Below are 288358 nucleotides of genomic sequence, written 5' to 3' on the forward strand. Positions count from 1 at the left end.
CTGGAGACGGGAGTCAGCAGCATTTCATCGACATGGTCAATTTTTATCTAGAGCAGGGCTCTGCCTGCATTAATCTGTCACTAGGGAATGTAAATATGAACCTGCTGAGCATGATGGATTTTGACATGAGCAATGATGGGTTATTCAGAACAATTTATACACAAAGCTCATGAGAAAGTCTGTATTTCTAACCACCAATAACTCCTTCCTAACTGGGTAACCAAAGAGCTGATGGCTGTCACATCCAGACCTGCTCCCCAGTTTGGGGATGTGATCCCTTCTTAGCCTTCCTGAAAGCTTCGATGTCAACCTGTCACAGTGGCTTCTGGGGAAATGCCATCTAAGCCGGGCCCCGCTTGCTCTTCCTGCCCAGGCAGAAGGGACAGCCTGAGTGAAGACCCTGGGGCAGGGAGAGCACGGCACTGCTAGTGATCGACTGGCAGAGGCCCAGGTGACCGCCACAGTGAGTTGTGGGAAAAGTGGCACAAGGCTGGGGAGTTGACAAGGACCAGTCTGTGCAAAACTTAGGAGCCAGTGAGAGGTTTGCCCTTTTTTCCAGTGTCTAGAAGAGAAGAATTTGCAAATTTCTTCCATTGGTTTAGGCAAAGCTTTCTGCCCAGATTCAAGTCCTAGTGCTAGGCAGTATTTGCTGAGCCTGCCACCCCTGAGCTGCATACCTGGGGTAGAAGGGAACCATCTGGAGGATTCACCAGTGACATAAGCCACATCGCAATGGTGTTTGAGTCACAGCAGGAGAGACGAATGCACCTGTCCCTGCTTGGAGCCGAGGGGACAGCTGAAGGCCCTGGGGGCCCTCGTGCTCCCTTGGGCAGCTTTCTTCTTGCTCCTCCATTTCAAGGCGGCAGAGGCACCCTGACCTGCCCCACCCCTCATCGCCAGCCCAGCCACCCTCCACGGTAAGCAGCCCCACCCTCCCCTGGAACACAGAGTTCTCTGCCCTTGGACTCCGGGTGGCCCCAGCCCACGTGCAGGATGTGCGGTGGCAGGTGGGGTGTGGAGAGAAGGAAACAGAAGGAAGGTCAAAGATGGAAAGAAGTGGGGAGGAGAAAGGGAGACACTCTCGAGTTTCCCCCTCACCCATTCGGGCCCTTACCGCTTGAAAAAGCAAAGAAGAGCAAGTTTTAAAAGTGAAGTGTGGGATTGGCCAGCCCTTGCAAACCTGCCTGAGTCCCACGTGGTCCCTCTCCATCAGGACCCCCCCCCCCCCTTGCAGCAGCAAGGACCCAAAACGTGCCTGCTGGGTGCCAGGCGGGCACTCTGCAAGGACTGGGAATTAAGGTGGCCATTCTATTTGCTGGGAACAGGGATTCCCAGCAAACCAGGAACTCTCAGTGCTCAAACCAGGACAGTCCTGGCTGAACGGAAACAGTTGGTCACCTTAGTAGGAGCTGACCACCCAATAGAGTCAATGGTCAAGATGAATCTCAGCATAGTGTGGCTTGTGGGTAGCGTCTGGCATGAATGAAGTGTTACCTAACAACTGGAAACACCCTTCTTGGCACTTAGTTCCCTTCTTGAAAGGCCCTGGTGCCTGTTTCCATGATGCTACCCTCCTCTATCCAAGCCTCCTTAGGATGGGCAGAGAGGGTGTGGAGACTGCACCATGCCTGTTGTTTGCTAAGGTTGCTTTCATATATCAAGCCGCGGGAGCCTGTCCTTGGGCTCTGCAGGCCAAGGTCAGCTAAGGACAGGCTGATTAGCTTGCCCCTTCGGGCCTTTCTCTTCATGACACCACCTCGGGCTCAGAACAAAGGCTCCTCATTTTGCTTAGGCACTGAGTGTTGAACGCGAGAGTGCTGCCACCTGCTGGCCACAGGGGCTGTTTTTAGGAAGTGAGTCTTGGCCATCAGCCTACAGCACAGCCTCCCAGATGATCTCTAGGGAAAAGCGTCTGGGGACACCCTCAAAGATACACCTGACAGAACAGTGGAAGCTCTCCAGTGCCCGTACATGCTCTGTCCAGCCGCAGGCTCCCAGGATTCCCAGCTGGCATGGGCATTCTTTTAGCTACAACCCTCTGGGCCCCAGGGGTGGGTTGGAACTGGCAGTATCAGAATTATTAAACATTCAGGAATTTTGCAACTTGAAATCGGCCATAGTGGGAGCATTTACACTAATGACATGGGCACATGCTACAATTAGAGCTCTCTCTCTCTACTCACCGCCCTCCAGTGGATTTGTCTGCAGGCCACTGCAAAGCCCCTATCAAACATCAAATACCATCACCTGGGAGAGGGCAAGAGCCTGTTTGCCAGGGTTTTCTCAGATAACCACCAAGCGTGGAAGCAACATCATAAAGATGAGATGCATTCTTCTAAGAGGGAGTTGGTGGGGAAGAAAAACATGTTTTAACTCCCAAAGAACAGCTAACGTAATAATAGTTAAGGGCCCTGGCATCAGAAACATCTGACTCCAGTGACAGCTCTTCTCCTTGCCAACCACGACATGGGCAAGTGGCTTCACCTCTCTAGCTCCCTGTTGCCTTCTCTGCAACTGGGGGAGTTGTAGTAGCTACTTCGATGGTGGTCATATGTTTAAATGCTTAGAACAATGCCGGGCACAAAGTAAGTAGTCAGTCAATGCATGTTCAATATTATCAGTTATTGATTAGAACTGCAATTTCAGCAGGCATCTTGCCATTTCCTCACTAAAACCAGTTTCCCCTCTAGGTGTCCTTCACAGGGTTGGGAGGCGAGGATTGGTTCCCCCCCTCTTCTTAGCAGCTAACCTTTGACCTCAGCTTTACTTTAGGCTATTTATTTGTCCTTTTCCCTGTCCCCAGAACCAAGTAGCTCCTAGAATATAGAAAGAAGGGGATAAGATAGCATCCTGAGTATAAAAGCATTAAGGATGTAAGCAGTGGACACCTGCAGCAGTAACCCCAAAGATGTTCCATAAGTGGGGTCCTGGCTAGTTAAGATGTCAGTTCTGAAGGACAGGGCTCAAATCTGATTGTAACAGTAAGACCTGAATCCTCTTAAATCATATTGCCTTCTAACCAGCAGGAAAACTGTATTTTCCAAAAGTCTGAAATTTCTGATTACAAATAGACTGGCCATATGTAGCCATGTCACCATGCCTAGAAGCAAGAAATGTAGAAAGTGTCTTTATTCAGAGTAGGAGGAGGAGGCATGTGTTTAGATACAAATCAGGAGTTCTATTTTTAAGGAAGGAAGAGCAGATAGTGAGGAGACAACCCACAGCCTCTGCCACAGTGGCCAGTTTCCTGAAGCTGTCTCACATCTTGACTTCAAGTCACTCTGGACGACCCCCAACCCCGGCCCCCAGGATGCGCGGCTCTGTGGGTCCAGGCTAGGCAGGGGGCTGCATTTCCTCTGCAACATTCTCTCCAGCCTCAGTGGGACTTCAACCCACACCTCCCATCAAGCTCGGAGCCCCCTCCCTGGCACCTACAGCAACTTTCCAAAGAGTCCTTCCTTTTCAGGCCTGGTCACCCCACTGAAGTCCAGCCCTCCCTGACCACCAATCCGGGACACTGTAATAATTCTCACATTGCTTTTTCTGCCTCCATCTTCTCTTCTTCCAGCTCTCCTGCTGACGATGGCTCTTCCTGAGCTACAAGCTCCACCACGACACATCCCTGCTCAAGGATGGCCATGGTCTTCCAGTTCCTCCCCCAAAGGCCAAGTGCCTTCGAGGTCGGAAGACTTTCTAGGAACAGGATTTGGCCTGGGCCTCTAAGCTCCTCTCCCCCATAACCTGAAGCTCCAGGCGGGAAGGGCATTTGCCACTCCTGACATATGACTGGTGCCTCAGCCTCTGTGTGGGCTCTTGTTCTCCCCTCTGTTGGTATGCTGTTCCCGTGTCAGCCTAAATCCTACCTACCTCTCAGGCCAAAGGCTACCTGATCCATGAAGCCCTACCCCAGCCAGGACTACTCTCACCCTCTCAAATGTTGTCACAGGACTTTGTGCTCCTATTGGGCTCAGACTACCAGCATTTCTGTATTCCCTGCAAGACTGTGAGCTTCTGCCATCAGAAGGCTGGGGCCATCTTGCTGGCTCATCTTTGCTCCCCTTAGACCAGTGGCTTTCAACTTTTTTTACACTTGGGGACTAGTGAAAATATGAGAATTATTTCGAGGACTGCTAAGGCAGAAATTACCCTGAGCATAAGTAAATTTGACTAAGATCATTGGGTCTATAATCGTCATACATCAGGATTGTTAAGTCTTACGTGGACCACACACAATTTCTGGCAGACCAGCACCAATCTATGGACCACGGTCAAAAAACACTGCCTTCGAGCACCTAGTATTAGTGCTGCCAAATCAGTGACACAAGAAGTGTTTGTAGAAGTGGCGTGCAGAGTTGAGCTAGGGCTCCAGGAAGAGGAGCACTTAGGAACTGGTGTGAATTTGAACCGCTCATGGAATGACCTATGAGTCTGCAGTCCGAAAGCTGACCACCCTGCAAGTGAACACAGAGCTGTGGGTCCAGAGCTTCCACACCAGAGGAGCCCCTTCTGGGTTTGGGTTTAGGGTCACACGGGGTGATAGAGTGGCGCTGGCAGGGATCACTGTCATCTCTCCTCCCTCCTTTTTTTTTTTAAGGCTCAAAGTGTGAGTAGCCATGAAAGTCAATGCTTTGGGGAGAGGGATGGTCATTGAGAGGAAACTTTAAATTATCTAGACAGAACATTCACTTTTCAGTTAAGGAACCTCAGTCCCAGAGAAGCAAGATGGCTTTCCCACGGTCACATGGCCAGAGAGTACAGTGGCACTCACACTGTCCCAATTCCCAGGCTCCCGTTTTCTCTGCTCCACCATGTTCACTGCCCAAATTAGACACCCTCGATGCCCAAGGTCACATCAAGTTTTTGAGAACTACAAGGCCATGAAAGTTACACTTAGATTTGTGTGTTTGTTTTGGTTATTTTACACTTATACAATTAAGAAGAAGGGCATGCAGCCAATTTTTGAAGTTTAAATTCCATATGTCTTCCCATCAGTTTAAAACAGATTTCCCCTTCTCTGTTCATTGTCACCCTTTTTCCTTAGAGAAATGTCAATAAAGCTTTTCTGATTTCCTGTTAAGTCTAAGGAGTATCACTGATCGCCCGTTCTCCCTCCAGTGTGTGACTGGCTAGCTTTGATTTAATCAATAAGATGGGGCCACCACCTACTGATTGGCTCTTTTTTTTTGCAGATTATAAGGTGGGGAGGGGGGAAAGGGGAAGGGGGTCACTCAGTTTGTCTCATTCATTATGCTAACCCACTCTCTTGAGCTGTGAGATTACAGCCTGGGGTAAAATGTTGATGGAAGGGAACATTAAGTACAAGGTGTACTGTTTGTGTTCATTCCAATCCACGTTCACCTCCCTTCACTGGCGAAGGTTATGACTACAGCCCAATTCTCTAGTGACTCACTCCAGGAAAAGGACATGTGACAAGAACCTGGCTCTCATGGGACTGCTTGCCAGTGGGGCCAACACAGAGATGGCATTGTTCAGGGATGATTCAGGAAGTCAAATATCCGGAGACAGCGGTGCATGCTCGGCTCACCCCACAGGCTGGAAGGGAACCGAGTTCCCTCCCCTGACCAACCTGTCTATTTGCATCCCCAAGGACACTCAGAGGACTTCTGCAGTATTCACATCTTCCAAGTCTCACCTGCAGCATCCCTCAATGGGCCAGGAAGGGAAGGGGCCATTTTCCTGGAGGCCTGCCAAATGCTGGGTGTTCTACTTGTTGTCATATTCAATCCCATCCCCCCAGCAGCCCTTTGAGACAAACATTATTACCATCCCCATCTTACCGATGAGGAAACTGAGGCACAGGGAAGTTAAGGAGTTTGGCCAGGCCCAGACAGCTACAAAATGTCAGGCCTGGGTCTCGGCAGACACTGAGGTGTATTTCCAATGTCAGAAAGGTCCTGCTTTCCCTGCTAGTACCAGCGTTCCTTTGAGACAGGTGCTCGTGCCTGCTGACTGGATGTTTCTGGAAGCTTTTTCTCACTGTCTCCAGAACCATCTTTGTCCTGATATCTTTATCTCTATTTACCTTTCAATCCCCTTGCAAATTCCACTTTTCCAGGAGGACTTCCAGAGCAGGCGGTCCCCAGAGATTAGCTCTCTCCTGCCCTGAAGCCTCTGCTTCGCGCTGGCCTGTCCCCACGCAGAACAGCGCTCAGCTCACATACTTGCACTTGCGCACGGAAATTCCCAGCTGTCCTCCAAAGTTCTCAAGGGCATGGACGAGGCTTTCACCTCTGCTGAGCCCTGAGAATGTTTAGCTTAACAACGCCGAGTACTTGATGGTGAACGTGTCCTAAATGATGAACTGGTTAATTTTTCAGAGAGGCTATGGGAGTCTGATTCTTTTAAGTAGGGAAGCATGGATAGCTCAGAGACAGGTGTTAGCTATCTGTCTCCCTGGCCGAGCTTCACCTGGCACATGTCTCTAACCCTCTCCCCATTTCTCTGGTCTGGGGGGTTCAGAGGGGACTGTCATTGCCCAGTTGTCTCCCGGTCCTGGGGCTGGGCGGTGGGGAGCACCTGCCTGCTGTGTTCAGGGGGCTCGGCTGAGCAGTGCAGGCTTTCCAGCAACCTCGCCCATCCCCTTAGTCTTCTCCCAGGTCTGGGTGCTCACTCCCAGCTGCGCCCCAGTGACCATGACAATGGCCTACTCGGCCATCCACAACACCTCCAATGTCCTCCGCTGACACACGTGCCCACACAACCCCAGATCTTGTCTCCTTCCCTCCTGGGACTCGGCCTGTTTTCTCTTCCCTTAACATACAGCCCTTTCTCCCTGAATGGCCTATTTATCTCCAGCTCGTGCAGAAAGAAGAACAATGATGTCAACACCCTGGGCTGTCATGGCATGTCTGCCCCCACCTTCCCTGCCATGAGATCCTGGGTCATTTGGAAGCCTCCTCAGCATCACCCTTCCACAGGGCCTCCAGCCTTTCCTTCCAGCTGCATCCACGACAGGGAGAGAGCTCTGCAGCCGCAACCACTCGCCTTCCCCCGGGCCCTAGTGTGCCCAGTCCATGCTTGCGCCGTGGAGCTGAGCATGAGCGTGAGCCTGCCCACATCCCCTGCACAGCTGTGAGGGCCCCAAAAGCTCCACCATGTCTTACCTTGATTCTGATTCCTGGCCCTGTGATGATCACGTGCTAGGAGGTCAGGCAACATTAACTGAAGACAGATATGAATGACAAATGAGTAGGTCTCTGTTGTACACTACGAACACCCTCCCAGAATCGCATCAGTTTCACAGTCGGAGTGGTCACACACAGGGCTCTGCCCCAGACAGAACAGGGACCAGCGCAGGCATGGCCCCTGGTGGTGATCAGCTAGACTGCCTTATATATGAGATGAGTTCCAAGACACGTAAGTGACTTGGCCAGGGTCACACAGTGTGAGTGGCAGATGCAGACTGGGCCGGACGTGGATTCTCTGACAAAGTCACTACCTCAGTCAGGCCTGGGGAGTAATAACGCGTGCTTTCCTCTGAACACACCTTGTCATTCAGGCTTTTCTCCCCGTTATTTCCAGTTAGTGAGGGTGGTCCTGGGCCGCCAGCCTCTCTAGTGCAGACGTGCCCCCTCCCACAGTGAGCGTGCATGCGCAAGCAACACACCAGGGTCCTGGGAGGACCTGCTGGGTTCACGACCCCCAAGGTGCCGCTGTCCCAGAAAAAACATTAGGGCTGCGTGTGCTAGCAAGGTGGCACAGTTAAGGCCCGCCCTTTCTGCCTCTCAAACCTGGCACTGTGCACTCCGGCCCTGCCTTTGTCCTCAGTTTGCAGACTGGCTGGCCGTCAACCTTCTCGTTGAGCCTATGAGGTTGTTCTTGTTTTCAGCAAATGCTGAGGCCTTGTGGAAAATTCAGAACCTGCTCTTCTCTACCACTTATCTTCCAGTTTGTCCATTTTCTCTCTTCTGTTAGCAGGGCCCTTCCTGGGAAACTGGATCTCTTGTCACTTTGAGGCTTCATTGTGTTCCTTCTCTGGTAACCCACCTGGAGTCAGAATCCTGTCTCTGAGATGGAACAATTGGTTGCTATGGAAATAGCTGTACCACCCCAGGCAGCAGGAATGCTGCTCTAGGGGGTGGGGGAGGGAAGGGCAGGGACAGTACTGTAGAATCCTGCATGTGACCTTTTAGACTAGTGCAGGGGTTGGGAAGCTTTTTGGCTGAGAGAGCCATGAACGCCACATATTTTAAAATGTAATTCCATGAGAGCCATACAGTGACCTGTGTATCTTACGCATTATCCAATAAAAATTTGGTGTTGTCCCAGAGGACAGCTGTGATTGGCTCCAGCCACCTGCAACCATGAACATGAGCGGTAGGAAATGAATGGATTGTAATACATAAGAATGTTTTATATTTTTTTTTATTTTTATTTTTTTTATTTATTCATTTTTAGAGAGGAGAGAGAGACACAGAGGGAGAGAGAGGAGAGAGAGACAGAGAGAGAGAAGGGGGGAGGAGCTGGAAGCATCAACTCCCATATGTGCCTTGACCAGGCAAGCCCAGGGTTCCGAACCAGTGACCTCAGCATTTCCAGGTCGACGCTTTATCCACTGCGCCACTACAGGTCAGGCTAAGAATGTTTTATATTTTTAACATTATTTTTTTAATTAAAGATTTGTCTGTGAGCCAGATGCAGCCATCAAAAGAGCCACATCTGGCTCGTGAGCCATAGGTTCCGACCCCTGGACTAGTGACTTGATTTCTCTAGGCCGGTTTGGTCCCTCTGCTCTTCTTCCTCCCAGAGCTCTGTGTGTTGTGAGACTTCGCTGTTCAGCACCTCTACACCCCCACACTCCACCACCACTAGCCACCCCACCCAAACATGGAAACCTTCCCCTACATCCAAATCCTGTGTAGAGCTCACCTCCTCGATTATGGTTAACCACACCTGCTAACACTTTCACCAACCGAAACCCACCCAATCCCAGTGCAGTCATACTTACAGTGCTTGAGTGGAATCACTTACTTGCTCTGTTTCTCATCGTGCGTGGGCCAGTTAGCTGTCTCCTCCCACAGAGCCAAGCCGGCTCTGCTGACCACAGGCCCTTGGTAAATGCTGCTCCCCTGACTCTCAGACGATGGACTCAGCTCCCCAGCCTGTCCAGTTAAACCTACTCAAGACTTACTTCCTGAGGACCAATAAGCCTGACGGGCAGATTGGACAGCTCTGCATAGCGTTTAGAATGTCTGACAACCTAATGAGAAACTCAAAAGATTCAGTAGCCTAAAATAAACTCAGATAAGGGAAGAAAGACAAGACAGTGTTCTGTTATTTGGAAGTGTGTCATTGTTGTGGGCATTAACTCATTCTTATGGTTCAAGTTTTCTTTAACCTCATTTGCATGTGACCTGATGAAAACAACAACAGGAAGCTGTTCACCCACTATAATGCCGGTGGCCGAGGCCCAGCGGGTCCACACTGGATTCAGGCAGATGGTAGAGAAACTAACTGCAGAGCTGGAAAGCAGTGGGCCATTCCCATTTAACAGAGTCTCCCCCAGCGGATGAGCAAATCGGCAGGGAAAACCGCTTCTCATGTCAGCTGGAGAATGAGCAGCAAAACAGCCCCTCATGGCGGCAGGCGGGCAATCCGCAATCTACCGCCCCAAAGGAAAGCACCAGAAGCCTTACACAGTCTACACACACGTGGCTCTGCCACGGGCTCACACACTAATCATGCAAAGTGCAAGTGAGCAAGCCTAACACAGCTGTTTTTCCAACACCCCAGAGCTCTGGCCCCCTTACTTAACATGGCCAGAGACCACTTCTGCATTGTCATGTGACTGCCCAACCTAATGGCAGCTACTCAAGGCTGGGAGAACCTGAATCTATCTCTTCCAGAGTGTTCTTTAGAACACGGTGAAGCTTACAACCCTTGAGGTGTGCATTTGGGGCCTTCCTCTTCCCGGAGCCTGGGAGGGCTGTGTTGTAGGCAAACAGCTGTGCTGGGTGGCTCGGAAGCTGGATGGCTCAGAGGAGGCAGCTTTGGTTCCAGAGCAGTCCCCTTGCGGGGGGTGGGCACTGATAGAGATATTGGGGCAGAAGCTGGGTGTCTCCAGGTGGGAATCAGCCTGGGAGCTAGACAGGCTGGAGGAGATCACCCCTGAGGGGGCGGCACTGCGACCATGGAGAGCATCCCAACGCTCAGCCCAGGGCTCTGTCCATGCGTGGAAAGGGGTGCTGTGGCTGGGGAGCAGCACAAGGCCGAGAAACAGCTCTGTGTGGGGCGTGTGTACCTGCCCGGCTGAGAGTGGCCACCTGGCCATGGGGAGGACTTGATTTTCCCACTGTCAGGGCTGTCTCACTGAAGCACATCCCTGAGGCCTGAGGACATGCTACTAGGGTGTCCTCACAGGCAAAAGCCCCAAACAAACACCAAACCTGGAGCCCCCAGGCAGGCGGGTCATGGAAAAGCTGGCTTAGGGGTCTTTGGTGGCTGGGAGAAGGGCACCCAGCAGGGACAGAGCTTGAAGAAGCTGCCACCATCTCTCTGCTCCAGCCTTCCCTGTTGGGAAGACAATCTTGGTTTTCTTCACCCTGCCCAGAGTGGGTGGGGAAGCAGAGAGAAGCCCTCACATGGGGTCTTACCCTTCTGCTTCTGCCTGAAGTCTGCAGCTCCAGCTTGGGGCGACACCTCCTGTTCCCCTGAAATAAGGGCTTGGATTGTGAACATGAAGCTTTCTACTAGCTCTGCCCTGACTGTAGTAGAGAAGTGCCCAGAGGCCTCTCCTGGGGGACAGAAGACCTCCCTCCAGCCCTCACTGCTGACAGTGTCCAGAATGATGATTTCAAAACAGGAGGCCAGTCAGGCACTCTTCTGTCCAAGAGCCTCTTGGATTTTCATTTCACTTGCTAACAGCCAAGGTCGTCACCAGGGCTCCCAAGTGCCTTCATAGTGGCTGCCCCTGCCCCATCTCCTTGGCCACTATCTAAAACTGACTCACTGGCCAGAGGAGAGGCCAGCGTGCCCACCCAGGCTGTGTGTCCAGCCCCAACAAGGGCACTTCTGAGTTGGCCATTTTGGAGACAGACCCGCAGGCTGGCTTTGCAGCCCACCAGCTGTCACCACTCAAGGGCATTATGAGAACCCAGGACAGCAGCCTGGCAGCTCCCAAACATTCCTCCAGCATCTGGGTGAGATGCTTTATCTTTTCCAAAGAAACCATTTCAGTAAGTTCTTCCCAGGAGAGAGGGAAAACAAAGCTCAAATACCAGAGCCACAGAAATAGCCTGAGGCTGATTAGCTGTGACAGGCCGGTAGCTGTGGCCTCCCACTGACTACTCCTCTGAAATAATAGAGGAGCTTTGCAGGCTCTGTCGAGCCCAGACCCCACATCCAGATAGCTCCTTCACAGCACATTAAGAAAGAAAAGGGGGGAAGGCCCTGGCTGGTTGGCTCAGCGGTAGAGCGTCGGCCTGGCATGCGGGGGACCCGGGTTCAATTCCCGGCCAGGGCACAGAGGAGAAGCGCCCATCTGCTTCTCCACCCCCCCCTCCTTCCTCTCTGTCTCTCTCTTCCCCTCCCATAGCCAAGGCTCCATTGGAGCAAAGATGGCCCAGGCGCTGGGGATGGCTCCTTGGCCTCTGCCCCAGGTGCTAGAGTGGCTCTGGTCGCACAGAGCGACGCCCCGGAGGGGCAGAGCATCGCCCCCTGGTGGGCAGAGCTTCGCCCCTGGTGGGCGTGCCGGGTGGATCCCGGTCGGGCGCATGCGGGAGTCTGTCTGACTGTCTCTCCCTGTTTCCAGCTTCAGAAAAATAAAAAAAAAAAAAAAAAAAAAAAAAAAAAAAACCAAACACACAAACACACAACAGGGGGGGGGAAAGAAAGAAAGAAAAGGGGGCAGGTTTCAGAGGGGTGGGGAGAGGGACCTGCAGCCCAAGAGAGGGAAATGACAGGCCTCCAGGAGCTCCTGGATCCCATCCGTCCAGCTGCCTTATGGGAAAGATCGAGAGGTTAATAAGAAACTGGCCAATACAGAAAGAGAACAATTAGGAAGGTCAGGGGCTCACTAGATTAATGGCTGCTGGAGGATAAACTTCACAGCTTCCAGGAAGGATGCATGACTCTGAGAAATCTTTTCATTTGATGGCTTTTGGTCTGGTTTTGTTGACATGTTTTTCTTCCTGGTATTGAGAGAAAATTACCATCCATTCTCCCCTCCCCTCTCTTCTCTTTCTGCTTGGAAACGTCTGCTTTTCTTCTGTTTCTGGAATGAAACCTGTTCCACCTGTTCCACATACCTGACCCCATACTTGTTTCCATCTGTGGGTGTGCGGTAGGGGATCTCCCTCAGGGAGATCTGGGGTGCTCTTGAAAAATATTTGCATCCATGTGGCTTGTATTCTGAGGTTATTTCAGGCCACGAACTGGTTTCACAGATCAATAGCTCAGCGCACGACAGATATTCTGAGAATACGGAGCTAACCCAAGTGCAATTAGGTGGCTGAGGAGACTGGGCAGGGGGTTCCCAAGGTTCCCCAACCTAGCAGCTCATCAGTTTCCCCCAGAATATTCTGAGGCCCAACCCCGGGCAGACTGAATTAGAATCTCTGAAGAAGCCACCTGGGAGTAAAGGTCCCCCAGTGACCTCATAACCAGCCCGGTTTGGGAACCACAGGGCCCTGGGCCACATGTGAGAAGGGCAAAGCGAGGGGCCACAGCTCTCTTACGTGGTGCACACAGTCATTGGTGTGACTTCTTTCCCCATCCCAGCTGGTGAGTTTCCCGGGACACTCAGTTTTGCTCATCTTTACAATCCCTATACAGGGTTAGCCACATTCTCAACATGAATGTTGAATTAGTTCTTAAAATCGCTCCCCTTCCTAGACCCTGAAACCTGTCCAGCTTTCAGATTGACATTTTCGTCACCCTGGGAGCAGGGGCAGAATCTGCCTTGTGAAGGGGAAAGTCGTCCTTATCGCCAGAGGCAGGGACTGGGGAGCAGAGAAGTCTGTATGAATGAACTGGTCACCTCGTTACCACCTATGGCCCTAGCTCAAAGCCCTTTGTCTTGCCTGGCCTTCACAACTTGGTGTTACTTTATCTAAAAGGCACAAAGGCTGCCTGCTCTGCTCATTTATCTGGGTCTTCATTCTCTTGTGAAGGGTGCCATGTTCTTCATGTATGTAAAAATTTAATAAAATTTGTAAAATGGACGGACATGGTGCCATGAGCAGCACGTCCGACAGATCTCCCCAAAATTTCAACAAATTTATCAACTAGAAACAGAAAAATCTATCCTTGGAGCATCAGGGAGTTCCACACACACTGAAGGCAAAAGGGCTGCTTTCACTTGGAACTGAGAGTCAGGAGGGAGCTGAGGGTGTGGAGGAAGCTAACTGCAGCACGGACGTTTGTTCAAGCCGAGGAGGGAGTGTGCCTGTGGTGAGTCAGCCCTCGCGAGCAACTGCCCACCCACACTCGGGTAGCAACAGCCTGCACGCTGCGAGCAGCCACCTGCTTACTGTGAGAAACCGCGTGCCCCATGCCGCGGTCCAGCGCGCTGCAAGCGGCCCCAGCGCCCGTGCACCGAGAGCGTCTCCAGCAGCCTATGCACCGCCAGCGTAGCCGCCGGCATGCCCAGAGCACCCCACTCACCCCCTGCCCACAGCACCCCATTCTCCCGCAGGCCCAGTGCACCCCAACCGCCAGCGGCAAGCAGGGAGCGCGCCAAAGAGAAATTCCCTACACCTGAGCTTCTCTCCGTGGGCAGGGCACCTCACCCAGCCATTCAAGCTAACAATCAAGCCTCGGGGGAGGGGCGCGTGGACAGCTTGCAGTCCGTCCTGGAGCACAACTGCAGATCCAATCACTGAAATTAGCTTAACCCACAGGCTGCTCACCTCCCAACCTACCTACGGGGCTCTAATTGACAAGATCTCTCTCAGTTCAGCAATCCAAGACACGAGGCATGATATTTTTTAGTGCCTCTTGCTAAAGGGGCGGGGGCAACTTCTGATTGACAGAGCTTTCATACTCAGGGATATACACTAACAAGAGGGACCTGGCAGATGTTAAGACCTGTACTGCAAGCAGCGACTAGTGCATCTTCTTCTCAGCCAAAACAGGCTACAAATTGCAGAAAGCCTGGGGAGAGCGGTCCCACAGAGTGCTGGGCATGCTGAACAGGCCTAGAGGCTCATTGAAAGTCACCTTGAGAGCAATTGGCTCCCAGCCCCACCTGATTACGCTGGCAGCTCTGACTGCCAGAGCCTTACCCAGAGCCCTGTGTTGAGTGGGGTTAGAGTGGGGATTTGCCAGCTCTTTGAGCCTCTTACTCCCCAGGCAGAGGCAGCAGCAGCCTCATAGCTGGATCACCAGGCTGCTAATTCAGGAAGGGGAGACTAGGAGAGAGGCTCCGGGAAAACAGACTCTTTCATTGTCAGAGCCTGCAAACACTAACAAGCCTTGACTATCAACGAGACTGAAGCCAAATATATGACATTGCTGTAGAATCTCATCAACTGCAAATCCCTACCTAAGCATGACACAGGGCAGAGCCTGGGGTACAGAGTCACCGACCAGGAAGAGGGAGAGGAAAGAAAAAGGAAGAAATTAACCTCTCAAAATCAAGAAAAATCCACAGACTTTATAACTTGTTCCACTATTTCTTTTTGTTTCTTTTATCTTCTTGCCTTTATTATTATTATTTCTATTTCCTCCACCTGGTCCTTTTATTCTCTGCCCATCTTATTCTTCCCTTTTCTTGAACTACACTACCCATAAGTGTTACATTTTATTTCTTTTCTTCTTCCTTACTCTCCATGAGTGTTACACTCCAAAACCCTTAACTCTCATTCTCCTTTTGTTATTTTTCTTTTCCTTTTTTTCTTCCTTTCTTTTTCCCCTTTTTCTTATTTCTCCCTTTCTATTCATTTCTTCTTTTCATCTTTTACTTTTCCTCCCATTCAATCCTCAATCACAAACAAATTATTTAATTTGGGACTCAAGTTTTTTTGTGTGTGGCATTTTGGGTGCTTTTTACTTTGCTTTTTAACTCATTAGCATTCCTCCCAACCCAGGATCTCCATTCTATTTAGTCTTTGCTCCACTTAATACAATAGATTTTTTTTCCTCCTTTTTTCTGTTTCCCTCTTATCCCTCATTATATCTCTTAGTCGACCATCACTTACAAGAAAATCATTTTATACTTGACCAAGATTTTTTCCTTTATTGCATTTTGTAGGTCCCTACTTCCTTTTTTGTCCCTTGAACACTTCCCCCCAACTCAGGCCCTCCGTTATAGGCAGTTTTTGTTCCATTTAGCATAATATAATTCACAGGATATCATGATATTTCCCTAAGAAGGAGGGGAGAGGAGGGGAAGAGAAGAAAGAAAAGGGGGGGAATAATAAATTATTACTGGTTTTTTTGTGGGTTTTTTTCCTTTTTTTCCCCAAAAAATTTTTTTCTTTTTTTACTTTTTTTTTACTTTTTATTCTTTATTAATTCTCATTAGTGCTATCAACAAGACCACCCTCAGATGCCATTAAGAAAAAGAAAATCAAATATCATGGATACAAAAGATAGAGAAGTAACACAGATAGATGTGGGAAAATCTATGGAGAAAAAATTTAATATATTGGAAAACTTGGAGCTAAATGACAGAGAATTTAAAATAGAAATCCTAAAAATAATCAGAGATATACAAGAAAACACAAAAAGGAAATTTAGGGAGCTCAGAAAACAACTCAACAATCACAAAGAATATATTAGCAAGGAAATGGAAACTATAAAAACAAATCAAACAGAAATGAAAACCTCAATTCACGACCTGAAAAACAAGGTAACAAGCTTAGCTAATAGAACAGGCCAGAGAGAAGGTAGGATTAGTGAAATAGAAGACAAGCAACTTGAGGCACAACAGAGAGAAGAAGAAAGAGACTCAAAAATTTAACAAAATGAGAAAGCCCTACAGGAATTGTCTGACTCCATCAAAAAGAATAACATAAGAATAATACATATATCAGAGGGAGAAAAGAGAGAAAATGGAATGGAGAATATACTAAAAAAAAATAATAGATGAGAACTTCCCAAGCCTGTGGGAAGAACTAAAGCCTCAAATTCAAGAAGCAAACAGAACACCAAGTTTTCTTAACCACAACAAACCTACTCCAAGGCACATCATAATGAAGATGGCACAAACCAACGACAAAGAAAAAATTCTCAAGGCAGCCAGGGAAAAGAAGAATACAACATATAAAGGAAGGCCTATTAGATTATTATCAGATTTCTCAGCAGAAACTCTACAAGCTAGAAGAGAGTGGACCCCAATATTTAAAGCCCTGAAAGAGAGGAACTTTCAGCCAAGAATACTAACCCATCAAAGCTATCCTTCAAGTACAAAGGAGATATAAAAACATTCACAAATACAGAAAAGATGAGGGAATTTATCATCAGAAAGCCCCCACTCCAGGAAATACTAAAGGAGGTTTTCCAACCAGATTCAAAGAACAAAACAAAACAAAACCACAAGTAACAGCTCCACCAAGAACACAATAAAACCAAATTTATACTGTGACAACAAAAAAAAAAAAAAGGGGGAGAGGATGGAGATAGACAGTAGCAAAGGACGATGAAGCACAGAAACACTCATAAGATAGGGTACTACAATGAATATGGTAGTACCCTTTTCATTACTTAATGGTAACCACCATTGAAAAAACCACCACAGAAACACATGACTTAAAAAAGGTAGCAACAGAGGAAAGAAGTATAGAATACAAACAAATGATAGAAAAACAAAAGAGAAGAATCAAATAAGATACAAGACTAACAGAAAGCAATTTATAAAATGGCAATAGGGAACCCACAAATGTCAATAATTACACTAAATGTAAGTGGATTAAACTCACCAATAAAAAGACAAAGAGTAGCAGGATGGATTAAAAAAGAAAATCCAACTATATGCTGCCTACAAGAAACACATCTAAGCAACAAGGATAAAAACAAATTCAAACTGAAAGGCTGGAAAACAATACTCTAAGCAAATAACATCCAAAAAAAGCAGGTGTAGCAATACTCATATCTAATAATGCTGACTACAAGACAGAAAAAGTACTCAGAGACAAAAATGGTCATTTCATAATGATTAAGGGGACACTGAATCAAGAAGACATAACAATCCTTAATATATATGCACTAAACCAAGGAGCACCAAAATATATAAGACAGCTACTTATTGACCTAAAAACAAAAACTGACAAAAATACAATCATACTTGGAGACCTCAATACACCGCTGACGGCTCTAGATTGGTCATCCAAACAGAGAATCAATAAAGATATATTGGCCTTAAACGAAACACTAGAGCACCTGGATATGATAGACATCTACAGGACACTTCATCCTAAAGCGACAGAGTATACATTTTTCTCTAGTGTACATGGAACATTCTCAAGAATTGACCATATGTTGGGCCACAAAGACAACATCTGCAAAATCAGAAAAATTGAAATTGTACCAAGCATATTTTCTGATCATAAAGCCTTGAAACTAGAATTCAACTGCAAAAAAGAGGAAAAAAACCCCACAAAAATGTGGAAACTAAACAACATACTTTTAAAAAATGAATGGGTCAAAGAAGAAATAAGCGCAGAGATCAAAAGATATATACAGGCAAATGAAAATGATAATACGAATATCAGAATCTCTGGGATGCAGCAAAAGCAGTAATAAGAGGAAAGTTCATATCACTTCAGGCCTATATGAACAAACAAGAGAGAGCCCAAGTGAACCACTTAACTTCACACCTTAAGGAACTAGAAAAAGAAGAACAAAGACAACCCAAAACCAGCTGAAGAAAGGAGATAATAAAAATCAGAGCAGAAATAAATGAAATAGAGAACAGAAAAACTATAGAAAAAATTAATAAAACAAGGAACTGGTTCTTTGAAAAGATCAACAAAATTGACAAACCCTTGGCAGGGCTCACCAAGGAAAAAAGAGAAAGAACTCATATAAATAAAATCCAAAATAAAAGAGGAGAAATCACCACAGACATCATAGATATACAAAGGATTATTGTAGAATAGTATGAAAAACTATATGCCACCAAATTCAACAATCTAGAAGAAATGGATAAATTCCTAGAACAATACAACCTTCCTAGACTGAGTCATGAAGAAGCAGAAAGCCTAAACAGACCAATTAGCAGGGAAGAAATAGAAAAAACTATTAAAAACCTCCCCAAAAATAAAAGTCCAGGCCCAGACGGTTATACTAGTGAATTTTATCAAACATTCAAAGAAGATTTGGTTCCTATTCTACTCAAAGTCTTCCAAAAAATTGAAGAAGAAGCAATACTTCCGAACACATTTTATGAGGCCAACATAACCCTCATACCGAAACCTGGCAAGAACGGCACAAAGAAAGAAAAGTACAGACCAATATCTCTAATGAATACAGATGCTAAAATACTAAATAAAATACTGGCAAATCAAATACAACAACATATTAAAAAAATAATACATCATGATCACGTGGGATTCATCCCAGAATCTCAAGGATGGTTCAATATACATAAAACAGTTAACGTAATACACCATATCAACAAAAAAAGAACAAAAACCACATGATCTTATCAATAGATGCAGAAAAGGCTTTTGATAAAATACAACACAACTTTACATTTAAGACACTCAACAAAATGGGTATAGAAGGAAAATATCTCAACATGATAAAGGCCATATATGATAAACCATCAGCCAACATCATATTAAATGGCATAAAACTGAGGACTTTCCACCTTAAATCAGGAACAAGACAGGGTTGTCCACTCTCTCCACTCTTATTTAACGTGGTGCTAGAAGTTCTGGCCAGAGCAATCTGACAAGAGAAAGAAACAAAAGGCATCCATATCGGAAAAGAAGAAGTAAAGGTATCACTTTTTGCAGATGATATGATCCTATACATCGAAAACCCAAAGGACTCCACAAAAAGATTACTAGAAAAAATAAACCAATACAGTAAGGTCACAGAATACAAAATTAACATACAAAAGTCCATATCCAACAAAAGTCTATATGCCAACAATGAAATATTAGAAAACGAACTCAAAAAAATAATCCCCTTCACTATTGCAACAAAAAAAATAAAATACCTAGGAATAAACATAACAAAGAATGTAAAGGATCTATATAACAAAAACTACAAAGCATTGTTAAGAGAAATCGAAAAAGACACAATGAGATGGAAAAATATTCCTTGTTCTTGGATAGGAAGAATAAATATAATCAAAATGGCCATATTACCCAAAGCAATTTATAAATTTAATGCAATTCCCATCAAAATTTCTATGACATTTTTTTAAAGAAATGAAACAAAAAATCATCAGATTTATATGGAACTATAAAAAAACCCAAATAGCCAAAGCAATCCTAAGGAAAAAGAATGAAGCTGGGGGCATTACAATACCTGACTTCAAACTATATTATAGGGCTACGACAATCAAAACAGCATGGTATTGGCAGAAAAATAGACACTCAGACCAATGGAACAGAATAGAAAGCCCAGAAATAAAACCACATATATATAGCCAAATAATTTTTGATAAAGGGGCCAACAACACACAATGGAGAAAAGAAAGCCTCTTCAACAAATGGTGCTGGGAAAACTGGGAAGCCACATGCAAAAGAATGAAACTCGACTACAGCTTGTCCCCGTGTACTAAAATTAATTCAAAATGGATCAAAGACCTAAATATAAGACCTGAAACAATAAAGTACATAGAAGAAGATATAGGTACTAAACTCATGGACCTGGGTTTTAAAGAGCATTTTATGAATTTGACTCCAAAGGCAAGAGAAGTGAAGGCAAAGATAAATGAATGGGACTACATCAGACTAAAAAGTTTTTGCTCAGCAAGAGAAACTGACATCAAAATAAACAGACAGCCAACTAAATGGAAAATGATATTTTCAAACAACAGCTCAGATAAGGGCCTAATATCCAAAATTTACAAAGAACTCATAAAACTCAACAACAAACAAACAAACAATCCAATAAAAAATGGGAAGAGGACATGAACAGACACTTCTCCCAGGAAGAAATACAACAGATATATGAAAAGATGCTCATCTTCATTAGTTATTAGAGAAATGCAAATCAAAACTACAATGAGATACCATCTCACACCTGTTAGATTAGCTATTATCAACAAGACAGGTAATAGCAAGTGTTGGAGAGGCTGTGGAGAAAAAGGAACTCTCATTCACTGTTGGTGGGACCGTAAAGTAATACAACCATTATGGAAGAAAGTATGGTGATTCCTCAAAAAACTGAAAATAGAACTACCATATGACCCAGCAATCCCTCTACTGAGTGTATACCCCAAAACCTCAGAAACATTGATATGTAAAGACACATGTAGCCCCATGTTCATTGTAGCACTGTTCACAGTGGCCAAGACATGGAAACAACCAAAAAGCCCTTCAATAGAAGACTGGATAAAGAAGATGTGGCACATATACACTATGGAGTACTACTCGGCCATAAGAAATGATGACATCGGATCATTTACAACAAAATGGTGGGATCTTGATAATATTATACAGAGTGAAATAAGTAAATCAGAAAAAAACAAGAACTGCATGATTCCATACATTAGTGGGACATAAAAACGAGACTAAGAGACATGGACAAGAGTGTGGTAGTTACCAGGGGTGGGGGGAGGGAGGATGCAGGAGGGAAGGAGGAAGTGGGGAAGGGGGAGGGCGAGGGGCACAAAGAAAACTAGATAGAGGGTGAAGGAGGACAATCTGATTCTGGGTGATGGGTATGCAACATAATTGAATGACAAGAGAACCAGGACATGTTTTCTTTGAATATATGTACCCTGATTTATTAATGTCACCCCATTAACATTAATAAAAATTTATTTTAAAAAAATTTGTAAAATTTTCCCCCGTTGATCTGTTTTTGTCACCTTAATTTTCAGACCCAGCCAGGGACCCTAAGAGGTCAAGGACGACTTCCTTCCCAACACTATTTCAATCCCTAACTAGTTTCCCGGGTTTCACCCTTGCAAATGCCCGCCCCAGCCCCTGCTTCCCATTCAGTGTCCAGAATAATGATTTCTTTATTTTTCTTCTTTTCCAATTGAAAGGAGAGGAGTTAGAGAGACAGACTCCACATGCGCCCTGACTGGGATCCACCTGGCAACCCCCATCTGGGGCTGATGCTCTGCCCATCTAGGGCCATGCACGCAACTGAGCTATTTTTAGCACCTGAGATGGAGGCTCCATGGAGCCATCCTTAGTGCTTGGGGCTGATGCACTCGATCCAATCAAGCCATGGCTGCAGAAGGGGGAGAGAGAGAGAGAGAGAGAGAGAAAGAGAAAGAGAGAAAATGGGAGGGGGAGAGGTAGGGAAAGCAGCTGGTTGCTTCTCCTGTGTGCCCTGACTGGGAATCAAACCCAGGACATCCATATGCCGGCTGACACTCTACCACTGAGCTCACCGGCCAGGGCCAGAATGATGATTTCAAAACAGAAGCCCAATCAGATTACTCTTCTGTTTGAGAGCCTACTGGATTTCCATTTCACTTGCTAACCGTCCAAGGTCCTCAACAGGGCCCATAAGTCCCCACAGGTCCTTGCCAGGTTGCCCCCTGCCTCATCTCCTTCCATACTGCTCCCTGCTCATCTGCTCTAGCTCCCTGGCCTTTGTCACATCCCTGAACACACCCAGCAGGCTGCCACACTTCCGTTCCTTCTGCCTGGAACACTTGTCCTAAATAAATAGCCACCCAGCTTGCTTCCTCTTCTCCACCTATCAGAAACAGTGCCCTGTTTCATCAGCCTCTAGTCCCTTCTTCCACCCAAGTGACTATATCCTCTACTAGAATACACTCTTCATGAGGGCAGTATCCCCAGCACCAAGAACAGGACACAGTTGGTGCTCAATTAAATCATTGTTTCCTGAATTAATTAGATTGGTTTTCAGTCTAATTATGTGGTACATTTTCTTCTTTACACATGTCAATATTTTTCACACTTTCTGCAGTACACACATAATACTTTTAGTCAAAAAAAGCAATAAAGATCATGGTCTTTTCTCCAGGACTATTCTTTGGGAGACCCAGAGCTACTAAGGATGTCTTAAGAAGGGAAGGGAAGCCTGGCCCAAGCCCTCCTGGCTCTGAGGAGCACCCGGTTCATGCTGAGCTCCTTGGACTGGGATGGCCCCTGATGGTGGACAGGGGAACTTAGTGGGGCCAAGTAGCCCGCTTACCTAATGGCTTCTTGTCTTGGGGTCTGAGGGAGAAGAGCTGGAGGGGAGAGAAGGAGTGAAAACAGAACTATAACACCCACATATCCCTCTCCCCTGCCCAGCACACATGCAAACACAGGCCCTTCCAAGGACGGGGCTCTGCACCTCCCACACAGAAGGGCTGTTGCCTTGGCCGCAATTTCACTGGCACAACTACTTTCTTCGGTCAGGCTTTCTCTCTTTAGTCTGGGGAGCCCGGGACCTGCTGCCTCTGCTCATTGGTATGACTGAATCTAGAACAAAGAAGCCCCTTGGCTTGGGCATGGGCAGGTCCCTGGCCTGCAGAGCCTACTGACTCCTCAAGAGGGCGCAAGTCCTAGGCTATCCCATGACTAGGCGCTGGAGTTGAAAGTATAGCCTCACACTAGAAACAATTCAGGAAACGAGCCCCTTTTACTTGATTGTGGGTTCATTTTTCAGGGGGAAGCCTTCTTCGACCCTCTCCCTTAAGGCCCATCCACGGCAGACATCTGAAAATGACTCAGAGGCCCATTTTCCTCCTCCTTCAGCCCCGGGGCTCCTTGTGCGATTGACTGGATACAGGGGTCACCTGGCTCCTTCCTGTTTTATTGTGACTTGCCAGCCAGGCCCCACCTCACTCAGGGACAGAGCTGCTGTCGCCCAGGCTAAGATGTGGTCAAGGTGCTCAAGGGCAGGGGTCAGCCAGCTTCTCTAAGAACCAGACGGTGAGTACTTCAGTCTGGTCTCTGTCATCCTGATTTGTTTCTTACAACCCCTTCAAAATGTAAAAATCATGCTTGGCTCACAGGCCTTCCGAAAACAGGCTTAAGGGTGGGCCAGCCCAGCCCACTCGCTGTGGGTTTGGTAAAATGGAGCTTGTGTGTGTAGGTCTGGCTGCTTCCATGCTGCCATAGTAGGACTGGGTAGTGGCAACCCAGGCGGTCGGGGCCTGAAATATTTACTGCCTGGCCCTTTACAGAAAATGTTTGCGAAGCCCTGCTCCAAAGCACTCATCTAAGTGACTCACAGGTACTCCCGCTTATAAAGGGTTTCCACACATTCCTATTTCATGCTTGAAACAATTTTGAGATTAGTATGTGTCTGATTCTGCCAATGAGGAAACTGAGGACCAAGAAGGTTAAGGCTTGTCCAAGGCCACACAGCTAGTAAGCAGCAGGATCAGAACCCGAGCCTAGATCTTGACCCCTAAGCTGAGGTTGTTTGACCAAATAAATCGCTCGGGAATAGGCAGCGCATGTAGCCTGGGATATTCTTCCTGTTTGGCCCATCGGTGTCTGAGCTGACCTCTACAGACACTCTTAACATTCTCATGAAATCCTAATGTGCAGAGAACATCTCGAAGGACTTTCTGTGTGCAAAAAGCCTACAGGCCCACGGGCTGGCAGGAGGAGCTGTCCCTTAAAATCCAAATTTGGTTTCTATAAACATTGAACAGGTAGTTACTGTGAAGAGCACCTGAGCTGCAGCAAGCCTCCCAAGCAGGCCTGGACTAGCCTTGCATCATCCTACCGGGTCCCAGACCGAGCATTTCCTGCAGAATCCGGGACTGCAGTGCCATAATTTGTATGAGAGTGACCTCCCGTGGGCATTGGTGGTTTTGCCGTCCCTAAGATAAGAAGAGTTCTAGAACCACCTTCAGAACCAGGCCTCACTTCCTGGGCTGGGAGTGTACGAGCTGGTGTTGTCCCAGTACAGGAAGAAGAATAAGTGTTGTCCTCAAAATCCTTCCTAAGGGAGGCTAGTGTATGCATGTTCTAACAATGCTGCCATTTCATAGAACATGTTAGGCGTGTTCCCTTTGGACCTGCCTTTATGGCTAGTGCTTTAAGAGTCCTATCTGGGGGGCAACTCGGACCTCTGAGAACAGTCACCTTGGTTGAAGCTCTCTTTCAGCTTCCTGCAGTCCAGTTTTGCTCCAGCTCTTGTTTTGTGTGTCCTACAATGTTGTTAGTTTTGCTCATTGTTATTATTTGTGGGTTTTTATTTGAATTGAATCCCAAAACTACAAATTAGGATTCCCCGCATTTCTGAGAAAGTCAGACAACACTTGTTCTGAGTTCTCACCCACCAGCATTGGCTGAACAGAGGAGTTGCTGCCCATTTTGGACCAGCAAGGATTTTACAGTTTGCCACAATCCCCACCACCCCCTGTTGTCTCCTATTACCCAACCTGCTATTAATTATATTGTCTTCCAGGTCCCTATAGAAGTTTTATAGTTATATCACAAATACAGAAGAATTACCATCATAATAGTTGCTGTCACAGGAGTAGACCCTATACTAAGCATGGAACATATATTTTCTCATTTAATCCAGTGACATAGGTATCATTGCTCCCAGCTCACAGATGGGGTTCACCAATCCTAAGTAATTTGCCTGGGATCAAACAGCAAGTGCCTATGCCATGCAGGTTGCAGCTGTGGTCAGACAGGCAGGCAGGCAGACCTGGATTTAATTCCACAAGATGGTGGAAAGCCAGGTTACATTGACATAAAATATCCATATGAGCCACAAGTTGAAATGAAGTTCAGTTACAGACACGTGCATTTTACTTTGTCAGGAAATGGGCTTCTCTCGTTGCTTTAGGGGATGTGAGTGGCTCAGTCAAGTCTCCAAACAATCACAAAGTTGTCCTCTTTTTCTACCCATAACGTATTCAAGAATGGCTAGCCCTGACCCTGATAATGAAGTAGGTTAGGTATCTTTGGTGCTAAAGACACTAAAATAGTCTCTCTTTTTTCCTTGGGACACCTGTCTTGACCTCCTTCTGATGCCATGCACCCAGTGCCCTGAGCTCCCCAAAGGGGCCCCGGGATCCCACTGTGACAGTGTCTAGGCCTGTGACATCACCTCACCTTCCAGATCTCCCCATCCCCTGTCTGTCAAAACAGCCTCCATCAGAACATCCTTTGCCATGTCTCAAATTGTTCAGCTCTTGCTAAATAACTCACAATCTGATAAACCAATGTGGAGAGAAGATGCTAATAGACTCATTTATTCTTTAAATGACTACTTACTGAGTCTACCCTCCCTGTAAAACCAGCTAGGGCTTCCCATTGCCCTTAGGGGACTGAATGCAAGGTCTACATGGCCCTGCTTCTTCTGTCCCTCCAGAAGAGGGACACCACCCACCCCACTCGCCACCCAGCATTCAAATCACTGGCTTCTTTCAGTTCCTCCAACCCTCCTTGTCCTCTATACCTCCGGGTTTTCCTATTGACCCTGTCCTCTGCCTCCTTGTCCTTCAGGTCTGTCCAGTCATGGTGGCATCAAAGAGCACTGCCCGCCCTCCATGACTAGATCAAATCCAACCAGAGACTCCTAGGGGGCGTAATTTTAGATTTTTAATTCAACATAAACCTGTGCCTCCTCAGACGATGAGCTCAACGATGTCATCAAAAAGGGACTTAGCCTGTTTCTATTCACTTCTGTGCCCCTTGTGCCCCTTAATTTATATTTGTTGACGGAAAGTGGTGGTGGGGGAGGCGGAAGAGGAGGAATTCCGAACACTTCGCTATGGTTGAAACAGAGAGAACCTGAACAATGTGCCAGGGACACAGAGCTGGGTAGTGACACAGCAGGACGTTGGAGCCAGGTCTCTGAGGGGCACTTCTTTCCCACAGTATCACCCATCCTTTGGGGCCACCAAAGAATTACACCGTGAACATCACTATGGGGCAGTGTGGCCTGTCTGGCTCCACACAGAGGTGGTGCAGTAGAATTAAGCCAATGCAGGGTCACTGCCGCACACAGGGTAGAGAGTGCTGGTACCAGGGCAGACCTCTGGGGCACATCAGCCAGCTGCTGGGCACTGTGGCTGCACTTGGCAGGGGCGTAAGACCTGGCATAACAATACTCTAGGAGAAGAAAGGGACTATCTTTTGAGCCCTTATTTCATGCAGAACCCTCTAGGAGACACCAGTTGGTTGAATCTGACATGAGATCTGCCAAAGACATATTATTCTCCCCATTTACAGATGAGGGAGCAGGTGCCAAGAATGAGCTTCCCAAAGTCACACAATTGTTGGGGAAGAATTGGTTTGGAACTCAGTGTGTCAGACTTCTGAGCACATTCTTACTTCATGGTGCAGCCCAGCCTCCAAAACAATCAGAATGCTCAACACAATTAAATGCTCCTGATTAAAGTGCCAAACAGGAGCCATCCACAGGAAGGGGCGGGGGGGGGGGGGCAGGGGAGAGCAAGGGGGAATGCTCCTGGTGGACGGGGTTGGCGGTCGGGAGCAGGAGGACCCAGGACCCAAGAAAGAAGAGCTGGTTGGTGGTGGGAGGTGCAGAATTCAGGACCACCAGCCTGATGGCAGAGCTCTGACTTAGGAGAGTGGGGGAGGAACAGGGACCTGGGCAGAGAACCTCGAACATGCACATGGACCTCCAGGCATTCTCCTGTTTCTCCAGGCTCCCCACTCTTTCTAACAAAAGGAGTTTTTATTTTTAATTTCCATTTTCTATGGAAACATTCATTTCCTAGCAATCAGATGTGGATCTGGCAGAAGATGTCCAGCCGTCCAGCGCAAAGGAAAACGCAGCAACACAACCAGTCCTCAGTGCTGTGTCTCCCACACCTGGTCCTGAGAATGGGCACAGGGAGGGAGCAGGGGAGGGCAGCACCTCTCAGGGTGTTGGTGAGCTCTGGCCTCTAACTGGGGGACTTCAGGCTCCCCATGTTCTGGAATTGAGTCTCCTGCCCTCTAGAGGCTGGAGGGGATGATACTCTGGTTTAGGCTCCCACCTAGGTCTAGGAGTGCAGGCAGATGAGAAAAAGGACAGTGGTGATCGAGTTATCCAAGAGATGATTTGACAGGGAGTAAAGGCACAATATAAGATTGTGGTTGACACCTCATCGAGGTATTTTTACCTTAAGGTTTTCTCACATTGTCTTTGAATTTGAATAGATTGTGGATGTTGTATTATATAAGGGCATAGCTTTGGGTGTCAGGCCCAGGTTCTAAAGCTAGGACATTGGGTAGGCAGCTGGCCCTCCCTGAGCTACATGGGCCTCATTGGAAAGAAAAGATAACAGTGTCACCTACAGGGGCAGCTGGCAGGTTCAGACACCTGGTAGAATCTCTAAAAGTCCTCTGTCACTCTCCCAGTTGCCATCCCTCTTCTCCCACACTGGGGAGAGGAACAACCCAAGCAGAGAATGGCCTTCAGCTGTGAATTCAGATTCATCAAGTATGTCTCCAGCACAAATGTGCTGTGCCTGCACCTTCATCTATAACACAGCAGCCATGGGGAATGGCGCCCGCCACTCTCCTGCACAGGAGAGGAGACAAGGTCAGGGTTGGCTTCAGCTCACGCATAGAAGAACCGAGATGTGAACCACTGGCTGGTGAACAGTCTTCTCACCGCCTCCCAGAGACAACTTGAGGGCAGACGGTCAGGTGGAGGACTCCAGGGTGTGGAGTAGGGAGGATTAAGACGAGCCTGCTCCTGGTGTTAGATTTAGGGAGTGCTGCAAAGAGTGTAACTATTGAAGGAACAGGGAGTGCTGCAAAGAGTGTAACTATTGAAGGAACAGTAAGTGTTGATATGGCTCCTGTGAGGCTGGGAACAAAGAAGGTCAGAGACCCTTATCAGAAGTTTAGGTTTGAAATTTGCCACTAAGCTAAAACCGGCCCCTGTTGCTATGCTGCGTGTGACCTCCCTAGCCAATAGCTAAACTGCCACATCTGCTTCTGTACTATGCTTGCTCACTTAGGATATATAAGGGCCTGGCTGTAAGCTCCAGGTGCGGCTTCCGTTTGCAGCTCCTTGTGGGCACGGTGTCTCCGGACATCTTGGGAGTTCACCCCTGCGCAGGTTAAACTGGCCAATAAAGTAACATCTTAACTCCTGAAAGTCTCCGACATTTGTTCTCATACCCGGTGGATGCTACACTGGTGCCTGCACCAGGCAGCCCGGGTGTTTTACAGGTTTGTATTGTATTTAACAGCCGGTGGTCCCAGATGGGGGTGCCTTGAGCAAGGGCCTCCTAGCCCTTGATTATGGCTGGAACGCAGCCCCCTCACCATCCTCCTGGGACAGGGGATCTCTCAACCGCTTCCTTTGGGGAGCCCAGGCTCTCCTATCCCCTGGCTAATGGTCCTCCACCATTATGTACTATGTAAATAGTGCCTCCACGTCTCACGGTTTCACTCACCCTCTGTGAGGCTCAGGGAGCCTCATGACTTCCATGACTTTTTATTGGATGCCACAGTGAGGGCCATGTGCGCAGCTCTTCAAAACTGCTTACCTCCACAACCCAGTCTTTTGTCCTAAGGGGGTCTTATCACCCAGAGGCCCAGGTGAAGGCCTAGTGTCAGAACACTGTGAACTCAGCAGAAACAAAATCCTTTGTTCTCTCCAGGGACTGAGTCAACAATAGTTCCCTCATGCTTGAGTGATGTCATTACCAGCCCAGGGTGTGGTTAGTCACTTCTGCCTCTGGGTGCTTAAATCTGGGTGGGTGGGATGTGTTGTGCCCACAAAGCTCCAGGCCCCAGCTCAGGGCTCCCAACAGTCATACAGGGCTGTAAACTCTACCCACAGGCCACTTTGACCATACTAGTTCCTCAGAAATCCCCCAACTCAGGCTCTTTTGGCTTTTCCACACTTGCTTTGTAAGCATTTCCCAGGTCCAGCTGGGAACCCCGGTCTTGGCCTGGGCCCTTGATGACAGCTTTGTCTATACCACTTGCACCTGGGTGGTCCTCAGGCCCAGTCTCCTACCAGCTAAGAGATTGGGGTCAGGCAGACCCGGGCCACATACATACTAGAAATACAATCTTAAACACGTTACTACTCCTCTATGAACCTATGTTTTCCCATCTGTATAACTGGAATAATATAATGGGAGTAATAGTGTATCCATTGCAAATTTATTATGCATTAGAAAATTTAACTTAAAAACCAACAGCATAGTAAAAAGATGTCATTTCCATTCATAGCATAACAGTTTTCAAAAAGTATTTTCTTTTAAATGTATTCAGTCAGTACATAAACCTTTATAAAAGTTGTATATATACAGTTATGATCCCCTGGGCAACTCCTTGCTGATCTGACTCTGCATTCTGAGAGATGAGGGCACTGACTACCAGAAATGTGACGCTGGACACAGCAGTCACGGCCCCTGCTGCCCACATCATCCAGGCTGAGATCCGAAACCATTCCAGGTTAACGGGAACTGGAAACCCTCGCCAAGGAGAGCAGTATTATTCCCCAATGATCTCATCGAGATGGTAAGCAAGACCGATTGAGCCACAACAGATAGAATTCCTACCATAGCTATGAATGCTGCAATTAAAAAAAAAAGATTTATTTTTTTAGAGAGAGGAGAGAGAAAGACAGAGGGAGAGAGAGAGAAGGTGGGGAAGAGCAGGAAGCATCAACTCATAGTTGCTGCTTCCTGTTTGTGCCTTGACCAGGCAAGCCCAGGGTTTCAAACCAACAACATCAGCAGTCCAGGTCAACATCTTACCCACTGCGCCACCACAGGTCAGGCCAATGCTGCAATTTTAACAGATCCAAAAACTATGACCTGCCTGAGACAAAGAAAAAGACTTGACTATTGTCCAGCTGCAGGGAGGTAAGAAACATGGTGATGCAAATTAGTAAGACTGCACAATCTTTGTCAGCTTTCTTCAGTGACACAAAAGAGTCTGCTTGTTTCCAAGAAATATGAACTCCCCAGAAAGTGGTCTCATTTTCTCTGGGAAAGATCTGGAACAGCCAGTAAAACAAAGCAGATGTCCAGAAGAGCCACCTCCATGGCCATGGCCACCAGCACAGTGAGGATGTCTCCATAGCTGGCTGAAAGGTGTGCTCCAATGGCTGTGCTGCTGAGCAGCTGGCAGCACAGGTGGCTGAGATGCATCCAGAGTAGTACTTAGCTCGTGTTCCTGAGTGACATCACCTACACGGGCAAATATCACAGAGAACGTGAGCAAGAGGACTCCAGACACAGTAATCACTGCAAAATACCACCGTGGGCTGATCCTCATCAGTGGAATTGGGAGGCAGGTAAAGAAGACAGTGCGAGGAGAAGGGCGTCCTCCCCCCACATCAGACGGAGTGCCTAGGAGCAAAGAGAGCAGGCCCTTTGCACCTTCAATGGTCTTGCTTCTACCAGAATGCTTAAATTTTTTAAATTAAAAAAAAATTTAATTGATAATACTTCTTGCTTCTGGGAATGCAGAAAATAGTTAGGTTTGGTTTTTTTTGGGGGGGGGGGTATATTTTTCTGAAGTGAGAAGTGGCAGGTGCAGGAGGGGGGCAGGAGGCAGAGAGACAGACTCCTGCATGTGCCCAACCAGGATCCACCCGGCATGCCCACAGGGGGCAATGCTCCCCCTCTGGGGCGTTGCTCTGCTGCAATTGGAGCCATTCTAGCGCCTGAGTTGGAGGCCATGGAGCCATCCTCAGTGCCCAGGCCAACTTTGCTCCAATGGAGCCTTGGCTGCGGGAGGGGAAGAGCATGATAGAGAAAAAGGAAAGGGGGAAGGGTGGAGAAGCAGATGGGCACTTCTCCTGTGTGCCCTGACTGGGAAGCAAACCTGGAACTTCCACACACCGGGCTAATGCTCTACCGCTGAGCCAACCGGCCAGGGCTAGGAAATAGTTAATCATTGCTTTTCGATGGCACAGCCTTTTAGAAAGCAATCTGGCAACATCTACTAAATTAAAAATTAAAAATACACGTACCTTTCGACCCAGCAGTTCCACTCCTAGGAATCTACACCATAGATATAAAAATAGCAGGAAAATACCAGAATGCACAAGGGTATGAAATGAATTCTTGCTTATGGTGGAAAAACAAAGCCTAGAAACAAAAAAAATGTCCTTCCAAAGGGGAGTGGCTGAATATATTATGATATGTCAGGGAGTGAAAAGTCCATTGAAAAATAAATTGCAGCCTGACCTGTGGTGGCACAGTGGATAAAGCATCGACCTGGAACACTGAGGTTGCTGGTTCAAAACCCCGGGCTTGCCCGGTCAAGGCACAACACAAGAAATCAATGAGCAACAAAAGCAAAAACAACTATCAGTTGATACTTCTCATCCCCCCTCCTATCTCTGTAAAATCGATAAATAAAATCTTTAAAATAAAAAAATAAATTGGAGCTACAGCAATTTATTATTACTATGAGTAATTGGTGAAAAAATTGAAAAAAATTGGGTGAAAAATGATTCCATTTTTTTGCCTGACCAGGCGATGGAGCAGTGGATAGAGTGTCGAACTGGGACACAGAGGACCCAGTTTCAAAACTCTGAGGTTGCCAGCTTGAGCGTGGGCTCATCTGGTTTGAGCAAAGCTCACCAGCTTGAGCCCAAGGTCGCTGGCTTCAGCAAGGGGTCACTCAGTCTGCTGTAGCCTCCGGTCAAGGCACATATGAGAAATCAATCAATGAACAGCTAAGGTGTCACAATGAAGAATTGATGCTTCTCATCTCTCTCCCTTCCTGCCTGTCTGTCCCTACCTGTCTCTATCTCTGTAACAAAAATAAATTTAAAAAGATCCCATTTTTATTTTTTGAGAGAGTGAGAGAGACAAAGGGAGAGAGAAGCATCAACTCCTTGTTCCACCTGTGCAGTTGATTGCTTCTCAGATGTGCCCTGACTGGGGCTTTAAGCTCAGGGTCTACCCAGTATCCTCAGAATCAAGCTGGCAACCTCACAGTTGGTAACCCCACGATTGAGCCAGTGACCTCAGTGCTTCAGGGTGACTCTCTATCCATTGAGTTACTGAGAGGCACAATTATCCCATTTTTAAAAAGAAGTAATACCACCCACCCTTCCCCGCTCCACCTCCAATTGTGTGTGTGCACACCAACACATGAGTATGGAGGAAAATATAGCAGGATCCAGACCCAGTTGTCATCACGTTTTTGGGGGGAGAGTTATGTGGTAGGGGGTAGAATAGGAGAAAGTAAGGGAGGATCCAATCAGAAGGGGGGAAACCACATTGAAATTAAAACAATATATATAGAGAGAGACAAGATGGCGCTGGAGTAGGCAGACATACCAGCATCTACCTCCCAGAACCAATGTGGATTACAAACTAATTTTATGAACTATCAGCTGGAAAAACCAACTTTGGACTAAACTAAAAGGACTCTTCAACCCAGGAACGCTGAAGAAGCCAAACAGAGACTGGTAGGAAAAGCGGAAACGCGGAAACGCGGAGAGGGCTGCCCAGCTTCTCGGAGCGAACGGCAGCAGGGAGAGACTCGCATGGCGGGAAGTGAGTTTAGCAGAGGGGAAAGGGTCCTGAGCCCCAGGAACAAAGCCCCAGCCTGCAGCCCCAGAGCCCAGAAGAAGCATAAGGACAGTATTTAGCTGGAAACAAGTCAGGATACTGTTTGTGAGAGAGTCTGATTTCTCAGACCCAGGATCCTTCTTAAAGGGACCACGCAGAACATCTCTCTCACAAACACTCACCCGGGGCTCCTGGGGACAGAGGGAGAGGGGAGAGAACCACAGTAACAGGAAGAGAGTGCAATCTAGGAGGCATAGGGAGAAACATTTTGGGAGACAGCCACCCTAACCCCTGGGACGAGTCACTCCCCAAAGCTGAAGTGAATAGTTCCCCCGGAAACAGCAATACCAGCAAAGGGAAGCAGGAGAGCAGCCAAACAAGCTCCCCCGCAGCATTCAGAGCAGAGTTGCATAGAATGAGGGAGCTTTCGGGTCTACAGTAGTGAGTCTTAGGGTCCAAGCTGCAACGCCCCCACCCACGCGGCTGAGGGTGCACCGGAGGGCGGGCGGCAGCGGAAGACAAAAGCGAGGTTCTACTGGCAGGGTTGGAAGCCGGCTGGCCACCACTGGGCTCAGGTGTGAGCTCAATCTTGCCCGGCTAGGGAGAAGGGGGCGTGCAAAAGCGGCCAAGCTCAGCTGCCGGCAGCCTGTAATCCAGCCTCCAGGAGAAGGGTGGGAAACCCAGAAAGGGTAGAAACCAGCCCCGGAGCAAGGGCAGAGGAGCACATCCCTGCCCCGCCCGTGCAACCCAGGCTTGCGGTCTGACTTGGTAGCCGGCTCCTCCCGCGAGGGTGGAGCCAAAAGCCCAGAAGAGGCGGAGTTCCACTACGAAGCTGAGCGTGGGCACGCAGCCCTGCCTGGCGGTAGAGCCAAGGCTAACAGCTGTTCCTTGAGTGGGATCATCCTGCAAAGGCAGGGCGAAAGCTCGGAAACAGGAGGAGACCCGCAGCTGAACAAAGGTGCTCGCCAGTGCCCTCAGGCCCGAGCATAACGTCACACACGGGGGCGGGGCAAAGGCCAAGGCCACCAACCCTTGTGCACCTGAGCACGTGATCACAGCCACTCTCGTGAAGAGAAAATGCGGAGGCAGAGAAACACAACACAAATAAACCAAGAGAAATCCCCAGAAAAGGACCTAAGTGAATCAGATATAACCAAATTACCAGATGCAGAGTTTAAAATAACGATTGTTAGGATGCTCAAAGATATTAGAACCACCATAGATGGCCATTACGAAAATGTAAATAAAGAGATAACAAATATAAAAAAGGACATTGAAATAATAAAAAAGAATCAGACAGAAATGACAAATACAATATCTGAAATAAAGAATACAATGGAAGGAATTAAAAGCAGGATGGATGAAGCAGAGAATCGAATCAGTGAGTTAGAGGACACAATAAATAAAGGCAAGGAAGCAGAGCAGAAAAAAGAAAAGAGACTCAAAAAGTCTGAGGAAACTCTAAGAGAGCTCTGTGACAACATGAAGAGAAATAACATCCACATCATAGGGGTTCCTGAAGAAGAAGAGAAAGAACAAAGGATAGAGACTTTGTTCAAACATATTATAGCGGAAAACTTCCCCCAATTAAGGCAGGAAAACATTTCACATGTTCAGGAAGCACAGAGAACTCCATTAAGGAGAAACCCAAAGAAACCAACACCAAGACACATCGTAATTAAATTACCAAAGCTAAATGATAAAGAGAAAATATTAAAAGCTGCTAGAGAAAAAAAGACTATCACCTACAAAGGAGCCTCCATAAGGATGACTTCTGACTTCTCAACAGAAACACTTGAGGCCAGAAGGGAATGGCAAGAAATAGTCAAAGTAATGCAGAACAAGAACCTACAACCAAGACTACTTTATCCAGCAAGGCTATCATTTAAAATTGAAGGAGAAATAAAAAGCTTTACAGACAAAAAAAAAACTCAAGGATTTCACTGCAACCAAACCAAGGCTGCAAGAAATGCTAAGGGACCTGTTGTAAACAGATCAAAGGAAAAAAAGAATATAGCAAAAGAGAAAAACAGTTTTAAAGAAAAAAAATGGCAATAAACAATTACATATCAGTAATAACCTTAAATGTTAATGGATTAAATGATCCGATCAAGAGACATAGGGTAGCTGCGTGGATAAGAAAACAGGACCCATACATATGCTGTCTACAAGAGACACACCTTAAATCAAAAGATACACACAGACTGAAGATAAAAGGATGGAAAAAAATATTTCACGCAAATGGAAATGAAAAAAAAGCTGGGGTAGCAATACTTATATCAGACAAAATGGACTTTAGAACAAAGACCATAGTTAGAGATAAAGAAGGTCACTACATAATGATAAAGGGAGCAATCCAAAAGGAAGATATAACCATTATAAATATCTATGCACCTAATATAGGAGCACCTAAATATATAAAGCAGACTTTGATGGACTTAAAGGGCGAGATCAACAGCAATACTATAATAGTAGGAGATTTCAATACCCCATTAACATCATTAGATAGATCCTCAAGAAAGAAAATTAACAAAGAAACAGCAGACTTAAAGGACATATTAGATGAACTCGATTTAATAGATATCTTCAGAACCTTTCACCCTAAAACAGCAGAATATACATTCTTTTCAAGTGCTCATGGTACATTCTCTAGAATAGACCACATGTTAGGGCACAAAAGCAGGCTCAACAAATTTAAGAAGATTGAAATCATATCAAGCACTTTCTCTGATCACAATGGCATTAAACTAGAAATCAACCACAATAGAAAAATTGAAAAACATTCAAACACTTGGAAACTAAATAGCACGTTATTAAACAATGAATGGGTTAACATTGAGATCAAAGAAGAAATTAAAAAATTCCTAGAAACAAATGATAATGAGCATACATCAACTCAAAATTTATGGGACACAGCAAAAGCAGTCCTGAGAGGGAAGTTTATAGCATTACAGGCATACCTCAAGAAGCTAGAAAAAGCTCAAATAAACAACTTAACCCTGCATCTAAAAGAACTAGAAAAAGAACAGCAATTAAAGCCCAGAGCTAGTAGAAGGAAGGAAATAATAAAGATCAGAGCAGAAATAAATGACATAGAGGCTAAAGAAACAATACAGAGGATCAATGAAACCAGGAGCTGGTTCTTTGAAAAGGTAAACAAGATCGATGAACCTTTAACAAGACTCACCAAGAAAAAAAGAGAGAGGACTCAAATAAATAAAGTTAGAAACGAGAGTGGAGAAATAACAACTGACACAACAGAAATACAAAATATTGTAAGAAAATACTATGAAGAACTGTACGCCAAAAAACTAGACAACCTAGATGAAATGGACAAATTCCTTGAATCATATAATCTTCCAAAAATCAATCTGGAAGAATCAAAAAACCTAAACAGACCAATTACCACAAATGAGATTGAAACAGCTATCAAAAAACTCCCAAAAAAGAAAAGTCCTGGGCCTGATGGCTTCACAAGTGAATTCTACCAAATATTCAAGGAAGAACTAACTCCTATCCTTCTCAAGCTATTTCAAAAAATTCAAGAGGAAGGAAGACTTCCAAACTCCTTTTATGAGGCGAGCATAATTCTGATTCCAAAACCAGGCAAAGACAACACAAAAAAAGAAAATTATAGGCCAATATCCCTGATGAACTTAGATGCAAAAATCCTCAATAAAATATTAGCAAACCGGATCCAGCAATATATGGAAAAAATCATACACCATGATCAAGTAGGATTTATGCTTGGGAGGCAAGGCTGGTACAATATTCGCAAATCAATCAATGTGATTCATCACGTAAACAAAAGAAAGGAGAAAAACCACATGATAATTTCAATAGATGCAGAAAAAGCATTTGATAAAGTCCAGCACCCATTCATGATCAAAACTCTCAGCAAAGTGGGAATACAGGGAACATACCTCAACATGATAAAGGCCATCTATGACAAACCCACAGCCAACATCATACTCAATGGGCAAAAATTAAAAGCAATCCCCTTAAGATCAGGAACAAGGCAGGGGTGCCTCCTTTCACCACTCTTATTCAACATAGTTCTGGAAGTCCTCACCACAGCAATCAGACAAGAAAAAGAAATAAAAGGCATCCAAATTGGAAAAGAAGAAGTAAAACTATCATTATTTGCAGATGACATGATATTGTATATAGAAAACCCTAAAGTCTCAGTCAAAAAACTACTAGACCTGATAAAAGAATTTGGCAAGGTGGCAGGATATAAAATCAATACTCAGAAATCAGAGGCATTTTTATACTCTAATAATGAACTGTCAGAAAGAGAAATCAGAGAATCAATCCTCTTTACCACTGCAACCAAAAAAATAAAGTACCTAGGAAAAAATCTAACCAAGGAGATTAAAGACTTGTACTCGGAAAATTATAAAACATTGATAAAAGAAATTAGGGAAGATACAAATAAGTGGAGGCATATACCGTGCTCATGGTTAGGAAGAATAAACATCATTAAAATGTCTATATTACCCAAAGCAATTTATAAATTCAATGCAATGCCAATGAAAATACCAATGACTTACTTCAAAGACATAGAACACATATTCCAAAAATTTATATGGAACCAAAAAAGAACACGAATAGCCTCAGCAATCCTGAAAAGGAAGAAAAAAGCGGGAGGTATCACAGTTCCAGATATCAAGTTATATTATAAGGCCATTGTACTCAAAACAGCATGGTACTGGCATAAGAACAGGCACATAGATCAATGGAACAGAACAGAGAACTCAGAAATAAACCCACAGCTCTATGGACAACTGATATTTGACAAAGGAGGTAAGACAATACAATGGAGTAAAGACAGCCTCTTCAACAAATGGTGTTGGGAAAACTGGACAGCTCCCTGCAAAAAAATGAAACTAGACCACCAACTTACACCACTCACAAAAATAAACTCAAAATGGATAAAAGACTTGAATGTAAGCCGTGAAACCATAAGCATCTTAGAAGAAAACATAGGCAGTAAGCTCTCTGACATCTCTCGCAGCAATATATTTGCTGATTTGTCTCCACAGGCAAGTGAAATAAAAGACAGGATAAACAAATGGGACTTTATCAAACTAAAAAGCTTCTGCACAGCTAAAGACAATAAGAACAGAATAAAAAGACAAACTACACAATGGGAGAATATATTTGACATAGCATCTGATAAGGGGTTAATAACCAAAATTTATAAAGAACTTGTAAAACTTAATACCAGGAAGACAAACAATCCAATCCAAAAATGGGCAAAAGAAATGAATAGACACTTCTCAAAAGAGGACACACAGATGGCCAATAGGCATATGAAAAAATGTTCAACATCACTAATGATTAGAGAAATGCAAATTAAAACCACAAGGAGATATCACCTCACACCAGTCAGAATGGCGCTCATCAATAAAACAACACAGAATAAGTGCTGGCGAGGATGTGAAGAAAAGGGAACCCTCCTGCACTGCTGGTGGGAATGCAGACTGGTGCAGCCACTGTGGAAAACAGTATGGAGATTCCTCAAGAAATTAAAAATCAAACTGCCTTTTGACCCAGCTATACCACTGTTAGGAATATACCCCAAGAACACCATAGCACTGTTTCAAAAGAAGAAATGCACCCCCATGTTTATGGCAGCACTGTTCACAATAGCAAAGATTTGGAAACAGCCCAAGTGTCCATCAGAGGACGAGTGGATTAAAAAGCTTTGGTATATATATACTATGGAATACTACTCAGCCATAAGAAATGATGACATAGGATCTTTTACAACAACATGGATGGGCCTTGATAACATTATACTGAGTGAAAGAAGTAAATCAGAAAAAACTAAGAACTTTATGTTTCCATACATAGGTGGGACATAAAGATGAGACTCAGAGACATGAACAACAGTGTAGGGGTTACAGGGTGGGGGGAGGAGAGGGAGGGGGTTGGGGGAGGGGAGGGGCACAAAGATCATGGCTTTTCAGCATTTGCCATATTCCCCCCTTAATCTATAGACAGACAGCAAATATTTACGTATGGTGTTCCCACTATAAAGACTGCTGTCTTAGGGACAAATGCTGATAAACTATTTCAGCAGTTCCTCCTTCTTCAAAGACTTATATGTAAACATAGAGCTCCATGTTTCATAAGACATACTCAAGTTCACTCCATGCTCCCTGGAGCTTTAGCACAAGGGAATGCCCCCCCCCCCTTTTTTTTTTAGTATTTTTTCTTTTAATTATTTATTTTTTGTATTTTGTATATTTCTGAGGATGGGGATGGGGAGGCAGTCAGACAGACTCCTGCATGCGCCTGACTGGGATCCACCTGGCATGCCTACCGGGGGGAATGCTCTGCCCATCTGGGATGTTGCTCTGTTACAACTGGAGCCATTCTAGCGACTGGGGAGGAGGCCATGGGGCCATCCTTAGTGCCCAGGGTGGATTTGCTCCGGTGGAGCCTTGGCTGCGGGCGGGAGGAGAGAGACGAAGAGGAAGGAGAGGAGGAGGGGTGGAGAGGTAGATGGGTGCTTCTCCTGTGTGCTCTGGCCGGGAATCGAACCCGGGAATCCTGCACACCAGGCCAATGACTCCGACGGGTCTACCATATCATGCTTTTTACTTAAAAAAAAAAAAAATTTACATTTCTTTTGAATGCTGATGAACAGGAGACACCAAACCTTTTTCGCCTGCAAACTACTACCTTCTTTATTAGATCTAGCTAATAACACTGTTCTGTCTTTTTTCCAAATAGCTCCAGATATATGGAAAAGATTTATATAGGCGGATGGGGATCCTCAAACCCCTCAGCGAGATCTTCTGAGAATGGCTTTTAAGATACCTAGAGGCAGAAGAAGCCCAATAGAGATCAGGGGGAACTACCAGCTTTTAGGATACACCCTTAAGGCTCCAACACCCCAAAGGGGTCTCATAGGATGCCATCTGGGTCCTGCTTCAATAGTGGAAAGGAAGGTCATTGAGCTAAAGCCTGCCAGGCTTACACACCTCTGCTGTGAGGAAACAGGGACACTGGAAGGTGGGCTTCCCCCTCGCTCCTCTAAGGGAGGGTTCAGTCTCTTCCAGCCCTGCTCCAGCCACCTATGACCTAACCTTGCCCAGAAAGCTGGGGTTTGCCACTGAAGGCTGAAGGTGCCCAGGGCCGTCGGCCCCATCTACGACACTGTGGATGAGCCTAGGCTATTTCTCCCAAGAAGCCGGTAAACTGATCTCATTCGCACAAGGGCCACTTAACCATGTTTTGCCTGAATAGTCAGGTTTTTTATTCTTCCCTCAAAGATCTCTGTTGTGGGTGTTGATAGTCCTATTTTCTGCTGCTTTGCTTAATATATAGTGTTTCCTTTATCCCTCCTACCTCAATGCCCCACTCATATTTCAGGCTGGGACCTACTCTTAATTTAGAGCTCTCTTTCCTCCTTTTGCCAACTTGTATTATGAATTTACCTTTGCCACCCAGCTTAGTGTATCCCAAGGTTCTCTTTACCAGGCCACAGTCACAGAGCTCCAGGGAAAAGCAACCTGGTCTCAACTCTCCAGGCAGAGGAGAACAGAAGCTCCATATCCACGCATGCTGCAAATGGCTTTTTCCAGTCTACCTGAATCATTACCAGAAGCAGCGGTCATTGGGACTTGGACATGAGCTTCAAAGTATAGAATGGTGACAATTCCAGTGCCATGCGGACTTTTCCTGTGGGGAACTTTCCTGGACTCCTGCTCCCTGTGACAGCTCCTAAGAGACTGAACTGTGGTTGGGTTGCATTTTTCAGGGATTTGGCATGGTGATGGGGCCAACTTGGACTTGGGGAACATGTTAAGGACACTACTCATTTATGGATTCTTGCTGTATTGGCCAAGAGTTTCCTTAAAAACTTTTAATCACTGTAAAAAAAACAGAGGACTGGATGAAGATGGGGCACATATACACCATGGTATATTATTCAGCTAGGAGAAATGGTGACATCGGATCACTTATAGTGGAATGGTGGAGTCTTGGTAGCATTGTGTGGGGTGAAATAAGCGAATCAGAAAAAAACAGGAACTGCAGGATTCCATACATTGGTGGGACATAAAAGCGAGACTAAGAGGCATGAACAGGAGTGTGGTGGCTATGGGGGGTGGGGGGAGGGAAGGAGGGAGAGGGGAGGGGGAGGGGTACAGAGAGAACTGGATGGAGGGTGGTGGAGGACGATCTCTCTTCGGGTGATGGGTATGCAACATAACTAAATGACAAGATAACCTGGAAATGTTTTCTTTGAATGTATGTACCCTGATTTATTGATGTCACCCCATTAAAATAAAAATTTATTTATAAAAAAAAATAAAAATAAAACAATATATATAACATAATCACATTTATGCGTTAATGTAAAAGTATGTGTCAGTAGATGTAAGCAGAAAATTCTAATTCTATCTATATCTTCTGTTGTTGTGAGTCGAGGGTGCAGAGAGAGATCAGCAGATGAAATCATCAAGGACTAGCAAAGGACCACTGCTTGCTCAGGCAAATGACCTCGAGTTCATGCTGTGTCCTATTTTTATTCACAAGACTTCAAAAAGCTTGTTTACTGAGAAATTGACATAACACCAAGTGTAACTTTTACTTAAAGATACATGGAGTACACCAGCATGATAGCTTAATAACAACATAATATCAAAAGGCATTCATTGCTATTGCTTCTATGGTTCCCACAAAATTCCTCTCTTTATCTCAAGGGATAACCTTGGAAGGTACAGAAATCTTATGAGAATGTTTTACTGAGAAAAAGCCCAGCAACTGCCTTCAGTCACATAGACCTGTTTCAGTGACCCGCCTTCAAGTCAAAAAACAATTTTCTTGGCAAAACATTCTTTTCTTCTTGGCTGTGTTCCCATCCAAGGCCATGCAATGGGTTATTCCACTATAATCTTCAACATTTTTGTTCACCTAAAACATACTAGTTAGTGTTCATTCCTTCACCAGTAGTTTGACTAAGAGCTGAGGTCCTCCCTTTGGGAGGAAGACTGTTTTGGTGATGGAGGAAGAGGGTCAGGGGCATGAGTGACCGTGATGAAGACTTGACTTGGGGTGGTGAACACACAGATGATGTATTATCGAACTGTGCACCTGAAACCTGTACAATTTGATTAACCAATGTCACCCCAATAAATTCTTCAAGACTATTTTGAGGAGTTTGGCCCACTCCGCCTTTTGTACACCCTTCACATATTGTCAACAATTTCTAATTTCAGGTTCTGGAGAGTGCAGTGAACTTCCATGTGCAAGTTTTTGTGTGGAAATATATTTTTATATCTCTCAGATAGATACCAAGGCATGGTACTGCTGGTCACATGGTTCTACTTCTTTAGTTCTTTGTGTAACTTCCGTTAGGCCTTGGGGCTCTCACCATCATTGCTTACAGTACGCTCATCTTGTCACACTAAGAGGTCCTTCGTCTCGTGCATCCGTGGAGCCTACACTACAAAGCACTGATAGATACACGGGAGACATTCCACTGTGTCCCACGCTGCTGACAAGCAGAGTAAGACAAGCCTGAGAACTGCCCACCAGACACTAGGGTGCAGGGACTGCAGGTTATCTTGACAAGCAGTGGGGGTGATAACCTGATTGAAGTGGGTTCAAGGGAGAATGGGAGGAGAACAGTCGGACAAAAGAAGAACCAGTCACTCTTCTGAGAAATTTTTCCGTAAAAGATGGCAGAGAAACAAGAGAAGTGCTGGATAGGTAAGTGGAATTGAGCATTTTGGGTTTCTGGAGGTATGAGCAGCAGGCTTGCAGGATGTGGAAACAAGGTAAGAGCTGATGGTGGGGGAGCGAGGCAGACAACAGGGAGTGGTACCCGTCAGGCGGTGAGGGGGTGGACCCTATGCATAAGTAGTTCCTTGGGTGGATGCTCTGTCCCCTAAAATTCATACGCTGGAACCCTAAGTTCCAAATGTGACTGCATTTAGAGAGCCGGAGAAGAGGTGGAAAGGCTAACTGAGGTCATGAGGGTGGGGACCTGTGGTAGACTGCAAGTGGCAAAAAGCCTTTGTAAATTCCAGGCTTAGCAAAAGGTTAAGTTCTCCCCCCTCCACCTCCATATTGGCTATGAAGCTGAGTATTTGCACCCACTTCACTTGCTTAAGTTGCTGGAAGCAATTTACATGCCCTTCCTCTCACCCTTTGTTCAGCTGTTGGTTGGTTTCACTTATGCATGGTGAGGGGATTCCTGTTTATGCCTTGGGAGAGTTCCTGTTTTAGCCTCAGATGTATAACTTTGTAACAAGGACTTCCTTGATTTGCATATGGCTATATAATAAAGGAAACTGGGGCTATGGGGCACTCTGATATTGCCATCAGCATTGAAGAGTCCTCCTGATCCCATCCTTTTTTCCTCAATGAGTCTGTTTTCTTAATTCTGCACCGTTCTCACTCAAAACCCAGAATTAGGAGCCACGCTGGTCTGGGCAGGGACCTAATCCAGTACAGCAGGCATCCTTATCAGGAGAGAAAGAGACACTAGACCTCTCTCCCTGGCAAGAAGAGGGCCCTCACCAGAAACAAACTGGCTAGGACCTTGATCTTAGACTTCCAGCTTCCAGAACTGTGCAAAAAAAAAAAGGGGGGGGGGAATTAAGACAGTCTGTTTTGTTATGGCAGCTCAAGCAGACTAAAACAAGTGGAGAGAGGGTTTTAGGAGAATTCATCCACACTAAGGGTGTGTGTGGGGGTGAGTGCATGGGGCCAAGGCAGCTGGGTACAAAGAGGGCCCATGGTCTCTACTGAATGTTTTTATTTTTTGCAGTAACATGGAAAGCAAGGTGAACAGTTGAGAGTGAGGACAGGGTTGCAGGTCTAAGAAGAGCGACGAGGGGACAGTGAACAGCTCAGGGTAGTATTGTGCACATACCGTAGAAACGCCACGAACATACGTGAGAACTGCATCATTGAAATGAAATCATCAGGTGCACTCTTCTCCAGGGGTGTTCACCAGCTTGAGAGGGAACTCAGCGAGGAAACTATAACCACGGTTGGAATTTGGCCGAATGAGAATGCCAAGTGGCGGGTAAAAGAGCGAAGACAAAGGAGCAATGACGACGATGAACAATGGGGAAGAAGTAGGAGAATGCGGTGAGAGTGCTGGGCTCAGAGGCTGGCAGGTCCTGGGGCACCGCACTGCTGGAGAGGGGGTCCCAGAGGAAGCGATGTGGAAGAGAGCAGCGGGGATGTTTGCAACTGGGACTGAGGGGGCTGTGGGCATTGGGAATGGAAAGGCAGGGCAGGACCAGGACAGTGGCCCTTGAGAAAGGGGAAGCGAGATCATGGGGGAGACCATGCCAGAATATTGCAGTTGGTTTTGAAACACGCAGATTCTGAAAGGTGAGGTGTTAAGAGAGAGTGATTTTGACCAAGTGCTAAAATCAGCATGGGATGAGGAATAAGAGATAACTAGACAGGTGGTGTCGGGTGGCAGTGACTGCTGGAATGAGCATCAGAGCTGAGCGATAGGTCTGGAAACAGAGAGAAACTGGGGACAGGGAAGGGGGCTTCCCTCCCTCTAGGCTCAGCGTCCAGGGTGCAGAGTAAAACAGCTACCCTCGGTATCAGTGAGAAGAGAAATGTGTAGGTAACATTCATAGCAGAGGATGCTAGTTTTGTTCTTGACGGATAGAGTCAGAGCGGGCCCTACAAAAGCACATGGGGACAAATGTCTGGATGATGAAGGATCTTCTGGGAGTTCCGGGCTCCCTTACAGGGCCTGGAATGAAGACTTTGACAAGACTAGTGAGAGACCTGCTTTGGTAGGCAGCCCCGCCACCTGGAGGCAGGGGCTATGGAAAAGTGGGTCTTCCCAGGACTCACTCTGGCTGGTGGCTGTGGGAACCCAGATGGGGCCCCTCTGCACACACCTGCCCTGAAATGGAAAAGCATTCTTTCCTCTTCCAGGCTGAATACTCACGTGACAAGGGGGAGCGTGGGCTCTGGAGGTAAGAAGACCTTCGTCTGTGGACTCTGGGCTCTTTGGTTTATGTGATGGCTGCCCGGGGGAGACAGCCAGGGCTATCCACTTTCTTCTGTGTTTGCATGTGACCTTATGGTTTCTGAAAGTGTTCTGTCAGTGTGACAACTAGCACAATACACTAAACGCATAAGAGAAGTTAATGACACGAATCTCCCTGCCTGGCCAGGTTTACACTTGCATTTGGATGGTGGGGATTTGTTCTTTGCAAGAGAAACAGAGCCCCCCCCCCCACCTTGAGCAGAAGGGGTGTGCCTATCTCCTCCTTCACTCCACTACCCATTCTGCGTTGAATTATTTTTCCTCTAAAACAAAAGGGAACTGGCATATAGATTTCAGTAAAAACCCTCCTGAGGCATGGGACAATTTTAGTTTTGTAAGTTAACAGGAAAAAACAGCCAAAATACCCTGTACATACAAATATATACACAAACATTTGTTTATAAAAGCCAGCTTTTTGGAATATACACTGCTCATAAAAATTAGAGGATATTTCAAAATGAATATGAAGTGATAAAATATTCCTTAATTTTTGTGAGCAGTATATATTGTATTACAGGCAATAAGATGGCCAAGAAATCATGTAAAATATTAGTGACAGGTAAAAACTATTGCTTGCTTGTCACTGATATCTCTTCATTAAAGACAAATTCCATGTGATCTCACTTATATATGCACTCCAATGGACAAAGTGAAGTGATGTACAAGCTAGAAACAGAGGCACTGACACAGAGAAGCAGCCTGACAGCTGTCAGAGGGGAGGGGCTTAGGGGAGTAGATGAGCCCCAAACCATATATACATAACCCGTATACACAGACAGGAGTCCGGTGACAGCCAGGGTAAGGGAAGTGGGGGAGGTGGAGGTGAGCAAGGGGGGAGATGGGAATGGAAAGAGGCTTTGCTTGAAACGATGAATGCATCACACTGTAGACAGCTGATGTTTTCTTTTTTTTTTTTTTTTTTGTATTTTTCTGAAGCTGGAAACGGGGAGGCAGTCAGACAGACTCCCGCATGCACCCGACCGGGATCCACCCGGCACGCCCACCAGGGGGCGATGCTCTGCCCATCCAGGGCGTCACTCTGTTGCGATCAGAGCCATTCTAGCACCTGAGGCAGAGGCCATGGAGCCATCCCCAGCGCCCGGGCCATCTTTTGCTCCAATGGAGCCTCGGCTGCAGGAGGGGAAGAGAGAGACAGAGAGGAAGGAGAGGGGGAGGGGTGGAGAAGCAGACGGGCGCCTCTCCTGTGTGCCCTGGCAGGGAATCGAACCCGGGACTTTCGCACGCCAGGCCGATGCTCTACCACTGAGCCAACCGGCCAGGGCCTGATGTTTTCTTGATGTGCACACTTCATGGTTTTTCAATCCTATATCACTCCTATAAAGTCCATTTAAAAAAATATTCTTCAAAAAATTGAAAAATAAAAAATAAATTAAAAAAACCTTTTTGATGAAGTTTATTTAGCTTCAGGTCAGACTTCTATTAGCAATCAACTGCCCCTATAAGAAAAAAATGTCTTACATTAGCTGGTAAAATGCAGTCCATCTGTATTGCATACCAAGAGTTGTAATTACCCTCCTATTAGAATGTGAGTTGCCCTTTTGTAATAGATCCATCAACAGCAAGGGCACTAGGAAACAGAGATGGAGGGAGACTGGTCTTGAGGTAGTATGGTGGCTGGAGTTCTACCAGAAGAGCCATCTTCAGTGCACAGCACTAATTAACAATCATCCTGTTTCCTCAAACCGACTCAGTCATGGAATGTAACTGAAATTTCTGACTAACAGAGTTGAGATGCTGACCCATATATAAACTGTCACACCTTCCAACATGTTTTGCCTCTTTTGCCCCGTGACTCTCCTGGGGATGGCTTCCTTCCCACCTCCACTTCCCTTTAGTCATCCTGTGGCAATGACACACCCATCTTGGGTCAGCTCTGGGGAAGTTGGCTAAAACAGCTCTGCAGCCGTCCTGAACAAGCCCCTACACAGATTCCAGTTCTTGGCTTAGTGTCCCCTCCATCGTCTGGATTTCCATAGACCACAGCAGATCAGACCAGAGCAGACCAACCCATACCAGACTGGACTTCCCAAAATATCTGTACTCTATAACAAGCCTTCATAAAAGAAAGACCGCTGTGCTCACAGGGATCAGATAAAGGAAAATGAGCTGGAGCTTTCCTCCTCAAGAACCTCACAGAACATGAAAGTGGGTCTGTGAATTTGTGAGGGTGATGGAATAAGCCGCCCTTCTCAAACCAGTTCTGGCCAGCATAGGGCTCCTGAGAGCAGCACTGCTGCGGGCTTTGCACCTGCTCTGCCCCACCTCCCCACCCCCACCCTGTCCCCCAGGGTTTCCCATCACCCCACAGCCAAAGGGTCAGGCTGGCACCTCCAGCTCGCCTGCAGGCTGGAACTCCACCTGCTAATCCGTCCTTCCAGAGAAATGGTGGACTCTGCTGCTTTTTAAATTTGGTTGACTTTGTGATGTTTTCCAGACATTTACCAGAAATGAAGACTACCAGAAACTGCCTAGCAGGGACTGTCCAGGTGAGACATGCACTATAATGTCCATTTTCCCTCAGATATCTGATCTCTACTTGGCTGTCCTCAGGTATTTCTTTTTTTTTTTTTCTTTTACAGAGACAGAGAGAGGAATAGACAGGAATGGAGAGAGATGAGAAGCATCAATCATCAGTTTTTCGTTGCAACACCTTAGTTGTTCATTGATTGCTTTCTCATATGTGCCTTGATCGCGGGCCTTCAGCAGACCAAGTAACCCCTTGCTCGAGCCAGCGACCTTGGGTCCAAGCTGGTGAGCTTTTTGCTCAAACCAGTTGAGCCCGTGCTCAGGCTGGCGACCTCGGGGTCTCGAACCTGGGTCCTCCGCATCCCGGTCCAACGCTCTATCCACTGCGCCACCGTCTGGTCAGGCTGTCCTCAGGTATTTCTAATTGGGTTTAGATCTTCCTGACATTTCCCCAAGGAGATGTGAAAAAGTTTGCATTAATTCCTGATTATACTTGCCCCTCCCCAACTCTTCCCCTAATTCCTGCCTCTGCATCATACATATAACTCTAATAAACTGAGTTTAGGGAACTCCCCCTGAGGTCATGGTAGGCTCTAAATTTAAAAATTATTATCAAATAGGCAAGAAGCAGATAAAGTGCAAAATTTGAATAGTAGCCTGACCAGTGGTAGTACAGTGGATAGAGTGTCGACCTGGGACACTGAAGTCCTCGGTTTGAAACCCTGAGGTCCACAGCTTGAGTGCAGGCTCCCCTGCTTGAGTGCGGGATCACCAGCTCGAGCCCAGAGGTTGCTAGCTTGAAGCCCAAGGTCACTGGATTGAGCAAGGGGTCACTGTCTCTGCTTGAGCCCCTCCCCCTTCAACCCCAGTCAAGGCATGTATGAGAAGCAGTCAATGAAAAACTAAAGTGAAGCAACTACCAGTTGATGCTTCTTATCTCTCTCCTCCCTTCCTCTCCCATCCTTTCTCTCAAAAAAAGAAAAAAAAAAATTGAATAGTAAATGAAACAAAAATAGACTAAAAAAAGTAAGGCCCTCTCCCACACCCAGCCTCAGCTACTCAGGTCTCTCCCCAGGATGTCACCCTAGGGTGTCAGTTTTACCTTCATGGACTCACAATCCCAAAGCAGTGTTTCTCACGTAAAACTTTTCTGCTCAAGAAGTTACAGTGGCTCCCTGTTCCCATAAGAGTCCATTTCAGTGCCCCTGACTTCCAAGGATTTCCCTGCACACATTCTGACCCTGCTGCTTCTCCAACTTGGTGCTGGGCACTCACTGTCTCCATCAATCACCAGTTCGGTTCTCCTCCCCCACCTGCCGCGCCCTGCCCCACCCCGCCCTGTCCGCTGCTCCTCCGGCTGGCCCACCCATCCACCCGGTTCTTGCTTTGAAGAGCTAGCTCACATCCTGCTCCCAGCAGTCTTCAAGATCATTCTGGCGCCCTCACCTCTCCTTGCTGGTCACCCAGCCCATCCAAGTCACACACCCTAGCCCCTCACTATCTACTTGTGGCCTAAGTTCTTGTTTCTTGGGCACTCATCCATTCTCCTTAGCGTGACCAGAAGCTTCCTGAGGCTATGAGTCCTCATATGTGCTTTCTCAGAGTCCCACAAAGTCTAGTCTCCCTGGGTGCACTGACCGCAAGCCATCAGCTAATGCAGTGCCTGCTGTTGGGCAATCTCCATAAATGTTTGTGGAATAAAGAAAGGAGCACATAAAGGAATAAGTTCTGGAATACTCCATTGCCTTTCCCAGTGGCCCTGGACGTCAGCCGCCCCATGAATGAACGATCTTCACTGCCATTGCTCATGTTGGCCACACTCAGCAGAGGCCCATCTGAGCTCCCACCTTCACCGGGCACTCACCTGAGATGCCCCGCCTCAGAATATAATCCCTTTTCTCCACCTGTCCCCACCTCCCTGCTGGCACACCTGCTCTTCCTGCAACGTACTCTGGGTACCAGACACCTCCAGCCCTCCCCACGTGCCCTCCTGGCCCATTGGCCCCTCTTGGCCTTACGACCCCGTCCAGCCTGTGACTGGCTAGCTGAGCTGTCTGCTGGAATCCCTGCCCCCCGCCTCTGCCACAGCTGACTTCCGGGGCACCTGGTCACCATTCCACCCCACAGCTGGACAGAAGGGAAATCCTAGTCCACCCACTGGTACCACCTCACCCAGACCCTCCCTGCTGCAGTGACCTTTCTTCATACCCACTCCAACCACCTACACCAGGGGTAGTCAACCTTTTTATACCTACCGCCCACTTTTGTATCTCTGTTAGTAGTAAAAATTTTAACCGCCCACCAGTTCCACAGCAATGGTGATTTATAAAATAGGGAAGTAACTTTACTTTATAAAATTTATAAAGCAGAGTTACAGCTAGTTAAAGTAAGTACTAATAATTGCTTACCAAGTACTTTATGTCGGATTTTTGCTGTTTGGCAGAATAAATCTTTAGAAAACTTACTATAGTTAAATCTATCTTTTTATTTATACTTGGGTTGCTCCGCTACTGCCCACCATGAAAGCTGGAACGCCCACTAGTGGGCGGTAGGGACCAGGTTGACTACCACTGACCTACACAAAGGCTTTCCTGACAGCCAGCAGCTCACCCAACAAAGGGCTTGACCAGCTGCCTGCCATCTCTGCCTCTCCGCTGCTCCACACGGGCCCTCACTGGGGAGCTAACAGGGAACCGCCTGGCTCTCCTGGACGGCTCCCCTCTGGCTCCTACACCTCTCCCCACTACCCAGGATGTCCCACTGCTTTTTCCTGGTGGTCTCAGGTGCTCAGTGCATCACTTACTGTCCCCAACTTGCAACCCCAGCCCCAGCCCCCGGCCCTGCCCCCGCCCCCGGCCCTGCCCCTTTCACTGTCCCCTGCCCCAGCCTCTGGCCCTGCCCCAGCCCCTGCCCCTTCCCCTGGCCCTGGCCCTGCCCCTGCCCCCGCCCCCACCCCCGCCCCTGCCCCTGTCACTGTCCCCTACCCCAGCCTCTGGCCCTGCCCCAGCCCCTGCCCCTGCCCCTGGCCCTGGCCCTGCCCCTGGCCCTGGCCCAGGCCCTGCCCCTGCCCCTGTCCCTGTCCCTGCCCCTGCCCCTGTCCCAGCCCCTGGCCCTACCCCAGCCTCTGTCCCTGGCCCTGTCCCTGGCCCTGTCCCTGGCCCAGGCCCTGCCCCTGTCCCTGTCCCTGCCCCTGGCCCTGCCCCAGGCCCTGCCCCTGTCCCTGTCCCTGTCCCTGCCCCAGCCCCTGCCCCTGCCCCAGCCCCTGGCCCTACCCCAGCCTCTGTCCCTGTCCCTGTCCCTGTCCCTGTCCCAGCCCCTGCCCCTGCCCCAGCCCCTGGCCCTAGAGCCACTTTTCCAATTATGTGCCAAACATCACTACTCAAGTAATGTGCCCGCCCTACAACTCAACCTCAAAGCACAAACTCATCATTTTTCCTCCCAAAGAAGAGCCCTATCTGACTCCTCTGCTATGACTGGTAGTGCCACTATCTTCTGGACACCAACAGTCAGAATTCCTGTCACTTTTGGCTTCTTTCTTGAAAAACACTAATAATCATAATGACTAACATTTATTGAGCAAAATTATGAGCTAGTCGTTTTCTAAGCATTTTGTTAACTTGTCTCTACATGTTATTTCTATGCAAGCATTACATACACTGTCATTGTGATTTCTGCACAGCCACTATGCCCATTTTGCACAGAAAACAACTGAGGCACACAGTGTAAGTGACTAGTCCAAGGTCTGGGAGAGAACCCGCAAACCTCGCCTTCCATACCCGTTTCTGTCATGGCCCAATTAAGGCCCTCTCTGCTTGGCCACATTATCCCACTTATCCACTCACCAGCGTCTCCGTTTCCAGACACCTGTCTGTTAATTCACCCTATGTTTTGCTAGCAGAACAATCTTTCTACAGCAAAGCTCTGCTCAAACACCCTCAGCGGTACCTTTGAAGAAAATACCCAGACCTCCTGGTAACTCTCAGGGTCTTGGTCTGGCCCAACCTGCCAGTCCAGCCCCATCTTTCTGCAGCCCCCTGACATTTGCCACCCCAAAGAGAATGACTTGCCTCTTCCTATCCTGTCCTCTACAGCCGTGGGCCCTGCCTCCTCCCACCAGTGGGACTTGTCATGAGGAGCCTCTGGAGCCTCCGCATGGAAATTCACTAATGACACTGCCTTGCTATTCATGCCTATGTCCTATCCTTTGCTCGTGACACAGGCCCAGCTCTGACACTGGCTCCTGAAGTGAACCCAATCCCAGGCCCAGCTTTCCTGGACAGGAGAAGGAGGGCCACCCTCTGAGTCGGAAGACCGAGACCCACCTCTCAGCTCCCCACTTGTCAACAACGGGACTGGACTCCATGGACTCTCCCACTCAGTCTCTCTAGCAAGTGGTGCTGATACCCCTGAGCGAGGCTCACTGACAGGGCTCGATGAGATGAGGTAGGGAGAGTGGCTAGCACAGGGCTAGGCACGGGGTTGGTGCTTAATGAGATGTGCTAAATTTATCTGCTGATGTCACTGATCACTGGTCACGGCACTGGCAGATACAGATAATCTGGCTTCCCAGGTGATAGGCGCTCGACATGAGGGCTATTCTGGTTCTAGTAACAAGGCAGTTACCCACCGCACAGCCTACAAGGTATTCACTTGGCTCCTCCTCTGTTTGAGTTTTCTCACACCTACAAATGAAGAAATGTTTCATTTTAATTAAAGAACTGAAAATAAACGCTGAGATCTGGAGTTGCTCATGGTCCTTTAGACTCCTGAATGTGGAAACTCTAAACCAGTGGTCCCCAACCCGTAGGCCACGGACCGCTACCGGTCTGTGGGCCATTTGGTACCGGTCCACAGAGAAAGAATAAATAACTTACATTATTTCCATTTTATTTATATTTAAGTCTGAACGATGTTTTATTTTTTAAAAATGACCAGATTCCCTCTGTTATATCCGTCTAAGACTCAGTCTTGATGCTTGTCTCGGTCATGTGATACATTTATCCATCCCACCCTAAAGGCCGGTCCATGAAAATATTTTCTGACATTAAACCAGTCCGTGGCCCAAAAAAGGTTGGGGACCACTGCTCTAAGCCAGAGCCCAGTTCATGCTAACACCCCTCATTCTCCTAAATGCTTTCACGAACTGGCTACAGACTTGGCCCAAAGAGTTGTTCAAAAATTAGTCATCTCTTGCTGTATTGGCCAAGAGTTTGTTTAAAGGCTTTTAATCACTGTAAAAAAAAAAAAAAATAGAAGACTGGATAAAGATGGGGCACATATACACCATGGTATACTATTCAACTAGAAGAAATGATTACATCGGATCACTTACAGCAGAATGGTGGAATCTTGATAACATTATGCAGAGTGAAATAACTGAATCAGAAAAAAACAAGAACTGCAGGATTCCACACATTGGTGGGACATAAAAGCGAGACTAAGAGACATGGACAAGAGTGTGGTGGTTACGGGGGGTGGGGAGAGGGAAGGAGGGAGAGGAGGAGGGGGAGGGGTACAAAGAAAACTGGATAGAGAGTGATGGAGGACGATCTCTCTTTGGGTGATGGGTATGCAACAGAACTAAATGACAAGATAACCTGGAAATGTTTTCTTTGAATATATATACCCTGATTTATTGATGTCACCCCACTAAAATAAAAATTTATTTATAAAAAAAAAATTAGTCATCAGATGACAGAAAAACAAAAACTGTTGACAAAATGATAACTTCTACAGCAGCTTGGGCATAAGGCAAAACTAGAATGGTCTAGACCAGGGGTCTCAAACTCGCGGCCCGCGGGCTGCATGCGGCCCGCCGAACAATTTTGTGCGGCCCGCAGACTAATCCACAAAGTTCAAAATATTTTGGATAAAATTAAGTAAGCCTAGGGGCCTACTTGTATTTTTCATTTCTCTAGCATCCTAGCTAGATATTAGCTTAGTTAACAGCAGTTGTGATGCGAACTACAGTTTCTGGTCGTTTTGTGACACTGAGTAAACTGCATGTACGATTGTGCTTGTTGTACTGATTTTTTTTTGTTTTCAACTGCAGTGAGAAAAGTGTTGCGTAACAGTTGCCTTTTGTAGACCTAGTGCAGCCTGCCGAATGGCTGTGATCTTGCTCTGCGGCCAACATGCTGAGTTGAGTTTGAGACCCCTGGTCTAGACTAATGCTGGCCAATAAAGTATAATGTGAGTCACACAAGCATTTAAAAAAATTTACTAGGTACATAGCAGAGTAAAAGAAAAACTGGTGAAATAAATTTTCATGATATATTTTATTTATTAACCTACCTAACATATACTTTTATTTCAACATGTAAACAGCATAATTATTAACGACATATTTCACAATCCCTTTTTAAAAAATACTAAGCCGTATTAATCCAATGTGTATTGTATATATTCACAGCACATCTTAACTTGGATGTGTACATTTCAAGGGCTCAACAGCCGCATGGGACGCGTGGCTACTGTTTCAGACAGCGCAGGCTTGGACAAGGTGGGACCACTCCCACACATGTCCTGTGGATGTATCAGTTTCCTCCCACAAAGCATCAGCCTTAGCCTTGAGCCATCCTATGGTCAAGCAGCCTCTCCTACAAGCTCAACTGAACATATAAATGTGTGTGTCAGTAACAACTAGCAGTGGAGTTCTTTGCATTCGACTCTCCCCCCTTCCGAAAGCTCTGTGCCAAACACCTCACCATTTTCCAATTGATGGCTTTAGAGTTAAGATGCTTGATGAAGTAATTTTTTTTTCTGAAGTGAGAAGCAAGGAGGCAGAGAGACAGACTCCCGCAGGCACCTGACTGGGATCCACCTGGCATGTCCACTAGGGGGTGATGCTCTGCTTATCTGGGCTGTTGCTCTGTTGCAACAGGAGTCATTTTAGCACCTGAGGCGGAGGCCATGGAGCCATCCTCAGTGCCTGGGCCAACTTTGCTCCAATGAAGCCTTGGCTGCCGGAGGGGAAGAGAGAGAAATAAAGAGAAAGGAGAGGGGGAGGGGTGGAGAAGCAGAGGGGCGCTTCTCCTGTGTGCCCTGGCTGGGAATTGAAACTGGGACTTCCACATGCAGGGCAGATGCTCTACTGCTGAGCCAACTGGCCAGGGCCTGAAGTAATTATTTTATTAGAACTATTTTTTTCCAGGTTATATGGGGCTACCAGTGCTGACCACTAAAGTAATTTCCTCTCCACTGAATGAACTTTTTTTTAAGTTAAATCAACCAGTTGCCATGGAGTTTGGGTATTCAGTGGCACCTTCCTTTGGTTCAGGTATTCTGGTGAAACAGCCATAACAGCACTGAGTGGAAAATGATTTTAGTTTCTGGGGACCAATCTGTTAAGGAGATGATTAATGCCATTATTTGGGAATTAAAAATAACTTTAAAAAAAGAACAGTTGTGATCCAAATTTTGTTCATTGGTAATGATGCCTCAAAACTTTCTTCAGCTAATTTTTATCACTTGTTTAGAGGCAAGTCAACTGACTGATAATCTATTACTTACGGGTCTTCACAGTATTTGCAATCTAAATATGGAAATCGTGTCCTCCGGAAATCATATCCTAGTGGCAAAATCTCAAAACAGTCTAGGTCAGCACTGACCAATAGAACTTCCCGCAATGATGGGATTGTTCTCTACCTAGGCCAGTAGTCAGCAAACTGCGGCTTGCGAACCACTTGCAGCTCTTTGGCCCCTTGAGTGTGGCTCTTCCACAAAATACCATGTGTGGGTGCTACCTTGATGAGGAATGTACCTACCTATATAGTTTAAGTTTAAAAATTTTGGCTCTCAAAAGAAATTTCAATCGTTGTACTGTTGATATTTGGCTCTGCTGATGAATGAGTTTGCCGACCACTGACCTAGGCTATCGAAAACGGCACCAATTCTATGTGGCTACTGAGAACCTGAAATGTGGCTAGTGCAACCGAAGAACTGAATTTTAAATTTTATTTATTTTTAATGAATTAAATTTTATATGTAAATCACTACCTGTGGCTAATACCTACTTACTGAACAGTGCGGTTCCAGGGAAATGGAAATGCAGTTTGCAAACTTGGTTTAAGACGTAAGTGTGGCGCTGGCCTGTTTGCTCAGTGGCAGAGTGTTGGCTCCGTGTGTACGTGGATGTCCTGGTTCGATTCCCAGTTAGGGCACACAGGAGAAGTGACCATCTGCTTCTCCACCTCTCCCCCTCTCGCTTCTCTCTCTCTCTCCCTCTCTTCCCCACCCCTCCTGCAGCCTTGGCTCAACTGGAGTAAGTTGGCCCTGGGCACTGAGGATGGCTCCATGGCTTCTCCCTCAGGTACTAAGAGAGCCCAGTTTCTGAGTAACACCCCAGATGGGCAGAGCACCACCTCCTAGTGGCCTTGCCAGGTGGATCCCAGTTGGGCACATGCGGGAGTGTCTCTCTGCCTACCCTCCTCTCACTGAATAAAAAAAAAAAAAAGATATATGAAATGACATGGACTCTAACTGCCATTGCCCTGCAGAAATCTTACTCTTTAGCATTCCCTGGGGGAGTGACAAATTAGTCTTGCAAATATCCTTTCTGTGAAGGCTAATATGGAAACTAATAGGGTTTCAAGAACATCTGTTCACATCTGGTCAATATCCTTTGGGACTTTGCTTGTCAGGTCACCAGTTCTCCAGGGCATATGGTTTGCTTTCTAGGTTGCCCCAAGCTCTCTGGGGGACTAGGGAAGACTCAGGAAGGTAACACAAGCAATATCAGCTAATTGCTACCTGCTCTAAGTCACTCAATTCAACAAAAGCTTTTTCCTACCTAAGACGTCCTCCTAGGCTATAAGACATGGGCATTATAGCCGTAGCAGCCAAGAGTAAGGGGTCTTTTGCAAAATCTGGCTTGGAGACCAGAAGTATAACTATCTGTTGAAGTGCACCACAGACAGAAGGAAGCTGTAGATTAGCTCCCAGGAATATCAGGCTGTGCCCCTGCTTATAAAGCTGGCCATGGCCCGAGGACTCATCCCACCTTAAAATAATACTGAATCTTTGGAGGAATCTGCCACACTCAGCAACCCAGACAACTAAAACTCAAAAGTTTCTGTTTCTTTCAAAATGCCTAAAATTTCAAATATTGTTGTCACCTTCAAAGTATTCACTTTCTAACCTTTAAAAACTCAATACAGCCTGACCAGGCGGTGGTGCAATGGATAGAGCATCAGACTGGAATGTGGAGGACCCAGGTTTGAGACCCCAAGGTCACCAGCTTGAGCGCGGGCTCATCTGGTTTGAGCAAAGCTCACCAGCTTGGACGCAAGGTTGCTGGCTTGAGCAAAGGGGTTATTTGGTCTGCTGTAGCCCCCCAGTCAAGGCACATATGAGAAAGTAATCAATGAACAACTAAGGTGTCGCAACAAAAAACTGATGATTGATGCTTCTCCTATCTCTTCGTTCCTGTCTGTCTGTCCCTATCTATCCCTCTCTCTGTCTCTCTCTCTCTGTCTCTGTAAAAAACAAACAAAAAAACAAATTAAAAAAAACTCAATATAAGTTTGAAAATTTTTTATATTTTTTAAGAAAAGCATACATACCTAAATACAGCAGCACACAGAATATTAAAACTACTGGGATAGCAACAAGTCCATATCTATCCCTTGATTCATCTGTAAAAAAAAAAAATAATACAATTAGCCATTGACCAAAATAGAAATACCATCACTCCTCCTCATTTGCAGCTTTTCTGTTTGCAAGTTATCTACCTGTTAGACTTTATTTGTATTCCCCAGAGCAATGTTCGGAGCACTTGCACAGTCTTCACGGACATGTGCAGCAGAATGGTGAGAAATTTGAGTTGCCTGATGCACATGTCCCAGTGGAGTCTGAGCAAGGCAACACTCTGCCCCATGTCAGCTCTCACACTAAAAGGAAGTGTTCTATTAATGGTTTCTTTAGTGCCACGTTTTCCACATTTTTTGATGTCTTTCTGTTGGTGATCTCACTGTTTAAAATGGCCCCCAAGCATAGTACTGGAATGCTGTCCAGTATCCCTAAGCACAAGAAGGCTGTGATGTGCCTTACAAAGAAAATACGTATGCTACATAAGCTTCACTTAGGATATAAGTGATAGTGCTGTTGGCGGGTTAGTTCGATGTTAACGAATCAACAATATGGATTAAATACAATGTCTTTAAAATAAAACAAGGTTGGGCCCTAGCTGAGCGGCCCCGTGGAGAAAGCACTGACCTCTGGTCAGGGCACATATGAGAAGCAATAAATGAGACTATAACTAAAGGGAACAACTAGGTGAAACGAGTTGACACTTCTCTCTCTCCCCCCATTCTTTCAAATCAATAAAATAAAAATAAAAAATCAATAAAACAAGGCTATGTATCAATATTTTGCCAAAAACATTGTGACCAGAGGCCAGCAGGAACCTAACCAAGTATTTCTCCTGGGAGCAATGGTTCAGTATTAACTAATTCTGTGTACAAAGTGACTTTATAGAACATTACCATGAATAGAGAGAACTGACTGTATTTCCTTTGCGAAGGAAACTATCAACAAAACAAATGGAGGAAGATAATCGCCAACAATAAATTTGTATTATTCAACACACACACATAAACAAACAAAACAAACAAATTTTAAAAATCAAATTAAAAATCTATCGATTGCTTTGGGTAGTATAGAGATTTTAATGATGTTAATTCTTCCTATCTATGAACACACCACATGCTTTCATTTATAATTTCTTTCTTCAGCTATGATTTTCTTGTAAAAGTACAGGTCTTTTACCTCCTTGGTTAAATTTATTTCTAGGTATTTTTTTTAATGCAATTGCAAATGGGATATTTTCTTAGTTTCTCGCTCTGATACTTCATTATTGGTGTATAAAAATGCAACCACGTCTGACTGGTGGTGGCACAGTGGATAAGAGTGTCAACTCAGAACACTGAGGTTCCAAGGTCGCCAGCTTGAGCATGGGTTCGTGGGCCTGAGCATGGGATTGCCAGCCTGAGCAAGGGGTCACTGGCTCAGCTTGGGCCACCCCACTCCCATCAAGGCATGTATGAGAAGCAATCAGTGAACAACTAAAGTGAAGCAACTATGAGTTGATACTTCTCACCAATTTCCCTCTCAAAAGTTAATTTAAAAAAATCAAAACTACCAAAATATTTTTTAATGCAACTAATTTCTGAATATCAATTTTGTACCCTACTATTTTACTGAATTCATTTATCAGTTTTAGCAGGTTTTTTTTTTTGTTTTTAGTTTGTTTTATTTTGTTTTTTTGTGGAATCTTTAGGGTTCTCTACATACAGTATCATGTCATCTGAAAATAATGAGTTTTACTTCTTCTTTTCCAATTTGGAAATTTCTTCCTACCTGATTGCTGTGGGTAGGACTTTCAGTACTATGTTGAATATGGGTGGTGAAAGCAGACATCCCTGTCATGTTCCTGATCTTGAGGGAAATGCTTTTAGTTATTCCCTGTTTAGTACAGGTATAATGTTGGTTGTGGGTTTGCCAAATATGGCCTTTATTATGTTAAGGTATATTTCCTCAATTCTCACTTTGCTGAGTTTTTATCATAAATGGGTACTGGATTTTATCAAATGCTTTTCCTGCATCTGTAGATATATATCATCATATATATGATTTTTCTCCTTTTGTTTATGTGATGTATCACTTTAGCTTATTTGCAGATATTGTACTAACCTTGCATCCCAGGGATAAATCTCACTTGATCATGGTGTATGATCTTTTTAATGTATTGCTGGATTTGGTTTGCTAATATTCTGTTGAAAATTTTTGCACTTACATTTATAAGGGATATTGGCCTATAATTTTCTCTTTGTAGTGTCTTTATCTGGTTTTTGAATCAGAATAATGCTGGCCTCATAAAATGAGCTTGGAAGTCTTCCCTTCTTTTAAGTGTTGTGAATAGTTTGAGAAGGACAGATGTTAGTTCTTCTTTGAATGTTTGGTAAAATTTACCTGTGGAGCCATCTGGTCCAGGGTTTTTTTTGCTGGGAGCTTTTTGATTGCTGCTTCAAGTTTATTAGTTAAACCAGTCTGTTTAGATTTTCTGATTCTTTTTGATTCAGTTTTGAAAGATTGTATGTTTCTAGAAATTTATGCATTTCTTCCAGATTGTCCAATTTGTTGGCATATAGTTGTTCATAATATTTTCTTATGACCCTTTGTATTTCTGTGATATCAACTGTTACTGCTTTCATTTCTGATTTTATTTCAGTCCTCTCTTTTTCTTAATGAGCCTAGTTAAAGGTTTATCAATCTTCTTTACCTTTTCAAAGAACCATCTCTTGCTTTCATTGAGATTTTTGTATTGTTCTTAAGCTTCTATTTCATTTATCTCCTCTCTGATCTTAATCATTTCCTTCTTACTTACTTTGGGCTTTGTTCTTTTTCTAGTCCATTTAGGTGTAAGATTAGATTGTTTATGTGAGATTTTTGTTTCCTGAGGTAGGCCTGTAATGCTATAAATTTCTCTCTAGAACTGCTTTTGCTGTGTCCCATGTATTTTGAATTGATGTTCTCACTTCCATCTGTTTCAAAGTATCTTTTGATTTCTTTCTTGGTCTCATTGTTAACCCAATCATTGTATAGTAAGTGCTTTTCAGGAGTGAGTTAGTTTCCCCTCCCCTCCCCTCCCTTCCTCTCCCCTTCCCTCCCTTCCTCTCCCCTCCCCTTCCTTCCTCCCCTCCCTTCCATCCTTCCTTCCTTTCTTTCCCACTTTTCTTTCCTTTCTCTCTCTCTTTCTCCCTCTTTCTCTCTCTCTCTTTTTTTTTTGTCATTGATTTCTAGTTTCATAACACTGTGGTCAGAGAAGATGCTTGGTAAGATCTCAATCTTCTTTCATTTACTGTGACTTGTTTGTGTCCTAACATGTCATCTACCCTAGAAAATGTTTCATGTGTACTTGGAAAGAATGTATATTCTGCTGCTTTGGGATGAAATGCTCTGAAAATACCAATTAAATCCATCTTATCTAGTGTGTCATTAAAGGCTATTGTTTCCTTATTGATTTTTTGTCTAGAAAATCTATCCATTGATGTTAATGGAATGTTAAAATCCCATATAACTATGACCGTGTTACTGTTGATCTTTCCTTTTATATTCATCAAGATTTGCTTTATATATTTAGGTGCTTCTAAGTTGGGTAAATAAAAGTTTACAAGGGTTATATCCTCTTGTTGGATTGTTCCCTTCATCATTATGTAATATTCTTGTCTCTTAATATAGCCTTTGTCTTAAAGTCTATTTTGTCTGATATAAGTATTGCTACCTAGCTGTTCTTCATTTCTATTTGTATGAAATACCTTTTTCCATTCCTTTATTTTCATTCTGTGCATAGCTTTCATTCTGAGGTGGGTCTCTTGTAGACAGCATATATATGTCTTGTTTTCTTATCCATTCAGCTACACTATGTCTTTTGATTAGAACATTTAAGCCATTTATATTTAAAGTTATTGATAGATATGTATGTATTGTCATTTTATTCTTTATTGCCTCTTTTTTTTCCCATTCTTCTTCTTAAAGAAGGCTCTGTAACATTTGTTATAATACTGGTTTGGTGGTAACGAACTCCTTTAGCTTTTTCTTCTCTGGGAAGCTCTTTACTCCTTCAATTTTAAATGATAATCTTGCAAGTTAGAGTAGTCTTGGTTGTGGGTCCTTACTTTTCATCACTTTGACTATTTCATGCCAATCCCTTCTAGCCTGAAATGTTTCTATTGAGAAATGAGCTGACAGTATTATGGGAGCTCCTTTGTAGATAACTGTCTTTTCTCTTGCAGCCTTTAAGATTTTCTCTTTGTCTTTAACCTGTGCCATTTTAATTATGATGTGTCTTGGTGTGGGCCTCTTTGGGTCTCTGCATTTCCTGGACATGTGTCTTTCCTTCACCAGGTTAGCGAAGTCTTCAGCCATTATTTCTTCAAAGGGTTCTGGATCCCTTGCTTTCTCTCTCCTCCTTCTGGTATGGTGCCCCTATGATACAGATGTTGTTACATTACATGCGCTGTCCCAGAGGTCCCTTAGACTAGTGTTTTTCAACCATTGGTCCACTAGAAATTTCATGCCAGTCTACAAAGAGTTAACTACCCTGATGTTGTATGAAGATAATAGACCCAATGAATTTAGCCAAATTTGCTTATGCTCAGGGTGATTTCTGCCTTAGCAGTCCCCAAAATAATTCTCCTATATTCATTGCTCCCCAAGTGTAAAAAGGTTGCAAACCACTGGAGACTATCCTCATTTTTTTTTGAGAGAGAGAGAGAGAGACAGACAGACAGAGAGAGAGTCAGAGAGAGGGCCAGAGAGGGACAGGAAGGGATAGAGATGAGAAGCATTAATTCTTCATTGTGGTATCTCAGTTGTTTATTGATTGCTTTCTCATATGTGCCTTGACAGGGGTGGGGCTACAGAAGAGTGAGTGATCCCTTGTGCAAGCCAGTGACCCCGTGTTCAAACCAGATGAGCCCGCTCTCAAGCTGGCCACCTAGGGGTTTCAAACCTGGATCCTCTGCATGCATCCCAGTCCGATGCTCTATCTACTGTGCCACTGCCTGGCAGGCTAGACTATTATCATTTTTAAAATTCTTTATTCTTTCACTGCTCTGATTGGGTGTTTTCTGCTACCTTCTCTTCCAAATCACTGATTCAATCCTCTGCTTTATCAAGCCTGCTGTTGATTCCTTCTAGTGTATTCTTCATTTTAGATATTATATTCATCAGTTTTTACTTCCTCTTTATGTGGTCTCTAAGTCCTTTTTATGTTTACTATCTCTCACTGAGATATTGAGTTCTCACTGAATTCATCTGCTCTTCCCCTCAGTTCCTTGAATATCCTTATAACCATTGTTTTGAACTCTATATCTGGTAGCTTGTTGTCTACATTTCATTTAGTTGTTTTTCTGAGGAGTTTTCATGTTCTTTCATTTGGGGCATGTTTGTCTCCCCACCTTGGCTGCATTTGTTTCTGTGCATTAAGTAGATCTTCTAGACCTCCCAGTTTTGGTATGGTGCTTTATGCAGCAGGTGTCTTTTGGGGCTCAGTGGCATCAGCTAGGTGTTCCAGAAATGTTCCTTGTGTGGGATCTATGAACCTTCCTGTTGCTGTAGTGTCTCATCACTGTTCCAATTTGTCCATGGTGAGGTTGCCCCTCTAACTGACTGTGAGGATCAACCCCAACTGCAGTGTATGAGCTGCTGTGCAGGGGCTGACTCCATGAAGCAGAATTCAACTCAACAGTATCTGGTCCCTGCCTAGATCTCCCTTTGCATGTGCCACTTGTGGAATTAATTGGATCCTACTCTGATGTTATCTAAAGCTCACCACCAAGTGTGTTGGTTCTGGAGCCACTTGGTGGGTCAATGTCAGGCACTGCCTGTGACTGGCCCTGGGCTACCTGTTTGGAGCTACAAAGAGATCCACCGTTTGTAGCTGCCTCTGCAGGGCCCAAGTTTGCAGGGAGGGGCCAAGCTGCACACTACGCCCAGTTTCCATCAACACTGACCTAAGGCTCTCCGAGACCCTGCTCCACCTGCTAGCTGCCTGTTAGGCTCAGTCGTTGAAAGAGCCTCTGGTGGTGAGTTGCGTGAGGCAGGTTGTCAGTGAGTCACCAGGTAGGGGTAAGTAGTGTTCACCAGACTGATACAGATTCAAACTCAGCACCAGTGCTGTATTTGAGGTCACTAAGCAACAGTCTCAGGGTACCTCAAGGTTACCTGCCACCCACCAGGGTCTAAGGGAGTTTTCAGTGTGAGGTCAGCAGAGTTCACCAGGCCAAACAGACCAAAGCTGGGCTTTGTGAAAAGAGGGTTCTGCACAGGAATGGTGGGCCTGTCAGGTACGTGAGGGAAACATGGCCCTCGAGCTAAAGAACTCAGTTTCCGACTTCTTTTGAGTTTCCCTTCAAAATCCCTTCAATGAAGTCTACACTACAAGCTCAGGCAGCAGACTCCTCCACATGGTGTGAGCTTGGCAGGGTGGGGCAAAAGGGAGTTGGGAGCGTGGGGCTATGGGATTCCTCCAGGTTGATGCCGTATGGAGGGGGGGTGCTTGACGCTGTAAAGATGGTGTCTGCAGGCAGGCGTGCAGGAGAGGGACTCAGCACAGAGACCCTGGTGGCTGTCACTTCAGCACTCTCCCAGGAACCAAACAACCCAGCCTGTCCTAGCATGTCTCGGGTCTGCACTGATTCTCCCTCCCCGTCGGAGTCCAGGGTGAGTGATTATGAATGAGACTTTGTGCACTGACTCTTTAAGAGGGTCATACCAAAAAAATCTGTTTCTAGCAGATTTCCATCTCTTCCTGGCAGACAGGCTCCCCACTGATTCACATGGCCAGATGTTATATGGGTGCCTCTACCAGGCTTTAGTGCCCTATGCTGGAGAGCCCTCAACTTCTCAGCTGCTGCACAGGGTGCAGTGCCAGTTCTTCCCATGCTTCTGCCCTTCCTACCAGTCCCAGCATGGCTCCTTCTGTAACGCCTTGGTTATAAGACTTCTTCTGTTAAGCTAGTCTTCAGGTGGTTATTCAGGCTGATTGTTCTATGATTTATATATAATACCAGTTGGCACCAGGGAGGAGGTGAGTGTAACTTCTATCCACTCTGCTGCCATCTTCTTCCCCCATACCCTTTCCTCTTGTTAGAACACAAGTAGGTTGGAACAAATAGGCAGTCACCACTAGTTTGACTGGAGAGGCCCCTGGCCCGACGTTGCTAGTTGCCTCCCATAGCCATTCTTCTCTCTTTTCTAAAGAACTAATATTTTCAGCTGGGCAGAGTGACACTCAACTCCCAGCCTTTCTTCCAGCTACGCTTGACCATGTGACTAAGTTTGGGCAACAAGATGCAGGAAAGGTTGGGTGGTACTTCCCATCTCTCTAAAAGAGATAAATAAATAAGGTGTGCCACTTCTCCTTCTAAACCCTGCTGAGAGAGCCAGGGAGGCGGCTGGAGCTGGGCTCTTGGGACTCTTACAACTTCATAAAGCAAAAGTACTCCCAGAGCTGCCTACCTCCAGTTTTTTTTACCTTAAAAGAAGAATCTCCATTTTTAAGCCATGGATACATTTTTATTTTAAACAGATAAAGCTAATGCTAACTGATACTGTCCCTTTCAAAAACCTCTCTCCCTGCCTGACCAGGCGGTGTTGCAGTGGATAGAGCGTCGGACTGGGGTGCAGAAGACCCAGGTTCAAGACCCCGAGGTTGCCAGCTTGAGTGCGGGCTCATCTGGTTTGAGCAAAAAGCCCACCAGCTTGAACCCAAGGTCGCTGGCTCCAGCAAGGGGTTACTCGGTCTGCTGAAGGCCCACGGTCAAGGCACGTATGAGAAAGAATCAATGAACAACTAAGGTGTTGCAACACGCAATGAAAAACTAATGATTGATGCTTCTCATCTCTCTCCATTCCTGTCTGTCTGTCCCTGTCTATCCCTCTCTGACTCACTCTCTGTCTCTGTAAAAAATAAATAAATAAAATTAAAAAAAAAAAAAGCCTCTCTCCCTGGGGAGATGCCAGGTGCTGTCACCACTTTGGAGCAGTAGAGATTCACTAGTGCAATTTCTTCATCCCCTTGGCCTGCCCATTGCACTGATTGTTGATCACTCCCAGTTCACTTGGCTTCTGACACCACATTCTTGGACTTTCATCCCTATCTCTCTCACAGTCCTTTTCAGCCTCCTTTGCTAGATCCTCTTTCTTCTAACAGCCGTAAATGCCAGAGCACTCTGCTCTCTGACACCTACTCTAAGTGGTCTCATGGAGCCCATGGCTTCAAATGCCCACTCTACCTTGTGCCCACATTTGTATCTCCAGCACTCCCTATCTATTCACTAGAGACCTAGACTCACATATTCAAGTGCCTTACTTGCCGTCTCCATTTGAAATCTAACAGATACCTCAACATCGTGTCCCTAATGGAACTTTTTATTTCCTCCACAAGCCTGCTGCTCCCCTTGCTCTCCAGTCTCAATAAATGGTAACACAATTCATTTGGTTGCTTGGGCCAAAATCCTAGCAGGCATTTAATCACTGCCCTCCCTGCTCAACCCACAGGAAGTTCACTTGGCTCTGTTTTCAAAATGTACCCTATGTAAATCATTTCCCCACTATTATGCTAGTCCAAGTCACCACAGTCTCTGCTCAGACCAAGAGCTCCCAACAAGGTGCACACACCCAAGGGAGTACCTAAGATGGCCTATCAGGTGCAAAAAAAAAAAAAAAGATTCTATTTTTATGTACTGTTTTTTTTGGTTTTTGTTTTTTAATTTTTCTTTTTATTAATTTTTAGAGAGGAGACAGAGTGAGAAAGAGAGAGGGAGAGAGAGAGAGAGAGAGAGAGAGAAGGGGGAGGAAGGAGCAGGAAGCATCAACTCCCATATGTGCCTTGACCAGGCAAGCCCAGGGTTCTGAACCGGCAACCTCAGCATTCCAGGTCGACGCTTTATCCACTGCGCCACCACAGGTCAGGCTTTATGTACTGTTTATACCATTCTTTAAATATTTTTTGATTTTGTGTATGTTATATAAAATAGTACCCGTTACATTCATTTGGTAGCACACTATGGCAGAAGCATGTATTATTTCCCACTACCCACTCTCTCCTTTCTCTTCAGCAAGGGAACTCCTGCGTTTTACCTGGGCACATGGCCAGCAGCTAAAAATAGCATTTCCCAGCTTCCCTCGGCTAGGCATGGCCACCAACTCAGGGTGGCCAAGGGGGTGTGAATAGAAGTGATAACACACTGGGTTGATCTTTAAAGGGAACGTGCACTATCCTTTTTTTTTCTCCCCTCCCACTTGCTATGAAGCAAGCAAAGATGGAAATCCTTCTTTGCTTGACTCCAGAGAGCACGATTTTGTAGTCATAAATATTTCGGTCTGTACTTCCAAAAGACAGAGATTATTTGTAAAACATAACCATGCCATTATCATACCTAAAAAACAAATTAACATATTCAAATATTCGGTCAGTGTTTAAATTTCTCCTATTTTTTTTCCTGTTTGAATCAAGATAAAATAAGATGTATATATAGCAATGAATATGTTTTTTTTTTTATTTAATTCAGTGAGAGGAGGGGAGGCAGAGAGACAGACTCCCGCATATGCCCCAACCGGGACTCACCTGGCAAGCACACTAGGGGACGATGCTCTGCCAATCTGGGGCCCTTGCTCTGTTGCAACCACAGAATTTTTTTTACACCTGAGGCAAAGGCCATGGAGCCATCCTCAGCACCTGGGGCCAACTTGCTCTAATCGAGCCATGGCTGCAGGAGGGGAGGGGAGTAGAAGAGAGAGAATGAGAGAGCGCAAAAGAGAGAGAGAGAGAGAGAGAGAGAGAGAGAAGCAAGAGGGAGAGGGGTGGAGAAGCAGATGGGCACTTCTGTGAGCCCTGAACAGGAATCGAACCTGGGACATCCACATGCTGGGCCGATGCTCTATCACTGAGCCAACCAGCCAGGGCCTAATATGTTTCTTAAATCTCTTACATTTCTCTAAGCTTCCCTATCACCTCTCTTTTACTTATAATTTATTAATCCCCTTATAATTTATTGATCAAAGAAACTTGATCCCTGGTCCCATAGAACTCCCCACAATCTGTACTATCATTTAACATGGTATGGTTTTCACTAGCTGATTTCTGTGAATCAGTCCACATTTTTCACTTGATTTATTTTGAGACATAATCAGAATTGTATCATGGAAAAAAATTTCAGAATTTTAGGACCTACACTTTAACTGTCTCCAGTACTTAAGTGACCTTGGCGAAGTCACCCCACTTTTTGAAGTGGTCTCCTCATTCTTAAAAAAAGTAAATAAGAACTCCTGTCCTGCCAGTCTAGAACAGATAGTAGAGAGGAATAAATGAAACAATATTTGGAAAGGTTTGCTAAAGAGTAGCAGGCAAGTCAATCTGAGCTACTTGTGCTTCAATGATAAAGCACTGGAAAGTCTGCATAAAAAATTTACGTTTGAACAAGCAAGATCCAGTATTTAAATATTACACCTTCTTGGATTTACCTCTGTTATGATGCCTGCAACTCCATAGAGAAGTATTTAAAATCATCATGGGGAAAAAAAGAGAGAGACCTTGGTCTTTTATTGTTGAAAAGAACCATTTAGATCATTAAGTTCAGGCACAGATTTGCAGAGAAGAAAACATTTGGTTACTGGAGACGAAAAACAGGACCCCAAGACACACGTATCTCATGTCGCACTACTCTGGACTTAAAGACACACATATCTCATGTCACACTACTCTGGGCTTAAAGACACACGTATCTCATTTGCCACACTACTCTGTATTTAAAGGACCTAGGAACTATTTAACAATGTCTCTCAAACTTTCAAATTCTACAGTGTAATGTGAATAATCATTTTGGAGGAAAAGTTTTTAAAAGATGAATTACAATTATTTAATAACAAATAGGGTTTGTTTGCAAATTCATAACTTTTATTTTACATCAGTGAGAGGGAGGTTATGGTGACGCTCTTTTCTTCAAGGTATCTACAGGGAAGAGCATGTTACATGAGCCTTCAATTCTAATGGCAAAGATTAAATGAAAACCATGCAAGGATAGGATGCCTGTAAATCTCTTAAACCTGTCTAGGAGGTGGCACAGTAGATAGAGCATTGACCTGGGACACTGAGGACCCAGGTTCAAAATCCCGAGGTCACTGGCTTGAGCACCAGCTCATCCGGCTTGTGTGCGGGGTCATTGGCTTGAGCGTGGGATCATAGACATGACCCCATGGTTGCTGGCTTGAGCCCAAGGTCGCTGGCTTAAGCAAGGTGAGTGACACCTCTGTGGGTTTGGTCTTTTCTCTGTCTTTAAGGAACAAATCCATCAGTTACAAACTGGCAGGCACTTTGTACTTTTTCTTCCAATATTCGTTTTACCCCAGAAGTCAATACTGCTCTGTCTAAAAATAAAACCATAACTTTAAATGTCATTATCTAAATTTTCAAATAGTATGATATACTGGAAATGTAAAGAGAATGGTTCACTCATCAAATTAAATTCAAGTTTTTTATATTCATTATATTTCACTAATTGTCCTTTTCTGTTTCAGTTATTTGTTCAGAAAAAAAAATCACTCACAGAATCATCCCATCCCAGCCTCAAAAAACTCATATTCTCCATTTGCCATGGAAATCCTGTTTACTTATACAATTATGATATTATTCTAAATTATAATACTATAGTTCACCTTTTCTTTTGTTTTAATGAACCACTTTAAAAATCACTAATCCTTATGAAACATCAGCAAATGAACTCAAAAAAATAATCCCTTTTACAGTTAAAAATAAAATACCTAGGAATAAACATAACAAAGAATATAAAGGACCTATATAATGAAAATTACAAAGCATTGTTAAGGGAAATTGAAAAAGATACAATAAAATGGAAAAATATTCCTTGTTCTTGGATAGGAAGAATAAATATAGTCAAAATGACCGTATTACCCAAAGCAATATACAAATTTAATGCAATTTCATCAAAATTCCAATGTCATTTTTTAAAGAAATGGAACAAAAAATCATCAGGTTTATATGGAACTATAAAAAACCCCAAATAGCCAAGTAATCCTAAGGGAAAAGAATGAAGCTGGGGGCATTACAATACCTGACTTCAAATTATACTGTATTATAGAACCACAATAATCAAAACAGCATGGTATTGGCAGAAAAATAGACACTCAGACCAATGGAACAGAATAGAAAGCCCAGAAATAAAACCACATAGATATGGTCAAATAATCTTTGATAAAGGGGCCAACAACACACAATGGAGAAAAGAAAGCCTCTTCAACAAATGGTGCTGGGAAAACTGGAAAGCCACATGCAAAAGAATGAAACTGGACTACAGTTTGTCCCTTTGTACCAAAATTAATTCAAAATGGATCAAAGACATAAATATAAGACCTAAAACAATGAATTACATAGAAGAAAACATAGGTACTAAACTCATGGACCTTGGCCATAAAGAACATTTTATGAATTTGACTCCAAAGGCAAGGGAAGTGAAGGCAAAGATAAATGAATGGGACTACATCAGACTAAGAAGTTTTTGCTCAGCAAGAGAAACTGACAACAAAACAGACAGCCAACTAAATGGGAAATGATATTTTCAAAGAACAGCTCAGATAAGGGCCTAATATCCAAAATATACAAAGAACTCACAAAATTCAACAATAAACAAGCAAATAATCCAATAAAAAAAATGGGAAGAGTATATGAACAGACACTTCTCCCAGGAAGAAATACAAATGGCCAACAGATATATGAAAAGATGCTCATCTTCACTAGCTATTAGAGAAATGCAAATCTAAACTACAATGAGATACCACCTCACACCTGTTAGATTAGCTATTATCAACAAGACAGGTAACAACAAGTGTTGGCGAGGCTGTGAAGAAAAAGGAACCCTCATTCACTGTTGGTGGGAATGTAAAGTAGTACAACCATTATGGAAGAAAGTATGGTGGTTCCTCAAAAAATTAAGAATAGAACTACCATATGACCCAGCAATCCCTCTACTGGGTATATACCCCCCCCAAACTCGAAAACATTGATACGTAAAGACACATGCAGCCCCATGTTCATCTCAGCATTGTTCACGGTGGCCAAGACATGGAAACAACCAAAAAGCCCTTTTGTAGAAGACTGGATAAAGAAAATGTGGCACATATATACTATGGAATACTACTCAGCCATAAGAAATGATGACATCGGATCATTTACGACAACATGGATACACCTTGATAACATTATACTGAGTGAAATAAGTATTATAAATCAGAAAAAGTAAAAACTGTATGATTCCATACATAGGTGGGACACAAAATTGAGACTCAGCGACATGGATAGGAGTGCAGTGGTTACCAGGGGGAGGGTAAAGAAGGAGAGGGAGAGAGTGGGGGGAGGGGAAGGGCATAAAGAAAACCAAATAAAAGGTGACGGAGGACAATTTGACTTTGGGTGATAGGTATACAACATAATCAAATGTCAAAATGATCTGGAGATGTTTTCTCTGAATCTATGTACTGTAATTGATCAATATCATCCCGTTAAAATTAATTGTCTAAATAAAATTTAAAAAATATCACTGATCCTTTTGCTTGTAATCTGAAGATATAATGTAAAAAAATATTTGCCAATTACAAATGTACTTAAGACTTAAAAAATATAAAAAGACCAAAGGTAATTTGATCCGAGGGTCTCCAGCTTGATCCTGAGGGCACTTGGTTCAAGCCCCAGTCAGGGCACATATGAGAAGCAATCATGGATGCACAACTAAGTGGAACAACAAGTTGGAGCTTCTCTCTCTCTGATTCTCCTTTCCCACCCACCCCCTCAAATCAATGGGGAAAAAAAAGACCATAGGTGAGACAGCTTATCATGAAATTAAGTGGGTGTTAGCCTAGACCAGTGGTCAGCAAACCGTGGCTCGCAAGTCACATGCAGCTCTTTGGCCAGCTTAGGAGTACCTTAATTAATAACAATGTACCTACCTATATAGTTTAAGTTTAAAAAACTTGGCTCTCAAAAGAAATTTCAATCGTTGTATTGTTGACATTTGGCTCTGCTGACTAATGAGTTTTCCGACCACTGGCCTAGACCAGTGACTTTTCAACCTTTTTCATTTCCCAGCACACATAAATTACTAAAACCCTGCGGCACACCAAAAATTATATTACATGTCTTTTGCTGATCTAACAACAACAAAAAATAGGTATAATTTTGATTCATCCACATTGAATGGCTGTTGTTAGCTGCTGTCATTTTTTTATTTGACAATCAAAGAAAAGAGGTCAGGCCCCTGACTAATTAGTCATATATCACATGTTTTAAAAATTCTGTGGCACACCTGGACAAATGTATCAAATACTTAGTCTTGTAGACCATGTGAGACCATAATGGTTATTAAGAATATATGGCCTGAACAGTTGTGGTGCCGCGGATAAAGGCTGGGGTTGCTGGTTCGAAGCCCCAAGGTTGCGGGCTCTCAGAACTGCTCAATAGTCACTGGCTTGAGTGAAGGTTATCATCCACATGATCCCAAAGTTTGCCAGCTTGAGATCAAAGGTCACTGGCTTAAACAAGAGGACACTGACTCAGCCCTAGTCAAGGCACATACAAGAAGCAATGAATGCACAACTAAAGTGAAAGCAATTATGAGTTGATGCTTCTCAACCTCTCTCTCCCTGCCTGTCTCTCTCTCACACCACATTGTAAATAGTTAAGAGCAGGGGCTCTAGAGACAGATGGCCTGATTCCATTTTTTATTTTTCTTATTTTTTCCCAACTAAGAGGAGGGGAGGTTGACAGACTCCTATATATGCCCCAACCAGGATCCACCCAGCAACCCCCATCTGGGGCTGATGCCCTGCCCCTCTGGGGTCATGCTCTTCCACTCACTAGCTGTTGACCTTGGGAAGGCAACTTAAAGTCCCTATGTCTTGGTTCCTCCCCATAAAATATTTACTAGTACCCAATTCATTGGGTTGTATGAGGACTGAATTAATGAACACATGTATTAGAATGGTGTTTGACACAGAAAGTGCTAAAAATGTTAGCGTTGTACCTCTAATAGGGTGTCTATGAAAATTATAACTCATTCCATATTTCAAATTTGTAAAATGTATGTTAGTCACTTCATCTGCAGTTTAAAACCCACAAACCAGCACTGGTCCATGAACTTCATTAATGCCATAGAACACTGAGCTATTTACTCACCATGTGGGACACAGGTTGACATATATATTGATGATGTCATGTTGGATATTGAATTTACAGCAAAGCACCGTACTTCCTGTGAGAGGTCAGCATCCTTATCACAAAACAATACATTCTCTTTGACGGTAGCAGAGACTCCAGGGTCTGAGATTTTTCTACACTGTGATGTAGGGTAATGCCATGAGTAACTTAACTTATCTCGATGTCTGCTGTAACTTTCCGAGACCTCACAAGTGACTAGGATGCTTTCATTAGTCAATGTACAACGTACTTCTGGAGATGGAAGAGGGTCTGGGGAAAAAAAACATAATATTTAGTACAAAAAGAGTAATACTTACTTATCATCTATAAATTCATGAAGCGCTCCCAACTTTCTTATGAGTTTGAAGAGATGAGCAGGCCACTGAGTCTGATCTACCTGCTCAAACTCAGAATACACACATGTCCCAAATCCCTTATCCTTAACTCTGAAAGCCCAAAGATCTTAAGACAAGACAGTAGAAAGCATTTAGCTTCAAACCTTCACCTGAATTGACATAAGGATTTATAGTTTTTATTTTTCTCACTTACTTCAAATATTCATCACGTTTTACTAAAAACTAAGTCTTCTGCTTGAGTACAGGGTACTCCCCATAACTAAGTGGGGTGTTCTTATTCAGAGAGGAAACAGAGACAGAGAGAGAGTGGCAGAGACAGAGAGAGGGACAGATAGGGACAGACAGATAGAAAGGGAGAGAGATGAGAAGCATCAATTCTTTGTTGCGGCACCTTAGTTGTTCATTGATTGCTCTCTCATATGTGCCTTGACTGGGGGGCTACAGCAGACCGAGTGACCCCTTGCTCGAGCCAGCAACCTTGGACTCAAGCTGGTGAGCCTTGCTCAAACCAGATGAGCCTGTGCTCAAGCTGTTGGCCTCAGGGTTTAGATCCTGAGTCCTCCACATCCCAGTCCGATGCTCTATTCACCGCAACACCAGCTGGTCAGACCCTATTATGTTTCTAAAATATAAAAAATGTGTAATTCCAAAAGCCATCTGACTCAAAGGGTTCTGCAAAAGGTACAGGGGGCAGGCCCCACTGATAGGCAGAGTAGGGTGTATACCCGACAGAGACCTCACGCCCAGATTTCCTGTAGGAGCGCCTCCTGCTGGACCTGCATGCCACAGGCTCGGATACTCACATGTCACATTGCACCATCATTGCTCTCTAAAATCACAATGCTAACTTGTCCCACTAGCTGTGTATTTAATTCATACACCTTCTTGCATCTCTACTTTCTTCCCAAAACTAATCACAAGAGATTTCAGAAGACATGTAAATATAAGGTCTACCGGAAAGTTCTGTCCATTTCTATCACAACAAGTTTCGACACGTAAGCACATGTTTATTTGGCACATGTGTGCCTCTCTATTTTTATCACTTAATGTATACATACTGACGTAGCAAATTAACTAAAACAAAGTTGATTCACGTTAGTCTTATGTGTGAAGCGATAGTGTACCCATGACTACTGATAAAGTTCACTTACGCCACTGTAATTTTTACGAATTTCAACAAGGAAGAAATGCTACAGAAGCATGTTTGTTGCATCCACCATATTCCCCGGACTTAGCACCCTCCGACTATCACTTGTTTTTGTCCTTACAAAAATTTTTGAAGGGCAAAAAATTCAAAAATGAAGAAGATATCAAACAAGCACTGGTTCCATTTTTCGCATCAAAAGATAAAACATTTTTCAAAAATGGGATATACAAATTGCCCTCATGCTGGTAAGAAATCATTAATAATAATGGCAATTTTATTATTTAATAAAGTTTATTGATGGTAAGAAAAACTTGTATTTTGTTTTATTCCAAAAATGGACAGAACTTTCCGGTAGACCTTATATATATGGAATATGCAAAAAAAAAAAAAAAAAAGTCGTGGTAGCATTTGGATAATAAGATTCCAATACATTATAAACACCTCCTAAAAAGTGAATTAAACAGTAAAGCTCATCAAGATGATGGGATAATATGCTGTCACTTAAAATCATATTTTCTAAGACAAAGAAACACTTAAGCTCCAAATAGTAATCTAAACATAGAAGTGTTCAACTCACCTTTCCCCTCATCTCCTCCTGGCCTCTGTCTCTCTCAGACACCCAGCCTGTTCGCTCTGTTAGAGACCCAAGTCATTTGTGACCTCCCTTCCTGCTTAGGACTTCCTCAGTTTTCAGGTTTAATCTAGCTCACATAACTTGCTATATGTTGCCATAGTTTTTCTTTAGTTAAAGGACATTTTGATCTTTTTTTCAGTACTAGAAATGTTTCTCCAGATTTAATCTGAGGCAGCAGACTACCATCCTTCCAAAGGATAAAGAGAAGCTCTGGTTGACTCAAAAGCAGTAAGCCAGAGCCCTCATCCCTCTGCCTCCTCAGGCCATCCTGCCCACCACACCCCACAGCAGCTCCCGGGGCCCTTGAGAGGAGCCCCAGAGGCCCCCAGAACAGCTCAGGGGTGGAAACGACTGTTCTAGGTACCGCGTGTACTGACGCCCGCCTCTGCTACAGGCTGGGCACTTTGCAGGGGCAGGAAGCCGAGCTTCCTACTTCCTTAGGAACATTCTATAGAAGTGTTTCTCCAACATCAATGGGCATCAGAATCACCTGGGGAAGGGGCTGTTGAAAACACAAATTCCTGGGCCCCACCATCCCAGGTGATTCTGTGGTGAGCACTCCGTGTGTTCTGTTACAAACCCTGGTTTCCTGATCTGGTTCAGTCACGTCCACTCTATCATCACTTTTCAACCTGAACAGAGGTACGTCATGAGCCCCCTCAGACTATGAATCTTGGGAAAGCAAAGACTGGGTATTAGTCACCTCTTAACCACAGCACTTGACATAATACAAACTTCTAAATAAGGAGGGCAGATTTTGGACAGCTGGAGGGGTGGATGGGTACATGGATGAATTCAGAGATAGTGCTCAAATTATTCTCTCCACTCTATACAAAAGCAATTCTTGAAAAGCTCACCTGCAAAATGCAATGGTACCTTGGGTTTTGTGGCTACGAACACGGACTACCTCGGGTTCATATCCCACTCTACGACAGAGAGCCTCTTGACCTTGGGCAAGTTGCTGAATCCTCTGTGCCCAGGTTTGCTATCCTGTATATTAAGGAAGCTAATAGTATCCATACTACATGACTGTAATGAAGTTGAAACCAGTTGATACTGATTCAGACATGAATTGCATTGTAATTATTATTACAGTGCCTGACACAGTGTAAGCACTTGACAAAGGCTGCCTGTAGTGGAGCTCAAGGCCAGCAAGGTAAAGCCCTTCAGGAGGGTGTGTGAGCCAGTAAGAGTCGCTGACCAGGAGTTGGGAGCTTTGAGTGTTAGCCCTGGCTTGCTGTGTGACCTTGAACCATAGCTCTCGTAGAGGCTGCAAGGCTTTAAAGAAATCATCCAGCCCTGGCACCTGTTCTACAAATGGAGAAACCCATTGCTAAGTCTGTCTCACTTCATCTGTGAAAGGGAACAGCATGCTTTCTAAGGTCATTGTAAAGGTCAAGTGGAACACGAAAATGCAGTAAGGGGAGACATGGGGAAGTGCTAGTATTACCTTCCACATTGTGGGAGTCCACTCAGCTGGACTGACGCCCTTCTTGGAGGTTGCATGGTACTGCCATTGTCACATACCAAACCTGGAAGAGCCAAGCCTAGCTGCTTGCCAAAAAGTATGCAAAACCTTTCTGCAGCCCCCAGCTCAGACCTTCTGCACCGCAGATCTGTCCACCTCTGACATTTCATATGTTCTGGCTGCAACGGGACTAACCACAGCTATGACTAGCAAAGATCAGTACAACTCTCCCTCTCAAGCAGCATTACACAGGCAAGAAATGTGCCTACTTCATCCCCTAAGGTAACTTAGTCACTTTATAAATTAATTAATTCAGTTCACCACCCTGTAAGAAACGGGAACTTCTTATACGTATCAGATGGTATTTTTGTATTTCCACTAACTTTAATAAAAAGTTATACACCAGTCTGGACCATTTAAGGATAGAACAAACAGTTAATTCTGCCTACATGAACATTACCAAAGCAATAAAGGTTGTAAGGGGATGCGAAAGAACTAATAAACATTATTAGTGGAAATTTTAAGGGGACTTTGAGGGAAAAGGGAAAGCCAGATAGCGACTTACACACTGAAGGAAACGGGGCCAGGAAACCCCCTTCTAAAATACCCTCTCTCTGAAAGTTTTCCGTTAGTACTGGTGTCTCCGGAAGAATACGAACTCATTTAAGTATAACTAAACACACCCTCAAAAAAGTATAACTTCCTCATTTCTAAAAGAAAAAGTATGACCAATCGTTTTGTCAATCAAATCTGAAACCTTGAGTCATTTTACATCTTTTTATAATGAAATCTAAGTATCGTTGACTCTTTCTTAGCATATGAGTCTTTCCTTTCCAAATGTCCACTACCCACACCTCTGTCTACCTGAATGATGACAGTAGCTTCTCACCTGGTGTCTCTTCTCCCTAATCCACCATAAATACCTACCCATCTGATTAATCTTCCAAAAATATATTTCATCAAGTCACAGTATTGGATACAGTGGCTCCTCACTGCCATAGGCTAAAATCCAGATTCTCCAACCAGGACTTGAAGGCCCACATTTAACATGGCCAGTATCACTGCCTCCTGGTGGAACTCACCCCCCTGTACTCCGATCCTCAACAGGCCTTTGCTAAGCTTCCTACAGGCTATCAGAGCACAGCAAAGGGAGTAAGCCTCAAACAGATGAGGAGAGACAGCTGACACTGAGGTGACAGAGGGTTCGTATGTCAAGGAACCCTTGACATAGCAATGACAAGGTCTAGGTTATATCCATGGGGCGCCGTAACTAGAGGCAGGAATGGATCATTACAAAAGACAGCAAGGGACATAAAGAAGAACTTTTACTTGAATATTACTATCACCAAGATTTATGACAGCAGGAACATCAGAAACAGTGAAAATGAAAATGATCAAGCAAAATTGGGGTGATGTTCACTGCAGCATTATGTACAATAGCCAAGACATGGGAGCAACCTAAGTGTCCAATGATGGAAGAATGAATAAAAAAGTTGTGGTGCATACAATATAATAGAATATTACTCAGCCATGAAAAATAAGGAAGTCTTGGGTACATGAAATACTGGGGGATCAGTTGGTAAAGTACATGATTGTCTATCCACTATGCTATGCACCTGAAACTAACACAAAATAATATTGAATATAAACTGTAATTGAAAAATAAAAATTTAAAACATAAAAAATAAAAAGGGGGCCCTGGCCAGTTGGCTCAGTGGTAGAGCGTCGGCCTGGCGTTCGGGGGCCCCGGGTTCGATTCCCAGCCGGGGCACACAGGGGGAGCGCCCATCCACCTCTCCTCCCTCTCTGTCTCTCTCTTCCCCTCCCGCAGCGAGGCTCCATTGGAGCAAGGATGGCCTGGGTGCTGGGGATGGCTCCTTGGCCTCTGCCCCAGGCGCTGGAGTGGCTCTGGTCGCGATGGAGTGACGCCCCGGAGGGGCAGAGCATCGCCCCCTGGTGGGCAGAGCATCGCCCCCTGGTGGGCGTGCCGGGTGGATCCCGGTTGGGCGCATGCGGGAGTCTGTCTGACTGTCTCTCCCCGTTTCCAGCTTCAGAAAAATGCAAAAAAAATAAATAAAAAAAAAATAAAAAAAATAAAATAAATAAAAAGGGGAAAATCTTACCATTTGCAATAACACTGGTAGACCATGAAGGCACTATGTTAAGTGAAATAAGTCAGATAGGGAAAGACAAGTACTGTCCTGTATGATCTCACTGACATGTGAATCTAAAAAAAGAACCAGCAAACTCACAGAGATAGGAAAGATCAGAGGTGAGGGGTAGGGGGATCGAGAATTGGAGGAAAGTGGTCAAAAGGTACAAACTTTGGTACAATGTGGTGGTGACCGTTAACACTGCTGCAGAACACACAGGAAAGTTGCTAAGAGTTCTCAAAGCAAGAATAAAACTTTTTATCCTGTTTTTCTTCTTTCTTTTCTCCTTATTGTCTGCGTATGAGAAGATGAGTGTTAGCTGAACCTAGCGTAATTGTGTTACAACATGTGTACATCAAACCATCAAGCTATACGTCTGAAACTTACACTGTACAGTGATGTACATCAGTTAATCCTCAATAAAACTGAATGAAACTAACACTGGATATACCCAGGCACCCACGGATGACTGCAACAAGGAAGGACCCTTGGTGATGAGGCAGGGAGAACAACCCGGAAGCACCTATGGGAAGCACGGGACCCTGGGACATATACCCAGCTCCAGTTTAAAGTGACACAGGAAATAAAAAATCCAGAGCAGGCTGCAGGAGGAAACACACTGACTTAGAGAGCACCACCATCTATCAGTGGAGCTCAGAGTTCTGAGTGAACTGCTGCCATGACACCCTTTTCCAGAACATTCTGGCAGATAAGGGAGGTACCTCCACCCAGCTGGTGCGGCTCTCCCCATCTCAGTCACACCCCCTCATCACCCAGAGGACAATGGGAGAACTGAAAGTGGCTCTCTATCCCAGAAAAGAGGAAAGCCCTGACAACCTGTGATAAACTGTTTTATTTCTCATAAGACATTAATTTGTATGAGTCTATAAAAAGTTGGAAACTTGTCATTTTAAACAAACCAAGTTATGGAATACTCACCAAGGACTATCAGATTAAATTTCATGACATTCGCAAGGTTTGGAGATTCAATTTCATATTCACCTTCATCCGACAATGTTAAATTAGAAATGTGGAGGTCACCTGTCGTAGTGCTTAAATTAACCCTGTCTATAAAAGGTGGGTACACCTGGACATCGTGGCCTGATTCCCATTCTGTGACTTTATGCTTTTCTTTTTTCCATATCATTTCTGAAAAGGGAACAGTGCTTGATGGAGACAAAGTAACAGTCCCTTGCACAGTTCCGAATAGTGACGAGGCCCTACAGTTGATGTGACCTAGGAGGGAAAACAATGGGTTAGTAAAAACAATCACTGTTGAAAACAGAAAGCCATCTTCCAAGATGCTCTTTGAGGAAAAGAGTTAAATTCAGTGGTGGAACTTATTCATCAGCTACTTTGTGTGCTAAACTGGTAAGCTGCGGCAGACAGTACAGGAAGTAGAAGGTGCGTGACCATGTGGCACGCATTCTTTAATGGGGGCCCACATAAACCCAGGAAGTGGAGTCGACACTGGTGGGGCACCAACCACGTGCCAGGTGCGGTGGGCAATGCGGGGAGTGTGACAGCAAACATGGTGGGCATCATCCCAGGCCCTTAAGGGTCTCACTTCATGGAGAAGACCCTGAGAAGGCAAGGACAGACACGTAGGCAGGGGCCTTCCCCAGGAAGTCATGCTGAATGGGACACAGAAGGACAGATCAACGATGGGTGAGAGGAGTTAGCCAGCCAGGGGCAGGAGAAGAAGCGGGAGGGGCGGAGGGCGCAGATAGAGGAAGCAGCACCTTCAAGGGCAGGTCCTGAATCAAGGAGTTTGGTCCATTTGAGGGGAAAAACAAACAGTTCCAAATGGCTGAAATAAAGAGAGCAAGGGGGTGACAGGTAGAGAAGGAGGCTGCAGAGGCAGGTGGCGGCCAAGTCAGGGTGCATGAGGGAGTCTGGAGGGTGCCAGATAAGATGTGCTAAGGGTTTGGGATTTATCCCAATGGCAAGGGACAGCCACAGACAGGTTTTAAACAAAAGATGAGCGTGACATAATTTAAGTGTCCACAGGCTGACCATACACCGAGTGGACAGTGGTTGATGGACGCAAGCAGGGAGGCAAAAGAAGCAGAAGAGAGGCAGTGCGGCAGCAGGAGAGTGGCGGAAGCCAGGCCAAACCAGGGACACATCAGACTCAAGACCAGTTTGAGAGAAAAGTCATAGGAGCCAGTGACTGATGTGGAGACAAGGCAGAGGGAGGAGTTAATGGTGAGGTCAGGCAGGCCTCTATTCTTGGCTGACATGGGAGCTATTAAGATAAAAAACAATGACTGGAAGCAAGTCAGGGATGTGATGAAGATTAAGGATGCGAGGACCACATGCAGTGGCGTGCTGGAGCTGATTCCAACCTTCTGTCACAGCCAGTGGTTAGCGTCTCTGATCGACTCCCGGCAGATCACATGGTGGGAGTATGTCAGCCAAACGCTGGGGAAGGACACGAACGGCAGCCTTGGCACCCTGCACGCCAACCCAGTCACTAAACATTTACTGCCGCCACTAAGACTGAGAGAGTCTTGATGCCCCAAATGGGTTATTCATCTGGCTCCAGATTTGACTTTTTTTTTCGTTTTAGAGAGAGACAGACAGACCAGAAGGAAGAGAGATGAGAAGCATCAACTTGTAGTTGTATCACTTTAATTGTTCATTGATTGCTTCTCATATGTGCCTTGACCAGAGGGTTCCAACCAAGCCAGTGACCCCTTGCTCAAGCCAGCGACGTTGGGCTCAAGCCAGGGACCTTGGGCTTCAAGCCAGAGACCTTTGGGTTCAAGCCAGCGACCTCTGGGCTCAAGCCAGTGACCACTGAACCATGCTGATGATCCCATACTCAAGCTAGTGACCTTGGGGTTTCAAATCTGGGATCAGATCGATGCACTCTCCACTGCGCCACCACCCGTCAGGCCAGATTTGACTTTCTTGTTAAGACAGAAGAACAACTTTTAAGGGAAAGACATTAAACTAAAACTTGAGCCTGACTTGTGGTGGCCCAGTGGATAAAGCATCGACCTGGAACGCTGAGGTCGCTGGTTTGAAACCCTGGGCTTGCCCGGTCAAAGCACATATGAGAAGCAACTACTACAAGTTGATGCTTCCTACTCCTTGTCCCCTTCTCATCTTTCTCTCTCTCTCAAATCAATAAATAAAACCTTAAAAAAATAAACTAAAACTTGAAGTTTTTGCTTAGTAGCAATCAGTATAGCTACAAGAGCACAGGGAAATTGAGAACATTCACTAGACCAAGTGTAGGCAAGTATGTCCAGTAATTTCAAATAATAAGCAAATATCCCCCATTTGTCTATCTGCAAGGATTTTTTGAACCCAACCTTAATTTAGGGAGACTACCTTCAAAAACACACCAGCATCCCCCTCTTGCTTTGCTGATTAGGCACCATCTCTCTCCAACTCAACAGCAGTCCATGGGAAGGCAGGTAGAAGCAGGATTCAAAGGGGAGTCTATCTACACACCATGGTGGAGACTTAAAATGTCTTGTGAAGGAATGAATGAGTGAATGAGTGAATGAGTGAGTAGGCGGTAGTGGATGAGAAGATGTATGGCTGAACTCCCACACCTCTGGCAGCAGGAGGATGGCTTCTGTTTTTCCCCGGGAAAAGGAAAGTTCCCTGAACAGTGAACAGGAATCAGGAAGAAGCCAGGAATGGTGTGGAGAGAAGCAGGGGGAACAGAAGGGAGACTTACACATTAGGAAATAGGCCCTGAGAGGAACACCAACTGCTCAGTGTCACTCAGCAAGCTTACGGCAGCAGGGGGACCAGGACAGATTTCCTGACTCCCTGTATGGCTCCCCTTGTGCAACAGCACGGTTGCATCATTCATTCACTCATTCAATCATTCTGGAAATATTCACTGGGCATCTTTTCTTACAGGAGGGCCAGACAGACACAATCCCTGCCCTCTCACAGCTTACTTTCTGTTAGAGGGGTCAGACTTCACACAAACAATTACACAAACATCTAATTGCAACTGTGGTTGAGTGCCACACCAGCTAGCAGCATAGGGTGTCACTAAGAGCTCTGATTCGGGAGTCAACGAGGGGTCAGGGAGGGCTCCCTGAGTTCCAAAGAATGAGTAGAAGGAGGTCGGCCAAGGGGAGTTGGTGTACTGTAGGTCCATGTCCAGAGACAACAACTCTGGACAAGACCCCAAGGCTAGGTAGGGAGCAAGGCTGGAGAGCAATGACCTAAGACGAGGGCTGGACATAAAGGCAGGGGCCAGTCCTTGCAGGGCCTTGGACAAATGAAATCCTGTACTTTATTTTGAAATGAGAAAGCCACCAAAAATTTTTAAACGGGCAGTGCCAAAGTAAGATTAACTCTATGTAAAGACATCAATTATACATAGATACATACATATAATTTTACATAGATACAGAATAATCATGTATGTATTTTGCATATATATGTAGCTTTTTTTTTTTTTTTGGTGTGGATGCCCTAGCCTGTCCTCCAACTCCCATGTCAACTTCCAATTCTATAATCTACATTAAGAACTAAGAAAGTCAAGCCAAATAAAATAAAGGTGATTTGGTGGGACTTTGATATTTTTCTCCCTGCACACAAGGTCAAATAGAGACAAATGCATCACATAGAATGCACATCTATAAGAAATCTGCCATTGTTCATCTAACAAAAATGGTCTTATAGGCACACTTGTCTGCATCTTGCTTTTATCATCAATAATATCTTATGAAAGTCCCACCAAATCACCTTTATTTTATTTGGCTTGACTTTATTCTTTTTAATGGCTGTACATTATTCTAGGGTGTGAATGAACCATAAGCCTGATCACATTGGTGAACACACCATTTGTCCCTTAACTTCTTCTACTGCAGTAACACCTGCTCACGTACTGATGGGTTTGTAGCTATGGGGGAGAGTCCCAGGAGTGTGGCTGGGTGTTGCTAAATCAAAGGGTAGATTTTTTATTTTCAGAGAAGCTGCCACACCGCTTAGAAAAAAAGTCTTTTGCAATTTACATTTCCTTGAGTAATGCCTGAATTGCCTTTTCCTTATACTTCTAACAGCACCTGGTGATTTATTTTTGCACGTTTAACTACTGGACATAAAGCAGCATTTCACTGTTATTTAAATTTGCATTTTCCTGACAGCTAGACATTTAAGTATTTTTTCTATTTGTTGATTCTTTAGAGCTCCTTTTCTGAGCAATGTCTTTTTAATTATTTTTTATTTATTCATTTTAGAGAGAAGAGGGAGAGACAGAGGGAGAGAGAGAGAGAGGAGAGACAGAGAGAGAGAAGGAGGGAGGAGCTGGAAGCATCAATTCCCATATGTGCCTTGACCAGGCAAGCCCAGGGTTTTGAACCGGTGACCTAAGCATTTCCAGGTCGACGCTTTATCCACTGTGCCACCACAGGTCAGGCCTGAGCAATGTCTTTTTATAGCCTTTGTCATTTTTCTCTATTAGGTCACTTGTCCTTTTTTTCATCAAAGTTGAAGAGCTCCCTGTATGTCATAAGTCTTGTTGCTCCCAGGGGGAGTGGTGGTGTCACTCCCTATAAGAGGGCACCCCAAGGAGGGCCAGGCTCAGGCTGAAGGATCATGTTTTCTGTTTCAGGCAGCGTAAGACCCCCAAACAGAGACAGACACCCAGTAGACATGAGAGTACAGATTTGAGAACCATTGCATTTGTAGTGGCTTCTACCATTTCCTTCTCACAGTAACATCTTTACTGTGGTACTTCCAGACTAACCCTAAAGTAAGTTCCTGATATGATAATTCCCAATGAAAACTAAGAATAGGAGTAAATTTTTCCTGAAAGGTCACACACCATAAATGAATGAATGAATGAATGAATGAATGAATGAATATGCAAACAAACAGCAGCAAAGCGAAGTAGTCAGCAGGGAGCTGTTTGCTTTGCTTATAAAAGTGAGTGTTCAGAAAAGGGACCACAGGGACACTAACTTATCAGCATCAAAATGGAAAGTGCCCAGGGTGACTCTCAAAAGCCTGCCACCACAGGCCTGCTCAGCTATAAAATGGGAGTCATAATGCTTACCACAGAAGTTCATTCTGAGGTTTGAGTAAGGTTGACAGTCTTTACAAACTGGCTGACATGAAGTAGGCTTTCAACAGTTTTCTGCCTTTTTCTTTTTTAAGGTGAGAAGAGGGGAGATAGAGAGTCAGACTCCCACATATGCTCCGACCAGGATCCGCCTGGCAACCCCCATCTGGGGCCAGTACTTGAGTACAGAGCTATTCTTAACACCTGAGGCCAATGTTCAGACCAACCGGGCTATACTCAGTGCCCAGGGCCACACTTGAACCAGTTGAGCCACTGGCTTTGGAAGTGGAAGAGGTAGAGAAAAGGGAGGTGAAGGGGGGGGGGAGCAGATGGGCACTTCTCCTGTATGCCCTGACCGGGAATCAAACACAGGACATCCATCTGCTGGAACTACCCTCTATCCACTGAGCCACTGGACAAAGCCTTCTGTCTTTTTCTATCTGTAAGTCTAGCTACCATCAAGGCTTCCTTGGTTGGTGACCTTGGCTGTGTGAGAATTGGGCATGAAGTAAGTTTTTGTTTAAAAGCAGAGAGACCTACTCTTAATTTAGAGCTCTCTTTCCCCCTTTTGCCAACTTCTATTATGAATCTACCTTTGCCACCCAGCTTAGTGTATCCCAGGGTTCTCTTTACCAAGCCACAGTCGCAGAGCTCCAGGGAAAAGCAACCTGGTCTCATCTCTCCAGGCAGAGGAGAACAGAAGCTCCATCTCCACACATGCTGCAGATGGCTTTTCCAGTCTACCTGAATCATTACCAGCTAGAAGCAGCGGTCCTTGGGACTTGGACGTGAGCTGCAAAGTATAGAATTGTGACAACAATTCCAGTGCCATGCGGACTTTTCCTGGATATGGACTTTTCCTGGACTCTTGCTCCTTGGAACAGCTCCTAACAGACTCAACTGGGGTTGGGTTGCATTTATCAGGGACTTGGCATGGTGTTGGGGCCAACTTGGACTTGGTGAACATGTTAAGGACACTACTCTTTTATGGATTCTTGCTGTATTGGCCAAGAGTTTGCTTAAAGGCTTTAATCACTGTAAAAAAAAAATAAAAAAAAATAGAAGACTGGATAAAGAAGATGTGGCACATATACACTTACAACAAAATGGTGGGATCTTGATAACATTATACGGAGTGAAATAAGTAAATCAGAAAAAAACAAGAACTGCAGGATTCCACACATTGGTGGGACATAAAAACGAGACTAAGAGACATGGACAAGAGTGTGGTGGTTATGGGGGGGGGGGGGCAGGAGAGGGAGGGAAGGAGGAAGAGGGGGAGGGGGTGGGGGAGGGGCACAAAGAAAACTAGATAGAAGGTGACGGAGGACAACCTGACTTTGGGTGATGGGTATGCAACAGAATTGAATGACAAGATAACCTGGACATGTTTTCTTTGAATATATGTACCCTGATTTATTGATGTCACCCCATTAAAATAAAAATTTATTTATTAAAAAAAAAACAAAATCAATAAAAAAAATTTTTTTTAAAAAAAGGAAAAAAAAAAAGCAGAAAGAGATGGAGGGGAAAACTGTATCCTCCCTAATGGGACCGCATAAGCTGACATCTCATGCTAGTCAGAATATTTATTTATTTATTTATTTATTTATTTATTTATTTATTGGTGAAGAGCCAGAGAGAGGGACAGATAGGAAGGGAGAGAGATGAAAAGCATCAATTCTTCGCTGCAACACCTTAGTTGTTCACTGATTGCTTTCTCATATGTGCCTTGACCATGGGGCTACAGCAGACCGAGTGACACCTTGCTTAAGCCAGCAACCTTGGACTCAAGCTGGTGAGCCTTGCTCAAACCAGATGAGCCCGCACTCAAGCTGGCGACCTCGGGGTCTCGAACCTGGGTCCTCCGCATCCCAGTCCGATGCTCTATCCACTGCGCTTCTGCCTGGTCAGGCCAGGATTTTTATTTTTTAACTATTGGAGGTTTATTTGTTTTAAAGAATTTCAAATGATCTTTTTATTTTAAAGATATGAGGGTACTTAATGCCTACATGGAGAGTGACCATATATCTAAAAACAACTTCAATTTCAAATAATCTATTGCAGTATTCTTATAAAATATCATCATTACAACTAATTTTTTATAGTTCTCCTTATATGGCATAAAGTCAGGAGTAGAACTAAAATATCTTGCAGTTAATAAAGTGTCTAATTTTCAATTTAGAAAACATGATCACAGGCCCTGGCCGGTTGGCTCAGCAGTAGAGTGTCCACCTGGCATGTGGAAGTCCTGAGTTCGATTCCCAGCCAGGGCACACAGGAGAAGTGCCCATCTGCTTCTCCACCCTTCCCCCTCTCCTTCCTCTCTATCTTTCCCTTCCCCTCCTGCAGCCAAGTCTCCATTGGAGCAAAGTTGTCCAGGGCGCTGAGGATGGCTCTGTGGCCTCTGCCTCAGGCACTAGAATGGCTCCGGCCGCAACAGAGCAACGCCCCAGATGGGCAGAGCATCACCCCCTGGTGGGCGTGCCGGGTGGATCCCGGTCAGGCGCATGCGGGAGTCTGTGTGACTGCCTCCCCGTTTCCAACTTCAGAAAAATACAAAAAAAAAAACAAAACCCACAACATGATCACCATAACTGTTGGGTTACTAAAAAGGGACCCCCACTCCCAGCCATAAGTTCCTCTGCATGTTTTTACTTGAGTCCTGGGATTTAGATTGACTACCACTTTCAGTTCACTTAATCTAACACTTACTATTGGAAGAGCTTATAAATATGTATTCTGTGAATTCCTTAAAACGATATTAGGCTATTATTAACCCTATTTTGCAGGTGAGGAAACTAAGGCACATAAAGGTTAAGTGACTTGCCAGTTAAGTGGTGAAACTGGATTTGAACCCAGACAGTCTGACTTTAGAATGCTCTTAATTACTATTTCTTATTGGCTTGCTACATGGCATATGGCTATAACAATTGGTGACATGATACAGGATTTCTCAGGATGCAGTTTCTAGGCTGTACTGGGACAGCAAATGTTACGAATGAGAGAGTCAAACCATGCTTCTTGGAAGTCAAGCATAACTCTGATATCTAAGTGAGGTACCAAGTTCAGTGGTCCCCAAACCACAAACATTCCTTCAGGACCAGAGGGACCTCAGAGAACAAGAGTCTGTGCCTCTCCCTTACCCTACTTCATGGAAGTGAGGAAATAGAAGGTTTGAGTGAGCAAGAAAGAAACCCAAATACTTAAAATGTTACATGGGAACCCAAATTTAAACCCAAGTGTGGTTTTTATTTATTTATTTTTAAGATGTTACCAAGAAAAATGAGTCAGGGTTTCATAACTAAAGACCATGAGACACTAAGCTGAAAGGAAGGCCCTAAAAGTATGTGGTGTGTATAATGGCAAATAAAATGTGAGATGTGGATACTTTCCTTTGCACACTAAACCAGAGCAGAGCCCACCCTTTTCATGGCCTTGTTGTGGTCTCTTTGGGCCTGATAAACACTGCTTATCTCACCCTGATGACTCCTTGGGACCCCACCCCACCACAAAAGCATGCAAGCACCCAGTGGGCAGTAGCTAGACTTGGTATACCTGGGGCATTTGCTGAGTGGCCTCAGACCCAGCACTGGCACCAAGTTTGAAGATGTGTCATTCTGGTCCCCTAGAGGTGACTCACTGGAAACCTCCTTCATACACCTCGAGTACTTCCAGGTTCTCTCAGTGACTGAACCTAACAGCCTGCAGGTGGAGGCAGGCAGAAGCAGATTTCGGGGTGCTCTGGGACTTTCGCTGACTCACCCACAGGCCCAGTGCTGGTATAAAAAAACAGGCCTGGTGTGCAGCTTGGTCCTTCCTGTGCACATCCAGGCCCAGCAGAGGCAGTCACAAACCGTAAATTGCTTATAGCTCAAAACAGGTTGCCCAAGGCCAGTCTCGGGCAGCATCTGACATTGCCTGTACCAGAGTCCCTCCCAAGAAGCCCAGAAACAACATACCCAGTGGCCAGCTTTAGACAACATCAGACAGGATCTAATAAGGTTCCCAAGTGGCATAGCCAATGGGAGATCTCAGCAAGCACCAGACCTTGCTGAGGTGAATTCTGCTCCAGGTGGTCAGCACCTGCACAGCAGCTTGCATGCCGTGGTCAAGGTTGTGCCTCACAGTTAGCCAGACTGAGGGTTGATCCCACATACAAACAGGCCAGTAGCCATCAAGATTCAATTATAACAAGAGGGCCCATGTAACACACACAAGGGACATTCCTGGAGCACCCAGTTCAGGCGATCAAGGAGACTGTACTACTCCACCCACATGAAACCTGCTATATAAGGCCACCCCATCAAGACTGGGAGTCACAGATCAATCTAATAAACAGAAACAAACACAAAGAGGCAGTCAAACTGGGGAGATAGAGAAACATGCCTCAAATGAAAGAACAGGAGAAATCTCCAAAAAAAGAGCTAAATGAAATGGAGGCAAGCAATTTATCATATATAAAGTTCAAAGCACTAATTATAAGAATGCTCAACAGCATGAAAAAGGATATAGAAACCATAAAAAAGGACCAGTCAGAAATGATTAATATCTGAAATAAAGAATACACTAGAGCCTAATTGTGGGGGCACAGTGGCTAGAGCATTGACCTGGGTCCTGAGGACCTAGGTTTGAAACCCTGAGGTTGCCGGCTTGAGCGTAGGCCCACCAGCTTGAGCAGGGGGTCAATGACTTGAGTGTGGTATCACAGAAATGACCCCATGGTTGCTGGCTTGAGCAAGGGGTCACTGGCCCAGCTGGAGCACCCCACTCCCCAGTCAAGGCACATATGAGAAAACAATCAATGAACAACTAAAGTGCCACAACTATGAATTGATTCTTCTCATCTCTCTCCATTCCTGTCTGTCTGTCCCTGTCCGTCTCTGTTGCTCTGTATATTTAAAAAAAAAAATACACTAGAAGGAATAAACATAGTTTAGATGAAATACAGGATCCAATCAGAGATTTGGGAAAAAAAATGGTAAAAACAACACTCAATGTGAGCAGCCAAAAAAGAATTTGAAAAAAGTGAGGATAGTTTGGCCCTAGCTGGGTAGCTTAACCATTGTCCCAGCATGCCAAGGTCAATCCCAAGTCAGGGCACAGACTCAAAGCAACCAATGAGTTCACAACTAAATGGAACAACTAAATAAAACAAGTTATGCACTCTTTCCCTCGCTCTCTCTTTCTTTCTCTCTCTCTCAAATCAATGGCAAAATATGAGATTAGCTTAAGATACCTTTGGGACAACATGAAGAATAACAATCAGAGGGAGAATACAGCAAGCAAGTTATCAAGAATCTATTTGAAGATATAATGATGAAAAACTTACCTAACCTGATAAAAGAAAAAAACACAAAAATCCAGGAAGCTCTGAGACTTCCAAACAAGAAGAACCCAAAGAGGCCCACACTAAGACACATCATAATTAAAATGGCAAATGTTAAACACAAAGAGAATCTTAAAAGCAGCAAGAGAAAGACAGCATCTGCACACTAAGTGTGTGCCCATCATACCAAGCAAACTCTCTTTTGTCTAGCTTTTATCATTTAAAATTGAAGGAGAAATAAAGAGCTTTCCAGACAAGATAAGAATTAAAGAAGTTTGGTACCACCCAACCAGTACTACAAGAACTTTGATGATGATGATGACGACTACAATAACGAGGAGAGGAAAAGAGGAAGTGAAGAAAAGGAGGAGAAGGGGGAAGAAGAGGAGAAGGAGAAAGAAGAAGAGGAAAAGGAGGGAGAAAGAGGAGAAGAAAGAGGAAGAGGAGAAGGTAGAATAGAAGAAGAGGAGGAGGAAGAAGAGGAGGAGAAGAGGAGGAAGAGGAGGAAGAAGATGAAAAGGAGGAAGAGGAGTAGGAGAAGGAAGAGGAGGAGGAAGAAGAGAGAAGGAGAAAGAGAAAAGGAGGAGGAGAAGGCGAGGAGGATGAGGAGATGAGGAGGAGGATGCAGAGGAGGAAGAGGGAGAAAAAGAGAAAAAAAAGGAGAAAAGAAACCCAAAGAAACATAGTTAAATGAATAAAATGGCAATAAATATGTATCTATCAATAATCACTTTAAATGTAAATGGCTCACATGCTTTAATCAAAAGACATAAGGTAGTTGAATGGATATGCTGTCTACAAGAAGCCCAACAAATGATAACATACAGAATGAAAATAAAAGGATAGAAAAAGATATTTCATGCAAAGGGAAAGGGAAAAAAAAGCTGGGGTAGCAATACTTACATCTGACAAAATAGACTTTAAAACAGACTATCTTAAGAGACAAGGATATTACATAATGATAAAGGGAGCAATTCAACAAGAGGATAAAAACACTGAAAATATACAAATATACAGAGGCTAAGTAACATGTTTCTAAACAACAAATGGGTTAACAATGAGGTCAAGGTAGAAATCAAATGGGTTAACAATGAGACCAAGATTATACCTGACCAGTGGTGGGGCAGTAGATAGAGCATTAAAAAACCCTGAGGTTGCCAGCTTGAGCACAGGCTCACCCAACTTGAGTGCAGGCTCACCAGCTTGAGCATCATAGGATCATAGACAAAATCCCATGCTTGCGGGTTGAGACCCCCAAACAAGGCATGTATGAAAAGCAGTCAATGTATAATTAAAGTTCTACAACTACAATTTGACACTTCTCATCCCTCTCCCTTCCTAAATCTCTCTCTCTCTCTCTCTCGCTAAAGAAGAGAAAAAAGATACCTTGAAACAAATGAGAACACAAAAACCCAAAATCTATGGGACATAGCAAAAGCAGTCCTAAGAGGGAAACTCATAGCATTACTGGCCTACTTCAAGGAACAAGAAAAATTTGAAATAAACATTCTAACTCTACACTTACAAGAACTAGAAAAAAAAAAAAAAAAAAAGAAGTCCAAAGTGAGTAGAAAGAAGGAAATAATAAAAATCAGAGAGAAAAATAAATGAAATAGAATCTTAAGAGAAACAATATAAAAGATAAATGAACCAAGAGCTGGTTCTTTGTAAAAGGTAAACAAGATTGACAAAACTTGAACCAGATCCACCAAGAAAAAAAGAGAGAGGACTGAAATAAATAAAATCAGAAATGAAAGAGAAGAAGTATCAACTCACACCAAAGAAACACAAAGGATTGTAAAAAAAATATTATGAACAACTATATGACAATTGGACAATCTGGACAAAAGGAAGCAATTCCTAGAAATATACAATCTTCCAAAACTGAATCAGGCAGAATCAGAAAATCAGAATGGCCAGATTACAACTAATGAAGTTAGAAAGTAATAAAAAAAAAAACACCTCTGAGGCGCCGGTTTTCCCGGGAGTGGCGGCGTCCTCGTCCCCCTGTCTGCACTATGTCAGGTGGCCTCCTGAAGGCGCTGAGCAGCGATTCATATGTGGAGCTGAGCAGGTACCGGGACCAGCACTTCCAGGGTAACATTCACGAACAGGAGAAATTACTCAAAAAAAGCTGTACGTTGTATGTTGGAAATCTTTCCTTCTACACAACTGAAGAACAAATCTATGAACTCTTCAGCAAAAGTGGTGACATAAAGAAAATTGTTATGGGCCTGGATAAAATGAAGAAAACAGCATGCGGTTTCTGCTTTGTGGAGTACTATTCAAGAGCAGATGCAGAAAATGCCATGCGGTACATAAGTGGAACTCGTTTGGATGACCGGGTGATTCGCACAGACTGGGACGCAGGCTTTAAGGAGGGCAGGCAATATGGCCGTGGATGGTCTGGGGGCCAGGTACGAGATGAGTATCGAAAGGACTATGATGCTGGCAGAGGAGGGTATGGAAAACTGGCCCAAATCCAGTGAGCAGGAAGAACCTCATCGTGCAAAACTTAGTCCTTTGGCCTGTTGAATTTGACCACATTACCCAAGGTCTGCAAACCTGCCATTTTTACCAAGGTTTGATCAGTGTCTCTACTGAACCAGAAGCCACTTCATGGTTTTCCTTTGAAAATTATTAAAGGACAAAATCCAAATTGGTCAGGTAAAAAAAAAAAAAAAACAACTCCATCCCTGTCTGGGTCGCTCGGTTGGTTAGTGTGTCATACCCACGTACCGGAGCTGTGGGCTTGACCCCTGGTCACGATGCATGTGAGAACTGACCAATGAATGCATTAGTGTGTGGAGTAGCATATTAATATTTTTTCTCTCACTCTCTAAAATCAATAATAATAACAAAAATCTCCCAACAAACAAAAATCCTGGACCAGATGGCTTCACAAGCGAATTTACCAAACATTCAAAGAACTAACACCTGTCCTTCTCAAACTAGTCCAAAAAAGAGGAGGAAAAACTCCTAAGCTCATTTTACCAGGTCAGCATTATCCTGATTCCAAAACCAGATAAAAACATTACAAAAAGAGAAAATTATAAGTCAATATTCCTGATGAACATAGATGCTAAAATCCTCAACAAAATACTGCCAAACCAGACCCAGCAATACATGAAAAAGATCGTACACCATGACCGAGTGGGATTCATTCTGGGGAGGCAAGGCTGGTACAAATTTGCAAATCAATAAATGTGACACACCACATAAACAAAATAAACGATGAAAACCACATGAACATATCAAAAATGCAAGAAAATAATTTTTGACAAAATCCAGCAGCCATATATGATGAAATCTCTTAGCAAAGTGAGAATAGAGGAAACACCTCAACGTAATAAAAGCCATATATGACGAATTCACAGCCAACATTATACACAACAGGAAAAAAACGAAAAGTGTTTTTGTAACATCAGGAGCAAGATAAGGATATTTGCTTTCACCACTCTTATTCAACATACTGGAAGTCCTAGCCACAACAATCAGACAAGAAGAAGAAATAAAAGGCATCCAAATAGGAAAGGAAAAAGTAAATGTCATTATCTTCAGATAACATGATACTATTTATACAGAACAATAAAGATTCTTCAAAAATACTACTAGAACTGACAAATGAATTCAGTAAAGTAGTACAGTACAAAATAAATATCCAGAAGTCAGTTGCATTTTTATACACCAATATCGAACTATCAAAAAGGAAAACTAAGAAAACAATTTCATTCACAACTGCATCAAAGTTAAATAAATAATGTATCTAGGAATAAATTTAATCAAGGAGGTAAAAGACCTATACTCAGAAAATTATCAGATGTTGAAGAAACTGAGGAATATAGAAATAAGCAGAAGCATATACTGTTTATGAATAGGAAGAATTAGCATCATTAAAATATCCATACTACCCAAAGCAATCTATTCAACACAATTCCTATCAAGATATCAACTGCATATTTTACAGAACAAAACAAATACTCCAAAAATTTATATGGAAACACAAAAGACCCAGAATAGCCACAACAATCTTGAGGGAGAAGAACAAAGTTGGAGAAATCACACTACTTGATATCGAACTATACTTACAAGGCAACAGTAATCAAAGTAGCATGATACTGGCATAAAAACAACCAGTAATGTCCAGGTAACAGAACAGAATAGAGAGCCTAGAAATAAACCCACGCCTTTATGCTCAATTAATATTTGAAATGGAGGCAAAAACATACAATGGGGTAAAGATAATCTATGCAATAAATAATATTGGGAAAACCAGACAGATAAGTGCAAAAAAATTAAACTAGACCACCTTCTTTTACCATCCACAAGAATAAAAGCAAATGGATTAAAGGCCAAAACGTTAGCCTCCAAACCATAAAAATCTTAGAAAAAAACACAGGCAGTAAAATCTCAAACATTTCTCACAGCAATATTTTCTCAGATATATCTCCTTGGGCAAGGAAAACATAAGAAAAAAAATAAATGAAATTGACTACACCAAACTAAAAAGCTTTTGCACAGCAAATGAAACCATCACAAAATGAAAAACCAACGCACTGAATGGAAGGGCATATTTGCCAATGATACATATAATAAGGGGTTAATATCCAAAATTTATAAAGCACTTATACATTTTAAGACCAAAATAGAATACAATGAAAAAATGGTCAACGGACCTAAATAGGCAATTCTCTACAGAGGACATACCGACGGCCAATATACATATGAAAAAGTGTTCAATGTCACTAATCATCAGAGAAATGCAAATTAAAACCACAATGAGATACTACCTCACACCTGTTAGAATGGCTCTCATCAATAAATCAGTAAGCTACAAGTGTTGATGAGGATGTGGAGAAAATGGAACCCTCATGCACTGTTGGTAGGAATGCAGACTGGTGCAGCCACTGTGGAAAACACTATGGAGATTCCTCAAAAAATTAAAAATGTAACAGCCTTATGACTCAGTGATTCCACTTCTGGGACTATATCTGTAGAAATCCAAAACACTAATTTTAAAGACTATATTAAGGTGACCAATCGTCCTCCTTTAGGGAAGACATTCCTTCTTTTGTAGGTTCTGTTCTCCCTTGAAAAGTGTCCTTCTACATGTTCTCCTTTTTGAAATTGGAAGACTCATCTGTAAACGTCTGTATTCGATCAATGCAGAGTTGATCTGTTGCTTGCGATGTGACGTATTTGTATTTGACATGACGATTCGTCAAGGATCAGTACAGTGCGGCAAGACGTGATTATGAGACGCATGCACTCCTCACGGGGGACCTTGAGAGAGCTTATGATATAACGAGCATGCAAATGGCTTTGTGTACTTCTTATTGAAATATGACCGGGCACATACGACATGTAGACTCATGATTATTTCTTTCTCAGTGAATATTCAATCATAGACAGGTAAGCACAATTCATGTTGTATTAATTCATTATCTATTTAAATAATGTTGTATAATTTCATTATCTATTAATTTCCAAATACGTATAATTTTATTTATAAGTATTTTCCCCAAATTTGAGTTTTAAAGTGGAAATCTAACCTTAAATCATATCTATTAATAACATGTTTTGATTAAATAGTTGCATAAAACACGTTTTTTTAATTAGAAAATGATAAATACACCTAAATATCACTTCCAATTAGTGGTTTTGTTTGATATTTAGTTTTACTAAATGAATACTTTTTTCTTACAATTATTATTAAAAATTAATAGGCATATAAGCATAACAATATAAAATATTACAAATGTTTTTACTATGCATTTATCATATTATAGTATAGTATACTGTTGCAATGAATAAAATGTTTCTTTTATTTATGATATTATTTTCTTCAACTTATTTTTGTCCTTTTCATTGTAAAAAATTGGTCACCTTAACTATATGCACCCTTATGTTCATTGCAGCATTATTTACAATAGCTAAGATTTGAAAGCAGCCCATCAGTAGATGAGTGGATCAAAAAGCTGTGGTATAGGACCTGGCCAGTTTGCTTAATGGTAGAGTGTTAACCAGTGTGTGGATGTCTGGGTTTGATTCCTAGTCAGGGTACACAGGAAAAGTGACCATCTGCTTCTCTACCCTTCCCCCTCTCCTTCCTCTCTATCTCTCTCTTCCCCTCCCGCAGCCAAGGCTCCATTGGAGCAAAGTTGGCCCTGGGTGCTGAGGATGGCTCCATGGCCTCTGCCTCAAGCGCTAGAATGGCTCCAGTTGCAAGGGAGCAAGGGCCCCAGATGGACAAAGCATCGCCCCCTGGTGGGTTTGCTGAGTGGATCCCACTAGGGCGCATGCAGGAGTCTGTCTCTCTGCCTCCCTTCTTCTCACTTCAGAAAAATTTAAAAAAAAAAAAGTTGTGGTACATTTACACAATGGAACACTACTCAGCCATAAATAAAAGAAGGAAATCTTATACTTTGAGACAGCACAGATGGACCTGGACAGCACTATGCTAAGAGAAATAGCCAGTTAGAGAAAGACAAACACTCACATGTGAAATCTCATGAACAAAATAAACTAATAAACAAAACAGAAACAGACTCATAGAGAACAGACTGATAGCAGTCAAGAGGGAAAGGGCTTGCAAGGCTGGGTGAAAAAGGTAAAAAGGATTAAGCAAAACAACAAAACTCCAAAATTCATTGACACAGACAACAGTATGGTGATTATCAGAAGGAACAGCGGGAAAGGGGGAGGTAAAACAGGGTACGGGGTGGGGGGGGAGAAATGGCGATGGAAGTTGACTTGGGGTGGTGAACACACAGTGCAATGTATAGATGATGTACTACAGAATTATATACCTGAAACCTATATGATTTTATTAACCAATATCATCCTAATAAATTTAATAAATACATAAATTAAAAAGTGAGATATGAAAAAGTGAGGGTGGGGGAAGGGGACAAGGGAGCTTTGAATGCAGGGTGGAAGAAAAACCAGAGCAAATCCACCCATCCATCCGTCCGTCGGTCCGTCTGTCCATCCAAGGAGCAAAGAACAGGGAAACTCCATAAATATCGGTTAAGTGCATTAACTAAACTGATCAAAATATAACTTAAACACAGGCCAAAAGGCAGGGCTTCCCAACAGAACAACACAATTTGAGTCACCCCAAACCCTGAGTTTTGTAAGACCTCAAACTGCTGGCTGAAGAACCACAAGTTGGCAGGAAGAGGTCCAGATATTTAACAGGAACCAAAGAACCAACGACCTGGGATCCCTCAGCTGCAGTCAGAACAGAGCCCTGCCGCCCTCTACCTGCCAGCAGCTTCACAGCAAGACTGGAGAGGTCTGCTGGCTGCCCCCCCAATCCCAGCCCATGCTGTTCCTTCTGAGATGTCCCATTTGTTTCCTGCTTTCCCTGCAAGTTGAACTAGATGTCACCTGCCAACTGTGGTGGGCCTCAGGGCACTGCACCCACTCGGGGAGGTCAGCCCCCAATCCAAATTAACAGCCTGTCTGAGGTTTGAGGAAACACAACTTGTCCCTGGTGCCACTTCTACAAGACAAGCCAACCACACTTCCAGGTGGAGAAAAGGTTTTTTGTTAGACATGAGCAATGTGATTTTTTTTTTTTTTGCATTTTTCCGAAGCTGGAAACAGGGAGGCAGTCAGACAGACTCCCACATGCACCCCACAGGGATCCACCCGGCATGCCCACCAGGGGGCGATGCTCTGCCCATCTGGAGCGTTGCTCTTTTGCAACCAGAGCCATTCCAGCACCTGAGGCAGAGGCCACAGAGCCATCCTCAGAGCCTGGGCCAACTTTGCTCCAATGGAGCCTTGGCTGCGGGAGGGGAAGAGAGAGACTGAGAGGAAGGAGAGGGGGAGGGGTGGAGAAGCAGATGGGCGCCTCTCCTGTGTGCCCTGGCCGGGAATCGAACCTGGGACTCCTGCACGCCAGGCTGATGCTCTACCACTAAGCCAACCAGCCAGGGCCCAGCAATGTGATTTTAAAAGACTTCTTTCTTGCTCTAAAATATTTTTATGGTTCACACGGCCTGCAGATAGTAACAGTTAAGTTAAAAATTTATGATGCAAAGGAAAAAATTCCCCTAAAAGTTTCAGTACCAAACCGAATATATTAAGTGTGGCATTCCCCCTGTAGGTAAGGACATTGTAACGGTGATTGGCTGAAGGCTCAGTCAGGCCTGGAGCTAGCAGGGTCTTGGGGGACTGCATTCTTGACCCTTTTACTTCTCCTCTGAACTCACATCTCACTTTCAGCTGATGCCCACCTGGAGCACTGGAGGCTGGTAGCCTGGGGGGCAGTCTCTATTTATACATATGCACAGATATCTAAGTACAGAAGAGTGGCCACGCTCCCAAAATGACTAGACCAGTGCTGGTATCAAGTAATCTATCTGTCTTAAATTCATTCTCAAATTAGTCAGACCCCATGTCCCAATTTTGGGGTCAAAATATGCTCACCAGTTATGTAGGTAATAAAGAACATGCTCTTTCTACTTTAGGAAGGTTAGTGCAACTCATTTATTTAGCCTAGTTCTCAGTAAATCCAATTCAATGAACCCTCAGCCAGAGCCTCAACAATATTAAACAGCAGCAGCACCTACATCGACTACATTTGGGCGACTGTGTGCCATGCATTTGTTCTAAAAAGCTAGATCGGTCAGTCTGTCCTCACTCATTTAGTCCTCAACTCAACTTCATGAAGTTGGTCTTACTGTGTTTTTCATTCACCAAGTATTGTATGTATCCAGCCATCCTATGTCCCAGGCACTGTAACAAGCAGTCAGGATACAGCAGTCCACAAAGCACGGAACTGTGCCCTCTTGGAGTTTATGTTAGAGTGACTGGGGAGGAACACAGCACATGGAATAGTTAGTTAAGCATCTTCCTGTTGGGCGATGTCAAGTGCTACCAAGGAAAACAAAGCCAAGTATGAGGGGATACTGATGAGGAATAACGAGGATGCTACCGTATGTGAGGTGGTCACAGTTGGCATGAGAGCAGGGCCCAGAAAAAGTGAGTGAGCAAGCTTGGGACGATGGGGAAGAGTAGTCCAAATAGTGAGAACCACCAGGTCACAGAGAAGGAACCTGGGACCTGGAGAGGTTCAGAAGCTCACCGAGTCACTCAGCTGATCCAGGATGGTACTGGGGGCCAGACACAGGCAGCCCTGGCTCTGATGCCTGCACTGTAGGCCACAGCGAGATGCCCTGGGTTTTCTTGGTTGATTCCACCCTGGCCCAGTCTGTCAGTACTTTGTTTCCATGGCTGTGCAAGGCAGAAATCCACTGGTCTCGGCTACCACAGCACTGCTTGCCTGTCTCAACCTATTTCAGGCTGAAACTGTAGTCACCTGACTCCTAGTGAGCAATAAATCCCCTGGTCCCCCAGTCCAGAAACTCCCCAGACCGTGCCTTCCACGTGCTCCTGGCGGCCAAGGGACTCCTTGCCTCCTTTATGAGCTCATCCAGAACTCAGGTGCCGGTTCTCTACATCAACTTCCCTTTGAGTTTTTCTGTCTTCCACTGTGTTAACATACTCTCCCTTTTATGTCCTTGTCCTCCTTTCCCAAGCTGGTTCCTGTGCAGTCTGCTTCAGTAGTAGCCACTCACCACACGTGGCTTGTGCGTACATGAAATGTTAGTCCGAAATGAGATGTATGTGAGTATAAAATATTAACCAGATGCTGAAGATTTAGTGTGAAAAAGGGAATATAAAAATCTCTCACTTATATCAACTACATGTTGAGATGAAAATATTGTGGCAATATTAGGTTAAATAAAATACATTAAAATTAATTTCACCTGGCCCTGGCCGGTTGGCTCAGCGGTAGAGTGTCGGCCTGCCGTGTGGGGGACCCGGGTTCGATTCCCGGCCAGGGCACATAGGAGAAGCGCCCATTTGCTTCTCCACCCTCCCACTTCTTTCCTCTCTGTCTCTCTCTTCCCCTCCCGCAGCCAAGGCTCCATTGGAGCAAAGATGGCCCGGGCGCTGGGGATGGCTCCTTGGCCTCTGCCCCAGGCGCTAGAGTGGCTCTGGCCGCGGCAGAGCGACGCCCTGGAGGGACAGAGCATCGCCCCCTGGTGGGCAGAGCGTAGCCCCTGGTGGGCGTGCCGGGTGGATACCAGTCGGGCGCATGCGGGAGTCTGTCTGACTGTCTCTCCCCGTTTCTAGCTTCAGAAAAATACAAAAAAAAAAAAAATTAATTTCACCTGTTTTATGTTATATTTCTCTTTGCCAGCACTACTTAGCCTGTGCTTTCAAGATAACCACCATCATGCTCAAAAGCCTATTAGTCTTGACTTCGTATTTCAGACAGAATATACCTGAGACCTCCAGCCTGTTTTGGGGAACAAAGTTTTTCCTACAGCAATATAAGACTCTGTTAGTCTTTTAAATCTATTGTCCAAAATCTGATTCAAGGTATTTCAATATACTATTGATCATTTCATTAAAAAATCTTTATAATCCCTTTTATTTTCCATTTATTCAGTTCATAGTTGAGAACCTCCATCACAACTAATATATGTCATAGTCTTACTAGATTCTAATTAATCTGAATTTCTTATTATTTGCTGAATGTGTATTAACCTCAATTTTCTCTCCTGGCTTTTAACTATTATATGGGGAAAATGTTCAAGAAACTAGCAGTGAACCTGATGGAAGTCCAGGCTAAGCTCAACAGACATTTTGGGAGCATTATGGAAAAGTGAAGGTCACTAGGAATCAAAAGCGGTTCACTTCCTAAGAACAAGAGCATTGGAATAATTTGGTTCTCTAAATGGAGACCTGGTTGATTGAACAGATCAAGGTCACAAAGGATAGACCTTTGGGTTAACAGCTCCCAACTGGGGGCAGAGACCACACATGAATTTACTTCTTGATTCTGGGCAAGGGTTTCTTCAGTTTTATAGCCCCAGAGTCCTTAGGCTGACAGCTCACCAGCACAGGAAGCAGCCGCAGCTGAGGAGACCAAAGGGCACAAGGGAAAGAGGCCAAAGGAAGGGTGACGCCTATAACGTAACTGCCAGGCACGTTCCTTGCAGGCTGGTGGAGACACAGAAGCCACCTCCGAAGAGGAACTGCTAAAATGTTTTCCGGCACTTTTCCGGGCATGGTCTCTGCCTCACAATCTGACACACATTCAAACCTCAATTTGTCTATGCAAATGAACAGGAGCCCTGGCCGGTTGGCTCAGTGGTAGAGCGTCGGCCTGGCGTGCAGAAGTCCCGGGTTCGATTCCCGGCCAGGGCACACAGGAGAAGCGCCCATCTGCTTCTCCACCCCTCCCCCTCTCCTTCCTCTCTCTCTCTCTCTTCCCCTCTCACAGTCGAGGCTCCATTGGAGCAAAAGATGGCCCGGGCACTGGGGATGGCTCTGTGGCCTCTGCCTCAGGCGCTAGAGTGGCTCTGGTCGCAACAGAGCAATGCCCCAGATGGGCAGAGCATCGCCCCCTGGTGGGCATGCCGGGTGGATCCCGGTCGGGTGCATGCGGGAGTCTGTCTGACTGCCTCCCCATTTCCAGCTTCAGAAAAAAAAAAATAAAATAGGAGGTGTCCTGGTTCCACAGTCAATCCTGAGAAAGTGTGACTTGTGACTGCAGAATCTAAGAGGCGCTGACCTTTAGTGAAAGCTTACAAAGTTCTCTGCACTTGAAGAAGAGAGCAGACAGAACACCTGTGCCAGTCAGGTCTGATGTGTGCGGGCAGACTTTCTGCTTTTAAACAAAGAAACCAGGACCTAACCTCAAAGCCTGTATTTACTAAAGAAGCGTTAGTGTAACCTATGGCAAGAGCACAGATTCCTAGATCTAGTTCTTTTTTTTTTTTTTTAATTTTTTTAAATTTTATTTATTCATTTTAGAGAGGAGAGAGGAAGGGAGAGAGAGAGACAGAGAGGAAGAGAGAGAGGGAGAGAGAGAGGAGAGAGAGACAGAGAGAGAGAAGGTGGGGAGGAGCTGGAAGCATCAACTCCCATATGTGCCTTGACCAGGCAAGCCCAGGGTTTTGAACTGGTGACCTCAGCATTCCCAGGTCGATGCTTTATCCACCGCGCCACCACAGGTCAGGCCTAGATCTAGTTCTTAAAAAGTGGTTCTAAGTCTCTTTCAAATTGCTAAAAGATACCTCTCAAAATTAAACCAAAAACATAGCCACAAATGCAACGCCTAGAATTTGACTGGATATTGGTTTTTTAAAAAAGATACTCTTGTGACAAGTGAGTAAATTTGAATAAGGGTAGAAGTTAGATGAAATTGAGATTACCGTTCTTTTCATAAATATTTCAATGTTATTGGAATTATGCAAAAGTATTTAGGAATGAAGTGTGGGTGTATAGAGAGAGTACAACTTTGGCAAAATGTTAACAAATAGGTATGTAAATAACCATCATTCTGAATTCTATGGCCCAAAGGTTTTTTCACCCCCTTAGTATACAGACTGTATATGAAAACAAGTTGATGGGACTGGTGATTGTGCTGCCCTATAAAATTTCACATGCCTTAGCAAAATTACACTGAACAATGTATGCATGTCCTATAAAGAAACCACCTGTGGCTTCACCAGTCTTCAAACAGTTGTTCATCTAATCTTGGGTTAGGAATGCATGAACTGAGTCAGGCAGATCTGGGTTCTAGCCCAATCTGCCATTTATTTGCTGTGCGAACTTGGACAAGGTACTTAACCTAAGCTTTGTTCTCCTCTTAAATGCTCTTTGCCTTTTAAAAATGGTGGCAATGCAATGCAACCAAAAAGCTAAAATACTAAGCACAGCACCCAGCACAGAGCATGTGCTTAATTCATGGCAGCTGTCAGGGTTTATACCCCACTGTGACAGGGGGTCTGGACTGCCGACAGGAATGCCGACATTATTCTGACTTGGATTCTCTCCTAAATGAAAACACAGACTTGCGCTGGCCTGATGGCTTGGTTGGTTGGAGCATCATCCTGATTCTCCAAGGTTGCTGGTTCAGTTTCTGGTCAGGGCACACATACAGAAATAGATTGATGCTTCTGTCTGTCTCTCTAAAATCAATAAATAAATTTTTACTATTTATTTATTTTATTATTTTTTTTTTTTCTGAAGTTGGAAACGGGGAGGCAGTCAGACAGACTCCAGCTTGTGCCCAACCGGGACCCACCTGGCATGCCCACCAGGGGGCGATGCTCTGCCCATCTGAGGCGTTGCTCTGTTACAACCAGAGCCATTCTAGCACCTGAGGCAGAGGCCACAGAGCCATCCTCAGCGCCCGGGCCAAGTTTGCTTGGATGAAGCCTCGGCTGCAAGAGGGGAAGAGAGAGACAGAGAGGAAGAAGAGGGGGAGGGGTGGAGGTGTGCCCTGGCCGGGAATCGAACCCGGGACTCCTGCACGCCAGGCCGACGCTCTACCACTGAGCCAACTGGCCAGGGCTAATAAATAAATTTAAAAAAAAAAAAGAAAGAAAGAAAACACAGACTCTGAATTCTGATTGCAGCAAAGCTTACGAACACGTCTCACATAATAATAACTTAAACTGGAGATATACTTGATAAATACAATATCATCTAATATCTAGATTTCACAACCTGTACTGTTAAAAAAGATAATGAAACAAATCAATATATCCTGGCTGGCTAGTTCAGTTGGTTAGATATGCCAAGGTTGCGGGTTCGATAATCAGTCAGGGTATGTACAAATACCAACCAATGAATGCATAAATAAGTGGAGCAACGAATCAATGTTTCTCTCTCTCTAAAATCAATAAATAATATTTAAAAATCAATATAAATTTTTTAAGAAGTAGTGTACAATCATTATCTGGCCAGGGCTTTATATTTTATGCACTAATTTTTTTTTAAGAGAAAGAGAGAAGGGAGAGAGAGGGGATGGAGAAGAGAGAGAGAGAAGTGATGGGGAAGGGAGAGAGAGGGGACAGGGAAGGGAAGCACTCATTTGTTGTTCCACGCAGTCATGCATTAGAGCGTCTTCCCAAGGATGCTCATCAGGGCACATGGAAGACCAGATCAATGTTTTTGTCTCTCTCTCCCTTCAGCTCTCTCTAAAACCAATTAAAAACTTTTTTAAAAGGTAGTATACAACTTGGTTCCTACATACAAGGATCTATAATCTGGGTGGGGAGTCAGCTGGCAAGATAAAAGGATCCATAAAAGGTCAACAGCATCAGAATAGAGCAGGCACTGCTCAAGAGAGCTAATACAGGGGAAAAAAACTAACACAGTTCTGGCTGGGTAGCTCAGTTGGTTCGTGCATTGTACTGAGGTTGCAGGTTCAATCCCCGGCAGGGCACATACAAGAGTCAACCACTGAATGCATAAATAAATGAAATAAATCAATGTCTGTCTCTCTTTTTCTCACTTTCTCCCTCTAAAACAATAAAATAAAATAAAATAAAAAAGGCCTGGTAAGCTGACTCAGTAGATAAAGCGTCAACCCAGCACTCCAGAGGTTGCTGGACTGACCCATAGTCAAGTCAACTAAGTGAAACAAGTTGATGCTTCTCTCTCTCCTCCCTCCTCTTAAATCAATGGCAAATTTTTAAATAAAATAAAATACCTAATACAACAGTTCCAGTTTTGAGCTTGCTACTTGCCTTGTGCACATATTAACAACCCACTGATGAACATATTAACAACCCAGCACCAAAATCCTGCACTTGACCTTCAAAACACATCCAAGTACTTCCAACCTCTCACCTCTTCCCCCACAGTCTTTTTTTTTTTTTTTTTAAAGAGAGGCAGGGAGAGAAAGAGAGAGACAGGAACATTGATTTGTTCCTGTACGTGCCCTGACCAGGATTGAACCAGCAACGTCCATGCTTCAGGACAACATTCCAACCACCTGAGCTATCAGGCCAGGGCTTTATAGTTTATTGACTTTTTTTTTTTTTTTTTTTTTTTTACAGAGACAGAGAGAAGGATAGAGAGAGAGGTGAGGGGGAAGGTACGCATTCCTTTGTTGTTCCACTCAGTTATGCGTTCATTGGTTGCTTCTAGAGTGGGACCTGACTGGGGATCAAACCTGCAACCTTGTTTTGGGATGACACTCTAACTGACCAGGGCTTTTCTTTTCTTTTTAAAGATTTTATTTATTGATTTTACAGAGAGAGGAGTAGGGGGTGGGGTGGAATAAGAAGTTTCGACTCTTAGTTGCTTCACTTTAGTTGTTCATTAAGTGTTCGTCATATGTGTCTTGACCAGATAAGCCCAGGGTTTCGAACTAGCAACTTCAGCGCTCCAGGTCGAAGCTCTATGCCAGGGGTCCCCAAACTACGGCCCACGGGATGCATGCGACCCCCTGAGGTCATTTACCCGGCCCCGCTGCACTTCCAGAAGGGGCACCTCTTTCATTGGTTGTCAGTGAGAGGAGCATAGTTCCCATTGAAATACTGGTCAGTTTGTTGATCTAAATTTACTTGTTCTTTATTTTAAATATTATATTTGTTCCCATTTTGTTTTTTTTACTTTAAAATAAGATATGTGCAGTGTGCATAGGGATTTGTTCATGGGTTTTTTTTATAGTCCGGCCCTCCAACGGTCTGAGGGACAGTGAACTGGCCCCCTGTGTAAAAAGTTTGGGGACTCCTGCTCTATGCACTGTGCCACCACAGGACAGGCCAACAGTCTTTTTTTTTTTTTTTTTTTTTTTTTTTTTGTGACAGAGATAGAGAGAGGGACAGATAGGGACAGACAGGAATGAAGAGAGATGAGAAGCATCAGTTCTTAGTTGTGGCACTTTAGTTGTTCATTGATTGCTTCCTCATATGTGTCTTGACCAGGGGGCTCCAGCAGACCAAGTGACCCCTTGCTCAACCTAGCGACCTTGGGTTCAAACCAGATGAGCCCACGCTCAAGCCGGCGACCTCGGGGTATCAAACCCGGGTCCTCGGCATCCCAGTCCGACGCTCTATCCACTGCACCATAGCCTGGTCAGGCCTGGCCCACAGTCTTGATTCTTACCAACAGTGTCCCTGCAGCATCCCAACCATCTGCATGCTGCTCCTTTGCTCCCTGCCCTTTTCAGAATTCTCCACCCAGAAGCCAGAATAATTTGTTTAAACTCTTCAATCCTCATAATTTCACCTCTGTCCAAACCCCTCCAAAACTGTCCACTTCACTGGGAGTAAGTAAGTCATAGTCTTGAAAGGACCCATAAAACTTGATCCGTAGGATCCAGCCATGATTCCTTTCCCACTACTTCCCGGTAACATGGTTTTCTTGAAGTTCCGTAAATGCTTTAAGCCTACCCATAGGGCTTTGCTGCCTTCCCCTTTGCCTGGAATACCAATCCCCCATGAGTCACCTGGCCTGCTCCCTCACTTCCTCAAGCCTAAACTGTCACCCTGACCATATTATATAAAATACTAGCCACCAGAGTGGCCAAAAGAAATCTCATACCTCCATCCCATGGAGTACTACACAGCTGCTCAAAAGGAAGGAGGAGGATTTCTATGAAGTGAGATGGAATGAGTTTCCAGACATATGGTTGGTTAACTGACAAAACAAGATACAAAAGAGTACACAGTGTGTGTTACCTGCTGTTTAAGAAATGGAGTTAGAAATAAACATATGTATCTGTTTGTATCAGCATACAGAACCAAGAAAGAACAGAAACAAATTATATGCTATGTGGGGAAAGGGGAGAGAGGCAACAGAATTTCTTGAGGGTACCTTTTTATATAGTCATAATTTGAACCATATTAATAGATTACATATTTAAAAATCAAAGCAAGAGGGAAAACCCTAAAATTGAATAGAAACAGAAACGAATGCAACTATATACAAATCGATAACATAACCACAAAGAGAAAGATTGATTCAAGTCACTTTAAAATCCAGTATCCTGCCTGACCAGGCGGTGGTGCAGTGGATAGAGCGTAGGACTGGGATGCGGAGGACTCAGGTTCGAGACCCCGAGGTCACCAGCTTGAGCGCGGGCTCATCTGGTTTAAGCAAAAGCCCACCAGCTTGAACCCAAGGTCGATGGCTCCAGCAAGGGGTTACTCAGTCTGCTGAAGGCCTGCGGTCAAGGCACATATGAGAAAGCAATCAATGAACAACTAAGGTGTTGCAACACGCAATGAAAAACTAATGATTGATGCTTCTCATCTCTCTCTGTTCCTGTCTGTCCCTGTCTATCCCTCTCTCTGACTCACTCTCTGTCTCTGTAAAAAAATAAAAATAATTTTAAAAAAATCCAGTATCCTATACATATACAGTGGGACATATAGAAAAGAAAAAAGGACCCCAAAGAAATCTTGAACTGTATTTAGTAATGTTTGTGCTTGGTCGTGGTACTGGTATAGCAATTCTGAAACTATTTTGTGTTTAATATAGATTAGGAAAATATACTGATGCTACTGAAAATAGAGTTCTCACTGTGGAGAAGCAAGGTACAAAGAAAGAAGAAAGGAAGGGGAAGAGGAACCAAATTACTGGAATAGCCTTAGTGAATAGCCAGGATGAACCCAAGACTTTGTAGGTTCTCATTTCCTAGCTCTGACAATAGGCAGGGCCTGGGGCCATGAGTCCAGTATCTTGAGCACACCCAGCACTCAGAACATGATTTCCAAATCCCATCCCCCACTAAAAGGAACAAGGAAATCTACTGATTCCAGGCTGAAGGCCCAGAACTTCTTTCTGTGCTAGAAAGAAAGGAAGTGCTCAGAAACTCATGGAAATGTGACAAGGAGACACTGAAGTTTGGAGGGGTTCCCACCTGCAAATTTGGGATCATTGAGCATCGAAATGGACAATGTCAGGAATGTCATCTCAGAGAACATCCAGGAGTCCATACCAATAATAAACAGATGAAGTGAAAAAAAAAGGGAAGTGCAGAAGTTCTTCATTACTGAAGAATGTTAATCATGTATAAAAAAAAAAGCAGGCGTAGAAAATTGCCATCTACAAATAGTTTAGTGATAATGGTCTCGGGGAAGACTTGCTACTGGATGCTAAAACACTACATGAAAGATGGTTGGGGAACAAGACCATCACACAATCTCAAAGTGTCAGTTGACAAATCACGTTCTATTTACAAAGAGGAAAGGTGCTTCTACAGTGGAGAAATCTGCAGAACCTCACCTTAACCAAATAATCCAAGTTAACCCCTCCAGTGATGGGACAGTTGGGCTGCACCTGCCACCGATGAGCTGCACTGAGCCTACAACACACCTACAAAAAGTCGTGCCTGAAAAAGGATCCAATCACAGGGAAACAGACAACCCAGAATGAGGGACATCCTATGAAACAACTGGGTCACATCCTTCAAAAATGATATTATATAGTACAAAAAACAAACAAACAAAAAAAAAACGTTAACAGTTTTAGGTTAAAGGGGATTAGAGGCATGACTTCCAAATGCAGTGTGAGCCATCTTGGCTTTTGGGATCAATGACAAAACAGGGAATCACATTGCATTTCCTGTGGTCATGATTCTGTGAATTACTGAAAACACAAGGTTCTTAGAAGATGCATGCTATAATATTTAGGGCTAAGGTGCCATAAGATATGCAACTCTCAAATTGTTCAGCATAAAAAAAAAATTTAAGTATACTCACAAAAATTAGGGGATATTTCAAAATGAATATGAAGCGATAAAATAGCCCCTAATTTTTGTGAGCAGTGTATATATGGGTATGTAAAAAGAGAAGTAACCCAAATGCAACAAAATGTTACTAACAGGTGATTCCAAAAGAAAATTGCATAAGTCACTGGTTTGAAACCCCGGGCTTACTGGGTCAAGGCACATAAGAGAAGCAACTATATGTTGATGCCTCCCACTCCTCCCTCCCACCTTTAATCTCTCTCCTCTCTCTGAAATCAACAAATAACATCTTTAAAAAATAAATACATAGCCTGACCAGGCGGTGGCGCAGTAGACAGAGCATCAGACTGGGATGCTGAGGACCCAGGTTCGAGACCCCGAGGTCACCAACTTGAGCGCAGGCTCATCTGGTTTGAGCAAAAAGCTCACCAGCTTGGACCCAAGGTCGCTGGCTCAGGCAAGGGGTTACTCGGTCTGCCGAAGGCCCGCAGTCAAGGCACATATGAGAAAGCAATCAATGAACAACTAAGGTGTCACAATGCGCAACGAAAAACTAATGATTGATGCTTCTCATCTCTCTCCCTTTCTGTCCTTCTGTCCTTGTCTATCCCTATCTCTGACTCTCTGTCTCTGTAAAAAAAAATAATAAAAAATAAATAAATTAATACATAAAACTCAGGTTTCCTACCTTTAAAAAACAAAAAACAAAAAGTGTGTAAGTATTCACTGTACTATTTTGACTATTCTAAAGACCTTAAATGTTCCAAAGTTTTAAAAACTTAAAAAGAAACCTTAACCATTTTCTCTCCCCTTTCCTCTGCATCGCCAATCAGTAAATGTTTACTACCATCCTGTATCTATATATTTATGCACTTACTTATTTACTGTCTCCCCCACTATAATGTAAGCTTCCCAAAGGCAGGGAAGACTGCTCCCTGGTGCATCCCCGGGCTCTTGCACAGTGCCGGCCACAAAGCTGACGCTTAGTAAGTACTGAATGACTGATGCTCAAAATCACTCTATCAAGTAGATACTATTAATATCCTTTCTTGGCCCTGGCTGGTTGGCTCAGTGGTAGAGCGTCGGCCTGGCGTGCAGAGGTCCCGGGTTCGATTCCCGGCCAGGGCACACAGGAGAGGCGCCCATCTGCTTCTCCACCCCTTCCCCTCTCCTTCCTCTCTGTCTCTCTCTTCCCCTCCTGCAGCGAGGCTCCATTGGAGCAAAGATGGCCCGGGCACTGGGGATGGCTCCTTGGCCTCTGCCCCGGGCGCGCTGGAGTGGCTCTGGTCGCAAAAGAGCAACGCCCCGGAGGGGCAGAGCATCGCCCCCTGGTGGGCAGAGCCTCGCCCCCTGGTGGGCGTGCCAGGTAGGATCCCGGTCCAGCGCATGCGGGAGTCTGACTGTCTCTCCCCGTTTCCAGCCCAGCTTCAGAAAAATACAAAAAAAAAAAAAAAAAAAAAAAAAAAAAAAAAAAAATATATATATATATATATATATATATATATATATATATATATCCTTTCTCTCACATCAGTGGTGCTCGCTCTCTTCAAAGTCAAATATATTGAGGCACACAAAACTTAGGTAACTTACAGAAGCTATAACTCAAGTGAGGGGCAAGGTTGGGGTCTGAAGCCAGGCATCTGACTCTAGAGCTGATGCTGTCGATCACTGGTAGGCAGCTTCCCTAGGGAAGCAAGCTCCACCTCAAAGGGCTCGCCTTCTGCAGGGTAAACCATTCATTCAGTCTTGTCAGTGCACGGCCTATTCAGGGCAGGTGATATTCATGCTTGCTGAATGAATACATAAATTAGATGGCAGACACCACCATGAGGAACTGTTCAGAGAATCCTGCTGGTGGATATGGGAACTGATGGGGAAACTGGGTTTTCAGTGGAAGAGACCACAGGTTTAGGCACTGGTGACCAAAGGTGAATTCTGGGACCAGGGGGAGATCAGCTCATGTGGAAGAGAGTCCGTTCGCCCATACAAGCTCTGTATGAGTCTCTCCCCCTCTCCCAGAGACACCAGTTTGTGAACCCTCCCAATTCCTTGGGCCTGTGAGGGTCTCTGCCCTAGCCTTCCTGCCTCTAGTTCCTCTTAACCACAGTCCTTCCTCTTTACCAGATTATTCTTCCTAACCACATGGTTCTGAACCTGACAGGCCCAGATACAGTTCTTTGCCTGTAGAAGAGAATCCAAACTCTGAAAGGGGACATTCAGGACTCCACGAGGGACCTCACATTTACTTTGCAGTGACACCAAATGACTGCTGCCCAAGCTCACCCTGCTGCCCTTTTTCAAGCCTGTTCTCCTGGAATCTTGCCCCATACATGGAAACACAAACCACCAGTCCCCAGAGGACACAGTCAAATACCTCCATTCCCTGAAGTCTTTGTTTCACAAAAGATAACTGATTTCACAAACAGCCATATTGTAAAGTAAGTTCAACATCTACAGACATGTCTTTCGTCCCTCTGCAAACCCAAACCCTATGTTTAATCTCTCTTAGAACATTTACTTCCCTGTCTTGTCCTGTAGATAAATCTCACCCCCTTCTCCCAGGCTGCACTCTGTAGATGTCTGCAACCCACAACCGCTCAGTAAATGCTGAATGCAGAATGAGATGGAAGGGTGATCTGGGAAGATGTGCAAAGGGGAGCTGTGGGGAAAATGGCTGTGTTAGGTTTGCTCATAGGTTTAATGGCTGCAAGCCCTTTGTGCTAGTGCAGGAGCACCGGACAGCACTACTGTAAGGATGTAAATACATCCCCTCAGGGAGGATAAGGAAGATTACAACCTGCCACTTAGAGATGCAGTTGGTTTTGTTTTTTTCCTGATCCTTGCCCTCTACTGCGAAAAGCAAGTTTTTCCTTTTTCCTCTGTCGTCTTTTGGCTTGCCGGTCTTGGTGAGCCTCCAATAAATTGGAATGGCCCACCATCCTCTGGCTCCGCTGTTCCTTTACCGTCTGCCTGAATTCAATGTTGAATCTGCATGTCCATGCCGAGGGCAACTGGCCTTACAGGACCGCAATGGGAAATCCCCTCAAATAAAGGAAGGCTAGTTAAGGGGCCTATTATTATGCTCCAGGGGTTTGGCTATAACTTAACTAGGGGCCTGTGTGTGGAGAGGTTCACGAGGGTGAGGAGATAAAAACGGAGACAGATACCGATTTTATGGGGATGTTGTGACGATTCAGACAAGTGTAACAGGGATGAAGGCAGGGCTAGATGTTAGTTCTTTTATGCTTTGAAGGGAGAAAAGCGCACCAGCCTCCCTACTTAGTAATCTTGAAGCGAGGCCATCGCCTACGGATTCCTCCCTCTCCCCTGCCTGGTAGGACAACTCAGAGCCGCCACCGCTGGAAGTTTGTAGCTTGGACGCCAACCCGCCCACGCTGGTGGGAGGGCACCACCGTGCAGCCTGGCGCGTTCTGGGCAGGTAGTTCCGGCAGCGCGATGCGCCCCGGCTAATTCACAGGTGATCAGCTGTAACAGTAAGGGTTACCCGCGACCATCCCTGGGCAGGCACAAGAAGTAACGCCGACTTGAGTCTCAGGAACGACACACCCTTCCGGAGAAACACTGGTGGAAACGAGAGCGCGCGCGCGCGGAGCGGGGGGGGTATTTTAAATATGAGCTCGGGAGAAAGGAGAAAACAGCGCAGGGTGGGGTAAGCGATCGGGAGTCCGTCTCCCCCCAAACACAATTCAGGCACCTACCGTTCAAGTTTCTTCCGGCACGACTTGCTGATGCAGTGACAACTCTCCCTAATGAGGCAGCCGGTTGCATTTCCCCGCACCCCCATCCCCACGTCCCACCCCGAACCCAACTTGCTTCGGGCCCCTCCCGTCCACTAGCCTCGGAGCCCTAGGACCGCGGACACCTCCGGGGCTTCCCAGCCCCGCAGGGGCTCCGGCGAAGACTGCCACTCACCAAACAGGTCAGACAAGACCACGATGAAGATGAGGACCCCCGCAGGCCAACTCACAAAGTCGCCAGCGGCCATGGCGCGTCGGGCGGGCACAGAACCTGTGCCCGGTGCCGCGCCGCGCGCACCCTCCCTCCCTAATACCGCCTCCCCCCCGCTAGCACCGCCTCCCTCCACTAGCGCAGACTCCCTTCCCTAGTGCCACCATCCCCTGCTAGCACCGCCTCCCTTCCCTAGCACCGCCTCCCTTTCCTAACACCGCCTCCCTTCTCTGGCACCGCCTCCCTTCCCTAACACCGCCTCCCTTCCCTAGCGCCGCCTCCCTTTCCTAACACCGCCTCCCTTCCCTAGCGCCGCCTCCCTTCCCTAGCACCGCCTCTCCCCAGCACCGCTTCTCCTCCCGGAAGGACCCGCGGCGCCGCCCCGCCTCGAGAGCCCAGGCTTGAGAAAGCTGGTCGGGGACCACTCCTTAGCTGGGGGCCCGCCCCCCGAAGCTGCGTCCCGCTCGGCTGTCCCCGCGCCACGGGGCTCTGCGGGGCGGCGGCCCTGACGCACTTGACTCCTGCAGCGCCTCGGAGCACCGCGGTGCCGGGCTGGCTTTTCCTGCCGGGGACTCCAGGACCCCGGACACCACAGCCTGTTTGAGCCACAATGTCCTCAAGTGGTCAACAAAGAAAACGGGAAGTGTTAGACCGCTGCTAGGATGAGGGGTGCGGCCCCTACACGCCGTCTCTCCCTATTCAAGGGCATGTCACCCTTTCCTTAAGCCTGACTCCCAGTCCCGGTACTCCCTCCATCCCGGCTACTTTCTCCCTTGCCCAGTTTCCCTCTTTGCCGTCTCCTCCGTCTCAACGGTGGGCCTGCCCCAGCGGAGGCGTCGGGGCAGTGGGCGCGTTGAGGCCGCCAAAATCTCTCTCCCAGCTGGTCCCGGCCAGGCGCTTGGAGCTCCCTCCTCATCGGCTAGTTTTTTGATTGGCGTGCCCTCCCCTCAAATCCACCTGATTCCAAACCGTACTCCTAGAACCAGCTCCTCACATCGCACAAAGGGGTATGGCGGCTTCTTTTGGGATAAGCTCCAGACTTGACCCTGCCCATATTGTGGCAGTTAAAGAAACTCTTCCAGGAAAAGGCCCCCCGCTGTCCAACTAAACAACTTCATGTTGCTAATTGGGAAATTGAGTGGCAGTGTGCTTAGGGTGGCCTGCATCTCCCATCATCCTCAGGTGTGTCCCCAAACCAGTCAAGACACTTGAACTGTAAGAACTCATGAATCATTTCTTCAATTAGCCATAAAATGTAAAAAGGTATCTATGTCAGTGAAATCTCTGGGACCAATGGCCTGTACCATAAAGCCTGCTACTTGAAGATATTTCCTATCATCTGAAGATAGTGGGACCACAAGGCAGGTGCCATGTGTAGCCCAAAATGTGAAAAGAAAAAAAAAAGTTTCTCCTTTGCTGTGGGCTATTAGGAACTTGGGGCCAACTTGGAGAGCAGGATAGGTTCAGAAATAGGACACCGGGAAAGCCCTGGGAGGTTTTTGCTTTTAATTTTTTGAAAGAAAGGAAGGGAGAGAGCTACATCAATTTGTTCCACTTATTTATGCATTCATTGGCTGATTCTTGTATGTGCCCTAACCAGGGATCAAACCCACAACCCTGGTGTACCAGGATTATGCTCTAACCAACTGAGCTACCAGGACAGGGCCCTCAAAAAGTATGAATTGGGAAGTGGCATAACAGCAAACATCTTGAGCACTTACTATGGGCCAGGGACTCTGTTAAGTGAATTATGTGGGCTAATTTAATCAATGTTGCCTCTATTTTTACAGATGAGGAAACTGAGGCTCAGAAAAAGTAAGTGACTTCCCCAAGGACACACATAAAGGGAAAAACTGGAGTCCAACCAAAGCTGAGTCTAAAGCGGCACTCTTACCCTCTCATACAGGAACAGGATGCAACTTTTGGGTGTGTGGCTGTGCTGTTGTTTGGACTGGCCAGTAGAAGCGGCCAACCTTCTCAAGAGCAGGATGGGGGAAAGAGCTGCCCACTCACCTGAGGCTGAGAAGTATCCCCAGGTTATGGTCTCTAGGCACGAGGAATAATTCATTAGGTCTGCCTAGGGTGGACCTCCCCTGACCAGAGTACTTAAATGCCTGGCCCAGCAGACTTCATAGATCAGAAGTGGGTCAGAAAGGCTGGACCTGCAATGTATCAGAAAGGCAGCCAAACAGGCTCGATTCATGTACAGTGGACTTGCCACGAAAGGGAGGGATGTAGTTTTCATCTTGTGACCAGTGATGCGAGATCTGGTTTCACCTGCTGTCACTGTAGATAATCATGGACTAGAAGGTAAAAAAGGAGGTCTTATTCAGCCTGCTCTTGTAGTGTGGGGTGCTGCTCTTGCTAGTAATGCCACTCGCTGGTTCCCTGGCTCTAGTTCTCGCCAGCAACTACACCCATAAAGTTTACAAATCCTAGAACACAGGAAAACACTGCTCCTAATCCTTGCAGACACGAGAAGCCTCTTGCCTTTTGTAGAAGTATCCATTCACTTCATTTATGTGAACACCAGGCAGATTTGCACCAAGGGTGCAGAGGGGTAATCTTATTTTGTCACATTGTTTTCCTTTTTAAAATGTTCCCTCGCAGAAAGAGAACATTTAGGAAGATGACAGCACAGGTAAATGCGATCCTCAAATTCTCCCACAACTACTTCAAAATTACAACCATCGTTCAGAACCACCTGAAATCTGGCAAAGTCCTACAAGTAGGGATTTAAAGAAGAGGCCGCATCATGACTGGTAGAGGGCAGGGATGTGGACCAGGCAGGCAGATGGAAGTCAGGAGTGTATCTCGGCTGCTTCAGCCCCAAACCAGGACCCCAACCCAGGGCTCCAGAGCCAGGAAGAGAAGTGCCCATAACTTCTAGCTGTGAAAACCAGGGGGGGATTGAGGCTGAGGGAGATGGAGGCTGCTAGAGTCGCAGGCAGTTTCTTTTAAAGGACCCATGCACAGACTTACTGGGACTCACTTCCTCTGAGCTCTGGCACTGGAGGCAGCAGCTTGACAGGAACCAGGGGCATATGGGAGTATCTGAGCTGGTGGGGGCAGTTTTCTGTCAGACAGTGGTGCTGGCAGAGGCCGTTGTTCTTTTTCTGAGAACCCCATTCCACCACACAGAGCCAGCAGGCAGGGCTCCACATCCAGCTCCACGACCTTCGCTCACCCTGTTCACCTACCCTGGTGATTCTGAGACCCCGCCCCTCCCAGCTTGCAGGCCCATCCAAGCTGTTTCTAGTGGCTTTTCCATATGAATGGACTGTCTTGGCTCATGCTTCAGATTTTCCTAAAATCCTTCAAACAAGCAGTACCTGCCTCAGTGTGCCCATGCCTCTTGCTAAGTGGCCTAGACTGAGCACTAGCAGCAGCCAGGCTTGCTTCACAGCTTGACCTCGCCTGGGTACCTCCAGGCCCAGCACAAGTAGCAGCCATCTGTAGATTGCTGCAGCTCATGCCTATGGCACCGGCAGTACATAGGTGTTGGCTGACCTTGGCCTGTACCTACTGGGAGGCCCCAGAGCCAATGCAACCAGTGGACAAGCCATATCAAAGCACCACCCAACCACCTTCACAAGCAACACACTCAAGGGATAGACTCAGCAGGCATCAGAGCCCCACCGAAGTAAGTCCTGTTTTGTAGGGGGGAGCCCCTACACAGCTGATCTCAACTGTGGTCAGTGGTCATAGCCAGGCCTTACAGCCGATCAGCCTGGGTGGTAAATCCCTCCCATTGACATGCCAATAACAATCAAGGCTCAGCTACAACAGGAGGGTATACACGGCCCACACAGGCATGCACCTGAAGTGCCAGCTTGGGTGATCAGGGAAGCTGTGCCCCTGGAACCCACAGAACCGCTACTACAATACATTAGCCACTTTACCAGCATTGAAGATGCAGCAGCTCTGCCTAACACATGGACACAAACCCAGGGAGGCTGCTGAAATGAGGAGACAAAGAAACATGTTCCAAACGAAAGAAAAGAACTCCAGTAAAAGAACAAAATGGAGCCCTGGCCGGTTGGCTCAGCGGTAGAGCGTCGGCCTAGCGTGCGGAGGACCCGGGTTCGATTCCCGGCCAGGGCACATAGGAGAAGCGCCCATTTGCTTCTCCACCCCTCCGCCGCGCCTTCCTCTCTGTCTCTCTCTTCCCCTCCCGCAGCCAAGGCTCCATTGGAGCAAAGATGGCCCGGGCGCTGGGGATGGCTCCTTGGCCTCTGCCCCAGGCCCTAGAGTGGCTCTGGTCGCAACATGGCGACGCCCAGGATGGGCAGAGCATCACCCCATGGTGGGCGTGCCGGGTGGATCCCGGTCGGGCGCATGTGGGAGTCTGTCTGACTGTCTCTCCCTGTTTCCAGCTTCAGAAAAATGCAAAAAAAAAAAAAAAAAAAAAAGAACAAAATGGAGACAAGCAATCTACTAGATGCAGAGTTCAAAACACTGGTTATACAGATGCTCAATGAACTTAGAACTTTACTAGCATAAAAAAGGACATAAAAAAGAACCAGTTAGAAATGAAGGATATATTAACTGAAAAAAGAATAATTTACAGGGAATCAATGGTAGAATATATGAAGCCAAGAATTAAATCAGCGATTTGGGATATAAGAAAGCAAAAAACACCCAATAAGAACAGCAAAAAGAAAAACACCCCCAAATTGAGGATAGTGTAAGGAGTCTCTAGGACAAACAACTCCAGGTGCACCAACATTTGCATCATGGGGGTGCCAGAAGGAAAAGAGGGCAAGAAATTGAAAATCCATTTGAAAAAATAAAGACAGAAAAGTTTCCTAACCTGGTAAAAAAAAATAGATACCGTATTTCTCCATGTATAAGATGCACCTTAATTTTGGGGCCCGAAATTTGAAAAAAAATGTATTAGATAAAGTTATTGAACTCAAGTTTTAGTCATCATAAAATTCATACAACTCCTCATCACGGTCAAAACTTCCATCCATTAGCTTGTCCTCATCTGTGTCTGATGATGAATCACTGTCTTCGTATATTGCCTTGTCCTCAGTTCCATTTATGGCATTTGAAATGCCACACTTCTTAAATGACTTGACAGTGATCTCAATCTTGATATTATCCCAGGATCTTTCCACTCAGGTACAAACTTCTCCTATAGTTGGTTTCTTCACTCTTCCTGCTGGTGTCAAACTGTCCCCAGAAGACTTCATCCATTGGTTCCATTCCTCTCTCACCGCAGCTTGGAAGGGTTTTAATGTTGACATCAAGTGGTTGGAGCCGGGACATCAAGCCTCCAGTTGTGACAGCAAGTTTTGTTTTTTGCTCTGCAGCAATCTTCTTTGTGTTTTTTGTTATGTGTGCCCTGAATTGATCAAGCACCAATAGGGCAGGTTTGTGTAAGAGCCCACCTGGTCTCCTTCTCCAAACGTTCTCAAACCAGATCTTTATCCCATCCTGATCCATCCAACCCTTGTCATGAACGTAAACAATCACTCCTCGAGCAATGTCTTCTTTTGGCATTGGTTTGCATTTGAAAATCAGCATAGGAGGCAGCTTGGTTCCGTCTGCACAACAAGCTAGAACATGGTATAATGGCTCTTTTCATGTCCACTTGTCTTCACAGTTACAGTTTTCACCCCCTTCTTATCAATAGTTCTGTTACTTGGGACATCAAATTGAAGGGGGTCTTCATCCATATTTGCAATCTGTCCCAACTCAAACTGATGTGTCTTCCGACACTGAATGACAAAACGATGAAATTCAAGGACCTTCTGCTGACAGCTTTCAGTCATCTTTTGGGCAAGTCTGGTGTGTGTACACATGCTTAATCCATTCTGTTTCATGAACCTGAAGCACCAATTGTGTCCTCCTTTGAAATCAGCAACTTCTTTTTCATCAGCAATTCTTGCCTCATGATGAACCATCTTTGTGGACATAGGAATCCCAATTGCCCTTTGCTCTTCAATCCATATCTTCAATTTCCTCTTTAAACCAGGCCATTTTGCTGACTTGCCTTTCATAGCCTTCTTCTGCCATGGCATTTTCAGTAATGTTTCTTCTTCTCATAACCAGTTTCAGAAATAATTTCTTGCCTGACCAGTGGTGGCACAATGGATAAAGTGTCAACCTGGAAACGCTGAGGTTGCCAGTTCAAAACCCTGAGCTTGCCTGGTCAAGGCACATATGGGAGTTGGCTCCTCCCCCTTCTCTTTCTTTCTCTTTCTCTCTCTCCCGTCTCTGAAATGAATAAATAAAATCTTAAAAAAAAATAATTTCTCAGTTGGAGGAGGACCAAATTTATGCTCAGCAGCATGATTTCCATTCACTTTTGCAAACTGGATCACTTTTAACTTGAATTCAGCACTGTACGAAAATCTTTTCTGAGCCATTTCTGGGCAGAATATAGCAAAACGTAACCTACCATAATAAATTGGTAACAAGTGTGAAACAGTGAGTGTAAGGACAACACATGCAAAAAAGCAGGAAATGCAAGTTAAAAAACCTACAACCACTGTTTAAGACGCACCCAGTTATTAGACCCCAAATATTTTGGAAAAGGTTGTGTCTTATACATGGGGAAATATGGTATGTATAAGTCCAGGAAGCACAGAAAGTCCCAAACAAGATAAACCCCAAGAGGCCCACACAAACACACACACATTATAATAATTAAAATTCAAAAAGTTAAAGACAAAGAGGATCACACAAACAAACACATTATAATAATTAAAATTCAAAAAGTTAAAGACAAAGAGGATCTTCTTTGTGTGACAGAGACAGAGAGAGGGACAGACAGGGACAGACAAATGGGAAGGGAGAGAGATGAAAAGCATCAACTCTTCATTGTGGCTCCTTAGTTGTTCATTGATTGCTTTCCCATATGTGCCTTGACCAGGGGCTACAGCAGAGCAAATGACCCCCTGCTCAAGCCAGCAACCTTGGCTCAGCCAGTGACCCCATGCTCAAGCCGGATGAGCCTGCGTTCAAGCCAGTGACCCAGGGTTTTCAAACCTGGGTCCTCTGCATCCCAGTCCAACGCTTTATCCACTGCACCACCACCTGGTCAGGCCAAAGAGAATCTTAAAAGCAGCAAGAGAAAAGCAGTTCGTTGCCTATAAGCTCCCATAAGACTGTCAGCTGATTTCTCAACAGAAACTTTGCAGGTCAGAAGGAATTGGCAAGAAATATTGAAAGTGATGAAAATCAAGGACCTACAACCAATATTACTCTACCCAGCAAAGCTATCATTGAGAATCAAAGGACAGATAAAGAGCTTCCCAGACAAGAGAAGGCTAAAGGAGCTTATCACCACCAAACCAGTATTACATGAAATATTAAAGGGTCTTCTTTAAGAAAAAGAAAAGATTTTAAAAATATGAGCAAACAAAATGGCAATAAATACATATCAGCCTGACCAGGCAGTAGCGCAGTGGATAGAGCATTGGACTGGGATGTGGAGGACTCAGGTTCGAGACCCCAAGGCCTGAGCACGGGCTCATCTGGTTTGAGCAAAGCTCACCAGCTTGGACCCAAGGTTGCTGGCTCGAGCAAGGGGTTACTCGGTCTGCTGAAGGCCCGCAGTCAAGGCACATATGAGAATGCAATCAATGAACAACTAAGGTGTCGCAACGAAAAACTGATGATTGATGCTTCTCATCTCTCTCTGTTCCTGTCTGTCCCTATCTATCCCTCTCTATCTCTCTCTGTCCCTGTAAAAAATAAATAAATACATACATACATACATATCAGCCATTGAATCTAAAAAAAAAAACAAAATAAATGAACAAGCATAACAGAAACAAACTCATAGATACAGAGGACATTTTGATGTTTAGCAGATGGGAGGAGGGTTGCAGGGTATGGGTGAAAAAGATGTAAGAATTAAAAAGCATGTATTGGGCCTTGGCCAGGTATCTCAGTTGGTTAGTGTCAGCCTGATACACCAAGATTGCAGGTTTGCTCCCCAGTCAGGGCACAGGCACATACAAGAATCAATAAATAAATGCATAAATTATAGTGAAACAACAAATCAATGTTTCTCACTCTCCCTTTCTCTCTAAAATCAATACATAAAAATTTGAAAGAAAGAACAAATACATATTGGTTGATTCAGAATAGTCATGGGGTAAAAGTACAGCATAGGGAATAGAGTCGATAATATTCTAAGAAACATGTATGATGTCAGATGGGGACAAGATTTATTGGGATGATCACTTAGTAAGTTTTGTAATGCCTAATCACTGTGCTGTACACCTGAAACTAATATAATACTGCACATCAATTGTAATTGAGAAATAAAAAATGTTAAAAAACTGAAAAGAGGAGCCTGACCTGTGGTGGCACAGAGGATAGTGCATTGAACTGGAATGCTGAGGTCGCTGGTTCAAAACCCTGGGCTTGCCCGGTCAAGGCACATGTGAGAATCAACTACTACAAGTGCTTTCCATTCCTCCTCCCTCTCTCTCTCTCTCTCTCTCTCTCTCTCTCTCTGTCTCTCTCTCTAATATCAATAAAAGTAAAAAACTGAAAAAAAAAGCATTTGCAAAAAAGACAAAAATAATACATAAGACTTAAAACAGAGCCATTCCAGGTGCCCACAAGGTAAACAGTCACATTTCCACTGCTGGCCAAGCCAGCAGGTGCAAGGAGTTGATAAGGATGCAGCAAATGGGGATGCAGAGCAGAGGAAAGCACGCATTAAACCCTTTGGAAAGGCTTGGATTTTAAAAGGAAGAAAAGAAAAGGAAGCACTTCCCTCTGCTTTTCACTCTCTATCCAGTTCCTTTTGCACATTCTTTGGGTGGATTTTAAACAATTACAGAAGGGTTCTGAAGACTTATGCATCACCGCTGTGGCCTTGCTCATTGTCATTATTCTCACTGTGGAGACCACATCCCAGCATTCCAGTTGTGCGGGGACCAGAGACTGGTGTGCTGTGTGTTCTCACTGAACAGGGACACACAGCTCCTGTCTTCCCTCCCTCCTGGAAAATGCTTGCTGAATACTTCAGTCAGGGCAACACTACGTAGTTTAAGAAAGATGGTGTGGTCTTGCTGCACAGGACCTTGGTGGCCAAGGGAAGGTTGTCCCATGTTCCTGTCCTCCATCAGTCTCCTCTTACCCCATCTCACCCACTTCTCCCCCCCCCCCAAAAAAAAAACAAGGCAGCTAGAGGGTATAAGCTCTACCAGCAGGCTTCCAGGTGTGCTGTGTGTCACAGTCAGGGTAGACCTGTGTATTTATTATAATACATTTTCAGCAGATACTCTTCTTGCGAAAAGGGTGTTTTGTTGTTGTTACTGTTTTGTTTTTAAACATTGTACAAAGGCACCATTTAGGCTGGAAGCAGTGCATGATAATATAGGCTCTGATTCATGAACGTGAAGCTAGCAGGCAATGTGGGGGGGGGGGCAGAACTCACTGTGCCCCCAGACCACAGGTCCATGGAGCAGGTGACTGGTTGCGACAAAAGGACAGTGGACTCCAGAAAATGTAAACAGCCATTTTCAACATAATTTACTACAGGTGTCTGAACTGTATATAAAACATTTTAGTGCAACATCTTACAAATAGTTTTCCCTTAAAAAACAAACAAAAATCAACAGCTCTCTACATCATGCATGGGTAGTTTTCTCACCCCATCTCTTTTTTTTTCTTCAACAATTAATGCAGAGTTTGAAAAGAATACGAAAACTTGCTACAGAAACACCCAGGTGAAAGAGGGTGTGGTCATATTCATGTCCTGGGAAGGGTCTAGCACAGTGTAGGTTTCACTGATGCAACGTTGTCGATGGAGATAAGTAGTAATACAAGAGAATAGTCGGGTAAGTCTCCTGGTCTCAAGTTCCTGTTGGCAATGTGCAATGAGGTCTCCCAGCCACCGGAGGGCACCATTACCATTCATCTAACATCACATTTCCATAGAAATGGCCAACAAAGGACGGTCCTGGGGATTTTCACAGAAAGCTGGAAAAGCTCCCCCTTTGATGGTATCCCCAAGCCCATAGAAAATACACAGAAAAAAAATGATTAAAATACTCTTCAGTTTCTTTTCTTTCAAATTTCCCACAACTGCTTTACCTGTTTGATCATGTGCAGCAGCTACCTTCCTGCAGCTGTGAACCAATTCAAACCAAGTCTTAGGTGCACGTCCCAGTCCCAGACAGCCTGCTGGCACCTTCCCATTCAACAGAGGAACAGGAAGTCTTCTTCCCTCATTGACTCAGTCTGTAAGTTAGGGGTCAGCGATTTCCCACGGAAAGCACACATCCCTGAAATGACCAAAGGGGGGCAAAAGCCGGCCTTCTTCCCCTCCCCCCACTGAGCTGAATCTGCACCTCTAAAGCCTTCATGCAACATGATAAATGAGAATGGGCATGGGAGGCAACAGGCAGGAGCAAGGCGGTGGTACCTTCACTCTCATAGGAGAATGCTGGCACACCTGTGAGGAAGGGAAGGCAGGTGTATGGAGCCTGTCAGAAAATGGCTGAGCCCTTGCCCTGCTTCCCTGTCAGCTGGGAAGCAGTCAAGCATCTGCCCCGCCCCCAGACTCCAATCAGAATCAGCACCCACAAGGCCAGGGAATCCCACAGCCTCCCCTCTGGTTAGACATTTTTCACATCGGGAACTCCCTTAGTATTGCGGTGCATGTTCACAGAGAAAGAAAGTGGCATCGTGACCAGCATGGGAAAGCCAGGCAGGACACCTTTTTTTTTTTTTTGTATTTTTCTGAAGCTGGAAACGGGGATAGACAGTCAGACAGACTCCCGCATGTGCCCGACCGGGATCCACCCGGCATGCCCACCAGGGGGCGACGCTCTGCCTGCCCCTCCCGGGTGTCACTCTGTCGCGACCAAAGCCACTCTAGCATCTGGGGCAGAGGCCAAGGAGCCATCCCCAGCACCTGGACCATCTTTTGCTCCAATGGAGCCTCGCTGTGGGAGGGGAAGAGAGAGACAGAGAGGAAGGAGAGGAGGGGGGGTGGAGAAGCAGATGGGTGCTTCTCCTGTGTGCCCTGGCCGGGAATCAAACCCGGGACTTCTGCACGCCAGGCCGACGCTCTACCACTGAGCCAACCGGCCAGGGCCAGGCAGGAAACCTTTGTGAACACGTGCAGCCGATGCTGCTCCCGTTCTGGCCCATTCGTGTGAAGTGAGACTGACATTGGCCTTTAGTAGACTTTAAGGGGCACTGAAACAAAAAGTCGTCATAACAGCGAACCCCCAAATCACCTAAGACCACAAACAAGATCTGAGAAAGGGAAGGGTAAAGAGCCCACAACAAAAGCATGGGGTACTTTCTGCTGAGATGAGGGAAGTAAAGGGTTACCAAGGGCTGCGTGGGGACCTCCCCCAGTTACTGATGGCAGTGAGAAGCACGCAGAGATCAATGGGAGTGAGAAAGACATCCATATCTTTGAGGGAAATCTAATTGAAAGGAAGAAAAACCTAGTCTTCATACCTCCAGGGAGGCAGTTATTCCTGCCTGCTCTCCAATGTCAGGCACAGGAAACCCCCTCCCACCGCTGACTGTGCCCCTCTTCAAGGAACTGCAGGGCCGGCTGGCCCCAGAGCCCTGTCACTGTCTACAGTGGCCGCCTATGCGTTCAGATCAGCACTGTCCCTTTCCCAGGCTCACTGGCCACTTTCCCTTAAGAGTTTGGCAAAGCACCTTACAACAGAGGCCCATCCGCTCCATCATCCCTCAGAGGCTGCCTTCTTGGAGCAGATCAAGCCAACAACTAGCCTGCCTTCCCTCCTTCATAAAGCATGAGCTTTGATCAATCTGCAAGTCAGTAGCTGCTAAAAAGCAGCCCTCTGCCCACTTTGCAAAGTGTGAGCTGTCTGGAGCTGTTGACTTGTTCTCCAACAAAGTTTTCTTGTTATTGTTTTCTTTTGGCAAGGTTAGGAGTAAACCTATTTTTGCCTCTCTGACCGATAGGCTGACTGGGCACCCTCTACTCCTAATGGGGTTATGCAGGATTTCTCTTGTACATACACGATTCTTTGAAGAAAAAAAATTTTTTTTCAATGCTTTCATCTCGACTACAAAGTGGTTCCAACAACTCCAGCTGAGGGAAAAGATAAGATACAAATTGGACCCACATTTCAAATAATTTTCAAGTCTCATTAAGAAAGTAAAAAATGTTTGGGTGTATTTTGCTCCATGGGTGGCATTTTCAAGTATGCAAGAACAAAGTCTTGGAAGCAAGTCCTTTGCCCTGTCAAATTCGTCTGTCCTTTTCTCATCCGTTGCACGTAAGAGAAATGCTTCCACAACATTATGGAATCCAAAAAGGGTACACCACCCACCGGGACTTAAAAAGAGGCCATGACAAAGACTGAGGACCCCTGTAACCTCTACCTCTTACTGTCAGTGAGTAGACATGGCACTGGAGCTACTCACTACATCACCAAGGACAAAAACAGACACCCAGTGCCGCAGGATGACGCCTGCTCGGAGTCGCTAACCCACCAGGACTGCCACCTAGAAGCAGCAGTCCGTCTCTGTGACTGACTAGGAAGTGTGACCACGTCTCAAGTCTGACAGTTTTCTGAGAGGGCACTCGGAGGTTGAGTGCTGTCTGCTGTCCCATCACAGAGCGAGAGGCAGCATGGGAGTGCGTCGGACCCCGTTGGCCGACGTCCCCTGGGGCTTCTCAGTCGATGGCTCCTGGGTGGATGCTCAGCACGGGGGGCTCCAGGCAAGTGGGAGAGTAGTTGAGGTGTGGTTCTTTGATCCACAGTAGGGGCACCCCGTTCTTCCCATCCAAGTTCTTGCTGGAGCTCCGGCTCTTGAAGCGCACCAGCAGGATGGTGATGACGAGGATGCCGAAGATGGGGAACGGGTAGAAGAAGACGAAGTAGAAGAGGGCGTCGTTGGAGCAGATGATGGACTGCAGGGTGGAACCTGACAAGGGAGGGGGACAAGACAGTGAGGACTGGGGGCTGGGCACCTGGGCCGTCAGCTCTTGTTCCTGAAGACCTCGCCCAACCCACAGGAAGCCACTTGGCGGGGTCCGTGTGTGCCCACCTGGCTTCCCCTGGGGACGACCTGTATGTGCCTGTGCTCACACCAGCACCGCTTCCAAGTCACAGCTGGAGGTTCAAACAAAGCAATGCTTCCAGGTCTCACTGTGCATTAGAAATGATGGCTCACTTGATTAACGATATCAATTAAAGATGTCATAGGGACCTTTCACAGATGTCCGCAGTGTGACTGTGGCTGCACAGAATGCACTGCTGGTTACTCCTGGGTATGGAACAGAGTGACACGTGGTATCCCCAACCCAGTCAACGGCTGCTCCATGACTTAGGGGTTCCCAGCCGGAGCCGAGCCCCTGGCAGCCTGCGTTTTCTCTGTAAAATAAGGCTTCCGCATCTGTGTTCTGTGACGCTTAACACATATGAATGCCTACAGTGGGCAGATAAAATGTGGTCTAAACACCCTCCTATACTTTGGGCAGTGGGTGAAATAGAGTGTGTGAGGGGGGTCTAAGTATAATTTAGGTTTTTGTCTTCTTTCCGTCCTACTGCTGATGAGCTGCTGCTCTTAGTATTACTAAGAAAGTTGAACATACACTTCCACTTCTCACATTTCCAAAGGATACAAAATTGCTGACAGTCAACCACTTTTGACCTTCAAAACCTCTCAATTTCACATGGTTCTATCGAATAAACAGGAAGTAATCAAAGAAAAAAAGATACAGTACTAAAAAACTCAGTCAGATTTATCTGGTAAAATATTTTGACTGAAAAGGAATTAAATTTCAAGGCAATTTTTAATTTCTGCATTAGAGGATAATTCTACTCTAACAAATACCTTTTTCAGTCTGATATAGTCCACATTTTGACAGAAGGCCAACCGAAAGAGCACTTTGTTAGAACAAATAATTCCGGTCGGCATTTCCTCCAGTCTGTGCTCATAAAGCCCTCCATATGATGAAACCTTTGAGTTCTGGACCTTTCCGCAGCAACAGCTGGGGGTGAACAGGGCTGCAGCTCCCCAGACATCCCGTAACATCACTGCCTTTCCGGGCTGCTCCTCCCAGCTAACCCTGCAAAAGCCCTCCAAACCTCCAAGTCATCGTGCAAAATAAAATAACCTGGGAACTTGAGAAAAAGAAAGAATGACTAAAGCTCTGGCCAAGTAGCTTATTAGAGCACTGCCCCATACGCCAAGGCTGAGGGTTCGATCCCCAGGCAGGGCACAGGCAAGAATTGGCCAATAAATGCATAAAAGTGGAACAACAAATTGATGTTTCTCTTCTCTCTCCCTAAAATCAATAAATTTAAAAAAGGAATAGAATGACTTATAACCCATTGTCCCAAAGTACAAAGGAAGGTTTTCAGACCACATTTTATCTGCCCACTGTGGATGTTCCTACGCATTAAACTTCCCAGGCCAGAGATCACCCAGCAGTCTTGTTTACGGAAAAAACACAGGCGCCCAGAACTGGGCTCCTGCTGGGTCTAAGTGCGGTATTCAAGCTTCATTTTTTAAAATTCTTCCCCTTATGAGTCTGAAACACTTGCTAATTCACTGAAGAAAGGGGAGACTGGATATTCTAAAGTGTAACAAAGTAACACCAACAATATACTTGTAGAGGAAATCTTACTAAAATAGAATCTGGTGGAAACGTTTAATAAAGAGATTATACGGTAAATGATCACTTTGATTCCTAGCTCTACTTTTTGCATGAGCAATGGAGGGTCAGTTATATGAACTGGTTTGCAGATCCCATGACAGGTGAGAACGCAGTTTACTAATCTATAATCGAGCTGTGATTATGTCCCAGGCAACTGCAATCAAGTGTGACATCTTTCCCCTGCAAACTGGGAAAACTCACCTGTGTCCAGGACTCGGATGCCGATGGGGGCTGACTCCTCCTCTGTCAGCCGGTACCAATCCTTCTGAGGGCTGGGCAGCCACTCCTCCACATGGCAGGAGTAGTTGCCTGTGTCTTGGGGGTTTGCTTGTAGCACCGTGAGCCTGTAGAGCAGGGGGGACAGCCTCTGGAAGCGAAGCCTGCCCTCCCAGGAGCTGCCCTCTGGGCCAAACACGGCATCTGGGCCCACACTCAGCAGGACCGTCCGCTCCGTTGGGTCCTCTTCCTCCTCTTCCTCCTCTTCCTCCTGGTCTTCTAGGTCAGGGCTGCCCTCATTTGCTCCAGCTTTAGTCCTCAAGGAATACCAGGCCACAGCAAAGCGGGAGTCCTGGCTTGAGCGAGACACGATGCTACAGTCCAGCTGAAAAGCAGCCTTCTCAAACACCGTGGCGTTGGGAACCCCCGTGTCCACCTGCAGGGCGGCATCTGGAGGGACAGGGACAAAGAGGGAGAAGAGGCTGTTTTAACGTCTTTAAAGGGAGGATATTCTATGCTCGGAATAATTATTGGTAAACATTATTCTAGTTAAGAAATAGAATCACCTGAGGCCAAAGCCAGATGTGCAATTTTCCCTTTACTAGGGAGAAAAAACTGAGGCAACAATGAATGCAAATGCAAACCGTAAATGCACGTACATTTAACTGCAGACAAGTTATTAATTAAAAAACAAATTTTAGCAGCACCTAAAATATTATACAAGGGAAACAGGGAAAGACGTGGAGGCCTGGGGACATTAACCCTCACCTGGTCGCATAACTGTAACGGCTGTCTGCCCAGCAGTGTCCTCCGCCCGTTTATACCACAGGCCGCTGGGGCTGGGCAGCCACTCCTCCACGTGGCAGCTGTAGGTCCCGCTGTCCTGCACCGCCACGTTCTCGATGAATAGCCGGTACACACCAGAGGAAGGACTCTCCAAATGCAGCCGCCCCCTCAGGTTGTTTTTGGCTGCCTGCTCTCCGTAGCAGAAGATGGCCTCACGGCTCAAGTGGGCCACGGCCTCCCGCTCCGGGTGGTTGGGCTTCCACACAAACCACTCCACCACGAGCTGGGAGGCCGCGCTGGTGCGGTTCAGGACCACGCACTCCAGCTGCACCTGCCGCGTCTCCAGGACTGACAGGTTGCCCTGCACTTGGCTGAGCTTCAAGCGGCTGTCTGGAGAGGCAAGGAATGAGACGTCAGCAGCACGAGAACAGGGGCCACCTGCACGCGCCCTGTCCAAGCACAGGTGAACAGGTGCCTTCCCAGCACAGAAGGAGGCAGCACTCTCAACTGGCAGAAACATTTCTCAGGTGAGGCAACCTACACATTCTGAGTCCTTGGATCATGTGTCCACGTGAGTTTAGGAAATTCAATGTGACAGCCATGGCTGTCCAATTCATTTATTTATTTTTATTTTATTAATTCATTTTAGAGAAGAGAGAGAGAGAGAGAAAGAGAGAGAGAAAGGGGGGGAGGAGCAGGAAGCGTCAACTCCCACATGTGCCTTGACCAGACAAGTGCATGGTTTTGAACCGGCGACCTCAGTGTTCCAGGTCGACGCTCCATCCACTGCGCCACCACAGGTCAGGCTGTCCCTTAATTCAGAACCCTCATCAGTTCAGATGCTCGGCAGAGGACCAGCACACCGTCATGTCCTACGAGACTTGTGTAGACAACTGCACATCCCAGTGACAGCAGACCATGAAGCACATGGCTGACTGGTGTGAGTGGCCCAGAAGGACAGGAAAGGGCATGGTGAGTACCTCATTCCAAGCAAGAGATTTTAAAACCTGACCCCACAAAGAGAATACGCTGGCTGTCACAGAGGAACTACAGAGGAAACCCAGCTTCTCAGGTTCACAAAGTGGCCCTAAGAATTGTAGTTCTTACTTTTCCTACAAAAAAACCACCCAGTTCCCTTTCAAGCTGGGAACACAACTGATCTGACAGCAATAAACAAAAGAAACAAAAGACTGATACTAATAGAACCAGTGGTTTGCAATTTGGCCCATCAAAAATGCCATTAATAATAGCACAGCCTAATGGCAGGCACATAATTTTATAAAAGGCTCTCATGAGCATGTCTAGACCAGAGGCATCAAAAAACTATGAAACTAAATGTACAGAGGTGCCCCTGAAGGGCGCCTCCTGAGTGACATCTGAGGAAGGGGAGGGCAATGCAATTAACTTTTTACTTTTTACACTTCAAAATTGTCAGAATGTTATAATGCACATGATTCCTTTTGTAATTAAAAGGTCAAAAGGGTAAAAATTATAGATAGACAGTTATGTATGTGTGTATGTGTGTGTGTGTGTGTGTGTGTGTGTGTATATATATATATATATATATATGTATATATATATTAACGTGAGAGGAGAGAAGATAGTGAGGCAGACTCCCGCATCGACCCCATCGCCCCCAACCGGGATCTACCTGCAACCCTTTCTGGGCCTGATGCTCGAGTACTGAGCTATTTTTAGCACCTGAGGCTGATGCACTCCAATGGAGCTATCCTCAGTTCCTGGGGCCATGCTTGAACCAATGGAGCCACTGGCTGCGGGAGGGTAAGTGAGAGAGAAGGGGGAGGAGGGGTGGAGAAGCAGGTGGATGCTTCTCCTGTGTACCCTGACCAGAAATCGAACCCAGGATGCCCATACACCATGCCAACACTCTATCCACTGAGCCACTGGCCAGGGCCCCCAAAATATTTTAAATAACCAATCTCCCCAAAATTCACACACACCCACGTTATCTCTGGGTTGAAAGATTATTTTCTTCTTTGTGTTTTCGTTATTTTCCAAAAACACTAAAGTATATTCTTTCTCACCAGGACAAAAAGGGGAGGGGGGAGAAAAGAAAAAGAACTAGAAGCAGGGAAAAACAAAAGAAACAAAAAAAGAAAAACATACAAACCAAAAATATCTCACAGAAATGGGGGAATGTGTTGTTTTAATCAGAGTCCTGTGAGTTTTCTCTTGATGGTGTTGCTATTCCCCATTCACAGGGTGTTACTACTGTGTTTGACAAGCATCCTTACAGCTGCTCGCACTGCCCCAGCAGCCTGATCTAAGTCTGCAGTCGCAGATGGGGGAACTCCCTCGGTAAATTTAGGGTCTGCCGAGAATCTCTTAGTTTCAGCACAAATAAGAAAAGGGAAAGGGTGGATACTGAATAAGAGGAACTCGTAGAGGGTGGCTGTGTTCTCAGTAGGGAACATGATCAGAACTGAAAAGACACAGGAAGAACAGGAGCCTAAAAAGCATCTGTGGGTGGCAGGACACAGGTCGCTGGAAATACCAACAGGATGCATTTAGACCAGAGCTTCCTTTTTAATGCACCAGCAGAAGGGTTAGCACAAAATGTCACTGTGAGGCCAATGAGGATGGGCAGTTTTAGAAATACAACATCCTGAGGAAAAGGAGGGAACAGCCCACGTTGTTTTGCATGGGCCAGGCCACACGTGGGCTCTGTACACCTACTGGGGCCTCCTGAGAGATGACACGTGGGAACAGAGTGGTGACAGAAACAAAGCACGGTGGCCACTCAGGGAGTGCCATGTCTAGTGCAGGAGACAGACAACGAAACCATAAATAATAAAAAAATGACACAAAATAACCAACAATAAGTGAATTTCCCTAAGTTTGAATAGACGTTAGGGCTTGTAATTACCTGTATAGGAATACGTAAATAAATGGAATGCCACATGGTGCTATGTGCTATGAAGGGGCTGGGGAAAGGAACAGAGTGACTAGAATGCTGTTTTACTTAAAAAGCGCCAGAATGCCTCTCTGAGGAAGAACGAAATAAATGAATATTTATGGTCCACACGTTCCAGGCTAAGAGAGCAGTCAAAGGACCTGCCGGGTGCTAAAAAGAGCAACCATTCCTTCCTTATTCAACCAGTGTTTATCACGGGGGCTGTGCCAATGGCTGCAGACACAAAGATATCAAGTGCTTGCCATGTTTCCCCAAGTATAAGACGCACCCTTTTTGGAAAAATTTGGGGTCTAAAAACTGGGTGTGTCTTATACAATGGTTGTAGGGTTTTTTACTTGCATTTTCCGCTTTTTCATGCTTGTTTTTGTGCTCATTGTTGAAGACAGTGACTTGTCATCAGACACAGATGGGAGTTTTGACAGTGATGAGGAGTTGTATGAATTTTATGATGAATAAAACTTGAGTTCAATAACTTTATGTAATACAGTGTGTCCGTAAAGTCACGGTGCACTTTTGACCAGTCACATGAAAGCAACAAAAGACGATAGAAATGTGAAATCTGCACCAAATAAAAGGAAAACTCTCCCAGTTTCATACCTATTCAGTGCAGTTCGATGTGGGCTCACGCACAGATTTTTTAGGGCTCCTTAGGTAGCTATCCCGTATAGCCTCTACAGACTCGTCACTGACTGGCCTACCAGAACGGGGTTTCTCCACCAAACTGCTGGTTTCCTTCAACTGCTTATCCCACCAAGTAATGTTATTCCTATGTGGTGGCGCTTTGTTATAAACGTGCTGATATTCACGTTGCACTTTGGTCATGGATTTGAATTTAGCGAGCCACAGACCACACTGAACTTTCCTCTGTACTGTCCACATCTCGACTGGCATGGCCATGGGCTGCTCCACTGTATACACAGTGTTACGTCATCATCTGTGCATGCGCACATGCTGCCACATCATCCTACAGAAACTGGGAGGGTTTTCCTTTTATTTGGTGCAGATTTTACATTTCTATCATCTTTTGTTGCTTTCCTGTGACCAGTCAAAAGTGCACCATGACTTTACGGACACACTGTATTTTTTTTTTCAAATTTCAGGCCCCAAAATGAAAGGTGCATCTTATACATGAGAGCATCTTATATGTGGGGAAATATGATATCCTATAGTAGAGAGAAAACGCAAACAAACAATTTTTCTATTATGTGTTTTATAAGAAACCTCTGGTGATATGGGAGATATCTAGGAAGGCTTCCTGGAGGTGGTGCTGAGTGAAGTCTTGGGAATGGGGTGAAGACAGGGGAGAAGCATGAAAAGAGCATTCCAGGCGGAGATGGCAGCAAAGAAAAGGCATGGAGATGGGACATACGGGCAGTACAGCTCCCCACCGCCCTCAGGAAGGACAGGAAGGGACAACAAATTGCAGAGCACACAGGAGTAAGGGATGGAGAAGGAGCCCAGGGCCACAGTGTGTGAGAAGTTCTGGAGCTTCTTTAACAAGGAGAAGGAAGACTGACAGGGCACAGAGCTCCCTTCACATGCAGTCAGGCATCAGTTAGCAGTGGGGAGACACTCTGAGAATGTATCCTTAGGTGATTTTGTCATTGTGCAAACATCACAGAGTGCACTTACACGCACCTAGATGGTATAGCCTCCCACACACCTGGGCTACAGTTGGTCTCTAGCCTATTGCTTCCAGGCTACACACCTGTACAGCATGCTCCTATACTCAACACTGTTGGCAACTGCAGCACAATGGTAAGTATTTGTGTGTCTCAACATAGAAAAGGTACAATAAAAACAAAAGCTAAAAAACGTGCACCTATTTGGGGTACGTGACGTGACCAGAGCTCATAGGACTAGAAGCGGCTCTGGCTGAGTGGGGCGTGGGGAGTGACTGTGAACACTGGGACATTACTGTGCAAGACCGTGGACTCTGTAACACTGTCCCACAAGCCTTCCCCTGCTTCCTAACAACACGGCCAGACACAGAACATCAGAGCTGTCAGAGCCACTCCCTGACCAGGGGTATGGGCTGGATTGGTTGGAAATATCGAGGAGACTGGCTGGGTGAGGCGTGGGTCGCCCTACAGGGATCGTCAGGAGGGAGGGGGGGGGTGGGAGGGTCAGTAGGAAGAAGAACTCTGTAGCACTGGGCTGATAGGCTCCTTTGTGCTGAGAGAAGTCAGTAGATATAATCTGTGCTCAAAACTGAGGTGCTGTGAGCAAGAGGGAATCTACTGCCAAGCCCCACAGACACTGCTCCTGTCAGGGAAAAAGTCCTCCTGAACAACACACCATTTCTACAGGAAACCCAGCTCTATTATAACCTTATGGACCAGCTTATGGGACCACCATCACATATGCAGTCCGCTGTTGACCAAAATGTCGTTACGTGGTGCATGACATTTGGGACGGACATGACCAGTACCTCTCCTGGGTTGTTCTAGGGACAGATCTAAAACCTGAGAGGCAGATTACGGGGAGAGCGACTTTCAACCACAAGGAGTGCCCAAAAGTGGAGCGCAGGCCCAAAGGGGCAGTGAGCTCTCCATCCCCGGAGGCATTCAGGAGAGGCCCGATGCCACCCATCAGGCTGCACCACAAGGTCTGAAAAGGGCCAAGTGGTGACTCAGTTTGGAGACAGGAAGTGCTCCTCTTGGGCTGGGGACAGTGGGAAGAAGAAGGGGAAGCAGAAGAGGGAAACCAGAAGATGCCTTGTAGGCAGGACCCTGGGGATACAGCTGGTACCACCTGAACGCAGGGTGAGAACTGCAAGCCAGGAAAGGGAGCCTGAGTGGCCTCAGCCCACCCGCTGCTCCCGCCAACCCCCGCGGCCCCCCGGGCCTCTTCCTAGTGACGATGGTGGCCACCATGGCGGGGTCAAGGATGCTGACATGACCACCAGCACCAGTACCCGACAGGCAACATGGGTGGGCCTGCAGTGCGCTGGGTGATGGTCAGGTGCCAACAGGCAGTCTCTCTGCCCTAAACCCACTGGCCCAGATGGCTGCACCCCCACCTCTGTGCTCACCTGGCTGCTTCACCGTGACTTCAGTGCGCCCCGACACCTCCTCTGCCAGCTTGTACCAGGCATAGTTGGGGCTGAGCAGCCACTCCTCCACGTGGCAGTAATAGCTGCCACTGTCACTGACCTCGGCTCTCTGGACGGTGAGGCTGAAGAGGCCCCCAGACACGTGCCTCTCAAACTGGAGCCGGGGCCGCAGGCCCTCCTCCTCGGCGTAGGTGCCGTACTCGAAGGCCGAGTTGTGCGTGGTCTTGAGGATGAGCTTGCCGTCAGCGTCCGAGGGCTTGTGGACGTACCAGAGCACGGCGAAGTGGGAGTTCTGGCTGGTCTGAGACTTGACCGAGCAGTTCAGTTGGATGGGCTTGTTCTCCACCAGGGTGAGGGTCCTCTTGGACTTGCTCACCTGCAGCTTTGTCACTGCGGAGGGTAGGGCAGTTTAGAGGGTCACCATACACCTCTGGAACTGCAGCGCGTCTCAGACCTAGCCTCGGCTCCCAGCCTGTTCCCAGCGGGTGGGCATGGAAGGCAACGCTGCACAGAGCTGCGTTCACCCCAAACACCCCTGCCCGTGGTGCCTCTTTGCCTGGCTGGCTGAGGCCTCACCATCTCTTCCCGCCTCACATGGCCTCCAGGGGAACCCGGCTGAAACACAAATCTGCCCACATCATCTCTCTGCTTGAAAAGTTTAATGGTTCCCAATTGCTTTTAGGTTACAGAGAAAAAAGCAGTCCTTTCCACAGTACAAAGTTCCTCCAGGACCTGTCTTCACTGAGAGAGAGACAGACACATACACACACACACACACACACACACACACACACACACACACACACACAGCAGTGCCCCTCGAGCTCCACCCCTGCTCTAGTCTCCGCCCAGCTGTCCTCTCTGCCTGTCTCCTCTGCCCCTTCTCTCCACTCAGCCCAGAGCCCCGCCCCTCTTCCACAGGGGGGGGCGGGGGGCGCTACCCCCTCCTCTGTGTTTCCATTTGCTCCCTGTATGGCCTCAGGCCGTTTTCCTGAAGTCTCTCCTCCACTCTAGTCTGTGAGCTCCCCAGGATACAGAGCAAACTTTTTCCATTCAGCTTGCAAATATTGAGAGTGCGTCCACTCTGTCCCTTCATGGGGCTAAGGGGCTGGAGCTGCCCTGATGAATAAGGAATAAGATGGTCCTGCTTAGCGGATAGTCTCATCGCCACACCCCTGGAACCAGGCACAGTGGCCGGAGCTTCAGAAAGGCTTGCGGGAGAACTGTGGTCAGCAGTCTGGGCTGATCTTTCTGGGGGAGGCAGGGGGAGGAGAAGACGGAGAAGAAAGGAGAAGCAGCAGGACAGAACAGGGACACTCCAGCCTCCCCTGCACCTCATCCTGCTCAAATCCAGGAGGGAGGGCAGACTCCAGAGTGAACCTACCTGCTAATTAAGGGCTACGCTCCCCTTTAAGGTGGCAACAAGCCACCTTCTAACGAAATATATCTCATGAAGGTAATTTAAGATCACACCCACTTCATCATTAGTACACTTGGCACATCTCCCTCTGCCCACCATCCCCTCACCCCACTGAAAAAGACAGCAATTCCAAGTTCCTCTTAGGAAGCTGAGAGTAAAAGCATCATTCCACCTCCACCCCTCTTCACACTTTGCCCTTCGAGACCAAACTACTTGCCAGCTGAGAAAGAAACCCAGGGCCAAGCACAGACCCCGACAGGGAGAGGGAGCCGGGCTTCCTCCGTGGAGCCTGTCCAGAGGGGAGCCCAGGGCAGGTCTGGCTGGGCCCGGCTCCAGCACCCCTGCTGGTCAGTCTCTTGGTCCAGATCGAGGACTGAACCACTGGTTCTGCCTGGGCTTCCTCTGCCAGCGCTGGCCGGCTGGCAAGCTTAGAGCTGGGTGTGGACAGACAGCATCCTGGTCTGAGTCACATGTGCCGAGGCAACTGAAGCCTTTGAAAGCCCCAGGCTGTCGCTGGGGCATCCTGGCATCACAGACAAACTTCTGAATGGCTGAGAGGAGTTAGCAAGCGAAGGCACGGATCTGACACCCAGCGCCATGACTGGCAAAGCAACTCCAAGGACACATCTCAGTAAAGGACACACCTGGTCAATCAGGCAACACTCTTCCCAAAGGACTGAGTTCACAGACCCACAGGCCTTCCTGAGCACCCACATGAAAGAAACCCCAGGTCCCACCCCCACCCTGTCAGTTCATCTTTCCTGTGAACAAGCCCATCTCCTGCCGTCTCCCTTCTTCAAACACAAAGGCCTCCCGGGCACACTGGGGTCCAGGGCGGGGTTTACCAGTCAGCTCCCAAGCTTTGGAAACTTGATTCACATTAGCTTGCCAGGTGAGACTTCTCAGATCGGGTTCCTATAAAATACTTGAAACAACCAACCCCCTTTTCATTCCTTTCCAAACCAATTCACTGCATGCAAATGATATCTCCATCAGTGAAAACGACACCTGAATTATCTGGTCCTTGGCCAAAAAACCCGGGTTGTTCAGTGTAGGGCAGAAAGAGCTCTAAAATGTATTATTAATTGGGGCCAGATTATTTTTGCAGCTGTTACTAAGGAAACCTCAATTGCTATAGTAACTGCATATGTTAAACTGGAACCCTATGACTAAACTTCAATTCGGTCACATGGCCTGAGGACAAGAATCCAAGAAAATGTTTCAAAGAATTTTCATTTTTATTTTCTTTCTCGTGTCAAAATATTTTGAAGTGTTGAAACACTTGAAAGAGAGGCAGTTTTGAAATTTTGTGCCTGCCTGGCAGGTGGGTGAGGGGGCAGCTCCTACTCCACGCTCTGAATTCCCTCCCACATCTCAAGGTCAGGGAGGACGTTTCCTGAAGCCCAGACCAGACTGCAGCCTCCGTGACTAATTAGGAGGCACTCCGGCGTGCTGCCCCAGACGCCCTGGGTGGTGTGCAGCCTGGCTGTCACCGTCCAGAGTGAGGAGAGCCCAGCCCCCATAAATTCGGCAGGTATTTTTTCTGCGATATCAGCACAATCCTAGCACCTGCTTGAGAGGAATGTGTGCAGGTTAATAGCAATAGCATCGAAGAAGAGCTTGTACAGAGCCTAGCATGTAACAAACGCGCAATACATTTTCACTGTGCCCATTTCTTGTTGGTTTCCAGGCTCAGTCCCATGTTCAAAGCACATTAAATTGAGAACTGTCAAACGGTAAGTGACAAACTTCCTACTAAAACTGCCGTCCATGGACCACAGCCTCCGTGTCACTGTGGAGTGTGTTAGAAGTGCAGACTGGCATGCCCCACGCCAGGCCCCCTGAATCAGAACCTGCCTTTTTAACAAGATCCCCAGGTGACTAATGTGCACTTGAAAGCCTGGGAAACCTTGGACTTAGTTGTGTGTGAGTGAAGGGACTTGGAGGCTGTACAGTTAGAGGGGAAAGAAAGAGGCCAAGGGCAGAGGCTTGGTTAGCCCCCTGCTGCGACTCATTAGGAGGACGAGGCAGAAGAAAGGTCAGAACTAAGGCAGGCTGCAGGGAGGCCCCTCCTGCGAGCAGACTCAGGACTCCGAGGGCGAGGGCGAGGGCGAGAGCGAGGGCGAGGGTGGGGGCAGGGCAGGGGCGAGGGCGGCCAGCGACCCCTGTTGGAGGGAAGGGCCCTTTCTGTCTGTATCTGGAGTTTCCTTCCTGGGCCTCAGATGGAAACATGGACAACAGTGTGTTCTGCATCAGAGGAGAGGCTGCTGTTTCACAGGAAGGACTGGGCGGTCTGATGGTGAGTCAGGAAGGAGGAGGAATGTGCAGCCAAGAACAGCTGCTTCATTAGCCAACCTCTCCACCCTGCAGATTCCACCTTGTGTGGGCACGGCTCACTCAAAATGCATTTCTTCCATCAATAAGGGGTTCCCCTAACCCCCGTTAGAGCCCTGTGACATGCTGCCTGATGCTGAAGTTCATTTTTTTTCCATCTGATGCCTTCATATCTGTCTTCTCTCGCCCCTCCTGCCAGCGTGCCAGGGAGTCTGGGGTCCCACAGGTGATGGAGCCATGAAGGGAGACAAGATGGGTTGCGAGTACTCCTTTCACTCGTCTTTAATTTAGCATCTACCTTTTCCTGGCCTGGGCCAAGGGCATTTCATACCAAAGCTTATCTTAACTTTACCAAATCTCAGAGCAGAGAATTACTACTTAGCACCATTTTGCTCTGAGGCAAAGTTCTTTTCCCCCTTAAAATATTTTTTTTTCATTGATTGCTTTGAGAGAGAGAGAGAAAGAGAGAGAGGGAAGCATTCATTTGTTCTTCCACTTAGCTGTGCCTTCACTGGTAGCTTCCTGTACGTGCCCTGACCTGGGATCGAACTCACAACCTTGGTATTTTAGGAAGACGCTCTAACCAACTGAGCTAACTAGTCAGGGCCTAAAATTTTTTTTAAATTTTAATTTCAATTTAAAAATTTTACTTTTCTGTATTTCTATTCTCTTGTTGCCCTCTATACTTTGTGTGTTTCTATTTTGTTTTTGAAGATTCCACATATAAGTGAGCTCATACAGTATTTGCCTTTCTCTGTCTGACTTACCTCGCTTAGCACAATACCCTCTAGGTCTATCTATGTTGTTGCAAACGACAAGATTTCATTCTATTTTGTGGTTGCGTCATACTCCATTGTGTATGTGTACCACTTCTTCTTTAATGCATTCATCTATCAATGAACACTTAGGTTGCTTCCATATCTTGGCAACTGTAAATAATGATGCAATGAACATAAAAGTCAGACTACTGGATCAAATGGCCGCTCTACTTTTGATTTCTTGAGGAATTTTTGTACTGTTTTCCATAGTGCTGCACTAATTTACTCCCAACAGTGTGTGAAGATTCCCTTGTCTCCACATTCTCACCAATACTTACTGATTTATTGACAGAGTAACTTTTCTAAAGGTCTACTCTTTCCTACTAAATTATAAGCATTTGAAGGGCAGAGATTATGACCCAATCATCTGTTAATTAAGTTAATAGATGGGTAACTGAATAAATATGCAATTAATCTTTTCTTGGAGGTTTGAAACATAAAAGAAAGGCATTTAATCCTGACTGTGACAGGAGGGAGAGACCTTTTCAAAAAGTGACATCTGAGCGAGGCCTCAAACAACAAATGAGTAAGTAGTCCCCAGGCAGAGGAGGAGTGTGAAAGGGTGCCCCCAAGAGAGAGGACAGGTGAGCCACGGTGAAACCTTCTCTGTGTGCCGTATTCAGGGAACTCGGGCCCTCAGCCCCGGCTCTTCTTTCTCTCCATGGTCATGCCCTAGTTAAGGCCCTAAGAATCTCTTTTTCAGAACCTACAGTTGACCTGCATCTGTGTCTCCAGGCCTCTGGATATGAACCTCTGCTTCATATCCCGATGACTGTCCAATGACATTCATATGGATGAAAGCTGTCTCAGCCCAGGACCTGCTTTCGTTTGACTATCAACACAACACTTTTTCTGTGTAATTTTAATATATGTCAGGTCGACAAGGAGGTTGCTCTCTGCTGTGTCCAGCACTGTCACGAGATTGCTCAGGCCTCAGAAACCCTGTCTGGACGGCCGTAGTCCCTCTGCCCAGCTGCGCCACCCCACCGGCTTCCACAGGGAGCTGCGCCTCCTAATCTGCCATCCCTGAACACTGACGGGTTCAAGCACATGATTTTATCATGAACTGCTTTTTAAAAGAATTCCTCCTTTGTTGTTCATTGATTGCTTTCTCATGTGCCTTGACTGTGGGCCTTCAATAAAAGAATTCCTCCTTTATGCCACAATTAGGGATTGTAACAATTTTTTAAAGGTTATGTGAGTAGAAATGTTAAACTGTCTATGAATTTCATTTTAGAGTAGTAAAAGTAGTAAAGGAACTATTACAAATTGTTATTAAAAAGGAGTATATAAAAAAAGGAATACATGATCTGAATATGATATAAAGTCCTAATTGCTCATTTGGAATATTCATATTTAACAAACATATAATCCTATGTGCTGAGCAATATTCTGAGCGCTTTATAAATATGGACTATTTGGTTTTCACCAGTCTTGTGAAGTAAATATTGTTATCTCCAGTTTTATAAAAACACTTGCCGAAGGTTACACCACTGATAAGTGGTAGGTTACTGATAAATGGGATTCCACCCCAGGCTGGGCTGTCCTTGCTGTTAACCACCACATGTGATGACTCTCCATGCTTCCCAGTACAAAAGGGGCTGCCCTGGACCCGGTCAACTGCCAGGGGGAGTCCCTCCTCGACACCACGCTTCAATCATATCCAACAAGCGTTCACATCCTGTCTGGGCCTGAAAAAACCCACTTCTCCTTCCGTGCTCCTATTCCATGTAAGCTCACCTCCCCCCAGGCCTCCACCCCACTACCTGCAAGACCTCTTCCCCACACTGCCCTTTTCCCAGGATAGCCCGTGGGGCGAGGGCTGTGGCACACCCCTCTCTGTAGCTGCAGTGCCCAGCAGGGACCCTGGCACATAGCAGGTGCTCAAACATGGTTGCATAAGGTACTGGGAGGGAGGGGCAGGAGAAAGCAACAAAAAATTTGGAAGTAGAAAGAGCTAATTAAGAGTAACCTGGCACTGGCTAGGTAGCTCAGTTGATTAGAGTGCTATCTCAATATGCAAAAGTTGTGGGTTCGATCCCAGGTCAGGGCACATACAGGAACAGACCAATGTTCCTGTCTCTCTCTATCTATCTATCTCTCCTTCCCTTTCTCTCTCTCTAAAATCAATAAGTTAAAACACACACACACACACAAAGAGTAACCTGGACATGCCCTGTCTGCCTGACCTGTCTGCAGACAGAGCGGGACCCTGGCTCACTGACTCCGAACAGATGCACCTGGATCACTGACAATGAGGCCCAACGGTGGTAGGAGGCTGGGCTCGAGGGCTTGTGCCCTCGTGCTCACGCTGTCTCTGAGCACCAGCAGGCAGAAGTCAGATGCACATGGGGTAGAAGGAAAACCCCATGTACTCCTGAAAGAAAGCAGGGATCACCCCTCTGAAGGATGAGGCAGCCTGTCACCCACCAGACTATGACAAGGAGAGCCACTGTTACCTGCCCGGACTCACAGAAGTCAGAGAAAAAGTCCTCCACAACCCGAGTCTGCTAGGTCAGCAGTAAGAAACTAGAGAAAACAGGTTTGGCAGCATCCAGAGGGTATTAAATATTCATCCTGACTACCCATCAGTCAAATCCCAGCAGAATACACCCCCTGACAAGTTGGCTTTCTAGACCGGAGGCTGCCCTCCTGGAAGCTTGTTTATTGCTTTGTCATTTTTAATGTACAGTATTTAGTAGCCAGATCCAGGTCTGGCTGTAAACATTTGAGAGCGAGTGCTGGCATTTCCCCCACTGCTCTGTATTTAGGAATACGTAATTGGAGGGTGTTTTTTGGTGCTAAAGAAAACCAGAAGGCCCTGGCCGGTTGGCTCAGCGGTAGAGCGTCGGCCTAGCGTGCGGAGGACCCGTGTTCGATTCCCGGACAGGGCACACAGGAGAAGCGCCCATTTGCTTCTCCACCCCTCCGCCGCGCTTTCCTCTCTGTCTCTCTCTTCCCCTCCCGCAGCCAAGGCTCCATTGGAGCAAAGATGGCCCGGGCGCTGGGGATGGCTCTGTGGCCTCTGCCTCAGGCGCTAGAGTGGCTCTGGTCGCAACATGGCGACGCCCAGGATGGGCAGAGCATCGCCCCCTGGTGGGCAGAGCATCGCCCCATGGTGGGCGTGCCAGGTGGATCCTGGTCGGGCGCATGTGGGAGTCTGTCTGACTGTCTCTCCCTGTTTCCAGCTTCAGAAAAATGGAAAAAGAAAAAAAAAAAAAAAAAGAAAACCAGAAGGAAGCAAAGCCATGCTTCAAAATTAAAAGACAAAAGAATTGATTGAGAACTAAGAATCAAGTATGTTGAACTGGCTTCAAGTCTTGCCACAGTGCCCCTTGGGGGGTCACACTGTGCCCTCAATGAGAGTAAGGCTGAGCAAAATCCACAACGAAATGGGAGTGATGGCATTCTTTGGAGATTTCCTTGGGGATGTGTGTGCCAAACCGGAAGCACGCCTACAGAATGGTCGATAATAGACCCACAGCAAATGGACACAGCATCCATCTAGAGATCTTGATGAATCAAACACCTGCGATGTGGTCAGGTAGCAGGTGGCTCTGGCAAGGGCTGGTCTGGGGCACAGACCACACAGAGCCTTCTTAGAAGTGGATGACATCAGAAGTGGAAGGCTGACAAATGGACCAGTGAGCCAACAGTCTCTTGGTTTCTATTTGATTCTGTTGGAATGAGAACATTCAAAATATTCTTAAAAGGGGCTGGGGGACAGGCAGTGGGGGACCCTCTATGGAAGACACCAGCGTAGAGATGAGAAGCCGTGCTTTGAGGGACCAGGTATGGAGGGAGAGTAGAAACAAGAGAAGGAAGCACTGGTTTTGTGCTTCGGTGTCCCCAAGTCTTAAAGCCATCTTCTGGCAGAAATGAGAAGAAACAGGAGTTTGAGGAGGGACAAATTAAACTCCTACACCACTGGCACACAGAGGAACCTCTATGGGTACTTTGTGACCCAAACTTAAAGAAAAACAAAGGTAAATATTTGTTAAAGGAGATCAGACACTCAGGGCTGGTAAACCGGACAGAACAGAAATGGAAGGAAGATCCATGGTGCCAAAGAGGATTCCCAAGAAGAAAGGAAAAATGTCTGCTGTATAATAACATTAAGAGCTTGAACTTCAGAGCTAGACTGCCAGTCTGTATTTGAACCTAGCCTCTGTCTCTTACTGTAGATCTCTAGATAATTTCTTTCACCTTTGTGTCAGTGTCTGCATCTACAGAATGAGTGAAGCAGTCCCCCTCCTGGCACGGCACAGGTTAGGAAAGAAGTAGTAGGTGTTGGTGGGTAAAGCACTGGGATGGCGACGGGCACACAGGAAATGCCAAGTGAGCATTATTTGCTCTATTGTTGGTACTACTCCTGCCGCCAGGGCTAGGACTCACCGGCCATCTAAAGAGTGGCCTCCTCTGTACAGGGGATTGGCAGTGGATGCCGAGGAACAATTTCTGATGATATGGCCTTAAGAAGGGGTCAAAGTCCCCCTTCCTCTGCCCCAGCTGCTCTTTAATAAGGCACGCTTGTTTCCCACTCACGGTTTCTCGGCGGCAATCCAGACTGCCCTGAGCCACAGTCACCCCATATGTACAATGTGGGAGCAGTCCATCCCCCCAGGGCTGCAGTGAGGAGGACGGGAGGTCACACACTGTGTGTGCCACACACTCTGTGTCCAACTCCGTCTTGGGTGCAGGGTCAGCCCCCAGGTATCCTTCCTCTTCTGCGTCCCCCAGATGAAAGCTCCAGGACCCGCCACAACGTGTGAGGAAAAGCAAAAGCGAACATGAGGCTCTTAGGAAAATAGGAAGTGCTAAATGCATCGATATTTAATAAAGGAGAGATAGTAACGCTAAAGGATGCACTCTGCCGGTGCCTCTGCCACTCCCTGGGAATGAGTGGTTGAAGTGCTACCCTCTCTCTGTGGCCTTCAGAGGGCCTGGCAAGGGCACTGCTGGGCACTCCGGCACAGGCCTCACCACATGCAGCCCGGCAGGATGACACCGCACAGCCCTCCTTCACAGTGAAAACAAACCACAACCTCAGTGGTTAGTCCTCAGACCAGGCAGTTAGTCCCCAGACCAGGCAGTTAGTCCCCAGACCAGGACCCAACTCTCCAGCTACCTTCTCTACTCAGGAGGCAGCAAAATGGCAGAATGGAAACAGAGCTGTATGGACGTCACAGGGACCTGAGCTCCAACCTCCATTCTAGTGTCAGCTTCCCCCTCACCAAGCGGGTTTGCCTCCATCAAGGCTCCCAAACACCTGGGGCCTTGGTTTCCATGAACATCTCCACGATTTCACTAGTGAATGAACTGAAACAGAAAACATTAAGTCCTACACCCAAAATCTGGCACCCAAGAGATACCTACTATCACATTTTTGTCTCTTATCTCCCTTAGTAACATCATGAATTGATCAGACTCAAAATAACGTAAACCATCAATAAATTAATTCCTTATACTTCCATTATTAGTTCTAGTCTTAGATTCCAAAGAGCAACAGAAACAAGCAAATATCAGGGATTTATGCAAAAAGGCAATGCCAGGCAGGCCCTGGGTCAGCGCTGCCTCCGCCCTCTAGGGCTGCAGAAGCACGTGACGCGAGCTGCAGCTCACACAGCCGACCTTGAGGGCTGGGGAGGCCACGAGGGTGCAATTACAATCTTGAAGTTCTGCTCAGGAAGGCAGGCAAGTGCATCCCTTGATGCCTTCCACAAGGGCTCAAAGGAAATGGGGTCTCCGCTTAACCCTCCATTGACCTGAAAATCCACCTAAACACAACAGCTTCTTCCCGGAGCAGCTTGTCATCCAGGTTTAGGCTCTAATTGGCCAAGGAACGGTCCTTTTCCTCATACAACTCATTTGTTCCAAACTCTGGGACAGAACAGGACTCTGTATGGGGTTACCAAAGGTGAAGGACAAACTCAGACATTGCCATTCCTCAGCCTCACATCACTGAAAATAACACCATGGCCATCAGAAGTGGTCTAGCTGATAGGGTCAGACACTAACCGTGTCTGTGAGTGGAAAGAAAAATCCTTTTTACAAGGTGTTCAAACCATCTTCACAAAGTGGGTGGGTCAGAAAGTCAGAAAAAAGTCTTGGCAAAGTCACCTCCTCTCCGACTCCCGCAGTTTGCTGCCCAGGTGGGTGCCTGCACATCGTTGTTGCATGGATCGCAGTAGGTGACACCAGGAGATAGTTTCTTGCGAAACAGTCGGCTGAGACACTTTCACAAATGCCAGTGTCTATACACACACACACATACACACACACACAGAGCTGGGGAACTGCTCTAGATTAAAGGGATCTAAAGAGATATGACAACAAAATGATGTGTGACCCTTGACTGGTCTGGAAGGAAAGAAACTAGACAAGGCATTTGGAACAACCGGGAAAATGTTAGTAAGGTCCTATCAGCATGAGCGTCCTTGTTCTTAGGAGATACACAATAGAGTATTTAGAGGAAGCTCAAATGGTTCAAAAACGACAACAAAATATCAACAGAGGGAGAAAACAAATGCTATAAAACATTCAAAACTGGCTATCAAGAAAAGGGAGTATAATTCTTTCAACTTACTATGGATTTGATATTTCTCAACATCAAAAGTTGGGAAGTCAAAGTGACCACACCAAAGATTCCATGCACGCATGTTGTACCCCGCCCCCGCCAACATGTCTCATCACCCAGCGCAAGCACGAGCCCAAGCCCCTCACCTGGCTGCAGTACCCTGATCTCCAGCAGGTTGGAGGTCCTCTCGGCCAGCCGCGTCCAGGAGTGGTTGTAGTTCTGCCGCCACAGCTCCGCCACACACTGGTACTTCCCCGCCTCTGTGTCGCTGGCTCGGCTGATGCTCAGGCGGACATTGTTGCTGGACTCGGCCTTCTCAATGGCCGTTCGGGTTCGAAAGCTGGAGGACCTATCCCCCCACTGGACCCCTCCATCCCGGGTGAAGGTCACCAGGTTATGGAACTCCACAGTGCCCACCGGCTGGAACCGCCAGGTCACTGACACGGGGACCCGGGCTGGGTAATGGGGTTTGATGATGCACTGCAGGTCGAAGGAATCACTGTAGGTCACCCCCGGTGTGCGGGAGATGGCTGTGACCGCGAAGCCCGTTTCTGGAGAGAGAGCAGAGCAGCTCAAGCCAGAGGAGTCACCTGGCTTTCTCAGGGTAGTGTGAAGCAGCAATGGGGTTCCTGGTAAAGCTAGGGAGCTAGCGAAGGCTCGGGGGTCTGCTTTGATGCCTGGGCCAGTGTTACATTAGCTATCACATGGGGGCACAAACCTCGGTTCACAAGACCCCACAGAAAGAGGCCTGGCAGTTCTCCTTGAGCAGCAGCACTACCATCTGTTTCTGATGAAGCCTTCACAATGGCCTCTCGGAGGCTGTTTAGAAGCTAGAGGGCCATCAGTCCCCAGTGCAGGGCCATTAATAGAAATCCTGGGATTCCATGCTAACTCAGGAGAAGAAAGGCCCAAAGCAATTTCCTTCATCACCTGTGATGTGCCCGTGTCACCCGAGCCCCGACACCTCCTCTGCCTGGCCACCAGCGCGTTGGTGCTGGAGCAGGGGGACAGGTGGAGGAGGTGTTCCCTGGCTGGGCAGCGTGGGCCTGGCCACGGGTCCCTTTCCCACTTTCCTCATAAAATCCAGGGAAGAGAGGTAGTGAGGGGCCCACAGCAGGAGAGAATGACCTCCAGCAGGTGGGGACCTGGGTGAGGTGTGGTCCTTACTGAATGAAAAATAGCACGTCCCTAACACGGACTCTTCAGTAGGAGCAATCCCAATGCCTTCAGCCTTGAACTCTACTTAATATTCACACATTGGTTGTGATGATAAAACTGAGTGGTCACTACTTCCTGGGCACTATTACTGTGCCAGGCATGGTGCCAATCACTTTACTTTCCCCACACTTCACTGTATCCTCAAATGACCTCTAGGGCAGGTAGGCTTGTTATCTCTTTTTACAGGTGAGGACACCTCAGTTTAAGACACACACATATAGGTTTAAAAAGTTGCCCAACGTTGAGCTGCCCATAAACAGTAGTGAAGCTACAAATCTGCTGATTCCAGGGGACTTATTAGGCTGCGTAACCCATGGGAAGCATGAGGCAGTGGTTAAAGGCACAGACCCTGGAGCCAGTTGCCCTATCCTGACACTTCCTAGCTGTGTGACATTAAGCAAGTTACTAAACTTCTCTCTGCCTCTACTTCCCTATTTGTAAAACAGGTCCATGCAAAGATTAAAGGGGCTCGTATTTGTAAAGTACTTGATATAGGATCTGACACACAGTATATATCATATTTTTAAAAATATGTATTTTGTTAAAGAAACAAAGACGCATAAGGAAAAGTACTTTAAATTCTGGAGGTAAAAAAGTAGGAACAAAAGGAATCCTTTGGCTTTACATGGGGCAGTTAAGTCAACAAAGAGGCGTGATTTGCTAAAGACTGTGGGTCTTCAATTTGGATTTCATTAGCTATCTTTCTGTTTCCTGTTTTTAAAAAAGGTATAATACAGAGGCCCATACTTAAACAGGAAATGACAGTGATGGTCACTTGTGCACCTGTGTGCAGAATGTGTTGCCATGAGGATGGCGGAGCACAGGACCTCGGGGACAGGACCTCCCCCCGGTGTTCCTAGCCACAGCACCTGCAGGAGGGCGAGCTTCTCTGAGCGACTCTGTCTTGGCCTGGCACAGGCACGTGCTGCGGTCACTGTTCACAGAGCACCCGAGTTGTCCTAACTGAACAGTCGTAATGGCCCATGTGCGGCTGGGGACTGTAACCACCTAATAGCTCACCTGGGCATCTGTCTCTGTTACCTCTCCGCTAAAAGGTGGTCCATAGCTCAATTGTACCAATATAAAAATTTCATGTGCTATTATTTAGGCTGAAAAAGTGACACACTCCAGGGTGCCCTCCTATCTGCCCTGTTCCACTCCCTTGGGTTGCCATGATTATGGCTTTAGCAGGAAGCACCCAGGGGTGGAGGCCAGGTGAGCAGAGCTCCCAGGTCAGAGCCCCTGGTAAATGCTGGCTGTGGGAACCATCAGACACATGTCAAGTATTTAAAAATTCAGGGGATAATCTGAAACTATAAAATTACTTCTAGAGAAATAATCCTGACTAACTAACCACTCCTCGGATGTCCCTAACCTCATGGGATGGGAAAGCTACCACTGTCGGATGCCCAGAACCTTCCTCCCAGGTTCCTTTTGCACGGGTGCATGCCAGTGCGAATCAGGAAACTCAGCCACTGGGTGAAGTTTCTAGAGGCAGAAATCTGAGTTGGATGATTACTGTGGAAAGCAGGTCAATCTTTTTAGGATTAAGCTTTTAGAAAGAGAACGTCATTCTAATCTGGGAGTGGCATGGAAATGGAGAACCCTGTGGTGGGCAAACCGCTAGGGACTGCCATCTTCACTGCAGAATATTCAGGGGTCGTGGGGAAGGGGTGACACAGCCTCAGGGGATGGAACACAAAGTCACAGGGACAGGTGATGTCAGAGTCTCCTGACAAACAGACGACCTTACATGATGTTACCTTCCCAGCCAAGTAGAGAGTACCTTTTAAAATGTAAGACACTGAATGTATTAGGTATATAAATGTTGATAGAAGTCTCTTTACCCCATGAGAAGCAAATCTAATATTCTTTGGTTTTTAGCAAATCTCAAGGTATCTTTTAATTTCACGCTAATGAGGAAATAGCTTTCTTAAGGAGGGGCCATAGAGGAAAAGAGAACAAGACACAGGCTCTGAAAATAAATTGAGACAGATCGCCGCTTTCCTGGGTTCAGACTGTGGGTCTGTCATTTAAAAGGAATAACCCTGACCAAATTAGTCACTCAGTCTCCTTGTAAGATGAAAGTGCCTACCTCTTGGCTAGGTGCTTAGACTCAGCCAGGAATATATGTAGTAAATGCTAAATAAATGGCTAAAGGTGATTCTCTACCCTCCTCTACCCTGCTCTGAGCTTTTCAGGAGGGCTGACTCCTGGGCAGCAGGCAGGAGGGCCTGGGGGGGCAGGAGGGCCTGGGGGGGCAGGAGGGCCTGGGGGGTAGGAAGGCCTGGGGGGTAGGAAGGCCTGGGGGGGCAGGAGGGCCTGGGGGGGCAGGAGGGCCTGGGGAGGGCAGGAGGGCCTGGGGAGGCAGGAGGGCCTGGGGGGGTAGGAAGGCCTGGGGGGGCAGGAGGGCCTGGGGAGGGCAGGAGGGCCTGGGGGGGTAGGAGGGCCTGGGGGGGCAGGAGGGCCTGGGGGGGTAGGAGGGCCTGGGGGGGCAGGAGGGCCTGGGGGGGCAGGAGGGCCTGGGGGGGGTAGGAAGGCCTGGGGGGGCAGGAGGGCCTGGGGGGGCAGGAGGGCCTGGGGGGGGCAGGAGGGCCTGGGGGGGCAGGAAGGCCTGGGGGGGCAGGAGGGCCTGGGGGGGCAGGAGGGCCTGGGGGGTAGGAAGGCCTGGGGGGGCAGGAGGGCCTGGGGGGTAGGAAGGCCTGGGGGGGCAGGAGGGCCTGGGGGGGTAGGAAGGCCTGGGGGGGGCAGGAGGGCCTGGGGGGTAGGAAGGCCTGGGGGGGGCAGGAGGGCCTGGGGGGGTAGGAAGGCCTGGGGGGGGCAGGAGGGCCTGGGGGGGTAGGAAGGCCTGGGGGGGGCAGGAGGGCCTGGGGGGGTAGGAAGGCCGGGGGGGGGCAGGAGGGCCTGGGGGGGTAGGAAGGCCTGGGGGGGCAGGAGGGCCTGGGGGGGGTAGGAAGGCCTGGGGGGGCAGGAGGGCCTGGGGGGTAGGAAGGCCTGGGGGGGGCAGGAGGGCCTGGGGGGGCAGGAGGGCCTGGGGGGGATAGGAAGGCCTGGGGGGGGCAGGAGGGCCTGGGGCAGGAGAGCAGCTCTGTGGCTTTGCTACTGGTCTTTAGGCCTGTTTTGCAGGTGGCCACGTTCCTCCACCCGGGGTCACCATTTCCTGCTGAGTGGCCTTGCTCCTCTGTCCAGAATTCTTGTAACTTCACTCCCAGCACTCAGACCCACGAGTGGCAACAGTGCCCAACCGTCACCAGTCCCCACGGGCCTGCCATGTATGGCTGGTTGTTTCAACCCTGACTGCACCTCCATAGAGTGTTCGTCCCATTAAACCCTCAGAAAGCACCCCGTTTCCCAGCAGGACTCTTTGACAAAAAGTCAGGGTATGGTTCTCGACATGGAAGCCATCTCCCCATGGAGACTTCTAGATGTTGACTCACCGAGAGCTGTGATGGAGATGGGGGCGCTGGCCCGGCGCTCCCCCACCACCTGCCACTCGCCATCCACTGCCCGTACCCACTCGGTCACGTGGCACTCGTACTGGCCCTCGTCCTCCTTCCTGCTGTTGAAGATGCCCAGGCTGAAGGAGTTGGGCTGCACCTGCTCCATCTGGATGCCACCAAAGCTGCTGCGCTCCCAGTAGGACGCGCCAGGCTGCACGGTGCCGTCCCGGTCCAGCCACATGATGTTGCTGTGACGGTTCAGCCTGTCCACGAGCTGCCAGATGACGGAGAAGCGGCCCTGTGGCCGGCCCGCCGTGCGGATGCTGCAGGAGAAGTGCAGGTTCTCGCCCTCGAGGACAATGCTGGCATTGCTGGCCACCTCCACGGAGATGCTGCTCTCTGGGGATGGGGAGAGAGGGCCACGCTGGGGCTTCCAGGGCTTGACTGCACCCTCCCCGCAGACGCAAAAGGAGGATGGGTGCCAATGACATCCTCTTCAGGCGCAGTGAACATTGCAGGATAAAAGCACAGACACGGGTGCAGCCCCAGCTGGATCTGGGCACTGAGCCCATGCTTTTGGTTCTGGTAACCTAGGAGTCCCTATGCCATGTGCAGAAGACTAGAGTCATGAGGGACTGAGACCTGGGATTGAATCAGAACCAGAAATACCACCCACTGCCACATGCTTAGGGCACAGAACAATTTATCAGGTTATTGTTCAGCTGGGGTTCAAGGATTTTCGATTTGGATTTTTATTAAGTTAAATTCCTTGAAAATTCTACTCCCACCATTCAGTACTAGAGCAGTTAAATAAAAGCTGCCATCCATAATGTGCCATTTGAGTCCTTCAGGACACTATTTGGGAGTGGGAATAAATGACAGGAAGTATTTGGAAGATAACGCATGCTTGGGTATGGACAGTAATGGGCACAGATGGTCCAGTTTCAAATAGTGTGTGGGGAGCGAGCTTTCACACTTTCATTAGGGAGCGAGCTTTCACACTTTCATCAACACTGAGGAACAGACCTAAGGCACTGGCTCGCCCTCTGCCTGTCCACACTCAGCCCTACAGTTCCATTCCTCTTGACCTTGAAACATTCTGCCAATCAGTTTGGGATGAGGATTCCTCTCCCGTCGTTCCTTTGCTACTCAGCTATATGAACTCAATCAGTCGAAGTATTTAAACTCTACATGCTTCCTTCTATAAGACAGGGAGAGTGTTATTTATCTTGTGCAGTTTTCTAAACATTAAAAAGTAAATGAGACAATGTACATAAATCATTTAACGCATGAAGTTTTCAAAAATTGGTCACCATAATCATGATTGATTTTACTACTTCCAGTGACTCTTTGATTTTACCAACATCATGTGTATTCTTTTTTTTTTTTTTTTTTTTTTTTACAGAGACAGAGAGAGAGTCAGAGAGAGGGATAGACAGGGACAGACAGATAGGAACAGAGAGAGATGAGAAGCATCAATCATCAGTTTTTCATTGCAACACCTTAGTTGTTCATAGATTACTTTCTCATATGTGCCTTGACCACGGGCCTTTAGCAGATCGAGTGACACTTTGCTTGAGTTAGCGACCTTGGGTACAAGCTGGCGAGCTTTGCTCAAACCAGATGAGCCTGCGCTCAAACTGGTGACCTGAGGGTTCCGAATCTGGGTCCTCCGCATCCCAGTCTGACGCTCTATCCACTGAGCCACCGCCTGGTCAGGCAGGGTATTCTAATCTATCTGAATCATGAGCATATTATTTTGTATACTTACCTGTATTGAGTTAAAAAAGACACAATAAGTATAAAAGAACACAAAATACCATTAACTAATTTGACTCCAATTTTCTGGGCATCACTCACATGAAACAGATGCAAGAATTCTAAATCAATCAATAAAATCAAACCCCAGATTAAGAGGCGCACCCAATTACAGAGGGGACACCCCCCCACACCCAGGACTGTGCGTGGAGTCAGTCTTGGCTCCCTGTATTTTCCCCACAGGCAGAAACAGGTGAAGATGAGCCCTGAGCCCCTGCGTGAGCTCTGGTTACGATGAGCACTACCTGCTCCTCAGCCTGGGCCGGTTCGTTTCACATGGAATTCAAACAAAACAGGTCCTCACAAGGTGGGGACTAGAACATTCAGAGGAGTGCAACCTCCTTGGAGCTGCACCAAGAGGATTCAAGGAGATAACAGGCTCCTCGTGAGCTGCAGTCTACAGCACTGGTGGCTGGAAATACAGATTTGGAGGCAGACAAGCCTGGGCTCTAATGCTGCAATCTTGGCTTCTTACCTAACCCTACCACACTTCAGAATCTCTGTGCTGAGTGGGGATACTCACAGTTCCTAAGTCTGAGGGTCACGACACTGAGAGTGTTAGGTGGGGTCCTTTGTTTTTCATCTCGTCATTAATAGTAACAATACTCCTCCTTAGATTAAAGACTCTCCTCAGTGTTAATCTGTGAGTGAGGGCGATGTCAGCCTCACGGGGAAAAATTCCCTTCCAGGGCGTCAACCCGGTCCCCTCCTGTCAGGCCAGGGGACGTGGGCGGGAGCCCTGGCTCGTGCACTGTGAGGGCTGCTGCTGGGGGCTCTGCTGCCCCAGCAAGCCTGGAAAACTGCACAGTCAGAACGTGGGGCTGGGAGGGAACAAGCTACTCCGGCAGCCCAGGCAAAGGCAAACACAGACCTTGCCCACTAAGACTACTTAGAAATGTTCCTGGGCCTGAGAAAAGGCCGCTGACGATCTAAAACACTCCGGATTAAGTGCACCCCAGGAGAGGACTAGTGCGGATTTGAGTGCATGTTCACAAACGAAATTTCAAATCGGGAGGTTGGTGGTGCAACACAGGCTCAGCAAAGAGCAGTGGGTGTGGAGTTAGAAGCAATTATTTCTAATGCAACACAAGCTCAACCACTAACAGAACTGGCTCGGCCACATCTCGGGGATGGTGCTCTGGCTTCTTCCTTGTGGGGTGGCCATGAGCTTGGCCTCCGCAGGGACTGGAGGGCTGAGAGGGGAGAAGAAGACAATAGATACAGAAGCACTTCGGGCTTGAGAGGAAAAGTGCCATTAAAATCCAAGGCATTATCACCATTACCGATGTGGTCATTTTCTTTGGTAGACTTACCCAAGTGGCCTTGGGGCAGGATCTGGTGGTTCTGGGGGACTTTAACTACCCATTCATCTGCTGGAAAAGCAATATAGCAGGCCACATATCATCAAACAAGTTCTCAGAAGGGGTTGGGGGCAATCTCTTAGTACAAAAGATATAGGGAGTAAATATTGTGGCTGCCCTTCCCTAGATCCTCACAAAACCACGAGGGATTAGTTGCACATTTAAAAGCAGAGTCTGTGGTTAAAGTAGGCATTGACCGACAGAAAAGAAGCAAACGTGGACATTCGACTCCAATTTCAAGTCTACGCAGATTCAGCAAGCGCTGACCCTATGCAAAGTACCATGCTAGGCATTGCAGGGATAAAAAGTCCAATGACAAAAGAATTTCAAGATAATTAGGGGTGTTGTGATTTAAAAAAAAAAAAAAAGGCATGAAAAGAAAATAATCCTGTTGGTGAGAAATGAAAAGAGTGACAAGACTCCTGTATTTTTTTTCTTCATACTTGAAGGAAGAGAACTAGATTAAAAATGGAAAAGTATAAATAAAAATGGAAAGGAAATCATGGGTAAGAGAAAGAACAGTTGAAGCAGTTGAGAAAGGTTAACGGTTAGTTTAAAACTTCATCATCTTGTTTAAAATCGGAGCATTATGTTTTCTAATTCCCTTTTCACTAAAAATAGAACTATGAGAGAAGTGAGACATTGATAAGAACATCTTGACACTATGAATGATTAACACAGGCAAACACAGATAATCAGTCCCCAAGTCCCCAGCCATGACCATGACCCACCCAAACAACGCTATGGGGCAGGGAGCCCACCTAAGCAGCCCTGGAATCAGCTCAGCTTTAAAAGTCTATGCCCCACAAAGATGGGAGAGGTCCCAGCCACTGACATTTAAAAACACAATTTCAACAGGGAAGACACAATGAGGGAAATGAAATGCCAACCCTCCCACCCCCAAACCCAGACAGCCAAGCCTTCTTAATAGTGAGCTTCAGGATTTAAAATCCTCCCGTTAAATCCACCCACCCTCTTGAGATGTCAAGATAGGCATCTCCCTACTTCTGGGACTTAACTGCCACACAGGAGCAAAGAGCTGCCCTGAATTCCTAGTTTCCCTCCTAGCTGAGCTGGCACTGCTGCTGTGGACTCAGAACTGTGTCTGCGACACCCCCTCCAGGAACAAACACAGCCCTCCTGCTGGAGAGGGGAGTGGGTAACTGGGCTTCTCTGCCTGCTTGAACCCTAGAGCAGTGGTCCCCAACCCCTGGGCCGCGGAACGGTACCGGTCCGTGGGCCATTTGGTACCAGTCTGCAGAGAAAGATTAAATAACTTACATTATTTCCGTTTTATTTATATTTAAGTCTGAACGATGTTTTATTTTTAAAAAATGACCAGATTCCCTCTGTTACATCCGTCTAAGACTCACTCTTGACACTTGCCTCAATCACGTGATACATTTATCCGTCCCACCCTAAAGGCCAGTCCGTGAAAATATTTTCTGGCATAAACTGGTCCGTGGCCCAAAAAAGGTTGGAGACCACTGAACTAGTCCACTTGTCCTTCCCTCCCTCCCCACATATTCTTCTCTCCCTGACCTCACTCAGTGACTGCAACTATGGGACCAGACCGGTGGGAGGGGAAGCAGCTGTCTCTGTACTTACTGATGGGAAGAACTATGATGGGGATGTTTTTGGGCCGCTTGCTCTCCTTGTCGATGAATTCCCCGGTGACCGTTTTCTCTCTTTCTGTCACACGACAGTTGTACTTCCCGCTGTCTTCCTGGCGGAGGTGGTAGATCTTCAGCACAAAGACATTATCACTCTCTTTGGCCACTTTCAGCTGCCCCCTGGCTTCCCGATGGGTGAATTCGCTGTTGAGGACAGGCACAGCGTTAGGCCCCATGTTGGCAATGAGCGAGCTGTTGAAGGCCCAGGAGACAGCGAAGTAACGGTCGGGAATGTTCTGAGCCTCCAGGATGCATCTGAACTCCACCGGCTCTCCCATCGTGTACAGGCGTTTCTCTGTTTCCAGCCGAACAGTGAACTCTTTGTCTAAGAAAAAACCACAGAACGGTGCACTCTGGGTGAGTGAGGAGCCAAGCTACGCAGACTGCATCTGCACGGTCCCACCACCCAAGCCTTCTCTCCACTGCAAACTACAGAGAAGGCACCACCACATTGTCCTGAGAACAAACTCCAGCTCGCACCCAGGTGACCTGAGAAATTAAATTCTTGAACATCACAGAGGGAAACCAAGGTAGCCAGACCCAGGTAGTCTGAAGGGGCTGCTATCCCAGTCATGACCGATGGGCTCTGTCTGCAGCTTACACTGCCCTAGATTCACCCCCCAAAAGCCAATAAGGAACTCTGAATATCACTACATGGCAGATAGCAAAGGCCTAGTAGCCTTGACTTCTACACTCAGAATAACCCACTAAACAACAGGATTACAAACACATTCAGCAGATATAACAGGACTTACCCCACTGGGGTTTCTGAGGCAAAAATATACAATAGCCTAGGTGCTGGCCCCTATATCCTAATAAACTAAAAAATTAACATATTGAAATACGTTCTTCATCCCCATGTGAATACTAGAAATAAGACACACATAAGACCAACCCTAACAAAATGGCACAGGACAAATAAAAACTAATGGCTTTTCACTAGTCACTACCTGTCAAATATTTAGAAAGGTGTAATAAAAAATACCTATTACATTGAAAACCAGAACACCCGTGAAATGGCCGATGAACCCCAACCCCCTTCAGGGAGCTGGGTGTTTAATCCAGCATGAGGGGTGATCAAAGAAGAGCCCATCACCACCAACGTGTCCCATCACTCTGAGTAACGGTGTGTGGTGACTGTCATTTCCATGGGTTCTATGGGACAGTTCTCCTAGCTCATGGCAGAAGTGGGGGACAGGGTAAGACAAAAGAGTCAATGGTTGGAGAAAACACTCCGTTCTAGACAACAGAACCAAAGAATCTTGGGTAGGGAAGGCTGTAGCTGCAACAACTCTGCTCAAGTCCTTCCTCCCAGTTCTGCTCACTGAGAGAGAACAGAGGGGCAATCACTTTAAAGAGACCTCTGCATTCATCGTAGACTCACTGACTCCAAACCTGATTGCCTTTCCTACACTGGCATGTCCGAGCCTCTACCACTATCTGCAAGACCCCTGCGCCATGTAAAACTCCTATCCCTCCGAGAAAACACAGGAGTCATGAGAGCCCTGCTTCCGCATTCCTAGTCTCCAGCCCAGCCTGGCTTTGTACCCGGCTCCCAGCCCCACCCCACCCATGTGGGCCAGCACCTTGCCCAAACCCCTGTTTTTCCCCAGTGAATCAGCTTCATTACCTAAACTTCCTAACAACACAAACCACTCAACAGCTCCCAGGGCTCACCTCTAACATGAGAGCTGCTGCCTCAGCTTCCCTTTCCCAAAAGACTAGTCCCGAGAGACAGGGGTGGAGATAGGCAGGTTTTCCTGTCATCTTCTGTGTAGATGAATGCACCTACGTGGCCTGTGCCCATGTTGTCTGCCAGATCCTGGCTCTCTGGTCAACCCAATTACAATGATTTATATCTCAACATCATTGATAAAAAGCACCCCTTCCATACAAATGCCCCTGAAGACATGTGAACAGGTGCCCTAGACCTCAGATGCCCCATTTCCCTGGGGTTAGGCTGGCTGCAACTGTGGCTTTCTTTGCTTGGCAGCCAAAGACTGAGCACAGGCAGTGCCCCTCGGCTAGGGAAGCCCTGATGGTCTCAGGCTACAGATGTGAGATTTATAACTGATCACCCTTTTATCTGCACTACAATTTGCCCTTAGTTATACCCAATCAAACCACTAGAAATTGATTTAGGCCTTTTCGAATACCTCCCTCACTCCTCAGCCCACTTAAATCGGCTTCCGGCCCTTTCCCCATATTTCATTTCCCCAGCAAACGTCATCAGTGAGGCCCCTCTGCCCCCATCACAACCAAGGGTTTTCCCAGGCAGCTCTCAGCCTCTGGCCTGGCCTCTCCCTTGGGCTCCATGACAACGCCCCTCCTGCTTCTCCCTTGCCTGACCACTTGGTTTCTCTCTTTCACTGGACCTGCTCCTCTTGAGGCTGTTCTCCTGGGCCTCATCACTCCCAAGTTCAAATCTGACTGAGCTGTGTGTCGATGACATGCTGGTGTTTCACGTGCTGAACGACGACGAGTCTGCTTGCAGGGTGGACTCCCTGACTACTATTCACGGGAAAGGAGACCACGCTGCCACCCATGGGGGAGCAGACACTCTCCGGCGTGTCCTCCTTACCGTTCAGGGCGTCCCCGAGTTCCAGCCGCAGGCCCCCAGACAGCTGAACTCCTTCCACAGGGCCCTTCTTCTGCCTCCAGCACCCACTCACCGCCTCCTTTCCAGGCAGCTGGCGCTCACCTGTCATGGTCTTATTAGTCCTTTCTTACCTGGTCTCTGGAATCAGATCCAACCTGTCTAATCAACTTCTACGTGGCCTCCATGTTTTCCTTCTAAATCCAGACTTTGGGTCATTCCCTGCTCAAAAGTCTCCCCCCCTCCCCCCACTGTCTGCAGCAGCGGTTTTCAAACTTATTTGAAAGGGGACTTTCTTTTTTTTAAAAAAAATATAACATCTGGAGTTTTTTAAAACAACTGGTTGTCGAGGCACAGGCCATGGTTTGCTGACCCCTCTTTTACTCTAATAATGTGCCTTTATCTTTGAGTTCCTCATTCTAGAACATCTTTGGTGACCAGTATTTCAAAGTCTACATTTACTATTTTTTTTATTCTTCCAGCTATACATTAAAACAATCTTCATTAAAGTTAGAATGAGCTCTGTTAGTACAACATACTCATTTCTAATACCACTGAATCAACACATACAATATTAACAATAAAATATATCAGATGAAGTTATAATCAGCTGAACACTGACTGGACTGGGGTTGAAGGATCTTCCAAGCTCACTCATGTAGCTGTTGGCATGAGGCTCAGTTCCTCAATGCAAGCAAACAACATGCACCAGCAGAAGCCAGGAGTGAACACGGGAGACTGGATTCTACTGCTTGATCAAGGGGACCCGGGCTCCAGCAGAGAGAGGACGCAGGCTCTGCGGAGAAAGCTGAGGGGACAGCCACAGGAACCCCTCAGCTGAGTCACTCTCCTGCGCCGCAGACGCTATCTTTCTGGGGTTGGGACTTTCTTTTTCCTTACAAAGTCTTTTGTGCCCAATATAGAAAACACTTGGTTGAATCAAGGCAGGACTGAATTAGAGCCGTCACAGGCCCTCCTCTAGCACCCAGGCACGCACACGCGCACACGAATGTGCACACTCCCACGCATGCAGCCTCTCAGACACCTCTAAGATTTCTAAGGTTCCAAGGAGAACAGTCTGAAAATACCTGGTCCGCAGAGTTAAGGCCAAGGTCCACATGACAGCACATGAGGCTTCAGGCTCCTTTCCTTTTTCCTCTCTCCATGCGTATCTGGAACTCAACATCTATTCATGCTCAACTTCTCTCTGCCTGTCCAGCATGTCAAGCAGTCTTGTGCTTCTCCTCCTGCTCTCTTGTCAAGCTTCAAGGCTCAGCTCAAATCACTAAACTTGCTGGTTTTCCTGGATGCGCCTTAGTAACTGTCCCATCCAGGGAAGCTGACTGTTGTTAGAGCAGGTCACATTCACTGTGGTCCACAGCACTCTATATACAACACTACCATAGCACTTAGCACACTCCGCTGAGCCACTGGCTGTGACATCAGCAAGTTCCCTGAGTGTGGGGACCAAGTGCTCATCATCTCCGAATCCCCAGTGCTACCCCACACCTTCAACGCCGAGGGGACTTACTTGATGCTTGCCGGCTAGAGCTATGAGAGCGCCGGGTGTGGCTTCAGCCACCCAGCACTAGGATGCAGCGTGAAGTCACAAACTTTTATTTCATTGAGTTTTCCCTTAGCTGGCTTAGTCTGGAAAAATTTGCTGAGAAAATGTAAAAACTCCTAATTCCAAATTGGTAAGATGAAAATAAAGTAGGTTAGCTGATGCAAACTAATTTAAAAGTATTAAGGCTCAAAATTTGGTCCAGACTTTTGAAGCTGATCTTAAAAAACATCCAAGAAGGGAAACAATAAATATGAACTAAAGTGCCTTCTGTAGATTTCTTAGAATTGGAGGTCCGGAAGCTGCTACATGCTCTGGGTCTCCCAGAGCGGATGAGGTGTTGCTGACTCGGGAGCCCGATCCTTCTCATGAAAGCCCTCACATCCATTCGCTGTCCAGAGAATCCTTCTGCCCTGCTACCTCTACAGCTCCGCGTGACACAACCCAGACCCATGCAGAAACCCCCTGGGAAGGACACGGGACACACAGCCCCGCAGGTCCCGCCCCAGGAGCCTGGCCCAGGAGTCTGCACTATTGGGTAAGTCAGAAGCCCTGCTCTAGAATGACAGAAGAACAAGTGGCAGAACTTTAATGTAAAGACCAAGACCACTGACCACAGCAAATAGGACAGGGATGTCATTAGATAGTGCTGCCAAGGAGACCTCACCTGCCTCTCAGACTCCCACAAACCACCCTCCACCCACCAGGACAGCTACAGGCCCTCACCAGAGCTCAGCAGAATACAAGGAAAGACTCGGCCACCCACTACATCTCATTACAGCACAATGACCGCCCTCAACGATAGCCAGGGGAGCCCTGGCCCACGAGACCGGCCCTGGCCCACAGACGCCACCAGCACGGCTCTCGGAGCTGATCCAGGGCACAGGGTCGTGTGGGGCATGCAGAGCGCCACCTGGCACTGCGGGAGGATAACACGAGGGGCAGTAGGACCTCAGCACCCAATGCTGCCACCCCTTTGACCCAGCTCTAAACACATCAGTCACCTCCTCAGGCAATAGCCTTCTAGGTCTTTCCCTTGAAAAAACATTCACAGTGGACCCTAGTACTCCTGTGGCTGTCCTCATTCTGTGACTTCTCCTGCGGCCCCGCCATCAAGCCACCTGACTCGGCTTCTTCGCGCCCCCCACCCCACCTACTCATCTCTAGAAAATCTGAAGAACTGTGACAAAGCATTTTGGAAATCATAAAACATTACCAAAGAAATAATATGAAAAAGTAACCCTTTACACCAAAATTTCTCTAGCTCAGGATTTCATACCTACAGTGGAAGGCTCCTACTTTCAAATGTCTTCTAAGAAAGAAACAGGATTGGTCACTGAAGTAGGCAACGTCATCAAAGGGGTAGGCATGTGACTAATGCAAACCCAGTCATAGGATACAATTTGTTTCTATGGCATCTCTCAATTTTTGAAAAGAATTTGTAGTTCAAGAAAATGTAAGACTCCTCGTGGGTTGAAGAAGCCAGTCTGTCCGCAGGATTCAGCCCGTGCAACTCCTCTCTGAGACTCAAGTGCAGGTAGATCTTAGGAGCCCTGGGCCTGACCCATCCCTAGCTTCCTCTGGTCCTCAGGCAGGAAGGACCATCTCTAACTTCCCAGGAAAACCTAGTGTACTTTCAGAGGTCACTATGGAAGGCATCTGCACACCCTTCCTGCATGTGACAACCTTCACAACCAGGTGGAGAATGAGGACAAGAGAGAGACTGACCTGTGGGCTGGACAGTGACCATGGTTCCCTCGGAACGCTTTTGGGTCATGGCATACCAAGAGCCGTCAGGATCCTGGATCCACTCAGCGGCCTCACAGTAGAACTCGCCCTGGTCGGAAGGCTGAAGGTGGAAGACGGTGAGGCGGAAGGTGCTGCTCCCCAGTTTGTCCAGCCGCACCTCCCCTAGGCTCTGCCTCTGGGCATACTCGCTGCTGGAGTGAAGCACGAAATCTCGACTCAGGGCAATGACCTCTACCGGCTTCTCGCTGCCTCTCTGCCGGAGCCAGGCCACCGAGAGGTGGCTGTGCTGGACTGTGTCTGTGGCCACCTCACACGTGAGCTCCAGAGGGTCCTGCTCCACTTTGTGCAGAGTCTGGGGCATGGCGGTGGTCTGCAGGGAGTCTGGGATCACTGCAACACAGGAACAACCCAAGTGAACAGTCACAACAGAGCCGCAGAACCTTAACATTCACAGGGACAAACGGAAGCTGTTCTGCTTTGGGCACACCATGGGAAAGCAGTATTCTTTGCAAAAGACAATAATGCTGGGAAAAGTAGGGATCATCAGGAAAAGAGGAAGACTGAATATGAGGTGGATTGACTCTGTGAAAGAAGCTGTAGCATGAGTCTACAGGAGCTGAGCAGGGCTGTCAAGGACAGGGCATTGTGGACGCCACTCAGTCATCGGGTCCCCAGGAGTCAGAGCCAGCTCAACGACAGGTACCAACAACAAAGCTCCCACCCCATGTATCTCTGCAGTCCCGAAGGACCTCGGCAGGCACAGAACAGGAGTTTTCTGTTTGGATTTGGACTGCAAGTTTTTGGCAATTATTCTTAGCTGCTTGGTTATTTTTATAACACTCAAATAAAAGGTAGGTTGTATTTCATTTTACATAATAAATGAACTCCCCGAAAATACTGTGTAAAAAGCATTTTTTTCTTAGGCAAAATTAGATTTCATTGTTCATTCATTGCTTCAAGATATTTGAAACTGGCTTCTGACTGGTCTTCAAATGGGAATCGTTCCTGGAATTTGGGGCATTTCCATTTCTACACAACTTCCTCATTTCCTCCCTTGCAGACACCACCCCATATTCCCCAACTGACTTCAGCAATGCATTGCTCTAGGAAGGCTATTTAAAAATAAAAAAATAAAAAACATTTTTGGTAGAGAAAGGCATCATCATTCTTGATTTTTTAATAGTTTCAATTTTCCTATAACTTACGTGCCAAAGTGGTCTACAGTGGAATGAAGCCACAGGATGAGGGTGACTCAGGCAAACGGAGAGCTCCCCTGTGGTCCCCTGGTCAGGATCTCACCCTGGGATTAAACACCACCCTGTGACTGCTAAAGGCACTCCAAAGACAGCCAGTGTGTGCTTCCTCGCTGCACCCACCTCAGGGCTAGGCCACAGGCTCCTGCTGCGTGCAGGCTTGTCAGAGAAAGGAAGAACCACCAAAAAAAGCTGGAGGGGAGAAGAGTGCGAACATGGCAGTGTTTGCCAGTGGGAAGGACCAACTATTCCAGTTTTTATTATCACAAATAAGCCTGGAAATTAGGACGGGTCAGAAAAACAGAACAGCCTTGACAGCCTTTCATGTAGAGATCCCTCCATCATTCGGGGATCACTGGGCCGCTGCTGCACATGCCTCCCTCATGCGCTCAGCATCTCCAGGCACCCAGTCCGAGCAGGGACCTGAGGCTGCATTCACTTCCTGAGTCCGCAGAGCCCCAAGTCCAAGCAGGGACCTGAGGCTGCATTCACTTCCTGAGTCCGCGGAGTCCCAAGTCCAAGCAGGGACCTGAGGCTGCATTCACTACCTGAGTCCGCGGAGCCCCAAGTCCAAGCAGGGACCTGAGGCTGCATTCACTTCCTGAGTCCGTGGAGCCCCAAGTCCAAGCAGGGACCTGAGGCTGCATTCACTTCCTGAGTCAGGGGTGCCACAGGTCTCCCAGAGCCCGTCCACAGGCCCATTTCCAAGAGGTTTCACCTGTCTCCCAGCTGACATCATATGCTTCACCATCCTCATCATTCTTCAGATCATCAATCACAAACATCCTTGCCTCCTATTTTCACATCCCCTTTCACTAACTAGAGGAATTGTTAACTTTCTCTGAAAACTTAACTTCTGCTTTAGACTTTTTTAAGTTTCAGCCTCAACCTTCTATTTTATAAAGGAACACAAACTCTATTCAGTTATGTTACTAGTTGACCTCTAAAATATCTGGGGATCTTTTTTTAAATTCTGCTGACTTACCCACAATTTGAAAAACTAAGTCATGGGGAAAGCGGAACTTGGAGCACTGCACCATCCCTTATTCAAGGGTTAACCGAGGAGTGAAGCATGGAGCCGTCCAGGAATCCATGTGGGTTTTTATTTTTGTCAAATTTGTACTCTAATAGAAGTAACTCAATGTTACGAACTGAATGTTTGTTTATGTCTCCACAAAATTCATATGTTGAAACCGAATCCCTGGCATGCTGTGCTGGCATCTGGGGAGGAGGCCTGTGGGAGATGATTAGGTCGTGACACTGGCGCCTCCATGAATGGGATCAGTGCCCTCATAAAGGGACCTCAGAGAGCTCGCATTCCCGTCCCACCAAGTGAGGATACAATGAGAAGACAGCAGTCTGCAAGCTGGAAAACGGCTCCCTCCAGAACCAACCAGGCTGGCACCCCGCTTCCAGAACTGTGAGAAATAAATGCTGTTGCTTAAACCACTCAGCCTACGGACCTTTGTTACAGCAGCCCACACTGACCGTGACACTCAGGCAGGACACGGCCCCATAAACGCAGCCATCTCCTCACCCATTAGGTTCGTCTTGGCACTGTAGCTCCCAAAGTACCGCTCATCGGTGGTGGGCGTGTAGCACTCGTACTCCCCAGCATCGCGGGCCTGGAGATCGGTGATGTGCAGTAAGGCCGAGTCGCCCTGGATTCTCTCCACGTAGATCTTCCCACTGCGGACACGCTGGGTGTAGATGGCATAAGGGAAAGAAGAGTCCACAGTGCTGACGATCTGGACCTCGCGCTCTGGGGCGGTGGGCAGGTAAATGGACCACTGGAAATTCTGCTCAGAAGGTCCCTGGAAGCCACTCACGTTGCACCAGATGGTGATGTGGGAGCCCTCTGTGCGGTATAAGGGTCCTTCCTGGACAGCGACTTGACGCTGTGCCATCACCACACCTGTGGGGGACATACACACGACAGGCTCACTTACTTCTGAGACCAAAATGCAAAGTAGGCAGAGATCTTCAAAGGGTTTGCTACTTGTGTGACATGGCAGTAATATAGATAGCTTACGGGTCCTTTCTGAGGTGTTCCATGATTTATTAATATTAATTAAGACACAGTAAAGCACTGTCCCTAACAGGCATATATGGGAATTTGTGCAAGGATGTGGTTACTTAGCAGCTGACCCTTGGGAACATCCTTTGGTCCCTCTGTTTTTCACGTATATGGCATTTTATAACTATTGATATATAAATGCTATTATTAATGCTATTTATAAGGTTTTTAATAAAATGAACAAGAAAAGTTGAATCGTTGACACAAATTCAGATGAAAACGAATAAAAGCTCCCTTCTTGCAATCTGGCAGGAACAAAGCACTCCTTCCCTGATTCGAGGGCTGGTAGGAGGGATGGGCCCCTTCTCTGGTGCTGCGCCCTTTATTCTCAAATGTAGCTACTACCAGGACGCCCTGTGGATGAGTAGTCCTTATTTCATCTCCCCCGCCCCCTGTCATGAATAGGGACAGAGCCAAGTGCCCACAGGTGCTGCAGCTTTAAGCCAAGTACATGCCCACTTGAATGTGAAGGGCTGAAGTAGGTCCCTGCTGCCCAGATGCCCACATGCTGACCACAGACAGGTAGCAGGAAAGTAAGGCTGAACCTTAGGATCACAGCTCTGACTTACCCACTGGCCCCACCTTCTGGCTGGGACATGCTTCCCAAGGTAGCTCCTGCCTATTCTGAGCAAGGTTTCCCTTGTAGACTCGGCAGGGAGATATGGTGAGTTTAATTTCTCAATTTCTCATTCCACACCAGCACAACACTGATTCTGCCTGAGCCACCAAGAAGGTGGGAGAGGCCCAGGGGCCCACCCTTTCAGCCTCACCCTGGGCAGCAGCTGGGCAGAGCAGTGTGGCAGAAAGGGCAGGTGAGGTCTAGGTGTAGTTTGCCAAGAATTGGAACTGGCTGTGTCATCCTGGACAAGTTGCTTTTTCCTCGGGAACTTGATCTTCTTGTCTACAAAATAATGTCTGAGAAAGCTCTGGAGCAGACTGGTATGTATGCAAGGCTGGCTCTGTCACTTATTAGCTGTGATTTTTTTTTTTAATTTTTAATTTTTTTTTTTTTTTTTTTACAGAAACAGAGAGAGAGTCAGAGAGGTACAGATAGGGACAGACAGGAAGGGAGAGAGATGAGAAGCATTAATCGTCAGTTTTTTGTTGCGACACTTTAGTTGTTCATTGATTGCTTTCTTATATGTGCCTTGAACATGGGGCTACAGCAGACCGAGTAACCCCTTGCTCGAGCCAGCAACCTTGGGTCCAAGCTGGTGAGCCCCACTCAAATCAGATGAGCTTGCGCTCAAGATGACGACCTCGGGGTCTCGAACCTGGGTCCTCTGCATCCCAGTCTGACACTGTATCCACTGCGCCACCACCTGGTCAGGCATTAGCTGTGATCTTGGACAAGTTATTTAACCTCTCTGAGCCTCCATTTCCTCATCTGTAAGGTGGAGATAATAATGTGTCTTATAGAGTTATCTAAGAGGCTAAATAAGATAAAACTGATAAAAAAACCCCCAGAACAGGACTTAGCCCACACTTAGTCCTCAATAAAGAGCTTCTAGCTTAGACTGCTTCTGGCTGGAACATTCTGTGCCTCAGGATTTGGCCATTGATAATTCTCTGGGCCACCCACCTCCACCCACAGCTGCAGCCTCCCCCTCCCTCCCAAACAGAACTGCAGCTGCCCCAGTAGAAACCTATCTACGGTGGACCCAGCCACTGAGCAGCCAGGAGCAGCTCCAGTCCTAGTGGACTCAGCAGTAAGCCCTATGGGGGAGGGGTGTATGTATGTGTCTGTGCTCAAAGCACGCTGATCTAATATACAAAATGACCAACTTTCATTCAGACCCTACAAGGAAAGGCTTGTAGTTTGTAAACTCTTATCTGCACAGACCCTTTTCTTCCAAACAAAACCTTAGAACCCCCAAGCAGGGAAACTGAAACAGCGTGGAAGTGGGGGTGGGTGACCGCAAATCAACAGATCAAAGTGGTTGATTTACTTCATACATTCTGGTTGACAGTACTTAGTTCTATATCAAAAGTCATCGAGAAGACAGTCTATTAGTTATTTTCAGTACATTAAAATCTGCCATATAACATTTTGACTGTGTACTCTTTTTATGACAATTTAAAATATTTATATAGTGACATCTGAACAAATGGTCGCAGTATTACAGAATCCCAGAAAGTTGGCAACAATTTAATGACATTTCTAACATTTAGGTCTCCCTGCATCACAGTGTTCTGTGACTGAGTGGCCACGCCCATTCCCCATCTGCTGCTGAGAAGGCTGGAGGCAATCCAGGACCAGCCAGCATCTTCCTTAAAGGGTTCATTCTCAACCTTGGACTCACACTGCAACTTTAAAACAAATACCACTGGCCTGACCAGGTGGTGGCGCAGTGGATGGAGCATCGGACTGGGATGAGGAGGACCCACCCCGGTTTGAGACCCCAGGGTTGCCAGCTTGAGCGCGGGCTCATCTGGTTTGAGCAAAGCTCACCAGCTTGGACCCATGGTCGCTGGCTCGAGCGGGGGGGTTACTTGGTCTGCTGTAGCCTCATGGTCAGGGCACATATGAGAGAGCAATCAATGAACAGCTAAGGTGCCACAACGAAAGACTGACAATTAATGCTTCTCATCTCTCTCCATTCCTGTCTGTACCTATCTGTCCCTCTCTCTGTCTCCGTAAAAGAAGAAAAACAAAACAAAACAAATACCACTGCCTGAACCCCACCTGATGTCACTGGTCCAGGGTGCAGCCTGGGTCAAATCTGCTGCCTTACGATGTCTCTGCCTGCCCAGTGCCAGCCTGGTGCCCAAATTAAAGGACCTCTGCTAATTGAAGGCTCTCAATAGCTTTAAGCTCCTCCCTTCCGCAGAGACTCTACACTGACTTGGATGAAGAAAGCTCCTTTCTCCTCTAGTAAAAGGGGAGAAAGAAAGCAGCAGAGACCCATCAGATACGGACCACTGTGATACAATGCTGAGCTCACCCAGAGTATATTCCCTTTCAGATGCACACACAAGAGCATTTGATCATTGGATCAGGCACTCACCCCCTGAAAGGTAAACAATGTTAAGTGGTCTGAATGAGCCAGGGCATCAGAGTCAAAACAATTGTTCAAGCTGGAAGCAGGTTATAAACTTCCCTGACAGATAAATACTGGATTGTACTTTAACCACACACAGTCAGCTGCACCTGCCTATGAAATGTCTCCTTAAATTATATCCCACTTCACAAAGGGCCTTTGACCCCTGAAAATAATGCTGCTCTTAGGAAGTGGGTCTTAACACAGAAATAAAAATTAACTTTTCCTCCTCAGCAGCTTAACTCCCCTTCCTCTCCACCCCGCCCTGTCCAGTTCCTTCTCCTGAGACAGCCCCTGCAGTGCAGGCCTCCCTCTCCTTCCTCCAAACAGACCCTGGTCTCCAGCCCTGACCGAGGCATCCCCTGCCCCCCTGCTTCTCTGCTCCTCCCGTCTTCCCTCTCAGCCTCGGACATAAGGCTCCTTAGGGCAGGGTCACCTTTTTATTAAAAAATAACAATTTATACTTTGGACATTCCTGTACTCTTTGAATTACTTTGCAGTAAACAAATATCACTTCTGTAATTTCAAAAAAAGAAAAGATCAAAGTATTCTCTCTAACTGTATAAGAACGGCTAGACATACAAGACCGAAAAAGGGTGGCAGAATAAAATAAGAACAAAAAACAACGGAAACAAATAAAAAAAATAGCAATGAATATGATAGATATTAATCTAACTATATCTATAATCACTGACTGTCAATGGTCTTAAGTGTACCAATGAAAAAACAGAGACTGTCAGAGTGAATTAAAAAATACAATCCAATTATATCTTGTCTACAAGAAACCCACTTTAAATATTAAGATACATATAAATGAAAAATAAATGAAGAAAAATATACCATGTTAACATTAATCAAAAGAAAGCAGGAGTATTTAGTTATATTAATTTCAGACAGAGAAGACTTCAAAGTAAGGAAACTTATCAGGGATGAAGAAGGACATCGCATAATGATAAATTGTCAAGTCTCAAAGAAGACATAACAATTCTCAATGTGTCCACACCTAACAACAAAGCAAACTACATGACACAAAAACTGATAGAACTGCAGGAGAAATAGATGAATCCACCTTCACAGTTGTGCTTTCAACACTCCTCTACCAGAAAAGGACAAATCCATCAAGCAGAAATTCAGTAACGACACAGTGGAACTCAACAGTACCATCTATCAATTGGATACAACAGACATCGATAGGCTACTTCATCCAACAATAAGCTTACATGGGACATTCACCAAGATAGACCAGTCTGGGCCATAAAACACACCTTAACAGATTTAAAAGAACAGAAATCATACAATGTCTGCTCTCAAAGCAAAATGAAATTAGACTAGAAATCAATTATAGAAAGATACCTCAAGCCCTGGCTGGCTGGCTCAGTGGTCAAGTGTCAGCCCGGCGTGTGGTTGTCCCAGGTTCAATTCCTGGTCAGGGCACACAGGAGAAGCACTCATCTGCTTCTCCACCCCTACCCTCTCCCCTCTCGTTTCTCTCTCTCTCTCCCTCTTGCAGCTATGGCTTGACTGGAGTGAGTTGGCCATGGGCACGGAGGATGGCTCCACAGCTTCTGCGTCAGGTGCTAAGAAGAGCTTAGTTGCTGAGCAACGGAGCAACAACCCAGATGGGCAGAGCATCAACCCCTAGTGGGCTTGCCTCCCCTCCTCTCACTGAATTTAAAAAAAAGGAAAGAAAGAAAGATACCTCAAATACTTAAAGAGATTAAACAACACACCTCTAAATAACACATGGGTCACAGAATAAATCTCAATAAAAATTTTAAAATATTTTGAACTAAATGAAAACTGAAATGCAACATATCAATAGTTGTTATAGGCCCTGGCTGGCTGGCTCATTGGATAGAACGTTGGCTTGGCATGCAGACATCCCCAGTCAGGGCAGCACACATCAGAAGCAACCATCTGCTTCTCTCCCTCTTCTCTCTCCCCTTTCTCTCTCCCCCTCTCGCAGCCAGTGGCTCAACCCGGTGCTTAGGACAACTCAGTTGATTCAAGCATCAGCCCCAGATAGGGTTGCTGGGTGGATCCAGGTCAGGGCACATGCAGGAGTCTATCTCACTTTCTCCCCTCCTCTCTCTCTCTCTCTCTCAAAAAAAAAAAAAAAAGTTGTTATATGCAGGAAAACCAGTGTTTAGAGGGAAATTTATAGCATTCAATGCATATATTAGAAGGGAAGCAAGACCTCAAATCAATAATCAAAATTTCTACCTTAGGAAACAAGGCAAAATTAAATCCAAAGTGAGCAGAATAAATAATAAGAAATAGAGCAGAAAGCAATGAAACTGAATATAGGGAATCAATAGAGAAAACCAACAAAACCAAAATCTGGTTCTTTGAAAAATATCAATAAAATCAATAAGCCTCTAGAGTAGCTAAGAAAAAAAGAGAGAGGATACCAGTTATAAATATAAAAAATGAGAGGAAATCACTACAGATGACATGGAAGTTAAAAGAATAATAAAAGAATCTGATGAATAACTCTTATGACCTTAAATATGATAACTGAGATAAAATGGACCAATTCCTTGAAAGATACTATCTATGAAAACTCACACAAGAAGTAAAGATAATGAATAGACCTATACCTATTAAAGACAGTGAATCAATAATAACAGTCCAGGTCAGAAAGCAGCAGGCCCCAATAGAGTCACCCTGGTGAACTCTACTGAATATATTTTAGAAACTATACCAATTCTTTACAGTCTGTTTCCAAGTATAAAAGTGGAGGGAATACTTCCTCCTAATTCATGCTATGAGCCAGCATTACCTTACTACCAAAACCAGACAAAGGCATTACAAGAAAAGCACACTATAGACCAATATGTCTCTTCAACACAGATGAAAAAACATCAACAGAATATTAGCAAATAAAATCCAAAAAGTGTAAAAAGAATTATATACTACAACCAAATGGGATTTATCCCAAGTATGCAAGGCTGGTTCAACATTCAGAAATCAATTAATGTAATCCATCACATCAACAAACTAAAAAAGAAAAATCACATGATCTTATCAATCAACATAGAAAAAGTATTTAATGCCTGACAAGGCGGTGGCACAGTGGATAGAGCGTTGGACTGGGATGCAGGAAGATCCAGGTTTGAGGCCTCGAGGTTGCCAGCTTAAGTGCGGGCTCATCTGGTTTGAGCAAGACTCACCAGCTTGAGCCCAAGGTTGCTGGCTTGAGCAAGGGGTCACTCAGTCTGCCGTAGCCACCTGGTTAGGGCACATGTGAAAAAGCAGTCAATGAACAACTAAGGTGCCACAACAAAGAATTTATGCTTCTCATCTCTCTCCCTTTCTCTGTGTTTGTCCCAATCTGTCTCTCTCTCTGTCTCTGTCTTTAAAAAAAAAGCAAAGAAAAAGAAAAAGCATTTAACAAAATTCAAAACATTCATGAGATAAAAATTCTCAGTAAACTAGTAATAAAGGGAAACTTTCTTAACTTGATAAAGACTATCTACCAATAGATAGATAGATAGATAGATAGATAGATAGATAGATAGATAAAACCCTATGGCTAGCGTCGTACTTAATGGTAAGAAACTCAAAGCTTTCCCACTAAGATTGGTACAATGCAAGGACTTCCCCTCTCACCACTCCTTTTCAACATCAAACTAGAAGTCTTTGCTAATACAATAAGGCAAGAAAAAGAAATAAAAAATACAAAGATTGTAAAGGAAGACACAAAATTGTCCTTGTTCACAAATGACAGATTTCCTATGTAAAAATGTCAAAGAATTGACAAAAAAATTTCTTGGAACTAATAAGGGATTACAGCAAGATTGCAGGGTACAAGGCTAACATACAAAAGTCAATTGCTTTCCTATATACCAACAATGAACAAATGGAATCTGAAATTAAAAACACAGTACCATTTACATTAGCACCTTTAAATAGAAATGGTTAGGTATAACTACAACAAAATAGATATAAAATCTATCTGAGGCAAGCCAGCAAAATCAAATAAGAACTAAATAAATGAAGAGACAGTCCATGTTCACGAATAGGAAGACTCAATATTATCAACATGCCAGTTCTTCCCAAATTGACATATAGATTCAATGCCATCCCAATCAAAATCCCAGCAAGGTATTTTATCTACAAACTGATTCTAAAGTTCATATAGAGAGGCACAAGACCCAGAATAAGCAACACAACACTAAAAGAGAAACCAAGTTGGAGGACTGACGCTACCCAGCTTCAAGGCTTCCAGTGTAGCAAAGAGTTTCTTCAACAAACGCTGTTCTAACAAGGCACTCCATATGTATATAAAAATGAGTCTAGACACAGACCTTACCAATTCATAAAATTTAACTCAAAATAGATCACAGACCTAAATATAATATGGAAAACTATAGAATTTTAGAAGATAACATAGGAGAAAGCCCAAATGACCTTGGGTATGGGGATGCCTTTTTAGACCCAAAAGCAAAGTCACAATCTATGAAAGAAATAATTGATAAATGGGGCTTTATTAAAATTCAAAACTTTTGGCCTGACCAGGCAGTGGTACAGTGGATAGAGCGTTGTCGGACTGGGATGTGGAGGACCCAGGTTCGAGACCCCGAGGTGACCAGCTTGAGCGCAGGTTCACCTGGTTTGAGCAAGGCTCACCAGCTTGAGCCCAAGGTCGCTGGTTCGAGCAAGGGTTTACTCGGTCTGCTGAAGCCCCCCGGTCGAGGCACATATGAGAAAGCAATCAGTGAACAACTGAAGGAGCTGCAACGAAGAATTGATGTTTCTCGTCTCTCTCCCTTCCTGTCTGTCTGTCCCTATCTGTCCCTCTCTCTGACTCTGTCTCTCTCTAACACACACACACACACACACACACACACACACACACACACAAATCAAAACTTTTGCTCTGCAAAAGACATATCAAGAGAATTAGAAGACAAGCCATAGACTGGAGGAAAATATTTATACAATTTGTCCAAATATACAATGGACTCTTAAAACTCAACAATAAAAAATAAAAATAGAATAAAAAATGAGCAAAGACCTTAACAGACACCTCACCAAAAAAGATATGCAGATGGCAAGTAAGCATATAAAAAGTTACTCTACATCAGTGATTTTCAACCTTTTTTTCATCTGCAGCACACTAAAGATTTATTACTTTTTGTCGATCTGACAAAAAATAAGTATAATTTTGATTTATTCACACCAGAGAGCTATTTGTGTGTGTGTGTGTGTGTGTGTGTGTGTGTGTGTGACAGAGACAGAGAGACAGAGAGATGGACAGATAGGGACAGACAGCAAGGAAGGGAGAGAGATGAGAAGCATCAATTCTTTGTTGTGACACCTTAGTTGTTCACTGATTGTTTTCTCATATGTGCCTTGATGGGGGGTGAGGGGGTTACAGCAGAGAGAGTGACCCCTTGCTCAAGCCAGTGACCTTGTACTCAAGACAGCAACCTTGGCTCAAGCCAGTGACCATGGGGTCATGTCTATGATCCCACGCTCAAGCCAGCAACCCAGAGCTCAAGCCGGATATGCCCATGCTCAAGCTGGCAACCTCAGGGTTCCGAATCTGGGTCCCCTGCGTCCCAGTCTGATGCTCTATCCACTGTGCCACCGCCTTGTCAGGCCAGACAGCTATCATTGTGGTGGCTATTTTCATATATTTTATTTGACAATCGAAAAGAGGTCAGTGTCCCTGACCAAATATTCAGATATTAAATGTTCTAAAAATTCTTGCAGTACACCAGTGTGCCATTGCAGTGGTTGAAAATGCTGCTCTACATCATATGTCATCAGGTAAGTGCAAATTAAAACAATGAGCTACCACTACACACCTATTAGAACTGCCAGAACACTAACACCACCAAATGCTGGTGAGGATGTGGAGCAAGAGAAACATTCATTGCTTGTGGGAATTAGAAGGGTATAGATACTTTGGAAGACAGTTTCATAGTATCTTGCAAAACTAAACATATTCTTACCATACAATTCAGTAATCGGATTCCTTGGTTTTTACCCAAAGAAGTTCAAATTTTCTGTTTACACAAAAACCTGCACATGGATGTTTATGCAGCTCTATGCATATTTGCCAAAACCTGGAAGCATCAAGTTGTCCTTCGGTAGGTGAATAAATAAACTGGCATGTCCATACAATGAAATCACTGCTCAGCACTAGAAAGAAATGAGCTATCAAGCCACGAAAAGACGTGGAGAACACTTAAGTGCATATTACTAAATAAAAAAGTCAATCAGAAAAGGTTCCACTCCGCCCGAGTCCCAACATTCTGGAAAAGGTAAAACTAGAGACAATAAGAAAATCAGTAATTACAGGGTTCAAAGACATAAACAGGCAAAGCACAGAGGATTTTTAGGGTAGTTCAAATACTCCCTATGATATTATGATGAATGCATGTCATTACACATTTGTCCAAACTCATAGACGTACGACATCAAGAGTGAACCCTAAGGCAAAGTATGGACTCTGGGGTGATTATGATGTGTCAGTGTAGGTTTATCTTTTATTTTTTTAAAAAAGGCCCCACTCTGGTGAGTGACACTGATGGCGAGGGAGGCCATGCATGTGTAGGGCTGGTGTGTATGGGATACCTCTCCGTCTTCCTCTCCACTTAGCAGAGCACAGTTTCTCCGATCAACTTTTCTTTAGAGCAGTCTTAGGTGAACAATAAGACTTACTGTTGTTTGAAGGATTTACTGTTGTTTGAAGCCTTAATTTTTAGGAAATTTGTTTTATTCCAATATCTGACTAACATAGATACCTGTGGGTCCCGAGATTAAATTAAAAATTGGATTACGTGTTCATGTGTGTGTTCTTCTAGAAAAAGGTCCATTAATTTCAAAAGATTCTTAGAGATTTGAGGCCAAGAAAGAATATTAAAAACCACTGCTTTAGGCAATAAATGGTCAGTGGGACAGGCCATGGCCTTTCAGATTTAGTTTTGAGAGTCGCTGATCACATAAATGCACAATCTCATTTAACTGATTTTTCAAGATCTTGCCTGCCCAAGTCTGCTTCTACTTTCTCCCTTGTGCTAAGTCCTGGATGAAACTGGCGAGGGGCAGTCTGAATCAGCAGGCAGTGAGCAGGGAGAGGTCGCTGCACCTGTGAAAGCCAGCCTCTCATGTATTTTTTGGAACACATCTTGGCTCAGGGACCCACATCTCTAGGCACAGAATCCAATTTCTATGTGCAAGGTGTGTGACAGAGCATGTCGAGGTGTCAGAAGGAGCCACCTCACTATTCCGCACCTATTCTTCCGTTGTGGCCTTCACAGTCACCAGAGCTCAATCAGCAGCCAGTCATTACAACTTCTGCAAGGGACTCGGCCACAGTAGTACATTTTTTCATCTGTATAATGGAAATAATGTAACGTACCATTTGCTAATCTCATAGGTAACCCTAGAGATCAAATAATACTGTGAAAGTCACCAAATGAATATTTTTAAATGTTTATTTTATTGATTTTAGAGAGAGGAAAGGAGAGAACAGGAGAGAAACAGGAACATTTGTTCCTGTATGTGCCCCGACTGGGGATCAAGCCAGCAACCTCTGTGCTTCAGGACCATGCTGACCAACCCAGCTATCTGGCCAGGGCCCAAATGAATATTTTTAAATTTCATCTTATTTCTATCATTGTGAGATAGTAATCCCAAAATAGGAAAAACTTCTGTAAGTACAAAATCATTAAAAAGAACATTAATATTCAAATTTCAGTTCAAAATGCAAAATTGCATCTGCAGTAAAATTATGTTAAAAAAAATACTGTACCTGGAAAATAACCACACAAAACACTAATGAAATTGGGATGAAATCTCTGCATGTTGGGAATATGGGTGATTCCCCCTTTTTCCTTTTCTCTATTTTCCTGTTAATGACCAGCACTGCAGCGTGCCTGGCACTGTCCTAACTGCCCTGTGTACATAATCTCATTTAATCCTACAACTACCTCACGGGGTCATTTCATCACAGCCACACTTACCAGACAAGGTTAAGTCACTTTCTCCATGACAAAGAACATGGCTAACAGTCTTCTTTGTCTGTGGCTGGTACTGATTGTGGTCCGTGAGAACCAATGATAAGTGAGGATCGACCACCAATGGGGTTTCCTTGCCCCCCTGTCCTGAAGACGGTGACAGGGGTCTGCAGAACCTCAAGTGAAGAGTGCCAAACAGACCAGGTAAGCAGGGCTGCACAGCACATAAAGGCTCCCAAGAGAGGGCAAGGACGGCCACTCCGGTGACAAGGGCTGGGAATTCCTACTCTTCAGCCTTCGGCCAGTGAAGGACAGACGAGAAGTAGCAGGAGTTAAAAAACCTTTCTGGACCAGGGGACAGACAGACACAAAGTTGGCCCCGACCAACAATGACAGCACTTGCTGGGCTGATGAGGTCCTCACATGTATCAGTCAATGTTAATGCCCACAGCAAGCCCATGCGGTCCTGCGGCGAGGAGCGGGGCTGTCAATGAGGTCGGGCCAGAGACACCAGCAGTACGAAAAGCACCTTAACAAAGGTCTCACTAGGTCAATGTCAATGCCTCCAGGAGCAGCCTAACCAAGGTCCGCACACATAAGGGAGTCACAGAGCCAGGATAACTCACAGCTCAGCTTCCCAAGACCACAGGCACAAGAATATGCATCTGTGTCCTTACTTTTATCAAAGCCATCCCATGAAGCAGCCATTGTACACCCATAATAAGTGCAATGCCAAAACCCTGAAGCAGACCTGAAGGATGGAGATAATTCTGGAATCTTTCTCTTCCCTGACCTCTTGCAGCATAGGCGGTCACTGTGAGGGTGTGGCGAGTTTCTTAACCCTGTGCCTCAAGGTCCTCATCTGTAAAGTAACATAATCCTCATAGCTTTGTTGAAGACTAAATGAGTTGCTACATTTAAAACCTGGCCCATAATAAGTACTGAATAAGTAACAATATCTCCTGTCCCATAAGCTCTCCTGTAATATGATTATACCATCAAAAGGTGGCACTTCTTCCACTCCCTGTGAATCTGGGTAGGCATGTGACACTATGACTTTCAAGGCTAGGTCATAAAAAATGAGACAGCTTCCACATTATGACCTGGTGCCCTGTACCATCGTGTCCTGAGATGGCCATGCTGTGAGGGAGCCCAAGGCCTGTGGAATGCCACATGTGGAGCCTGGCGGATTGCACAACCAACAGCCGGCTCCAGCAGCCGGCTTGTGCATACAGGGCCTTTGTACACTGCCAGGCCTCAGCTGTGAGCCGCCTTTCAGACTTGGAATTTCCCCAGCTGAGGCCCCAGACATTGTGGAGCACAGAGAAGCCATCTCTACTGTACCCACATGAACTCCTGACCACAGATTCCATGAGCATAATGAAATGGTTGTTTCAGGCCACTGAATTCTGGAGTAATTTGTTACACAGTAAAGATAACTGGGACATACACTATACTTTCTATCAACGTATTTTGAGAATCTATTATATGAAAAGGTACCAAGACAGAAACGGTGAGGGAGAAATAAATAAAGCATACTTTTTTTTTTTTTTTTTTACAGAAACAGAGAGAGTCAGAGAGAGGGATAGATAGGGACAGACAGACAGGAACGGAGAGATGAGAAGCACCAATCATTAGTTTTTCGTTGCACGTTGCAACACCTTAGTTGTTCATTGATTGCTTTCTCATATGTGCCTTAACCGCGGGCCTTCAGCAGACCGAGTAACCCCTTGCTTGAGCCAGCAACCTTGGGTCCAAGCTGGTGAGCTTTGCTCAAACCAGATGAGCCCATGCTCAAGCTGGTGACCTCAAGGTCTCGAACCTGGGTCTTCCACATCCCAGTCCAACACTCTATCCACTGCGCCACCAACTGGTCAGGCAACAAGGCATACTTTTATCCTAAGCTGATAATCTCAAAAGAAATACCCATAACTAGTTATCATTAGACAATAGCACGTGCAAAGTGAAAATCTGACCACTCAGAACAGAGGCAGATTTAATGACAGGCGCAATGGGTGCGTGTCTTGGGCCCAGACTTCTGAAGGGCCCTGCAAAATGCCAACTTTACACTTTTTTCTAATGACAAGGAGCCCAATATTTTCTTCTGCACCCAGGGCCTCAACCGATTTTAATCCACCTCTGACTCAGAAGGAGAAAGCAGGTCCAAAAGGGCATTGCAAAAGTAGAGACATCTGAATTGGGTCTCAAAGGATGGGAGGAAAAAGCTAGCCTAATTAGAGAGCGAGGATATCGATCAGATCTACACTTCTGCATCACCATCGGGGCCAGGTGGAGGACAGAGCAGAGGGCAGGACTGCAGGCAGGCAGGCCAAATTCACGATCAGGTGAGGTCAGGAGGTCCTGGCTTGGTTTTAAGTTCAAGGACAAAAATATCACGCTTTCATTCCTTCATTTGAGTCCCCAATGGTACTTAAAATAGAACTGGTCAAAAGACAATGATCAATAAATGTTAAATTATTGATGCCACTTCTAAAAAGGTATGACTACTGGAGCCGCAGAACCAGCCAAGAGGACAGCCAGCTCAGTAACTCACTTCTTTCCAAAGCAACTCTGACCTCCCGGACATCTGCACTGCTGAGTCACTGGCTACGTCACTGTCCTCTGTCAGGACACTTAGCTACCAAGCCCTAGGCTGGATCCCTGCCTCCGACCTGTTGCCTAAGTCACTCATTACTAAATGTTGAAGCTGCCACCTAGAGGACTGCTGAACTATGGCCTCAAAATTATTTCAAACATTCTAATATTTAATAAACTGGAATATTCATTATAAAAATTTTAATTAAAATATTACAAGCCTTCGATCTCTTCTGGCTACCAGTCCTAATCCTACTCCCCCATCATTTCCCCAGAGATTTGGCACTGCTATAACTTAGAGATACATTGCTTCAGATTTTTTTTTCAGGTTTTTAAAAAATATGTATTTACATACAGCCTGACCAGTGGTGGTACAGTGGATAAAGCATCGACCTGGGATGCTGAGGACCCATATTTGCATCCTGAGGTCACTGGGTTGAGCACGGGTTCATCCGACTTGAGTGCAGGCTCATTAGTTTGAGCACAAGGCCACTGGCTTGAATACAGGATCAACAACATGACCCAATGGTCACTGACTTGAGCCCAAAAGTTGTTGACTTGAAGCCAAAGTCAGTGGCTTGCGCCTAAGGTCGCTACCCTGAGCAAGGGGTCACTGACTCAGCTTGAGCACACACCCCCCTCCCCGTCAAGGCACGTATGAGAAAGCAGTCAATGAACAACTATGAGTTGATACTTTTCATCCTGCCTCTCTCTCTCTCAATGTAAATAAATAAAAATACATATACATATATATATGACCATTAAAATATACATTATGAAGTGGTAAAAAAAGTTTGCTAGAAGACAAGATGGCGCTGGAGTAGGCCAATGTACCAACATCCACCTCCCAGAACCAAAGTGGATTACAAAATAATTTTAAGAACTATCATCTGGAAAAACCAACTTTGGCCTAAACTAAGAGGACTCTTCAACTAAGGAACACTGAAGAAGCCACACCGAGACTGGCAGAGGAGAACAGAAGCTCCATCTCCACACATGCTGCAGATGGCTTTTCCAGTCTACCTGAATCATTACCAGCTAGAAGCAGCGGTCCTTGGGACTTGGACGTGAGCTGCAAAGTATAGAATTGTGACAACAATTCCAGTGCCATGCGGACTTTTCCTGGATGTGGACTTTTCCTGGACTCCTGCTCCTTGGGACAGCTCCTAACAGACTGAACTGGGGTTGGGTTGCATTTATCAGGGACTTGGCATGATGTTGGGGCCAACTTGGACTTGGTGAACATGTTAAGGACACTACTCTTTTATGGATTCTTGCTGTATTGGCCAAGAGTTTGCTTAAAGGCTTTAATCACTGTAAAAAAAATTTTAAAAAATAGAAGACTGGATAAAGAAGATGTGGCACATATACACCATGGTATACTATTCAGCCATAAGAAATGATGACATCGGATCACTTACAACAAAATGGTGGGATCTTGATAACATTATACGGAGTGAAATAAGTAAATCAGAAAAAAACAAGAACTGCAGGATTCCACACATTGGTGGGACATAAAAATGAGACTAAGAGACATGGACAAGAGTGTGGTGGTTACGGGGGGGGGGGGGGGGGGGGGGGAGGGAGAGGGGGGGGAGGGGCACAAAGAAAACTAGGTAGAAGGTGATGGGAGGACAATCTGACTTTGGGTGATGGGTATGCAACATAATTGAATGACAAGATAACCTGCACATGTTTTCTTTGAATATATGTACCCTGATTTATTGATGTCACCCCATTAAAATTAATAAAAATTTATTAAAAAATATATATATACATTATAATTCAGCATATTTTACATAAACATTATCATTCCAAACATGTTCCTTGGTTTTCTTCTTCAACATTTTTACAAAGAAATGTCATTCTAGTTCTTTCCTTTTGTATAGCTGTACAGTATTCCATCATTGGATTTGTGGGGTGGTCAGCAATGGGGGACAGTCATGTGAGGAACCTAGGCCCAGGAACTTTGGCTAAAACCGCCTACACTCGGGCACGCCAAAAGAAACTTCCAGGAGCCTCTTTGGAAAAAAGCAACTGTCCATCAGCCAGAGAGATTTCACCACATCATATTAGCTCGATCACCCTAGAGACCCTTTAAATATCCTCCACACGGGACACCCTATGCAACTTCCCTGGCCTCTGTGTCCCTGGGACCAGGGAACCTCATCGGGTGGGAAGCGCTCTGTACTCAATAAAGCCTTTTATTGTTCCACACTTTGTGGCTCTGGCCCCTTCCTTCTTTCTCAGTGGGAAAAAATACCTTACATTTTGGTGCCGAAACCCGGGAGGAGTCAAAGTCCACAAGGACTGCTCCTCTCCCCATCCCCTCCAAGAAAGAACCAGGATCTCCGACTTCCCACCCACTTAGGCGCACGGTGCGGTAAGTCCCCTGCCTCCAGCCTTCCCTCAGTTCTTTCCTCCACAACTCCCTGTCCGAAACCACAGCTGCATCAGGGACCTCTTTCCATTCTGAGTGCATGTGTGCCCATGGAGACGTCCTGAGCACATCCACTTTACTTATCCGTCCAGTGGCCAGAGCTTAAGTTGCAGGATGCCAATGCTCAACTTGACCACTCCGAGAACTGAGGGCGGCCATAGAGGCACAGGAATCTAAACCTAATCCAAAAATACTCCTGGGGTTACCTTATCCGAAATCTCTCCCTCCCTACAGAAGAAGAAACTGTTCTTCTTCTCTGCTGTGGCCAGGCCACAAAACCCACTGGATCATTGAACCAGGTAGCCTCCTGAAGGGACTTTCGGTTTTAATACCCTCACCAATTTAACTATCGCCAAAAGAGCTGGGAACTGGTTGGATATCCCCTACATTCAGGGCTTCTAGTTATTCGCGCTCCCATCCTAATCTCTGTGCAGCCTGTTCTACACACAGGCCCTTTTTGTCCAGAGAAACCTCAACTAAAACCTCCGTTCCTAATCTTTCCTTCTCCACCAAACCCAAACTCTCTCCCCCTCCTACCTGACCCCCAGGGGCACCTCTCTCTCGGGACTACTCTCTGGTCCCTCTGTGGACCTCTTCACTCGGGTCTCTTCCCTCCAAGAGACCCCTCCCTTCGCAGGATCCTGTTTCTCATTCACCTGCAAATACCAGTCTCTCTTTCTCCTCTCCTGCTGGCCAGGGGCCCCTCCCTTCTCCACTGTTCTTAAGCCCCTCCTCCATCAGGCCATTCTCAGCCTGCCATTGGCCCTTACACTGGTTTGCAGGATGCTCAACCCTAATCTTTTTACAGGAAGTTCTGGCCCTGTCCTGCCTCTTGCTCCCGTGTTGCCTGCTGGATCTAGGTCAGGGGTCCCCAAACTACGGCCCATGGGCCGCATGCGGCCCCCTGAGGCCATTTATCCGGCCCCCGCTGCACTTCCGGAAGGGGCACCTCTTTCACTGGTAATCAATGAGAGGAGCACATTGACCATCTCATTAGCCAATAGCAGGCCCATAGTTCCCATTGAAATACTGGTCAGTTTGTTGATTTAAATTTACTTGTTCTTTATTTTAAATATTGTATTTGTTCCGGTTTTGTTTTTTTTACTTTAAAATAAGATATGTGCAGTGTGTATAGGGATTTGTTCATAGTTTTTTTTATAGTCCGGTCCTCCAACAGTCTGAGGGACAGTGAACTGGCCCCCTGTGTAAAAAGTTTGGGGACCCCTGATCTAGGTGCTAGGCTCCCCAGGATCCCACCTCCTCTTATTCTAACCCCTATCCAAGATCATTTAAAGTTTTTAATGGTCCCAACTAGTAGAAATAGGCCAAGGCTGTTCGCCAGGCCCACATGCAGCAGAAGGTAACACTCCAAACCCTGGCTCTTGTGGCAGCCCTGAGACCCGCAGAGCAACAGAGGCAAGACACAGGAAGTGCCCAACCCAAGTCCAGGCTGCAAGGAGGAATCCCATCAGGAGCTTGCTTTAAGTGTGGCAAGCAGGGTCACTGGTCCCGGCAGGGCCCCTGCCCGCGGCTGCCCTCTGAGCCCTGCCCTGACTGCAAACAGCCCGGTCACTGGTGGAGCGATTGCCCCCTGTGGGCAACAGGCTTTTCCTCAACATCTCTGCATGGAGGACAAGCCACCCAGATGGGAGGCCGGTCCAGCCAGGTGGGCCCACCACTTGAACTCCTAGACATCATGGACAGCTGACATGGCCTGGACTCAGAGAACCCAGGGTAATACTGCAGGAACAGGTAAGTCCACTTCATTTCTTGTGAACACGGGAGCTGCCTTCTCTGTTTTGCCATCACACTCTGGACCTCTAGTTCCCTCACAGGTCTTGGTTATGGGAGTGGATGGGACCCTTCTTTTCCCCTTCGTATGCCACTCCTGGCATACAGTTTTGCCTCAAATTTGCTAGACCCTACCCATCTCCAGCTCACCAAAATGCTGGACCCTGCTAATCCCCCTATTACTCCTTTAAAAAAAAAAAAATCCTTACAGGACAGCATCCGCGAAGTTTCTCCAGTCACAGCCAAACAGATGTTCCTCCTGACACCTCTCTGATAGATACGTGAATTCCAAACTGCCCTCTTGCTGTTCCGCTTATCTGTCAGACCTCACCCTTACTGGACTATTGCCCCTGAGACAAAGGAATTCCAAAAAGTTGACAACCCGCCCCAAGGAGGGGCTCCGGACATACCAGGACTTTTGGTTCAACACCCACATGCTCAAAGCCCCCCAAGGAGGAGCATTCCGGACAAACCAGGACTTTTGCTTCAGTATCCCCTCAGGCTCTCCCAAACACTATATAACTGGCCCCTAGTCTGTAACCGGTGCTCTTCTCCCCCAGGAGAAGTGCCCGGCAGGGTTCCTTTCTTCCTTTCAATAAAGCCTGATACTCTGGTCTTTCGGACTCCCATGGATTCCAACACTCTCAAAGCCACCACCTTCCGATTTCCCCCTCCCCACGATGCCCCTAATCAGCAGGAAGTAGCCAGATGAATGAGCAGCGCCCCTAATTAACACAAAAGATCGGAATGTAGGGTGGTGGGCAATGGGGGACGGTCATGTGAGGAACCCAGGCCCAGGAACTTTGGCTAGAACCGCCCACACTCGGGCACGCCAAAAGAAACTTCCCAGGAGCCTCTTTGGAAAAAAGCAACTGTCCATCAGCCAGTGAGATTTCACCACGTCATATTAGCCTAACCACCCTAGAGACCCTTTAAATATCCCCCACACGGTCACCCTATGCGACTTCTCTGGCCTCTGTCCCGGAACCAGGGAACCTCATCGGGCGGGAAGCGCTCTGTACTCAATAAAGCCTTTTTATTATTCCACACTTTGTGGCTACGCCCCTTCCTTCTTCCTCGGTGGGGAAAAATACTTTACAGGATTAAACTACATTTTATTTATTCCCAAAATTTAGATATTTACCATATTTCTCAATGTATAAGATGCATCCTGTAAAGCCAGGAGCCAGGGCCAGAGCCACCATCAGAGCAGCCTGGTCCATGCAGGTTCGCATTGGATTCGGACAGTCGGCAAAGAAACCATGGAGCCAAAAACTGGTGGGCCATAGCCTTTAATCCTAGCTTGCACCCAGCGGGCAAGTAAAAATACACACTGGGCTCCAAAACCCAGTCACATTCAGTGCTCACAAAGCCACTGACTTATCCGAGTTTCCTAGAATCAAAGGTTTCTAGCTCACCAGCCTTATTCTCCTCTGTTCCCCATCTCCTTTCTTATCCCAAATACAAACTCTACACAAACTGGCATCTCACTCAGCACTCCACCATCTTGGCTGCTTCTCCTGGCCTCCTCCACGTGGCCTTTCTCTGCTCTCCTCTGCTCTCTCTTCTAATGATAATCTCAGGAACCAAGCGCCCAAGCTCCCACTTCGTCCCCATTTTATAGTGTAGCAATCCAAACTCTTAATCCAATATACAAAACAGGGAAGTCTCTAATACAAAGTCACTTCTCTGAGGCATGATTGGATTGTACCGCCCCACATCAAAAAGGGTGGGAAAGGCTTAATCCCAAAACCAAGCCCCAGGCTACAAGGATTTTCAACATACATTAATATCACCTGGGCTACCGCCTCACGTGGGCAGCGTAATCTTTAACAAAGTGAGCATAATACATTTTATCTGCCCAACACATCCCTTTTCCAAAAAATTCGGGGTCTAAAAACTGGGTGCATCTTAATATAGCGGTTGTAGATTTTTTTACTTGCATTTCCCACTTTTTCGCACAGATGAGGACAAGCTAATGGATGGGACTTTTGACAGTGATGAGGAGTTGTATGAATTTTATGATGAATAAAACTTGAGTCCAATAACTTTATGTAATACATTTTTTTTCAAATTTCAGGCCCCAAAATTAAGGTGCGCCTTATGCATGGGAGTGTTTTATACATGGGAAAATATGGTAGATTATTATTTCTAATTTGTTTGCTATAACCAAGAAACCCTTCTCTTTCTACATGCCTCCTACCTCCTTTCCTCACCAAATTTACACAATCACAATCCCCCAGCCACTCTTGCCTTGACCATGAAAGCTACAGGAGAGCCAGGAGGTTGCTGGTTCTTTCAGCCCATGATACTCTGAGCACTAGGACCAGCCCAAAGACCACACCTCCCTGCTCTTCTGTCCCAGCCACTCCCTTATTGCCACGACCCTTCACATTTTCCTAGAAAAGGCAGGGATAATGCCCCAGAGTCACACCCACCCCCTCAGATTCCTGGTCCCCATTCAAGGATGGCAAGGAATTAGCACCTGGAAGGAAAGGCTCCCGGAGGGAGCCTGCAGCCAGCCTGAACGCATGGTACCCTGCTCCCAACTCCACCAGGCTTCACAGCAGCAATCTGGTGGAAAATGTTTATAACTAAATATAACTGCCAGTGTTTGCCTCCTATTTTCTGGAGGGAAAAAAATTAGAAGATGAGATCAGATGACTTGCCTGTAAATGCTCTATAATTACCCCAGATCCACTGGCCATTGTTTCCTCCCATCCCACCTCAAAGATAACAGAAATGGGCTGTGTCAGGCAGACTCTACCCTGAGGGCAGCCTCATGGCACAGCTCCCCAGCCAAGCCCAGTGGCCCAGGAACCACAAGCTGCGAGTGAATTCCAGTAAAATGACCATCAGTCAGAACCAGACAATGCCTTGTTCCTTCTCACAAGCGCACATGTCAGAACTGTTGCTGCTGCTGCTATTTTAGGCTATGTGTCTGGACCTAGGATGCCCCAGTTTCTCCCAATTCTCAGTCTGGTTGAAAGGTATCCATTGTTTTCACAGCCGTCTCTTTCCTCCACCACCCTCCCTGCCTGAGGAACAAACAGAACAACTCCCTCACCTGGAACACGCTCAGTCCTGTTCCTCCTGGAAGCTGGCAGGGCTCCATCTGTCCCCCTCGATGCCCTCACAGCCCCAGGAAGAGGGCACTAGGGCCAGGTGCTTCCTGGAAAATGCTAGAGGCCTCTTCCAGGCATCATCAGGTGTCAGCTCGCGGGGCAGAAGACCTTGAGGGGCTTATCTAGGGGTTCCGGGAATGAGGCCTGATGTGGAGGGGTGGCCATGGCTTCGAGAAGCTCACAAGAGGGTCAGTCTGCCCATGTGTCTCTCACTGCCCAGGCCAAATACAGAGCTAACAAATAGGGCTGCCTCGCTGCTGAAGAGGGCAGGCTTTGAGTGGGTGGTCTTCAGAGGGGCCTCAGAGCAGTTGACACTCCAGGTACAGCCCCTCAGCAAGCACTCCTGCTGTAAACACTAAGGCTGCTCTTCTCTCAAAGCCACCAAGGCTGTGCCCATGTTCCCTTGGCCTCCAAGGCCACCGCCTTGCCTCTCCTGGGGGTGGAATCACTAGACAATGAGCAATTGTGTTTGCTATCTGCAAATCCTGAGCAGAGGTCGGTGCTGGGAGCTATTAGATACTTCAGCAAATGGTACTGGTGGTAAGTGAATGAGCCAGAAAGTCCAGCAGGAAAGTGGCTCCAAGTGTCCACTTCTTTAAGATCAGGAAGAGCTGTGAACACACACACTTGGTGCTAAAGGTCCCTGTGGGCAAAGGCAGGCGGCGGCAGAGGATGGTCTTCCTTGATCGTGACTGTCCCCACACACATGTGGGCCAATCTCCTGGCTGTTAGCTAGAAAATCACCAGAAGCTGAGCCCAAGAACCAGCTCCACCCCACTCTTCAGGGAAGAGCTTCCTGTGCTTGACCACAGTTTCCGGGCTCCAAAACTTCAGCTCACTTACACCTATGGTCTGCTCCCCAAGACAGCTCTCAGTGCAAAGTCCCCATACAGCAAGCTCAATGGCCCAGCAAGTCCCTTTTTAATGAGGCCTCTGACACTGTGGATGCATACTCCACCCCAGCCAGGTCCAGAGAGACTTGACTGGGGGCATCTGTAGTCCAGTACCTGGCGTACAAGCACTCAGGGCAGCGGGGAGGGAGGGAGAGGGTCACCCCTGCTTCAAGTGTGGGTGACAGAAACCCTGAAATATATCCAGCACACTAAGCACCAATGTCTACACTCATATAAGCACTAATAGTGAAGTGCACTGGCTGCTTCTGGGGACTGTCCCCAGTGCCAGTTACTTTATCATAACAGTCCATGGCCATTGCTTCTCTCTCAGCTTTGACTCTCACTGTTGGAGGTTCAGATTCTCGTCCTCTTCTGTGGGCAGCCCTTGGGTTACATAATTTTCCAATTAAACTCAAGGCACATGCTTTGAGTACGACTGTAGAAAGGTAGTGAGCACAGGGCCCCTGCTCATTGTTATTGGGGGTACAGACGCATAGGACAGAACCATGGAGGTGGAGAATCCTGTGGCATGCTGGAGAGGAGAATGCAGGAGGAGGAGTCTGAACCCAGCCCTGGATGTGGCTGTTGCGCTGGCCAATGGCAGAGGCACTGTCCAGAGGGAGAAGAGTGAAACCCACACCAGGCGCAGTCGGGGGTGTTCCAGAAGCAGGAAGAGGTCTGCCAAGAGAGACTCAAGTCACATAAATTACAGCACTGCCCCATGTGATGAAATATTATACAGCTGTTAAAAATCAGAAAAATATATTATGAATATTATGAATGTTGAAAACCTGTAACTAGGTTAAAGAAGAAAGGGGCTGGCTCTAAGAGGGTTGTAACTGCTTTTGTAAAGGCACACACCCCACACCTCTCCGTCTGTGCAGGAAAGTACTGTACTGGGCTAGCACACAGGAAGCTGCTGAAAGAGGCAGGGGGCAGTTTGCACTTTGTGTCTTCTGACATCCTGCACTCTGAACGGACGCTCTTGAAATGAGGACAAGCGGTCAAAAGTCATTTCTCAGACCACCTTTCCCTTCATCCCCAGAAAAGAAGTCAGAGGGGAGGGACTATTGCTATGCAGATGAATCAGAGGTTATGTATGTGGGGCAGGTGTAAGTAGCCAAGGGGGCTATGGTGGGTGCAGAGGGGGTTAATGAAATTGGGAGTGGTTGAAGGAAAAAATGATGGCAACATCTGCTGTGGGCAGACTGGCCGTTGTCCTGGCAGGCGTGGGACACGTCACAGGGTTAATCAGTTACCCTCTACTTGAGCGTGGCACTGCTCAAGGGCCTGGTTGAACAGGTTTGGCCTCATCTCCTTTTTTTCATTTTTTTAAAGCTGTTAGTCGTTTTCCTGCAATCTTCATTTTCTGAGTTATTAAACTTTCCATTCCATGCGATTCCTTCTGAGCCCTGTGACGTGTCTCTTATCTCTTTTCCCTCCACTCGAAGCCTCGGCTGGCCTTGACAGACCCCGTGAGCCCTGATGAAAACCATCCTTCCAGGGCACAAAGAAGGCGCCTGAACGACAGATGGCAGGAGGGGTCCTGAGAAAACAGTTTGGACATTAACATGCAGGCTGCCACTGACTTACACGGGGCCAAGGACATGACACATGGCACAGGCTGTTTATAAATCTCTGCTGAGCGCAAGGGCAGGCCACGCTACCCAAGGCCCTGGAGAGACCTTGAGGAACAGCAATTTTAAGATCTGGGTTCTAAACATTTGCTGAATGGCTCACAAAGTAGACAAGTTCAAAAGCCTCTGCCCCCTGGTGGCCACCCAGCCCAGCCGCTGTGGGACACTCCCAGGCACACCCTCCCTATTAGGAACCAGGTGAGAAACTTTCTGGATGCAGAGATATAAGGTAATGAGATGCTTATCTTGAAATGGAAGCTTTCACCAGTTCTAGTCAGAAAAGGGGAATAAGGACTGAGGACCTGCTAAATTCCAGGCACTTAGCCAAATCTGCACCATACATACAGCGTTTTCACAAGTGTCTTCTCATTTGAACTTCACGACCATCTTGTGTGGGAAGTGCACTGTCCCCATTTTACAGATCAGATGAACAAACCTTTTCAGCGGCCATACAGGCAGCACCACAGCTCCAGTCTGGCTCCAAACTCCTTTCCCATTCATTCCGCAAACAGTGAGGGTGCCTCTTCTCTGCCAGCCACTGTGCTAGGCTGATGAGCTCCAAGACCCAAAGCCTCACAGCATGCGAGATGGATGTACAAACAGAGGCTGCCAAGTGCTCATGTGCTATAGGGGACACATGGAGGACACAGGGCAAGGGCCCCTTCTAACCACGGGGAGTCAAGGAAGGCTGTAGAGAAGAGAGCGTCTTCATACCAGGTCATAATTAGAATATGTGGGCATTCCTGCTTGGTGAGGGCAGGAGGCCAAGACCAAGGTCTCAGGAGAGCAGACCGAGTACACGCAGAGCCACATGAGAGAGCCAGGAGGCCCGGAGGGCTGTACCAGTTTCCACCACAGGTGTGGGGAACAGCACGGTAAAGGAAGATGGGGAAGAAGCAGTCAAGAGGGATGGGTCATGGTGGGTTCATTGCCACGCTGAAAGGGGCTCCACTCGTGGGCAGAAGGGAAGCCACTGAGGGGCATAATAAGGGAATATATATTCTTTTTATTTATTTTTTTATTTTTTACAGTGACAGAGAGTGAGTCAGAGAGAGGGATAGACAGGGACAGACAGGAACGGAGAGAGATGAGAAGCATCAATCATTAGTTTTTCATTGAGTGTTGCAACACCTTAGTTGTTCATTGATTGAACAACTCATATGTGCCTTGACTGCGGGCCTTCAGCAGATCGAGTAACCCCTTGCTGGAGCCAGCGACCTTGGGTTCAAGCTGGTGACCTCGGGGTCTCGAACCTGGGTCTTCTGCATCCCAGTCCAACGCTCTATCCACTGCGCCACTGCCTGGTCAGGCAGGGAATATATATTCTGAATCATGTCTTGGAGGATGGTTCTGGCAGGAATGATGAGAAAGGGACCCCGGCAGAAGATGCCTGCAGTGATCCAGATGAGAGCTACAGGACTCCAACTAGAGCAGACCACCAGGGGTGGAGGCAGATGGTCAGAAAGAAGAAATGCTGAGAAACGTGATCAAGAGTCAAGAGCCAGTGGGGCTGTCCAGGGAGCTGTCTAGAACAGTTCCCAGATATGGGTGTCTGGGTAGGTATGAGAATGGAGGCAGAGGAGGGAAGGTGTGGGGGAAGGGGAGACGATGAGGTCATCATTGGACTAAGAACCTATTCCCTGGGCCTATCCAACTCTCTAGAAACCATCTCCACAGCCAGCCCTCAGCCGGACAGAGGAAGCAAGGAAGAGGCAAACAGCTGATGGATGGCCAGCATTCAGATGGGAAGTGCCACCTAGGCCATGAGAACTCACTGATCAATTTGGGAAAGATGCCAGACAACTGTTAACTCAAGGCTGCTCACAAATACCTAGCGTTCAGTCCTCCCAGTCTCCATCTGCTGCAGACTCCGCAGCTCCCAAATGGATGTCATCGCTGCAAAGGTCAAGACAGAGCAGGAGTCACCAGGCCAGAGCTCGTTCCTGGAAAGCACGCAGGGCTTTCAGACTGAGGCCACTCAATCAATGAAGGCTTCATTGAGAAAAAAGAGGGAAGACGGCCAAGATGTTCCAAACAGGACATGACTACGTTAATGAGGGCTCTGATGATATGGGTGTGAAGATTATTAAGTTGCTAGAGCTGCACATTTAAGATACTCTCGGGGTCATCGAAACCAGAATGTGTTAACCATCCCCAAAGGTCTCCAACTCCCCCAGTGCTGATGACCGGAGTTCTCATCAGCCGCCTGTGTGTCCAGCTGGGGACATGATCTGTCCAGGTGGTGGATGGCAGCCAGCGTCTCTTGGCACAGCAGACTGTCATCCAGTGCTGACATGCTCCAGGATTTAAAAGCATCTCAGGAAACACTTTAAAGATAACCAGAGAATAACTAACCACATGATATACTGAACGAGGAGCACTCAGAGGTGAAAAAGAAAGCAAACCCAGAAGGCAACAGATGGGCACAGGGCTGCTGCGGGATTCGATTTTAATTCTGCCCAGCAACACTTTCTTCAGCCATATATTTCTGTCTCCCCAGATTTAGGAAGCACTTTAAAGGAAATCCATGCTCTAGGGGGCAAAAGGAGAGACCATGCTCATTAACTCAGAGCCACCCTTGTCGGGCAGGATTAACTCACCATACCTGTATAGCCGACAGAACAGACCCCAGTGCACCGGGGACTTTCTAGGGGCACAGGAGCTGCTGTGTGGATTCTTTCTATAGAGACTGACAGCCAAGTCCAGGGAAAAAAGAGCTGCAGGGAGGAACAGGTGAGGAGTCAGGAGTTTGGAAAAAGTTTAAGAACCGCAAGGGTAGAGATGGTGACATCAGTGTGTTTACAAAACATTTCATTTACTTTCTAAGGCAAAACTCCAGCAGTCTGAGACCCTGGGTCCGGCGGGGAGCGCTCCTCACCACAGCCATCCCTGGCAGGCTCACAGCAAAGTCATGAATTTTGTGGACACCGAGAAGTTTAAAAAAAAAAAAGCTTCAGAAGCCATGGATCGATGGTGCGCACTGCAGAGACACCGTTTTGCCTTCCAAGCAGCTGCATCTGGGGACTGCGCTGAATTCAGCCATAACCTGTCCCCAGGAAGGCCAGCGAAGGGGCCAGCCCCAGGCCTGGGCACAGCACCAGCATCCCCACACTCCAACCATTTGGAATAGAAGGGTTCAGCACTCATGTCCACAGTGGATCACGTGCTCCCCACTGCCCGCACACAGGAGTCTCAGTTGGCCACCACCCACCCCAGGAAGTGCTGCAGGGTTGACCTGGGGACTTGGGAGGGGCAGTGAGATGAGGTAGGGTGGTGGTGTCTGGTGGCCTTAGATGATAGTCTCTTCTCTAGGGCTGAATTCCTTATGTACAAAAGTAAATAATAAGTTTTTTTTTTTTTAACCAAACCAAAGAGAATAAACCTAGTCCTAGACAATCCTTAAAGTCCCTCTTTAGCTCCAGGATTATGTGATTCTGTGATACCAAAATTCACGGCTCCTGGCCTCCCCTAACCGCATCCACTTCCCTCTGCCAGGTAAACGAACATGTAAACAACAGAACAAAGAGTATTAGAATCTGGGCCCGGGGAGTAAACAAATACTCAGAAACCACACAAAGTACAAAGCACAACCAAAATGCAAAGGGTCTGACTTGAATTAGAAGCAACAGTTAAAATGACAGGTTCAGGAAAGCTTGGATGGAATCCCAGGCTGAGGTCAGCCTTGTGTCTGCAGCACCCCCTTCCTGCGAGGGATGCAAAATTGGCCTGGAGAGGGGGAGGCCAGGGAAGGAGCTCCCGGCTGGCCGGCGGCCCTGGAAGTTCATGCGGGAGGCTGGAGAGTAGGAGCCTGCAGTCAGCAGCACAGCGGCAGCGGCAACGGGAGGGAGACCGTTTTCTGGAGGATTCATGTGAGCCTGCTAATGCGATGGCCTCTGGGGATGGGGTGAGAAACAGACTTAATTTTCCCCATCTATTATACATCCTTTCGTACCTTTTAATTAAGCACATGCCTACATTACCTATTTGAATAAAAAGACATGCCAGGCCAAAGTAAAACAGAGAGACAATATAATCAAAGATGATTTGAAATTTTTCCTAATGAGAAGTCACTCGGAAATCTATGGGGAAAACTGGGGGGTGGGGCCTCAAGCTGGCGGAGAAAATCATTAAAACACAAGAGCCACGTCCCTCAGCTCCTGGCCTTCCTCCTCCATCCCTGCCATGCCTCCCTGGTCACTTGCCTCCTCCCCCACCTCTGGCCCGGGGTTGCCCACCAACCTCAGGCAGTGTGCCTCTCTCCTCTCCTCTGCCTGCAACCGCACTATTTGGCAGTTCATCTGCTCCTGTAGCTCGGCCCTGGGCCAAAGTGTGTTTCCCAAAGTCGGCTGCAACACTGTCTCCCACTCCACATGCTCTGCTCACAGTGTGACTCCAACAGTGTTCCTCCTGAGAGATGGGATCTGTGTTCCCTCCCCTTAAATCTGGGTGGCTTATGGCTATGGCAGAGTGGCACTGTGACTTCAAGGGCAAATCATAAAAGGCTTCTACCTGGCTCCCAGGAATGTCCACTTTTAGGTCCGAGCTGCCACGTAAGAGGCCTGACTGCTCTGAGCCAATACACTGAGGGGAAGCCCACGCCAGCATGCAGGAGCGACCAGCCCTGCGGGAGTGAGATGCAGGCCCCTGGTGTCCTGGCGACGCGATGAAGGCTGCTGAGCCAGCCAAGCCCTGCCTGAGTCCTGGCCTGCAGAGTTCTTGAAAGAGAATAAAATGACTCTAACTTTAAGCCACTACATTTAGCTTAATGGTGGGCTATGCAGTACTAGATAACTGATCACCTCCTTCTGAACAGGAGAATCTCAACTGTCTAGGCCCCATCTCAAAACTCACTGCAGGTTCCCACTCCTTAGAGATTCAAAGTCAATGAGCTTGACCAGGCCCTTATGTGCAGTCTGTTTAATCCAGAAATCTGTTTAAATAAATTCATTGTGACTGCCTATACTGCCTGCTCCTCCCAAAACAATCCCCACTGTGTTCTCCCTTCCTCAGTACTCTTCCTGGCACAGAGTGGGCCAAGCTCTCCTTCTCTCCTTTCTTTACTTCGCCCTCACTCATGGAACTGCCATTAAATTCTGCTCATTCACAGTGACTCTGGGCTCCGCCTCCTCCCCTTGCTGCAGCACCGCCATCTCCACCCACCTCCCACCCCCGCAGTGGGGCTGCACCCGCACCTCCAGCCCCTCACCTTTCCAACGTCCTCTCCAACACAGAGCAACAAGGACTCGTCTTGTTTTATAACCATGACGTTCCAGAAAAGCCAGAGGCAGCTTAAGCACAAAGAATTCTCATCCTCAAACGTGATGACCAGCCTCTTTTTGGGGGACAGTGAAGTATATCCCCCATCATCCCAAGAATCAAATGAACAACACCTGGTTATGGGGTGACTGGCCTCTGCCCACAATATCAAGGCAAACTCAGAAGGATCCCAAAGCCCTCCACCTGGAATGGACTGTCTCCACCCCACCCCTAGCCAACTGCAAGTCACATTCTAGGTCCAGTTCATTTGTCACTTCACCCAGGAAGCCTTCCTCTCTCCCTTAGGCAGGCAGTCACTCTGTTCTTGTGTCTTCTACCCACTGAAATTCATCTGCACATACACCCACCTCACTAGACTTCGGGCACCTGAAGTGAAAGCCTTATCTTAATTCAGCTCTGTGACCTTCTGCACTTTAGATAGCAGGTGCCCAATAAATGTTTGTGGGATGAATACACTGGTTATTTTCCTGAAACACCCTTCCCAGGGCCCCTCCACTCCACAGAACAACTCTCCTCCTGAAAGGTGCCTCACGTCACCCCCACCCCACCTCTCCTGGATCAGAGCAGGCCCCTTGTCCCTTTGAGAACCCCACTCCACAATCACCTTCCCTGGGAAGCATTCCCCACTGCCAGGTGACGTTCTTTCCACACTCAAAGGTGCTGTGAGAAGCATCTACTCAGCTCTCCAAGTCTCCCTAGCCTGATGCTCATGCACTTCTCAGAAGTCCCCAGTTCCCTTTTAGGTCTCGACCACATCAGGAGGAAGGTGAGTGATAACCTCTCCCGAGCTCAGAACAGTTTTTGGCACGTAGTTCTTATGCCCAGAAGAAGTGCTGCTCCCCAGTAATACCAGTGAAATGGACGATGGTGTTCTCAGCATCCTAGGTTCCCCAGCTAGAAAACTATTGACTCAGCATCCTAGGATCCCCAGCTTCTAGAATAGTGCCTGGCACACAACAGGAGCTCAAAAGTGTTAGCTGAATGAATGAACGAAGGTCATCCAGCCTGGCCCTGACTGGTCTGCCAGGCCCCACTATAGTAGGCACCGAGGCTCAGAGGTGGCTTGACTACTAAGGCCACCAGCAAGCCAGTAAAGAAAGTGGAACCCTGTCCCTTGCCTCCAGCACACGGCCCTCCTTCTGCCCAACCCCGGCTTTCTCACCACCCACCCTTTCCGTGTTCCAAAGACAGCATCCCCACGAGGAGGTCTGGACACCATCCAGGAGTACTTTTCTTCCTGACTTTAAAACAAACTGTGACAATTGGCTCCATAGATCCGCTGGGCCATGAAGGCTGAGCAGATGGGACTGCAAATTACACTATTAACTTAAATTCTACTTGATGCTATTTCAAATTAGGGCATTTTATCTAGAAATTATAAAAAGCACTGTTGCGGGTAGGGGTGCACTTGTCAGTAAGTTTGCCAGCAGATTCATTTACAAATCTACTGTTCCCTGAGTGATCACAGATTCTGCCCCCTCCATCCACCAAAACTCCTGACTCATGTAAAAAATGATTGATGCTTGGGGCCCTCTGTTCTAACAGCCCACTGTACCTGGGGACACTCCCACACATGCACGTCTGCACTGATGGTAGCCCAGGTGGGGGACCTCTATGAGAAAGTTCCTCTTTACCTCAAACTGAAGTTGGGCTCAGGGGTCCTGGACACAGGACAAGCCCAGTCTTACTTACCCATTCAGTGGGCAATAACTGAGCACGTTCTAGACACTGAACACTGAAGCAGGCTCTGAAGCTACAGTGAGATGCCCGGGCACAGTCCTTCCTGGCTCTCAGGCAGTTCCCCACCGGACGTTCTGAAGCTTCCCCTCTCCAGGCTGGACAGCCCGAGGCCTTTCACGGCTGTGTGTATGACATGGTTCAGCTCCTGCTCCTGTTCTGACAAACAAGCTGTGGTTTGCCTCTGTCCCTCCAAGTGGGTTGCCCGGAATGATGTGCAGTGCCCCACATGTGGTTTGACCAGCAGACCATCACCCCCTGGTTCTAGACATGACACTTCTCTCAGTGCAGACAAGACAGCTTTGCTTGGTGGCCACATCACATAGCTGACACCTGCCATTGAAACTGTCCCTCCTTCCCAAAGCCTCTCCCTCTGTTGTGCACTGGATGTAGAACCTTGCATTTATCCCTGTTCCTTCAGCCTATCTCATTTTTTATTTTCCTGGTCAACCAATACACTTGCTGTCCTTCTTGTTTTAAAGCAGGAGTTGGGAATCTTTTTGGCTGAGACAGCCATGAACGCCACATATTTTAATATGTAATTCTGTGAGAGCCATACAACGACCCATGTACGTTACGCATTATCCAATAAAATTTGGTGTTGACCCAGAGGACAGCTGTGATTGGCTCCAGCCACCCGCAACCATGAGCAGTAGGAAATGAATGGACTGTAATACATGAGAATGTTTTATATATATACATATATACACACACACACACACACACACACACACACACACACACACATATATATTTTTTGGTATTTTTCTGAAGCTGGAAACGGGGAGGCAGTCAGACAGACTCCCGCATGCGCCCGACCGGGATCCACCTGGCACGCCCACCAGGGGGCAATGCTCTGCCCATCTGGGGCGTAGCTCTGCCACAATCAGAGCCATTCTAGTGCCTGAGGCAGAGGCCACAGAGCCATCCTCAGCGCCCGGGCAAACCTTGCTCCAGTGGAGCCTTGGCTGCAGGAGGGGAAGAGGGAGACAGAGAGAAAGGAGAGGGGGAGGGGTGGAGAAGCAGATGGGCGCTTCTCCCATGTGCCCGGGCTGGGAATCGAACCTGGGACTCCCGCACGCCAGGCCGACGCTCCACCACTGAGCCTACTGGCCAGGGCCGAGAATGTTTTATATTTTTAACGTTATTATTATTTTTATTAAAGATTTGTCTGCAAGCCAGATGGATGCAGCCATCAAAAGAGCCACATCTGGCTTGCGAGCCATAGGTTCCCGACCCCTGTTTTTTTGGTTTTTTTTTCTTTTTTGAAGCTGGAAACGGGGAGAGACAGTCAGACAGACTCCCGCATGCGCCCGACCGGGATCCACCCGGCACGCCCACCAGGGGCGATGCTCTGCCCACCAGGGGGCGATGCTCTGCCCCTCCGGGGCGTCGCTCTGCTGCGACCAGAGCCACTCTAGCGCCTGGGGCAGAGGCCAAGGAGCTATCCCCAGCGCCCGGGCCATCCTTGCTCCAATGGAGCCTTGGCTGCGGGAGGGGAAGAGAGAGACAGAGAGGAAGGAGGGGGTGGGGGTGGAGAAGCAAATGGGCGCTTCTTCTATGTGCCCTGGCCGAGAATCGAACCCGGGTCCCCCGCACACCAGGCCGACGCTCGACCGCTGAGCCAACTGGCCAGGGCCCCGACCCCTGTTTTAAAGTCACGTGAATGACTTCAAGTGATCTGGTTGAGTATGACTTCAACCTTCATCAAAACTCACTAGAAAAATGCAGCAATGTCAAGGCCAGGGTCCTGCAACCCCCAAATCCAGACAGAGGACAGTGGCTGGGCACGGCATCCCCTGCTCTTGTCCTGCTGCAGGTGCTTCCGGCCACAGTGCCTCTTGTTGGAGTCCACAGTAGGTATTCTCAAAAACACACTGATTTGATGCCAAGACTCAGCCATTCCATATGCGTTAAAAATAATTTTTTAAAAAATGAATGCTGTCTTCCCTCTTTCTGTGACTTCCTGCAGTTGAACTGGCCAGAAACCTTATTCCCAAAGGTTGAAGCTCCGCGTCCCACACCCTCCCAACCAGACTGCGCATTCTGCTCCTTCCTCCCAGAACCTCCTGTCCTGCAGCCACCATCCCTGCCCTATCCAGGCGCTCTTCTGCTCAGTATGGAAGATCTTCAGCCTATTTTAAAACTGGTGCCCTTCCTGCCACTCCCTGCACCCTGACCAGTCCACCCCGTGAAGCTCCTGGGCATACAAACCACAGCCCAGGGACTCCACTCTGCCATTACCCTCAAATGCAGAGTCCTCCTGTTGGTATTCAAGGTTAACAGATTCTGGCCCCATTCCCCATCTATCCAATCTGACTCCCATTCATCCTTCCAAAATTTGCCTTTCTCCCCTTAAATCCTCCATCAATCATTCACACGCATAGGTTTTGCTGACAATGTTTTCCATCTGTCTGTGGCACTGAGCTAAAATCAAGAAGGAAAAATGAAGAGGAAGAAAACAACAAAGAGAAAGGAGGAAGTGAAGAACCAAAGAAAATAACAGTAGCACCAGCACAACCTCGGGGCACTGAATCTTACCAGCCTCTGGTCTAAATGCCTCACATACATATATATATTTTTTTAACTCTCACAGCAACATAAGATGGGTGTCATGCTTATCCCCATCTGCAGATAAGTGTGGCCCTGAGAGCTTAGGTAATCAGCCAAGGGCCACACGTGCAGTCTGAACCATGAAATATTGCACCTGCATCACTGCCCAGGAAAAAGTCATAGGTGCAGAGACGATCATGGAATTAAGTACCAATCAAATAGCTGACTGTACAGGGAGGGTGGGGTCAGCCTGGGGAGTCAGAGAGGGCACCACATGGAGATCGCCTTGACCTAGGCAGCCCAGGAACAGGGATGGACAGGCAGTCATTCCACATAAGAGGACAGGCACATGCAAAGCCAGAGGCTCAGGGACAAAGCGTGAGTCCACAGACAGGGCCAGCGTAGGCTGTGGCTGGAAGGGTGCCTGGAGGTGGACAGTGAGCAGAGGTGAAGATGGACTTCAGCTCTGGTCTTGGTCTTCAAGGGCTGGCGTCCTGATAAAGATGGGCTCTCAGCCCCAAGACACATCTTGTCAACCACACCTCATTATCTGAACCCTACTTCCTGTGCGGCTCTTCCGCCTACAGCAGTGCAGTGCAGCCCTCAGGCGTGCGGACAGCTGCTAATGAACAGAGGAAAGCTGCCTCTGGGACCAGTCCAGACACAGGGGAGGAAGGATGTCCTCCTCCTCCCATCACATTCCTCTTACCTGCTCCAAAAGAAAAAGAAAAAATGTAATTGCTTCTTGGGTAACCTTGTTACAGTCAAATCACTAGGGCTTCATTACTTGGCTTTTTCTTTCACTGTGTCAGAAAAATACATGAAATCATGGGCCTCTCGAAATCCATTACATTTAGGGGGATACACGATCTACTGTCATCAGATGACAAAGAAAATATGTATTTCCTCAGACTGGACAAGTTTCCTAGCTTTAGTCGAGATGCTAACAACATCACATGACAACAACAGCCAACTCAAGTTCAGGAGAAGGTGGAAAACAGTTCTTTAATTGGTGAACAAGAAAGTATTTAATACATACTGAAAAATATACTTGTGCTCACTCACAGCTGTCAAATCCTGGTATTTTGCCACATTTGATTTAGTTTTTTTTTTTTTCAAGAAAGCAAGCTTTCAAGACCCTGCTCAAGTCCCTGTTTCACTCCCTTCCCAACCGCATCACCCCTCTCCCAACCCAAAAATAACATCCTGAATTTGGTATTTATCACTTCCGTGCATTTTTATGCTTTTACTATATGAACCCAAAAACGATATAGAGTTTTTATATGTTTTAAAACTATTTAAAATGGCATCACACTATATGCATTCTTTTGCCTCTTGACAAAACGTTTTTGAGTGTCATCTGTACTGACACGTCACTCCAGTGTAATCATTTCAACTGCTGTAGGTCATAGTCCACTGTAGTCACTAAATATATATGTATATATATATACATAAAAACCACAATGTATTTATTCACTTCCCTGTTGATGACTTTCTAAGTGGTTTCCGACTTCCCACTGCAGCAAACATCCTGTAAATGCTCACCAAGGAGTCTACCCAGTCACATCAGACACTGCCCAAATCGGTCAGCAATATCGCCACACCCACTTACACTCCCAAGGCCAGTGGTTAAGTGTTCGTTTTGTTCCATGTCCTCATCAACTCCTGGTACTGTGTGACAATGACATTTTTAACAATCTGATGGGGACAAACTGTTACCTTCCCGTTATTCTGAAAACTAATTTTAAGTGAAAAAAAATACACTAATACATACAGCTTGGTAGATGAGAGCTTTCCACAACACGTGGGAATGTATGAAGTGTTCCCTGAATTTTCTTGACAATAATGCAGCAAGGGCAGGGAAGTGAGTGAGGATACAGAAACAGACGAGACTGGCCATGAGCTGATGATTGCTGGAACTGGGTGAGGGCGCACTGGGTGCATTATCCTGTTCTCTCCACTTTAGTGTGTATCTGAAATGTCACATAATAAGGAAAAGTGGTAGCAGCATTCAGAGCAAAAACCCACGTCCAAAGAGCACTGATTACAACGGAGCAGCCTTTGGCAGGGACAGAGCCAGAGGGCTGGCAGGCAGGCAAGGACAAAAGAAGCTGGGGGAAGAGCTGTCCAATGGCATTGTGATTTAAGTCATAAGAGTGAGGAGCATCAGCTCTCAACGTAGTGTTTCTGATAGCCCTTCACAACCCAGCAGCACTTAATAAACGTTATCAGAGTCTTAGAGTGCGACTGAGAGAAGAGTCACCACTGAAAATCACTAAAGGGTTTGTTCCATAAAATTTTACTCTGAAATACAGAAAACCACTTCTTTCCATATTCCCAGATTTTTTTTTTAATATGTGCAAGAATTATCCATTACCAACAAAATTAGGTGAAAAAAATTGATCCTTATGTTTTTTTGTTTAAAATTCAGGATGACTTCAAGGATAAAGAGGTCATACTGCATACTTTGGAGTGTTGCAATCGATCATGATGAATACTATGAGAATCCTGGATGCTTCCAAGCAACTAGAGCAGGGAGGGCCTGAGTCCCTGTGCATGAGGGCTGGATTCATGGGACGTGACGTCCAGGATTCCCAGGATGTAAAAAATAAATGTTAGAGAAACAATATGGAGACTGGGATTTTGGACAGAGCAAAATTTGACCTGGGAAGAAGGTATTCCCTCATGTCGCACCAGTGGGAAGCAGACTTGCTCAATGGGGTAAGAACATGTGGAAAAGTTAAAGCCTCAATAAGAATTAAAGCCAGTGCTTCAGAACTGGGGACTCTGGGGCTGCCCATTCAAAGTGTCTGTTTGTCTCTCTCCCTTCCACTCTAAAATGAATACCTAAAACAGTGATGGTAACTGCTGGGGGCGGGGCGGGGGCATAGGGGGATAAATGGTGATGGAAAAAATACATTTTAATTGAAAATATTTTAAAAAGAAGAAGAAAAGGAAGTGTCCTGAACCAAAGGGTGTGACAGTGGCGGGTACAGAGCTGCTCTGGGCAGAGCTGCCACTGAAAGGCTGGGCCTTGGGACAGATGTCAGCAGGGGGCCACCAGAGCCACCTGCCAGGGAGGGCCCCGCCCCATCCCTTGGCAAAAACCCCAAAATCGTTTAGCAAAGTCATTTTCAGGTTCTTCTGCATACTGTTGCTTGAAATGATCTCAGCAGGGTGGAACTCTGGTGTCCCACAGTCTTTACTCTCTTTACCTGCAGTCTCCAGGGCCCCCACCTCTGCCCCTGAAGCAATTATTCATTAACCACAGGGATTTATCATCCAGAACAAAGAGGCTGCCTGAGCATCTAGATCTGAATAGCACACTGGGAACAGTGGGAGGCGCTGGGTTGTGGTTCCCACTCCTCCTCCCGGCCTCATTCAGCAAACACAACTGGAGGCTGCCAAGGGCCCAGAGTGAATCACCGGTTCTATCCCTCACTTCCAAAAAAGGAAACTGAGGTCAGCCTGCCCAAGTGCACATGATTAGTTCCTGACAAAGTGGCTTCAAGAACCCAGGTTGCTATCTTCCTGGATGGATCAGTGCTCTTGTCCCTCCCACACTACGTCCATCGTCCCTTGTCTAAAGATCCAGTCTCTTCAGTGTGGAAACCCTGCTCTTTTTCTATCAAGGCTGCTGGATCACTGAGAAGCCCCATTTCGGACAGGTACTCTTCAAGTGACCTTCAGGGGCCCAACTCACTCTGCTGGCAGTCCCCTGTCCCACCTCCTGGCCACTCTGTCTTCTTTTGTGCATCCATTACTGACAGTTTGAGGGAGAAGCAGGAAGTTTCCAGGCCAGGCACATTCTCAGTTTACATCGCCAATGACACCCAATCACTCCCTGTCCTCCAGCAGGGACAGGCACAGTGATCGCAGAGGCCAGGATGAGGAGGTGGCATCCTGGTGTGAGCCTGAACTGCCACAGCACAGTTGGGGAGGTAAGTCATGGCCTCCAGTGCCCATGTAAGGAGGGCTCTCCTGTGCGTAATGTGGCTGACCATCCAACCCTCCATGCAACTATTCCTATTCCAGTGAGGATGCTGAAGTTCAAAAAGGACAGGTGGTTCATTCAAGGTCATAAGGTTAGGGGTCAGGGAAAGGGCAGGAGTCTTTTCAACCCAACAGGGGGGTTCACCCGTGAGCTGCGGAACTAACGTCTGCTCAGCGCTCAGTCTGTGACATCAGTCCTGTAGAAAGGAGGACCCACGCTTCCTGTCTCTGGACCCTTCCAAAGAAGTAAAACCCAACTACATGTTCTTCAAACTCCTCTCCCCTTCCCCAACATGAGACACCAGGGCAAACCTAATAGGAGAGTACCCCATGTGGTACGGGCTCTGTCAAAATCTCAGGGACGTCACGAGAGAGCAATACGGGACACTGTGGTCATGAGGTGTCTGTCAAGGAGAGCTCTGAGTGGAGAGGCCACAATCTAGGATGGCTCAGAAAGCAGAGGCCGCCCGCTCGGGCTACACACCAGCAAACTGCTCCCCAGCACAAGGAGGCCAAGGCCACGTCCCCCCAGCTCCCAGTGGCTTCTGCACTCAGCTTCCTTGGGGAAAGGGTGTCTTTCACACCAGCTCTGGCCAGGAGCCAGCGTCACAGGGGCGGTGAGCATCACAGATGCGGAAAGTCCCAGGCCCACAGCTGCAAGTGGGTCCCAGTTACAGCAGCAGAAATTCCACAGGTGAATCTCTATGATTCACTCAAGTGATGGCAGAGAAGAAAGCCGGCAAAGGCGGATGTCTGCAGGTGGCAGCCGTCAGAGGGGAGGCTGTCGCAAAAGACGAAGCACTTCCAGAGAGAGGGCCGTTCCAGGACCAGCTGGCCCCAAACACTGAAGTCCCCTGCTGGAAGGGCAGCCTTGGACATGCTAATGGGATTACTAGCCACTAACAACACCTCGGCAGCTAGTGACACTACTGCACGACTGGAAAGGTTCTAGATTAGAAGTCAAATGGTTCAAGACCCCTTCATACTCTGCGAGTGGCAATGTGGGATGGCGTCACTTCACGAAACACTCTGGCAGTTTCTTATAAAGTTAAACATATATTTGCCACATGACTCACCTGGTATTTACCCAAGAGAAATGAAAACCTTTGAAGACGTAGACACCAAATAGCAGCTGTATTCATAACAGTCCCAACCTGGAAACAACCCAAACGTCTATCAGCTGGGGAACGGATAAGCCAAATGGGATAGATACATGCGATGGATGGAACACTACTACTCAGCGATAAAAAGAAAAGAAGTACATACAAGCAACCACAGGTTGAATCCCCAAAGCATGTGGTGAGGGAGAAAGCCAGGGTCAGAAGGCGTCATACTGCAGCTTCTATGTGGACCACGTTCTGGCCAGCACCAAACTGCAGTAACCGAAATCAGATCTGTGCTTGCGAGGTCTAAGGTTCCGGGAAGGGGAACTTTCAGGGTAATGGGAGTGTATTCTATATTTAACTGTGATTCTACACACTGTTTTTATTTGTCAACACTCAAAGAACTACAGACTTAAGCTAATGAATTCTGTTGTGTCAATTATCCCACAATAAAGAGGTTTAAAAAATACCGGTTCTTTTTCCCTAACTAGAGCTCAGAGAAGTGGCCTATGTTAGCTGTGGCTTGGAGAAGTCACATAACCTTGCTGTGGCTCTAGCGCCTCCTCTGTACAGGGGGCTGCATGACAGTCCTCTGGCCAAGACATTTACATAATGATGAAGTCAGAGAGTGTAAGTGCACCACAGAGCTGAGGCAACACCAGGGTCAATAAATGGCCGCTTCGCTGCCCCCTGTCAGTGTCAATGGGCAGTCTGACTAATTTGCAAACCTTCCCCCCAGCCCTGGTCAGGATGGGCCGGAGGCCCCAGTGAAGTACGGAACCACTGAGGAGAGTGAGGGACAAAGGCTGCAGGCTAGGGGGGGCGAGGGGTTGGGGGAGGGAGGCCCACGGACTGACTGACGGATGTGGCTGCTGGATGAGGGGGGAGGCTGTGGAATAGCACGGGGGGGGGGGGTGAGGGGGAGTGCTGAGAGTGGTGACCATTGCTGACTTGACCACTTTGCCCCAGGCCAGCCTGGCTGCGGCCTCCAGGCCTTTCATTTCCTCTACCTTAAGGAGGGTTCCTGTAAGTGCCTTCCCATAACTGTACCATCTCCCTACCCAGAGCCTGCAGAGCTGGAGCGTACAAAGTCTCCTTTATAGCAAGCACACTGTGATCGCTCCCAGCGCCCTGAACCCTCAGGCTCTGTGACACGCAGCACAAGCTGCAGCATTGCTCATCACTTCCCACAGGCGCCAGGACAGAGCATTCCTTTGCCTGGCTCTGGTTAAATGCCACTATCATTATCTTTAAAAGGAAGCTGGTGACTGGAGGGGGAGGGGAGGAGGTTTAAAAAAAAGATGAATCCGAAGACTTCTAGGAACATTCAAAGGCTTGGAGGTAAGTGCTGGCAGCTCTCTATTATGTCCAATTTTACTCAGAAGTTCCTCTTAGCACAATACATGTACCAGCTGAGACAGGGTTAGTTTTTGGCTCTGAAACAGGGAAGGTGAGAATTTCCTCAAATCACTGGTGGAGAGGTAGAATGCGGCAGAAAGTGTCCAGTGACTAGTGGTCACAGGAAATTAAGATGGCCACAGGCAGAGGCAAGTGAGCTGTCAGTGGAGAAATATCGTAACAGGAGACAGCCAGGCTGAGGGGACAAACTGTGAGCCCCTCAGGCCATGGGCCACTGCCGCCAGCAGGTAAGCCTGCCAGCTGACCAGCATACCCCTGTCTCTGGGATGCCTGTCTGTCAGGCGATGCTAACTCCAGGAGCGCAGATCTCTCCCCAGACCTGCTGATGTGCCATCAGGGACAATCACGCACTGTCCCCAGGACACTCTCATTAGCTACTGTGCCATTCCTGGGCACTTGGATGCAGGTTCTTTCCATGAGAAGCAGCACGGCACCCGGGACGTCAACACAAAGGCAAGGCTAAAGGACACACCGGACAGCAGCATGCTCTCAGACGGGAGCGAAGCAGATGGAGACGGCTGGGAGGGAAAAGGGCTTACTCAGCGGTGGGACACGTAGAGGCAGCGGGCTGGCAGGTGGCCAGAGGGTGAAGGTGAAGGGCAGGGGAGACCCAGGCCGCCATGCCCACCCAAACCGTGGGGTACACAGCTGCCTCAGGGCTCCCACTGCTCTCAACATCAGACCACACAAGGCTGGTGAACACTCACTTGGGGACCCGTGTATACCGTCAATGGCTCAGAGTGCTGGAGCCCAGCTACAATGGCCTCACCAAGCCTAGAACAAGAACAGCGAGATAGCCCAAGGGAGGTGACAATGCGGTCCAAAGGCCGTGCCTTTATGGCTCGGCAACTATGTACTATGGCCTAAATCCAACCTCCAAATGGCCACACGTGTCTAAGGAAACCTGTGGCCAGTCAGCTGAGCAGGGTGGCACCCCTGGCCCTGGACAACAATAATGACAAGGCCCATTTACTGAGCATTTACCACGTTCCAGGAGTGCTGCAGAGCACTCTGCTCCCAGGGCCCCATCTCAGGCTCACAGTAACCCAAGTGAGGACCTCTTACCATTTTACAGATGAGAAAATGGGAGGTTCATGTAGTTAAGTAGCTTGCCCCAAATCCTACTGCTGGCTCAATAACAAAGACCTAGGAATGCTGGTTGGGTGGACAGATAGATGGATGACTAGAAGGACAGATGACTCCAGTGTCCTCTCCTCTTCCAAGTCTAGACTCGGGCCTTCCAGGCCTGGTGGAGGAAGCAGGGAGCACTTCGGTAGGGGGCTACCCATGAACAGAATAGCATCAACAAATATTTACAGCACCCCTCATTTTGTTGAAAGTAGAAGAAAAATAAAAACACCAACTCTCGGCCCTGGCCGGTTGGCTCAGTGGTAGAGCGCCAGCCTGGTGTGTGGAAGTCCCAGGTTCGATTCCCAACCAGGGCACACAGGAAAAGTGCCCATCTGCTTCTCCATCCTTCCCCCTCTCCTTCCTCTCTGTCTCTCTCTTCCCCTCCCACAGCCAAGGCTCCATTGGAGCAAAGTTGGCCCGGGCGCTGAGGATGGCTCCATGGCCTCCACCTCAGGCACTAGAATGGCTCTGGTTGCAGCAGAGCAACGCACCAGATGGGCAGAGCATCGCCCCCCGGTGGGCATGCCGGGTGGATCTTGGTCTGGCACATGTGGGAGTCTGTCTGCCTCTCCCTGCTTTACACTTTGGAAAAACACACAACAAAACAAAAAACACCAACTCTCTGCCTGACCAGGCGGTGGTGCAGTAGATAGAGCATTGGCCTGGGATGCAGAGGACCCAGGTTTGAAACCCGAGGTCACCAGTTTGAGCACGGGGTTGCTGGCTTGAGCATGGGATCACAGGCATGACCCCATGGTCGCTGGCTTGAAACCCAAGGTCACTGGCTTGAGCCCAAGGTCTCTGGCTTGAGCAAGGGGTCACTGACTCGGCTAGAGCCCCTGGTCAAGGCACATATGGGAAAGCAATCAATGAACAACTAAGGTGACACGACAAAAAACTGATGCTTCTCATCCCTTTCCCTTCCTGTCTGTCTGTCACTATCTGTCCCTCTGTCTCTCTAAAAAAAAAAAAAATTAGACAAAGATATGGTCCCTTCTCATCTTCACATTTTCAAACTCATAAAAAAATAAGCCCGAGAGTGGCCAGCCCCCCAGGCCTGAAGGGGTGTCTCCCACATGTTATGGGGCCAAGTTTTCAGTGAGAGGAGAAACAGAACACAGCGGGGCTCACACTCGGGGCAGGACAGGCACCATAGCCCTTTCCTCACACCCTGCTCTGTTTTGTTTAAAGCGAGATCAAATTCGACGTCTGCACTTTTACTCACCGCCTGACGAAAACCAGATGCCAAGTGCCTCCCAGCACTGCACTAGGGCCTCTGCCCTTAGGAAAATAATGTGAGTTAGCTGGGCAAAATGAACACGGAGCTGCAACAAAGAGAGAGCAGTACACTCCAAGCACCAGGCGCCACACCACTGAGCCTTTAAGAAAGGGCACATTTTGAATCTTTTGAGACTAGGAAAGATTACAACATTGGGCTTTGCACCTCGTTCTGAAGTCTAGTCTTTTAACCAGTTTGAGATGCTCAAGCTGGTCACCAGTGGATACGAGCCACCAAAACATTCCCTTCTACAAGCCATTCGACATTCTGGTGACCCGTGGAGAGAGCAACCGCCTCACTAGCACCGCTCATGAACAGGGATCCCGTTCCCTGGAAAGCTAAAGGGCCTTGGGGGAAGGGGCAAGAAGTCAACCCACCCTCAAAGTCACCGAGGACCCCAGAGGTGGAATCGTGGAAGCCAGCCAGCAAGCTCTAGGCTGTTCACTGCAGCCCTGTGAGCCAGTCAAGTCAGAAGTAGGTAGAAAGCTATGACCTGAAGACCTCACATCACCTGGGTCCTTCCCAAATAGCAGTTGGCAGTGCCACCCTGTCACAGCTTCAGACCTGGCTCCCACAAGGATTTCCTGGTTAATGGTGGATCAATCCAGGTCTTGGGAGGAGACGGCCCTCTTCCCCTAGAGCCACCTTTCCAGACCCTGGCCCCGAGGTCGCTGACACAGAAGGAAGAGATGGAGAAATACCCACAGGGCACTCAGCAGCTGGCCCAGGAAATGATACCCACCACTTCCTCTCCCATGTTATTGACCACCACTAGTCACAAGGCCCCAACCAATCTGCGAAGGAGGCTGGAAAATTGAAAGTGTGCGTGTGCGTATCCAGAGAGCTCTCACCTCTGCCACATCATCTTAAACTGACCTCTTATGCCCAAGAACTATCCCATGTATTCAGATGACCTCAAGGTGCCATTTCCAAGACCTTCCCTCATTGCCACAAAACCCCAATGGCAAAACCCAACAGCATCTTCCTAAAATCAATTCCTTCTTCCAAATATCCATTTTATGCCATTTCTCAAATCTCCATGCTTGAACCCCTGGAGTCATCTTTTAGTCTTCCCCTGCCTCAACATTTTATCAACGCATGTTCTAGTAGCTATCTTAGTCCTTTACCATTGTCCTTTGATGTCGTCCTCTAATTCTTACTGCTTTCTACTCAAATCTCAACGCCTAAAACTGAATTATTCCAGGAGCTTGAACCAGTCTCTTGGCTTCTCCTTTCTTCCCTTCCAATTGACCTGGTTGGTACACTGCTGCCTAATAATCTTCTCTCCCAAGGCCCCTTTCTCAGTTTCTGCCCTGCTCAAGGGCCCACGACGGCTCCCCCCTGCGTGATCAGGGGTCACCGTGTAAGCCTGCAGGCCACAGCCTTCCAGACTCGGCCTGTGAAATTAGTCAGGACATAATCCCACGGTCCTCTGACAGGGCTATGTCCTCTCCCTCTCCTGTCTCCACAGGTCTGCTCATACCATTGCTCCTCAACGCCTCCTGCTCCCCCTACACAAACCCTAATCCGACCCCAGGATCCATTGCAAACCTAATCTCCTCACTCAGGTCGCTATCACCAACATCCTTACCTCTCTCCTGCTGCCTCACCACAGGGCTGAGCACAAGCTCTGAACGGTAGGCCTTCTGATGAGAATGGCAACTGTACTGTTTTATAAGAATAAATCCTGCCTGGCCTGTGGTACAGTGACCAGAGCATCAACCTGGAATGCTGAGGTCCCTGGTTCGAATCCCTGGGCTTCCCCCATGAAGGCACATACAACAAGCAAGCAATGAACAACTAAAATGAAGCAACTATCAGTTGATACTTCTCACTCCCCACCCTCTCTCTCCTCTCTCTGTAAAATCAGTAAATAAAATCTTAAAAAAAATGGCTGACAGTTGATACTTCTCACTCCCCACCCTCTCTCTCCTCTCTCTGTAAAATCAGTAAATAAAATCTTAAAAAAATGGCTGACCTGTGGTGGCGCAGTGGATAAAGCGTCGACATGGAAATGCTGAGGTTGCCGGTTCGAAACCCTGGGCTTGCCTGGTCAAGGCACATATAGGAGTTGATGCTTCTATCTCCTCCCCCCTCTCTCTCTCTCTGTCTCTCTCTGTCTCTCTCTCTCTCTCTCTCTCCTCTCTAAAAATGAATAAATAAAAAATAAAAAAAGGATTAAAAAAAAAGAATAAATCCCATTGCCTGCTCTAACATAGGCACATAGCCTGTGTCTAACATAGGCTGCCTTCAACTATGAGGTGTAGAAAACCCCAACAGCTAGCTGAAACAGTGAGGACAGAAAGCATGCGGTTGGCCGGCCAGTCTGCAATAGCTCTGTCATCAAGGACCCTATTCCTCCCCTCTCTTCCCTTCTGACAGCCTGCTTTCTTCATGGTGACAAGATGGCCACCTCATTACCAAGAATCCAGAGGAGAGAACTATCCCTTCTTCTGTGTTTTTTTTTTAAAAATAGAAGACGTCTTTCCCAGAATTCCCCCAGCAGACTTCTCCTCCTATCTCCCTGGCAAAAAAACTGTGTCACATGCTCATGTCTAAACTCTGGGCCTCCATGACTGGCATAGATGGGTCAGCCTTCACCCGGAGCTGGAAGCAGGGTCAGCTTTTCCTGAGGGGGCAGCGTGACATTCAAAGCAAATCAGGGCCTTGTCATCAAAAAGAGAAAAGAATGGCTATTGTGTAGGCAACTAACAGTGTCTACATGGGCCGGCCCGATGCCATACATTTGTGTTTGCCCTCACATGCCTCCCCCACCCTGTGCTGGCACAGATATGCTCAACCAATAGCCAGGGCATTGAGCTGAACCGGAAATTACCCTGTGGGTGTGAGGAAACAGTGAGCATTAGAATAGAGTGGCACAATTGGACATGTGTGCATAGAAACTGGACAGAGGGCCAAGTGATTCAAACAGATGCAAAAAATGTACTTAGCAAAAGAGGTTTGGAAAGCTCTGATCCAAGCCCTAGACTGGGCCCATTTCCCAGTTCCACAGATAGGGAGCAGGACCAGGCCATTGTGCTGGGCTTCTCTCAACAGGGCCCCGCTGGGCTTCTCCTCAGTTCATCCCTTGCCTCCAAAGGGCTGGCGGTCTTCGCCTGACCCACACCTTTCAGGCACCATGGAGGCTCACAGAGAGGACAGCTGGTGCCTGGCATGTAACTGAACATGTCGCAGGTGCCCACAAATGCACTGAAAACCTGACCACACAGGTCTGGGCCATCAAAGCCAGTGCCACCCCTACACACACACACACACACACACACACACACACACACACACACACACACTCACTCCTTGAGCCAAGCAGGTAGGTCTCTCTCCTTCCTCCTGCTCCATCTGAACCCTCCATCTTGGCTTCCCAGCGCAGTCCCCAGATTCTTCGGGCTACTGACAGCAGTAAAGGCCCGAAAATACACATGCTTCCACCCTGCTGGGAATGCGCCCAGTACTGTACAGATCACAAACCAAACACAAGGCTCCAAAGCCCCATCGAACCTGGATGTCTATATCACAGGTCCACAAGTCTTAGCTATTTCAAGTTTTGAATTTCCTTTTCTCAAACTGTAGCTGGCAATTCCTGGGCTAAAGAAAAGTATGTTAAACACTCCCTATTATTAAGAGCCCATTGATTAGGACATGTATTCAGCATTCCATATAACATATTAACTGAGCAACTATTAGGTTGAACCGTATGACATTACTATTTTTTTTTTTTTTTGTATTCTTCTGAAGCTGGAAACGGGGAGAGACAGCCAGACAGACTCCCGCATGCGCCCGACCGGGATCCACCCGGCTCACCCACCAGGGGCGACACTCTGCCCACCAGGGGGTGACACTCTGCCCCTCCGGGGCGTCGCTCCGCCTCGACCAGAGCCACTCCAGCACCCGGGGCAGAGGCCAAGGAGCCATCCCCAGCGCCCGGACCATCCCTGCTCCAATGGAGCCTTGGCTGCAGGAGGGGAAGAGAGAGACAGAGAGGAAGGAGGGGGGGGCAGGGGTGGAGAAGCAAATGGGCACCTCTCCCATGCGCCCCGGCCGGGAATCGAACCCGGGTCCCCTGCACGCCAGGCCGACGCTCTACCGCTGAGCCAACCGGCCAGGGCCGACATTACTATTTTTGATCTACAAACAAGGCAATGTCATCCAGTCCAAATAATATCTATGCCAAGCAACAGGGTGAAGAGGGGCTTGGGACACCAGGACCAACAACGTAACCCTTGTCCTGATGCAACTTATAGTCTAGGGCAGGGGGAGTCAACCTTTTTATACCTACCGCCCACTTCTGTATCTCTGTTAGTAGTAAAATTTGCTTTACCGCCCACTGGTTCCATAGTAATGGTGATTTATAAAGTAGGGAAGTCACTTTACTTTATAAAATTTATAAAGCAGAGTTACAGCAAGTTAAAACATATAATAATAATTACTTACCAAGTACTTTATGTCAGATTTTCACTAAGTTTGGCAGAATAAATCTTTATAAAACAACTTACTATAGTTAAATCTATCTTTTTATTTATACTTTGGTTGCTCCGCTACCGCCCACCATGAAAGCTGGAACGCCCACTAGTGGGTGGTAGGGACCAGGTTGACTACCACTGGTCTAGTACATTAAACCATTAGTTAAAAAGCAATCTCAAATTAAAAGAAAAAAGGTAATATACAGTCTAGCTTTACAACTATAGTTAGTTATATATGTATTTATTTGTTGCTGCTTGACTTCTTTGCTAACCAATGAACTACACAAGAATGATGGTTGTGTCTCCATACAACACACTGCCAAGCACACAGCAGAGCACATTAGATATTTGTTAATTTATTAATTCCTGTTATAAGAGACAAGTGCAGGTGCTGGGAAGCATTTGGCAGAGTGATCAACATAATCTTGGGATATAGGGATCAGGGACTTTCTTAACTTGGAATTTCTGACATTGCTGATAAGATTGAATTAGGTCTTCACAAATCAGATCTTTATACTATGTATAAACTACCAGCAAGACCTGCACGTGGGGTTTCCGAGGGACCATTTAAAATACTTCAGAGAACAAACTGTTCTCTAACACAATCTAGTATTTCAGAAACACTGTTTACATAAACAATTGGCATGCTAATTGCAAATCATTCTTGTTTGTCTCCTAGAGCAGGATCCCCAAGGACCTTTATTAGGTGCTCTACTAGCCTCATTTGAGTTACAATATTTACTTAAAAGTAGTAACAATGAAGTTCTTGAAACATATTCAGTAAGTCAGACATTGTACTAATTCAAACTCACCTTCCTCATTAGTCTATGTTGTTGGAGTCTTGTCTAGTAAGAGAAAGTATCAAAGACTGCACTTGGAGTAAGTCACCAAATTCTTTTGCAAGAACACTTATGGTAGCAGGAACCTGAGCTACCATCAGAAAGTGGGTAGAAATAGAAAATAAATGACAATTTAAAGAGCAACTGTAATCCAATGTAGTTTCATAAATGCCATACATACAAAGCCACATTGAAATTTTAAGTACGATGTGAAAATTTTAGATCCTGCATTCCTGATTTTTTTTAACTGACCTGATATAATTTAGCGAAGGTGTTGGTGGACACCACGGAGCAGCAGACCTGTCAACTGCTTTGCAGAGTCTCCCTGAGAGCTTGCCCTGGACACACGACACTGACCCCAATGAATTGGCCACTGTTCTCTGTATCCACACACTGGTCATATTCACGGAGCATCCTGAATGCTCTTGACATGGCAAAACGATCAGCAGACCCCATCCCCATGCCAAAAGCAAACAAAAACCTATCACCAGCAAGGAGGACACCCAAAGGACGCCAAAGGACGCCAAAGTCCCCAACCAGACTCCTATGCAGAACCTCGCAATCTCTGGGATGCAGACAGGATGATTAGGAGCCCATGGAGATTATGCTCAGAATGTCTTAAAAGATTAGTTATTTAAAACCTTCCACATGACTTCAATCATCCTGGTTACTGATGACACAGGAAAAGCCTTCTTGATTAAAGCTGAATGCCTGCCTATACATCTGCAAAAGGGAAACATGCAGGAGCAAACAAGAGTCAGATTACTGATGGGCACGGCACCGGTGCCAGGACATCAGGCTGCTGAATAAATCATGACAAGGAGACAAGCATAGTAATCATAAATTCGCCATAAATACCACAGCCCTCTGGGCTCGTATTTACTTACTTTCCGCCAAGCATAGATTAAATCTGGCCTGGTCCTCAAATGAGGCCTGGCTCTCCCCAGATTCCAAATATGGGAAACTACAGCTCTTTTGGGTTGGGGTTAAGAGTGGGAGCGCAAATGTCTATGCTGTGTAATGTTTTAATTAAAACAAAGACGACGTACACCAGTCTGCTTCTCTTGTTAAGGGGTGTCCAGTCCTCCTTCCATTCTCCTCCCATCAAGGCCAACACTGCTTTCTCCTCACCTCCAGAATAAGTCCCCTTTAAAATAACAGGTTACACACAAGATCCATAAAGATTCCTCCTAAACAGATTCAAGTTTGGAGACACAGTAGTTCTCCATCCACTTTCTCCCTTCCAGAAGTCCAGAGCTACCCTGAAGGGCTGGATCGGAGATAAGAGTGTGATAAAGGAGATGCCAGTGGCACTGCTCCCAGCTCTAGGCCTTCGCCCACTGTGACAGAGGAAAGAAGAGTGGGCAGGGTGCTGGGATTGAGGACTTCATCTTTAGTAATGAAACGCCAGAAGGCAGATTGCAAAACTGTTCGGCAAACTATTGTTTGCACGGAAACATCAGGAGACATTCAGAAACTGTTCAGCAAATCACCCCTAGACGGTTTCGTAGAGGGCTGTTTCCAGGGGAGCCTAGCCAGCTCTACCTACATAGTCACTCTTCTAATAAACTAACAGACATGTCCATCTGTGAGGCAGAATTCCCAAGAGGCCGTCCATCTCCAAACCAGCAGAAAACCACTGTGCACAAAACCAATGATGAAAACCAGAACGGCCTCGGAGGGCAGTGCCTGTGGGTAGAGGGGTGGTCAGCACCAGAAGCAGCCCCAACCTGCTTGGGGGCTAAGGCAATCTCTACCAGGCTCAGCACACAACCTTCCTGGGACCTGCAGAGAAGGGGACTTGTGAAGAAGGAAGCAGCACTAGTGACAGGCGTAAAAGGTACAGAGTCATGTCGCCCCAGGGTTGAAGCAAAGGGGCAGGCTACCTGGCAAGGTGCTGCCCTGGAAGAGCCTGCACCCCACTGAGCTGACACAACAGCTTCTGGGAAACAGCCTCCCATTGGTGAGGATCCTGAGCTGCCCTTCAGCCCCCCTCCCATGGATTCCTGAGAGGGCTCACTCTGCAGGGAGTCAGGGAGCCAGTACAGTCACAGCAGGAGATCAACCCCAACCCCCCCCCCCCAGCATCAGCATGCTGTCTCCTACCTGATGGGGGGTATGGGATTGTTCTATTTCTCATTTGTTCTGGCTTCCTAGAAATTCAGGGCTAAGTATGAAATTCCCAATTCCCAGAGACAAGACAATATTCATGGCAGTTAACAAGAACATTCCGCTGGCCCTGGCCGGTTGGCTCAGCGGTAGAGCATCGGCCTGGCATGCGGGGGACCCGGGTTCGATTCCCAGCCAGGGCACATAGGAGAAGCGCCCATTTGCTTCTCCACCCCTGCCCCCCCCTTCCTCTCTGTCTCTCTCTTCCCCTCCCGCAGCCAAGGCTCCATTGGAGCAAAGATGGCCCGGGCGCTGGGGATGGCTCCTTGGCCTCTGCCCCAGGCACTAGAGTGGCTCTGGTCTCGGCAGAGCGACGCCCCGGAGGGGCAGAGCATCGCCCCCTGGTGGGCGTGCCGGGTGGATTCCGGTCGGGCGCATGCGGGAGTCTGTCTGACTGTCTCTCCCCGTTTCCAGCTTCGGAAAAATACAAAAAAAAAAAAAACAAACAAAAAAAAAAACATTCCGCATATCCAGAACTCGATATACTTGCATATTTTCAAAAGAAAGAATTTGCCCTATGGACTCTCCACCCCATCACCCCATGACTGGTATTTATCTCTCACTCCTGGGGGGCCTTCATTAGGACTGCTATGGTATCTGAACTCACAGATGCTGAAGAAGAGTGAAAAAACAGGAAGAAAAGATGTTAAGTAATAATAAGAAAAAAGCCTGACCAGGTGGTGGTGCAGTGTTTAGAGCAGGGGTCTCAAACTCACGGCCCGCGGGCCGCATGCGGCCCGCCATACAATTTTGTACTGATTTTTTTTTTGTTTTCAACTGCAGTGAGAAAAGTGTTGCGTAACAGTTGCCTTTTGTAGACCTAGTGCAGTCCGCTGAACAGCTGTGATCTTGCTCTGCGGCCCACATGCTGAGTTGAGTTTGAGACCCCTGGTTTAGAGCATCGGACTGGGATGCAGAAGACCCAGGTTCGAGACCCCAAGGTCGCCAGCTTGAGCGTGGGCTCAACTGATTTGAGCAAAAAGCTCACCGGCTTGGACCCAGGGTCGCTGGCTCAGGCAAGGGGGGTTACTTGGTCTGCTGAAGGCCCGCGGTCAAGGTATGTATAAGAAAGCAATCAATGAACAACTAAGGTGTCACAACAGAAAAACTAATGATTGATGCTTGTTATCTCTCTCCATTCCTGTCTGTGTCCCTCTCTATCCCTCTCTTTGACAGAAGAAGAAGGAGGAGGAGGAAGAGGAGGAGGAGGAGAAGGAGAAGAAGAAGAAAGGAGAAGAAGAAGAAAGACTTACCATAGGGGTGAAGAAGAAGGAGGAGGAGGAGGAAGAGGAGGAGAAGGAGGAGGAAGAAAGACTATAGGGATAGAGAAGTGCTCCCTAATGCAGTGTTCTTAATTTATCTATTTATTCAAGATTAAAATTCGTATCAAGTGACTACCTAAAATGTTCATCGATGATCTGACCTTCTAATTCTCGGTATACCAGAGAACAATGAGTGCTCGGACCGGGCACGCAAATATTTGGTAAATAAACGGAGGAAAAGTCTTCTTAGGAAAGTGTTGTCAGAAGATTCTAAGGGAACAAGGGTCTCTGGATGGCTGGTAGTAGATCAAAGGGATGTGTTAGAAGGTTTGACTATACTATGTGAATCTAACAACCCTCCCTCCAAAATAGCAATGATTTAAAAAATCGGGTCTAAAGGTGAAGCATTCAAGAAAGCCATACCCATGACCCTAAGAAATAACCAACACTTTGAAAATAATCATCTTTTTACAGCAAGAGCTGTTTCTACAGGGCTAGAGAAGAAAAGTTCTCTGACTTTGGGTTAAGGTCTTTGCTGTTTGGTAGCCAGCAACCTTGGGGGTGACTCTGGTCCAGCTCATTCTAAATGGAAGAATCATTTGGGAATTGAAACAGCAGGAAAATATCTCTCATTTTTGTTTCAGTCTATAAACAAACAAGAACACTCAACTGAATTAAACACAAAACCCAGCATGAGTGGTTGTTTTTCTCTTAACAAGTGTTCACAGGCTTCCTTTTAATTCAACATACTTTCAAAATTATAACTAAAATAGTCAATAAAATATGTGTGCTTAATTTGTTAAATGTGTTTTTGGAGAAAATATTCAGAACAAGTCAATTATTTTCATAAAATACTTTAAAATTTAAAAGTGGTGTTTTTATTATGACTCCTGCTCTAGATAAAGCAAGACAAAATTATTCCATTATATAGCTATTGAATGAAACTCACTATTCCTCAATGATTGCACAAATTACAGTTTTAACTAGCTATAAGATAACCAAATCAGTTCTGATCTGGCCATAAAATTAAGCCTGAGAAACAGGGAAGTAAATCACCCCTTTAAAATCAAGTTGTTGAACAATGTATTCTATATGGTTCCATGGATGTCAGAAAAACATCTATATTCCTGTGATTATATGTATGGAACCTATAGATAAGGTCTAGAAGATTGTATATCAAACTGTAAAAACTACATATCAGACTCAATAATGGGCATGGGGCAGACAGGAAAACTTGCACATTTTACTTTGTGTGCACTGTTTGCTTTTTTTTAACAATAGAACTATATACATTCAACTGTTATCTCTGGGGGAAAAAAGCATCAACTCCTCGTTTCACTTGGTTGTTCCATCTAGTTGTGCACTTGTTGCTTGCTTCTCGTATGTGCCCTGACCAAGGGTCAAACTCACAACCTTGGCACTCTAGAACGATGCTCTAGCCACTGAGCAACCCAGCCAAGACATGCTGTTTTAAATTATGATTTACTTCAAATCAAATCTTCAGTGAAAATGAAGGTTTCCTGATAGGGTTGTTACACCTAAGATGTTATGAAGCTTCATTCTCTGGAAGTCTTTAAAAACAAATATCAAAAAACGGGTGTAGGTTGTACCTGGCCAGGACAAGATAGATGTGGGGTGACCTGAAGCAATGAATGGTTACTCAACTCCAAGTCTCCTGTTCCTCTTGCTACTGAAAGCCAATCAAGGTCATCAATGCAACCAACTTATGGGCAAATGCGCTGCACAGACACCAACGAGCCTGGACGGTATCCTCGTAAGTGTTTGACCTGTCATGTTCTCGGTACCAGCAGTGGTCACACTCATGAGCATTTTAAACTCTTCCCATGGCAAATAATCAGCAGGCCCTGTCTCTATGCCAAAAGCAAACAAAAACCTAGTTGCCCAAGTTCTCACAGTAATACCTGGGGTCCAGAAGCTTGCCACCTTTAGAGATTTCAAGACCACCTAACAATAACACTACTTCCCCTAAACTGCTAAGATACAGGGCTAAGGCTAAGGTATCGAACAGGCCAGGCTTGTGTGTTCTTTGGGCATCAGCAACCCAGAACATTAAAACTAAATTTGTTTTAGAGCTAAATTATATCAAAAGTGAGTGATCATACTGATTATTACACAGGAAAAACAGACTGATAATACTTAATAAATGCTGTCTATCTGGCAGACAGAGGATTTCAAGTTTATGGGGCTCCTGGGGGAAGAGGAATGAATAAAAGGAATCCTTGAGAAGGAGACTGACAGCCCCCTTTACGACAAGGCTCTGTCACCAACTCACCATGATAGGCTCCAGTGTAGAGACAGTGTTCTCAGAAGTTACCACAAAAAAGGAGGAGCAGACTGCACTCTGAGCTATGGGAAAATGTGTGTTACAAACAAAGGCAGAATTAAATACATGAACGTCACTGACTTAAGGCAGCACTGACCACACTTGACTGCATCAAAGAATCATTCCTGGAACAAGCACACAACTGGTATCAGACTCCTTTCCCGTCTCAACAAAGGGCAGGCCCTGCTGGAACCTGAGACCTGAGGAAGAGGGGACAACAATCTCTTTGAGTTCACGGTTTTGTTTCAATGTCTTTGCCCAGATGATGTTTTGATGGACACACAGAAGCTCATCCTTCGGTACAACAGGCCCCTTCACTCCCACTCTGGACCTAGCCTCTCCTCCTTGTGGTCCTCCAGATTACCCACAGCTATCTGGTTATCTTCCATCTGTCTCTGGCCCAAATACCCAGACCTCACGCCAAACGACTTCTCCAATTCTTACTAAGCAACATCTTTAGGGCCCTGGCCTGTGGACGCTTGGGCTTCCCCACCCTTGAAAAGCCCCATGTGCCCAGGGTGTCCTCCACCCCAGAATGCTGCCAGCACCTCACTCTTCTATTACTCAAGAAATGTCTCACATTCCAGCTCCTCCGAAAGCCTTTCCGGAGTGACCACCCGTGACCTAGTCCAGTCCCATGCCTCTCCTAGACAGAGAATTCCCTTACGCTTCCCAATGAAAACAAGAACACACTTGCCTGGCCTCCTTCCACAAGAAATAACCCTCTTTGGACAACATAAGATATCAATGTCTTCCTGGCCATTTGCAAAGAAATTCACCATTTGCTTTACCTCTGACCTTAGATTATCATTTCCTAGAGGGCAGGACTGGGCTGTGTCCAGCAAAGCCTGGGTCACCTGGATGGTAAGGGATAAGGTATTTGAGTAAATTTAATTAGAGAGTTAAAAGAGGGCTAGGCAGAATCTTTGCTTCTCCTTCGTTATTATAAAGCCTATTACAAAGCTTTTTAAAGTACACGTGACCACATTGCAGCCTGGGTAGAGCTAATATAATTCGATCTTTGATTGAGGATTTTGCAGTGCCTGAGGCTCGTCAGTCTCTTCCGCTATAATTATAGATGCGAGCAATGTAGAGACTGGGCCACCAGTGGTCTGGAAGCTAATTTCTAACTCAATTTTTTTTTTAATTTTTTTATTCATTTTAGAGAGGAGAGAGAGAGAGAGAGGAGAGACAGAGAGAGAGAAGGGAGGAGGAGCTGGAAGCAGCAACTCCCATATGTGCCTTGACCAGGCAAGCCCAGGGTTTTGAACTGGCGACCTTAGCATTTCCAGGTCAACGCTTTATCCACTGTGCCACCACAGGTCAGGCTGGAAGCTAATTTCTAGAAGAAGCCTTCACTACCACATCTCGTGATTTTCACCTTTCTGAAAGTAGAGCTCCCAAATAAAAACAAAATCCCACTTAATTGAGGATTCCAGTGAAGGGAGGTCCATTGCTATAGTTTTTGTTAAGTGTCTGCCACTGTGGCCCCTTAATAAAGGGTTCTTGATGAGGGAATTTGGCAACGTGATTTTCTACAAACACAAGCTTGATCTTGATGCAACCATTTATTCTCTGAAAATCAGGGAGAATTCACACACAGGTGTCTTAAATTTCCTTCAAGTAAAAAACCAGCCCTTTATGAGAAAAGGCTGTACTCACTTTGAAACAGCAAAGAAACAGGTGTCCAATCATGAATGAGGAACTCCCAAAGGAACTTAAAATATGAATGACAGAGCCATAACTCAGGACTCACAAGACCTGGAACCAAAGGAGGCCAGCACCTGGAGCCACTCCATCCAGTTCCCAGGCCCAGGCTCTAGGGACCCAGTCTAAGCCCAAATCCAAACCAATTCACTGTGTCCACATTGTCCCATATGAACTGGTACGTAAAACCACGACAGTCATTTATCTAATCTCTAAAGGGCGACTGCCACCATCAGATGTCTGGCTCTCTGAATTATCAGAACTCTGCTGAGAAGCGACTGCCCTCCCCGAATTATCAGAACTCTGCTGAGAAGCGACTGCCCTCCCCTCCAAACCCTGCCATCTGAAAGCCCGGCCCAAGTCCTCTCCTACAGTGTCTTCCCCAACAACCACCACCTACACTGAACACTGAACTTCCCTGGGGTCTATGAATAGAACTCACGATGTATGTGAACTTGAATGGGAAAATTAAAAAAGTACGCATTTATCTCCGCTAACTTCTCAGTGAATGTTAATTGTGCCTTTGACTATGGATGTAGGTGACCTTCATGGTCAAGTCTCCAGAACCTGTGACTTTGTCACAATAGAAAACATACCTCCTTTCATATCACATCACAGTTGATGCAGACACCTCAAAATAGCCTTCCACTCTTTACTATGCCAAAATTATAAGAATTGTTAGACCTTGTTATTTGATGTTATTTAATGCTATATCATAAACTTTTTTAATATTTTAATGATTCATATTTCAGTGTAACCGATTTCCTTTGTTATCCTATGTATTTTAATTTACACCTTTTAAAATGTTATCCTAAAAAGGGGTTCAGAGGCTTCACCAGACTGCCAAGAGGCTCTATGGCACAAAGAAGGTTAAGAACAGTGGTGGGATTCAGCCAGTTCACACTGGTTCAGCAGAACCGATACCTAGTTTTTTGTTGAGTTCGGCAAACATGTTGTTAAAATGGCACTTGTAATCAGGATTCTCTCTAAATTGGGCGCCTGGGCTGCCGCCCAGTGTGAGAATCACAAATTTACATTCTTTACTCTTTTTTAATGTTCATCTGCACAACAGCATATTCTAAGCACCCGTAGTAATGTTCATTCTGTCCACTGGTGAAAAAATATGGCAAATGAGGATGACAATCAAGAAGCAATAAGGAAATATCTTAAGTAACAGTTTTATTGTTTTTGTCAGGTATTATTTAATATTTTTTCATTAATATTCTAAAACTCCTTATAATCTAGTTTTGTGTACCTCTTTTATTGTTTTTATTTAAATAATTTTTTAAGATTTATAAAATTCATTTTAGAGAGATGAGAAAGAAAGAGAGAGAGAGAGAGAGAGAGAGAGAGAGAGAGAAGGGGGAGGAGGAGCAGGAAACATCAACTCCCATGTGTGCCTTGACCAGGCAAGCCCAGGGTTTCAAACTGGTGACCTCAGTGTTCCAGGTCGACGCTTTATCCACTGCACCACCACAGGTCAGGTTGTTCTTATTTAAGTATTAAATGCATGAAATAATAACCTACCTTTCAGTATAACTTTTTTAATACTTAATACGGTCATTAGGGCAGAGAACTGGTTGTTAAATTATTTGAATCCCACCACTGGTGAAGAACCTCTGGTGAAGTAAAGGCATGAACACTATCGCTAGAAAAACTTGGATTCAAATCCAGGCTCTGCCAATTCCTAGTTCTTTTCATTTGAGCAAAATAATTTACACTCTCTGAGCCTTGAAGGTGCTCCATCTCCGTTAAGGGAGTGAAAACAGAAATGTCTACCCTGTGAAACCATCCAGCCATCCACAACTTCAGGAACACCTACACTGCTTTGTGCTAGCACAAGATCAAGTTCTGGGACTACAGTAATGACATGACAGAGATGTTCCTTCAGTACTTTATACAGAAGATCATGTTACAGCAAGTATTTAGCAGTGACTGGCACACAAGCGTCCTATAAACACTACATAGTACTACTGCTAAACTCACAACACTTAGTGTTTCATTCAATGCTGATTCATGTTGCCTCTTGTGTATCAATTGCTGATTCATCTAGCTCCTGCTCTCCCAACAAAGCTTCTCAGAGGCTAGGAGCTGGGTGTCACACTCACAGATCAGGCAGCTTGTTAGATGCAAGAACATAGGATTTGGAAATAAATGGTCCTAGCTTCAACCCTTCTCTGCCACTTGCTAACTCTGTGACTATACCAGAGACCAGTAGCTGTTCCCCAAAATCTGTTCTCTCCTTCCTTTACAGTAATAGAACTCCTAGATTCTAGCTGGGGACATGGACACTCAGAATTAAGAAAAATATTTCCCAGCCTCCCTTACAGCGAAGTATGGTCATGTGATCAAGTTCTAGCCAAGGGATGTAAGCAGAAGCGATGTGTACAACTTCCAAGAAGTGTCCTTAAATTAAGACGGCCTGCCCTTCACCCACCCTTTTCCTAGCACAGCCACCTTGGACATGCAATGACCTTGGGAATGGAGGCATGTACACAGAACAAGACAGAAGGGGCCTGGGTCCCTCCCATTGTGGAGCACCATTTCTAGCTGGTATAGTCTTCTCCTTTGGGCAAGTTCCTTAACCTCCAGATATACAACTATAAAACGGTGATAAGACAAGGTATCTACCCAGCAAGGATGTTTTGAGGACTTAATGAGATAAGGCTTGCAATCACAGTAAGGGCTAGAGTTAGGAGAGGCTACACTACTACTGTTCTTCTCTTTCTGCAGTGAAAAATGTTGGGTATTGAGACATCTTAACACAGCCCTGATGTCCAGAGCCGCACAGTTGAAAGGCACCCTAGCCCCTCTAGTGCTTCAGGCAAGAACTCCCTCCTTTGGTACCACTGTTTAAAGGCCCCCCAGGAAGTGCACTATCTCTGGGACAACAGTTGGGATAGGGCTGTTCACTCATTCATAAATCACTATCCTCATCTATCCCTTCTAATCTGCCTCACTTCTCTCCTCTGCCTCCTTCTCTCTGCCTTTGATCACTTCAGTCTTGCCTCTGGGCTCATTCCCACCAGGACATCAAATTTCCTTTCAATCTCTTCTGGAAGCACCCTCTGGCCTCTTCCCTAAGAAGCCTTCCCTAACTAACTGGGAAGTCAGCGATCACTTCCTGAGTGAGTTAGAGGCTTCCTAAACTCTCCCAGTGAAATTCTCTCCCACTGGAGAGGAACGCATAGCATCACTGGCCATGGACAGGTTCCCCTGCACTGATCAGAGATGCCCCAATCACCTCCCTTTTTCATAGCTAACACTCTTAAAGCTATTTCACCTTGTTTGCAGCATCAGCACTGATCTGGGAGGCATAACTCTTCACAGCAATACAAAATCAAATTTTGCTTTATGCACCTAAAGCTCGCATTCATCTTTCCTGATGGTTCCCTTCCTGTTCCTCAGACAAATCCTAGTCTGTCTCTCCCACATAGCTGTCACGTTCCCGTGTCACTGTCACTCACGCACACTGCTCCCAGGCACAGGTACAGCCACAACCACCACTCCTTCTCTCTTCATTCCCTTTTTTTCACACGGATACCGCATTCACATCGCTCCCTACTCTCTTTCCCCCTCTCATCTTCTGCTCCTCTTGGCTTCACCCATTCTCACTAGTAGAACTTTACTCTCCTCCTCGTGGTTCAAACATGTCCAGGCTTTAGAATTGGAATAAAGGTGGCTGTGGGAGCCAATGGCTCCCTCTGTTGTGTGGGGGACACAGAGCTACAACAGGAAGAATGGGACAGTGGTCAAGAGGCAGGGATCAGTACCCAGACAGGGAGAAAAGGAGGAACCCGATTGCAGACACAGACAGGGTGGGAGCAGGACGCGCAGCCCGGAGACAGACTCTGGATGCTCCCCCCCTCTGCACGGGGCCACGGGATTTCTAACTCTCCTTGCCATTCTGGAGGCTGCTGCACATGGATCAGTCTCACTCTGCAGAGTACTTGGCCTTAGCCTACTTTTAACAAAAAAGTAGGCATGACTTCAGGGGCATGACTCACATGGGCATAAAACCTTGAAATTCTTTGCTGTTTTAAATTCACATTACACATTAATTTGCATTACACAGCAAGATTGCTGTCGCATGAATCAGACCACACCAGACTGCAAGCAGGAAATAAGACCCCAATGTGGGTTTAGCCCCCTCTCCAAATACCTTCTGCTCTCCAAGGTTAACAAAGCAGTGGCAAAGCCCCTCCTGCCATGCTGAGAGTCACTGAGCTATAAGAAGAGAGCAGATTTCACCAACGGGGCTCAGAATCCCAGGCAGAGATTAATATGCATGTCCACAGTTTCAGACCTTCCCACTCTCACCATGTCTGGTCTTCTGCCACTGTTCCCCTTCAATGCCACCTTGACACTCATTTTCCTCCATGGCACCTGTTTATATACGAGGCTGGGAATGAAGGGAAGACGATAGCACCAGGTGCCAGGTACTAGGTCCCAAGCTTCCATTCCACAGAGTGGCCCAGCAGAGGGACCAGACAGCAGCCTTACATTTCTTGAGCATCAGAAGAAACAAAAGGCACAAATGTCACATTCCCTGGTATTCCCATTGGTGGTTCTTTCTGCCCTACCCGACCACTCAGCCCTTTTTCCACATTAGCCACACAATCCACCCAAACTGCCCAGAGGTCTTTCCTTGTTTGTTCTCTTCAATCCACATGAATCACTAATTACTAATTTAAACCCAGACACTAAGTGAATGACAAATATAACAAATACCAATATGATATTTAGGACTGGTACCAGTCCAATATGATATTAGGAGCAGAGAGCTTCCTGCCTTCTTGTGTCTGCTTGAGCACACAGGTGACATCGAGACACTATATTCTAACCCACACCGGGGCAGAAAATGAACTAAACCCGCACAGACCAGGCATCTATGCGTGCACTAGGGCGGGAAGGGCCAGCACGAATGAACCATGCTGGTCTCTTAACTCAGCTATACCTTGGAATTACCTAGGAGAGCTGAAAGACCAAAGCCTGGGTTAGCCTCCCACAGAATCTGGTTCAATTGGTCTGCGGTTGCCGCCTGGACTTTTAAAAGCTCACTCCCCCAGTTATTCCAACATGCACCCAAGTTGGAGAACCACAGACTGCACACTTGTATTATGTGTTCAGACATTTTTCAAAGCAGTCAAGATGTTTAGAATACCTTCTAGCCTTTTAATGTCAAGATAACCCTTGGATGCATCGTCCCATTTTACAGAAACTCGGATGTCAGTCCCCGTGGGGCTGAGATTGGAATTCAGGTTCCTTAACTCTAGAGTCCATTCATTTTCCACCCGTCTGTGAACTCTTGCTAGGGTATAGACCAGCGGTTCTCAACCTGTGGGTCGCGACCTCGGCGGGGTCGAACAACCAAAACACGGTGTAGACAATGCATGAAAGCAATCTCCCCTGGCACGGGTCATGAATACATTCTGTAAACACGAGACACCTAAGCAGCAGTGATGACCTGTTCTGAGTGCAGGGGGCCCAGGCACACGGAGAGAGCAGGAGGTGTGCTCATGTGGGAGGTCTGAGGCAATGCAGAGAGAGAAAGAGAGATAGATCCTGGCCAAAGAGTTTATCCTAGACCCAATATGTGTCCTAAGGTACCACACTCAAGACTAAGCTCAATGGCATGGAAAGTAGTTTTGAATTTGAGAATAGACAAGTGTTGGGAAAACGGGGTGCTCTCCATTGGGAGGAGAACCCCTGAGAGAGGTGTCAAAGGTTTGCCTCTCACAGCCAGTTTCTTGGTCCAGCTCTAAGCATTCTGATCGCCTGTGGGGCACAAAACCCAACCCCACCACATCCCCAACCAGGCAGCTTCAGTTCCTCGGGTCTCTCTTCCTGCCTGAGCAGTGGTTCAAGCTTCCTTCATGAGGGAATACATGATCAGTACCCTCTAACAGTTTTTGTATCCACACTACTTATGTAGGGCAGAACATCCCGTCCACCCCTTTTCCAACCATGCCCACCTCTCCTCAACAAGAAAGCACCATCATCATCACCAAAGCAACTTTCCCAACACTGTGGGAATTGTGTTGCCAGGCTGGGTTAGGAATTTCTACGGACCATCCAAGAGGTGAAGCCACTCAAGCATGACATTTGTAATAAATACTGCAAAGAACAAACCCATAATCCACATGTAGTCCCTAAACCACCGACGTGCAGGTGGGGGACCTCTCCACTTTGAGGCCTGGAACAGACAGTTAAAGGACGACAAATGTTCCTTCTTAAAGAACAAACACTATTACTATTCCACCATTCCTCCTGGGTCAGAAACTGGTCTCTTGGTACTACATTCCAACCTGTGTCACAAGCCAGCTGCCTCCTGGTGTCTCGAAAGCCGAATGTTGATGGGAAAGAACCACAAGGAATTAGAGGAACCAATAGCAGGCTAAACTTTCCCACTGATCGCATTGATAGCAGTGCCACTTACCCAGCATGGCCAGACAGCTCAGCACGGGGAAAAAGCACTTCATGTCGGCAGTGGAGGGAAGACACAGCACCAGGCACTTCCTCCTCTCCCAGGACTTAATCTCTCATTTCTGGCAATCCACTTAAGAGCACCAGGGGACAGTTTTGGAAACAGAACTTAACTCAAAAAATAAGAGAAGAGATCAGCAGGAGGCCATGGGGAGGGCAGCATGTGCTAAACTCCCCAACGCAAAGGAAGGGTCCAGAAAAGCCCTGCAGAGGCTCTAGGCTTCTGCCACATGGCGTTCCATGCGATTTCCACTGGAATTGTCGACTGCGGTGGGTTAATCCTCAAGGAAAAGAAGGAAAGAGTCTGAGAAAATCCTTTCATCCACTGATTATACAGAAATGTCCTTGGCTTCCCAGTGAAGGTGTCTGCACGCTCCCTCATTCGGATTCCCCAAAGGGAACACGGTAGGTTTTGTTAAAGCCTTTGACAGCCAAATCGCCCTGGCCAGCATCGACTGCTTGGGTTTCCTCATCAAAGAGTCCGTTCCCATCCATGATGGTAGATCACCGAGCTGTCACCTGCCCCAGACCTGCCTGGACACACGAAGCAAGTTGACGTTTCGGAGCCCCGAGGCGGTCCCACAAGGCCAGAAGATTCCTAAAACAAACACAACAGAGATTTATCAAAAGCCAACACGACCGCCGAAAAACCGAGAGGGGCTGAGCGGGTCCGAACATCTGGCTCCCGCGGCCTGACCAGGACCGTCAACCTCCGCATTCTGACCTTGGGCAAGTCGCTACGTTTGCCTCCGCTTCAGTTTCCCCGCCCCAAGCAAGGCAATTGTGGGAAGCTCGATTGTGCCTACCACACTTTGGCCAAATGCTTTACTCCTGGTAATTCCCTTCGCTTCCCATTGAGCCCGGCACCGCGGGCAACCCCACCCTCCGCCCAGGCAAATCCAGAAGGGGCTCCGAGGTGGGGCCGCCACTCCTGGTTCCACCCCCAGCCCCTGCCCTCGCCCCCGCCGTGGGAGCTCGGAGCGCGTCGCGTTCCAGGTGGCCCGCTATTGTTTTACCTTCCCGGGTGTTTATTTTTCGCTGAGTGGAAAGAAGACAGACGGAGGAAGAAGGGACCCGGGGCTCCGCTTTCCGCTGCCGGGGCGCGCTCGCTATGCGCCCGACCGGCCAGGGGAGGGTCTCGGGCCCGACCCTCGTGCGCAGCCGGCGCCCAGCCCGCCGCCGCCCCTCCCCGCGCTCTCCCGGGGCCACCGACCCTCGCTGCCGCCCCTCTCGGCGATGCCCGCGATTCCTCGGAGCCTCGCCTCACCGCGGCCCTCTCCCTCCGCGTGTCCGTCCTTCTGTCGGTCTGCCGGCCCAGCGCGCGCCTCTGGGGACGCACCGCCTCCTCCCTCTCCACCCACTACGGCACCAGCCGCCGCGCTCGGCCCCTCCCGAGTCCCCGCCCCCTCTAGCTCTGGAAGCTGCACCAGGGCGGGCAGAGCGCGGGGCGAGCGCGGGGCGAGCGCAGCGGCCTCGACCAGAGGCACCGCCCCCGGCCCGCCCCTTCCCACAGAACGGGAGACGCGAGCGGGGCTGGGGGCCTGGTCCGGACTTGGCTGGTGGGGACCTGGGCAGGGGGTAGCGGGGGAGGCACGCCGGTGCCACACCTGCAAGTGGGGAGAACCACTCGAGCACCTGGACACATCAGGCGTGCGGGCCAGCAGCCCCGAAAGTTAACCGGGGTTCCGTTCACACGCAGCCTCCCAGGTCTCTAGCTAGATGCACAGGCCCTTCCCAGAGACCAGTGAAGGACCCACGGGCCTCGAGGAGGGCGGCACAGGAGCGCGTCCTCTTTCCGCGACACGAAAACAAAATCCTTGCCCCAGACTTGAATCTCTTCATATAGTGGAATCCCTGAATGCGCTTCACTGTTGGACCGAATTTCCTAGAAGTTGGGACCGAATTGGACTGAAATATCTGTGATTTGGGGAAATGGTCTATACTTATTAGGGTTGTGTGCGGTGTCCATGACACACTTGTAAAACAGAATGGTGCCCGCCACATCTTAAGCACTAGGTAAATGTCAGCTATAACTATTTTATGGAGAAGTCCTGTCCCAGCAAGTGCATTTTCATTCATTCAGTGCTTACCCAACACACGAGTACTGGGGTAGGCGCCCTCACAAGGTGACCAAGGTAGACTAGGACAGTCCTGCCCGCGGAGACATAAAACAGATATGGCAAGAAAAGAGCAGTGTTCAGGAAGCAAATGCAGAGACATGCACCTGTGTTGGAGATTGAGACATGGGGGTGTGGGGGAAATTGGTCACCCAGGAAGGCTTCTCAGAGGAAATGAAAACTAGGTAGAATCAAAGGAGCAGGAGGCACCAGAAGAAGAAAGAATGAGAAGTCACAGGCCTTGGAATAAGCATCCTAGAAGACCCAGATGGGGAGAGAGAGGGTGGTCCACTTATAGGACCAGAAATCTCTGTTGGACCCAAACTAGGCTGTAAGAATGAGCAGAAAAGAAATTCAGTGCCTGACCAAGGAGGGCTTAGTACGGTGTGTTAAGGGGTTTGGACTTTAACCTAGGGCCTTAGCCAAAGGAGGTTTGATAAGACAGTATTGTTATCAGATGTCCATTGTTGGAAGACCACTCTGGTCTAGGTGTGGGGGGTGTTTGAAAGGGAAGTGTTCTAGAAGTCTGGGAATGTTGCTGAAAATCCAAACAAAAATTGAAGGTGAACAGAACCACAAAAGTGGCAACAGGGAGAGAGAGGAGAAAGCAGATCCCCTTGATGTGCAGAGGTAGGCTCCATAGGTTTGAGGGTGAGGATGGGCCAGAAAAACCAGTTCAGCCTCAAAGGCTGAGATCAGGATATGTAGGATAAGGCTGAATGGACTGAGTTTGAGATACCCAGGGTCATACAAGTGATGTTCAAAAAGCAATTGGGATTGGGGCTGGGGTGGAATTTAGAATCCACAGAGGAACAATGGGATTTGTAAGACATTTTTTTCACTCTACAGACAGTATGACAGTGAAAAGATTTAGTGAAGAAACAGAGAAAGAACACCGGACCTGTGGTGTCGCAGAATAGAGCATTGGCCTGGAATGCTTAGGTCACTGGTTTAAAACCCTAGGCTTGCCCACTCAAGGCACAGATGACAAGCAAGCAATAAACAACTAAAGTGAAGCAACTATGAGTTGATATTTCTCACTCCACACTCCCCTGTAAAATCAATAAATCAAATCTTTTTTAAAAAGAGAGAGAAACACAAATGATTCACTTATGTAAAAAAAGAAATTAAGACCCCTACTACTCAGGGAAATGAAGAACAGAATACAAAAATAACTAAGGGGTCTTTTTTGCCCCAATCCTCTCCCTTACCTGTATATTCCTTGCCAACAGGATCTTAAATATCATTTATCACAAACAACTCTTGGCATTGTGACCTGCATATAGTAATTGTGCTATAAATACTTGAATTAAATTGAATTGAATTAAATATTTATCACATAAGCCAAGTATTGTATTGAAAACCTCCTCTTGTGTGTTAAATATTACCTCTTTCCCCCAAAGACAACTCTCTCTGGCATCTCTCACTTCTCCGCCTCTGCTAGATGCCTTCGTCTATTTATTGAGCAGCTATGTGTGCCAAGAAAAGTCTCTGCTCTCCTGGCGCTTACATTCTAGGGGAAAACACAGATTAATACACACCATAATAGGATGTGTTCTGAAGAAAGGTGGGATAAGATAATTGTGCATGCGTGTGGGAGGTGCAGAGGAGGGCTCCACTCTAGGTGTGGTGGTGATATTTGAGCAGAGATCTGATCCAAGGAAGAAAGGGAGCCTTGGGGATTTCTGGAGGATGAGCATTCCAAGCTTTTCCAAGTCCAAAGCCCCTTAACATGCTCAGAAACTAGAAGGTGTGCCTGAAAGGGCCCAAGAAAGAAGAGGGAGGAATGTTTTCAAAAAGGTCACAGAGGCCAAATCCTGTAGGACCTCACAGGCCAGGCGGACAGTTTGGATCGCTCTGGCTGCAGAGAATGGATAGTGCTTTGGAGGGGAGGAGGGACACTTAAAGGAGGGTCTTCTAGTCACCATGGTAAGAGAGGACCTCAGCCAGGAGTAAGGTGGTAGAGATATAGGTTATGAGAAATGTGTGGCATCTGGAAACATTTTCAAAGTAGACACAATGGAATGTTCTGGAGAATTGGATATAGAGGGGGAGAGAAAAAAGAGAGTCAGGGAATCTCCCAAAAGATCCACCTAAGTCTTCTTTGGAGTTCTCAAACCCTACCAAGCTGCCCAGCCCATTTTCCAAGCCCACAGTTCCCAAGCATTCTCTCTCTAGGCCTCTCTGCCTGGGCCACTTCCTCTGTCCTTGAACCTGTACTCAATTATTCCTTCTCAGTGGTTTCTTCTCAACCTACTGCACCTCCTTGCATCTGTCTAAATAACCTGTCAGCCCTAGGCTGGTCCCAGCATAGCATCTTTCTAATTTCCACATTGGTGAACCATCTAAGTGTTGGATCCACCGGGTACAAGAACAAATGTGGAGACTTTTAGGGATTTAGATCTTGCTTTATTGGCCAAGTTTAACCTGCGCAGGGGCGAACTCTCAAGGCATCTGGAGACACCGTACCCACAAGGGGCTGCAAACGAGAGTCGCGCCTGGCGCTTACAACTAGGTCCTTATATATCCCAAGTGAGCAAGCATTATACAGAAGCAGATGTGGCAGTTCGCTGTTCGCTAGGGGGGTCGCGTGCAACATAGCAACAGGGGAAGGGTCTAGCTTAGTGGAGAATTTCAAACATAAACTTCTGATAAGGGTCTCTAACCAATAGAATGCAGGATGTTTGCCCAGCTTTGTGCTGATCTCTTTGTTCTCGGCCTCACAGGGACCCTATCAGCACTTCCCTGTTCCTGCTCCTCCAAGAGTTAGACTCTGGCAGCCACAGCCCACCTCCCCGAACCTAACATTCCCCCATCTCTTTTGGGCATAAATCAAACCCTTGATTCTTCATCAGTGGGAAGAATGGTATAAGGTTGGGACAGAACCATTAACTTCACTACTTCTATCCTTTCTTTAAAATAACTGAGTAGCTTGTTGAACAAAATGGGCCTTAAGGACAAGAGGCATAGGAAACCAGTACATGGACCTAGTAAAGGGAGAAGGTAAGGCAGAACACCATTGAGGCTACTCCATAAGGGGCTTTCAAAAAGCTCTCTTCTTCTTTTATTTATTTATTTATTTATTTATTTATTTATTTACTTACTTACTTACTTACTTATTTTTTGTATTTTTCTGAAGCTGGAAACAGGGAGAGACAGTCAGACAGATTCCCGCATGCGCCTGACCGGGATCCACCCGGCACGCCCACCAGGGGCGAAGCTCTGCCCACCAGGGGGCGATGCTCTGCCCCTCCGGGCGTCGCTTTGCCGCGACCACAGCCACTCTAGCACCTGGGGCAGAGGCCAAGGAGCCATCCCCAGCGCCCGGGCTATCTTTGCTCCAATGGAGCCTTGGCTGCAGGAGGGGAAGAGAGAGACAGAGAGGAAGGAGGGGGTGGGAGATGGAGAAGCAAATGGGTGCTTCTCCTATGTGCCCTGGCCGGGAATCGAACCCGGGTCCCCCGCACGCCAGGCTGACGCTCTACTGCTGAGCCAACTGGCCAGGGCTCTCTTCTTCTTTTTACTAGATCTTCTTGTAGCCTTTTGATTTTGTCTCGGACTATACCAGATTTGTTGGCATAGAAGCAGCAACGTTCCTATAGAGCCAAACAGATGCCTCCTGCTCTGCTGTAAGTCTAGACCCCCTCCTATTCTGCAGGACTACTTCTGCAAGCGAATCTTATTGATCTTGAATATCTTGAATTGTACTAGATATGGCTTGAATGTCATCTATTAAAAAGGTTAGATGCTTGGCATAGGAATGAACAGCAACCCCTAGTCTGGCAGTACCAGTAGCTATGGCCCCAGTAATAACTAGGCCTACCAATAGTGGGATGAGTGTAACAGCTCTCTTAGAGCGTCCTGCGATATAGTCCAAAGGGGGGACGGGAACAGGCTCTTCCCCGGGTAGAATGTCTATGTCTGGTAGTAGAGTGGCTAGCACACAGACCCCGGTCCAATTGGCGGGCAAATAGGAGAAAGCTAGGTTACCTCCACATAGCAATACCTGCCCCCTGTTAGGGCAGAAGGAGGAGCTGAAATTAATGAATTTGCTACAATTAGCAAAATCCGCAAACCCAACGTCTATATCAAAGCTGTTATTTTGTGGGTGACTTGAGATGCAAGAGGTATTAAGGAAATCCATGGGCTGAACTCTAAAAGGAATGCTAGCACTACAATTTGGGTGGGTGGTAAGCAAAGACTTATTGAATGCTGCTGGTAAAGCAATTGGCATGGGGGTACCTAGGGTCATACAGAGCCAGCAGTCAGTAGCTAGGGCAGGATTTGTGGCATTTAGTGCCCGATGGGTAGCTAGGAGTATATCAGAGGATTGAGTGTCTAAGTCGACACCTCGTGCCTTTGGCAAAGCCAAAGGATGATAACTAATTTTGGGGTACATAAGGTCAATGATTTGTTCAATTCTTTCTTGTACTATAGATTCCCTGATAGTATCTTGGGGTCCTCCACTATCCGAAATATGTAGAGACGGTACCTTGGACCAACATACAGACTTTCCGGGCTCCCCTCTGCATGAGGCCTGCATTGGACCATGTGATCCTATTTCCGGGCTCACGCCAGCTCAGGTTCTCTGAAGGATGGCAGTGAAATAGGTATTATTACCACTAGTGCATTCCTGAAAACTTTCATAACAAGAGGAGTGCATTTGATCCTGAAAGTTAGTGCACTCAGCAGGACAGGATTCTGGCTTGCCTAAAACAATGGGAATTATGCGAGGTTTGTCCCAGCAGACCCACTTCTGTGTGAGATCTCCTCCTATACTTTTCTCTGAGGCGAGGTATGCCATTTTATTAGAACAATCAACCTGTCTTGAGTACTGCTTTGGTAGAATGGAGGAGGTTCCTCCTCTGCACTCACAAGGGGGGCCATACAGCTTCTGGAGTAGCTTTGCAGCGGTTAGTGTCAGCCCCAATCCACCCTCTGTAAATTTTAATAAATACAGTAGTCCTCCTGGGATGATGAATTTCCTTTTGGGATTCGTCAGTCCCCCCATTACCTGGATGCAGACGTGAACCGCAATCTTAAGGGGTCCTTGGGATCTGCGCGGACCCTCCATTTCCTCAGGTCTGAATGCTGGGCTCCCGTTACCTCGTCAAGTTGAGCTTGTTTCACGTGGGAGAGATGGATCCAGTAAGGCTTTTCTGCTCTTTTAATGGCCGTGGGTGTACTCAGAAGCACCTGGAACGGTCCATTCCAACGCGGCTCAAGGTTGCCCCGTCTGTGGTTAAGAATCCACACCCACTGTCCAGGCTCCGGTGGTTCTGGTAACCGGGAGCTGTGTTTCTGGTCCGGTTGGGCTGATCTCTGGAGGGCTCGCACCTCGCATCTGATGTTTTGCAGGGCCTGCAAGGACTTGAGGAAATTATGATTAGAAACCTCTAGTTCCTCTCTGGTTAATTGGGGTACAAGGGGCACAGGTTGCCCAAATAAGATTTCATAAGGGGTCCATTTATTGAGATAGGGGGTACATCTGGTTTTAAAAAGGGCGAAAGGGAGGAGCTCAACCCAGTTTTCGCTAGTTTCCTCCCTTAGCTTGATTATAGTTTCTTTCAGAGTCCTGTTCATTCTTTCTACCTGTCCTGAACTTTGGGGCCTATAAATGCAATGCAATTTCCAATTAATACCTAACTTAGTGGCTAGTTCTTGAGATATTCTAGAGATAAATGCAGGTCCATTGTCTGATCCTAGGGCTAGAGGAATGCCATATCTAGGTATGATTTCCCTTAATAAGACTTTGCAAACTGTGGAAGTAGCCTCTCCTCGTGTGGGGAATGCTTCTACCCATCCTGAGAAGGTGTTTAGTAAAACAAATAGATACTTATAACCTAACTTCCCAGGGGTCATCTCTGTGAAATCTACTTCCCATAACTCTCCAGGAGCTTTCCCCTGATACCTCACAAAGGGAGGCAACTTCTAATTCTGGGAATTTACCCTGGCACAGATGCTGCATCTAGAGACAACGGAGTGGACAATATCCCTGATGTTGGGCCTGGAATAATATTTCTTGACAAGTTGTTCTAGCTTATTCTGCCCTAGGTGAGTGCTAGTATGAATATCTCTCACTATTTCCCTTACTATTCCCTGGGGTAAACAGCCGGGAGTCAGGAAGTTCTATCCATCCCTGCTGATTTTTCTTCCCCTTTAACTGTATCCCTTCCTGCTCTTCTTCTGGGGAGTATCTAGGATCCAGAGGTAGCGTTGGCTTAGGCAGCAAGGGCAGAAGGCTTTCTTGTGACTTAGTGGCTGCTTCTCTTGCAGCTGAGTCTGCTAGGTTGTTACCTTTTATAATAGGAGAATCCCCCTTCTGGTGTCCTTTGCAGTGGATAATGGCAACTTTGGTAGGTAGCCAAATGGCATCGAGGAGGGCAAGAATTTCACTGCGGTTCTTAATGTCTTTCCCCCCTGCTATCAGTAGGCCTCTCTCCTTGTATATGGCTCCGTGAACATGGGCGGTGGCAAATGCATAATGGCTGTCAGTGTAGATGTTGGCAACTTTTCCCTCCGCTATCTGTAAGGCCCTGGTTAGTCCTATTAGCTCTGCCATCTGTGCAGATGTCCCTGCAGGCAGCGCTTTCTGCCATAGGACCTCATCTCCCGTAGTCACGGCTGCCCCTGCATACCGCTGTCCATCCTTGATAAAACTGCTCCCATCAGTAAAGAGGGTCAGGTCTGCCTTTCCATAGGCCTGATCCCTTAAGTCCAGGCAGGAACCAGTCACCGTGTCAAGGATTTGCTTGCAACTGTGATCCACTGTGGACTCTGGTATTGGCAACAGGGTCGCTGGGTTCAGGGCGGTTGTTTTGAGGAACTGAATAGATGGAGGGTTCAACAACTGAGCCTGATATTGTGTCAGCCTTGCATTGGATAGCCACCTGTCAGGAGGTGCTCGTAGCACTTGCTCTACGTAATGTTCCCCAATCACTTGGATGTCCTGTCCCAAAGTCAACTTACTAGCCTCCTTGACTAGTATTGAGGTGGCAGCAAGTGCCCTCAGACATGTTGGCCATCCCGAGGCTACAGGGTCAAGTTTCTTGGACAGATAGGCGACGGGCCTCTTCCACGGCCTGAGCTCCTGAATCAGTACCCCTAAAGCTATTCCTCCCTTTTCAGCTATAAATAGCTGAAAGGGTTTGGCCATATCCGGTAGGGCCAAAGCCGGGGCAGTCACTAGGGCCTCCTTGAGCGCTTAGAATGCTTGCTTTTCCTTATCTGTCCATATGAATTGTTCTTTTTTTCCCCTGGTTAGTTCGTGTAGGGGTCTAGTTAGTTCTGCAAAGCCTAATATCCACAGTCGGCAGTATCCTACTGCACCCAGGAATTCTCGCACCTGCCTCTTGCTGGTAGGCTCGGGGATCTGCAAAACCGTCTGGATTCGCTGGCTGGACAATGTCCTTTGCCCTCCCTGTAAGTTATACCCCAAATAACTTACAGTTTGTGTCACAATCTGGGCCTTCTTGGCGGAGACTCGATACCCCATTCGCCCGAGATCTTGTAGCAGGTCCAAGGTAGCTTCCTCACACTCTCCTTTGTCCTTGGCAGCTATGAGGATGTCATCCACATACTGGAGAGTACGATCGATGGATGGGAGGAGTGGAAAGCCTGCAGATCTTTGCTGAGGGCCTCATTAAAAATGGTGGGGGAATTCTTAAACCCTTGTGGTAGTCTGGTCCAAGTGAACTGCCCCACCAGTCCATTTTCTGGGTCATTCCATTCAAAGGCAAAGATCTCTTGGCTCTGAGGTGCCAGAGGAATACAAAAGAAGGCATCCTTCAAATCCAGGACCGAATAATAGGTATGGGTTGGAGGCAATGAGCTCAGTAAGGTATATGGATTGGGCATCATGGGATGAATAGTCTCCACCTGTGCATTCACCTCCTGCAAGTCCTGCACCAGGCAGTAGGCATGGGTCCCTGGCTTTTGGACGGGGAGTAATAGGGTGTTCCAGGCTGATTGGCATTCTCGGAGTATGCCTGCTTTCAGCAGGCGCTGCAAGTGCCGTGCAATGCCCTGTCTGGCTCAGGCCGGGACCGGGTATTGTCTGACCCTAACAGGGCTGGCAGTGCTCAACAGCTGTACTAGGACAGGCGGTTGGTGGGTTGCCAAACCTGGTGGGTTGGTTTCTGCCCATACTTCAGGTACCCGAGCACGCAGAGCATCCAGAACCCCTGCTCCTTCCTCCTTACCTCCTTGGATTGTGGCAAGTAAGTATTCTTCAGACAGTGGGGTAGTTATCTCCAAGCTGACCTTCGCCTCCTTGTCCCTCGTAGGGCTCTCCTCCCATCGGAAGGTAATGGTGGCCTGAAGTTTCTGCAATAAGTCCCTTCCAAGTAGTGGGTAAGGGCAGTCTGGAATGACTAGGAAGGAGTGAGTAATAGTGCCTCGGTCTAAGTTAGTAATTCTTGCGGTAGCCCATGGATAGGCTTCTGCTTTGCCCGTTACCCCTACTATTTTGGTGGTTGCCTTCTGAATTTGCCCTTGTGGTTGCTTTAGGACTGAGAAGGTGGCTCCCGTGTCGACTAGGAAGTCTATTGGCTTTCCTTCGACTGTCAAGGTGACCATGGGCTCCTGGGAGCCGACGGGAATGGAGCCCTGGCCCCATCAGTCTAAGGTTTGGAGCAAGATCTCTGGGGCTTGTTTTGGCCTTTGGCTGTCGGCCTTCAACTTTGGGCACTCCCTTTTCCAGTGTCCTTTCTCCTTGCAATAGGTGCATTGATCCTTGTCTATTCGCTGTCCCTGGCCCTTTCGCTGTCCCCCTTTTCCTTTGGGGGGGGGTTTCTGGGCAGCAATTAGGATTTTGGCAACCTCCTTTGCTCTGCCAATTTCCGGATCATCCCTATTGACATATACCTTTTGGGCTATTTTTAAAAGCTTACTCCTAAGACTATACTTTCAGGGATCATTTCTATAGTTTGTTAAAAGCTTACTCCTATTCTCTCCCTTGAATTCCTCAATTTTCTGAAGCTTTTTCCTAATATCTGGAGCGGCCTGAGTCACAAAGGCTATATTTACTAGTCTCCTGTTCTCTTCTGCCTCAGTATCTAGAGGGGTATATACTCTATAAGCCTCCATGAGTCTTTCTAGGAAGGCTGCTGGGGACTCCTCTCTTCCCTGGATGACTTCACTTACCTTGCCAAAGTTGGTTGGCTTTCTAGCTGCTGCCTTGAGTCCCCTCAACAGAGCCCGGTGATACTGGAGGAGCGCATCCCTTCCCCCAGTGGTATTAGGGTCCCAGGTAGGAGGTTGAGATGGGAGAATGTCTTCTATTTCCCTGCGTCCCTCCCGAGTTTCCCTCTCTTCTCCCAATACCGCTTTTGCAGCTTCTCTCATTATTCTGTCCCTTTCTTCAGAAGTGAAGAGGGTTTGTAAAATTTGCTGACAATCATCCCATGTAGGCTGATAGATCCTAAAAATGGTCTCAAGGAGAGATAATAATCCCTGAGGTTTCTCAGAAAATGGGGGATTCTGATGCTTCCAATTGTATAAATCACTAGTAGAAAAAGGCACATAGATGAGGCGAGGAGGTGCCCATGGGCCAGCATCTGGTGCCAGCGGCGCCTCCTGGAGAGGCAAAATGGCTGCTCCTCCCGGAGAAGGAGGCAAAATGGTGGTGCCTCCCGCTGAAGGAGGCAAAATGGCGGCGCCTCCTGCACCATAGACCGTCCCTCCTCGGGTGTGGGGCGGGCTCGAGAGCCTGCTCACGTCCTGCTGCGAGGAATCTGGTTCCTCCTGCTGCTGATAGGGTGGAGGGGAATTCACCGGGTCTAGGTGGTCCTCCAGTGGCCCAGGCAAAACAGGGTAAAGCCTGAATGGCTCACCAGGCCGTGTCAGGAGATGGGCTTCTCCCTTTTCCTTTTCTTTGACTCTCCCAATTTTCCTATTTCCTGTAGCGAGACAAACTGCCCATTTGCCTCGCTGGCTGTCCTTCAGACACTTTCTAATGTACCCAGGCTGCTCAGTGGCTATATCTACCCACACATCTATATACAGGTATTGGTCTGGGTGGGGTGTCCTATAGACAGTGGCTCTGACAGCAAATAAAGTTGGAAGATCAAAAGTGCCCTCTGAGGGCCAGCCTACATTAAATGTAGGCCATTCTAGCTGGCTCAGGGTCTGGAGGAAACCTGGATTTGGTGACGGACCTCCATACCCCTGAGCCCTCTTCTGGAAATCAGAAAAATTCTTTAACAGGCACTTGAGCAGGGATCCCAGCACAGACTCCTGTTGTCCCATCCTAGATGATTCAGGAATAATGAGGAGGGGTAGGATACAGGCGACACACACTACTAACACAAGGAACACACTTGCCTCTCTCACACTCAACTCAGTCATTCGAGCTCAGAAAAAACGCAGTGCAGTGCTGCGAAAAGAGAGAGATTCCTAATGTGACCGGTCACTCCTAAAGTTAACAAGTCCAAATTTTCAGAGAGCAGCGTCCTGCTTCTGAAAGTCCTGGGTAGGTTGCCGGCAGCGTCCCACCTACTACCTCAGGATTGCTTGCTCCAGAGCCCAAAAGCCAAACCAAAAGAGGATCCTCAGTGAGTACTTACTCAGCTCGAGCTGTCCCTCCGGTCTCCAAACCAGAACTCCGCCGAGGGAGATCCTGGGCAAGCCCCCAAATGTTGGATCCACTGGGTACGAGAACAAATGTCGGAGACTTTCAGGGGTTTAGATCTTGCTTTATTGGCCAAGTTTAACCTACGCAGGGGCGAACTCTCAAGGCGTCTGGAGACACCGTACCCACAAGGGGCTGCAAATGAGAGTTGCGCCTGGCGCTTACAACTAGGTCCTTATATATCCCAAGTGAGCAAGCATTATACAGAAGCAGATGTGGCAGTTCGCTATTCGCTAGGGGGGTCGTGCACAACATAGCAACAGGGGAAGGGTTTAGCTTAGTGGCGAATTTCAAACATAAACTTCTGATAAGGGTCTCTAACCAATGGAATGCAGGATGTTTGCCCAGCTTTGTACTGATCTCTTTGTTCTTGGCCTCACAAGGACCCTATCAGCACTTCCCTGTTCCTGCTCCTCCAAGAGTTAGACTCTGGCAGCCACAGCACACCTCCCTGAACCTAACACTAAGATATTCAAAGAACTGTGCTAACTGTAGGGCAGGGAGAGGAAATTCAATTAAAAGAATAGGGATAGAGCCTCAGCCGGGCGTATGGAAGTCCCCAGTTTGATTCCCGGCCAGGGCACACAGGAGAAGTATCCATCTGCTTCTCCACCCTTCCCCCTCTCCTTCCTCTCTATCTCTCTCTTCCTCTCTCATAGCCAAGGCTCCATTGGAGCAAAGATGGCCCGGGCTCTGAGGATGGCTCCATAGCCTCCGCCTCAGGCGCTAGAATGGCTCTGGCAGCCACGGAGCCACACCCCAGATGGGCCGAGCATCGACCCCTGGTGGGCATGCTGGGTAGATCTCAGTCAGGCGCATGTGGGAGTCTGTCTGCCTCCTCGCTTCTAATTTGGAAAAATACACACAAACACACATACACACACAAAAAGAATGCCTCTGCCCTTCACACATAGAAACAAATGAGGTAAGAGCTGAAGAGTGGCATGATGGTGGACCTTTCAGGAAGTCATCTTCAGGCAGGCAGAGAAAGCCACGTGGGAAGGAGAAGTGTCAAAGGAGAGGAGGAGACAGAGCCCGCTGTCAGCCAGTGTGTCTGGTGCCTGGTCAGAACACTAGTAGCTTGCTTCAAGACATCTTTCATTGGAATGTTGATGTGTCTCCCAGGTCAGCCTGGAATCAAGTGGATATTGGGAGTATTTTGGAAGACTCCTTCTTTTATCCTCTCCCCCAGGGAGTTAAACTCAGGAGCCTACAGGAGCCAGGATGACTCAGCTTCAGCAGAGCGTCAGTTGGGAACAAAGGTCCACGGTTGCCTGATTTTTTTACTTTTCAAGAAAAGCAGGGAATCCAGATTTTTGATGAATTCTTTCCTACTCTTTTCATTGGAAGCTAGTGTTTCAAAATAAATGAAATCTTGTGGAGGAACACCCAGTGATTCTGTCAGTTTGAGGTCTCCAGACTTCCTGTAGCTGTATTCAAAGGTTAATATAAGGCCATAAGTGACATAAAGATACAGATGGAAAAAAAGGGGAGCAGTGAGGGGCGTTAGCCAAGTTCTCTTTTGTCAACTGAAAGAAAGTGAGGCCAAGGCATTTTGTGTAAAGCAGGCTGACACTTGGGGCTTACAGCATGGACGTTAATTGCTCTACTGCACTTTGAAATGCCAAGTGGAAGGAGCAAAGCTCCCCACCTCACAAAACTGCCTCTAATCAGAGGTCCCCAAACTTTTTACACAGGGGGCCAGTTCACTGTCCCTCAGACCATTGGAGGGCTGCCACATACAGTGCTCCTCTTACTGACCACCAGTGAAAGAGGTGCCCCTTCCGGAAGTGCGGCGGGGGCCGGATAAATGTCCTCAGGGGGGTGCATGCGGCCCGCGGCTGTAGTTTGGGTACGCCTGCTCTAAATAGTTCTGATAGCAGGCTTTCTTCCTGGTGCTTACCCTCTTATACAGGCAAGGATCCCCAAAGCTGAAGACTAGGAATAGCTCACACAGGATGCCCTCTGTCTTTAAAAAAAAAAAAAAAAAGATCGAGTTGACTATTATATCTGGAGATCAAGGTGGCAAGGGTGTAGGTCCCTAAGGCTTTACACACAGGTGGGTGCGCAGAGCCTGAGGGGCACCATCTAGCGTCGCAGAAGGGGCTAGATTTGTCCCCATGCAACTCTGAAGACTGGTTTATCCCAGAGAGGGACAGAAGATTCTGTCCTCCCTGCACAACCCCCCAGAGCTGTGCTCGCTTATTCACCTCCCTCACCATCCGTTCATCCTTCGTAAAAGAGGTGACCATAGCACCTGCCTTCCCAGCGAGGCTGTAGGATTAAATAAGCTGATATAAAGAGAGAAATTAGCAAAATACCTCCTACTTAGTAGTCAGTCCTCATTAGCTAGTCTCTTTCCTAATTATGAATCTCACACAGTCCAGGGAGCAGGAAAACAGGAGCCAAAAGTCTGCCTTTCAGTCCAGGCTCCACTGTTTATGCTGTCTTTTGACCTCACTAGACCCCACTGTTCTCTTTTGTAATATGAAGTTGGTTAGACTGATCAGAAGGTTTCAAACTGGCTGTGCATGAATGACTTTAGAAGCATTAAAAATTAGATTCCCAGGCCCCGTCCAAACATCAGTGTGAGACTAAACTAAATGGGCTCTTCAGCTCATGATTATACGATGGCTTTTCACAAATTTCTGATCCCATCTCCTCTGTCTAAGTCAATTTCTATGACCTGTGGTGGCGCAGTGGATAAAGTGTTGACCTGGGACGCTGAGGTCGCTGGTTCAAAACCCCAGGCTTACCTGGTCAAGGCACATATGGGAGTTGATGCTTCCTGCTTCTCTCCTCCCTCCTTCGCTCTCTCTTTGACGCTGAGGTCGCTGGTAAGTCAATTTCTAATTTTGATTGATTGGTCCCTCAACTATGTAGCTTGTCACCTTAATCAAATGAGTTAAAAGAGTGCACCTTTTCATCAATTTTCCATTCAAGAGGCTCCCCATCCTGCCCCCCAAAAACCTTGAGTGTTTTATTGCTCTCTGTTCTTATTTTCCCAAATCTCAGCAAATCCTGTTTTGTTTTGTTTTTATTTTCAACCAATTGCAGCCTTAGATCTCTCTCTTCTCATATCCAGCCCTGGCTCACTGCCTGTGATCCTCCCTCATGTCTTCCCAACCTTTGTTAAAGAGTACACATGACCTAGAGCCTGTGGGTAGGCAAGAATTTGGGCTCAGTCTGGATGCCATAACGCTTGTCACGTTGGAGTGACTTCTCTGCTCTAGATTGGCTGACCCCCCAATCTCTCCCTTACTCTCTCTTAATGTCGCAGGGCAGCTGGGCTGGCTGCCAAGACTGGCTACCACTTTCAACCAGGCTGTTGTCCAGATGGAGGACTCGAGAATTTTGCTTGGCCCCTTTGGTTGAAAAAAAAAAGTGTTAGTTTGATCATAGAGCTTCTGTCCTCACATGGGAGAAGGTGTATCTCCATAGAGCTGATGTTCTAAGAATCTAAACCATGAGTGTACAGCAGAACAAAGCCTTCTGGATGAGAGGGCCCCCTTTCTGAGACATCTACTACTCCACTGGTCGCCAGGGCTATCTGGCCTCATCTGGCTGGCACGTTGCCTCTTTCTGCAAAAGAGTGCAAAGACATTGGCAAATCTCACCCAAATATATGAGCCCAGCTGACAGTTTCCAAAAGTTCACTTAGAAGTTAATTATTTGGAACTCAGAACATATTTTCCCATAATGTCATATAATAAATGCTGATTATATTTCCAAGCTGATACAAGTCTGTTTAACTCTTGATAAGCTTAGGAGGAGAAAAACAGTAAGCCAACAGTACAGTTGAAGCACCAGTGATGAAATAATACTGGAAAAGAACATCAGGACAATAATTTTTTTTTAATTAATAAATAATTAACATAAAGCACGGTTCTAGACCCTGAGGTGCTTGCTTCTGGCCTCATGAAGTTGAATTCTGTATTTATTTTTTGTTTATTGTTTCTCCTCCTAATGAACATGTGCATTCCCCATGGGCCAGAATCTCGTCTTTGTTCTCTACTGTGTGCTTACACTTAGAATAATGCCTAGTACATAGAATGTGCTAAAAAAATATTTGTTGAATAAATGAGTAAATAAATTCTATATGCCACCAAATATCAGATGGTGGTAAGTACTATAAAGAAAAATAAAACAGGCCCTGGCCGGTTGGCTCAGCGGTAGAGCGTCGGCCTGGCGTGCGGGGGACCCGGGTTCGATTCCCGGCCAGGGCACATAGAAGAAGCACCCATTTGCTTCTCCACCCCCCCTCCTTCCTCTTCTGTCTCTCTCTTCCCCTCCCGCAGCGGAGGCTCCATTGGAGCAAAGATGGTCCGGGCGCTGGGGATGGCTCCTTGGCCTCTGCCCCAGGTGCTAGAGTGGCTCTGGTCGTGGCAGAGCGACGCCCCAGAGGGGCAGAGCATCGCCCCCTGGTGGGCAGAGCGTCGCCCCTGGTGGGCGTGCCGGGTGGATCCCGGTCGGGCGCATGCGGGAGTCTGTCTGACTGTCTCTCCCCGTTTCCAGCTTCAGAAAAAAAAAAGAAAAAGAAAAAGAAAACAGAGAATGCAGGGGTGGAGGTGGCTGTTTCCAATGGGGTAGTCACGAAAGGCTTCTCAGAAGAAGCGATATTTGCGCAGAGATCTGGATGAGAAAGTGAGTCACAGAAGAAATGGAGGAAGAACGACTGCTACTTTTGGTAGTATCAGATTAGGAAATTTGGACCCATTTTCCCACTGTCAACTAAAATACCTGGACAAAATTTAAATAATATTCAAAATAGAGTTAGTAAGATGGTGAGGAATTTCCAGGCAAAAGCTAGTAGGAGAGGACCATCGCTCAGAGCCACTGTTAACCTGAGGCCATCTATAGATATACAATATGTATCCACAAAACTCAGCTGAGCTTTTGGTGGCCTAGAAGGCAAGGGGAAGCCCCGGTCCGGTGGCTTAGCTGATGAAGCATTGACTCAGTACACCAGAGATTGCTGGTTCAACCGTCTGGTCAAGACACAAGAAGCAATCAGTGAACATACTAAATGGAACTAAGTGAAACGAGTTGATGTTTCTCTCTCTACCTCTCCCTTCCTCTCTTTCTCTAATCAATGAAAAAGAAAAATAATTTTTTTAAGCCTTTTATTAATTGAATTTAAAGAGAGGTGAGAGAAAGAAAGGGAGAGGAGGAACGTGGGAAGCATCAACTCATAGTTGCTTCTTGCATGTGCCTTGACTGGGCAAGCCCAGGGTGTGGAATCAGCAACCTCAGCATTCCAGGCCAACACTTTATTCACTGCACCACCACAGGTCAAGCAAGAAAAAAATTTTAATTACAAAAAGAGAAGAAGAAGGCAAGGGGACATTTAACCCCAGAACTCGGGTTAAAGTGGTTCTAGACTGGGAGTAGCACCACGTACCTTTCAGAAGCAAATGGAAACTCTCTCAGGAAGAAGAACCTATCATCCTGGCCCTCAAATGATCCCAAAATGAAGTTTCCAGCTTATAATCCGATGTAACCAGAAAATAAGACAGTATGAGTGAGAACCAGCAGAAACAACCAAAAACTGAAATAGACCCGCAAAACCTTGAGGTATGGTGTCCAACACAGCCCACAGAGCAACTATGCTTATTATGTTCAGACAAATACATTCAAACTTGGAGATTTTGTTAGAGAAATTGAAACCACAGAGAGATCTGGGGGAGAGCATTCCAGGCTCCAAGGAAAATAAGTGCCAAGGCCTTGAGGCAGGAACAAGCCTGCATGTTTAAGAGACAAAGTCAGTGTGGCAGGAGCGAGAGAGCCAGAGAGAGAGGTCAGTGGAGAACGATTTCAAAAAAGAAGGCAAATAAATTCGGGGTTTTGGATTTTATTCCGAGTCAAAGGAAACCACTGGGTGACTAAGAAGATTAAAAGTGGCAGGCTTTGGCCCTGGCCAGTTAGCTCAGCTGGTTAGATCATTGTCCTGAAACACCAAGGTTGCCTGGTCAGGGCACATGCAAGAATCAATCAATGAATGCTTAAGTAGGTGAAACAACAAACTGATATCTTTCTCTCTCTCAAATCAATAAAAATAAATTTTAAAAAAAGTGGCAGGACTTAATTTACATTTTTCAAAGGACAATCTGACTGTTGTATAGGAAACAGACTATAGGGAAGCAGAAATAAAAGCAAGGAGACCAATTAGTAGGCTGTAGTATGGTCCAGGGAGAGATGATGGAGGCTTAGACGAGGGTGGAGCTGATGGAAGAAGTGAGAAGTAAGTTCAGGCTATACTTTGAAGGGAGAGCTGACAGTTCTTCCTGTTAAGTTAACCATGGGGTATGAGAAACAGGTCAGAATGGCTCCCCACACCAGCCTGGCCTGTGCTGGCGCAGTGGATAGAGCATCGACCTGGAACGCTAAAGTTGCCAATTCAAAACCCTGGGCTTGCCTGGTCAAGGCACATCCAACAAGCAATCAAACAGTGAACAACTAAAATGAAGCAACTATGATATTTCTCATTTTCAGTTCCTCTCTCTTCTGTCTCTGTAAAATCAATAAATAAAATCTTTTTTAAAAAAGAACAATTTCCCACCCCAGTATACCTTATCTGTGACCCCCTTCTCCTCTAACCCCATGGTCTCTTCTTTCCTCTCAGAAAACAACTTTTTAATTGGCATTTTCAGCCTGCTCCCTTTTTCTGAGCTTTATACCTACAAAGCCAACTGCCTTTTGGAATGTTCTACCTGGATGTCACCAGACTGTACACTGAACATGCCCAAAACTCAGCTCAGTGTTCTTCCCTCTAAACTATTTTTTTCCTCCTCACCTTCCTATCTCAGTGAATGATACCACTTTTCACTCAATCATATAAGCCATAACCTTTGGGTTAATTTTAGATTTCTTGCTTTCCATATGCAGTTGCTAAATGGGACTGCCAACTCTATCTCCTTAACATCTTTTGAAGCTGCCTGATCAGTTGTATTTTCGTGGCTTCTGTCCCAACTCAGGCTTCATTGCCTATTTCTAGATCACTGTCATGGCCTCCCAACTGGTTTCCCAGGTGGTGGTCTAATGCCCTGCCCATCTATCCTTCTAAAGTGCACATCTTTTTAAAGTTCAAATGTGCCCCTACTGGGGCTGCCAATTGCTTCCAGAAGAGTCAGATTCCTTCAGATGGGTTATAAGCACACACCCCTGCCCCAAGTGCTCTTGATCTTTCTCCAACTTTTCCATGCTCTTGATTCTTCCCACTTTGATCTGGTCTTACCCAGTTACCAATGGTTTTCTGGATGTGCCTTTGTATACGCTATTATTCTGCTAGGCCTGCCTTTTCTCCTTCCCTTGCCCATCAACTTGGCAACTCCCACCCTTCTTACAGAAATAACGGAAGCATCAGCTTTTCTATGAAGAACCCCCCTCCTCTCCTCGCCTTGCTTTCCCCCTCCCAGCTTTGAGTTAATCATCTAGGAAAACTCTGTGCTGAGTCTAGACCTCCAAGGTGGTGCTTTTCCACTGATTTAGGTAGTTTGTTTACATGATGTGTTACCCGGTGAGTTTCTTAAAGTCAGACTTACTGATGTAACTGATATAACCAGGCCTCTGCTCCCCATATTCTACTTGGTACCCAGTAGGCACTCAAGCCAACAGCGGGGACCAACACTTCCTGGGCTGAGGAAGCTGCAGCTGCCAGGTCTTGAGGGCATTTCATGAGCTTCTTTTGAGTGACTTAGTCTTCAGTGTACCAGATACCAAACTGCTTTGGACAGATGGTTTATACAAAGAAGTCGGAGATCAAATTTTTTGTTTTTACTTGTACACTCAAAACCTTCATTACTGATCACCCTCTTCAGTTCCATCTACAAAAATTCCTGGCAAGGGTCATCAGCCCTCCACTATCACTGCCCATCTCCCTAGGAGCTCCAAGTGCCACCCCAGCCCAGACTCCTGGCCCTTGAGACTTAATCAGGGACAGCATCTCCAGTAAGGCTTTACATGAAGCTGACAGTGTTTAGGAGCCCACACATGTGCCTTAAGTTCACAACACAAATGATCACATATAGATATAAACAAACTTCTTTCATAATCACTAATAATTTCTACAATTCCCCAGGATTTGCAGCCGTCACGGCCATGAACATGCAGGTTCACATTAGATTTGGACAGATGGTTAAGAAACAAGTGGAGCCAAAAGATGGTGGGCCATTCCTTTATTAAAGTCTCGCACCGGCCAACAAGCGACACACAGGGAAAATACTTCTCTTTCACTAAGGGCTCCCAAAGCCCTGACACATTCTCCGGTTCCACAACCAGGAGAATCTTCTCCTGTTTCTCCTAGAATCAAAGGCCCCACCAGTCTCAGTGGAGCTCAGTAAAAGTCCTTAACCTCTGGTTTCTCATCTACACACCTTCTCTCTCTCTGCCAACACGGCTTATTCCTCAGCACTCTGCATTCCTTCTTCTCTCACTCTGCAAACATGGCTTATTTGTCTTTCTGCCCCTTCTCCTTCTCTCTTTTCAAAACTGTCTGGCACAAAAACCTCTCCTCCAGCAAACGTTAGCAAAACAATTGCCTTTCCCAAGCAGGAAGGTAATTTGCAATTTCACAGACCACATATGCCTGGTGCTGCCCAGCCCCCAAGACAAACTATAAGCGAGCTGTTGGGCAAATGAGTTATAAAATCTGTATTTTCTGGGGTTTTTTCACTCTTTTTCTTAAAAAATGGTCCTGCCTGTCACCCAGGTGATAATATTAATGACCTTCTTGCTTGGGAAAGGGCTTGGTTACGCTAATGTGTGTGGAGGAGGGGCTTTCACGCCAAAAGGTTTTAAAAGGTGGATCTAGGAGGCCATTTTAGGAGAGAGTGGCCACGTGGAGGGGAGGAAGCAGCCAAAATGGCTGAATGGGGGAAGGAGAAGCCAGTTTGTGGAAGAGAAGGAAATGGAGAACAGAGGTGAATAAGACTGGTGGGGTGGAAGCCTTTGATTCTAGGAAAACTCGGATGAGTCAGTGGTTTTGGGAGCCCTGAATGGAAAGGGAAGTGTTTCCCACTGTGTATATTTTCTCGCCCGCCAGGTGCAAGCTAAGATGAAAGGAAAATGGATCACCAGTTTTTGGCTCTCTTGATTCTTTACCGTCTGTCCAAATCAAATGCGAACCTGCGTTGGCAAGGTGGCTGTGATGAGGGCAGCCACAGCTACTGGCCCTACACGAGTAAACATAAAAATTATGTCTTACAAACTTATTTGGCCAACACCGCTAATCTTTCCTTTCTTTTCCTCAGTTATAATTTTCCATTTATGGATGAGGGAATTTGGGGGGGGGGGTATACAGGAAAGAAAAGAAGTAGAAAAAGAAAGATTGAACCAAAGAAAAAATGTTGGGAAAAGGAATAGGAAGGAGCAGAAGAGAAAGAAAAGAAAAAAGAAGGGGAGATAGAAAGCAGAGGAAAAAGAGAGGAAATGAGAGAGAGAAAGCAAGAGACAGAGAAAGAAAAAGAAAGTAAGAAAGAGAAAGAAAGAAAGAGAAAAAGAAAGAAAGAGAGAGAGAAAAGAAAGAGAAAGAGAGAAAGAAAAACCCTTAAATGAAGTAACCACACATGTGGCTATGAAATATATCTGAAGTATCTCTACTTAAACAGCAGGAACTTCATGGCAGATATTAAATATTTAATTGACTAAAGAAACCAATGTAGAACAAAGCCCCTTTTCTTGGTGAGCTATCACATGATAACCCAAACACAGTAGTTGCTATTTTTCTCCCGACCCTATCAACCACAGCCGTCTGTCTTGGTCCTAGACTATTAAAACAACAACAACAACAACAACAACAAAACTTAAAATAATTATGTGCATGTGTATATCAGTCACAAGACCAAAGCAGCCTCTCTTGTAACAATGGCGGACCTATGGAATTCGGCAGAGCCTGAGCCCCGCCTGGCAGCCAGATGTCAGACAGTCAGTGCTTCCCTTTCATTCCCACCCACCGCAGAGCCCTGTCACCCTGTGTAGTGGTGGGAATTCACAACCCATTCTGAATCCCACCCCAGATCTGAATGAGGCCTAATCTTGCCTGAGGCCAGCCATAGGGGAGGGTGAGGAGTGGAGTGAGCAAAGTGGCCTGGGAATGCAGATGGGGTGGGGTGAGATTTGTTTCCAAAGTTCCACTGCTTTATTAAAAAGCTTGTTTTCAGCCTGGGCAGTCAGGTAAGTTTCCCTTACCACAAGCGAAACACAGGACAGACCTAGCACCAGGGTTTGAAAGGAGTACCATGAGCTGGGGGTGTCCTCCCATGGGTGTGCTAACCTAAGAATAAAAGCCACAGTGAGAGGCAAAATGCATTTATTTGAGATCCAAAGAATTAAAATTCTGGAAAAACCAACTCAGGCAGAAACCTAAATAGTATTCCCATTAGGAAACAAAAGCAAAGGGTATTTCTGAGAAAGGGAAGGGGAGCCATCACATCAATAGAAGGGAGGCATTTCTATAGATGCAGATCAGCTAAGTAGTGATGCTAATTCTAAAGAATGTTTTTAATGCTCACTCCAGTAGTCACAATATCCACTTTCTTGTTATCTTTGCAAATAGTAGTTTGGAACACAATGTGACTTTTGGCCCAGCCCAAAGTTTATTATGCCCGGTTTTAACATTCCAAAGGTCTGAGGAGTAAGACATGCAAGGCACTCCTCTGGGATGGCAGTCTGTTTTTAAGTGGCTCCGTTTTTATTGTTTTTTGGGCACTTTCCTGGTGGTCCTATATTCAGTTCATTGTAGATTCAGGAGGCAGTCTTATGGTTCCTGGATCTTCATCTTTTTCTAGTCCTATTCTTCTTCTTCCTCTTCCTTCTCCCTCTTCTCCTTTTCTTTCATAACTGTGGATTTGGATTAGCCATTGTTGGGCAAATAAAATATATTATGCTCATTTTGTTAAAGATGGCGCTGCCCACATGGAAGCCCGTTGCCCAGGTGATTGCTTGGGATGGGCCTGATTATGTTAATATGTGTTGGGGCAGGGCTTTTGCGTCAAAAGGTTTTAAAAGGAAGAGAGATCACGTTGTTCCGGGGGAAGAGTGATTACATTCTAAGAGAAGCCCATGCTAGAGGAGAGCAGAGAAAGGCCACGCTGAGGTGAGGAGAAGTAGCCAAGATGGCAGAGTGCTGAAGGAGAAGCCAGTTTGTGTAGAGAGAAGGAGATGGAGAACAGAGGTGAATAAGGCTAGTGAACTTGAAACCTTTGATTTTAGGAAACTTGGATAAGTCAGGAGCTTTGTGAGCACTGAATGAGTGGGTTTTGGAGCCCAGTGTGTGTTTTTACTTGCCCACCGGGTGCAAGCTAGGATTAAAGGTAATGGCCCATCAATTCTTGGCTCCATTGTTTCATTACCGTCTGTCCAAATTTAATGCGAACCTGCATGGGCCAGGCAGCTGTGATGGTGGCCGTGGCTACTGGCATTACAGCCATGCAACTCCATCAAGGCAGTCAGAAATCATGCCATAAAGATGTTGATCAAAGGGCCACAAAGCTGCTGGGCCCCAGACCCAGGGTCATGAGAGAACATAGGGAAGGCAAATGACAATGTAGCTTGCAAGTTAAGAGCTCGAATTCCATACTTCCTCTTTCACTGGCTCTGTGACCTCTGATAATGTATTTAATACACTAGCTTCAGTTTCCTCATCTGTAAAATGAAGATATTAGCACTGCATTGTATATGAAGATATAGTAGTGCTTTTTTCTTTCTTTCTTTCTTTCTTTTTTAGTAAATAGTAAATGCTCAATAAATTCAGTCATTTAACAAATATGATTAAACATCTACTAAGTATCAGGCTTTATTCCAGAAAAAAAAGATAAAAGGGAAATCCCGCTCTAGAGGAGTTAACCTTCTGGGAGGGGACACGGACAATAAACAATTAAATAAATAAAATATATAGTGTGTCAGATGATGAAAAGTGCTATTGTCATCAGAAAAACAACCTACAGGCCTGTCTACCTGTCACAATGAACAGTCAATAATTGTAGGCCAGATGCTGGTGCAAAGGAAAGAGGTTTATTCAAATGCTAACCACCTGAGAAGATGGGAGGACTCCTGTACTCAAAAACCCATCTCCATGGAACAGAAGTCTTGTCCAGATTCTATAGGGAATCGGGGGAATTTGGAAGGGGGAGAACTCCTAGGGAGAAGGCAGATGTGCAGTTTTTCTGGAGGGAGGGAAGTTCTTATCTTCATGGCTGGGTGGACTTCCATGATCTTCTTGGCCTTATAGCAGTGTGGTGGGAGAGGAGGGGGCTTGAGAATTTATTCTTCTCATTCTGATGTTGACTCTTGGTGAACATCAGCTGGATGTTTGTGATTTATTGCTAGCGTTTTTGTTCCTTATTCTGGAGGGGAGCAGGTTGTCCTCTTGGCCTTGAATAAGAATCAGAACTGCAAGCTTCAGCATGGTAGGAGAGAGAAGGGGGCCTGAGGATTCATTCTTCTCATTTTGATGTTAAATCTTGATGTTCGTTCGTCAGAGGCTAACAGACCTTAACTGCCATGAGGACTTGGTCAGATGTGAAAGCACAGGATTGATTACATACTATTGATTGGTTACAGGATACATAACTGTGATCACTAAACTGGTGATATTAAATCATGCTTATAAGAGCAATAAACTGGATTTAACATTTTATAGAAATTCTTTTATAAGCTTACTTTGTAAGTACATTCTTATTTAGCTCTAATATATGGCTAGTCAGACTAAGATCAGTAAACCAGTAACAGCATATTTATTCCTGGTTACACTATTGTTGATGGCAGCAAAATGGCACCAGGTGTTAGGTCAGAGTGATCAGACAGGACCTTGGTTTATCAACCTCAGTAATTGAGTTCGAGCTAAGAAAGAATTCAGAGTCAAGATTCAAACTCTAAGAGAAAATTTATTTAAAAAGTCACAGAGGTAGCTCAGTTGGTTAGAGTGTTGTCCCTATAGCCAAGGTTGTGGGTTCAATCCCCTGTCAGGGTACATATAGGAATCAACCAATGAATGCATAAATAAGTGGAACAATAAATTGATGTCTCTCTCTCTCTCTGTCAATTCATACATACATACATACATACATACATACATACATACATATTGTACATACATAAAAGTCACCGAGGTAGAAGAAATGAGCTGTAGAAGAAATGGGCTCAGAAAACAGGTAAAAGAAGGGTCCTTGGACCTTAGGAGAGGCAAGGAAAATGTGCCTAGGGGTTGGGGTGGGGGAAGGTGCTCCAAAGAGCTGTGTTCTCCATCCTAAGGGATTTTAAGGGTGGGAGTTTTAAGGGAGGTCTTAGGAAAGGATCCCAATAGAATATTCCTCAACTTTCCAGGTGTGCCCTTTAAGCTGCAGGCAGGGGGTCCTTAGTCATTGCAGCTGGTCCTGAGGTCAGCCATGGCATCACTTATCTGGTTTTGCTGCTTTTCTGGTCCTGGCGCTGAAACACAACTATGGCCTAGATGTTATCTCTATGGGATGATGCTTAAGGGGATGGTTGAACAAGGGCCCGCATGGGAGTCACAGGAGGCCACTCTTCTGCCAAGGAAAGAAAGGTCAGGGGAGGGTCTGAACTGTATGTCTAAACCACATGACTAACCAGTGACACACTAGAGTAGGAAAGGTCACCCTGGGGGCGAGTTGATTGTTTTCCCAGTTTTGCTGTTGCTAGGCACCCAAGGCTTTCTGCCCTGCTGACCCTCTGTACCTGGCCTATCGTCCTTGTTCTGCTCATGTCTGTCTAACCACCTAACACAGTTTGAGCAAACTAAACCCAGGAAGGGGATGAAAGCTGGGGGAGGAGGAACTACAACTTTTACTAGAGCAATAAGAAACTCTGTGTGAAAGTGTCATTTGAATAAAAAGCAGAGAGAGGTGAAGGAGCCCCAGAGCCTCCCAGGCAAGTGTCTGCGGGAAGAACATTCTGGGCAGCAGGAATGGCAAGTACAAAGGCCCTGAGCCAGGAGTGCACCAGTACGATTGAGAAACGTCTCTGAGGCCCATGTGGCTTGAGCTAAATCTGGGGGATAACAGCTGGAAATGAGGTCAGAGAGGTAATGGCGTATGCGCGGGAGGGGCACCAGGGAGTGCAATCGTGTAGGTACTTGTTGGCCATTGTAAAACCCTGGGAGAGTTTTAGGAAGAGGAGTGATTCAATCTGATCAGTGTTTTAACAGGATGGCTCCTGTGGATGTGTGGAAAATAGACTGCGGGGGTCAAGAGCAGCTGCCTGGAAACCAGTTAAAGGCCGGTGTGATATACTCCAGGCGAGACACAGTGGCAGCTGTCACCAGATGGTAGCAAAGGAAGTGGTGAGAAGTGGTTGGAGTCACGATATATTTTTTAAGGATGAACCAGAAGAATTTGACGATGGATGTGATCAGGACTGCAAAAACAAGAGAGCTCTAGAATGCCTCTAGGGCTTTTGGCCTTAGCAACCAACAGGATGGAATGGCCATTCACCGTGATGGGAAAGACTGTCGGTGGAGCAGATTGGGTGGGGCTAGGAGATGCTATGAATTCTGTTTGACTTTGTGGGATGATTACCTTAATAGCCCAAGAGTCACACATTGGGGCTAGCCTTCTTAGAATGCTGCCTCAGCCTTGTAAGAAACTCAGGCTTACCTGCTGGGGAGTCATATGGAGGACAACCAAAGTGTCCTGGTCAATTGCTCTAGCTAATGGTCAGACACATACATGTGGGCATCTTCACCCATCCAACCCCAGTAAAGACTTCAGTTGCATGAGTGACCCCAGACAAGATCAGCCAGTGAATCATCCAGTTGAGGCCAGCCCGAATTGCCACTAAGCTTTAGGGTTTGTTATGTAGCAATAGATAACAAAACAGGTTAAATGTCAGATGCCTTCAGAACATTCAAATTAGGGGGTCAAGTAGGCAGTTGGGTGTCTGAGCCTAGAATTCTAGGGGAGATGTCCAGGCTGGAACACATCTTGAGAGCCATCAGCATATAGACAATAGTTAAAGCCATGGGACCGATGAGAGCATCAGGGAAGTGAGTGTAGTAGGTAGGGCAAGAAAAGTCCAAGGACTGAGCTCTCCGATGCCACACCATTTAGGAAGGAAGAAGAGTTGCAAATGTGACCAAGCAGGACCAGCTAGGGCAAGGAGAAAAACCAGGCACGTGTGGTGTCCTCGAAAGCAAGAAACAGAGTGTTTCTGGGAGAAAGCGGGACCCAGTGATACCAAATACTGCTAACTGACCATCAGTAAGCTGAAGACTGAGAATTGATCACTGAATTTAGCCAATGATTACACTGGGGAACAATTTATTTTTTATTTTCTGTTGCATGAGGTTTTAGAACTGTTTCTATATACTTCTGCGTCGCTGATTCCAAATCTGAAATTCATTTTTTGGTGCATGCTCTAGTTTTTATGCAATTTTAATTTCTTTTTGTTACAATTAATGGCATGCATTGGTTTTTAAATTGGAGTTAAAGGACAATGACTCTTGGATTGAACATAACCACAAGGCACTTAATGTTTTACAAACATCACTTTTACATAATTGTAGTTGTTTTTAAATGTAAAAAATCATTATCTGATAAAAAAAAAACCCTTATTTTGTTTTAAGATTGAATCATGGCTTCTTCGAGTAGGCGTAAATGTAAGAATAGTCCTGACACCTTCTGTTATATATGTGGTTGTTACACACTTCAACGTCAAAGGCACAATATTTCATCATTTGTGACACGTGCACATATTGCCTATTTTCAAGTTCCCCTTGGCGATCAAGACAAGAATTGGGCTCCTCATATTGTGTGTCATAATTGTGAGGAAATGCTTCATGACTGGACAAAAGGAAAATGCAAAGGAATGCCTTTTGGTATTCCCAAGGTTTGGCATGAACTTAAGGACCACAACAATGACTGTTATTTCTGTCTGATCCATACAAAGGGCATCGGCAAGAAAAAATGGCATATGATCGCATATCCTAATATTTCTTCAGCAATACGACCTATCCGACACTCTGAGACACTCCCGGTTCCAGTCTTCAATGGTTTTATTTCTCCTAAGGACAAAGAAAGTGAACATGGTGATCAAGTGTATTTTGATAAGATGCATGAGGAAATGGTTGTAGAATCTGAAGGGTCTTCTTCTGATGCCAAGCAGTCATTAACCCCTCAGCAGTTTAGCCAACCTGAATTGAATGACTTAGTAAGAGATTTGGGCCTATCAAAGAAAGCAGCTGAGTTATTAGTCTCCAGTCTTTTTAGAAAAGAATGTACTACACCTGTCAGCTAAAGTATCCCATTTTAGGAAGCGTGAACAAATTTTTGTGGACTTTTTTTTCGAAGACAAACACTTTATTTACTGTCATGATATCAGTAGTCTTCTCAGCTAGGTAGGTGTTACCATTTACAGTCCAACAGAATGGCGGCTATTTCTTGACAGCTCTAAATGAAATCTGAAATGTGTTCTCCTACACAATGGTAATGTTTATGCAGCGGTTCCAATTGGTTATTCAACTGATCTGTGAGAAGATTATAATGACATAAAAATTGTCCTCGACTTTCTGAAGTATGAGGAGCATAACTGGATCACTTGTGTGGATCTTAAAATGGTAAATTTCCTGCTAGGACAACAGAGAGGTTTCACAAAGTATCCTTGCTTTCTGTGTTTGTGGGACAGCCGAGCTAGGGAGAAACACTGGACACAGAAGGAGTGGCCGAAATGTGAAGCTCTGGAAGTAGGGATGCAAAATATTGTGAATGAACCTGTAGTTAATCAAGACAGGATCATTTTCCCCCCACTTTACATCAAACTTGGCTTAATAAAGCAGTTTGTTCAGGCTTTGAATAGAGAAAGTGAATGCTTTCAACATATTATTTCTGCTTTTCATGCCTTGTCTTTCCAGAAGATAAAAGCAGGTGTATTCGATGGACCTCAAATTCAAACCCTCATATGTGATGAAGAATTTGCCAGGAGGGTGAATAAGGAGGAGAAAGCAGCATGGCATTTTTTGTGGCAGTTACAAAGAACTACCTTGGCAACAAAAAAGCAGAAAACTGAACTTCTGGTTCAAAGAATGCTGTTGGCTTTTCACGACATTGGATGTAAATGAGCATTAAGATTCACTTCCTTAACAGTCATCTTGATAAGTTTCCTGAAAATCTTGGAGCTGTTAGTGATGAGCAGACTACTGCTGGAGCATCAAACGAGATTGTCCTCAACAACTACACAAACACAAGAACTATAAATGCAAATTTTTGCCTGAATAGAATTTAAATAAGTTTTGCGCAAATTTTATGATTAAAATAAGTGTTTTAATACATTCTATTTTGAAATTGTAGACAAATTCTGATGCAATCATATCTTTTAGTGTATTTGTGTATTTACTGCATTATATATATTATATTTTCACAAAGATGATGCCCAAGAAGACATTCTATTTCATTATGTTAAACTAAATGTTGAAAATTTTACAATAAGATGAAAACCTGTAATATTGAATTGCAAAATAACTATAGCCTACAGAGAAAAACTAATGTCACATTTGAGATCAGCACACTTGAGTTAGGTAAGAACAAGTGTTTTTGTGGATGCAACAAAAATTTTGTTCCCCAGTGTTATCTTTAGTTACTTTGAGAGGAATAGTTTTTTTTTTAATTATTATTATTAATTTTAATGGGGTGACATTGATAAATCAGGGTACATATGTTCAGAGAAAATATCTCCAGGTTATTTTGACATTTGATTATGCTGTATTCCCATCACCCAAAGTCCAATTGTCTTCTGTCACCTTCTAACTGGTTTTCTTTATGCCCCTCCCCTCCCCCAATCCCGGAGAGGAACAGGTTTTTTTTTTGTTTGTTTGTTTGTTTGTTTTTGTATTTTTCCAAAGTTGGAAATGGGGAGGCAGTCAGACAGACTCCCGCATGTGCCCGACCGGGATCCACCTGGCATGCCCACCCGGGGGCGATGCTCCGCCCATCTGGGGCTTTGCTCTGTTGCAACCAGAGCCATTCTAGTGCCTGAGGTGGAGGCCACATAGAGCCATCCCCAGCACCCAGGCCAACTTTGCTCCAATGGGGTCTTGGCTGCGGGAGGGGAAGAGAGAGAAAGAGAGGAAGGAGAGGGGGAGGGGTGGAGAAGCAGATGGGTGCTTCTACTGTGTGCCCTGGCTGGGAATCAAACCCAGGACTCCTGCATGCCAGGCCAACGCTCTACCACTGAGCTAACTGGCCAGGGCCGAGAGGAACAGTTTTTTGGTTTTTTTTTATGTGCCTTGACCGCGGGCCTTCAGCAGACCGAGTAAACCCTTGCTTGAGCCAGCGACGTTGGGCTCAAGCTGGTGAGCTTTTTGCTCAAAGCAGATGAGCCCTCGCTCAAGCTGGCGACCTCAGGGTCTCGAACCTGGATCTTCTGCATCCCAGTCTGACGCTCTATCCACTGCGCCACCGCCTGGTCAGGCCGAAAGGCACAGTTTTAATGGAGCAATAAGCATGAAAGCCTGTTTAGAAGGAGTCAAAGAGAGATTAGGAGGAGAGGAATTGGAGCCGTGGCTATAGATAACCCTTGCGAGGAATTCTACTATAGAGGCAAGTGGAGAAATAGGTTGATAGTGGTAGAAAGATGGGCAGCCAAGAGAGGGTGCTTTAAGGGTGGGGGTAGTAGTTATGGATGGGAACGATCTGGTAGAGAGAGGAAAATCAAGTTATGTGGGAGATAGAAGACTTGTGGGGTGATGTCCCTGAGTACCTGAGTGGGAATGGGACCCAGGGTGCAAGTGGAGGCACTGGTCTAAGCTGGAAGCAAGATGGAGCACATGTAATATGAGAAGAAAGGCAGACTATGTGGGCAATGATGTAAGTTGGTAGATGCAGGGAGAAGAATATAGAACTTCTTCGCTTATGTTTTCTCAGCAGGGTCATTGGCTGAGCTTGAGAATTGGGGAGTAGGTGAAGGAGGAAAGAAATAGAAATGAATGGTAGCTATTGTTATAACCTCCCTGTAAGAGGTGAGGGCTCCCATCCTACCCATTACTATGAAGAGTTCAGGATTCCTGTTCTGGTAGGCCCAGGCTTTATATAGCCTATACCATAGAGTGACTTTGGCTGACACAATTGTTACTTTCTGCTTGACACAGAACTCAGTTTTGTTCAGATATGTGGTGGCCATGTGCTCAGGGGAGTCTGAGCCTTTGTTCTGACCAAGGCCATGAACCTTGATTAGTCTGAGCCAATCAAGATAATTCTGTTCCCAAGATATTCACATAACTTCAGATAATCTCCTCACAGGTTAGTTATTTATTACAAAGGGGGAAATAGTAACTTTACAGGAGAGAACCTTGGAGGACATGTCCAGGACTTGGCGATCAAAGTTAACATCACCAACAGGGCAAGTCACAGTTGCCTGCTACTTGAAAGGGTCAGTGAGGAGAACACAGCATCACTTCTGGGATGTCCCTGCCTGAATCTAGTGACATAGCAGACAAACCCAAATCAAGGGACATTGCACAAAATAACTGGCCCCCCCTCTTCAAAATGTCAAAGTGGAAGGGACAAAGAGAGACTAAGACTGATCCTGATGAAGGAAAGCTAAAGAGACATGACACGCAAAATGCAACAGCTGACCATGGATTGGATCCTGGGCCTGAGAAATTCTTATTATAGAGGACGAGTGGGACAATGAGTGACATCTGAATACTGTGGATTGGAAAACAAAAAAGATAATTCTGTCCCTGTTGCCAGCAAGTGTTTTAGGCATGGCTGTGCATCCCAATTCTGATCAATAATGTGTGAGAGCAGGTCAGCTGGCTGACTCTTCAAAAAGGTTTCTCCTTATGATAAAGAATCATAGAAGGAAGGATTGCCCTTCTTTGCTCCCTAGTGTTGTGTGTGTGTGTACAGCTTGGACATGCAGCAGCTGCAATGTGACCAGGTCTCAGTGGCCACACGCTGAAGAGGGCAGGTCTTTAATGATATAACTGAACCACTGAATTCAACCCTGGAGCCTCCCTAGCTCCAGACACCTTAGTATGTGAGATACTGTGACATGTTTTCCTCATTGACAATGCCCTTTGTGTTGGGACATCTCTGACTGGCAAACTGGGAGAATTCTGATACACAGAGCATCACAAAATAGTTGCAGAATGCAGCTTGGCCTTCTTGAAGACACAAATTCAACTCAAATAAAATGAGAGCAATATGCCTGGCATGGTATTAGACACAGATGAATAAAACTCCTTACCCTGAATGTCTTCTGACAAATCTGTCTGTATTGTGGACAGGAGATAAAATATAAAAATCACTCTCCTAGAAAACAGAACCTAGTAAGTACCTGGAAAAAGACATAGGAGGTCAAAGAAGACAGTGATAACTTCCATTTGGGGAAAGTGGGGCAATCTCCATTAAGGAGGTAGAATGTAAGCTGGGTTTTGAAAAGCAGGTAGAATTTTTAGAGATGGAGAGAAGACTGCCCAGGTCCAGAACATAGGGAACTGCACTAGCAAAGGGAGAGGCCAGAACGTGGATGATGTAGAAAGCCACATGGTAAGCTCAGTCAGCTGGTTTATGGAGTGTGTGTGGAAGAGAAATGCAAACAATGTTGGAAGGTTACTTTGGGTCAGGATTTGAGAGTCCTTAAGTACCAGGCCAAGAAATTAGAGTTGCCTAGGTTGGAAATGGTGGCCCCTGGAGATTTTCTCAATAGACAATTAACACCATCAATGCCAAATATGGGAAGATTCATCTTTAGCAGAGGGACCGGAGGCGTTTCCTTTTCACCCAATAATAACTGTTTTAGTTATTTGCCATATGCCCCCAGTACCCACAGACATTAATAAAGGTTCACCTGAAGCCTCAACAAGAACGAACATGAGAGAATGGCACTCTCAGACCCTAGCATGGGAGGGAGGAGCCGGACGGATCATTTGCCTTGGCCTTGTACAGATCTCGCCAGTCTTTCTTCCTGTAGCCCACCTCCTTTTAAGCTCCCATCACCAAAGAGAATCCCTTTTCCATTTCAAATCTGCCCCCAGAGTCTAATTTTGCACTACACAGTGGTTCTCTATGTTCTAGTCTCTAACATTTAATACAGCGGAGTTCCTATCAGTCATGGTACCCTTTGCAGAGCACCATGAAAAACCAATAAATTTAAGATCAAACTACAGCCTCCGATTTAGCACAAAATTACATATTTAGCTACTGTGTGCTTAAGTTGCTTAGAAATGTTCAATTTAATTAAATTTGTAGATACTGACACACAATTCAAAACCACAACCATAAGCCCAACACCTGTCCATAGAAAAAACAAGCTGTCAAACTTAGCACGATGGCTGAGTACATTAATATTCATTTGCTATTTGCTAATTCTTTCTGTTATCTGCTAGCACTGGCCAGGGGACAAGCAATAACAGCTGCCAAAGATTTAATAAAAATGTAGAGAGAAAAAGACTAAAAACTGGAGAAATTCTATCCATTAACTTAATTTTTCTGGGAATCAGTGTGTTTCTTCGTTCATTCAACAAAGATTGATTGAGCAGTTACCATGTGCCAGGCAGTGTGCCAAGGGGAGGAGATGGCTAGTAGGGGAGATGGAGGAGAACATGCTAACAGGACAAGAGAAGTGAGGAAAAGGGGAAGTCCAGGGACTTGCCCTGTGGGGCCTAGAGCCTGGGCCGAGAAGGCTTTAGGAAGGATGAGCTATGTCTTGAAAATAAACTCAAATGGTCTAAACTCAGTGCTTGTCAGAGTGTAGGATGTCACAGAGCAGCACACTACCCACAGAACTGGGGGCAGAAGCTGGGCCAACCTTTACATTTTGTGAAATAATGGTCATTTATTATTTTCTCAACTATCATCTGCCATTACCATAATGTTATAGATGAAAGGACATTTCAGTATCCCTTCCAAAACAAAAGAAAATAAAATAAATAAGTACATAATTTCAGTAAAAAACAAAAACAAAAATGACCTGACCTGTGGTGGCACAGTGGATAAAGCATTGACCTGGAACACTGAGGTTGCTGGTTTGAGACCCTGGGCTTGCCTGGTCAAGACACATATGAGAAGCAACTACAAATTGACGCTTCCTCTCCTCCCCCCACCTATCTCTGTCTCTCCATCTCTAAAATAAATCTTAAAACAAACCAAACAAAAATACATATCCTTTAATTGATATAAATTTAGCTTTGTGGAGAGCTCATCACATTGTTCTTATTTGTCCCATTTTGCTCCACATTCATGAAAACAGGAGCCCTTGAACTGTAGTGCAGGGAGAAGCCGAGAAGGTGTCACAGCAGAGAAGGGGGCATGGGCAGAGGTCCTGAGGCATCTGGACTTCTTCCTGGGAACCCTAGGTTTGGGAAGGGTCGGGAAGTAGATCCAATCAGACTTCAGGGCTGTGTCATGACCTTCCAGGGCCTGGGTTTTCCTTGGAGGGTGGAAGGTATGGCTTCTTCTATAAAAAATATTACCTTTCCTGACCTGTGGTGGCGCAGTGGGATAAAGCGTCGACCTGGAACATTGAGGTTGCCAGTTCAAAACCCTGGGCTTGCCTGGTCAAGGCACATATGAGAGTTGATGCTTCCTGTTCCTCCCCTTTCTCTCTCTCTCTCTCTCTCTCTCCCCCCCCTCTCTAAAAATCAATAAATAAAATATTAAAAAAACCCTCAAATTCCCCTCACCCAACCTCCCACTAGGGCAGGGGTCGGGAACCTATAAAATATATATATATATTACCATTACCTTTTTTTTTTTTCTAGTGAGAGAGACAGGGAGACGGACAGACAGGAAGGAAGGGAGAGAGATGAGAAGCATCAGTTCTTCATTGCGACACCTTAGTTGTTCATTGATTGCTTTCTCATATGTGCCTTGACTAGGGGCTCCAGCTGAGCCAGTGACCCCTTGCTCAATCCAGTGACCTTGGGCTCAATCCAGCAATGTTGGGCTTCAAGCCAGTGACCTTTGGGCTCAAGCCAGCAATAATGGTGTCTTGTCTATGATCCCACAATCAAGCTAGCGACACCATTCTCAAGCTGGTGAGCTCACATTCAAGCTGGATGAGCCCATGCTCAAGCCAATGACCTTGGGGTTTCAAACTTGGGTCCTCTGTGTCCCAGGTTGATGCTCTATCCACTGCTCCACTGCCTGGTCAGGCTACCCATTATGTTTTGTGACAGTGTTGATATAAAGAAGAATCTAATCTTTGACCCTAAAAGTTTATTATTTTTTCTTCTGATGTTAAAAGAAATTAAAACATTTTTGTGGGCCCCTAAAATATTGTGGGCCTAAGGTGTTTTGCTTCTATACCTAAGAGATAAGTCAGGCCTGACTGTCTTAAAATTTAAGCAACATCCAGTGAGGTGGGGTCCCACAGGGTGCCATGTCATCATAGTCCCCTCACCATTCTGCCTTTGGAAAAGGCTGGCCCTGTTGGGGAGCAAGCAGTTTACTCGAGGAAAGTTGAGGAACGAAGCCACAAGATGCCAGATACTCCAAAGGTATGTGAGTTTTCTAAGTGAGCATAGCCAGGACTGGATACTGCACAGGCAAAGGGCCACTTACCAGTGGCCAGTGGGACAGGCTGGCCTCTTTGGCTTCAGGGATAAGAAGCAACAAGGACCTGTCCTTTGTAGAATCTTTGCCAGGTGGTCTGGCATCCTGGGCTCGGCCTGATTTCCATTTCAGTGGCCAGGGCCAGACTGAGCCTTCCACAACTCAGAACTCTTCTCCACCAACTCCCTGTCCAAATATCACCTCTACTAGGGCTTCATAAACGAAAGTTATATTTTAGTTCCTTGTCCTTTCTTGTCCAAGTGGGAGGCAGGCACTGGGGGGCTGTGACTGGTGCTTTTCCCTTGCTTCTGTTTAAAGCAGGGGTCGGGAACCTATGGCTTGCGAGCCAGATGTGGCTCTTTTGATGGTTGCATCTGGCTCGCAATAAATCTTTAATTAAAAAAATAATAACGTTAAAAATATAAAACATTCTCATGTATTACAATCCATTCATTTCCTACTGCTCATGTTCATGGTTGCGGGTGGCTGGAGCCAATCACAGCTGTCCTCTGGGACAACACCAAATTTTTTGGATAATGTGCAATTAATTACATGGGTCGTTGTATGGCTTTCATGGAATTACATTTTAAAATATGTGGCGTTCATGGCTCTCTCAGCCAAAAAGGTTCCCGACCCCTGGTTTAAAGGAAATGTCACCGAGGCGATGCAGTGCTGTAGGGCAGGGACCAAGGTCATTTAAGTGCCTGAGGCACTTGAGATCACTGGTGGGAAGAAAAGAGAGGGGAGAAAAGAGAGAGAGAAAAAGAGAGAGAGAGAGAGAGGAGATTAGCACCCCACTAGGACTATGTAGCAAGAGTCCAGTTCCTGGTTTTGAAAGAATGATGCATCTTTACTAATCTGTGTACTCTAAAGGTTGCCCTGAGTTTTCCAGTGTAGCCCGGTGGAAGAAGTCAAAAGACAGATGCCTAATAATGAATTGAGAGAATCCAAATGGACACAAAGTAAACATCTAACTGGAACAGTCTAAATGAGTAAATAGGATTTCCATGCTCTCTGCTGTCTTTCCCCCTCGTATTTTTTAGTGAAAAAATTCAAAGCTACAGACAACTTGAAAGAATAGTGCGATGAATATTTATGAACCTCTCCCCCACATTTACTAGTTAGTATTTTACCACGTTTGCTTTTTCTGTGTAGTGTATGTTTACATGAGTACATTTGTGTGAGTGTATTTTTATTTTTTTGCTAAACCATTTCAAAATAAATCTCAGACATAATGACACTTTGCTATATAACTACTAAGAATAAAACACTCTCCTAAAATGTCATTATCAAACTGAAGAAATTTAACATTAATGCAATAGTATTATCCAATAAGTAGTCCAATGATCTAAAAAAATGTATTTTATAGCATTTTTGTAATTCAGGGTCTAATTAAGTTTAGTCATTGCAATTTCGTTCTTATATATTCTTAGTCTCCATTAATCTAGAAGAGTCCCCTGACTTTTGACTTCCTTGTCTTAATGACACTGATGTTATAGGAGAGTTCAGATGGTTGCTTGTTGAATGTGCTATGATGTGGGTTTTGCTGATCATCTCCTTCATGATTATAATCAGGCTGAGTGTTTGGGGCAAAAATACTACACAGGTGATGTGTGTACACCCCACTGCATGTAGCAAGAAGCCATCGGTCACCATCCCTCCTTGTTTGTGATGCCACGTTTATTTAGCTCAGGGAGTTGCATCAGCTCTCTTTATGGTAAAGACACCTTTTGACCTTTGTAATTAATTACACTGTGGATGTTAAAGTCTTTCTTTGTTGTTGTTGTTATCTACTATATATTTGAATGATTATGTTAGTTAAGGCCCACAGTTTGCATTAAGACTCATTCTCTGTGCAGTGCATTCTGTGGGTTGGACAAATGTGTAATGTCACGTGGCCGCCATTACAGCTTTACACAGAGTAGTTTCACTGCCTGAATACTTCCTATGTTCCACTTTCCCTGAGCTCAAGTTAACCCTACAATTGGAATGAGAAGAAACTTTAAGTGGGATAAGGACTGAAGTTTTGATTTTAGATAGACTTGGACTTTTACTATTTCAAAATGACCAGAAAAGCTATGGGATCTACCTGCAATTTGATGTTGGGACAAATGACCTGATGGTGTGGGGACGGAAAGGTCACGGAAGAAAGAGAATGTGCCGGGGTCCAGCCCCGGGGGGAATCCAGGGGTCCCACAGGAGGAGACGGCGTCGGCGAAATCGAGTGAGAGAGCCGAATTCTTTTCTTTCTCTTTATTCTCTAGTTAGCATTTACTGCCAGGCATCTCTGCCAAATGCTAGTATAGGTCCCTTTTTATACACATACACTGAGTTACAATTACATGGTATTAATCATTGCTTTTGTTTCACTATATTTACATGTTTCCGGATAACAGTTAATTTATATCTATAAATCACAAACCAGGTAGCATATCATTCAAAGTACAAAATAACTTGAATAGCGATAACAACATCGGTAAAAGCTTTTAAAGTATTAGTACTAACAGATAACTAACTTTACTGCTGTTGTGAGTCAAGGGGCAGAGAGAGATTAGCAGACGAAATCATTAAGGACTAACAATGGACCACCACTTGCTCAGGTAAATGGCCTTGAGTTTATGCAGTGTCCTACTTTTTCTCACAAGATTCTAAAAAGAAATATTCTTGCCTATAAAGAAATTGACATAACATTAAGAATAGCTTTCACCCAAAGATATACAAAGTGCACTTGCAAGATAGCCTAGTAGCAACATAATTTCAGAAGACATTAACTGTTATTACTTCTATGGATTCCCCTACATTCCTCTCATTATCAAAAAATCTTGGAAAGTATATAAATCTCATGAGAACATCTCACTGAGAAAGCCCAGTAACTGCCTTTAGTCAAAAAACAATTCTCTTAGTAAAACATTCTTTTCTTGCCAACTGCGCTCTCATCCTAGGCCACACAATGGACCATTCTACTACACCTTACCTAAGATACTATTGTCTAGTCAAATATTACTTATTTACTATATTTATACACTAGTTAAGTTCTAACTCTATTCTTCTCAGAGTGTACCACTATCACTATCTGCAGATGAAATAAGCAAGAAGAAAGGAATGTTTCTCTACTCTATCACATGAAAAGGCTAGGGAGGAAAAAATGTTGAATTAAGTGAAGGCCGAAAGGTGCTCTGTGCACAGCCACTGCCTCCTACCCATTCACAAGTCACAATCTATTCTTTCTAACATGATTAAGAAGAAATTCTCCTACAAACTTAACCCTTTACGAGGGATATCATAGCCAGCCTCTTATGTCTATGAGCCCAGCTCAAGGGGCCTACAGGCTTTTCTGTGGAACTCACACCCTCTGTCTCATTTCCAAAGAAATCACTACGAATCTACAGGGAAAGCACGGTACTATTATCCCTGTGCCATAAATAATAGCACACACCCAGAAAAGGGGGGATATAAGGCCAGATTAATTCAAAAAGTCAAAGGGGGAAGTATCGTTGTGTCTCTCCTTTGGGTGACTTTGTCAACCCGCAGCCATTGGTCTTCTCTGCTGTGACTTTGTCAATCAGCAGTTTTTGATCTTCTTCTGCTGTGACCTTGTCAGCCAGCAGTTGTGGGTCTTCTCCTGCTGTGACCTTGTCAGCCAGCAGTTGTGGATCGGCTCCCGACAAGAATGAAGTCAGTTTCTGCTGGTATCCGAGAGAACCCATGTGTGTATTTCCTTCGACTGCCATAATGCAGACACTCCAAATCACGGTGTGGCTATGCTCCCTCCAAAGACACAAGGGGAGGGTCCTTCCTGCCTCTTCCAGCTTCTGCTGGTCCCAGGTGTTCCTTGGTTTGTGGGAGCACAGGTGGCTGGACAGGAGAAAGATGCCCAGTGACACTCATTCAGGTGGTATGAGCCTTGGTCACTTTCTCCCAGGTGACTGAGTGATGGGCTTTTCAGAATAAGGACTTATTCCAGTAAGGTCAGCACTGTTCACAGGGATAGATAGGGAGAGTACACAATCAGCCCTCACAGGTGAGCGTACTGTCTGAAGGCCCCACATTCTCTGTCTCCATCTTCGCATGATGCCTTTCCTCTATGTCTGTATGTTTCTGTGTCTTCACATGGTGTTCTTCCTGTGTTGTCTTTCTTTTTTTAGGGGACAAAAACTACCTACTCTCCTTGGCAAAACCATTTTCTTCCATGGTCCCATTAAAACCCCATGCTGTATGGTGTGTCTCAGAGCTCACCCCAGCATCCAAGGAAGCTCCGTGAGTGTAATAACTAATGATCATACATCTCCTAATGTTCCTGCAGCATCTCACAGCTTACAGAGCATTTTCACACATCTTACAGCTTTTTACTTCCCCCAAATTTCCTTTTCCTTTTGTAAGAAATGAAACTGCTTAATCATTTACTCATTCATTCACCCGTCCATTCATCTGGACCACACACACGCCGGGCAGTAAGCTAGAGGTGGGGGTTTTCAGAGATGAGTGATGGGATGAGGTCCAGATGAGAAAACAAACACACAAAGTGCAGCACAGCATAACATGCCCAGCAGCAGGGAGACACGCTCCGGTGTGGGGAACTTGGGATGAAAAGAGCCTGCCCAGGGGAGAATCATGGGGAGTGGAAGCTGAGCCTCTAGCCAGCCTTCCCCACTGTCCTGGGAGAAAATATATCCCCTCCTCTCTGAGTTGGGCTTTCTGTTACTGCAGGAAAAAGCTTGCTAACTGAGACTGTGTCCTCACTTGCAGATGTGGAAGTTAAGTCCCCAGAAGCAAAATGATTTTGTCAAAAAACACCCAGGTGATAGTGCCCGAGATGGTTCATGATCCTAAGTGCCCGATGCTAGTCCCACGCTTGTCCCTGCGCCCTGTGCTGGTGTCCCAGAGTCAGAAACAAGGAGAGCCCTGCTAGCCCAAGCCCAGGTGCACTGCCCTCCTCTAATACACAGAGCACAGGTGGCTGGTCAAGAGAAAGATGCCCAGTGACACTCATTCAGGTGATATGAGCCTTGGTCACTTTCTCCCAGGTGACTGAGTGATGGGCTTTTCAGAATAAGGACTTATTCCAGTAAGGTCAGCACTGTTCACAGGGATAGATAGGAAGAGTACACAATCAGCCCTCACAGGTGAGCGTTACTGTCTGAAGGCCACCAGAGTGCCTCATAATTAAATTTTCTGTAAACATGGATCCATTGTCCAAGTTTTAGGGAGACTGATTGAGGACATAAAAGACTGAGTGGCTCAGGGAACAGAAGTTAATGGATGGGAGGACTCCATGGGAGTAGAGGCCAGAGAGTAGGCTCAGTGTCGCCAGGCTCACCGGCCCTCTGTGAGTTTGAAGTATGAGGACAATTAGGCATGAGCTATTTGCAGACAGAAGGGAAAGAAAGGTGAGCTAAGCACTCAGTCCTCTGTGCAATCTTGATGCTGAGGACTGTCCCCCTCCATGGAGGCTGTAGAATGATACAGAGAGTCATCCTGGCAGAGGGCAGGGCCCAGGGTCAGGAACACTGAAGTACACCGTCTGAGCTTTCAGAAAGGTGTCATATATATAAACACGAAGGCCAAGAATTCTAAACCCTTAGCTGCTAATTGTCCCATGCCACCTTAAGTAATCTTGCTGGAGAATGCTGCTGCAGCCTGTATTTGTGTGTGTTGGTGGGAGAGGGTGGAGATAGTGTGGGGGGGCTGCACTTGGCATTTTTGCTAGATTTGCCTTTTTAAAAATTTTTTGGCCTTTTTCCCCTGCTGTTCTCTACCCCTCCAATAAGCTGAGGCAGTGTAAGTTACAATGTATTAGCTGGTTGCTATGGGTTACACCAGTGCTGCACAGATATTCCCTTCAGAAATAGTAACATTTAATGTAATGTAAAACAGGACTACTCTATCACCACTTGGTTGGCTTCTGCTGGCTTACAATATTCTCTCCTTCACTGCTGAGACTGAAGCCTCAGGGAATTGGCTGGTGCCGTTATTCTATTACGACGATGGGATGGGTGTCCGTCATACCCCTAGTTTCATGAGAGAGAGCTTGCAAGTCAAGGTGTCTGCAGGGCTGGGGTGCAACTTGCACTGCCCCGTGGTGCCCGGAGACAAAATGTTTCTTTCATCTTTCAGGTTACTATTTAAGACAATATTCTCAAAGCCACGTCCCTGGGAGCCTGAGGTCAGTTATATATTTCAGGGAGGCTAGTCGTAACTACTGATAGGTTTCATTTATTTTGCCATTTGTATAACATTAGCAGCAGGGATTAACAAAACTATGTGGCCTGTTTAATTTCTAGGATAATATTTAGTTGTAAACATGATTTAAAAGGAAATGGAGAGATTGCAAGCCTGAGTATAGTCGTTCAACTTATAAAAGTAAAACTCATTTTTATATATTTATATAAAATATATTTATACAATACATAAATATATAATGCCAGAGAAACTGGCATTTTTATTTATTTATTTTTAATTTATTTTTTAACTGAATTTATTGGGGTGACATTGGTTAATAAAATTATATAGGTTTCAGGTGTACAAGTCTAAATACCTCACCTATATATTGTATTGTGTGTTCACTATCCCAAGTTAAGTCTCCTTCCATCACTATCTATGCCTCCAGAGCCTCTTCTGCGTCCCTCCACTCCTTTCACCTCTGCTGTTGTCTGTGTCTATGAGGGATTTTTGTTTGTTTGTTTGCTTAAACCCTTCACCTTTTTCACCCAGGCCTGCGAAAAAGAGACTGGTATTTTTAGGTGACCTACATTCTCTTTCTGTGCACTGTCTCCATCACCACACATCTCACCGCTACCCTACCCCGGGGGTGAGCAGACTGTCTATTCACTCACACTTTCTGTCTGCTCACAGAGCTGTGTTCCCTTTCTCTGTAGGTCACTGGGTCGGTGTGTGTTTCCCAAACAAGGTCCACTTCTGTAGGAGTGGCGTTGGGATGGTAGAAAGAATATGGGTTCTGGGGCCTGATGGTTTGTGTTCAAGATCTGGTCCTACTACTTTCTGACTGTATGACTTAGAGCAAGTCACAACTCTTTGAAGCCTCCATATGTGTATTGTAAAATGGAATAACAGTATTTACCTTGTGCACATATTTTAAAGATTAGAGAGGCAAAATGTATATGATATCATGTAGCCCAGTGCCTGGCTCACTGTCAGTACTTATAAAGTGATTCAGCTAGTTCTCTGGAAGGTGGGACTTTGTTGTTCCCTCTGCCCGACATCTATCTGGGTGACTCTTGCTTTTTGTTCAAGACTCAGTTTAGATAGAGCGTCGTTTGTGAAGCTGCTCAGTCACCCTCCCAGCTCCCTTTGTTCAAGTGCTGTCCCCCTGCTCTCAGCTCTGCTGTGGCACCTTGTGTACCCCTCTCTCGTTGTAGGTGCCCTATCAGTTTCTGTTTATAATTCTTCCTCCCATGGGCTCTGGGTCCCTTCAGGGCAGGGCCCTTGCCTTGTGAATCCCTCTAGCACACTGCCTGGCACACAGAGCTTCAGTGAGATTGTTGGGTGTATGAATAAAGTAAGGAAGGAACTAGTTCATCAATTCCTGTATACTTGACACTATACCCAGGGTATAAAAGCCAATGCTCTAATCTATAGACCAGTGGCAGTCACTAGGACTAAGGGACAATATTTGCCACAGTCTCTGTGGTTCAGATGCCTTTGGCTGCAAGTAACACGAGATGCATCTCGCAATAACTTAATAATGAGAAATTTGGCCCTAGCCAGTTGGTTCAGCGGTAGGGTGTCGGCCTGCCGTGTGGAAGTCCTGGGTTTGATTGATGGTCAGGGCACACAGGAGAAGCAATCATCTGCTTCTCCACACCTTCCCTTTTTCTCGTACTTTTACCTCTCTCTCTCTTCTCCTTCCGCAGTCATGGCTCAAACGGTTTGAGCAAGTTGGTTCCAGGCACTAAGCATGGCTCCATGGCCTTGCCACAAACACTAAAATAGCTTGGTTGCCAAGCAACAGAGCAGCAGCCCCAGGTGGGCAGAGCATCACTCAGTAGGGAACTTGCTGAGTGGATCCTGGTCAGGGCACATCATGTGGGAGTCTGTCTCTGCCTCCCTGCCTCTCACTTAACTTAAAAAAAGAAGAGAGAGAGAGAGGGAGAGAGAGAGAGAGCAAGAAATTTATCACATCCCAGGTCAGAGTCTCACTCCTCAGTATTGTCTTCAAAGAGCCAGGTTCTTCAGTGGTACTAGGCATCATATTCAGATCAAAAAGCAGAGTCTTCTCCTTTTTTGATAAAAGGAAAAACCCCTTTTAGAACCCTCTACCCTGACCCAAAAGACTTGTGCTCACGGTTCTGTCAGAATAATGTCATGTGTCTTTTCTGAAAGCAGTTACTAAGACAGGGCAACCACAACTGCTCAGTGGAACCTACAGTCTTGAGTAGGACAGGTTGCCAAACACAATTCAGGCTTTTGTTGGGGAGGGGGGAGCACGAGGGAAGGCTATTTTGGATAAGCGACTATGCAGCTTACAGCAGCAGCATTCATCCGTTCATCTATTCACTCAGCAGACACTTACTGAGTACCTGTCATGCCCAGGCATTGCGCTAGAGGCTGTGGACAGTGTGAACAAGAAACAAAAGACCCTGTCCTGAAGTGGGAGACCCTCTCCAGTGGGGAAAGAGAGAATGGACATGTAAACAGGTAAGGTCATTGCAGACTGTTATAAGTGTTCAGAGGAATCAACAGGTCAGCATAGCAGAGAGTGAACAGAAGCTACACTACCCTAGGTGGTCAGGGACAGCTTATCTAAGCAGGCGCCATTCGATGGAGGAGGGAGCACAAGTCAAGTAAAGATCAGGAAGAAGGACATTCCAATAGAAGGACCAGCAAGTACAAAGGCCTTAAGGCAGGAATGAAGTGACTGCCTGCTGGAGCAAAGTCTGTGCTTAATGACTGATCCATAGTTGCTTCTGGCACTGAGCCCTCCCTGCTCCTGACTCAGGCTGGGAACAGATCTCTGGCAACAACTCTGCAGCCCTGCCCAGGTCAGAGGTCACAGGACAATAGGCTTGGCTGTGGGCTCAGCCCAATGAAAAAAGGAAAAGCTGACATAGCTTTGACAAAGAACTTGTGGGGGTCAAAGACTTTTTTGGGCACTGCCTAAATTACGTAGCAGAGATTTCCTCGGTCACATCTACTGGGAGTATAAAAGGACAGGCGGAAGGGAACTGATGGCACGACTTTCTGTGTGTGTCCTTACGTGTCCCCCATGGTCTTGCATGGCTCACAGCTCCTCCACTGTGAGATGGCAGCTGCTCCTGCTTCATGTGGCAGGGGTGGGGGGCAGTGCCGCTGCTGTAGGTGGCAGCTCCGCAGAGACCTGGGGAGGCAGGGGTTGCTGTTCTGAATTCTTGGTGCAGTAACCTCTCCTACTTTTCTATAACCCATTTCTGGGCGGACATAAGGATCGACTGATGTACTGGGTCCCCAAATCTCATTTCATTTCAGAGACTGGATGTTTTTCTTCTTTCCTCCTCTGTCTACAGTGAGAGCTTCTCCCAGGATCTTCACTTGGTCCTGCCAGGTTCATGCTAGTCATGCCTGTCATAGCCTGGTCAGGACAGAGGGCACCAAGGTCCTCTTCCCTCCCTCCTCCAGCAGCTGTAACATCTCACTGGCTTCCTCTAGAAACGGGTCTGTTTCGGTCCCTCTTTCAGGCAACCATTTCCCCAGAATGCAGTCACCAGGTCCATGTTAAGTTTTGGTTTCTTTAAATATTTTTGGGAAACTAGTGTAGGCTCAAGGGCTATCCCAGTGAAGCTGCATTAACATCAATACTGTGTCCCTGGCTGACTGCCCCAGGACATCAACCTGTGTTTCTTAATCCCTCAGTTTCTTTCAAAGTCTCTGGGATGTTTTATCCATGTCTGCAAATTGCTTGGCCTTCCTGGGTTTTTGGCTCTTGGCAGTCTGCCTGAGATTAGAACAGCTCACCTGACCGGCGCTGGCACAGTGGATAGAGTGTTCACCTGAGTTGCTGAGGTCCTAGGTTCCAACTCTTAGATCACCGGCTTGACCACGGACTCACCAGCTTGAGTGCAAGGTTGCCAGCATGAGCATGAGGTCATTGATATGATCCCATGGTCACTGGCTTGAGCTCAGAGGTCACTGGCTTGAGTCCAAGATTGCTGGCTTGAGCAAGGGGTCATTGGCTCAGCTGGAGCTCCCCAGTCAAGGCACGTAGGAGAAGCAATCAATGAACAATGAAAGTGCCACAACTATGAGTTGATGTTTCTCATCTCTTTTCTTTTCTGTTTCTCTTGAGAAGAAGAAGAAGAAGAAGAAGAAGAAGAAGAAGAAGAAGAAGAAGAAGAAGAAGAAGAAGAGGAGGAGGAGGAGGAGGAGGAGGAGGAGGAGGAGGAGGAGGAGGAGGAGGAGGAGGAGGAGGAGGAAGAGGAGGAGGAGGAGGAGGAAGGGGAAGGAGGAAGGGGGAGGAGGAAGGGGGAGGAGGAAGGGGGAGGAGAAAGGGGGAGGAGGAAGGAGGAGGAGGAAGAGGAGGAGAAGAAGAGGGACTCTTTGCCCCCAGTGTGACAATATTACAGGGCCCTAGCCTGGGTCGCCTGGCCTCTGGGGACTGAGTGGCTGGTGAGTCGCCCAACTGTGTGCTTGCTTCCAGGGTAGATGGTCTCAGTAGAGGTAGCACACAGGCCTAGCAAACTGCTTCCTTCTGACTTGAAGCTGCACTGCTGATTCTGCCAGGCTCCTTTCTCCTTGAGGCCGAACTATCTTTAGGGGCTCCATGTCTGACTTTTGTCACCAGTTTCCCTGCTTCCCTCCTCTCCTTTCTTCAAGTTCTGCAGGTAACACCTGGTGTGGACATATGGGGAGATCCTAACCCTGGAGCTCCAGAAATCCAGCTGGATATCAGAGAAGAGATCACTCCACCACCCTAGTGTAACTGAATTGTGGCTCTAGCCCACAACAATGTTGCTCCACAACATTAACCCTTTGAGTAATGAGTTTTTTCATGCTTGCTGACCCCTGGGAGTGATTTTTTTTTTTCTTCAAAAAATGAATGGTCTGGATGGTCAGGAGACACAAGGGCATACATAAACATTCATACTACTCAAAGGGTTAACATGAAAGGGTCATTAAGATGACTTTGCCAATGGGCATACAGAGTTCCAGAGACATGAAGTGCCCGACTCACAGAATTCATGGCAAGGTGGGCCTAATCACATCTCCTGACTTTCAACCTGGGTCTCTGTTTACTGCCCTCTCCCCTTCAGGTCCAGCTGCCTGTCACCATGAAAACCAATTATATGACACAGGTGATGGTGCAAAGGAAAGAAGTTCATTCAAGTGCTAACCATCTAAAAAGATAAGGTCTCCTGTTCTCAAAAACTGATCTTCCCAGCCAAGACACCTTGGCCAGATTGTATAGGGGTAGGGGAATTTGAGAGCAGGAGTATGCTTAAGAGGAAGGTGCAGTTTCTCTCAAGGGAGGGAAGTTCTTATCTTCATGGCTGATTGGACTTCTGTGGTCCTCTTGGCTTTATAGCAGTGTGGTGGGAGAGGAGGGGTCCTGAGGATATATTTTTTTCATTTTGATATTAACTCTTGATATTTCTCAGTTGGATATATGTGATTCATCACCAGCATTATTGTTTCTTGTTCCAAGAGGGAAAAAGTTGTATTCTTGATCTTGAGCAAGAATCAGAACTGCAAGCTTCAGCAAGGTGGGTGCAGTAGAAGGAGGAGGAGGCTGAGGTGTATCTGCTTATATTTTTACTTGCCCATATTAAGCCTTGATGTTTGTCAGCCAACGGGAAGCAGGCCTTTTAATTGTATGAGAATTTGTTAGCACATTTTTTAAAATTAATTTTACTAGGGTGACATCAATAAATCAGGGTACATATGTTCAAAGAAAACATGTCCAGGTTATCTTGTCAATCAATTATGTTGCATACCCATCACCCAAAGTCAGATTGTCCTCTGTCACCTTCTATCTAGTTTTCTTAGTGTCCCTCCCCCTCCCCATTTTCCTCCCCCCCACCCCGTAACCACCACACTCTTATCAATGTCTCTTAGTCTTGTGTTTATGTCCCACCTACATATGGAATAATGCAGTTCTTGGTTTTTTCTGATTTACTTATTTCACTTCGTATAATGTTATCAAGATCCCACCATTTTGTTGTAAATGATCCGATGTCATCATTTCTTATGGCTGAGTAGTATTCCATAGTGTATATGTGCCACAACTTCTTTATCCAGTCTTCTATTGAAGGGCTTTTTGGTTGTTTCCATGTCTTGGCCACTGTGAACAATGCTGCAATGAACATGGGGCTGCATGTGTCTTTACGTATCAATGTTTTGAGTTTTGGGGGTATATACCCAGTAGAGGGATTGTTGGGTCATAAGGTAGTTCTATTTTCAGTTTTTTGAGGAACCACCATACTTTCTTCCATAATGGTTGTACTATTTTACATTCCCACCAACAGTGAATGAGGGTTCCTTTTTCTCCACAGCCTCTCCAACATTTGCTATTACCTGTCTTGTTGATAATAGCTCTTCTAACAGATGTGAGGTGATATCTCATTGCAGTTTTGATTTGCATTTCTCTAATAACTAATGAAGTTGAGCATCTTTTCATATATCTGTTGGCCATTTGTATTTCTTCCTGAGAGAAGTGTCTGTTCACGTCCTCTTCCCACTTTTTTATTGGATTGTTTGTTTGATGTTGAGTTTTATGAGTTCTTTGTATATTTTGGATATTAGGCCCTTTATCTGAGCTGTTGTTTGAAAATATCATTTCCCATTTAGTTGACTGTCTGTTTATTTTGTTGTCAGTTTCTCTTGCTGAGCAAAAACTTCTTAGTCTGATGTAATCCCATTCATTTATTTTTGCTTTCACTTCCCTTGCCTTTGGAGTCAAATTCATAAAATGCTCTTTAAAACCCAGGTCCATGAGTTTAGAACCTATGTCTTCTGCTATGCACTTTATTGTTTCAGGTCTTATATTTAGGTCTTTGATCCATTTTGAATTAATTTTAGTACAAGGGGACAAGCTGTAGTCGAGTTTCATTCTTTTGCATATGGCTTTTCAGTTTTCTCAGCACCATTTGTTGAAGAGGCTTTCTTTTCTCCATTGTGTGTTATTGGCCCCTTTATCAAAAATTATTTGACCATATATATGTGGTTTTATTTCTGGACTTTCTATTCTGTTCCATTGGTCTGAATGTCTATTTTTTTTTGCCAATACCATGCTGTTTTGATTGTTGTGGCTCTATAATATAGTTTGAAGTCAGGTATTGTAATGCCCCCAGCTTCGTTCTTTTTCTTTAGGATTGCTTTGGCTTTTCAGAGTTTTTTATAGTTCCATATAAATCTGATGATTTTTTGTTCCATTTCTTTAAAAAATGTCATTGGAATTTTGATGGGAATTGCATTAAATTTGTATATTGCTTTGGGTAATATGGCCATCTTGATTATATTTATTCTTCCTATCTAAGAACAAGGAATATTCTTCCATCTCATTGTATCTTTTTCGATTTTCCTTAACAATGGTTTGTATTTTTCATTATATAAGTCCTTTACATTCTTTGTTATGTTTATTCCTAAGTATTTTATTTTTTTTGTTGCAATCGTGAAGGGGATTATTTTTTTGAGTTCATTCTCAAATGTTTCATTGTTGGCACATAGAAAGGCTATGGACTTTTGTATGTTAATTTTGTATCCTGCGACCTTACTGTATTGGCTTATTGTTTCTAGTAGTCTTTTTGTAGATTCTTTGGGGTTTTCAATGTATAGGATCATATCATCTGCAAAAAAGTGATACCTTTACTTCTTCTTTTCCAATATGGATGCCTTTTATTTCTTTGTCTTGTCTGATTGCTCTGGCTAGAACCTCTAGCACTACATTAAATAAGAGTGGAGAGAGTGGACAACCCTGTCTTGTTCCTGATTTAAGGGGGAAAGCCTTCAGTTTTGTGCCATTTAATATGATGTTAGCTGATGGTTTATCATATATAGCCTTTATCATGTTGAGATACTTTCCTTCTATACCCATTTTGTTGAGAGTCTTAAACATAAAATTGTGTTGTATTTTATCGAATGCCTTTTCTGCATCTATTGATAAGATCATGTGGTTTTTGTTCTTTGTTTTGTTGATATGGTGTATTACATTAACCTTTTACATATGTTGAACCATCCTTGAGATTCTGGGATGAATCCCACTTGATCATGATGTATTATTTTTTTAATATGTTGTTGTATTCGATTTGCTAGTATTTTGTTTAGTATTTTAGCATCTGTATTCATTAGAGATATTGGTCTGTAGTTTTCTTTTTTTGTGCAGTCCTTGCCTGGTTTTGGTATGAGGGTTATGTTGGCCTCATAAAATGTGTTTGGAAGTATTGCTTCTTCTTCAATTTTTTGGAAGACTTTGAGTAGAATAGGAACCAAGTCTTCTTTGAATGTTTGATAGAATTTGCTAGTATAACAGTCTGGGCCTGGACTTTTATTTTGGGGGAGGTTTTTAATAGTTTTTTCCATTTCTTCCCTACTAATTGGTCTGTTTAGGCTTTCTGCTTTTTCTTGACTCAGTCTAGGAAGGTTGTATTGTTCTAGGAATTTATCCATTTCTTCTAGATTGTTGTATTTAGTGAAATAAAGTTCTTCATAGTATTCTACAATAATTCTTTGTATATCTATGATGTCCGTGGTGATTTCTCCTCTTTCATTTTGGATTTTGTTTATATGAGTTCTTTCTCTTTTTTCCTTGGTAAGTCTTGCCAAGGGTTTGTCAATTTTGTTGATCTTTTCAAAGAACCAGCTCCTTGTTCTATTAACTTTTTCTACAGTTTTTCTGTTCTCTATTTCATTTATTTCTGCTCTGATTTTTATTATCTCCTTTCTTCGGCTGGTTTTGGGTTGTCTTTGTTCTTTTTCTAGCTCCTTAAGGTGTGAAGTTAAGTGGTTCACTTGGGCTCTCTCTTGTTTGTTCATATATGCCTGAAGTGATATGAACTTCCCTCTTATCACTGCTTTTGCTGCATCCCATAGATTCTGATATGTCATATTGTCATTTTCATTTGTCTGTATATATCTTTTGATCTCTGCGCTTATTTCTTCTTTGACCTATTCATTTTTTAAAAGTATGTTGTTTAGTTTCTACATTTTTGTGGGGGTTTTTTCCTCTTTTTTGCAGTTAAATTCTAGTTTCAAGGCTTTATGATCAGAAAATATGCTTGGTACAACTTTGATTTTTCTGAATTTGCTGATGTTGTTTTTGTGGCCCAACATATGGTCAATTCTTGAGAATGATCCATGTACACTGGAGAAAAATGTATACTCTGTCACTTTGGGATGAAATGTCCTGTAGATGTCTATCATATCCAGGTGCTCTAGTGTTTTGTTTAAGGCCAATATATCTTTATTGATTCTCTGTTTGGATGACCAATCTAGAGCCATCAGCGGTGTATTGAGGTCTCCAAGTATGATTGTATTTTTGTCAGTTTTTGTTTTAAGGTCAATAAGTAGCTGTCTTATATATTTTGGTGCTCCTTGGTTTGGTGCATATATATTAAGAATTGTGGTCCTGGCTGGTTGGCTCAGTGGTAGAGTGTTGGCCTGGCGTGCGGAGGTCCCGGGTTCAATTCCTGGCCAGGGCACACAGGAGAAGCGCCCATCTGCTTCTCCACCCCCACCCCCTCTCCTTCCTTTCTGTCTCTCTCTTCCCCTCCCACAGCCAAGGCTCCATTGGAGCAAAGATGGCCCGGGCGCTGGGGATGGCTCCTTGGCCTCTGCCCCAGGTGCTAGAATGGCTCTGGTTGCAATAGAGTGATGCCCCGGAGGGGCAGAGCATTGCCCCCGGTGGGCAGAGCGTCGCCCCTGGTGGGCGTGCCGGGTAGATCCCAGTCGGGCGCATGCGGGAGTCTGTCTGACTGTCTCTCCCCGTTTCCAGCTTCAGAAAAATACAAAAAAAAAAAAAAAAAAAAAAAAAAGAATTTTTATGTCTTCTTGATTCAGCGTCCCCTTAATCATTATGAAATGACCATTTTTGTCTTTGAGTACTTTTGCTGTCTTGTAGTCAGCATTATCAGATATGAGTATTGCTATGCCTGCTTTTTTTTGGATGTTATTTGCTTGGAGAATTGTTTTCCAGCCTTTCACTTTGAATTTGTTTTTATCCTTGTTGCTTAGATGAGTTTCTTGTAGGCAGCATACATTTGGATTTTCTTTTTTAATCCATTCTGCTACTCTGTGCCTTTTTATTGGTGAGTTTAATCTATTTACATTTAGTGTAATTATTGACACTTGTGAGTTCCCTATTGCCATTTTATACATTGCTTTCTGTTAGTTTTGTGTCTTGTTTGATTCTTCTCTTTTGTTTTTCTATCTTTTGTTTTTGTTTGGTTGTATTCCATACATCTTTCCTCTGTTGCTATCTTTTTTAAATCATGTGCTTCTGTGGTGGTTTTCTCAATCGTGGTTACCATTAAGTAATGAAAAGGGTTCCTACCTGTTCATTGTAGTGCACTATCTTGTGAGTACTTTTGCTCTCCATCGTCCTTTGCTACTGTTAATCTTCGTCCTCTCCCCTTTTTTTGTTGTTGTTGTCACAGTTTAAATTTGGTTTTATTGTGTTCTTGGTGGGGCTTTTACTCGTGGTTTTGTTTTGTTTTGTTCTTTGTATCTGGTTGGGAAACCCCCTTTAGTAATTCCTGGAGTGGGGGTTTTCTGATGATAAATTTCCTCATCTTTTCTGTATCTGTGAATGTTTTTATTTCTCCTTCATATTTGAAGGATAGCTTTGATGAGTATAGTATTCTTGGCTGAAAGTTCCTTTCTTTCAGGACTTTAAAAATAAGGTTCAGTCTCTTCTAGCTTGTAGAGTTTCTGATGAGAAATCTAATGGGCCTTCCTTTATATGTTGCATTCTTGTTTTCCCTGGCTGCCTTGAGAATTTTTTCTTTGTCTTTGGTTTGTGCCAATTTCATTATGATGTGCCTTGGAGTAGGTTTGTTGGGGTTAAGAAAACTCGGAGTTCTGTTTGCTTCTTGAATTTGAGGCTTTAGTTCTTTCCACAGGCTTGGGAAGTTCTCATCTATTATTTGTTTGAATATGTTCTCTATTTCATTTTCTCTCTCTTCTCTCTCTGATATACCTATTATTCTTATGTTATTCTTTTTGATGGATTCAGACCATTCCTGTAGGGCTTTCTTATTTTTTTAAATTTTTGAGTCTCTTTTTTTTTCCTCTCTGTTGTGTCTCAAGTTGCTTGTGTCCTATTTCACTAATCCTACCTTCTATCTGGTCTATTCTATTAGCTAAGCTTGTTACCTCATTTTTCAGCTCGTGAATTGAGTTTTTCATTTCTGTTTGATTTGTTTTTATAGTTTCAATTTTCTTGGTAATATATTCTTTGTGTTCATTGAGTTGTTTTCTGAGCTCCCTAAATTGCCTTTCTGTGTTTTCTTGTATATCTCTGAGTATTTTTAGGATTTCTATTTTAAATTCTCTGTCATTTAGCTCCAAGGTTTACAATATATTAAATTTTTTCCTAATCTATTTGTGCTACCTCTCTGTCTTTTGTATCAATGATATTCAATTTCCTTTTCCTTAATGGCATCTGAAGGTGGTTTTGTTGCTAGTATTAATGAGAATTAATAAAGAATAAAAAGTTAAGAAAATAAAAAAGAATAAAAAAATATTATTATTCCCCCCCCTCTTTTCTTTTTCCTCTCCTCTCCTCTCCCCTCCTTCTTGAGAAAATCTTGTGGTAAACTGTGAATTATATTGTGCTAAATAGAACAAAAACTACCTATAATGGAGGGCCTGCATTGGGGAGAAGTGATAAAGGGGCAAAAAAGGGAGTATGGACTCACAAAATGCAAAAAAGGGAATTATTTGGGTCAAGAATAAAATAATTTGCTTTTAGGTGATGGTTGACTAAGAGATATGATGAGAGGAAAAAGAGGGAAACAGGAAAAAGGGGAAAAAATTAAAAAATTACTATTGTATTTAGTGGAGCAATAACTAGATAAAATGGGAGCCAGGGTTGGGAGCACTGCTAGTGAGTTAAAAAAGCAAAGTAAAAAACCCCCAAAGCGCCACAAAAAAAAATTTGAGTCCCAGATAAAATAATTTGTTTGTGGTTGAGGATTGAATGAGAGGAAAAATAAAGGAGAAAAGAAGAAACAAATATAGAGGGAGAAAAAAAAAAGAAAGAGGAAAATACAAAAAGAAGAAAAAAGAATAAAAGGAGAGAGAGAGAGTTAAGGGTTTTGGAGTTCAACCTTCATAGAGAGAAAGGAAGAAGAAAGAAAAGATAATGGGAGATGTAACACTTATGGGTAGTATAGTTCAAGGAGAGGAGAGAGTAAGACCGGCAGAGAATTAGACGACCAAATTGGAAGAGGAAGAAAATAATCAAGACAAGAAGATAAGAGAAACAAATGAACAAATATAATAAAATGGGATAGGTTATAAAGTCTGTGGATTATTCTTGATTTTGAGAGGTTATCTTCTTGCTTTTTCTTTTCTCTCCCTCTTCCTGGTCGGTGACTCTGTACCCCGGGTTCTGCCCCTGTGGCATGCTTAGGTAGAGGTTTGTAGTTGATAAGTCTATGGCAATGTCATATATTGGGCTTCAGTATTGTTGGCAGTCGAGGCTCATTAGCATTTGCAGGCTCCGCCAATAAGAGAGTCCATGTTCCCGGAGCCTCTCTCCTAGTCTTTCCTTCCTGAATTAGTAGCCTGATAATCCAGCTATGGGGTTGCTGCTGCCTCTGCCTTCGCGTTTAATGTGGAACTTCTGGAGGCTCCAAGGATAGATTTTTCTGTCTCTGGTTGAAGATCTTGTTGAATTTTTGGGGAGATTTATCAGTATCACTCCTTATGGCACCATTTCTCTGACGTCACTCTACACCTAGCACATTCTTTAAAAAGATTTTTTTTAATGTTTATTATATTGATTTGAGAGAGAGGGAGACAGAAACATTGATCCACTCCTATATGTGCCCTGACCGAGGATTGAACCAGCAACCTCTGTTCTTTCAGATAATGCTCTAACCAATTGAACTATCTGTCAGGGCTGTTAGCACATTCTTACTTGGCTCCACTTGATGGCCAGTCAGACTAATATCAGTGAATTAGCAATATAGCACGTCTATTCCCAGCTACAAGAGGTCCTCTTATAAGAGGTCCTTTCAGATTGGAGCATCCCATCCTTCAGCGTTTCCTTCTCCCCCACTAACCTTGTCCAACCCCTGAGAAAGGGCGAAGGCCATGAGCAGCATTCCTGGTTTGTATTGAGGGAGAAGACCTCCTTTGGCACTCTCCCCTTGAACACTTATGGAAATCGGCATATACTTATTGAACCCAAGCAGGGCATAAGTTTCCATTCTACTTATTCCGTAGTGTATTAATAAGAGTACTGTAACAATGAAAGTGCATATTTCCTGTTCAAACAATTAAGTTAAACAAACTTCTGCAAAAAGTTGTTTTTATTACAGGATTTAGAGCTTATAACGGGCTAAAACACATTGTGACTATGACCACCTAATATGAACCTATAGAATCTGCAGAGAGAATTCTCTGTACCACACGGAAAATCTGAGGGTCCCCTGCTTCCCTGTCATGGCCTTTGGGTTCCCTGGGATAGCTAATGCTCTAGGTATCAATTATCTCAGGGAGCTGTGTGCACACACTACCTGCTGAAACTGCCTCTCTTTGTCCTCAGGGTGTCAGGGAGTAGGGAGGAGCTCAAGTCACTCCGTGAGCACATGCTGGGCCTCTGGAGTAGCTGAGACACTTTTATACCCTGCTCCCTGCTTCCTGGAGAAGATTTTGGAAAGCCAGCCAGCTTTTGGCCCAAAAGATCAAACATGAAACGAAGCCTGTCTTTTTTTTTTTTTTTTTTGTATTTTTCTGAAGCTAGAAATCGGGAGAGACAGTCAGACAGACTCCCGCATGCACCCGACCGGGATCCACCCGGCACGCCCACCAGGGGGCGACACTCTGCCCACCAGGGGGCGATGCTCTGCCCACCAGGGGGCGACGCTCTGCCCACCAGGGGGCGATGCTCTGCCCCTCTGGGGTGTCGCTCTGTTGCAACCAGAGCCACTCTAGTGCCTGGGGCAGAGGTCAAGGAGACATCCCCAGCGCCCGGGCCATCTTTGCTCCAATGGAGCCTCGGCTGCGGGAGGGGAAGAGAGAGACAGAGAGGAAGGAGAGGGGGAGGGGTGGAGAAGCAAATGGGTGCTTCTCCTGTGTGCCCTGGCCGGGAATCGAACCCGGGACTTCTGCACACCAGGCCGACGCTCTACTGCTGAGCCAACCGGCCAGGGCCGAAGCCTGTCTTCTTCTTCTGACTTTCCCTTCAAGTGGGATTTTTGTCTGCAGAATTGGGTTTAAACACTGAATTTCGATTTTATGCACACACCAAGAGGCCCCAGGGCAATGGAGCTGTTTGAAATGAACACCAGACCAAGTCCTCTGCCCGCCAAGTATTCGATTAAGCTGCTTCGGTCTGTTTCCACTGTCCTGTCTTTCATATATTTATGTGGCAGATTACAGGCAAGCTTCAAAGGCAAGGAAATGCAAATCTGCTCTATAAATCATAGTCTAACACAGCTGCTTTCCTCCTCAGAGTGATGGTTTACGAATGCCAGCATTTCTGTCCGCAGGAGGGGCAGGAGGTGGGCTCTCCGCTCTCAGTCAGGCCTAGGGTGTGTGTTTGGAGATGGGAAAGAGAGTGGGAAGTTCTAACACTGCTTGTCTTTTAGCAGGACAGATATTCTTTTTTGTTTTTGTAATGTCTCAGCAGTTAAAGAGTTAACTTATTCTGCTAATCCTAATGAACTGAGAAGGGCTAGAACCTCTCTAGGCTTCTGAGGCCTCCAGCGAGCAGAGACAGGGTGGGGCTTTCAGCTTGGAGGAGAATGTACCTAGAACACAAAGTAATGTGGGCAAAGTCAACAGATAATAACTTTAAGGATTCAAAAATGAATTTAATTTTGTCTAAATGAGTAAAAAGGAAATTGTGCTTTGCAAATAGTTACCACATTAAGCTCTGCCCCTGGGGTCCTAACAAGCTGGTGGTGAAGGCCCTGGGCCCTGAAGATTAGACTTGTGGGCTCTTTTCAGCTGTTACCATGAACACATGGATTTGGTACCCTGGTGTTCAGTGACACGTTACATCCACCAGGATCAACGCCAGGGTTTATGGTCCTTGGCTGGCAGCTGGTTCTGGCCTGGTATCATCCTATGGAAGGATTTGGGGAAGGATACAATAGACAGGGTGCAGAGGCCCAGTGGTGTGTCACAGGAAATGTGGTGGGGACGAAGGTTTGCTGGGTCAGGATTCTGCTGCAGGTGACTCAAGCTCACTTAGGCAACAGAGGAATTTTCTGGGTGATGGAACAGAGCCTTTAACAAGCCTTTAACAAATCATGGGAGAAGAAGGGATGTGGTTAAGCTTGGGAATAGCTGGGATGCACTGGGACACTGCCCAGTCTCTCTTCCATTACCTGTCTTGAATTTGTCTCTGCTGGTTTCTAACACGGCTGGAAACAACTAGCATATTCTGTACCTCATGCCTGTTACCATTATGGAGACTATGTGCACCTAATGACTTTTGTACTATCAAGTCCTATTTTGAATAATTTCCGGGACAAAAGATAATAATAATCTCAGGTCCAGTTGGGATAAGGTGTCCATGCCTGGACTAATCAGCTCTAAGGAGTGGGGATGGAGGTCATATAAAAACAAGGCAGCTCTGATGGTTGTCATGTTGATAAGGAGAGGTCTTTCTAAAAAAAAGGGTGAGGACGCTTTGGATGAACTATCCAAAAATCATCTACTACAGCCAAGAGAGGGCTGGATTCTTCCTTCCTGCTCCCAGTCCAGAAAATGTAGTAAGCAGGGTACCAGGGTCATGGTAGGACTCACCTCACTCAGTTCTTTTCTCTCAGGAGTCACAGTTCTAAAATGTCTGATGTTCAATATCTGAAAATAACTATTTCATACATTTTGTGTAGTTTTCTAGTTGTTTATACCTTTTGAACTAGTTGGGGACCAGTTACTCCATTATATCCAGAACTGTCTTTTTTTCTTTTTTCTTTTCCTTTTTTTTTAGAGAGAGAGAGAGTGAAAGAAAGAAAGGAAAGGAGAGAGAGGGTGAGAAGCATCAACTTGAAGTTGCTTTCACTTTAGCTGTACATTGATTGCTTCTCATATGTGCCTTGACCAGGACTGAGCTAGTGACCCCTTATTCAAGCCAGTGACCTTGGGGTTTCAAACCAGTGACCTCAGAGTTCCCAGTTGACACTTTATCCACTGCACTACCACCACAGGTCAGGCAAAAAACAGTCTTATAAAAATTTAATTTTATGCTTTCACAAGCAATCTGTTCCATCCAATTTGAATCTATTTCCTATCAACAGCTGAGTGTTTTTCAGTGTATTAAGACCTTATGTGTCTTCCTAGACTATATCTTCCTCTTTCTTTCCAATTCTCTTTCTTTTTAATTCCCTTTCTTTCTTTCTTTCTTTCTTTCTTTCTTTCTTTCTTTCTTTCTTTCTTTCTTTCTTCCTAGATTTTATTTATTGATTTTACAGAGAGAGGAATGGGAGGGAAATGAGAAGTGGTTGCTTCACTCTAGCTTGTCTTGCTTGTCCGTGTGTACTTTGACCAGGCAAGCCCAGGGTTTTGAAATGGTGACCTCAGTATTCCAAGTGGGAGCTCTGTCCACTGCGCCACCACAGGCTAGGCTCCCCTTCCTTTTTGGTGTCTCACCTTTTACAAAAGTTATCTCAAACCTAACCCTTTCCAGAAAGCCTCCTGTGATTAATCCGTCCAGTCCTCCTTATTTACCAAACCTTTGTTGTGATTTGTAGTAGTGTCTACTACATCAAATTGTACTATTGCACTTATGGCCATGAAGTTTTGTAAAAAAAAAATTTAAAAATTGGCAGTTAGATGTGATTTTTTCTGATGATTATAAGAAGATTATAAGTGGGGAAAGCCTATCTTCTACTTACTCCTTCTGTTGCAAACCCACTTAGGACAATTTGGCTGTTCCCAGTGAGGTAAACACTGGTGGCCCTCCATCGTTTGGTGCAGAGGCAAGGTGCTGCGCAACAGATGAGTCTACATATGAAAGCTCTCCTCTGGTGGGTCTTCTCTAAGGCCCTGGGTCCCTAGCAATCTGTTGACATTGTAGATGTTTTTATAAGTTTTAAAAAGGACGGCTAATGAACCACAAGCAATTAAGGTACTCTTCCCTTTCCTTTTAGAATTCCTTCCTGCCAATCTTTCCTCCTGTCAGGCAGTGTTGAGTGCCATAGGCATTCGGGGCACCTAGCTAAGAATGGTTGAGTTGGTAATACTTAGTTTTGACTTCATAGGATGTATTTGTGTAGTTTGCAGATATGCCATGTATGCCCTTTGCAGAAATATTCTTAGCATCTACTGGGCAAACTTACCCACTGATGTGGTAGGAAGATTCAGGACCAGAAAGATGAGTCGCTATGAACGTGTTCTAAGGCATCCCACACTGGAACTCTGTGAGGAGAGAAAGAGAAACAAGGTTTTAACTGTGCAAAACCAGAAGCTAATCTGGAGAACGTTTTATTTTTTATTTATTTTTTATTTTATTTTATTTTTTTTAATTTTATTTATTCATTTTAGAGAGGAGAGAGAGAGAAAGAGAGAGAGAGAGAGAGAGAGAGAGAGGAGAGAGAGACAGGGGGGAGGAGCTGGAAGCATCAACTCCCATATGTGCCTTGACCAGGCAAGCCCAGGGTTTCGAACCGGCGACCTCAGCATTTCCAGGTCGACGCTTTATCCACTGCGTCACCACAGGTCAGGCCCGTTTTATTTTTTTAAGTCTTGATTCTTTTAAATAAGATAATGGTTGAAAATAATGAGCTTTTTAACCACAACATAGAAATAAATGTTACTTTATTTACCTTCTGCCCCTCTCTGTTCATTTTCCACTCTGTGTGGAAAATGCTTCCAATCAAGGCAGATAAAGTTGTAATTGGAAGATTCAGTTCTCACCAGTTCTTAGCAAAGGAAACTGTCAGAAATATACTCTACATACAGTGTCAGTGATTATAAACAATCCACAGTGTTATTTTTTTAAGGGACTGTGCAAACTCAAATTGATCAGAATGCTTCTGTTTCTAGTATAGAAGTCCTATGGAAGAACTACAGGGAACATGTCCACTGAAGTGGCATATTTTATAAATTTTAAAAATTAATAACAAAAAATTTTTGATCCATCAAGTTAGATCAAGGGCTGAATTATTCTATTCTCTCTATAGAAAATATTAGAGTTGTCACATGAAGAAGCCATCAAAGAGTCTGCAGCCCAAAATGTAGGAATATGGCTTGACCTGTGGTGTTGCAGTGAATAAGATGTTGACTTGGAATGCTGAGATTGCCGGTTCGAAACCCCAGCCTTGCCTGGTCAAGGCACATATGAGAAGAAACTATGAGTTGATGTTTTCCATTCTACCCTTACCTTTCTCTCTCTCTTTCTGCTCTCTCTAAAATCAATAAATAAAATCTTTTTTTAAATGTAGGAATATGTATTATAGAGCTATATACCAGCCATTCATTAATTAAAATACATTGTTCTCTAGATCTTTGTGGCATTTATTAACTTTTTAAAACTCAAAAAATACATTAAAATGTCTTTTCTCATTTTGTATGTTTACTTTTGTACCTAATTTTGTATTTGTAAGTTTTTAATGCTTTTTCTCAAAGAAAGCCCTTGAAATGTATACATCTCAGGCCTCACAAAAGTTGGATCCAAACTTAAATAGGGGACGGTATTTGTTCTCCCCTTCATAATCTTGTTACCATATTACAACAAAGGCAAGTGTCAATTAAATTCTGCTTCAAATAACAAAACAAATATGTGTTACCAAGCCGGTTGTGGGACCATTCCCAAACCTGTTCTGTAATCTCAATGAAGAGCCAGTTCTGTGTCCTTTCAGGTGCTCTGACAGGACGTCAGGCTTGTGTGAGGCAAACAACAATCCTCTAAAGGCTGAATTCTGCTAACCTGTTAATGGGGTCAGGTGAACAGGAACCCTCTGAAGCAGCACCTTTACCCAGGATTGCTCCAGAATAGCACCTGGGTGAAAGGTAAGCACTTCCTGGATTCGTGTAGCGCTGTAGCCTGTTTCTATGTGGTGAGGAGCAGCTCTACTTAATCATCATCTTTTGACTACCACTTCTGTCACCAATAAAAGCACTTCTATGATCTACTATGCTAATTAGTAAGCCTTGTTGATTACTGGAGATGATGATAACTAAAGAACTCAGATTTCTTGTCTGTAGACTATGGTGTTTTGGGGTTTTTGGTGAGTAAATATTAGCTAACCATCCCTAATGTGCATTTCCAATTAGAGAAGTGACCATCTCTCGGGTGTAGATTAAATCTAAATCTCACACACACACACACACACACACACACACACACACACACACACACACGGATCATACTGTCAATGCTGAAGCATTTCTGAGGAGATCCCAGAGAACAAAGATGTTTCTCCAGTTTCAGTTGCTTGCCCAAGGTCCGGAGGAGCCTGGGGCTTCTCTGGAGGGCGTCACAGGAAAGCTTTCATGACAGCAACTGTGCTCTTGTCTGTCTCACCTGTTGGGGCTCTGCATGCCGTGTCCTTTGTGATGAATAGAGGGAGCTCGGCTGCATTTGAAGCTCTGAGAACCACTGCTGTAGCACAGAACCCCTTCTCCTCGTCCAGTGCCACTTGTTGCTATGGTGATGGCCAAAGTTGTGCTTGAGTTGGTTTATGCCAGTGAGCGTGTTGCTGGAGACTTGGTCTAGGTCTGCTGAGCTGATGTAAAAACTATAATATCATCTCCCTTCTCTACTCCCTCCACGACTGTTTCCAATATGTATTCTGTTGACATAAGAAATGTCCAAACCTGGAGAGAATTGTTATGAGTTTATTTGAGCCAAACTGACGACAATTGCTGGAAAGAAAAATCTCAACGGATTGAGAAAATACTCTGGAGAATGGCAGTTTTTGAAGTCTTTTTTTTTTTTTTTTTTTTTTTTTTTTTTTTTTTTTTTACAGGGACAGAGAGAGAGAGTCAGAGAGAGGGATAGATAGGGACAGACAGACAGGAACGAAGAGAGATGAGAAGCATCTATCATCAGTTTCTCGTTGCGACACCTTAGTTGTTCATTGATTGCTTTCTCATATGTGCCTTGAGTAGACCGAGTAACCCCTTGCTCGAGCCAGGGATCTTGGGTCCAAGCTGGTGAGCTTTTTGCTTAAACCAGATGAGCCCGCGCTCAAGCTGGTGGCCTTAGGGTCTCAAACCTGGGTCGTCCACATCGCAGTCTGACACTATATCCACTGCGCCACTGCCTGGTCAGGCTGGAGAATGGCAGTTTTGCAGTTTATTTTATACATTAGAATTAAAGGAGGAGGTGTAAGGAGGCTTACATGAAATCCATTGGTGATAGTGCAGGGAGACAGAAGGCAGCAAAGCAGGGAAATCACTGGGATTGGGTAAAAAGACTAAAATGAAATGACTAAAACTTCTTTCATAGTAGTGGGTACAGGATAGTTAACATGAACTATTAGTGCTTTGGTGCAGTGGCTGTGCCCTGAGGAGTTTAAAAAAAGGAGATTACACTGCTATGTTATCTTAGTTGTAAAAAGACAATAGACAGGCTCAGTTAAACTAATGATTGACCTTTGTCAAGGAAGATACTGGCCTAGGATGTGACTAACCGCCATGACTCACTTTTAGTTCATTTCAGACCATCTTATGTGGTCACTGTTGGTCTTGGGGTTTATGGGACTTGCTGTGAACGCCTCCCTGAGTTTGTCAGGTTTGGCATTTGGCCCCTTTTTTGTTCACAGTCCCTACCACGTTTTATCCACAGCAAGCCTTTTGTACTGAGGTCCAAATATTGCCAGATGAGATGGCTTATTTTCTATGTCAACTTGACTGGGCCACAGGGTGCCCAGATATTTAGCTAAATGTTCTTTCTGGGTGTGTCTGTGAGGGTGTTTCTGAAAGAGGTTCATATTTGTATCAGTGGACTCAGTAAACCCATCACTCTCCTCACGGTGTGTGGATTGTTCAATCCACTGATGGCCTGGATAGAACAAAAAGGCAGAGGAAGCAGGAATCCTTCCTCTCTCTGCTTGACTGCCAAGCTGGGACATCACTCTTCTCTGGCTCCAGGACTCAGCTCCCCTGGCTTTTGGGTCTTCAGACTCAGAATGGGACTCCATCACTGGCTCCTGGGCCTCTGGCTTGCAAGGGACAGACTGAGGGTCTCCTCAGCCTCCACACTGTGTGAGCCAGTTCCTTAGAGTAAATCTGTCTCTCTTAAAAAAAAAAAGTTACCTAGCATCTATCTGTCTATTTATCTATCTAGATACCAATCTACTTATCTCTTATTGATTCTGTTTCTCTGGATAACCCTAATATACCAAGACAGAAAGACTTCTGGACTAGAAAACTTCTCCCAACTTTGCGCTGAGGGTTTATAAGGGTAGAGGTGGGGGTGTTCAGCATCAGGATGTACTTAACCTTTATCACTTTTGCCCTTGGTCTCAGGGATGATATAATCACCTAAGACAACAACCTGGTACAGTACTTCCATTGGTTTCTGAACTGAGAAGCAAGCCCTGCCCTGTCTGAGGTGACTCTGGAGCTGCTGGAGGTCTTGCATCCATCTTGAGAGGATAGCCCGTGGGGAGCTGGAACCCTGTGCTGCAGGCAGGCATGGGGGTTGAGGAGTGTCCTGGGAGCCTCCGGGTTCCAGGTCCCAGGTCCTATCACTGCTAATCCCAACCCCGTTCCTGCCCCTCTTGTCTGGATTACC

At 46.0% G+C, this 288358-nt stretch overlaps 3 protein-coding genes and 1 pseudogene across 14 annotated transcripts; 1 reads left to right on the forward strand and 3 right to left on the reverse strand.

Annotated features, from left to right (window-relative positions):
* Window positions 1–29585: 29585 nt before the first annotated feature.
* LOC136398405 (hippocampus abundant transcript-like protein 1) lies at window positions 29586–30419 on the reverse strand (annotated as a pseudogene).
* Window positions 30420–43938: 13519 nt separating this feature from the next.
* On the reverse strand, window positions 43939–111564 carry CD58 (CD58 molecule). Of its 5 annotated transcripts, XM_066377241.1 has the most exons (6): window positions 111428–111564; window positions 78539–78835; window positions 71821–72111; window positions 56636–56707; window positions 51700–51754; window positions 43939–46042 (listed from the first exon to the last, which is right to left on the reverse strand). In XM_066377241.1, exons 1-5 carry the CDS (start codon window positions 111498–111500, stop codon window positions 51708–51710), a joined length of 780 nt encoding a protein of 259 aa, XP_066233338.1. In that variant the 5' UTR covers window positions 111501–111564; the 3' UTR covers window positions 43939–46042; window positions 51700–51707. The 5 variants fall into 5 exon arrangements, with proteins under 5 accessions (XP_066233338.1, XP_066233341.1, XP_066233339.1 ...); XM_066377244.1 differs by lacking the exon at window positions 51700–51754; XM_066377242.1 differs by lacking the exons at window positions 43939–46042; window positions 51700–51754 and adding an exon at window positions 53374–54034.
* On the forward strand, window positions 90938–91633 carry LOC136397786 (nuclear cap-binding protein subunit 2). The gene has a single exon (XM_066372264.1). The coding sequence runs from the start codon at window positions 90990–90992 to the stop codon at window positions 91458–91460; it is 471 nt and encodes a 156-aa protein (XP_066228361.1). The 5' UTR covers window positions 90938–90989; the 3' UTR covers window positions 91461–91633.
* Window positions 111565–120944: 9380 nt separating the features above from the next.
* On the reverse strand, window positions 120945–225663 carry IGSF3 (immunoglobulin superfamily member 3). Of its 8 annotated transcripts, none has more exons than XM_066377249.1 (12): window positions 225528–225663; window positions 224214–224794; window positions 162449–162826; window positions 159638–160048; window positions 153685–154074; window positions 152029–152088; window positions 148895–149296; window positions 144386–144790; window positions 133070–133480; window positions 127083–127490; window positions 126300–126764; window positions 120945–124360 (listed from the first exon to the last, which is right to left on the reverse strand). In XM_066377249.1, the coding sequence occupies exons 2-12, from the start codon at window positions 224254–224256 to the stop codon at window positions 124110–124112; spliced, it is 3624 nt and encodes a 1207-aa protein (XP_066233346.1). In that variant the 5' UTR covers window positions 224257–224794; window positions 225528–225663; the 3' UTR covers window positions 120945–124109. The 8 variants fall into 8 exon arrangements, with proteins under 8 accessions (XP_066233346.1, XP_066233344.1, XP_066233349.1 ...); XM_066377247.1 differs by having other exon boundaries at window positions 224214–224858; window positions 225528–225645; XM_066377252.1 differs by having other exon boundaries at window positions 224214–224790; window positions 225528–225610.
* Window positions 225664–288358: the final 62695 nt, after the last annotated feature.

The sequence above is a fragment of the Saccopteryx leptura genome, chromosome 3, assembly GCF_036850995.1.
Source record: "Saccopteryx leptura isolate mSacLep1 chromosome 3, mSacLep1_pri_phased_curated, whole genome shotgun sequence".
Taxonomy (NCBI): Eukaryota; Metazoa; Chordata; class Mammalia; order Chiroptera; family Emballonuridae; genus Saccopteryx; species Saccopteryx leptura.

Coding starts and splice junctions, on each gene's coding strand:
- LOC136397786 (XM_066372264.1), top strand. CDS start 90,990: ATGTCAGGTGGCCTCCTGAAGGCGCTGAGCAGCGATTCATATGTGGAG.
- CD58 (XM_066377241.1), bottom strand. CDS start 111,500: ATGGCCGCTGGCGACTTTGTGAGTTGGCCTGCGGGGGTCCTCATCTTC. Junction 78,836..111,427: donor GGTCTTGTCTGACCTGTTTG/GTGAGTGGCAGT, acceptor TTTCCCTCCTAG/GTCACATCAACTGTAGGGCC. Junction 72,112..78,538: donor ATTTAATCTGATAGTCCTTG/GTGAGTATTCCA, acceptor TTTTTTCCCCAG/ACCCTCTTCCATCTCCAGAA.
- IGSF3 (XM_066377246.1), bottom strand. CDS start 222,155: ATGGAGGAAAATGAGTGTCAAGGTGGCATTGAAGGGGAACAGTGGCAG. Junction 144,791..148,894: donor CATCTCCATCACAGCTCTCG/GTGAGTCAACAT, acceptor CTCTCTCTCCAG/AAACGGGCTTCGCGGTCACA. Junction 124,361..126,299: donor CATCCGAGTCCTGGACACAG/GTGAGTTTTCCC, acceptor CTCCCTTGTCAG/GTTCCACCCTGCAGTCCATC.